Genomic DNA, 207,133 nt, shown 5'->3' on the forward strand with positions numbered 1-207,133 from the left:
AACTGATGTAATATTGCTTCATTGGCATCCTCCCATGACCCTCTACCACTGTGCCACATTTCACATGGATTGACCAAGTCAGTGAGGAGAAAAACGTGGAATAGACACACCCACAGACAGAGTATTCGTCATTATATAGTAAGATAAATACGAGCTTGTACTCATCAACCAAATTTAGCCCATGTTTAACTAGGGGTAAATAATCTGGGTACAAAATGTGATCATAGTATATGTAATTTTATATCACAATATCCATATTAAAGCTGCAATGACTGCCGTAATATGTGGAAGATACACAATTCAACCACGAATTCGCAAACCTGAAACCTGATTTGTTTCTTTATTACACAAAACTGACAAGTAAGCATCCCTTCAGTTGCCAGAAATGTTGGCGAGAGTGCAGGTCTTTTGATGTAGACCACTGTTGTCTCATGTCTCATGTTAGCATTGTCGTGTCACAGCAAAGAGGGTTAGAGAAAGCTATTACCAGGTACTGGGGTAAAGAAACACCACTGACAAAGAACCTATGGCTAACAATTATGACAGAACTCTTTTTAATGGAGAAATTAACACACATACTGAGACAACAAGAAGCACAACCAGGGAGAAAATGGGAAAAATTTACTCTATACAAGACTGAAAATGGCGACACTGGACTGGATTAATAATCAGTAGATATACACTACTCCTTAAGGCTGTAAAAATCTGTCTTTACCCAAGCAGTTTTTGTTTCATTAGCTTTTATTATTTTTCAATTATTTTATCATTTTATTATGCTGTTGTAACCAACATGTCAATGTCACAAAAACGGTTTTAATAAAGATTTAAGTGAAAAAAAGCTGCAATGATTAATTGATTAGTTGTCTACTATTGAACTAGTCGGCAACTAATCTGATAATCGATTAATCCGTTTGAGTAATAAAAAGAAAAGCCCAAATTCTCTGATTCCAGCTTCTTAAACGTGAATATTTTCTGGTTTCGTTTCTCCTTTATGACAGTAAACTGAATATCTTTGGGTTGTAGACAAAACAAGATATTAGAGAACGTCTTCTTGGGCTTTGGGAAACACTGATCAACATTTTCTGACATTTTATAGACAAAACAACTATCAAGAAATCGAGAAAATAATCAGCAATGAAAATAATCATTAGTTGCGGCCCTAATCTATCTACTGTATATCATGATATAGTGGAGTAACCAGACAGGAACACACGTGAATTCCTGACAAATCAAAGCACTTCGTCACACTGAAGCAAAAATCATGTAAAATTCAATACTGTCCTTCCCAGTGATTTGCAGCACACATGCCCATAGCGTCATAATACACCCACAGATATTTAAGTGACAGCTCTAGACAGATTTATATGGTGTCATGGTATATAACGTCATATTGTGCAACCCTATTTTTAACCCAGCAGACCTGCTCACTGAGAATGTTTTCCATCCCAGTCTTGAGTTCCGCTTTTGGTAATATGTTGTTAAAGTTGTAAGTAGGTAAAGCAGCTTGAATCCGAGGCTTCCCAGATATAGCTCTACCTTTATAGACTCATTCCAGTGTCTGAGACGCTGTCATCACCCACCCTACAGAGCACGTCACACTGGGTCAAATGCCCCCTATTTCATTTCCAATAGAGTAGTTGGCACCAGAACGATGTGATACGAAGGAGCTGTTGACTAGCAAGGCTGACCTCCTAAAAACCCCTCTTTCAATCTATAACACACACTCTCTCTCACCCACTCACACACACACACACTCCCTCTCTCTCTCTCACACACACACACACACACACACACACAAACATTATACGCACATGTGTTCATTCACCAATCGTACTAATGGCGAGGCCGGATACACACTTACAGAAATACACACACACACACTTTGTAAATACTTGGCCTGGGGTTTCGGGAGGAGGAAAGCCAAGAGGAGTCACTGACACAAGTTGCTTCTGTGATTACCTCACGTCTGTAATGGGCGAGGCAGGAAACTCATTCTGTCTATATTTAGACAAAGACAAGCTTCAGAGAAGGACTTGCAATTGATAAATATGCCAACAAACATCAGATTTTAAAGAAATGTAATTATTGTGTTTCAGAATCTGAATATCATTGCTCTATTAGAAGAACTTTTATATAGAATTAATATTAATTTTCACTTTATAACTCAAAGTTATGCTGTAAACTAATTTTTCAGTCATTTTGAATGTTTTTATCATCATGCTGTCTCAATTATTAAATCATGATGGTATAAATGTATGGAAGCAAATAAGAGACAAATATTTGAAATTTAAACACTCCTGAATTAATAGCATTAAAAAAAATAAAACAAAAACGTAGAAAAAACATGCATCTTGAGTTCTTTGATCTGAATTCACCTCTTAGAAATGATAATATGAAATTTTATTTTTTATATTTAATTTATTTTTCAGTGTTCACAAATTCAGATAAAAAAAAATCCAAGTTTCATAATTTCAAAAAATAGATTCAGGTTGCTTAAATTCGATTGATCAAATTTAGATCTAAAAATTCAGGTTTAAAAAATTCAAATAAATTAGTCAAATTTGATTGGTCAAAGCATTCAGGCTCGAATGCCCATCTTGTTCTTTCCTGGGTAGCCCAGATGTTGCTATTTGATTTTTTTTAACTTTAATTTTTATCCATATCAATTATTAATTCATAATGATATAATTTGAATTCTAACAGCCACAGAATGATTAGTTAAAAAATAAAAAAAACCCACTGAATTTACGGCATTGAAATACTTTACTTAAAAATTATTCATTTAATTTAATTTATTCATTCTATATTTATCTCTTTGAAATTAAAATATAAAATCTCTTGATTTGCACTTTCAAAAGCTGAAATTGAATATATCAGTTGAATATGTTTGTTTCAGTGTTCACAAATTGTGATCCAAAAATTCAAGTTTCAGAAAGAAAGAAAAAATAGACTCAGATTGCTCAAATTCGATTGGTCAAATTCAGATCCAAAAATTAATGTTTCTGAATTTCACAAAGAAAGAAAAATAAAATTGATTCAGGTTGCTTAAATTCAGTCAGTCAAATTCAGATCTAAAAAGTCAAGATGAAAAAAAATCAAATAGCAACATCAGGACAGGATAGGCAATCGAGCCTGAATGTTTTGACCAAATGAATTTGACTATTTTATTTGAATTTTCAATTTTTTTTAGAATTGAAAATTGAAATTTTAGATTTTAATTTGACTAGTTGTATTTGAGCAACCTGAATCTATGTATTTTTTTAAATCATGAAACTTGATTTTTTTAAATCTGAATTTGTGAATACTGATTTTTTTTTTTAAGAAATTAAATTAAATTAAGACATTTCATATTATAATTTCAAAGAGGTGAATTCAGAAAAAATACCTTCAGATGCTGTGTTCTCTATGTAAAATAATTCAACATTAAATATTCAGTGGCTGTTAAAATTAAAATATTTACGTCTCTTATTTGCCTCCATATAAATGTCGGTCCAAATCACCAATTTTCTCAAAGGAATTGATTTTTCTGAGGAATGATAAGAAAGCAGATGTTTTCTTGCTGTGAGTGACTCCACAGTATCATGTTTCCATGGGGGTCTCCTGGACTCATGGGTCCAGCCATTAATAACGACCGGAGGTTCCTCGCTGTCAGCATTCATGCGCCCTGCAGGCTTTACGGCATGTGTCTCCCAGGCTACGTCTCATTACTGTACAGGCAGTCACTGTAAAGTATGCACACGTACATGCATATCTATCTGCATATCTAAGTGTGGGGATTTTTATAGAAGGCACAACTGCAAGACTCATCACCCAGGCATGGCTGCAGAGCATGCCGTATATGTTCTTATAAATAATTAAAACAGATAATATGAATAATACAGATAGTATGTTTGATCCCACAAAGAAAAGATTTATCACTAATGAGAAATGATGGATAAAGGTGACAAAGAGAGGTTGCTATGGATTTTAAAATCTTTTACTATTCTTCTTTTTTCGTCTGACCAATATTTAACAATCACATGTCCATTCCTGCTTGTTTGTTATTGTTTGTTTCCTTGGATACGGTCAAGGCCTGACACCTTGGCTTGACCCAGACAGTCATTTGGTGAACGCTATATGCTAACACATTAGCAGCAGGCGGCACCGTGTCCTGACACTGACATCTGACTCTGACATCCAACCCTTTGTTCAGTAATGGAAAGGCCAAAAAAACAGCGCTCCTCTGGGGGCTCGTGCTTGTTAACCTGACCACAAAAAAAGCCTCTCTGATATAAAAGTTTGTGATGGCATGTTACACACGCGAGCATCAACGTAATAATGTAAACCGTCCAGGTTGGTTTTAGTAACACTGATTAGCACCCTCTGGCTATTATTGCTGCACTCCTGTGCCTACGGCAGTGACTGACATACCTGATACAGCTTTATGAAGGCAATGAAAGTGGAAAAAACTGAGCTATTAATAGATCACAATGCTGCAGTGCACATATAACTTCACTCTGTAAACCCAGGACACATCTTCTAAACATTATATCAACTTTACCTGTGATAGAAATATTAAACTGTAACGTGAGAGAAAGAGGATCCTTATCTTGTGCTGGACAAACATAAGTGTCATTGTGGTCTCACAGAAACACGTGAAATGGACATGAGGTCTCAACAATGGATTACGTGAGGGTGGGCATGAAATGTGTTAAAATTAAGTGCTGGCAACAGGAGAACAATGCCAAGGCAAAGTCAATTTGTCACAGTGGACACATGAATTAAGTATTAAGAGCGAGAAAGTCCATGTCAAGGGGTCAAACAAACATGGACTTTCAACCAGGAGACTGCTGTTCGTGATCCTGTGTGAAAACAAAAGTCAATGTAGTTATGTAACTTTACAGACTTAAGAGAACTACGCAAAGTACTTTAAGTAGGTACAAGGGTGTCAGTTTCAGTAAAGTTTGATCTTGATAGCCCAACACCCATCAACCGATAAGTAACCGGTTGATTTGTTAGGGAAAAAAAAAAAAAGACATGAAATACACAAGGCCTTTCCTGTTAGCCTGGCGCTCCATTGACTGTGAGCTTTAGTGCCACATTTCAAAGCGCTAACCACTGAGAGGTGTTGAAATTTTAATGTTTTGTGATGTAAATGTCTTCCCTTTAATTTTTTTTTTCTGTTGGCTTTGCTGACAGACAGTCAGACAGACAGTGTAACATACGGAAACATTGTGCCCACTTTCCACCCTCCATTCTCCACCGCTTAGCTAACGTTAGCCTTGGCCACTTTGAGTTAAAGCAATGTAAAAACATATTTCAGTTAAAAAAAGTATTTAAAGAGAAAATGATGAAGTTGTATGAACATTCATAGAAAGAGAAAAATCAGGATCTTTTTCTATTATTGTCTTGTTTTGTTGTTGTTATTGTTTTGTCTTGTTGCTGTAGATGGGAGTCATCCCCCTAACCTGACATTTAAGTTTGATAAACAGGTGTTGCCTCAGCTGGTTTTATTAGTATTTATGTTTCTTTAAAATTTGACATTTCTTATCAACTTTATAGCCACAATGATAACTTGAAATACACTAAGGCATGTTGCACTTGGTTACTTCTGTTGTTTAGTGGTGTAGCTATGGATCTTTGTTTAGTATTGTTTTATCTTACTATTATCTCTCTTTGGATGTTCGGCTATGATATGAGTGAGTATCATTACTTGATGATGGCGATGATTATGGATTGCTTTTGCTTTAAAACTTGATGATGGTGATGATGATGATGATGATGATGATGATGGCGATGATTATGGTTTGCTTTTGCTTTAAAATTTGTTTCAGATTAAGATATTAGGAATGGATGTTTTGGTTTGGTTTCTATTTTTGTTTCTTTTACTTATTATTCTCATGCGCAAACATAAGGTGTTGATAAGTATCAGAGTAATTTTTTGTAAAGGGGGCAGAAAATATAAGACTTTCTTCATTCTGCCTCCCTTTCGTCATGGCTGTGTAAACTATATGGATATGAAGATGTTAAAAAAAAGGTTTTGTTATTGGAACACATTCATGAACGAAATAAACTTCAAACTTAAACTTAAACTTAAACTTAACTGCGCACCACCCAGGTTGGGTGTGAGCTAGCTAGCAGCACTGGTCATTTGGAGATTACTTCACAGCTGGCAGGATGTGGTTGGTGAAGAAGCATTGTATCCACTCTCTGGTCTTCCCCCAGGTAGCCCCGGTGAGTAAGCAGCTTCTTTCTTGGATGCAAAACCCATTTAGCATTGTTAATTATGTTAGCACCACCAACTCTGCTAACACTGCTAACTGTGCTAACAGAGCCAACAACAACAACAACAACAACAACAACAACAACAACACTAAAGGGGTCTGAAGCTCAAAGTTGCGGCTCAAAATAAGCAGCTCATAACTGATCCATTTACTCACCAGGGCAACCTGGTGGGTGACCAGGGGGCGGGCACAATGTTTCCACAGCAACACTGTTGGGTCAGGACAGTGCTGTTAGTGGTAATTGCCAAATGAGCGGTGCCACTAACTAATTGGCTCCCATGAGACCTGGTTGGTGCACAGTGCAGTAAACTGAAGAGTAGCAAAATTAATTTAGACCGACATGCGTAACTGGTCAAAAATATTCCTGGAGGTTAACTGCTGACATACCTATTACTTAACGTAACTACGCAACGTATGTAAGGCTATTCACTTATGCCCCATATGTAGTTATTTTGACCAACAAAACAAGATTTTTCCTTAATATTTTTTTGTTGTCTAAACCTAACCCAGTGTTTCTTTCCTAAGCCTCAGCAAACTGTGACTGCTCGTAATAGACTTTATTGTTTTTGTGTTGCCAGCACATAATTTAAACACATTTCATGCCAGCCACCACATAATGTGTTGTTAAGAGGTCATGTCCACTTCATGTATTTCTGTGAGATTGTGTTGTGACTTTTATCCCGACTGCAGAGGATTTACAGGTCCTGATAATGAACCAATAAAATTTTAAATACATGCAGCTGTTTCTTTTTACACCTCAGTATCTCAGTGACCCTGACGCCAGGTCACTTGTCTTCTGGGGGTCCCCATGTTCCAAGTTGTACAATTGAGCCTTTTAAGTGCTACGAACGGTGAATGTTATTTTGGCTGCGGCTTCCTGAAGACCCTATCCTCTCCGGTCTACTCAAGTGTCAGTCAAGCCAGCAGTTTCCACTGGCTGGGTCCAGGAGGGCCCCTGGTTATACGAGGCCCCGTGCTTCAAAGCATTCAGGTTATTTCATCATCTTTATTTCAAGACACATTTAATATGTAGCTGCGGGGGTAAAAAACACCTCACTACACTTAACAAGCTGGATCTATTTGTCACCTTTGTCTGTACTCCTGGTTTCTAAAACTGTGGGCTGTGACCCAACACGGGCCGGGTCCTGGAGGTTCCCCTTGTGACAAGAATAGCCCCATGATTTCATGAATGAGGGACCTGCTGGGTGAGAGACGCCATTTCTCTGTCAACTCTGGATCCGGAAAACTTGCTGGACTTTGTTTTGAATATAAACAAGACAGAGGACTTTGATGTGAGGTATTTAAAAAGGAGATTAACTGGCAATTAAAATGAAAAAGATTACATTTGTAAGGCTACCCCTTTACTTGGAACTGATGGCACTGCTACAGTGAGTGAGTGTGAGAGGGACAGCAGCAGCAGCAAGTGTCATCTGGTCTTCCAACTTGGGGAGGGCTTTGGAGTTTAAAATGGTGTGAATATGATAGCCATAGCCATCGGTATAGCTTATGCAAGTGGAGATCTGTCTGCACTATTGAAAGTTGACAGTTCAGAGGCACTAATCTGACAAAGGGACGGTGTAAATCAACAACTGCACTACGATTTTGGATATTAACAAACACAATTATTGGAGTAAAAAGGGAAACTTTGCCTGAGTCTGGGGAGGCTGCATGAGACAAAGATTTGGGAGGACGCACAGGCAAAAGGGCAAGAGGGAGCCACCAAGGAGGTGAGTGACGATTTACCCACGGAGGGGTAAAAAAAATGACTGTGGTGTCCCAGGAGAACCACGACGACAGTGTGGTCGTAACTCCTTTGTTACAAGATGCTGCTGATCTGGAACCAGCGGACCAGGAGTGCAGCGAGAGGGTGATCATCAACATCTCAGGTCTGCGCTTTGAGACGCAGTTAAAGACCCTCTCCCGCTTCCCGACCACGCTCCTGGGAGATCCGCGTAAACGGATGCGTTTCTTTGACCCGCTGAGAAATGAATACTTCTTTGACAGGAACAGGCCGAGCTTTGATGCCGTCCTCTATTATTACCAGTCAGGAGGGCGGCTCCGGAGGCCCGTCAGTGTACCTGTGGATATTTTCCTGGAAGAAATTAAATTTTACGAACTTGATGAAGAGGTCATAGACCTTTTCAGAGAAGATGAGGGCTTAATGAGGGAAGAGGAGCGCCCGCTGCCCAGCAATGTGTATCAACGCCAGTTATGGCTCCTGTTTGAGTATCCAGAGAGCTCAGGACCTGCACGGATAAACGCCATTGTGTCGGTTATGGTTATTTTAATATCCATAATTATATTCTGCTTGGAGACTTTACCCGAGTTTAGAGAAGTCACCGCACTGGACAATCCCGTCAATGGAAGTGCGCACGGCGAAGAGCCCAGTCCGTTCACAGATCCGTTTTTCATGGTGGAGACGCTTTGCATCGTGTGGTTCTCCTTTGAATTCACCATGAGATTCCTCTCCTGTCCCAGTAAACCAGCTTTCTTTAAAAACATCATGAACCTGATCGATGTCGTGGCTATAGCTCCTTATTTTATCACCCTGGGCCTTGATCTCGCGGAGCATCAGGGCAGCAGTCAGCAGGCTGCGTCTCTGGCCATACTGAGGGTCATCCGTCTGGTCCGTGTTTTCAGGATTTTTAAACTTTCCAGGCACTCCAAGGGCCTCCAGATTCTCGGCCAAACGCTTCACGCAAGCCTCAGGGAGCTGGGACTGCTCATATTCTTTCTGATCATTGGAGTTGTTTTATTCTCCAGCTCGGTTTATTTTGCAGAAGCAGAAGACCCCGACTCTGGATTTTCAAGCATACCTGATGCGTTTTGGTGGGCTGTAGTGACAATGACCACGGTTGGATATGGAGACATGTGTCCCTCCACCATTGGGGGGAAGTTTGTTGGATCTTTGTGCGCCATCGCCGGAGTGCTAACCATAGCTTTACCTGTCCCTGTCATAGTGTCAAACTTCAATTATTTCTACCACAGAGAAAATGAGGATGATGACAATATTCAGTATGTACATGTGACATGCGGACAGCCGCAGCCATCATTGGGTGAATGTGATTCAAACAAAAGCACCCAGTCGCTCTCCAAAACGGAGTCCTACCAGGAAAGCGACGACTTGGAAACGTTTACATATCCAAACGTATGCCAAGCGGAGACATACACGGGGAAACTGACAGTTGTATGAAATACACCCCTGGAAGACGGTTTTATTTCTGGTGAGTCGTCTTACAGTGCGCATACAGTTTAGGCTCCTCTGTGTCGGATGCAGCAGGTGTTTTACGCACGTTTCACGCAGTGGTTTCCAAACGTGGAGCCTCACACATTCATGGTAAAACCTCCACCAAAGTGAGGACTGGCCTATATTCCCTGAACATAGAGGGTGAAATCAGTAAGTGGGAAGTGTGCACCAAAGTGTCATGGGACCCCTCATATGAAAACATTTGAAACCCTTGGGTTACGCACGGAATATTTGAAATACCATCAGCAGTAGTTGAGCCATATGACAACACACTTCTCAGTCTAAGAAGGGAAACTGAAATACCAAATAAAAAACGGAGACGTTTTCTTATCTTTAATTTTTAAGTTAAGGAACTTTTTTAAAAAGCCTCTAAATGGTGATTACACACGAACCAAACTTAACTGTTCTACTGTTAAGAAAATCACGCAGCCTATTCTCAAAGTACCAACGCTCTGAGTAAAGTAGAAGCCGTGCGTAAAAGCGCACATGACGCACCAGGCGACCAGCTCTGCGCAGAGGAGCGCACGGCGACAAACAGACACATACACCAAGACAATTATCTCCCTGTCACTCAAGAGTTAGTCGAGACTGTGTGTTTATAGAGGTCTTGTGTGTGTCTGTGTCGGGTCATGTGTGTGTGTGTTGTAACCTACGTCGCTGCTCCAATTTCTACTAGTAGCCATAGTAGTTTGTTGGCGTCTGTGTGGACTGTAAGATTATTGGCTCTATCCCTCAGTCTACTATGGTTTTCCATAGTAACGAGATCAGCTTTCAATATCTCGTTAACACAGGATAGTTTTCATAGATCTGAGAAACAGAAAACATCTCCCACTTCATTTTTCTTTGGAGCTTGCTTCTGGATAAATCTAAACTGAACAAATGAGCTCTGAGCGCCACTCTGTGGATGACTGATATCCCTGCAGACACCACTTCTGCTCGGCTCTGCTGTGTGGCAAAATTAACACTTTAACTTTACCTCTGCACTGTTGCAGCTGACCTTAAACTGATTTCAGGCTTAAGCCCCTCGAGATCACGCTCTTTGCCTCTTGGATGCTTGTGATGGTTAACTAAGCTCAGCAAAGTCCCGACTGCTTCCTCTCAACTCCTAATGTTAATCACAGTGAGTTTTGTTTTCTGCTTACTTGCAGGAGGCAGACGATCATGAGAAGCTTGTTTCTCCCTCAGAGTGGCAACAAATTTCAAGCGTGGGATTCTCTTCTTCTCCAAAGTATTGGATCATTTTCTCACGGATATTCGTGCATTGCCAGTGTTGTAGCTTTCGTGGAGGAGACGCCTGGACAAGGTTCAGTCTGCCTTAATGGACATTGTGTGTATCATCAGTAGAAGAAACGACATTCTTTTGTGTAGGCTTTATTAATGACCACGCTTTCTTTGTATAAAATTGTTTATACTGCGTTTTTTTTTTGTAATTATGAATTTCCTCCTTTCTTATGCATCTTTGAATGCAGTTGCAACTTGCCTCAGTGTTGTTACAAACATTCAGATTGCATTGCAGCTCGCTGACAACAACATGGCTCGAGACGTTACAATGCAATGACTGCATGACGCGAATGCATTATGAACTTTAAATGTATTAAATATTTATTTTTCTAATTTAAACATGTATGTGAACTTAACTTAAACCTTTTTATAAATAAATTATGAATCAGAAAATAAACAACTGGTTATTTCTCCACTCTCAGTATCACAGAAAGCAAAGAAGAACTCATTTAAAGATACAAATCCATGCCTATTAATTAGTGTGATACACTGTATATTAGTTTTGGTGCTGAATGATAGAAAAAAGCGCAGAACTAGACACTGTGTTGTCTTGCCACAAAACCAATTAACTTAATAAACCGTCATAGTGATAAATGTAGCAGGGTTTATTTGGCTGGAGGCACATTTTAACAAATTAGAAGAAGTCTGATGACCTGATTTTGTGTTGAATGAGTGTTTTTAGAAAGTCAGTGCTTTGATCCTCACTTTAAGGCCCTGAAACACAAAACCACCTACACACAGGCCCTAAAAGTCATCAATAGACAAATTATTTGCTTATTTGTTATGATACTGTGTCGTAATATATATTCTGGTGTTTGTTTTGGGGTTTGTACAAGCAGTCCTCTATGAGATGAATCAATCATCTGCGCTGTCCGTGGTGCTGAAACTGATCCTCCGTCCTCTGCAGAGCGTTATGCTAAAAATTCCTGGTTTCGTCTCAGATGTGTTTGACTCCTGCAGCCGTGTGCAGCCACGAGTGGAGGCTGGGACATATTATAACTTAGCAGCATAAAGTGTAAGATACTGGGTGTGTGCCGTGCACATCCTGGATGCAAGCACACTGATGCGATGAGGGCTGCAAACACACTGTGGACGGTTTTGTCTCATTGCTCACTTGTAAAATGATGAGGACTGCAAAATCTAATTTGGTCCCACATAGACTCAGATATTGACACATCCAAGTAACGCCCGTGTAAATCCCGGAGTGATGGAATGAAAAGCTCATTTAATCCCTCACCACATCAATGACATGCTAGTTTTCTAAATAATTTAACAAATGTAACACAGCAAATTCAGAGGTTTTGTTACCAAGTGTCATTTGCAGTCTGATTGCGCCAGTGCTGGCACACAAGCGCTCTTGTTTTTGTGGTGTGTGGAGAACTTCTCACGGCGTGCTTTAGTAGAGCCGGTCTGCATTGCGTCGAAACCCTCCAACTCCTCCTCCTCCTCCTTCTCCTGCTGCTCTCCCCCTCCCCTCTCCTCTCCTCTCTTCTCCCTCACCTCCCCTGCACTTGCATGTAAAAATGCACAGCAAAAACTTGCTTGACATTGTGGAGAAAACATTTGGACGTCGCTGCTGCTACTTGACTGTCATCTGTTTCATTTTTTGATTTCTTTTATTCTGCCCTGCGAGCCGCGCTGCAACACATTCTGCCCGTCATCTTGTCTACTCGCAAAAAAAAAAAGCAAGCAGATTTCTGCTGATGCAGTGATGTCTGGAAATGTCAAGGGCTCGCTTATTGCCCCTTAATGTATCTCCCCCTCCTGAATTGCAGCGCAAGATTTTCTCCTGCGGTATACTGTAAGCTGTTCACACCACCGTGCCGCCGCGCCAGCAGCTCCCGACGCTGCAGCTCTGCCTTTCTCTCTTTTCGCTCCTTTTTCCATCTCAGGCTTTCCTCATTAGACTCTCCTGATTTTCATCTCGTTTCTAAAGATTTGAGGACACTTTGCGACGGACACAGTTAGGATGGCGATGAGCACAGTGAGGCTCTTTTTGGTGGTAGGTGCAATGTAAAGTTACCACATGACACCCACTGCTGCCCTGTCGTTGGATGATTTTACTCGAGGATAAGACGCATTCAAGACCTTTCAAGATCAGCCCACGGTAAGCCTCCAAACTGCTGACTTATACAATAATGACATCGGTTAGATGCTTTGCTTCTCGACAGCTGCTGTTGACGTGAAGAGAACAACCACACTGTGGTGCATTCTGCATCTTCTGTAGGCCTGTGGGCTGTGTACAAGTAGAAACATCAGTTGGTGTAATATCAGTATCAGATGTTATGCGTCACATCGTAATTCAGGCTGGTTAGAGTGGCGTAGGATAAATCATTCCCATGCTCCTTTAAGACCTAGAACCGCAGCATTTCTACGTTTAACTAAAGTAAACATCCCTATAGAAATATCATGAGTGTATAAGAGAAACAGAAGAAAAAATAACCATAGGAATGTAGTAAATACCATGTGGTGCAGGAAGATCATCATGTACTCACGACTGAGTACTACAGACAGATTGTAGGTGTCTATCTTATAGGATTCTTCCTTGGGGTGGTGTTTTTTTTATCTTTACTACTGTGTAACTGCACTAATTGCAGGCTGAGAGAAGTAAATACATAAATAAATAAACTGCAAAAAATGCTGAGCCAGCAAATATCTTGGCTGTTTGATCCCATTATTTCTTCCTCTCCCTCTCCTCTCCCTCTCCCTCTCCTCTCTCTGGGTGACAGAGGCAGCAGTAACAACAGCAGCAGATGCACTGGAGAGCAGCAATGGTCAAGTCAGCGAGAACCGCAGTGGAGCCGCACTGAGGCAAAGCAGCCAACCAGCCCCCTCGTATCTGGGGACGTCTCCAACAATTTAAGGGGTGTGGGAAGCTGAGGAGTGGAAAAATTTGCCCCGAACCTGAATGCCTGCTAAGTTAGACTAACCGGGATCCCAACACAACTCCTCCCCCCTCCACCTCCACCTCCTCCTCCTTCCCAAAATGACCGTGGTAGCAGGAGATAACATGGATGACACCTCGGCTGTCCCGGGCCACCCTCAGGACACCTACCCCCCTGACCACAACGACCACGAATGCTGCGAGAGGGTGGTCATCAACATAGCCGGTCTCCGGTTTGAGACGCAGTTGAAAACTCTCTCCCAGTTTCCGGAGACGTTGCTTGGCAACCCCAAAAAGCGGATGCGGTACTTTGACCCTCTGAGAAATGAGTACTTCTTCGACAGGAACCGCCCCAGCTTTGACGCCATCCTCTATTACTACCAGAGTGGGGGTCGGCTGAGAAGACCAGTAAATGTCCCTTTGGATATGTTCTCAGAAGAGATCAAATTTTATGAGCTGGGAGTGGATGCCATGGAGAAGTTTCGTGAGGACGAGGGTTTCATCAGGGAGGAAGAGCGTCCTTTACCTGAGAAGGAGTTCCAGCGTCAGATATGGCTCCTCTTTGAGCACCCGGAAAGCTCAGGCACTGCGAGAGGGATCGCCATAGTGTCTGTGATGGTAATCCTGATTTCAATAGTCATATTTTGTTTAGAGACTTTACCACAGCTGAAAGAGGACCCGAGGGGTCGAATGGTGACAGTTGGTAACACTACTGTTTATTATAAGCCAAATATCCTCACTGACCCCTTCTTCGTCATTGAGACTCTCTGTATAATCTGGTTCTCCTTTGAGTTGATTGTACGCTTTCTGGCGTGCCCGAGCAAACCGGCCTTCTTCAAGAACATGATGAACATGATCGACATAGTGGCTATCATCCCCTACTTCATCACACTCGGCACCGAGCTGGCCGAAGACCCAGAAAAGGAGGGAGTGGGGGAGCAGGCAACATCTCTGGCCATCCTCAGGGTGATCCGTCTGGTCAGGGTGTTTAGGATCTTCAAGCTGTCACGACACTCCAAAGGACTGCAGATTTTGGGGCAGACCCTCAAGGCCAGCATGCGAGAGCTGGGATTGCTGATCTTCTTTCTGTTCATTGGAGTCATCTTGTTCTCCAGCGCTGTCTACTTTGCTGAGGCAGAGGAGCAAGATTCCTACTTTGGCAGCATCCCAGATGCATTCTGGTGGGCTGTTGTGTCTATGACAACTGTGGGCTATGGGGACATGGTCCCCGTCACTATAGGAGGCAAGATTGTAGGATCTCTGTGCGCCATCGCCGGAGTGTTGACAATTGCGCTCCCAGTGCCTGTCATTGTGTCCAACTTCAACTACTTCTACCACAGGGAGACCGAGGGAGAAGAGCAGGCCCAGCTGCTCAACGTCAGCAACCCCAACATCCCCTCTGAAACCAACTCCAGCCGCCGTAGTTCGTCCACCGTCAGCAAGTCAGAGTACATGGAGATTGATGGAGACATAAACAATAGCATCGACAACTTTAGGGAGGCAAACCTCAGAACTGGCAATTGCACTATAGCCAACCAAAACTGTGTAAATAAAAGCAAGCTGCTTACAGATGTTTAGACACTAGTTAAGAACTTTGGGATCTCTGTGGGACTGTCATATGTGGAGTAGACCATCAGTTAGGAATGCTTCATTTACCTCCTCAAAGCGCTCTATGGCATTAGGCCTACAACTACGCTCAGCTATATAGAAAGGAAAATCAAAGATCTTAGAGTATATGACAGGTAGATAGAATAATTAATTCTTCTGATCCTACAAATATATAGGTACATCAAAAAGAAAACATCAACTATTACGCATCTACACGGCTCCCTGGAGGACGCAGAGCACACACTGTCTAATCAGATGACGGCGTGATAATTAAAATCTTATGCATGGAGTACAGATAACATTTCAGCAAGTTGCACAATGCACCAGAAAAGTCTGCAGAGACATGCAAGCACCTGCAGCCAAAGTGGTAAGCGCCAAGAAGTTAGGTGACCCCCTCCTCGCTCCCTCCTCCTCCTCCTCCTCCTCCTCCTCCTCCTCCTCTTCTCTCCTCCCTCCCTACAAAGGATATCTACTATTCAGCAAAGCACCTTATAGGAGGAAGACTGATCTCTCTTGTTTGGATGTAAACAGATGGTGATCTACTCGCTTCACGGACATCCGCAATGCTGCTGTTTTCCAGCAGATGCTGTAATTGTGATATCACCAAGTGATTCAATGCCATGCCCTTTAGATGCAACACAGCACAACGTTAAAGTGAGCTTCACACGAGCATGATTAGAGACTTTCCATTTTGATATCGGCATGCATGAGACATATCTCACATAATGGAAAGGATGTTCTTTTGGATACCTGCCTCCATCCTCCCTCCCCTCCTTGTCATCTGTTTTCATACGAGTGCACTGGATGAGTTTCTTAATTTGAAATGCTAATCATTTAGAAGTATAGAAATTGAATGTTAAAACTTAAGGGAACAGTACATAAATGAGATCATAGCATGAAAAAAGTAACCTGCATTATGGTCTATCGACTAAGGTACTTTTGTATCCTGGTATATTTAATGCATGACATGAGTATTCAGCTTGTTGCAATTCAGGCACTCTGCAGTGCCCTATTGTCAGGGAAACTAAGGAAATCAAATTCTGGATGTTTCTGAATTGCGATCAAATATATCCAAACCCACCTTGAGGATGCAGAGTTTCTAATTTAAAAGTAGTCGAAGAAACTGAATAAATATTATCAAAAATGCATATAATTATAATAAGCACCAATTACAGTATTACGTCAATAGTGCAGTGCATGGACCTTCTTTGAACAAGAAAAGTTAACATATCATTAGTCACGCTTCCATTTCCACGTCAAATTTGAGTACATATTGGTTTGAAATCCACTACGGAAAAGGATCGACACCAAATTTCACTTCATATTAAGAGAGAATTATTCTGACATTAGTTGCTAGTGCCTTTATCCCTTTCACCAACAGGACCAGTGAAAGTGCCTCTGTGTACAATGGGATTTGCGAGGTTGAGCAGAGCTGGTTTACCTTCTGTTCTTGTGTTGATACACTGTTGGTTACGATGTTAATGATGCCCGATGAGCAAGGTTGAAACAGCAGGTGATTGTGGTCAAAAAAAACAAAACAAAAAAAAACAAAAACAAAAGATGATCCATGGCTGTTTTGCACAACCCAGTTTTCATGCTGTCACGCACTTAATTATGCCCTTAAGCAGCGATGTATTGTACTCTGCATGTTTACCAATCCAATTCAAAAGGGAATATCCATAGGTTTTTAACATAGTTTATTTGTGTCTCGTTTCTGTTCGTGCACCGTGCATCCTTTCAGGGTCTCTACCTCAGTGAGGTCATTGCAAACTTGCTGCAGAGCTGCAAGCTTCAATGCAGGGCTTCCTATACCATAATGCAAAATGGAACCTTAAGTGTAAACTGCAGTCATGCAACATTGAATGTGAGAGTCCCGAAGTATAGCCTTTACACAAGCACTTAGGACAAATAGTGTACCACAATCCCGCTCCTTTTGTTCACTTAAAGCTACGCACAATCAAACATTCATATGTAGAGAGTTTGTAGAGATTGCTTGGCTCTCCTAACGGGATGAGATTGACTGTTTTATATGTTGGTTTCTTTGGGACGACGGTATCAGACGTTACTGTCGTGTCAAAGAAACACACTTCAACGTGTCTGAACACACACACACACACACGTGTATGAGACAGTGGAGTTATGATTCTTAAGTCTGTCATCTTGCGATTTTTGGGCATTATGATGCACGGCGAAGTGCAGCCCGCCTTTTTGCACAATCATTTTGTTCTGCTGCTTGATTTGTTTTCTTTGTCACTGTGCTTGCTCATGAGTAGTGCATTGTTTCTCAGCATATTGTTCCAGCCAGGCAAACTGCAGACAGATTTGGACAAATTGTAACGACTACTTGAAAATCTCCAGCTACTGTACATCAATCTACACTCAGTACTGACATGAATTCAAATGATAGTAAGACTTTGCAATGTACTGTATTTATTTTATTTTATTTAGCTTTCTCCTGACAACTTCCTGTAAACTAAAAAAGCTCCACTGCAGTGCTACTTGAATGTCATACAGTTGTTTCTGTTGGTGCAATGGCTATCCTTTGTGGTGCTAGTACAGGACTACCATTGTTGTCTTGTTACCATCACACGTTATTTCAGACAAGACGTCTCCTCATTCTCTAGTTCCTGTTTTGTTATCGGTGGCTGGTTGGGTAGATTAGGGCACTGTTTGTCATTTTATTTGGAACTGATCTTTGTACTGTACCGCTGAAGAGTGTCTGCCTCAGGTGAGGTAAAGAAAAAAAAAATCAAGAGCCTTGCTAGATGTCAGTAACTCATCATGAGAGCAAAAAAGATACACATTCGTGTCAGGGATCTTCAATTTGTATAGGGTTTCTCATACAGAAGGACATCAATAATACCCAGTACCATATATTATATTACTATATATAGATACAAGGAAATTATAGTAGTCTCATTAATGCAGCTATCAGGAAATCGCTTTGTTCACGAGTTTCTTGTGCGACTGATGCTTGAAAGTAGTGATGTGTGCAACATGTCCTGCAGGGAAGTGAGGTGAAGAAAAATACAAATGACGACCCCTCACAGGAGCAGTGCTGTGAGGGCATGTGTGGATGGTGCTATGCATTTACCCAACAGAAACATGCATTCTTAACAGCAATAGAATAACAGATAAACTGTTTCTTAGATGCTTTTTTGTAAAAAAAAAAAAAAAAATCTATTTTGAATGTCGGAGAAACTGCGATCACTTGACAGATAACTCACAACAGGGCTGTTTATGTACCAACCTTTTACCCTCTGTTCTGTGATTTTGTAAGGCCAGCGTGGTCAGACGTAGAGGCTCACGTTTTACTGAGAGAAACCCGTGACGTATCCAAATATAGGTTTTGTTATAGCGGCAGTCCCCCATTAACCACCTGGACTGGAGTTTGTTGTGCAGTCAGGAACAAAAGGCTGCTGAAGGGTTCAGTCGAACCTTTAACACAGTCCCAAAGGAACGGCCCATAATGCACTTAGAGAGGATCTATCATCAGTTCGACCGGACTGATCAGCCGTGTGAGAGAAAGTCAGAGAAGGTGCCTAAATTGTTTTACATATTCATTTGTTTAGCTTAGATGTTAATGCTTCTGCAAACAAACACGAGTGAGAAGATCTAAAAAAAATATGACAACATTAATCTAATTAAAGTATAAGAAAAAAAACGAGAACAAAATGCAATTTAGCTACAATAAGATAGAGAAAAGTAACCACTATATACCACAATTACCTATGAAAAACAACTTTATGTGTCTTTATTTTCCTTTTTTGTTTTGGTGGCACTGTAACATGACCGATTTAGGAAGAACATGCCATATAGTGGAATATCAAAGACAATATGTTCCTCTGGCAAGCCATGAAAATGAATCTACTGTATTATGATCAATTGCTATACACTAAATGATATGGACAAGAAGTGTACTATTATATAAAAAAACTATGGTTTGTCTTTTTGGTTTTAAGAGAAAAAAAAAATCATTCAAACACCATGTTCACATTTCTCCAATCTCCACTGCTGAACCTACTGCTATAATGTATCTCTACAGAAAACCTACTAATCGCAAAAAACTGCATGGTCGATGGAAGACTGCATGAGTTTTGCCTTTCAAAACTGTGGATCAACTATAATACAGTTGCATCATTTTAAAAAAGAAACCCTTGCTTTCATCCGCACCAAGGCTTCCTGTAAGGCCCTGTTCAGAAACGCTGTCGTGAAACGTGTCCTCTGCTGGATTTCTTAAAAAGCACCTTAGCGCTGACCTCATCACTAAGACGGCGTTGGGTATCCGAGCCGTGCTCAGCGTCTGCGTGTGATTTTCAGGTTGTGCTCGCTAGGCTCTGAATGTGAGTGAGGACATAAAGGGCTAGTTTCTCAAACTTTATCTCTATTCTAAGACTGAAACGCTCTTTCAAGTGACATTTTGCCCATTCTTATCTCAGTCTAGACTGTAGTGATACTGTGTTGCTGGAAACGTGCCCGTCATGTCTAAACAGGGCCTGTGTCACACACACCCTCCTCTGTACTACATTGGTTTTAAGGCATTCTTGTTTGCTAAAGGTGTCGGACTGCTTTCTGCCTGCTGAGGAGGCACTGAACAGGATCAAATGTCGGGATGTTGTGTACCTCACTCGCCAAAGGTGACTGTCGACGAGAAGATCTTGTTTGTGTTAGAAGTGTGATGGCTATGAGTTTGTCTTTCCTGTCAAGAATGCACATTTAATTGCTTGTAGGGAAGTTTTGGAGCAAAGCGCAAAAAAATGGACTGTTGAACTCTTCTGCTCTTCTTTTCATCCACAAGCAAACCAAACTCTGATTGTGTTATCTAATCCAGCCGTCATTGTCATGTTGTGTTTACCAAGGATTATGCTACAATGTGTTCAGTTTGTCAGATGATGACAAAGGCATGGTCTGTGATCTATGCAAGGGTTATTTGTTTTTTTTCTTATATCACTTATGATTTCATCTTACATTAACTTCAATAAATTTTTAAGGATCTGCTGGTGTATGCTCATTTTGGCTCGGGGTGGGGGTGTAGCTGTATCTGCATAATGGCAGGGGTCGCAAAGTGGGGCTGATCACTCAGGGCCCTGGAATGAAAGTTTGGTTTTGCAAATTTTTATTTCTAAGTAGTTAGTTCCATAACTAAATTAAAATCAGCTTAATAAATCAGCTGAAAGACTAAACTTAGTGGAAGCTCTCTGAGGCGCATCTCACCCCTTAAAGGTCCAGTGTGTAAGACTTAGGTGGATTTATTGGCATCTAGTGTTCAGGGGATTGTTACAGGGAGCCAAATTATCCACAGGTGTCTCTTTCTCTTTAAAACAAAGGGACCTGGGGTCTCATTTAAAAAACAGTGCACAGGATTCATACTAGAAATGTATGTACAGACAAAAGCCAAAAATGGCGTGCGCCAAAAAATATTCGACAATTTCAGGTTTCCACCTCACCATCCGCGTCGCCAATTTCCCGTCTCTGAAATGTTCGTAAGCATGGGTCAAAGTCTCTCCCATCAAGTCTGCTTTTATAGATCACAACTTTTGCGTGGGAAGTGGCGTACGCCTCTTTCAGGCCTCGTTTTGTGCGTACGCAATGTTTATAAATGAGACCCCCGGTGATTAACAGTTTCACGTTACAAATCAGTGTTTCTTCTGCACTGTCCATCACATCACAGACGAGCACCTGCTAGCATCTGATATGTGTACTCAGCTTATTTCTGATCAAGATGTTTCGGAGGTTTTTGCCATGAGAAAAATTATCCGCAGAGGCTACTTCCTTTCCAAAACAAACGGACCAGGGGTCTCATTTAAACATTACGTACGCACAAAAAGAGACCTGAAAGAGGAGTACGTCACTTCCCACACAGAAGTTGTGATCTATTAAAACAGAGAAACTTTGACCCATGCTTACGAAGATTTTGGAGACAGGAAATTGGCGACACAGATGGTGAGGTGGAAGCCTGATTGTAGAAATCGTCAAATATTTTTTGGCGCACGCCATATTTGGCTTTTGTCCGTACGTACATTTTTGGTATGGATCCTACGCATTGTTTTATAAATGAGACCCCAGGTGATTAAAACCGGTAAAAACCCTAAAAGAAGCAGTTTCGTGTTCCGAATCAGTGTTTCTCCAACGTAGTTCGGCTCTTTGGAGATGGGTCGCTTGCCCAGCACCTGCTAATCTGTGCTCACCTTTCTTCTCTGATAACTGAAGATCCAGAAGTTTACGAGATTTTTGGCGGGAGCTGAATTATCCTCAGAGGTCTCTTCCTCTTCAAAACAAACGGACATGGTGATTGAAACTGGTAAAAACACAGAATAAAGCAGTTTCCCGTAACAAAGCATTGTTTTGTGGACGCTGCTTGTCGTGGAAATGCTGCTAATTACAGTGGAAGAAAGAAAACATACATATTATATTCCATTTCAGCCAGCATATCCCCCTTAATCCTACACATTGGACCTTAAAAGGTACACGATGGTTTAGTCCATCCCTGCACCAGGAGTCGTCTCTAAATGCAGCTAGAGCCGAGTGACTGCTTATGCTGCTGGAGCACCAATGTACACTGTCATGTCTTTACCCAAGAAAGGGACATTGGGGTTTCAGAACAGAAAGGAAACAAAGCCAACTTACTTTATTAAAAAAAAATTAATAGGTGCGTGAATCAAGAGAGGAGGGGCAGGGGGCCCACAGAGACTACTTACGCCCAGAATTTGGTGCTACGTGCTGCACAACGGACCTGCACAAAAACCAACATAAATCATCTGCAGAAATGTGCTGCAGTGTGCATTGTTGCAGAGCTCAAGGTCTCGATCTAACGTGTCCTACTTCTGTACTACAGTACCCTCTCACTGAAGCCATTAGCGGTGATTCACAGGGCTAAGGTAATGGTTCCACACTAATCCTCCTGTCCCAGGGGAAACCCGCTTACCTCTGTCATTCCCTGCGAGTTGTTACACACCTCAGGGGCCTGAGGAGCTCCCCTGCACTCTCTGCCTCCTCCTGCAGTCACATGGACACTTGAAACCATCAGAGCGTGACTCTTGAGATGTTGTGCATTTGCTAAGTGTGGGATTATGGAGTCATCAGGCTGAAACTAACAATTATGTTATTTATGAGCTATAAAAATAGCAAAATAGGCCCTTTACAATATCCTTAAGCCCAACGTGACGTCTTCAAGCTACTAAAACCTAAAGATTTATCAGTGTCTTATCACATACGACAAAGAAAAGCTGCAAATCCTCACATTTGAGGAGCTGCTACAAGAGAATATTGCTTTAAATATTAATTAAATACAAATCAAGTATCAAAATAGTTGCCTCGCAGTAAATTGGAGACACTGAGTTAAGCTTTTGCCATCCGTTTACTTAAAATATAACCTCTTCAAGCATACTCAAAAGCATCTTGTTTCTAAGAGTGTGATTTTGACAACATGTCAGATTAAACCTCATCATGAGGAGGTCTTTTTTATATTAAATACGTGCAGCTGTCGAGGGCAGTAACCCTAAAACAGCGAACAAACAAACACATCCAATCATAGAACAGTCGAGCGATGAAACTGAAAGAAGTGGGCGCAATTTTCGGGGTGTGAAAAATGATTCATTCCCACTTCTGTGCTGTGATGGTGTGAAGCTGAATATTTGTGGAGAACATTGGACAGCAGAGGCATCACGCTGAATGCTGCAGCTCATCTGTCTCTCTATCTGTCCATCTGTCTCTCTCGGTCTCTCTCTCGGTGTCCCTCTCGGTGTCTCTGTCCGCCGCAGGCTCTCTGTTGTCTGCAGACCGGCTCTGTGTTTGCTGTTTGGTGACCTTAACAGAAGTGAGCCTCCTCTTCTTCCTTGTCCTCTGCATTGCCCTCAGGAAATGCAGCACTCTTCACTCTGCAGGCAGGCAGCAGTAAGGGTGGGGTGAGCTGGCGCTGGTCCCACTCTTCTCGCACACACATACTCTCTTTCTCTCCTCTGTCAGTCTTTGTTTCTCACTCTCTCCCTCTCCTGAGTGCCGTAAAGCTCCACTGGACTGTAACAGCACACAGCATCATACGGAAAAGGAGGAGCTCAGTCATAGTGAAGGAGATCACACCTGGTTTTATCAGTTTTCTCTCTCTGATGTTACTGATCTTCTACATGCCTACACATACACATGACTGTCAGACCACAGTCTACATGCTTATATATACTGCTTCCATATCCTCCATGACCATTTGCAGTATTTTTTTAGGCAATCAGTGTTTTAGGTGGCCGAGCACGGGACATGGAGGGAGATATTTTGCGAGATCCCACATAACCTCTTCATTTAGGTCAATAATTTATGACCACAACAGTGGAGCGCTTACACCCGTGGGGCAGGCTGTTCTCATGCACTGTTTGTGGGTTCGTCTAAGAAAAGTAACGCACCAGAATTCATTTGTAAACCATGTTATCATGAAGGCTGCACGTGACGAATGCACCGATGGGAGTAAAGAGGGAAACAGTCTGCGGAAGAACGCAGGTTGGGGTGGTGGATGTATTAAATAAACACACGACTTTCCCCCGGGAGTCTGGTGTTGGTGTCCCGTGTGAAACCAGGAGTTATTTTAAGGTATGTTGTAACATCGTCACATTACGTTAAGTACGTTTCACTGCATTAAGTATGTAACATGATTAGTTTCTAAACCTAACCTACGTAACTTTACTGTCCTAAACCTAAAATGAGTAACTTCACTTAACTTTACATTTAGTACCGAACATGATGACACCCAACCATGATTTTTTTCCTAAACCTAACCTATGTAACTTTACTTGCCCAAAACTAACCTACGTAACTGTGGGTATGGAGCACGGTTCCATCAACACCAAGCACACGTCCTCTTTACTCACAAGTAGTCCATGTTTTCTACATTAGCGTACATCCACTGGTTCCTGTGAAGCTGTCCAAAGTACCGCAGTTGGTTGTTGACGAATTCAACCAGTACCACCTGGTCAGAGTACGCTTTGTGAAGACAGTGTCCCCTTAAGATGTTTCTTACTGTGCCCACTGCCATTTAATGTCTTTAAATTTGAGGCTAATCTCAAAATGAAATTCTATGAACGTCTTGCACAGGTGTGTGTGCTCTATTGTTGTGGTTGTGTCCACGGTGCTGAACTGACCCAGAAGCACACTGACCTTTAAGAAATTTTTTTGCGAGATCTCACAAAAGTACTTTTTTTTTTCAACCTTAGATTTTTTTATACTCCATGTCTCTTCCCAGGCTCTGCAGTGTTTTGATATTAGCAAAGGAATAAATGACCACCCCTGATGTAAAAGCTGAACCCAAAAAGAATTATAACCTGACTCCGCTCTAAGAAGCAATTTAGCATCTTACAGCTTGTTGTTTTGTTTAAACTTAATGGTTTTGTTTCAGTCTCATCACTCTTACCAACCCCATCCCAAGCAGTAGCTACTTTTAGTAAACAACAACAACAACAACAACAACAACAACAACAACAAAACATCTCTAATATAAATCCACTGTACGCTACTCATCCAGCACAAAACAGCAGAAACAGTTAGGATCTAGCTGGAGGACATAGTGGACCTCTGACAGTTAAATACTCACATATTTCCATCTGAAGTTGGTGGAGACCAAAGCAGAGTTAAATGTAGAGTGAATATTGGACTTACATTCGTCAGGTATACAAAAACACAGCTACAACCGACTGCTAATGCTGCTCAATAACTGCTGGATGTCATAAGTAATATGTCAATATTATGTTTACAGCTTTCTCCGCTGCCCCCAAGTGGCCAAAAAAACAACAACAACAACAAAAACAGCAAACAAAACAAAACGAAATGTATCAATGCAGCTTTGACTTTCAGTTTTGTTCTACATGTTGCAAATACAAATGATTCACTTACTATCGCTGACACTTTTCAACAATGTTTGGCTGCAGAGCAGTTTGTCAGTGAGGTTTAAAGGTCAGTGTTGGTGGTATTTTATGTTTTTCTTATTGTAAACAAATTCCAAGAAAAGACCAAAAACCTAATGAAGACGTAAATCTTTAAATGAGTCACAAAGATAAAGTTGGACTATTTTCAGCTAAGGATTGGGTGCATGGTGTGGTCTAGTGAGTATTGACAGCAGCAGAGTGGTGATGTACGCAGGACTGGCTCAAATTTAACTACAGCTCCTGTGTTTATGGTGATAAATCAACGTGAGATCACAGTAAACACTTCATTGTTGTTTTTTTATTATTCTTTTTGTGGATTTGTTGACATCAAGAAATGATACAGATTATCACTCATTCTTTAGACAGCTGATGTCACACACTTCCTGGTGGATGTTCATTGGACGTTCCAGGTCAACACGTGCACCCAGGTGTCAGCCTCCACATACAAATGAGAAGCATGTAATTGAAACTGTGGTTTAAGCCACTGTCTCGGTAATCCCTGATTAGCGTGTTGAACTAATTGAGGTGCTGTCGGTCAGCGGTGCAGTAGGCCTCCATTGAGTTTACCGACCCCTCCTCCTCTTCCTCCACCTTCACCCTCTTCTCTCTATCTTACAGCTGCCTGAACACAAGCTGTCTGTCAGCTGTGTGCTTATCAAGGACTGAGTGTTTACAGCCATGCCTGCGTGCAAATGCACTGTGGCTGTGTGAGCTTATGTCTCTCTTCCTCTGTCTTTCATTCTGTTTCTCACACACTCTCACACACACACACACACACACATACACACAAAGGATGGCCGATTTGCCTGAGTCAGGCCTCTGGCTCACTTGATATTCCCCGATCGATTTCTTTGAAGACAGACACTCATCCCATATCCCTTGTACAAAAATGCCATGCCATTCCTGTTGACGTCATCCAAAAAGTTTCTCAAGGGCCTTTTCATTGTGGCCCAATCAGCTGTGCATGCACAGTATCGTATGATTACTCTATATCAAATCACAAGTGTCCTCTGGTGTCGCCTTTATCGCTGTGTAAAACCAAATGCACAGTCGTCCACCTCTCGCAGCCTCACACAGGCTACAGCAGGTCCTGAATGTTAACAATGTGCAAAATAGCTTTGACAGCATTATTGGATCTCCCATGCTTGAGCCAAAGCCCTTGGGCCTAACACCACCCCACCCCCAGGTCCAAGCCCACCAGCCTCTCTCTTATCCCCCTCGATCCCTGAGGCCCTCTCTCTGGCCCACTTCCTCTTTGCATTACCTCCATCAGGCCGGGCTGCTGACACACTTGTTTAATAATTAAGGGCATGTCCATAATTTCCTAGTCCTTGTGGAAGTCCACAAATGGTCTCTGTGAAACTCAGGCCAGTTAAATGTACCTCTTTACCTCAGGCCACTGACAGCCCTGCATCACTGTAGTGTAGCGATACGGAGGAGATGAAGTGAAGGTGGTGGCGGGACGATCAGAAGGAATCAGTTCATCATGAATTATCCACTCCTCTTTTGATCCGTTTATCCAATTTCCATTGACGTAGACACACTCACACATCCTGTGGTGGAGTGTCTGCCATCACACCGTGTTCTAGGAATAATGCATGACGGAGTGCATTAACTATAAACAAGCATCGATACGTCTGATTGTCCACCGTCCCTCCATGTGCTCATAAAACAATCAGTCTATAAACTGATGAGTCCATCTATTCATCCACTCATCCATGAAAAGAAACAGCGCTGGAACAAGACTCTACAGTCCAGCTCTGTGCAATCTAACAACCCATCGGCTATTGCTCTGTTTATAGAGATTAATCTCTGTGAGGCTGGACTTCGACACAGCGGTGCTCAGGCCAACTCACAGAAAAGACCGGACACCTGACAAGGTCCAGAGCTTTTTTGCACAACTGTGCACAAAAAAAAAAAAAAAACAGATTCATACTATTTTCAGAAGAGGGTTTTTTTCCATAATTCATCAGGCTATATTTTACTAAAGCAACAAAAAATACAATGTTTGTTGTTGTTGTTGTTTTGGCTGCACCCCAGAATGCTTTCATCGATTCATGCCTTTGTACACCAAGCATAGATTTATAATAACACCTAGATACTGGATGCCAAGATGGCAACTATTCATTCCAATGGAGTTGCTCGCCTGGCGCATACACACACAAAAAAAGTTCATAGCAAGTTCCAAGTTTACTTCCGTGGTACGCAGCCCACTGAATATGCGCAATAGTGGTTCTCGCGCTGGCCCCACCCATGAGTTCCCACTCGGCTCGTAGACTTTACATTGTGATGATGTCACAGATTTTTAAAATAGCTTTTATCGGCTCAAGGAAAGTTTTACAAATATAAAACCACCATGGATCAAAAATTCAGAATACAAAGAGGCATATTTGACATGTTTGCAGTCAGAGGTGTCCTGTCAACAGTTTTACAGATGTCTCTTTTATAATGGTGGACTATGGGACAATGCTTTTTGGGCTCAAGAGGTTTTTTGCTGCAATACTGCGAGTGGCCATTAGGAAAAAATGGCTGCAGTGCCTAGTAGCACTCATAGGGGCCTGACACCAAGTATGTATTTTTCGTCTTAAATTGTTGCAAGTTTAAAAAGAGATACAACCTCATGCTGTGTCAAACACACTTACACACTAACTCTGAAACTTTAATCTGTCATTAAAGTTTTCAGAAGTGGTTCGATTTTCTGCTTTTTTTCCTACATCAGTCTCTACGCGTGCGTGTTTGTCTATACTTGACATTCTGCCAGCTGCTGTTCAGGATCACCTGGATCATGAAAGTTGGTGTTCTTCTTTTGTACATGTGAGATTCTCATATTACTAGCAGTGTACCAAACTGGACCACTGACGTCACAAAAGTCACTTAATCACAATTAGGATAATTCTGCAGCTCCTTTATCAGCAGGTAAAACTCTTCTTGCTCTGGATTCATTTTTCAACTTTGGAGAGGTGAGAGGACCACAAGATCATCTTCACTGCTTCAAAACTCCATTCTCAGACTTCATGCTAAATGCTAACATCAGCATGCTAACACGTTCACGATGACAATGCTAACTAACTTGCTGATGTTTAGCAGCTAGTGGTTGAATCAAACAGGAGATCCGCACATTGTATTAAAGACTCCCAGCAATTTTAATGGTGCAAGTGTACCTCCGCTAGCAAACTAACTTCCTCCTGCCTGCAGCCCTGGAGCTTTCAAATGATTCTTTATTGACAATTGTCGTAGCCAGCACAGTCAGCAGGGGTCAACGGACTATTTTATTGCGTACTTTACATGTCTATTATAAGAACTCAGGTCGTGGCTTGATGATCAGAGCGCACAGTGTGAGCACATAGATTGTAAGCTTTGCCTTTACATTGCTGAAGAATTACTCGTACAGTGGGAGTTGGAATCAAACAACAACATTTCTAAAATAGACTCACATCGTTCAGTATATGCCCAGCTTAATAGTAGATTTGTTTGGTTAGTTTAAGATTCAAGTACCATCTCTCCAGCCGAGGTAGAATCTGTTATTGATGCTCCCAGTCTGGATGTGTCCTTGTGGTATCAGGCGATGTGGATCTCACTTTACATGCTCCTCCTGCCCAGTGTGCAGTGTCAGCGTGCTTGTCTGGGGGAGAAAAATACAAAACTTTACATCAACGAAAAACAGCTTTGTGACCTTCCCGCTTCAATTACATCACAGCACAGCGCTCAAGGAGGTTGGCAAATACAAAACCACAAAAGGATATCACCATGAGGCACGAGGGCCGTGCTGGGATACACATGCTGACTAGAGTCTGAACCTCCAACAAAGGTCACTGCAATGCCGGAAAGAGCGTTTATTAGTTTAGACCTTCAGGATCGCCGGTGGGGAGGGAAGTGATCTTTTAAAGGAATAGTTCAACATTTTGGTAGATTTGTTTTCTTGCCAAGAGTTATTTGAGTTACAGAGCAGCTGTGAACGGTCACGCTTAATATTTATTTATTTTTAAATGCCATTATCTTGAATTCACAAGTTATTATTTCGTTATTTCAAGATAACAAAGCTTGTTTTGTCGTGATAATGAGTTAATTTATGATTCCCAAGAAAACAAAAGGCTGATTTGTTGCGATAACAAGATAATTCATTACAAGAAAACTACTTTTGTTTTGTCAAGATTATGGAATAATTATGGACAACTTGAAAATGAGTGTCTGTTTTTGTTCACACTTGATTTCAGCCTCGAAGATCACTGTCATGACCATCTGTGAGAACTCAGAAAGTGCAGTCTTCTCCTTAAATGACAAGTACTGGTCTGAGTGTTACTTCTGACAGAAAGACACAATTCAATTTCACCCTGCATTAGACCTTGACTAAAGTACAGTCTGATTCGTTGATCACTAATGGGTACTCCTTGATCTGGTATTTTCAGTTTAAATCAGCTGCTACAGTTGTCAAGACGCCATCCATGCATACTGGGGACATTCCTGATCTCTGATAAACACTAGTTCCTTTTACACTGCCTTTTCAAGGCAGAATGTTGCATCGTTATTACTTAAGATTGCAGAATGAGGGGGAGTTGACTCGACTTTAAGCAGCAGAGGTAATGGCTGTGTAGCAGGATGGGACGGGTGTGATGTTTTGATGATGTGTTATGTGTGCGATAACACATCATCACCATCAGGAGGTTTAAAAAAGAGCTTGCAGCAGTTAGCAGCTAATCTAAAGAAGAACAGCAGCTGAAAATGTTCGCAAACTTGAGGTCTGGGAGCTCCTCACCCTCCGAGCAGAGGATGAGATCAACTGCCATATAACAGGGACGGTAAATGATTGTTATTGCCATGTTATCAAAGTCTTAGAGCTGCTGTAAAACTACAGCTACTTGGGGCAAATAGACCATATAATAAACAATAAACAACAGACAAACAAGAAAGGATGGCAGAGGAGATTCCCGCACACCGCTGTAACCAGGCTAGAGAGCCACAAAAAGGTCCACAAGACATCTGTGCACAAAAAAAGGTGCTCAAAGTGGATCAGTTACATTGGTGTGCAGGTATCTCCTCTGCCATCCTTTCTTGATTACCATGTCATGCCATTGTTATTGTTAGGAAAGCGCTGCCTGAAGCGTATGTTATAGGTCATCCACAAGGCCAAAGTTGCTGTGTTACATGTCATGCTCGTCATGCCTCTTTAGCTTTCGAAATGCTGGCATGCTGTCTAAAATCACACACAGGGTCACCATTGTGAGTGTTGTTTGATTGTGTATAAAATATGCAAAGTCAGCATCATGAAAGGTCTTCATTGTGACCCTGTCATGGGATCTCTGTGTAGAAAGGGCTTTTGTAAGTATTAAGGTAAACAGAGGATAACAGCTAGACTGCTCGGTCTACAATCTAAATAACACTAATTAACAATCGCATAAACATTTTCACACTTTACACAGTCTTTGCGTGGATTAAAGAAACAATAAACAATGTGTTCATTAGTGAGCTGTGGAGGTGCTGTTCGGCTGATTGTGTTATCTAAGCCGGGCTAGCTGTTTCCTGATGTTTCCAGTCTTTAAGCTAAGCTAAGCTAACTGGCTGCAGACACCAGCTTTATACTTATAAAGTACAGACTGGTAGAGATTTTCTACTTTAACTTCCCAAAATGTCAAACTACACCTAAAAGTCACTGGGCCCAGATCCCTCCACTACCTTACCTACCCTCCTTTATTTAACTGGACATCTCACCTACAGCTTCAAAGTCATTTATCTCCTGCAGCACATTACTGAGCTCTATCGATTTGTTATCACGCCTAAAATCCTTTTCTACATCACAGCGCCTTAGAAAACAGATCCTAAAACTGATATGTCTCAGTGAGGCATTTTTCATGTTCAGGTTAAATATTGATGACCTATAAATAGCTGTTATGTCTTCTGCAGAAACAAAGATGAAAATAAAACATGCACTGGATGTGACTTTTATAGGTCAGGACACAGAAATATCATTGGACATAACCCGCTGTCCATGTTGCACTTCATACAGATTCCATACATCAGGGCCATTACATATTGTACGATGATGAAGGAGCATGTCAGTTTTCCTGGCCAGGACACATTAACTGGACCGCTGGTGGAGTTTACTGTAAAGGCTCGTGTGCACACTGCAAGAAATATCCACCTTATTCAGTCATTTAATCTTGGAGTGAGTCTTTCTAAATATGTACTGTATTGTTTGGAAAGCAAAAAAAAAAAAAAGAAGACAAATAAGGTGAAATAATTTAATACAGTTTGAGTGTCAATTAACTTATGAATCTTCCTTTTTCTTTATTGTTTCTCTATTGTCAAAAAAGTAAATGTAAAGCTTGAAAGAAGTTGAATTATTTAGTCTTATTAGCATTTTCCAGTTAGTGCTGTCGATGTTTTAATGATCTTACTTACATATTCTAATTATTTATCAAGCTACTGACTATTAATCAATTCATATTTGGGTTTATAAAACATAAAAAAAGTGAAAAAGAGCTCAAGAGTGTCAAAGGAAACACATTCTCTCTGTAGAAGCTGAAACCAGAGAATAATCTCAGCTTTTGCTTTTAAAATGACTCGAAAAATGGCAGAAAGAGATGCAGATAAATTTTCCATTGACCAGTTAATCAACTGAGTGATCAATCGTTTCATCTGTTTTCTTAATATGTGAATATGAGACAACATAACTTGTCAAAATGGTAATTTCTTGCAGTGCATGCAGCTCCCCTGGTGAGAGAGCCTGTCAGAGGCTGACAAATGGAGAGAGTGCTTTCTGCTGAGAGCCGTCCCTACAGGTTTCCCATGCAGGCAGCCAGGCCAGGGCCAGGAAATTATATATATATCATCGACCATCGTAATGTTGTCATATGAAAACCACATAACCTCAGAGTGTGAGCTCAGATTGTGACACACATGACAGTCTGGTGTGAAACCACGGGGTTGCTTATATGCCTAAAAAACTTCTGCCAGTTTGGGTAAGATGAAGAATAAAAGCTGCACAGCTCCTCATGGATGAAATACTGAACGGGCACAGGCCCAGGGGCCCCAGAGGTCAGGGTGACTGACCCTGTTCAGTGAGTGTTCAACATTACTTGTTGTAAAGTCTCAGAGCACAGTTAAAAGTACTGAGGCATGATAGTGGTCTGGCTCCAAGGACGCAACACTGGTCAGTCGGTCGGTTGGTCGGTCAGTCCACCATATTGGTCCACACTTAAAGGTATGGTAACATTTCCACATTAAAATATCTAAAAACGAATAGACCAAGGTTAGGCTATATATGCTGTTGAGCTGTGTACTTACGTTTTCCCAGATGTTTCAAACAATGTTCAAACACAGAGAAATCTGTAATTTATTTATTTTTAAACTGCATTTCATTCAGTCGCCTGTGAATAGTATTTTGCAGCCTAATCTTTGCCCCTTCTTTTGCTACAACTTCCAGGGAAACGCATAAAGCACCATAATTTTCAGTAACTGCATGGCATTTTGCAATAAAAATCCAGTAGAGACATAATTTTTTGACATGATGTTTCAATGTTGATCAAGCTTACAATGACAAGGCGCGTGGTGGCGCCAGACCATTTTAGACCTTAAAAACAAGCATTAAAATCTTAAAATTAATCCTGAAATGTACAGGAAGCCAGAGGAGGGAGGCCAATACTGACGTAATGTGGTCTTGTCTAATGCTAATGATAAGTTAGCAAGTTAACATTTAGCTAGCAAATGTTTCCTGCAGCTATTTTATTAGAAATGACAAAATGTGACTTAATGTGATGTGAGTAAAACTTTAATACATTTTCTCATCTGTGATCAGCAGCGGTGGTTGTTTAACAATTAAGACTACTCCAATGATCCCATGCTACTTCACGACATCTTTAAAGTCTGTCTTTTGTGACTGTTTTGATTAAGAGACCCCTGGCAGCAAAAATTACACACTGTGCTTTTAAATAGCTCAACAATTTTTGGGTGCATAAAATTGTTCAGACATTCATGGTCCCCAGAGGATGAATTATTTTGAGTTTTGTGATCTCCTGACTTTTCCTCTAGCGCCACCAGTAGACTGACAATTACAGTTATAAGTGAAATGTCTCAACAACAACTGGATTGCCATGACAGTTAGATTCATGTTCGCCTCAGGATACACTGTAATACTTTGATGATCCTTTACCTTCTCCGCTGTTCGTTGTGTTTAGTTTAAATGAACAAATGTTAGCATGCTAACATGCTAAATTAAACTGGAAAGCATTATATCTGCTTATCATCAGCATATTAGCATTGCCATTGTTAGCGTGTAAGCATGCTGATGTTAGCATTAGCTCATAACAGCACCGCTGTTTGTAGAGCCTCAAAGAGTTGCTAGCATCGCTTACCATATTCATAAGAAAGATGGAAAGTCCTTAAACAGTCTATATCTTAAAAGTAACTGTGTGCAGGATTTAGTGGCATCTAGCAGTCAGGCCAAGCGTAAACTCCCAGTCATAATTCCCTCAGTTTTCGTTGTTCAAGGAGTTTTTACAGGGAGCCAAATTATCCACAGAGGTCTCTACCTCTCCAAAACATACTGCCCAGGTGATTCACACAGGTTAAAAACACAGAATTAAGCAGATTCATCATGTTAATACATCTGTATTATTCTGAAGCTGTGCATCATGGTTGCTGACTGGAAAAAGTGAATGGTCATATCTAGAGCCAGTGTTTAGTTTGTCCATTCTGGGCTACTATAGAAACATGGCAGTGCAACATGGCAAACTCCATGGACAAGGTCCGCTCCCTTAAACAGCTCATTCTAAGGTAACAAAACACAACCACTCTTACTTTCAGGTAATTATACACTAAAGAAAACATACTAATCATATTCAATTTCTGCTAGTGTGCCCCTTTAAATCCTAGACACTGGACTTTAAAACAAACAAATACAAAACAGGGTTTGGAGGCAAACCAGGTCAGGCCTTGTCAAATTAATTAAAGTAATTGATGGAGATATCGATGCTGCTGTATTGGCAGTTTTTTTTATGTAAAAGGGGATGGCTTGCTTTTTCCACCCCCTTCCTTAAACCAATAATTTTCACACACTCCCCTAAGAAGACACGGTAACCTGTGCTGCAGTATTTATTATAATATGTGTGCAGAGGAGTGTCGGTGTGGATCTGTAGTGGCAGGGAGCCACTGTGAATTAAATACAGCCACACACCTGAGAGTTCTGGTTCAACGGCAAAACGTCACATTATTGTATATTATTTGTGATTTATCCATGCCTCTCAGCAAAAGCAGCTGACTCTTTATGGCAGCCACTGCAGCTACTGTGCCCTCTCCACATGCCCTCATAGCTGCAGTCCTCAAGGAAAGCGAGATTTCAGCAGTTTAACAGCCTGAACCCCCGCAGAGGACAGAGTGAAATATCAGGGCTTTTTCTGCTTGTCCTGATGAAACACCTGGCCGTGGTTAAATGCTGTTTGCGGACATTTATTTGCAAATACTCAGCATAGTTCATTTAGACATTTACAGGAAGTAATTTAAATCCTAATGCAGTAAAAATCCCAATTTTAGTGCTTTAAAATTAAAAAAAGAATAATTTACTGCTTATATTTGACTAAAAGGAGATTTGTCTCAGTGAATTACCCCTAACCTCTTTTGCTTCATCATTCATCCTCACTCCCCAGTCCTCCTCTCACCCTGATGATAATGAGCATGAATATGCAGTTTCAGCAAAGCAAGCAAATCAATAAACTAATCATTCGTTTTAGGCAACACTGTCTGTCACAGAGCACTTAATAATTAAGTCCGGCATGCTTTTAGGCAAATTCTGTGCCAGTGTTTTCTCCACTACAGCAGTAAAAAAAAAGACACCAAACACTGGGTTTATGTTCTATAGCTGTAGAAAATAAACAGATGCTATTCTTGTCAGGTATGCATCATCACCACGATCCCTCCATTATGTTTCAGTGCAGAGCCTGCATGAGTGTGTGTTGGTCCGGGAACACTCTCAGCAGAGCTTCCCCCCCATCTGTGCTGCTGCTGCTGACTCATTGTCACAGCTCCTGAATCTGCTGCCTGCCTGCATTATTCACACACACTCACCTTCCTCTGCTCGAGCCTCCTCAGCACCCAGATCCTGGAACCAGAGGGGCTGAGACCAGAGGGGGCTGAGACCAGAGGGGGCTGAGACCAGAGAGGCTGAAACTAGATGGGGCTGAAACTAGATGGGGCTGGGACCAGAGGGGCTGAAACCAGAGGGGCTGAGACCAGAGAGGCTGAGACTAGAGGGGCTGAAACTAGATGGGGCTGAAACTAGATGGGGCTGGGACCAGAGGGGCTGAGACCAGAGGGGCTGAAACCAGAGGGGCCTGAAACCAGAGGGGCCTGAAACCAGAGGGCCTAAAACCTGAAGGGGCTAAAACCAGTAGGACCGAGATCAGAGGGGGGCAAAACTAGATTGGGCTGAAATCAGAGGGGCCAAAACTAGATGTGGCTGAAACTAGAGAGGCTAAAACCAGGGGCCTGAAACCAGAGGGTCTGAAATCAGAGGGTCTGAAACCTGAGGGGCTAAGATGGGAGGGCCTAAAACCAGAAGGGTCTGAAACCAGAGGGTCTGAAACTTGAGGGGCTGAGGCCAGAGGGAGCAACTCTAGCCATCCCACATGCCCAGTTACACCACACTAGAACTAGACCTGAAACCATAACCATGGATACTCTTCTGGTTTTCAACTAGCCTTGTATCAGAACAGTGTTGGTACTAGTGTGTTTAAATGAACTGTCTTAAACGTCCCTCCATTTTAGCAGGGCCCAGATCCCCCTGCTCATCTTTAGGCTCAAATTGTATCTGGCTCTGGGGCTGCTGCTCCAACTACAGATTGTACTTCCGCATTTCATATGGCCGCCATCACAGAAAAAGAGTACAGAAACAGATTGAGAGAAAGAGTTGCACCTCTCTGTCTCTAAAACTCAGATCAAACTGTAAAACTAAAAAGTGCTAATCAAATATAAACCAATATTCTGTCACTGTGCTGCCTATTTCTCTCTAAAATGTTTACAGAAACACATTAAAACTTACCGTTTAACTGTACTTCCAAAACCTTTGTTACCGGCCGGCCGCCATATTGTTTTCTGTCAGTTGGTATCAGGCTCTTCTTCTTCTAAGGATGTTTAATGGCGGTTGGCAAACAGCTTTTAGGCACTACCGCCACCTTGTGACATAGAGTGTGGATCGTAACGGCCTCATGCCTACATTATATTCTTCTGCTTATCCCTGTCTTTTCCATACGTGTAAATATTGTCTCCTCGAAATTATATCTTCTTCTTTTGTTCTGCTAGTTTTTCTCATTTCTTCTTCTTTCTTTTAGATACTGTAGTAATGCCTACCTTAGTTTCCCTGTTTCATTCTTCCTCCCATTTCTTGATCATTTCAGATTTAATAATACTTTTAACTTCAGCCTTACTACACTTTACTGTCATATTTACTTCTATTTTTTTAGTGGCAACTTTTAAATATTTGTTTCGTGTACTATGTCACCCACCAGAGGGAGTGTTTATTGGTCCAGCAGTGCATTCTGGTAGTTGTAGGTTTTCCACCTCTTGAGCAAAAGCAAATGCCACAGCTATTTTCCACTGTTTCTCTGGTCATGTTGCACCAGTTTTAAAAGTATGTGCGTTTTTCTTCTACATAGAAAGCCCAGTTTTATGAAAAGACAAATTTTCCAGCGGTAAAATACCCCAATTAACTAATTAAGTCGACTGACAGACGAAATAATGAACTATTTTTTCATCTTTTTTGATAACTGAATAATTGTTTCAGTCCCTTAATAAGCAAAAATAGTTTTAGAAATTGCCCTAAATATCAGGTTCAGTTTCTCCAATGTGAGGATGTGCGTCTTATCTCTGTTTCATATTTTGATTGCTGGTTAACTCGACCTTAGGCCCTCTTATTTAGCATTTGTAACTGGTGTAACTGTTAATAAATGGTTTACAGTTCAGCAGATGTTTATAAATGTATTTCTCAAAAGTTGTAACGCCTTCTGTCAACACCCATGGGTGGAGGCTGATGTGTGAACAGATATTATCTTGTTGTGACACAGTAGCAATAATATAAAATGAGTCTTCATTGGAGAAGTTAAGATTGTTGGCAAACATTGTATATTAACAAACAATAGAAATGTATGTCCTTATCTCTGCATATAGCTACTACCTACAACTACATTTGTATTTATACTGCTTATAGATGCTAAATAGGATGGGGGCACTGCAAATAGGAAGTGATCCTGTGTACTTTTAATGGTGCCAATTTTTCAGAATGTAAATAAATACAGCTAATTAACTGACTCCATGGCAACATTGCACTTACTGTTTACATCCCCAAGCCCCCAAAATCATGGGAACTGTATTTGGTGGAGCACATTGTCAAGTTTGACAAAATAATTAATCAGAAAAAAACCCTTCACATTAATCAGTAATGAAGCTCTGACCAGGATTTACTTTGGATGGGCTTCCTGGGCACTGCAACAACCAGACTAATTAGATTTCAGATCAGGTGTATAGTTGGTTATCTGATTCAGGTATCTAGCGATACAGATGGTGAAGCCGCTGAGTATCGACTGTGCTCCTCCCTGTGTCTGTCAGGAGACACACAGGACAAAAAAGAAGCAGTCTCTGCTGCAGGTATCTACTGCTGCATTGGCCAGGGAGAGTGCAGAGCTGCAAACTGAAGGGCTGCGATATGCACGCATGCTCTGCTCCCACTGAAGACATATAGATATATATAGCACTGAAGAATGTGATTAATACCTCTGCATCATACTTAGATCTTTTACTTTCCCTAAAAGTCACTTAGAAATGTTTAAATTGCCTGTGGAGAATAAAGATGGTGTATTTTAAATAACAGTAGTATGAGTCTTTCTGTGTAACCTTGTGTGTGCTCGACTGAAGTTTGACTGCAGAGCTTCATCACTGACAGAAAGTGATCTGCCCCCTAGTGGACGACATTGGAACAACAGGCAGGAGTGATTTATAGTGACCTTCTTAAGGAGATCTACACAGTGTGATGGTGAGTACTTTAAAGCTTAAATATTTATAAGTGCACATGTTTGAATCAGGGTGCCGAGAACACAACAGCAGACAAACACCAGCTCTGAGTTTTCAGTTTTATTTAAGGTTCATTTTTCCAGACCTGCAGAGGACAGTTCACTTCCTTTTAAGCGCCTCAATTTAGTTTTCTTTTTTTTTTTCTCGCGCAACATCATGTTAAAACCCACGGTATGACTCTGTGTTGGTTCCTCCTGGATGAGTTTGTTCATTTTTGTGAATACTGTTAAATAGGTAACAGCAGGAGGAGGGGGGGCTGGGGGTGGGGTGGGGATGGGGTGGGTGTGTAAGAGAGAGAGAAAGAGAGACAGAGCGAACATGGATCAGAATTAAGACTTCAAAAAAGAAAAAAGGCGGTGGTCGGAGAGGTCGATCTCAAATCCTAAAAGGCTGAGAGCTCCATAAATCACTACTACAGTACTTGGTATTGTCTTGCAGCACCCTCCTTTGGGGACACACACTCACATACAGCTGCTGAAGTCACATACAATATTGCATACTGACGCTAGACTCCCCCCTCCAATCACTCGAGCTCCTTTCTCTCATCTGTCCATGTTAAGGCCTCGTTTAAGCCCTCGTGGGTCGAACAAAGGGACCTGTTAACCCTGTGCTACCCTCTTTAGTATTTCTGACGTATCCTCATCCATCCAGTCATTGTCCTATCAGCTTGGTGGCTGTCCATGTTAGGGCTAGCTACTGTAGGTACCACACAGTGGCACTGTGAGTAAGAGTCTAACCCTAGTGCTCAGGATGTGTGCCACGATCTCCCAAAGCCCTGGCGCCCTGCGGTTAGGCAGTGCTCTATCCTCTGATACAGAGGTTCAGCAAAATTTTTCCCTCCAGCAGGACGGGGCCAGTGGGAGTTCTCCACTAAAGGGAATGTGGGCCAAGTGGCCTCTCAAGCAGGCCATCTGTGTCCCTACCTAACAGGGAGCCCATGCATAGCCTGTGCCCTCAACTCCCCTGTGTCATCTGCATTCACTCTCTAATCACCAAATCTCAGCTTCTTTTTTTTTTAACATTTTTTTTAAAAACCACTCTCAAAAAAAGCTAAGTGCCAACCCCTTTTCTCTCTCTTTCTCACCTCGCCGTATTCACAACTTAGCTGTAAGGGTTAACCGCTTCACAGTCTCCTGTTAAAGTGGGGAGGATGAGGGTCTTTGGGGCAAAGCTTCATGAGCAGATTCACAGCTTGCTTCATTCCTCGAAAACTAATCGTGACTTCAACTTTCAAAAAACACAAATGTTGTTCATGCTTAATCATTAGTTACTCTTAAAAAAGATCTCCCTTCAGCTAATTTGTTTCGTCGCCAGTTTGTGGAGTTAACTCTTGTGTCACCACTGGGCGCTTGATGCTAGACTGTTTCTTGTGCTCTCCGTTAACAGCGAGCTACACGATGAACCCCGCGTGGCGCCCAGAACTAGGTCTAAGGAGTGGTGATGGTAGCAGATAAAGGGTACTGATAACCTGTGTGCCACAAACAAAAAACAAATAGGCCTTCGGAGTAGACAAAAAGGAAGGAGGAAGAGAAAAAGAAGAAAGCATGTTTGTTACTTTGTTAATAATTTTTCATACTCTGCAGATTGGTGTGTATTGCGTTGGGGGGGAGGGGGGAGCGGGGTACAGGATGAGTGGGTATAAAGTGGTAGTGGGGGAATGGATGGGCGTCTGCTGTAGTCTGTGTTCAGTGGCGGTCCACAGCGGCACTCTGTAGCAGCTCTGTGGCGGGCTGTCCCGGGGGTCTGAAGGCGGTCTGGAAGCCGGGGGGAGGGGAGTGGAACTGGCTGGCGGGGTTGGCTGTGGGAGGGGGCAGGTAAGGAGCCCAGCCGCCGGCGGCTCTGTGGTGGAGGGGGAGGTGGGCGTCCAGGAGGCCGCTGTGGAGGGGCTGGGGGGGAGTGGGCACTGCTGAGCTGGCCGGACCGTCCATCTCTGTGAGCGCCTGCAGGGACTTGAGCCAGTGTGGTGGGTTGTCGTCCTGGAGACAGTCTAAACTGTTGCCTGCTGAGGCCGGGATGCCTGAGAGGGGAGGGTGGGGGGGCAGAGAGAGGTCACAGAACACATGAGTGATAACAAACTCAGGGGGGAGACAAATAAACATGTTTCAACACAACAACACAATACAGACACTGTAAGTTACTTTATGTCAACTAATGCATAAACAACTGACTGACACACTTATAAACAGCAACTAGAGGATCAGCTCTGCACTCAGGATTTCAGGTAAATAGATTTTGATGCGGTGCTTGTTAATGTTGCTTAGTGCTCTTGAATTCTGGCTCAAAAGGCGTTTTCCAGGCGGTTAAAGATGCAGCATGTGTACAGCCCCTAACTCTTCATGAGTTTTTTATCTCTCAGCTGATCAGATCAGATCGATGGATTAGAGGAGCAGCCTCTGCAAAGGTGCGTGCAAGCAAACCTTTACACCTAACACTGGACCATAGAGTGAGCAGTTTCCATGGGAACGCAGCCAGTTTACTCTAAAGCGGGTCGGAAAAATGATCATCACTAAAATGAGAGCGCTGTTGTTTTAAGAGAAATCCATTGTTCTATTTCTGTATCAATTAATGAACGGTTAAGTTTCACTTTCACTGTCTCTAATATCCTCATGAATAAATAACTCACTCTTGTCATGTAAATGAGGCTGCAACTAATAAATATTTTTAGCAGTGATTCCACTGCTGTTCATTATTGAGATTTATTGTTCTTTACAAGTCAATAAAAAGGGTCAGGAAAAAAAGAAAGAAATATAATCCATCACAACTACACCCAGGCCACAGTGACATCTTTTTAAATTATTTGTCTTGTCAGATCAAATCCAAAACACAAATTATATTCACAGCTGAAAGGACAAGTTGATTAATTGACGACTATTTTAAATAAATGACAAATGTTTAAGTCATTCCTCACAGATGCAAAACATTTGATGCTTCTCCAGTGTGAGAATTAGTTTCCATTTGTCCAGATTTGAAGCCCTTTAAGAAACTGTGGCCATTTTTGACTTCTGTCTTCCATTTTTAAAAACCAAGGCAATAAACAGGGAAAACAAAAACTAGTTTCAGCTCTTATTCTTTTTAAAATGTTATAAAACAGTCGCTGGAACTAGTAAGTGTTTGGCATTATTGCTTTATCAACAACTTAAGAGATCAATAAGGTGACTGAGAAACAATAATTATGAAATTAACTAACAATTTCTACCTGTGATGATAGCAGGGTCCATCCAACTGGCTGTGCCGTCCCAGCTCAGGCTGTGTGAGATGCCCGCAGGCCCCGCCGGCCCACCGATGTGGTTAACACTGTTGGAGGATGAGGAGGATGAAGAGGAAGAGGAGTTTGGGAGGCCCCCGAAGTTGATATTGATGTTGGGCAGGAGAGCTCTCAGTCCGTCCTGCCACTCTTTCACATTTAAGCCGTCTATAGAGCCACTGTTTTCTGCAGGAGAGGAGAGGAGAGCAGGCATGTCAGCTCATCAGGTGTTTTGATCACAGACTAGTGGTCAGTAGCAGAACTGCATCTACTTGCGTTCCCTCTGTAGGGTCAATAAAAGCTAATTAAAACACGTATCACTATGCTGCGTGACTGTGTACATATGGTATGATATTAAATAACTTCATTATGCAACACATCTGCTCTCTGTGTTAACATGCGCTGCTTCTATAGGACACAGAAAGGTGCCACAGTGACCCAGGTGTCTGGTACCTGAGATGGGGATCCCTCCCAGCCCTGTGTTGTGCTGAGGGGGCAGATTCAGGTCCAGGAAATTACTGTGTGAGGCAGCACTGGCTGAGTGGTTCAAGTGTGTGAGGTTATTTCGTGTCGGGACGCCCATCCAGGGGTGTCTGGCTGCGGCTGGCTGCTGCTGCTGACTGGCCTGGCTGTTCTGACTGCCGGGGAAACTGAAGGAGCTGTAGACGGCTCTGTGGTGGAGCTGGGGGAGGCGTGGTAAGCCGCTGGGGAAGTGGTGTGAGGCGCCGGGGTTTGGGTTGAGAGGAGGCAGGCTGGGACCGTGATTGCTCCCACCGTGGGGGAAGAGCCCCGGGGACAAGGGGCTCTGATCCTGCACCGACAGCTCCTTCTCTATCAGGTCGGCCAAGGCCTTGCGAGTGACGTCGAAAGGATCGAAGCCGAGGTCGTCGTCCTGCTGTTTGCTGGACGAGCCGAAGCCAAAGGCCGCCTGCCAATCTGTGGAGGAAGACACTGGTATTGTGTCTGTGAGGAAAGAAGAGAGACAAGTTAATGCAGCTGTCGTCAATGTGAGCAACTCTTCGGCCTTGTTGTCGTCTATATTTGAAAACGTAGCTTTTTCTATGCGTTTTGACCCTTCATACCCACGCCATGTTGATGTGTAGACAGATAAAACTGAGTTTTTGCCTCGTAATATCAGTGTGCATGTCCTTATCTGCTTTTGTGAGGCATCGCAAATGATCCGACATTTTGTGCAATGGTGGACGTGGCCAAAATAGTGCTGCTTCTAACATATCCAACAGGACTTTTGTCATGTTTACACATAATTGTACAGTAAATCTTCCACTACATTTAGGAACAGAGGCATAAAGAGGTCACTGCTCCAGGTAGCCTTCCGCTATAGCTTGTTTCAGGCTTCTGATTGACCAACATTCTTCTTTGCGTGGCTTTAGGGTTACGGTTATATTGCCCTCTGTTGGTTTGGCGTGCTCTTGACAGCATTTTAGTTGTGTCGTGACAGAGATTTTTTCTATCGGTGCTTTTGTAAACGGGATTTTTCTTGAGAATGAAAGAGGGGAAATTCCTTTTTTCAAAAATACCCATGTTCCTGTGGGCAAGGCCTTCGTCGACTAGCCGTAGGATTTCTTTGACTAATTGATCAGGTGATTAGCTGGTGACAAAGGGCCTTTAAAACACTTTATTCATTGAGATCAGACAGGCTATATCTGTGACATCCTTTCAATCATTATTCACTATGAAAGCATTTGTAAATACTTAATTTCCTATGGTTTTACCTTTCTATTCTTGTGATTTAATATTGTTTTATTCTTTCTTATGTCAGGCACTTTGTAGCTCTGCCAAGACAAGTGCTATGCAATAAAAGTTTATCATATTATTGATTTAAATGAACACTCAAACCGTCTCTCTGATAACACTGTGCTTCCTCTGATGAATGCTATGATGCAAAAGGATCTTTTGAAATCCAAAGCTCATAAACACATAGTTGTCAATGCCACATAGATGCCAGAGATGCACCACTTAGTAATAACTGATGACTTGCAACAGCAGAAAATACCTAAATTACCAAGACACCACTGTAACAGTCAATATTTCTGATGGTCATGATATCATGAAAACACAGTGGGTCACAAACACAACCACTCAAGCACAAACTGATTAAATCTCCACTGTACCTGATGTGAAGAGGCTCTGTGGTTCAGGGGTCATGGGCCAGTCAGAGTTGCCACGGGGGGAGCTGGGGAAGGGGGGCAGGCCAGCGGGGAGAGGGTTAGGATGTCTGAAGTTACTGTTGTCTGAGAAGAGCGACTGGGACTCAGCTGCCGCTCCCTCGAAGGGTGAACGGGCTGTGAGGTCTGACACGCTGATGGGCACCACCAGGCTGGGCTTGGTTAAACCCGGGGGAGGAGAGGGGGAGTCACTGGTGGGTATCTGGAGACAGAGAGAGGGAGGGGCAAACACTCATGAGACTGTCATCGTCACACCTGATTCACCTTCATTTACATGTAACGAGTGTTGAGGCTTCTTACCTGTTGTAAAGTCTCTCCATTCACCATACCGATTGACTCTGGAGGTTTGTCGCTGGGACTGCAGATAAACAAGTGAACAATTAAGATACGTATGAACACAATGTTTTTTTTAATTTGTAAAAACGGCAGTAAACAACATAAAAAACTGATACAAACAAAATAAATTAAGTACATTAGTAATGTTGTTATAAATATGAAAACATACGTAGAAGTAAATGCATAATAATAATAATAATTTAAAAAAATATACTGTATAATAATACCAATAAATGTAGTAATAAAATGATACTAAAAAGACAAAAATATGCTTATTAAGAAATAAATAAAATCATTTTCTTTAAGGACACATATTGTCGAGGAGTAAATTATATACCTGTTACTGTCACAGTTAGAGGAGAAGGGCGACAGGGCTGTACGCTGACCAGGACCCAGGTCTGTTTCTAGCCCATCTGAAGTAATAACTTCTTGGTCTAGATAGTCTAGCAGCGGAGGGGACTTGCGGTCCTCTGAAAGCCCGTTGGCCAGTTTGTTGTGTCCTGACAGCGTCGGCCACCCATCTTTACCATTGCTACTGTTGGTTCTGTTGCAAAGCAGCAGAAAAATAAATAAAGCTTAGCACAAGTGGAAGAAATAAAAGGAAGCACACAGAGGAAAATAAATAACAAACCAACCTCTGTGTGGAGTTGGATTTACTCTTTGACTTCTCTGTTCCACATGCTGGAGGTTGTAGAAAGCTAGGGTTAATTTTATAGAGGTCTTGGAGGAGTTTCTGCTCATACTCTTGATGTTTTCCCGCCTAAAAACAGATGACATGAGTCAACATTTATCTTTTTGTTATAAGCATGAACCACAATCAACACACAAAGCAAAGAGTGAGTGTTTAATTTACATTTCAGAAGGAGAAACAACTATTTTACCTGCATCTCCTCTTTAGTAAAGCTAGCTGCTTCATCCCCCAGCTCATGTAGATACATACAATCAGGTTTGGGACACTGCATACTTTTAAGAAAGTAACTGCAGTACTTTGTTGTGCCTAAAGAAGCCTGTAACAGAGGGACGGAAAGAGGAGAAATGAGACAACATCATCTGTAAATAAAAGTAAATCAAAGTTTAGGACTCTTACATCAAGCCCTTTTAGTCTAAATGCAAATAAAACATATTAGCATAGCCACATATGAGATCAGCAGTTGTTCACATCTCACCTTGAGTGTTCTGCCATCAACAACCACATTGTTCACACACTGTATTGCTCTTAGAGCGTCTTCAGAGCGGATGTAAGTGACATAAGCGCTGGCACTGGGCCCCTGAAAAACCAGAACATTAGAGTAAACACACAAGTCAAACACATCTACTGTGGCAGTTTAATTCTGTTTACAGTGTTGTTCCAGGGCAGCAATGAAAAATCATTTGCATTAGTTACTGCTTATATTGCAAGTGTGATGACTAAGAAAATAATATATGTAGTGGGGGAAAAACAACCAAATAACATGTAACTGAAATAACTGAAAAGACAAACAATTCTTGGTATTTCACGGTTTCACATGTATGCTTGGTAGAAGACAAATAATTCCTCTATTCCAAAAAATAATATCGATTAAGTTATGATACTGTTTATAATTGTATTAATTTCAAGTACATCCTGTCTATTTGATCCTCTCACCTGTGAACCTGCGTAGGATGTGCTATTGTTGATGACCACTTTATGGATTTTCCCAAACCTCCCAAAATACTCTGGTCGTTTTAGGACCTGTGGGCACAAAGCAAATAACATATATGACTTATCACAAAGTTTTGGGTACACTGTGAACTCTTATACACTATACTCAACACAAACATTACACTTGAGGCTTCAGAGGGAGGTTTTACTGACAGAGATTTAAAATTTGCACTACAATAATTCCCTATCAAAAGTATTTATGTTTTTCTGACAGAAAACTTCAAAATAAATCTGTGTGTCACAGCCTTATTCACATCAAGCTAAAACAGTTCCCACGCTCCAATGTCACAGATTCCAAGAGTCACTGAGATTTCTGCTGGTGAAACTGTACTCACCTCCGGGTCGGCGAGTCGCTGTGAGAGCCCCACCACAAACACCAGGTTTCTCTGGACCACTCTGACGCTGGCCAGATGCTTTCGGTTTTCTGTCACCTTCTGCTTTTTCTCGTTCTGTTTCTGCTTCTTTTCGTTCTTTATCCTTTGTATCTCCTCCTGTGACAGAGGCTTGTACACGGCAGGGTCCTCTGGGTACGGCTACACAAAAACACAAAAAAATTATGATCCAACATTTGCAAAACAAATACGCTCCTAGTTTAAATGATGTGGCTTTGTAAAGGATCGTGGGTAACTGAGGCCTTTCGCTGTCAGCATGGTAGTTCAACAGGCATCGCTAGCCAAACCGCTGAGGATGTAAACAGCAAATGAGGAACAAGCTACTTTAGCGGTGGGATCAAAAGTTTATCTCCCTCCTTTGAGTGTTGGACACTCAATGTCATCATCCCTCCTATGTCACGGCAGACAAATCACCCCTCAGTTTTGAGGAGTTCCTCTGCTATTGTGTCCATCTCGTCATCTCCTCACCTTTCTGCAGGCGGGGCAGAGACCGTTCTCGTCTGTGCGGATGCGATGCCAACAGAAGCGGCAGATCTGATAGCCGCAGGTGCAAGGGAAGAAGTTGACGTCATCAATCTCCAGCGGCTCCATGCACAGAGGGCACTCCATGGGGTCGTCCTTCATTTCAGGGCTGTGGGACATCCTATGGCGCGGCGAGGGTGAGTGTTTAAGCTTGTCACAGAGCACAGGGCTAAGAAAACATACAAAGGCTTAGTTTAAAAGCTCCATCACGACATGATTACAAATTTTATCAACTGAACTTGTCCCCGCACTTACAGCTTCTGAAATTGAGACCAAACACACCAGAATGTATCTATGCCATTCTTTTCAACAGCAAATGAAACACAATACTGAGATGCCAGGTTATAAGGTCGATGTAGCTAACCTACTGCAGTCTAATGCAATGCATCTTACATTAATGATGGATTTAATGTTTAGTTCTTAGATGAAACTCTTCAGGGGGGTCTTGATTCAAATGTATGGTCCCTCTGGAGGCTGTAGTTTGTGATGCTGGTGAACTGCACTGTGCTATAGGTAGGGCTGGGCATTCTTTAAAAATACTGGTACCCTTAAAGTGACACCAATAGAGTACTTTTTTTGACTGCATTCTTCATTTGATTGGAAGCATTCAGTTTGCCTTCAGACAACACAGGCGTGAAGATGAGACACACTTTTTAACGTTTAAGTGGCATCTCAACACGCTTAACTGCCAACTCTGTCAATACACAGCGCTCAATTTCATCACACAACAGAAAGTATGGGTCATAGCTGCTGCAGTAGTGGGCCAATTATACATCCCATTAAAACGCTTGCGGTGATTAACTGCAAGCAAAACCATACTGTGCAAATAGTCATTATTTTCAGATCTGCATACAGAAAGGATTGAGTGCAGGTACTATTTGACTGGAGATGCTTTGAAACTCCTTGGTACTGGGTTATTTCGGTTGATAGATGAAAGGTATCAATACCCAGCTCTAGCTGTAGGCAGAGATGTTTGTAATGGTGTGGGTGCTACATTTAGACCACTGAGGGTAGATTAAATATTGTAAATTGCTGTCAATACATTTCAGAGGTGAAACAATGGGATGATCGACGGAAAGTATGTTGACAATCAATTTATGAGTCATTTTAAACCAAAAAATGACATTCCTAAATGTGAATATTTGGTCCTGTTTGATATTAAACTGAATATCTTTCAAATTCTCAAACAAAACATGAAATCTGAAGAAGTCACCTTGGGCTTTGGGAAACTGCAACAGGTCGCAAACTACAGCCTCCAAAAATGATCATGAAGTCAAATCAACACCTCTCTGGAACAGTTTCAATAGAAATGAACCATTATAACCTCCATAAAGGCTTGAGTTATTGCAGGACTGTATTACACTGTATTACAGATGTGCCTAATCAAAGACAACTCACTGAGCATCTTGGAAAACACGTCACAAACAGCTGTCATCACATTAACTTGATAATGCGGATGTTGTGGTATCTGACAGTGGATGACAGCAGCAGACACATCGTCATGATGAACGTTAGAGGGAAACGCAACAAAGTGGACTGACATACAAATGAAACTTTATGATGTTAGCAGTAAGACACCAGCCTGGTTTCTACGTGACAACACTGCTGCCAGCAGGCGAGCTCATGACAAACACAGATTGATAATACCTGACAGTGTAAACGTGAATAACACGATAACAGAGAAACGCCAACGTTTCATATACTTGGCAGCATTTTGATGGTAAATGTACATGTACAGGGGTGTCACAGTTTTGCTGCTTCGCTCCAACATATCAGCTGAATGGTAAAGTCGTGTATGAAGCTGGAATACATGGTTAGTTAGCCAGGCTGGTAACTTTAGCTGCTCTGTCTTCTGGATCGTACATTATGACAGATGTTATTCGACTAACGTTAGGCTAAGCTAACATTAGCAGCGAATTGGTAAAAGAAGCCGGTCTGACTAGTATCAAGTATCTAGGAGCAATTGTAAAGCCAATCACAAAACTAAAACACACAGGGGTGAATATTGACTTGATATGCCTGCCATTAACCGTTTTAAAATACGTATGACACAACGGTACGCCTTCTCCTACATATTAACTGACAGCTTGCTTTATGCTAACCGCTAGCATCGGCGTAGCTAGCATGCTACATTATCATCAAAATGTACGGGGCTTGGAGACAAGCTAACGACGCGGCCTACACAAGCTAACGCTGGACTGGGAGCAAGTTGTTGGCACTATAAACAACTGACATTGCTCTCACGACACTAAGATTACCTGGTCAGTGATCCTCTGAGCTCCAAGATACTCTGGTGTCAGTCTGTAAAATCGTGACAGACACAGCTGTCCTTTATTTATAAAGGGAGAATGGAAGCTGGCTAGCCCGACTAGCAGCTCTGCTAACGTTAGCGTTACTTACCCTGTCCGTATTTAGCTTAGGATTCCTCTCCAAGGGAGTCACACCAAATTGGGCGGGGACTGCGAGCCAATGTGTCTGAAATGTCAAAATTTCTATAGCCGGTCACTTAAGATAACCGTAGTTGTGTTGTTCTGTTGTGATTAAAAGGCTACAAAGATGTTTTGCCCCTTTCTTTTCTTGGTATTGTGGAGACAATTTACGCTCAAACCACCATCTTAGCTAGCATTAAAGTAGGGAGGAGGGAGTGGGGCAAGTGTTCAGTGCGACTGAGTCTGCGCAGATGGACGAATGCTTCGTGGGAAATGAAGTTTCGGCGACTTAAAATCGGAAGGGACACATCATTAACTGTATAGACATTTGCCAATTTATTTTCTATTTTAGTTAAACTCCACAGCAGAGGGAAGTAGTGCATCTTTTTTTTTTTTGTAACTCTAGCTAATGTATTCATTAAGAGCTTTAGTTATTAGTCACTTTGTAGATTAAACTCAGTTATTAAAGTTACAAAATGCAAAGTTTTGTTAGTAGTTAAACTACACAACAGTACAATAAGTAGTTTAAATGAGCTCCAGCTTGACCAGCAGCAACATCATAAAATTTTCAACACATTTTCATCACTTTTTTTTTTTTCTATTTTTTTTTTACTAGGAATGGAGTATTTTACATTAGAAAAGGACCTGCGTACTTCCTCCACCTCTGGCATTAAAGGTCCAGTGAGTAAGATTTTGGGGAATCTATCGGCATAAATGTAACTATTCATAACTATGTTTTAACTAGTGTATAATCACCTGAAACTAAGAACTGTTGTGTTTTTGTTACCTGAGCTGATGAGCCATTTATATCCACATATGGAGCAAGTCCTAGGCTGCTAAGACATGCACAAGGCTTTGTAGCCAATTATTGTTGTGGCCAAACAGTGTAATTACACCTTCATGTGATGTCCAATGGCCCCAAAAGACATTTTCCCACTGGATAACATTCCGAAAGAGATAACTGAAAATCAAACCCCCTCAAAATGAAGGATCAGGATTTGATCCATTTTATCCAATAGCCTTTGGAAAGTCTGGATGTGCTGCAAGATCAAATCATTTTATACCCTTTCAAGTTAGCAGAGTGCTTAACTAAGAAGTTTTTGGCCGCTGGAGGTCTCTAGTGCGCCTACTCTGTGGGTCTCACAATGTGGAAACAGTGCTGATCATTCTGGTAATTTAATATGCAGCAGTTTTGCGTCATGTTTCAATGAGCAACTTTTAATGGAATAAATGGGGCCCGCCGCCAACACTGTATCCAGTTGTCTTTATACATCCATGGCAGATCCTTTTCCACGGAGCTAGCCATTATTTTTCTACAGTAACCCAGAACGTACAAACCGAAGCTCGTTCCAGATGGGGTCATTCGCATTGTTGCTTTGGCCACTGTAGTTCTGCTACGTTTTTGCATACGTGAGAAGTTTCAACTTTCAATTTTTTACTGTATCAGTTTTGTAAGTTTACACAGATGCAATAAAAGTAAAGATTTAATAGCTAAAAATAAATTTAAGATAGCTAAAAATAAAGATAAAATAAGATAAAATATAAAGATAAAATCTAAAAATATAAATAAGATAAAATAAAATAAAGATAACATAAGATAAAAAATAAAGATAAAATAGCTAAAAATAAAAATAAAATGAGATTTAAAAAAATATAAAATAAATAAAAAAACAAAGATAAAATAAGAAAAAAATAAGGATAAAATTAGATTAAAAAAAGAAATGAAATAAGATAAAAGTAAAAATTAAATAGATTAAAAAAAATAATAAAGGTCCCTAAATATCTTTCTGCAGCTAAAATGAACAATATCATGTGACAACTTCTTGGTGGTGTTGTTGAAGAGGAAGTTCGACAATACTAAATATTTTATTTCTCTCATGTAGTTGAGTTTCAGTTTTGTTTCAGTTTTACTTTGTTAGTCATTTGTAGGTTAACACAGGGTCAACCATGCAATGAAATGTATTAGACAAGAGAACGGGTCAGCTCAGCAATAAAAGCACAGGCAGCAGTAAGGATAAAATAAGATGAAGATAAAATAAGATAAAAATATAAATGAAATAGATTAAAAAAAAAAACAATAAAATAAAGATAAAATAACAAAAATAAAGATAAAATAAAAGTATAAAATAAACTAGAGGAATAAAAACACCAGAATACATTGTTATAATGGTTATAAAAGTATTTATAATCATGAATTCAAACAAAGTTTAGGAAAAATAGGTCTTACATTCATTTACTCAAGTTACTATCTTACATTCTGATTTCTCAAGAATCCAATCACATATTTTAAAGGAGAACAACACCCATTTTCAAAATTCGGACATGTTATTCCTATGGTCTAAGACAGTCCAAAAATATTAGTAAACATGAACAACTGTCTCCCTAATCCAAAAACTAGAGTAATAGAGTAAACTCAAATTAGTGATGTCATAGGGTATAAAGTCTGGAGCTGCTCCTTAAACAATGAAATAAGAAAGATGTTTTAGATGACACTGACAGCACCCAGTGGGATGTTCTGAGTATATGTGTACTTTTTCTGTGTCAGAGCTGAGATCACCGCAACAGAATAAAGCTAATTTGGGTATAAAAACCCCCCAAAACATTCTGTGGGTCCATAAAATCAGACTCCTATTCACTGTCTATTGAGCAGCTCCAGACTTAATACCCTATGACATCACAAGTTTGAGACTTACTTCTCATGTTCACAAATATTGATTGAACTTCCCTAGACCACAGAAATAACATATCAGAGTTCTTAATTTAGGCGGTGTTCCTCTTTAAGGCTAAAAATGACAAACAGACTAAGGCACGATAGACCCAATCTTCACAAATTTCTTCAGTAATGCCTCAACATTTTTTTGGGAAAATATAATTAATCTATCCACATGAAGCTGGGTTTGGGCCAGCACTGAGTCTGGGCTTTGTTGGGATCCACAAAGTCTAAGGTGAGCGTGGGGGCGATGGGGTGCGGTGATGCCAACGACAGCCGTGCAGCCAGGAGCCCCATCCGAACACAGCTGTCTGTGTCTCGCCGCTGAAGGATACCAGTTATTAAAGCACCTGAGAGACTGCAGACAGAGAGCAGACAGAGTGGGGATGAGTTTCTTTTTGCTTGAATGTTGTTGTGTCACAATGAGAGAAAGTGTGACAGGGACAGGAAGAGAAAGAGGTCATGGGAAATGAAAAGTGGACGAAACTGAAGCCGTTTGGAATTAAAATAAGAAAAGGGAAGAGAAAGTAGGTCAAGTAAATTTTTAGCACCTATCTCCGGCTCCTGACACATTCATTGTCTCCTCTGCTGTCACAGTCAGTGCTGGGTAGTGAACAGCACAGAGCTTCCTCCTCTGCAAACACACAGCGCAGTAACCATCTTCACTTTCACTGTTGTCATCATCATCATAATCAGCTTGAATATAAGTTGGCCTTACCCTCTTCTGTTTTCTTGGCTGCAGGTTGACCGAGCCTGCATCATGCTCTCCGCACAGCAGCACTCCACTCGCCCCCAGAGTCACCACCAGACAGTGGAGATGCTCCAGTAGGGGGCGTGAGAGAGCCACAGCAACACTCAGCACCTCCTCCAGAGAGTTCGGCAGCACTACCACCCCACAAGACAAAACCACATCCTCAATCACACTATTTGCATTTTTTACAGGAACCGCAACAGCAACAAATGTACGTCAGAACATGTTTGAGAGCACGAGGAAGTAAAAAAAAAAGGGGGTTAACTAATAAATACCCGTTAAGTAATACAGTTTACCTTCAGGTGTTGGGATGCCCAGTGTTTTGTTCATGGTGCACAACTCTGCCAGGTTTGGAGATGAATACGACAGAGACTTCCAGGCGTCTGACAGGAAAGGCTTACAAGCCTTATCTGAATCTGTTGGCTCATACCAAACTGTGACACACATTGATTATACTGTATTAAAATGAATGAAAGCTTATGACCATGAACATTTAATATCATATAGTGACCATCTCCCATGTTTACCATTGATGTTGTGTTTTCTGGCAATGGAGCAAACATAGTTGATGGTGGAGACAGGGATGTTTCCGTCGAGACATACAAGAGTGGCTGATGAAAGCTGCTTCTCAAACTGTGACACCTATTAAAACATATTCAAAGACAGAATATGGGAGGGGATAGTGAGTAAACTTTATTTTCATAGCACCTGTCAAAACAAGAAGAGCAACAGGGATGTCAGGGGATGCTCAAATATAGAAAAATACTAAAGACTGTTATGCTATGGGACCATTTTAGCTGCAATACAGTGATCCGCGACCTCGGGGTGCAAAGCTGGGAGGCCGATAATCCCTTTCCTACTTCCTATCCCCCTTCTTCCAGCGTCCTTGTTTAGACCACACCCATCTTCAAACTCAGCCTTCATTGTGATCTCAACTACACACTTGTAAAGTGTCGTAACCAGGGGCGTAAAGTCAGGGGCTAGGGGCCCCCTCCGTACTTCCGCCCCCCTTGTTTGGACCACACTCGGCCTTCATTTTGGTCTCAACTACACACCTAAAATTTCATGACTGCATCTTGCACAGTTGCAAAATTATCACTTTGACAAAAATCTGTCCACAGACAGACACAGCTTCTGTAGTGGTTCCCACTGCAATAGATGTCATCAGGACCATATTTTGGCATGGCGAGACACACACACACACACACACACACAGACTTACAAGGTGAAAACAATACAGCCATCTCAATGTTGTTAGGTCTGGTAAATATGACATAAATTAGGGCTGCAACTAATAAATACTGGTTATCAAATAATCTGAGGCTTTTAATTCTTGTTTAATCATTTCTGGTTTATAAAATTTCAACATTTCCCGCTATTAAAAAGCCCCAATTGTCATCTGCAAACATCTTGTTTTGTCAGCCCAACAGTGCAAATCCCAGAGACATCCGGTTTACTATCTTTGGAAGTGAAAGAAAAAAGGAAAAAGTGACATTTGAGAACTGCAACTGGAAAATGTTTGGTATTTTTACTTAAAAATTTTTTTTGGGTTGGACATCATTGGAGCTAAAACACTAAAAGCATGATCCCCCTGGAACGTGATCATCATAAGGCATTACGTCATTATACATATGAGCATACACACAAATTATCTGTGACGTCTGCATGCAGCAGCTCTTATCTTTAAAATTCCCTCCCATACATTCATTTGTGGTTTCCTGTCCATTCCAGCGTGGGAATGGTGGCATTGCAAGTTACTATACTGAGAGATAAGAAATAAGTGTAAAGATATATTCAATGGCTATAACAGAACAAATGCCAACCATAAATAGTTGCAAGATTTGGGTTTGATGTGATGGAAATTTAAAGGATTACAGCTTTCAATAGTTACAAATCGTGGGCTAATTTTGCTTAAAATTAATAACTCCATCAGTCTTACTCACATACTGCTCTGTGATCTGCTGATGAACATCCATATCTCCCAGTCCAAGACCCAGCTCTCCACTCTCAGTGATAACGGCACAGTAAGTTGCTGTGCGCTGCTCTTCTAGTCGGGCCACACCACTCGTGTTCTTACAGAAATAAGAAAAAAAGGCAAGAACTTAACATTTACATTAGGGCTGCAACGATTAATCGACTAATCGATGATTAATCGACTATTAAAATAATCGGTAACTATTTTATTAATCGACTAATCGGTCATCGAGTCATTTTTCATAGAAAAGTACTATAAAAGTACCCCAAAATACTCTTATTGCAGCTTCTTATGTTGAAATATTGGCAGCTTTACACACTCTCCCATGACGGTGAACTAAAACCCTTTGGTGTGAGTACGAAACAAGACATTAGATGACATAATTTTGAGGTTTGGGAGAAACAGACCGACATTTTTCAACATTTTAACACATTTTTCGATAAAATGATTAGTCGACTAATCGAAGAAATAATCGACAGATTAATCGACAATGAAAATAATCGTTAGTTGCAGCCCTAATTTACATATTCAAATAAAAGGGATTATAATCATGCTTATGTAGTAAACAGCTGTTAATGTTCACATACCATATGTTCACAGTACTTTAACACTGCTTCACTGTGAGAATCAGCTCCTGTAGCTGAGATGAACAGGGGTTTATGGCCTAATCGACTCAGAGAGTCTGGAAGGAAAAGCACCAAAGAAGTATGAGACAATCAGATTAGAAGTACTCATGCAAACATACACATACATAATCAGATAAAAACACACCAGCGATGTTCCGTCCTACACCACCAAACGATTGACAGACACTTCCTGGGTTTGTCTGTCGAAACTGAAAGAGACGACAGGTTTTCTTAGAAGCAACCTACATAATATGACCTTATATGATCTGTAGTAGTGTGGATAAATATGTTTTAAACTATACTTACATGAAGTGTTTTGGTTCTTCCTTTTGCAATAAAATCAACATTTATTCCTCCTATGACGACCTGTAAAAGAACATCACTGTGGGTTCTGTATTGTGCCAGTATGTAACTAAACAAGTCCCTTATATGTATTTATACTCACAATATCTGACTCTGAGTCTGATGAGTGTTGTCCATGATGACGAGTCTTTCTCTTGGTCGTTTGTTTTGACAGTGCGCAGGCTATCTGACTGCCAACTTTAGCATTGTTATGAATTAGAGCAATGTCTCAGAACATCACAGGTTAAGGATATTTTAGTTGTAATACACTGCACTGTGACATTGTCTGCCCTATAAGGAAACAACTTTATCAATCTCTGTGGTTTTCCCTTTCCAAAGAATTTGATATGATCATGTTTTCTTGACTTCAATGATTCACATTTTCAAAGGATACTGGCCTGAAGGGACTTTCCTGCAGTCAGCTCACTGACCTTCTGAAGAATGAATGGTGTCACATCTCTTCCTGTTACACCTTTATCACTGAGTAAATGAAAAAGAGAACAGAAAGAGATCATTTTTCTAGCAGAGATAAGCGTCGACCATACGACCATAAGTAGGCCAGGCTACACTAGCACAATCCTGTTTGTTTGAGGTGGTTTGGGCATCTGATCAGGATGCCTCCTGGGTGCCTTAGGACCCCCCAGGAGGAGCTGGAAAGTGTTGCTGGGGAGAGGGACACCTGGAGTGCCTTGCTCAGCCTGCTGCCCCTGCGACCTGGCCCCGGATATGTGGATGGAAAATCCTGACATATTTGAAGTGGGCTAACCCAAACTTTAGCCTAAGGCTTGTTGACCCTGCTCTTGAGTAAGGTTAGCCTTGAGTCTGCAAGGCTATCTCCTGAAAATGGACTTAACTCTGGGCTAAAAGTTGCCATTAATAAACAGGGCGAAGTAAACAATATAATTTGAGAATGTTAAGGTGAGTTAGGTGTTCAAACTGACATTTAACCCAGGGCTAGTAGAAGTGCAGTCTGAAATGTACAGCCCTGGGCTTAGGTTAACGCTGGGTTAAGAATGTATGTGTGAAAAGGGGCGAAGTTAGCTAAAGGCTGAACGAAGAGAATGCAGTGTGAAAAGCCTAAAAGAGATCAAAGACAGAAATCTTCCTGCGATGTTACTGAACCAGTATCTCCAGTGCTGAGTAATTAACAGGACAGCACATTAAAAGCTGCAGAGACTCTCTGTACCTTGCCTCTGTTACTGCAGCCTGTATGGCTTCCTCAATCAGCTGGCCTGCTGCTGCATGCTCCTCTGGGATGGGCACCCCTAACAGGACACCACTTTGGAGAGCCAGTGACAGAGTGCTTGCTGAACAATGAAAAAAAAAAAAAAATCACATTCATAAAGTGTTTAAGTGTTGAATCTTTACACCTGTGTGTTAACAGGCAAAGATATGAAATGTTGACGTACCGATGAGTTTTGCTGCCTCCTCAGGGTTGCAGACTTGGTATGGAGAACTGAATCCGCTTTGTGGAGAGAAGAAGGCTGGAAAATTCCTCGACCCTCCATAAGTGGCCACACAGACACCCTGTGTCTCCTAATAAGAGATACAAATATAAAGAAAAGAAATACATCACAGTCTCCAGAGTCCACTTTAAACACAGCTCTGCCCAACATCTGTATGCGTGTTTTAATTGATTAATTCATCCAATTTTTCCTGACAAAACATTTTCTTCTATTTAGAAAAGATCCCACATATTTTTACCGATGAATTTTCAAAACTTTTCCATAATTTTTCTGTAATATTTTACCCCATTTTGATGACTTTATTTAAGTAGTTTAAAATGATGGGTCGACTTGTATAGCGATACAGCCATACATTATTGCACTTGCTAACTTTACTTTAACCACAAATCCTATAGATGTCAATGCGATCTGACGTGTGTTTGGATTACAATTTTTCTTACAAGTCTGTATGGATTTATTTATCATTGAACACACATTTGTTTTGAGACTTTGCCTGAGCCTGAGTGTACGTGATACTGAAATAAATGAAGGCTGATCACCATCCCATCAGTCTTCCTCCATCTGAGTGGATCAATCACTCAACATAGTAGCCCAATATTAGACTGAATCAGCAGGTATCATCATTTTAGGTGTTGTCTGTCAATAATCAACCACTTCATAACCAACTGTTTGATCTAAAGGCTGTGATTTATTTGGAGAGAACAGTTCTGATGCTGCTCTATTCTGTGACTGTACTGCAGCCTCCCACTCAAGCTGACGTCAGCTATTCATCAGTAGTAACTGTCACCAGCACCATTTAGTGATTTACCTGACAGTGAATATTCAATATCTCATGTGCCCCAAATCTCAGTGTGAAAGCCTTGGTGAACCCACTACACAACAGCTTTTCAGCATTCTCCTGTTTCTCTGCTGATGGGATGTCGCCTTGGCAATGACACAGTGCTGGTCTGTTTTACGTATCACCCTACCTCGCACTTGTGCCCTATTCATTAATTTTCTGTAACCACCTATCCTGTTAGGGGTCGCAGGGGGGCTGGAGCCTATCCCAGCTGACATTGGGCGAGAGGCAGGGTCCCCGCTGGACATGTTTCCAGACTATCTGACACATAGAGACAGACAACCATTCACTCACATTCACACCTACGACCAATTTAGAGTCACCAATTAACCTGCATGTCACTAGACTGTGGGAGGAAGTGGGAGTACCTGGAGAAAACTCACGCTGACACGGAAAGAACATGCAAACTCTGCACAGAAGAACCACCCCGAGGTTCGAACCAGGAACCCTCTTGCTGTGAGGCAACAATGCTAAAAGTCACTACAAGCCAATATGAAATATAAAAGATTGCCAATAAATATCTGGATAACTAAAGTACACACTCAAATTGGGAAACACAGTGTCAGTTTCATCGTACAGGGACAAGATTATCTCAGTATCCTTACAAGGAACTCCAGGGTGCGACCGATGTCCAGAATAGACTTGACACCAGCAGAGACGACTGCGATGGGGGTCCTGCCGAGCTCTGTCAGATCTGCACTGATGTCCAGACCTGGAGGAATAATCACTGGTTACTCACTGATGACTAACTGGTGATATGAACTTATTCTTCCTGACAGTTTTGGTGTCCTCACACATGGAGGCCTTACTCAGAGTGAACTATCCTGTCACCAAGCTTTCATATCAAATCTGGATCACATTTGCACCCTCATCTCTGTTCATAGTCTTTGTCAAAATATCCAGATTGACCTGATGAAAGGACTGTTCACGCTCCATGTGAAAGGAGGCCAAAACTAGTGAGTCAGTGAGTCTGTTTTCATGGTTCGTTAAGAGTAATAAGTTGGTGTCAGTATGTGTCAGCTGTTTATAAGTCTTCTTACTGTTCTCTCCGTCTCTGTGAACTCCTCCGATGCCTCCTGTGACAAACACAGGGATGCCAGCTCGGTGTGCTGCAATCATAGTGGCTGACACTGTCGTTCCCCCAGAGAGCCCCTAAGAGAAGAACACACGACAGCAAACGAAACACCACCATAAGTGACAGACTCAGGTAATTACAGTGGATGGCACCAGGTTGGCCTTCGAGTCGAGTGTGTTGCGGTCTCACTTTGCTGATGACATAGGGCAGATCACGACGGGACACCTTCAGGGAGCTCTTGCAGCGGGCGAGGTGGTCGAGCTCCTCTGAGGATAAACCAACATGCACTTCACCATCGATCACTCCGACCGTGGCTGGAGTGGCTCCTTCAGCTCGCACGATGGCCTCCACCTCCTTCGCCGTGCTGCATTAATGGATTTCATTATCAATGATTAAAACAACTCCCAGCTGCTGGTATCAGAGTTTACCGACAGGAAGGGTACCTCAAGTTGTGTGGATAGGGCATGCCATGTGTGATTATGGTGCTCTCAAGTGCAACCACTGGTTTGTTTTCTGCCAGCGCCTGAGATACAGATGGATGAACTCTGAAGAGGCTGTCTAAAAGAGGAGGTGACACTTACATCCATAGATCATCATTACTACTATCTGTTATGTTTGCACATTATACTTATAAATATTAGAGTTATAATGAGAGGATGCATTTACCACTTTTGACCAGTCTGCTCCGATAGGTTGTGATTCCTCTCCTCAGGATGAGTGCAGACGCTCTCTTCAGCATCCTCATTCTGCCCAGACTTTAAGGAAAACCCTGAAAACATGAAGAGGTTTTAACACGTCAGCAAATTCTCCTCTTCTCCTCTCCAACATGAGCCATTCAAGTCTCTATAACTGCTGCAGCCCAACTTACCAAAGGCTGTGGTCTTCTTTCGGCACTGGTCGCTACCTTGTTCAAAGCCCTGACCTCAGCTGAGCACCATGGGGGTACACGCCCATAAATATTCCAAACACAGACAATAAGAGGAAAATAAGAAAATACAGGCGGAGAGCAGTCTGTGCAGATAGAAACACCTCCACACACTACTATAGGGACTTGGTTTCATTCCTAAATTCCCCTCCTGTAGCCTCAGAAACATTGCCTATATATACAGTGCATCTAACTTAAATTTTGTAGACCAGTCTTCACACACAAAGACCCTGTCAAAATCAAACCTGAACAACATTACCTCTGCTTCTGAAGGACAAAATCCAACAGGCTCCCCAGTTGCATCACACCCTGCAGTGTGTTCTCTGTCACTGCAAGGCTCAAGTCCAGTTCAGCTATTGTGAGGATTTTCTTTGCTCCAGTTAGTTGGGACAAATTCCTACTGCCCTTCCCCCTCTTTTGGGGCCACATTTAGAAACTAGCACCCAAATTCCAGAGCTTGGGACTGTTTGTTGTCCTTTTTTCCCCCCACCACTTCACTGCATTTGTGCACATAAGTGACTCACATGACTGCTCCTGAGGCAGGGAGGATAAATCAAACACACCTGCTTGAAAAGGAACAACCTCCTTCAGATGCAATTACTTTCAATTAATGAGAAGTTCTGTGTCCTATAAGTCAATTTCCATCTTTAGAACTTTGATTTACCTTATTATGGCACAATATTTGTTGAGATTTTTTGGTTTAATGCTAATTACTTCGCTCTCTATACAGAGCTAAAAACACACACACACACACACACACACACACACACACAGGCAACCAAAAAGCTAATAAGAAACCTGCTTTAAAAAATAATAAAACCGCTCTGCATAAATGGAACCTGCTGAGCGCTCCTCCTTCTGTACTCAAATCACTCAAACCAAGTGCAGCGCTTTCCTTAAAACATTTTAGTCAAGATTTGATGACTGATTTTGTGCCAGTCTTTAATCTAATATCTAATCTAAGAGGATCACAGACACATCAACAAACTTTAAATTACAATTCTGAAATTCCTAGAAAAACATGTGCTGAGCAATCGGAGGGAGACCATTTACCTGTGGTAGAAATATCAACTAATCAAACATCCACGCTTTGAGATTCAGTCAGCTCATTGTAAAGAAAACACAGTGTCCCACAAACAGGCGTTAGTGCTTACCTTCTCCACTGCAACAAAAATGCTAGAAACTTTGCCCAGAAGGTTGAACTTTGACCCACACTGTGTTTACACAGCCTGAAAGCATCAACCACAGATCTACCTGAACCAGTGATTCCCAACCTTTTCCCTAAAGGGACCCCTTGTCTATTATTGAGTAAACTAATGACCCCTGACTGAGTGACAGCATAGACCAACTGATAAATTGTACAATAAACCCAAATAGGAAATGTAATAACTGCAGGAAATTTTATTATAATTAGCAATTTTGGATGAATTTTGAGCAGATTACTTCCTGTGAATATTACATCAGGGATGAGTTTCCTTGATATTATTTGGACCTTTAATTTTTTACATACTTAATAGGCTTCTTTTTTGACAAATCCAGTGTTTTCTTCTCACTGAAGCTTGACCATTTTCCCATCAACTCTTTGGTTGTTTTCTAATGCAGAATGAGGCTGTTAAGCAGAGGGTAATCTCTCAAGACAGATTCTGCAATTTACATTGTAGAGTAAAGGAAAAAAAAAAAAAATCCTTTTTTTTTTTTAACCGATGGATTTCCAGATTGAGCAGAGGGTGAAAGCTCTGTGAATATAGCTTGTGTTCAGGTCTTTACTGTTCCCTTATCCATATTAAGATTATTTTAAGTTTATATCTTAAATAAGAGATATAGGGCTACTGTTTATTTTCTCAAAAAGTTTTTTTAAGCCCAGTTTAGACCAATGATTCCCAACAAGACAAAACCGTTTTAGAACGTTGCAGAGAAAAGTTGCAGCGGTGTGAACTGGCCGCTCTGAGCTTGACTCAAGCCAGCAGATTATGTCAACTGCAACTCAGCTGGTATAACTGCTGGTGGCTGGATTTTAGAATGTTTAGCACTTCACCTGTTTCTACAGCCAGTCAGCTTGTAGTGAAGTCTGCTGGTCAAGTCAAAATGACAGCAGACAGCGTGTTCACTTGCTGTGACAGGTGCTCTGATGTCGGACGGTGGGGTGCTGCTCGCTGTATGTGCTCATGCCCCCCCCCACACAAACTTTCTCATTGACTGATTAATTGGCGCTGCTTACTTATATTATTGTGGCGTATCTATTATGAATACAGGCCATCTGATGCTTGTTTTGTTTGTTTTTCGCCGTTTCATCACTACTACAAATGCAGCTGTAGCCAGAATCTCACTATCACTATCCTCATTCACATTTTAAGAAGCTACAAATTATATTCAGCCACAAAATAAGCCTGAAAAGCTGAAAAACGGAGCGACAGTACATTGAGTTGTTGCATAGAGACAATACACTGTCTCATCTAGTTGCACTGGTGTGAACCTGCAGATTTTTAGAACAGTGCAGAATGGCACATTGAAAGTAGCTGCCTGTTTCAACTCATCTAGTCATGAATATTTGGTCTGAACTGGGCTTTACAGTACACTTCTTAAAATCAAGAATATTTGGGGGGTCAGGACCCTCAGGTTGGGAGTGGTATATTAAGAATTTGTCTCCTGAGTGAATGGATATTTAACATTAATGCAACATGCAAAAATACTGCAGAACTGATATTAAGTCTAGTTGATACATGGAAGATAAAATAAATACTATTAAAGAAACAACAAATGTGTCCAAAACGTCCACATATTTCTTTTTTTTTAAGTTCACATTGAAATCTGGTAACTGGTTAGAGACGTTACACAGATTCATCCGAGTCTTCTACATCCATAGGCCACATATCAGCTGATGACTTGTTCCAATATGATTTTAATATCTGCTTGTATCCACTAATGATTTCTGTCAGCAGATTTGTCTTAAATTGTGGAGCACGAATCACATCGGCTTTTGACAGTTTCATAAAAATGAAGATCTTCACAGATGTCTAAAAATGCAATTACATCAAACTTGCTGCATGTTCTCAGCATTAAAGGGGTTGACCTCAGCCGTCGTGCACATTTGAAACTCTTCAGCTACGTTCTGTCCTGTTCTATCTGCTGTGTAATCATTTTCTTGTGTTGTTACATGACTGGTGACTATGGTTGAGGCAGGTCGACGATATGCAGTAAGGTTTGTGGTTGTTTTTGTATTGTCACAGATTTCAGCTGAGTTTTCTTCAGCCTTCAACTCTGAGCTTTCCAGTAATTCATCTTCAAACCACTGTGGATGCTCCAGCTGGTATGCCTGAAAAGCCTCTATGGCGTCCCGCAGGGCTCTACCTGAGGGACAGTGACAATACTTGTCCTCTGAAAACCCTTTAATGTGATTCACTCTGCCGGGTTCGTGTTTCTCAGTGTCCAGGATTCGGAAAAAGAGCTCCTCAAACTGTTTCATCAGCTTGTATCGTACAGTGATGTTGAAAGGTGAAGGAACATCTTCTTCAGAACAAACGTCATCAAAGTAAGCCACAATGTATTTCTCAAACGACGTCGATCGAATAAAATGGGGGACCATGAGGCTGAGGGCTGGACTGAGCATGTCGCCTACAGGTGAGCGGGCGTCCTCTCTTAGAAAAACCTGTTTGTCACCACACATGGCTCTCCATTTAGCTTGTACTCCCCGTGAGCACAGGATTAGTATCTTATCTGAAGAGCTTTCCATTTGTTCTCTGTGCCAGTCCAACCACTGGATGCTTCCCAAAACTCCCAGTCTTGTAGAGTCCAGCAGATCCAGGACCACTTCAGTGCCACATTTGTTTGAGAGGAAGGCACAAAGCTTGAGGATGATGTTTTTGTATAAAGGGTGGTCGAGGGAGTAGATGATGAGAACTCTTCTTCTCTCTTGCACTTGAAAACCTTGTGGTTGTTGTTTGGCAGCAGATGACGTTGTGTTTACAGGATCTGAGAGGAGGGTGAAGTCCATTGATTAATTATCAATTCAGACTGTTTTCTATCCAATACTGTGCATTTATAGAAAGGCAAACCTTTATGAAAGGCTCTCCACAGTAAATAACCAAGGAATACACCAATGATGAGCAGCTCCACGGTTGCCTTTATAGCCCAAGTACGTGGTTGATAATCTAAAACAAATAAATACACACGATTAGATTAATACTTCTACAAATGCAAAAAGTGAATTCAAATATTATCATGCCAGTGATTCCCAGCCTGGGGGGGTTGACTGTATCGGCACCTTCATCCTACCTGAACTGTAGTCTAGTGACACTGATTGGGAGTGGTTTGTGTGTGCAGTGGTGTTGTGGGTGGAGGGAATTCACTTACTATGAGCCAATAGCTGTGGGGCAGTTCTGACTGAAGACAGGTGTGATTTAGGTGCTTCACTTCCTGGGGTATTTCAAGGCTATTCAAGAGAAGGCTGAGACACGGGGTCAAACATGGGGGGATTGCACATGCGCAGTGTAACTTGAAATGCGATGCTGGAGGGTGACAGCAGGGGCGCTAGATAAAAAGCGCAGGATCCACTCAGGCGATCAAGGTGTGCGCTTGGTGCGGTCTGCTAACGTTACCGTCATCAGGTTGCTTGTTGGCTAGCTAGCTAGCTCGCACTATCTGGCGTCTGTCATCTGTCCTGTTCTGCAAAATTGTCGGATTTTTCATATTACGATACCACGCCAGCTAGTATAACTATGCTGCCTCGTAATGTTAGCTGGTTAGCTAGCTAGCTACGTATGCGTGAACGTAACTGACGGGGTGACGTAGTAAGTGGTATCCCAATTCCTAGGGAAAGATTTCAACCCCTACCTCTTGCTGCTTCATTTCGAGGGCCAAGGGGTAGTGGGCAATGGCTAGGCCCTACCCCTAGCCTACCAAAGGGCTAAGGGGTAGTGGACAAGGGGGGGTATTGGGATTGGGCCAAAGTCTGAAAAGTCTGAAATCAAGGTTTGCAAGTTAGACAGTGTGTGGGCATCTAGTCTACAAGTTTTATTCTTCTCGTCCCTCTCCTGTGCACCTGTTTGAAAATAGATGTACAAAGTATTCCTTAGTTTTGCAGTCTGAAGTCAGCCATCACGTAATGGTTGCGTGACAATGAAGGACAACTACAGAATCAATCAATGTGTGACAAAAGTGGATCTTGGCCTGCTCTATTCAGTGTTTTTATCGATGTGAATGACCTGGTCTGTTGGTTTTGGAGAGGAAGAGACCTCTGCAGACAATTCAGCTTCTGCTAGGAACCTCCTGAACCTCCCTTAAATTTAAGCTGGATGCAATCAGCAATCCCTACCACTAGATGCCACTAAATACAACCCACTGCACCTTTTAAAGGGTCACAAGCCAAAAAGATTGGGAACCACTGATTTACTCTACACACCATATCGTTGTTGAAAACCTATCACAGTGTATATATATATTTATATTTAAAAAATCATACTTACACGGGCATAAATCAATTGATTCCTCGAGGCGCAGACAGTCATTCTTGCATCGAATAAAAAATGGCTGAATCTTAAAAACAAGGAAAGCTTTTGATGTTATATCTCAACATGTAAGTTAACTTTATCAACTGTTGGGAGTGGGACATTAAATAAAAAACTGAACTCACTGTTAACAACATTTTACACTGTGAGATCTGCCATGAACCAAACTCAAATGTCGCATTCAGCGATGTTGTGTTTCCCTATGGAGGAAGGAAATGACAACATTATCATGTGTGCATCTTATAGTAATTCATCCTAAACAAGCAGTGAATCATATGCGTAGTTATTCTACCATCATCATCATCATCATTGATCGTATAAATGACAAATTCAGTGTAATTACCTTTGAGACATTCTTTGAGGAATGGAAACCATGACTCTGGAGGGAGACTCTATATCTCTCTGAATACTCTGCAGCCTCAAAACCCACAAAAATGGAAAATGTTTTACGTTCCTTATTCAGAGACACATCAGTGGTCAGGTGGCGATCCCATACACTACCTGAAATATCAAAACAAGCAGAGCACAATGTCGACATAGTCCTGGATCTCCCACAGTTGACCATTAAAACTCTTGAGATGTAAAGAATGTAAATTTACCATTTTCCAGACATATTACGGCATTTTGGATTCTTCTGTCTCCACATCCTGGCCATGAGAGTAAATATTATAAGAAGATGATTAGAGAGCTTTAACGTTTGTTATGTACTGCATTTACGAGTACCAGATAACTCACTGAATTGTGGTAATCATTCTGAACATCTGAGGGCGCTTTTAGATGCAAAAAGAGAGACAATCAGTTCACTCAGGACCACTTTAGTCAAAGAAAACTTAATTTCCATTTGCAGTATTATATTTGGCAGCATGGCTCTGTTCTGGGGCCTCTCTGCCTTTCCTAGGCCTACACAGAAAAACTCTTCCACGAGCCTACATGGAAAGCCTGAGGCAGGGAGAGCAGCAGCAAAGACCCCCTGGAACAGAACAGCAGCATCAATGACAAAGTCAGACACTGCATGAAAAGGAGGAGCTGGGGTGGAGGAAGGTTGCAAAGCAGCTTGCAGAGGAAGTAGCAACAGTAGGCAGGCCAGAGCAGTTTAAATAGGGCGCCTTGAATGAGATTTGCCAATTGGTTGCATGGAAAGGAATCATGTGATCTATCAGCTGACTCCCTTCCATCAATCAGTTGTTCCATCAGTTGATTGGCTGTTTGAGATCACGCTGCTTCTTCTCTTCATCACTATAATCAATATAACTTATATATAACTTAAATACTTATATAACTTATAATAAATGGCTCCCTGGTTTTACATGCAAATCCCAGGGATGTGGAGGTAACTCACCTGGGATGGTAATTTGCTTTCTTATTACATAGTCTCCAATGTCAGGTTCTGGCAGATTAATAACGGACACCCTGTATGTATGCTCAGGCTCCACCACGACTCCATTCAAGGAAAACGTCCACTGCTAAAGAAAAACAAGTCTGTAACGTCCATACTGTTCGCCACTGTTACAGCAATAGTTAAATAAACAGGTGTGTTACAGTCTTACCTGCTCATTTTTTGGACACTGCTGTTGAGTTGAGTTGAGTTTGTAAGAAAACTGCACACACATACATTGATATGTACTTTCATCCCGAATATTTATCTCTGATCCACGAAGAGCTTTCACACTTCCTGTGAATAGAAGATCATGTGTATTTTATATGAATGTTTCTCTGACGTCTTTGATGAAAGACTGGTTGGTGTACAATTTGCATTTGATGCATTTTAAAATGTGAGCTACAATAAACAACACTGTACTTTTAAAATACATAATCCTAGCATTACTTACCATCTGGTTTTATTTTCCATGTAACACTCAAAACAGGAACAGGCCCATGTTCGTCCATCCAGACTCCCACATGCTCAGGACCCCATTCTGGGTCGACAGGAGCATGTTGTCTGGGTGCGACCAGGCGTTTGTCTGAGCAGTTATCTGACATTTAGTAAAAGTGTATAAGTTATAATGTGAACTATGGAACACTATGGATCTAACATGTACAACAAATCACCATAATCCAGAAGCAGTAAAAACATAGCAGCAACCAGTCTTTTCTGGCATCAAAGGAGAAACAGGACATGTTTCTGACCTCAGCCTCAGCTTTTTAAGATGATCAACCTGAGGTTTAAAAGACAGGAAGCCAAATACCGAGATATTTGTAACAAGTGACAACCTCTAACTTCTTTCTCTGAGCAGTAATAACATCAGGAGTTTTCACAAATTGTGTGCCCCTAATGTCAATTTCCCCATGGTATCAAAAATGGTATCTACTGTAATATTGACATTTTAAAGGTACTGTATTGAAGTTAAACATTCCAGTATCATGACAACGATAGTGTGTGAGCAAATAAAGGTCAAATTAAAATGTCATATCCTGCACAGATCATTCCACCGTGCTAAGAATGAGACAAAATCTATGCTTGAGTATATAAACTGAGTTAGTGTTTGAACTTTATTCTACTGACTTGACAAATAAGATACTTACTAATTTTACAGTTGTCAAGACCCTGAAAAAAAAAAACAGAAGAAAGGAGTGACTTGATGAATCTACGACTGTAAATTCAAATTAGTCTCCTTCTATAAGAGTGCTTGTTTTGTAACAGATTAAATCCTCACCAGCTGATTGCAGTCCAGACGCTTGTCCAGAGTCCTAAGAGAAGACGACACTGACAGTCCAGCTGTCAAACAAAAACAAAACAAGGGAACATGGATCATTCTGCTGTAGCTCCACAACACAGGTTGAAAAGCATGAATAAATGAGAACAATAATCAACTCCAGTTAGAAGATGGTTCAGTGTTTTGTTTGAACAAACGCAGAGAAGGTTCACTGTGATCTGATGTGAACCAGAGTGTTTCATATTTATCAGGCACTGACATCTGAATACGCAGAAAGGATGCTCTTATCAAATGTGGTTTCTAGTTTCCACTCTTCTGCAGAGCGCTGCATGGGCTGCAGATACTGCTGTTTTAATCTGCAATTTTCTGCAGAACTACGTGAGAACTAGAGGGTAGTTTTTCCTCTTTATTGCTGTTTGTAGGTCTGTGGATTGATGCAAACTGCAAACCAGTATGTCAAAACATCAAACAGTCACTAGGGGGCAGCAGGGGCCAAATTAATAAGAGTGAAATGTCCAGTTCACACAGTTTAAATTTGGGTGGCTGGAAACAGTTTTACAGTAAAATACTGTACAAGAAATTTGTCATATTGTAAAGCGAAAGTTGTTGAACCAAGTCAGAATTTGTTTACATGTCTAAACTACTTTTGGTAGGTATTTTTAGCTTTATTAGTCGGCCATTAGTAGAAAGGTAACAGGTTATGAGGGGAGAGACAAACATGCAACAAAGATCCCTCATTGGACTTGAAACTAAGACGTTGTGATTATAAAATCATTGTCTTAAATGTCGGCCAATGTAGGTCACTGGGACACCCCTTAAACCCCCTTTTAACATCCCATCTGACCTCTCATAACCCCCCAGGCATCAACACCTAAATATACAGACACCAGAACATCTTGGTCCAAAGGATCAACACATGAGGGCCCGGGATTACGACCACTAAACCTTCCACTATTCACTGCTTGGTTACCAGGGATTATATTCTATAGGACAAAAAAGTGGCTGTGGTTATGTGTTAATTCCTGTTGCTACATCTACTTCTGAACACTGAGCTTCTGTATCACCTTACGTAACTCTAAGATAGACAGACATGTGCCACTTAAATCTGACCAGAATAGACTGTAGAGGCTGTGTTTGATCACTGCTCTGTGGGTGAGTGGTGTCATGGGAATTGTGATTCAGTCACCATGGTGGCACCTTGATCCAAACATAAAAATACACCTTTATATACCACAGCTACTGTCAGTCATGATGTGATCTGTTCAGTACTAAGCATTTATCAGCAGTAGACGAACAACTCAAATGGTTTATAACACACTATAATGTAGTTGTGATCAGATATAAGAACTTTTTTTGTTTTTGTATGTGTACCTGTTGACAATTAAAACTCCTACTGATGAGGCATCCATGACTGGTGAAATTTCTACATGCTTGAAATGTGCTTATGTGTCTCTTTCTTTTTATTTATGCTCTTAATGTTTTGTTTATAACATCAACATGCAGAGTTCTTGCCTAAAATTGCTGCTCGAGGGACAAAGTATTTCTGAACTGAACCGGGAAAAAAGTAAACATAATATAACACAGGGGTCCTCAAACTTTTCAATGCCAAGGCCCCTCTAATAGCATTGTCTTAGGGCCGAAGCCCTTCTTTCGCAAAATGTCCTTAAAAACCACTTGAAAATACTAAAAAGGAGAAAAAAAACAACAACAAAAATAAATAAAAATAAAAATAAAAAACACCAGCAACAAAAAAACCCAACTTCTTATTATATTTCCTTACCTTTATTAATTAATGTAATAAGAATTATCATTTGTATAAATGCATAATCTTACTGTCTTACTATATCTTGCTATATAATGACGAAAACTCTGTCTGTCTGTGTGTCTGTTACACGTTTTTTTCCTCACTGACTTGGTCAATCCATGTGAAATTTGGCACAGTGGTAGAGGGTCATGGGAAGATGCGAATGAAGCAATATTACATCAATTGGCCAAAGGGGGGCGCTACAGCAACCGATTGAAATTGCAAACTTTAAATGGGCATATCTCATGCCCCATATGTCGTAGAGACATGAAACTTTGCACAGAGATGCCTCTCCTCATGACTCGAGAACCCATAACTTCCGATTATACAGATTTTCCTCCATTTTGCATTTTTTGAAAAACACTTAAAATGGATCTCTTCCTAGGAAGTTTGACCGATCTGCATGAAACTCGGTGAACATAATCTAGGGACCAATATCTAAAGTTCCCTCTTGGCAAAAGTTGGAAAACTTACTAAAACTGAGCTTCTATAAGGCAATGACTTTAACTATCTGCCTTTCAACGTGCTACCTTAACTACTAATGTACAGTTTTAGCCCACTAACTATCCCACTATTGGCAATGGTACTACTGTACTTTCAATAAAGCAATCGTACTATCAAATTCACAAAAACTCTGTCTGAATACATTGCTCTTCTTAATGGGTTCAGTTAACTATTTAATCTGCAATTTCCTATGACCTGTATCCCAAACACACACCATGTGAAACTGTACATGGGCAACTGTGCACTCAGTGGGTATGGACTAGTAATAATAGTAATAATAATAAAAATTCCTTGTATTTCAATAGGGTCATCACACCACATAGACCTCAGGCCCCAACAATAACAACAACAATAATAATAATAAATGATTATCATTTATTATTATTATTATCATTATTATTTGCTGAGGCCCCACTTTGAAGATCACTGATTCAACATACTAGTAATAAAATACAACAAATTGCCTTCATAGAGTTTAAACAGCCTGGGATTTGCACCCATTTCTTTACAGGTAATTAATGTTTTATAAGACACTGTTAGCACTTGTTTATGTGTGTAATCATGTCATATGTTATACCGTCTTATTAAGCATTGGTTAACTGTTTATATGACAGTTTCAGATGCATCATAGGAGGAGTTTCAATCGTTGACAAATACTTACAAAAAAAAAATAAAGCTTTTTTGTATTTGCTAACAACTACATTACAGTGTATCGCTTTAGCAACTGAATCCCAGCCCCAGGGTTCATAGTAGGCTAGTGGCTAACAGCAGTGTGGGGTCTAATCCGTGTAACTGCAGCAACAAAAGTTTGCTGATCCAGCTGGGACTCGGTGCAGTTGAGAGGAAAGTCCAGGATCAGACCCCTGGTGCTTGGTATTACTGTGGCTAAATATGAGCTGTTACAGGGAGTGAAGTGAAGGTCTGTCTCCGCCGAACCTCCACTGCAAAATGTGTACAAGAGAATCACATCATGTGAGGACTCTGTTGTGGTGTATGCCGGTTATCTGTTGATGTTGACGTACGCCATTTCGTAATGTTAGCACACTGTTAGCGTTGATCTAATGAGAGGGAAGGCACGGGAATGCGCATAATGTCAAAAAATCGTCCTTAGACCTTTACATAGTCAGTCTACGGGCTGTTATAGGCAACTGAGAAAGTCGGGGAAGGCCTCAGTTTCAAACTTACATTACAACCTGGTCACCCACTGGCAATAAAAAATGATTAATACATGTACAAGGTAACATGCAGTACCTTTAATTGATCCCGTTCTTTGGTTTTTGACCAAAAACCTGCAAAACAAAGGGCATTTCCATCCCTCCACCTATTAACTCTTTAAAACCTGACTTTAAAGGGCACCTTTAAAACAACCAGTCATTGATGTTAGCCTCTGCCAGTACACCCCATGACGCATACTCAAAAAGCAGACATGCTCAGGGCGCCTGATATCTGCGGAGCGGATAAGTCAGCTGTCAGTTAGGTGAGGGACGTGTGAGGTGTGCCCTTCTGCATTGCAATCACATGAGACAAATAGGTCACGGGTTGAGGGCAAATTAAAGAGGGTTGCGCTGTGGCTGCAGCGATTGTCAGGTGGACAGGGGGTCTATTTTAGCGAGCCATTCACATGAGACTTTGAATACATAAATCTTTGACTAATAATCATGAAGTGCTTTTTGTTTTCCTGACTCACTACTGTCACTGCCCTCTCTGATTTCCTCTCACCTTCAAGGTAAGTTTCATATAATCAACCAACGCTATTTACCACAAGAAGATAAAAGTCAGTCAGATTTATTATAGTCATTAAAGGGCGCTCTTTAATCTGACATCGCAAGAATAACTTCTTGTCCTCCTGCAATTTAAGTCTCCACAGCGATGTGTTTGTTTAGGTAAAGCTGAGTCTGGCTTTAATGTAGGAAGTAATGAAGATGGTCTATCGGCACTCCCTTGATACATTTACCGTGGCTGGTATTTATATGAGGGAATTCCTGCTATGTGGCTACTTTTGTCAAGGTCTTAAAGTAACTTCTTGATCATGGCTCTCCAGTTCTGACTTCTACGACACCTCAAGCTTCTCAAAGATCTTTTGATCCTCTGAGTGAAGAAATGTAACCCGAGGCTTGAACTGCCTGCCAAAGTATCGGTGGCTGGTAAGAGGACTCTTGACCCGTTGATGCGGCCGAAAAGCTGGTGTGATAAGTGATGATGACTCGCTCGTATGAACTGGCGACCTCCTGGGTGGAGGGAGGCTGTGGGCTTCATAAAACTGCCTGCTGCTTGGCTTGTTACCTTGACATTCGCACCCTGTCAGGCTGACTTTATCTAAATTGGATATATTACTGTGTCGTGTCAGAGGTATTGACCTCACCTATATCTGTGCATTGGTTTATAATGCTGTGGTTAAATTAACTAAAAATAGGAAGTATTGTACTTGAAAAGTCAATGCTGCAAAGAGAAGGTCAAAGAAAGAGAGAGGAAGAAACAGGGGAAGAGATGAGGAAAACGAGATCTTCCAAAATATAAAATAAGCCATGTTGTCAATCCTGGAAGATTGTGATTGAGAACTTTTTAAAATGTATTTATTTTTCTAATTCTAATTACCCTAACATACTGAACGGGTTTGGTGTTGTCTCTTGGCTGCCAAATCTTTCTCTGGCACCATCAAGGCCACAACAGCTGCAGAGACACACCAAAGCATGGTGGCAATGTGGCTAAATATAGCTGCGTAACAGGGTCCTCATTATAACAACAGAAAGGATTATCTGGTTCCGAGGGAATACTGACTCGTATCTAAAAAGCCCCTGAGGACAATAAAAACTAGTAAACTGTTTACTGGATGAATTAATCTGTCACATTAACTGTAGACAATACTACTGAGACTTAAGTAAATAATCATTTTGATTATTAGTACTATGTCTAGTCTGATAAACTATGAGAAGTGTTAAAAACACATGCAATGAACTTTCTTTCTGCTCCAAAGGTACCGAAAACTGCAGACATGTCTGAGGGGTGAGTATTATCTTACAAATGGAGACACAACTTTATACGCTATTTGTATATCGAATAATAACACATCTTTATATCTTCTGTCTTCTTTTCTGTCACATGTTGATGAAGACCGGTGAGTTGATTTCTTTTCTTGTCTTTAAAGATGCTATTGAGAACATTAGCCACTAGATGTCGCACTTCCCCTTAAATTGCATTCATGTCACCAGGAAGCACAAGTGGTTGCCACTTCGTTGCACAGCCTGCATATTTCATGGTTGTGTGGAGAGACACTTAGGCAGACTCAGTTTTGTCAAGTGATTAATCTTTTGTGGTAATGAATTTACTTTAATCTAATCTAATCTAATCTGCCTTTTCTTAAAATATTCTAGCTTTATGGTATTATTAGGATATGGGTAGCTAACTCTAGCTAGCCTAAAAAGTTCCACCCTTATTGGTTATATGTCTCATCATATTTGGGAGGGAGAAAGGCCACTGATTTAAACCATAGGCAAGGAAAGAAAAGTACCAGCCCACAGTAACTTCACAGTACTCCAGGGATGATGTTTTCTGTAAGCTGATGCAGAAGTTGGCGTCCCCCTGCTTCCCTTGTCAAACAACCTATAGGGTTTTTCCATTGGATTTTGGATTATTGCAGAAAATAAGCTCTGTAGCAACAGAAGGTTACGATACTTACACATTTTGTTCTGCAAGATAATCATTATAAATGAACACCACTTGCTTAAATGCAATCGCCAGAAGTAAAAAGCTAACGCTAATCTATACATTAGCTACACCACTGTCGGATGACTTAACATCCCTAACATCCATTCAGCGTGTTCGGTGTGATGACATTCTGTTGTCTCATTTAGCCACTTGTTAGCGACCCCTTTTTTTAAGACACATAAATATAAAAAAAAATCATAAGTGGTGTGCTTACTGAGATATTTTATGTTGTAGAGCAAAATCTCTTAAGCCTGTGTTAACCATAGACCTTATTTCAGGCATCAAACCTATTCAGAAAACATTGTTGACTTCAAGACTAGGAAAGCAGGAGTGCTAAAATGCTAACTCATCTCCAGGTTTTAGGACTTATTCCTGGGGCAATCCATGAGCTCTGCAGCAGGGACAAAGTCTGCACACACACAGTTACATGACATGTTATCTGATGACTATAATGGATTTACCGACAGCACTGAACCATTTCAGTGTTGGTGTAAGTTTGGTGTACGTTTACCTTGTGCTATCCAGGGCATACTTTGAACTGACCCCTCCGCCCACAACTTGCAACTACAAAGACTTTTAATTGCTGACGATACGGACATACCACGTGAAACCCAAGTCAATATATTTTTGGCTCACGAGCCTTGTAAGATATATTGATTCATTCACATTTAAAAAGCTATACTAATGACTCAATTTGATATACAATGTATTCTTATCCTTCACACAGAGGAAGCCAAAATATTCAGCAACACGCCGGCTGCATTTGAAGGTAGGTCTCACAGACCTTTAGGCCACGTGTGAACAGTATTTAACAGTATGCCACACGCTCTAAGAACGCCTCAGTTTTCATCTAGGGCTTATTGACGCCTTACTATCTTACAGTCCAAACTGCTGAAGAAGGCAGCTTCTATGCTCGTGGCTGAACGTGAACAGAGGCAACAGGAGAAGGAGAAAGTTGTGAACGAGAGCTTCCCTCCTCTGAAGTTGTCAGGTCTGTCAGTCCAGGAACTCCAGGTACCGACACAGCAAATCATGCCTATTCAATCAGTATGATTTTACATCATCTTGACTGTTTCCTTTCTCTTCACAGGATCTTTGCAAAGAACTACATAAAAAAATTGATGTTGTCGATGAAGCTCGTTATGATATGGAGGTTAAGGTGTCCAGAAATGAGACAGAGGTACAGTTAAACTGAATCAGAAGCTCACAAATAATATCTCAGACATTCACTGACCTTTCAGGATGTTGACACGTGTAATGTTTGTTGCACAGATCCAGACACTGAATCAGAAGATCATTGGGCTGAAGGGGGCGAGGAGGCCCAGCTTAAAGAGGGTGAAGAAAACTACAGACGACATGCTGGGCGCATGCACCGACAACTCCAAACTCATGAAGGCTGATTTCAAGGCCAACCTGAAGACAGTGAAGAAGGAGGAAGAAAAGGTAAAGCTGGGGGCTGAGACAATCATCCACAAAATAAGAAAGTGCATCAAAGGGACAATCTAGATTTATAAATCTAGATTGTTTTGGTGTGAGTTGCTGAGTGTTGTAGATATCGGCTGTAGAGATGTCTGTATTCTCTTGAATATAATGGAACCAGATGGCACTCGGCTTGTGTTGCTCAAAGCACCAAAAGATAGATTTGAAAAACTCAACAGCAATGTCTCTTTTCAGAAATAATGTCCTGGCTATTCAAGATAATCCACAGACCTTGTTGTGAGCAGTTTCATCTAGGAACTATTTTCCGTCTACCAAACTACACCCACCAACTGCTTCCCCACACAGAAGGAGGTGTGCATCTACTGCTAGCTCACCTAGCACCACTAAGCTAGCTAACATTATGCCTCACCCAAGGAGGACGCTGTTTATGTTTACATCTCACACTGACACAAGCCTCTTGTCCACGAGTAGATGCACTCTTCCTTCTGCGCAATGATACAGTTGGCAGGTTAGTTCGGTGATATTATCACTGAGAGAACGCAGACATCTCTACGGCTGATATCTCTAACACTCGGCAACTCGAACCAAAACAATCTAGACTGATAAATAGTTCTACATTTAAGAGAAAAAATATGTATGTTTATTTTTTTATTCTGGGGTGAACTGTCCTTTAAAAAGTAGATTACAAACAATCTTTTATCTTTGCAGAGGGAAGAAGTGACTGACTGGCGTAAGAATGTGGAGGCCATGTCGGGTATGGAGGGCAGAAAGAAGCTGTTCAATGCTGGACAATAAAAAGGTGCTACATTAGCAACACATCATCTTGCCTAAAGTAAACCTTACAATGTTCAAGTTTTTTTTTCAAAATTAAATCCCTTTGTTTGTCTTTATTTCAGATTCATCATCCAAATTCAAGAAGGAGTTTCTAAAGCTAGTTTTGTATAGACTGAGGCAGAGATTAAATTAATGCACCATTTAGATTATGCCGTGTTAAAATAGTTTTAACCTTGATTTAATGTAAACATGTATGTAAAATATACTACTGAATGCCACGGAAGAGAGGGTGTAGGTTTCATTTCAACACTGGGGGGGACACATATGAAATGGGGGGTTTTAGGGGGCTCTCCAAAAGAAAAATTTGAGCATCAAGCACTTAATTTCCCACATTCTAGTGAATTTTTATGCACAAATCTGTGCCTTTTCTGCATTAATTTATAATGTAAATGTCTTTGTCAAAATAAAAGTCCCCTGATACTGCATTTTTATATTGAGGGGTTGAGGGGGATGTGTCTCCTGCACCCACCTCCTGAAATCTGCAGCTATGCATGAATGTATTAAAATAAATTGTGTAGTATACAGTACACTTTGTATACTGAGATTGTGCTAAAGAAGGGCTTATTAAGCTTTATGAGTTTGTCTTTTAAAGTGCTGTATTTGTATTACACAGATGATGGCGCTGCTTCACTATCTGTAATACATGTGATGCTGATTAAACAACTTTACTGCTTGGCTTCTTTGGTTTACTCAGATTAATGGATTTATTTTTATTCTATTTAATAATTACCTTAATCACTACCTGTCACCCCCTGCTCTTGGTGTAGAGCAATGGGAGCATGGTGGTAAAACTGGTGTTGGGGGAGCTCATATAGAAGTGTGGTGATATACAGTAAACTAGCTGTCAAGACAGAGGAGGCTATTTTGGATGGCCACTCACAAGGAGCCATTAAATCTAACTTGAGTTCCCCTCTGGTCATTTCAAGACAGCCACTGCTCACCTCAACAGGTTTTCTGCAGAGATAGAAAAGGTATGTTGATTTTTATGATTATGATGATGATGATGATGATGATGATGATGATGGTAATTTGGCTTTAAAGTACATAAGAGGATTATGTACTTTAAAGTGCTGCTGCATTTATCTGGAATAATTTAAAGAGTAGCAGGAGCCTTGTTAGGCCAATAAAAGCATAAACATGAAAATGCAAGATTTAACACAGTTGCACAGGTTAGGTTGAGTATAACAGAAAGTCATTAATCTCTGTACATCTGTAATACTGGACACGCATCATTTTAACAGGGTTCCTACAGCTTAGGGCAAAGTAGATTTAAGACTTTTAAAAACTTTTTGATGCCACTTGGATGAAATTTAAGATCAAGTTTCCAACAACCAAAATTGATTAAATAAAAGTTACTTAGGGTTAGGGACAAGTTTGCTCAGAGTGTTTATTGCAACAGAAAATATGACTTTTTTCAAAAAGTTAGATGATCTACTTCAAATGCTAAACATAATTTAGAGTTGAAGACATTATCAGAAAATTATCCATTTGGTCTGCTATGAAAAAAAAAAACTTGTTCATTGATTCAGATTCAGCAATTTTTTCAGTAATTTTTCAGTATTTCTAAAACAAATAGATATTACCTTTTTTTTTTTTTAGATTTTACAACGCACTGTCAGGAAAAAAAAAGATTTATGATATCCTACTTCTCATGTCTTAGCTTTTTTAAGAATTTGGAAAGATTGATTTAAGACATTTTAATACCAAATAAGGCCTTATTTTTAGATCAATAAATTAATTGCCCTTTAAGACTTTTAGAGCATCCACATGAACCCTGATTTACATCTTGTTACATCCTCTTATTGTTTAAATTAACTTATCAAATAATTAAAATGGCAACGTACACTTTACAGTAGCAGCAAACCATACAATTCTCAATAATTTTAACAAATGCTGCAGGGAAATTGTTTCTGTTACACAGAATAAGATGATAGTTTTGTTACATATATGTTTTATTTGGCAAAAACAAACTCTGAGTCTGGCTGATTGAAAAAATGGATCGACTCCAGCTGGGATTAAAATAGAAACATCATTCAAACAATCCGCAGCACTCACACACGCAGTGTTGCTAATTTAAAGGCTTAATGTTGGTATGTTACCATACCAAGATATGGATGACTAACTTGGCTCAGTCAACAAAAGGTGGATGCACAAAGCATACAGTGGTAGATAAAGATACGGCTTCATGAATCACAAAATAACAAAATGTTGTACTTGTAACTGTATAAAATAATACAAGTAATTTTGTAAAATGTTTTACATAAATGTTAAACAGGAAAAATACTATTATACTGCATGTATGTACTGAATAGTGTGTTTTTTCTGACTTTATTATGACTTAATTTTTACAGACAAAAGCCAATCATGTCTGAGGGGTGAGTTTTTCTAATTATGTAAATCAGTATTTGTAAAATCAAATCACGTTCTTTGGATCTTTATCATGTTGATACTAAATCTTATCTTGTTTCATTCACTTTCCGACATCATTATGTCCACCACAGCCAGGTATGTTATCTAAAAATATCTTAATTTAGATATCAAATGTATTTTTGTATAACTGTTGCTGCATAAAACTTTTTCTTTGCTCCTTTTGTTGTAGAAAAAATCAAAGATCTCTGCATCTCGCAGACTGGCTCTCAAGGTATTGTGTTTGTCTTTACTGCAACTTATAATAATTCAGCAAAAATAAAACTTAATGACGCCACCCACAAGTTCCCAAAATAAGAGTGACCATTCTCATTTTCTTATTCGATTAGACCAAGCTGCTGAAAATGGCAGCTGTGATGTTGGAGAAGGAGAAGGAGGAAAAAAGGCTGGAGAAAGAAGCAACTTTGGGTGAGCGGGTCCCTCCCCTTCAGCTGTCTGGTTTGTCCATGCAGGACCTTCAGGTATGTGCAGGTCACAGCGTGAGCCACCAATCACACTACAATCAAACTACATGGTTGACATGCTCCGTAAGCAGGCATCCCTCTGATGTTCATAGATGACATGCATACAGTATGTTCATATGCAGGAGGTGCATAAGAGGAGAAGGGCCTTGACGTCTACATTTTATATTTTGGGCATTTAGATGCCATTATTATTTAAAGCAACCTTTAATAACTCATACTATTATTACGTCACACATTATATACACAAGTAACCACTCAAAATGAGTGAAACAATCAATAGAGTAGTGATAAAAGACATCAGGCTTCCTGTTGTAATGGTTCATAAATAACTAAGAAAAAAATAACATTTGAGTTTGAGATGTGAACAGGAAGCCGGAGGATTACAGGGCTGTCAATACTTTGCTCAGTAAATATGATAGGACTCTTTCTCTGTGTCTGCAGGCTCTGTGCAAAGAGCTGCACCACAAGATCGATGTCGTAGATGAAGAGCGCTACGACATTGATGCCAAAGTGGCCAAAAATAACAAGGAGGTATGTTTATGTCTGTTTGTATTAATTTAATCTACATGTAGATTTAATTTTGTGTTTACCTCATAGATGTGTTCACCATTAATTGATCAAGTAAACAAAATTGTTTTTTTACATTCAGCTTTATCATCATTGTGGGAATACTTATTCAGCACTTACACTATTGGACGGGTGTTTATGTTTCAGGCAGGAAGAAATACTTTGTAAGAGGTCAGCATATCACAGGAGTTACAGGACTCCTTTTCCTGAACGGCTGCCGGTATTCTCTGGCGGCAATTCACCGCAAAATCAAACAGCAGCAGCTTTGAGTGGCCCCTGCAGCTTTCCATAGACACTGCATGGCAGCTCGTTGTGAACCACACTCCACAACTGCTTGGTGTGTTTTTGATATTAGACAATTCATCTCCACTTCCTGCTCTGGCAGTATTACAGTTTAGCCTCCAGCTTTTCTAGCAATGTTTTTCAGTTCTTAGCTTCTTTAGGTAATGCATCAACCAGGTGGTGCTCACGATGAAGGCTCTGGTGTTGGCTGGATTTGCAAAATAAAAGCCCCTAGTTGGTAAGAGCAGTTCACAGGGGCCCCTGGACAAGGCTGGATCTTCTAAATACAAGTCCCCATGAATATATTAGTTTAACCAGAGGCCCAGGCAAAGCTTGATTTTCAAAATAAAAGCCTCTAGATGGTAATTTGATCAAATTCACATTTTCAAATTTTCAATAGTCTTTAAATCTTCAATCTACTCCACTTAGAAATTCCACTACTCTCCAGGCTTTTATCTACTGACTTCACTGAGGCTTTGAACAGGTCATAAAGCAATTATATTGCACCCGTACATTTTACAGCTACTGCTTTCGTATACTTTCAGCTACAGAGGCCATTCAAATGTCAAAGTGTTGTGCTTGTTAAGGACATTTATGCTTGTAATTAGCTTTTTTCCACATCATATACTTTAAATACAAAACATCCCCTTTTCAGCCCTTTAAGCTGAAAGAGAGCTTAACAAGACTTCTAATGACCTTGTCTACTGTATATATTTGTTTTACTGACTGCTCGTCTGCTTTTTATTATGTTGTTTCTTGTTTCTGGTAAGCAGAAGACATATTTCCACCCCTAGTGGACAACAAAGATATAGTCTATTCTAGTCTATTAGTAAATCTTAGCTTCCACCTTTGACAGCATTACAGTCTAGCCTTCAGCTTTCCTAGCAATGAATTTAAGCTCTTAGCTTCTTCAAGTGGTCATGTTGCAAACTTTTTACTCACATTTTAAATTGTTTTCTGCAGATTGAAAATCTGTCTCTGAAGATCATTGAGCTGAAGGGTAAGATGAAGCGACCTGCTCTGAAGAGGGTGAAGATCTCAGCTGACGCCATGTTGGGAGCTCTGCTGGGCGCTAAGGTCAAAGAGTCTGTGGACTTCAAGGCCAACCTGAAGACTGTGAAGAAAGAGGAGGAGAAGGTAAGTGCGGCCGGCAACTATAACAGCATATAGTTCTTTAAGTTTTCAAGATTATGTCAAACTGGCTTGACTCCTTGTTTTAAACTCAGATTAAATTTGAATTATAGCACAACGTTTTGGTATTGGTCATGTTATTTTTGGGGTGTGAAAGTACAGTATCACTAAGAATTATTTTCTTCTTATAAACAGAAAGAGGAGGTGACTGACTGGCGTAAGAACGTGGAGGCCATGTCTGGTATGGAGGGCAGGAAGAAGCTGTTCAATGCCGGGCAATAGACATTATATTTATTGACATTCTATATATGAATGCCATTTTACAACAATTAAAGAAAAGTATGTTCCTTTTACAGCTCACAACAGTAAATCAAGAGTGTATGCATGAGTGTGTACATAGACTTCACATTTACAATATACAAAAATATTCAGAATTAAAGAAATTGTGTATATTTTGCATATGTTGTCGTGTTGTTGTAGTGTTGGCACTTTTATAACTGTCTACACTTTCACCACAGATAAACTTATAGTAAGATTTACTGTGTGTTTTGATCTTGAAATGCCTGGAGAAGACGGTTTATGTCATGACAATAAATACTTCTATTCAACACAGAGATCCAGTGCTGCACTTTTCTTTTTAAATATCTACTTTACAATTCACTGTACTGAAACATAACATCAGCCAGACGGTGATAACAGTTCCAGATTGTCAACAGAAGCAGCTGGGAACAAAACTGTTGAATCATCTTTGTAAATCAAAGCCGACATAACAGTCACTGTGAACATCCAAAAATAAGAGAGGTCGCAGGTTCAGGGCTGCAATAAAGCCCTCAGAAAGAGCAACAAGGGAACAGGCTGAGTCACAGCACCAATCAACACTACAAGAAAAAAATGATATTGAAACATAAACATAAAGCAAAATAATAATAAAAAAATGCTGCTTCCAGATTTGCTGTTTGTCTTTGTCTTAATATGATGACAAACTAAATATCTTCAGATCTGGGACTAATCTAGAAGACTTAGTTTGAAGACACTGACTCTTTGGAAACTTTTCAATGTAAGGAATGAAACCAGACAACAATTAGCAGACTATTGAGTAAAATACTAAAACAGGATGCCATTTAGTAAATGTATTTTACTGCTGTCCTTTCAGTCTTGACCCAAAAGTACAAGTATCTCTCTCAACACTGCTTCTAATGTGGTAAATCAGTAATGATGGAAGACAAAGCACAGTATATTATGGTGAGAACTACACTGATTTCAACCTAAAAGTCATTTCGCTTGTCAAAGCTTGAGCCATTTGGCCTTTTTTAACAGTAACATAATGCTGAGTGATTGTCAAGTTTGAAAAAATGACCCTTGAAGATGTCTGCGTGATGTCATCAGGGTTATCTTGGCTTGGATTTGGTGACAGAGAGTCTATGGTACAAATTGGAAATGTGAAGTTTTTACAGATGAGGGAGTTTAGTTTAAATTTTATATTTCTGTCAGCCTCAGAGTCGCAGATTTCGACAATTTCTGACAGCGACAATTTCTCCTACTTGGTGAAAAGAACTATAGATGTGTAAACAAAAAAATGTTGGTCCAGAATTCAGCCACTCGCATCATTACTAGAACTCCCTCCAGAAATCATATCACTCCTGTTCTTCAGCACCTTCTCGTTAGATATTGTACTGATTTCAAGAGTCTGCTTCTCACCTTTAAGGCCCTTCATAACCTAGCCACTCTGTATCTTTCTGAATTCCTTCATATCTACACACTCTCCTGTACTCTTAGTTGCTCTTCTGCAATCCAACTCACATCACCATCTGCCTGCTTGACTACCTTTTTCAAGCTGGCATATTTAGTCCGATCTAATGATGACATATACATTAAAATTTGATGACTTTATGATGATGATTTTACCTACTTTTTATAGTCATGATTTTTGTCCAGTTATTTTATTTACTTACTACTGTATATTACTGATCTGTTTGACTTTATGATCTGTGGATACATAGGTGCTTGTTTTTAACTGCATCTTGTGAGGTGTCCTTGAGAGTTTTGAAAAGCACCTAAAAATAATAATAATTATCATTATTATTATTGATTTCAATATGATTACAAGGCTGGCAGTGGAGGTAATCAAGCACAAACAAAGTCATAAAGTGGTTTTCCTCTTCTAATCATCATATTGTGTAAATGCAGCATAGCAAGTAAGATAAAACTTAATTTATCCCAAGAGAAATTACTGTGCAGCAGTTATCACACAAAGTAGGAGGAGAGCTAATATAAAGAAAGCGAATATAAAAGTCTAAGATAACATTATTAAGGCGCATATCCAAAGTGTAAATTTAATACCAAAATCAAGTTACCAGTATAGATCATAAAAATATACACAGGTTAACAGTAGGGACCAGTCGAGCAGGGTTGCATTATGGGAAATGTAGGCTCCTGTGTTCTTGGAGCTTGACTCATTAGACAGACTAACAGGATATCCCGGCCTCTCTGCGTAAGTTTTTCTTTTCCTAATCTGTCGTTCGTGTGGAAATGCAATACTATATCACTTGAATACTCCTTTAAATAAAGTACTGCAAGACGTGATCTAAAATTACTTGACCTGAGGTTTGTAGTCTACTATTCTTGTTGAACTGTTCGCCCCCAACAATCCTTAGGTGAGGGCACGAGTCGCAGCCCTTTGAGCCATCTGACTCCTTGTAACAACAATGACACAGACTGAACTCTGACTGGCTCAGTTTCCAAACCATCAAGTCCCATCAAGTCTAGCACCTGTCCTTGTTCCTCTGCACCTCTAAATAAAACATGACTAAGTTTTGGCTTTGCTCTTTCTTCCAAGGTGGTCCTGTAATATGTTATCGGACTATAATAGTCTGTCATCACACACATGCAAGGGAGTGGTGGTGTCTCTGCAGTACAATTGATAGAGGATGTGCACTGAACATGAAAATGCCTCTATACTTTTGGGATGATGTGGTTAAAGTAAGGAAATAGCTCGATTTGAATTGATGCAAGGAGGTAAAACAAATCATTTTAAAGCTGTTGTTTCATTCAGTTTCAGTGTTTTAATCTCAGTTTTGTGTCATAAATCTGCGTAACACTGGTTTTGCACTAAATTGTACATAGAATTGATGCAGCCACTAGAAGTTCAGACACGTGAAAGGATGTTAAAACCTCTTCACGCTCAGTCGGTGACACTGTTAGATGCCTAAAGCTGGACATCTTAAAAAGGTCAAGGATCACACTTGGACTGTGCTATTTGTTCTATAAATAAAGGGGGAGAACAAGTAAATACTGTTGATTTCTTCCTTCTGTTTGACTCCTTAACAACTTGATTCAAACTCCAACAAGATGGCCCCTGGTCAAATGTGAATGCGTGACACTGACCCTGCATTAACGTGGGTCAGTGGGTAATGTCTCTTTAAATTCTCACTGTCACTTCCAACAGGTGTTTTCCAAATAACACAAGATGCCCAAATGTTTAAGCCTATAAATGAAGTTTTATTACCTCCTTTCCTGCGTGATATTGTCGGGATGCTATGTGCAACAGTAAATGTCACTGTTGGTGGACGGACAGGGGTCTATTTTAGTGAGCCATTCACACACTGACACTATAAATCTGATTTTTTTTCTCACTCAGAAAGTCGATTGCTGCCTCCCCTCACACGCACTTTTCATCGGTTTGGAGGCTCAAAGAGTGGTTCGGCTTCAATAAGGTAGACTTGCTAATTCTGACACTTCATGAATAAAAATTAACCTCTCAGCATGCTATTAGTTTAATACAATTACTAACAGTTAACTAAAAGGTTGTTTTTGAATAATGTTGTGACTGATATTAACCTCAAGTTGAACGTTGTCAGTTTACATGCCTGTGGATTATCTGGCCATTCACCTTTTCTGTCACCTATGCAGAGACTCTTGTGAGTTATGTTAACACGTCCACTGACCCAGCACATCGGAACTTTACATAAGTGCTCTTAAAATTATAGTAATTTGGAAAGATTTACCTTGTACTAATAAATGTGTATGAAACAAAAAGACAAAGTCTGCACACAACCTATTACTGTATTTAATTTACTTGTAATATCCATTAAAATTTGTAATAATATCAATTTTAATTCAACTGAATTTTCATTTGATTTCCACATGAATGAGGTAAAAAAAATTATATTATTTTTTGATTGCATGTCTAAATAAAGTAGCCAAAATGTGAAGTACAACACTACTTTGATTTATTTATGACTACTTGTTTGGTACATAAGGAATTGCACTGGGGGAACATTTTGGGTGAACAGCAAATAATGTTGTGCAGCTTTAACGGGCCAATTAATATTTGGTATGTGGAGTGGGTGAAATACTTTGACCAGGGAGGTTTAAAAGATCATCAGACGTCAGTGCACAGCTAAATTAAACAGGTGTTACAGGTGAATTGCATGATGGTTAGAATTTCACAAGATTACAGTTCATTTTCTGCAAAGACACTTTTCAATATTTTTTTTTACTTTTCCTATTCTAGTGGGGGAATTTAAGTCAATCATGGCTGAGCTGTGAGTATAACTGCCTTTGATTTATTTTAATTTGTTCATTGACGGCTTTGAATATAATGTATAAGTATGTATTAATATTTATAATGCAAATATGTTGATGTGTATTTTTTCTCTGTTGTTAATGCACCAACAGACCTGTAAGTACAAAGTATATTCAATAAACCCTTTTTCAATCTTCTACTTATCTAATAATTTAAATATATATATATGCAAAAGTATTGTGCTAAACAATATAAAGTATATATAAGTGGAAGGTATTTAATGTTTTTATTGTAAATTATAGAGAAAATCAAAGATCTCCTCGTCTCGAAGGCTGGGGTTGAAGGTAAGTACTTTGTTTGAGATGGTTTTTTTTAAGTTCTATCTATTATGAAGAATTTAACAGGAGACATTAGATCTACTGTTAAGTGGGTTGCTAACTGAATTGTACATAAAGTTTATGTGCATAAATATCTAAAAAATAATAATCATATTTTAACTTTTAAATTTGAACTTTTGTTCACCTACATCAAATGACAGGAAAAAAAAAATCTTTTTTTTTTCCCTCTTAGATTAGACTGTTGGCAACCGCTGCTCAGATGCTGCTGGACGAGACAGAGCAGAAGAAGAAGGACAAAGAAGCTGCTCTGGCAGAAAGAGTTCCTCCTCTGAATCTGTCTGGTCTGTCTTTGCAAGAACTTCAGGTATGTAACTTTAATCAAATCTTCAAATACACTCTCTGTTTGAGTTTATTATTAAGTTCAGATAGCAGTGGGAGATGTCTTTTACTGTTTTACAGGATCTTTGCAGAGACTTGCACCACAAAATTGATGTTGTAGATGAGGAGTGGTATGATATTGGTCTCAAGGTGTCCAAAAACGACAAGGAGGTGAGCTGCTGAATACTGAACAGGAAGTGATGCATGTGGAAATGTTTTTTAAGCTATGGCATCCCAGTGTCTTTGAGGACGGGGTCACAACTTAGAGGAGCTGAAAGTGAACAAACACTGCCTCCCAGTGGCTGCAGGAAGACATAACAGAATTTTATCCATAAAGCCTGTTACAGCTCACACACTGTTTACATTGGTGTTTTCAGCTTTAGCAGTAAACTCAGACGAAACTGTAAATTTGAGATTTGCCTGTGAGCACACAGCCTGCTCTTTTGTAATCTATGACATTTCAAATATAAGCCAAGAGTCACATTATTTAACTGGCCTAGACGTTAAGTATGGACTTCTAATTTGTCTGGAGTCAATTATTACACTGGTATAATGAAACACAAAAGCCCAGAGGCCAACAGTTACAGTCTATATTAGGGTTTAACCAACAAAAAACTGGGCCAAAACTGGCTGTATATCAAATGCAGGGCAACATGACGGCTACCAAAAAGTGACGCAAAACATCTTGATTGCCCCCTGGTGGCTGGCTGCAGTATAGGCCATACTAATATGTCAGTACATCTCAAAAAAGTTTTATACCAAAGAGGGTTTCTGTCATTTTAAGTAGTTCTTATCACACTAATAAATGTTCAAATGTTCATTTTTCTTTTGAGTTTGGTTTGAATTGGTATACAGTATACTATACTTCAACGCAAGTAAGTCCAGTTGCCTACGAAATAGCACTTATGATTACCATGACCTGGATGACTGAGAATCTTCACCGACATATACTGTATACAGTTATCCAAGACAAACTCTGACGAATTTAGGATTAGTTTGACAAAATAACGTTAACTTAAGGTCAACTTATTAACTTTTTAATGAGGTTTTAACCATATCTTCATCTGGGTAAATTTCACAAGCTGAAGAAGACTGCAAGATTTTATTAAAAGCACCAGGAAAAGAAGGTCCTTAAGTTATTTACATTAAATTAAAAGGTTAAGAGTGCTCATAAATCCATATGTGAACTGGTGGGGAAACATGTAAGAATCTTAGGACCTTCCTTTTGCATTGTGTTCATTAAATAAACAAAAAGCAGTGAGGTTAATGTGGTGTACTGGACTGACTCCCCCGACCAGATTGAGAACATGAACCTGAAGATCATTGAGATTCAGAGTAAGTTCAAGAAGCCAGCTCTGAGGAGAGTGAAGATCTCAGCTGAGGCTATGCTGAGCGTTCTGCTGGGCTCCAAACACAAGGAGTCCATCGACTTCAAGGCCAACCTCAAGACGGTCAAGAAGGAAGAGGAAAAGGTAGGCCTGGCTTCTGCCTTAGGGTCTCCCAAACCTTCAGGTAACAGCTATTTTTGGTTCAAATGATCTGTTTCATCTTGGCTCTATGTTTCCTACAGAAGGAGGAGGTGACTGACTGGCGTAAGAACGTTGAGGCCATGTCTGGTATGGAGGGCAGGAAGAAGCTGTTTGACGCCTCCGGCAACTAAAGAAACACCTACTATTGTTAAGGAGATCTTAATAAACTCTTAACCTTACTTACTATCTTAACTACCATATCAATTTATAAATTACAGATTGGACAAACACACTTAAAACTAGGACAGTGTTGCTTGTTATAGTTTTATTGAAATCATGAAAAAGTTTATTTACAGAGGGACTGTAGGCATCAGGTGGTCTTTAATGGTTTGTTAAATAGAAAATTTGAGGTACACTGATTTTGTGATGAACTGCCAAGTTCGGACTGCAGACAAATCAAATTTGTTCCTCAAACCCGATCTTTAAGACAGACTGTCCACACTGTTATTTGCAAGTGATCAGATCGGACTCTTGAGTCCAGAAGGGACAAACCTACCTGCAGGGGTTGCTGTGGTAACAACATGAAATCAGTAACTATGCAGCTACGCTGATGATGTGGCTTTCCAGTGCAGAAGCATGAGAAATGTGACCTAACAGGAACAATGACTGTTTTCAACATGGAAAAAAAGATAAATAATCACCAAAGACGTTCAGTGTAGGATTTATCAATATGGATTTATTTTACTGAGTCTCTTACGAGACACTGCAGTTCATAGTTGGATTACAAAGCTTCTGGAAGGGATAGGATCGCACTAGAGCCTTCGCTGGAACTGTATGAAAGTAAAAATTAGCTTCTGGGCAAAATTAAGTCCCTCCAAAACGCAAGGTGCACTGCACAGCCTTATTTTTAAAAAAGTGAATGCCACTAGTGAAAAAAAAAAAAAAAACAGGCTTGCTGAGCCTTTTTATTGTTGCCAAGCAACCATGGACTCCCCTCCTTATTCTAACCTTCCTATTTTAATTTATTTTAGTTATTTGACAGTTATTAGTAGCTAGTTTCTAAAATGTTGAGGCAGAGGGTGCTTGCTGTAGCTCTGGTTGAGGATGAGAGACTGTCAGCACAGGGACGCAACTTTTGGGCACAGGGATATGGAGGGTACATGAGACCCTAAAAAAGAGGGTGGAGTACCACCAATTGGTCCAGGAGCTTTGCCTCCATGACGGCCGTTTCCAGGCATATTTTAGGATGACTTCGGGGCAGTTTGATAACCTGCTGTCTATCGTTGGGCCGTATAGCTCTGTGCATCCAGCAACCCCTACCACCAGTTTCTCCTCTATTGTTTATCAACTGTAAACTTGTTGTCGTGACTACCACAGAAGGCCCATCTCTCAACTCATCTGATTGGACAATGGGAAAAAAGATGACAAAAAAGAGATTACATGGGGCGTATTTCCGCTCTGAGGTAAAGTTTTTTTCAACTCAAGGAGTTCAGCACACTCTGGCAAAAATGCCAGGCGCATAAAGCGCTGAAACATGAAGCACGTCACAATGCAAAAAACACGAGCAAAAAGCTTCATTCTCATTAAAAACAACTACAAAAAGGCGCCTCCAGCTGCTAAAACACCTACTGTGTTATCAGGGCCTAATGCAGCCCTCTAGAGATATTTAATGTTAGTAATGTTATGTGATGTTTGACATCATCAACCAACCTTCTAAAGTGTCCAGTATGTCAGATTTTCTTTCATCAGTCCTGTTCAGTGGTTGGTGGCAAGACAGACTCGCAAAAGCAGCTCAGCTAGAAAAGCTCTGTGATACACTGATGTTGCAAAAAAGACACATTGAAACCAGATCAATCTGGATACAGTATGGATATGCCAAATAACAGATTTGGGTTGACAGTCAGAACAGGGCCTGTGATACAGTGACTGTTTGCAGTAGTTCTCGTCTGCAGCCTTGTGATGGCAGCATAACTCTTTCAAACTATCACTCAGACACTTCTGGACCTACTGTATTATACTGTCCCTCGTAAATTAACAACTGCTAGTGTGTTATCTGCTGTGATAAACTGCCATCTGGCTTATCAGACACTCAAAGTGTACAGCCCATTAAAGCTATGATGCTATTAATTAAATAGTATGATTGCACACTTTGTTAGGATTATTGCACTGGGAGTATGTTATCTTCACATTTGGTTTACTTGAGACAAACATGAAACCACCAATGTTCTCTCAATAAAAATATAACAATCCTGCTGTTGTTTTCCTTCACTGTGTGACTGTATGTGGGATCAACTTTAATTTCACACACATAATATTAAATTAAAGTTCCGTCAAGCTTTTCCCCCGTCTTCCTTAGCGAGGAGACAGAGGACGCTAAGAAAGCATCACAGGTGGACAGTCCCACTAAGATTTCACACCTCATACATGGATGTTAGAGACGCAGTGCAAGAATGGTGAGGACAAGAGGGTCTATTTTAGTGAGCCACTCACATGAGCGCTGGAATCTATATATCTACCCTCTTTCTGCCCTTCTCATCTCAGAAAAAGACGCCTGTGAGTATTTGTCACCTACTGTATAAGGTAAGGAGTTTCATTTTGAAATACTACAGAACATGAAGGGATAAAACAGCAAATGAAGGCTTTGTATTCTTTACTCTTGCTAAAAAGTTAGAAAACTGATGCTGCAAATTTATGAGTATTAAAAAAGAAAGCTGCATTTCTCCTCTTAAAACAGCATTTTTGTTAAAAACCAGTTATAATTTCTTACAACTGAATGTCATTTTATAAAAATCAAATTACATTATCTCATTGTCCAAAAAAGGAAACTTCTTACATGTTGGTCTGGGATGAGAGTTTTTTTTTTCGTTCAGGTTTGAGATCAGCTGGCTGATTTATAAATAACATGTCAAAGTCTGGATTTGATTTATGTCTTCTTTTTCTTTTCTGAAACCCATTCCGATTGCTTAGAATTTTGTGGTGTTATTTAACTGTCATGATTTGGAAATGAAGAATTTCTTGATAATTAAATAAAACATTAAAATAATTATATCAAAAAAATAAAATGAATCCTGCCCTTTTTGGTCTCAACTGATAACTGTCTGGTAATTGTAAGTACTTTTTGCTTTCTTTTAGAGAGTATTTTAAAGTCAATAAGCCACTGACCTTCAGACAATGTCACACATTGTTTGTGTCCTGTGCTATGGAACGACAACCCATGGTATATAGTAGGAGTTGCATGTAATGAATTGAGCTTTTTCAGTTCTGAGATAGATGTGTATTCTTCTGTAAAAAAAAAAAGCAAAAAGAAAATAATTTTCTTTTGTTTTTTAGAGAGATTAGACAGTGGGAGACACACAGACCTGCAACCATGTCTGAAGGGTAAGTACTCCTGTCTTATTCACTTTCACAGCACCTTAACTTCACATTTTATTACAAGAAATAGTCAAATGTAACAAATTGCATCTTTTCTCTTTCTCTTCTTGAAATTTAAAAATTACCTCCCGAACTGGATAGGACTGCGGTGAGTTGATTCTATTGTCAGAGACAGAATAAATGTCCTAAATATACAGTAATTTGAGTCAGTTGTGGGACTAAAAACGGCATTTGTGTTAGATTATGAGAATTATTCATTCTTCGCTCCAAACCAAATATGCATAAGTGCCATGATTGTACATGGAATTGATTGTAGGGCTGGGAAATAAATTGATATTATATTAATACTCTGATACCAGACTAGATATCTTCCTAGATTTTGGATGATGTAATATCACAATTGTTGTCTTTTCCTGGTGATGTAATTTCTAAATTTACCAGACTGTTCTGGCTGCTTTTACCCACTTAGTCATTATATTCGCATTACTGATGATTATTCATCAAAATCTCATCGTCAACCCTGTCATCACAATATCGATATCGAGGTATTTGATCAAAAATGGCGTGATACTTAATTTTTTCCTTATCGCCCAGCCCGTTATTGATCAATTTGACACTTGCAAGAAATATAATCCAAAGAAAAGGTAAATATAAAGTTAAAATATAAAGGATAAAGTCAAATTATCTTACCTTAATCAACTTGTGCCGTCATTTTTGTTTTTGGAATCATACCATGACTAATGTGCAATACACAACAGAAAAATGAACACTAGGAAATTTACTATGTTCTGTTGGATATTTGACATGTTTTACCAGAAGTCTGACACATATATTGTTTTCTTTTACAGAAACCAAAGCCAAAAATCTCGGCATCTCGCAGGCTGTTCTTGAAGGTATTTTATGTGTAACTGTGTGTTAGACTTGGATGATAATGCTGTACAAATCTTTACAAACTTTAAGTACTGTAAACCATACATTGTCTGATTGACTGAGGTGTAATTCTGTTCATGTGTGTGCACCAGACCAAACTGCTAAAGAAGGCCATGACCATGCTGGACCAAGAAAAGCAAGTCAGAAAAGACGAACGAGCGCGAACCCTCGCTGAGAGATGCCCAGAACTCCAAATGTCAGGCCTGTCTTTGCAGGATCTACAGGTACATTTATCACTCAAGCATTTCATTGCACGTAAAGAGTATTTGTTTTGGTATTGGCTCAAAAGAAAGTCAACATTCAATCACATAACTGTCTTGACACTTCATGCAAATCACTTTTCCCCACCAACTCCTAGTGGTATCAAGCCACAAGCTATTACTTTTGGTCTTGAGGTTTTGAGATATCTGAGACTTCTAAAGACAATGAGGGTGAATGTGATTTAGTTTTTGGTTCTGAAAGCACTGAAAAATTACCTCTGAAAACCTCAACAGCATATGCCTCCTGCCAAGAACAATGTCTTTGTTATTCTGAATAATCCACAGACCTCAAAGTCCACAGTTTTAATAGGAACCACCAGAAATTACTTCCAATGAAAACCACCCAAAGCAAAGTCATCAAATGCTGCATGTGTTTAATGAAATGTGCAAATCTATCAAATCAAAACACATTGCCCAATTCTTCTCCAGTGCACTACGCTTGATTCAAACATTTTGGACTATATTGCCTTCAAAAGGGTGGTACCCAGGAAACTTTTGGTGGGTAAAGCATGGTATACTGAGGAAGGGTTTTGTGACGTGTTTTAATTTTGATTCTATTAACAAATCACTGCCCATGCTGCACTGTCTCTTTGCATTGTTCCTTACTGTGTCAGTATCTCCATGAAGTCATACAGACCAGTTACGCTCCAACAAATTCTGGCAATCGGTACTTAAACAAGTTTAATATACTAAATGTTTCCATTCAGACTCTTTGCAAGGAGCTTCACCAGAAAATCGATGTGGTAGATGAAGAGCGATATGACATTGATTCGAAAGTGATGAAAAATACCAGGGAGGTAAGTCATATTTGTAAATAATCCCATTGGTTTATATCTTTTTTTACACAAATTCCAGGGGTTCAGGGTGTATATAAAGAATATTCATTGGGTACTGGAACATTTTAAGGTAATGCTGAGAGTGGTTTGGTGTTGTTTTGTGTGGGCAAAAGATACAGGACCTGTCTCAGAAGATCTTTGAGTTGAAGGGCAAGATGAAGAGACCGGCTCTGAAGAGGGTGAGGGTGTCTGCTGACGCCATGTTGGGAGCTCTGCTGGGCGCTAAGGTCAAAGAGTCTGTCGACTTCAAGGCTAACCTCAAGACTGTGAAGAAAGAGGAGGAGAAGGTGAGGGCTGCTGGCCTTAAACACAGTTTGTATTGGCTTTAACTAATACATCATGTAATGTGGTGTCACTTCAATTCAATTCACTTAATTCACTGAGGTTAGTCCACCCAGTGTAAGTGCTGCTATTTCCTGGAAGTCCTGTGTACATAAAACACACAGCACACAAAAACAGGAAGGATGTAAATCAACATATTTGATGAAGTTGACGTGCTTGCATGATTCATGTGCTATTTGAGTTGTACCCTCATGGCTATTGTCAGCCACTTTGGATAAAAGCATAACATAATGTAACTCTGGGTACCAAACTTTTGACAAAAAATTGAAATTTGCTGACCTCATAACGGCCTGAATCCAGGATATTAACACAGATGATAAAGCTAAAGATAGAAAATGAAACAATGATGTGAAACCTGACACACTAAAATGCATTTAAAGGAACTAGAAAGTAGACTAAAACAACCTGAGAAGGGTTTCATTTGTTCCAAAAATGCGGTGGAAGTAAGAATGCAATTATACAGTATCTGAGGGTGCGATGTTTAGTGCTGGGATTTCATTCTCCAAACATCCTGGTGTGTTCAAATCTAACTGAGCTAATTCAAAACCATCATCTTCTCACCCCACAGAAAGAGGAAGTGACCGACTGGCGTAAGAACGTGGATGCCATGTCTGGTATGGAGGGCAGAAAGAAGCTGTTTGATGCTGGGCAGTAGATTTCATGGTGAATTTCTTTTGTGGAGATGTTTTGCTGCTCTGCAACAGGTGGAAACACTGAATCATGTGACTGCTGTTCACTTTATAAAGACAGTGAATGAAGTGAAGATCAGGGTAATTAATACATTTTGGCACAGTTCCAAGTGTCTGTATTAAGTGGCAGGTGTTTAACTTTGCATTAATTTATATAATACATATAGTTTTTTACATAATGTATGATGTATTATGAAAAACATATGTATATATTACAGCACTGTATTGCTGTTGTAGTTCCTGGCATGCATATGATTCATAAACACAGCACCACTTCTGGCTGTCCAGGTCACTTGTAGTATTGTTACTGGCTTGCTTTTTGACCTCTGCTATATGCAATAATAATAGATAACAACATAAAACAACATTTCTGTGTATTCTTGTGTTTTTTAAGACAAGAAAGTGGCTGTTGGATCAAATGAATACACATTCAAAGGGCAGCTGATATTGGCAATCAAGTGTTCATGGAGTCACATAAACTGAGGATCGGTGAAAATGAATGTGGCAATAAATTTTAGACATTATGTCGAGGGGAGACGGTTTAATGAATAAAAAGGAAATGGTATTGCTCAAAAAAGAATGGTTCACTGTGTGTTAAAACAGAAATGTTGGGGCGTCGGTGGCTTAGTGGTAGAGCAGGCGCCCCATGTATAAGGCTGTTGCCGCAGCAGCCCGGGTTCAAATCCAGCCTGTGGCCCTTTGCTGCATGTCATCCCCTCTCTCTCTCCCCCCTTCACACCTACCTGTCCTGTCCATTAAAGGCAAAATGGCCCAAAAAATATGTATAAAAAAAAAAAAAAAACCAGAAATGTTGTAGTTCTTCTTACAGCACTGTTTAGGTATTTGTATACTTGTACAAATCATGTCATCATCTGATGGTATAAATCATCATAGTCATGTCTGTAAGTGAAGATTTTGCCATGCCTTTTGTCCATTGGTAGCCCCCACTGTAAGATCTCTGGTGTATAAGATTATTGTGGACAAATGTAGGTACCTGGGTGCATTGGTTGTTGATGTTCTGGGACGCCATGTCAACTTCAGCCTGTAATATGTATTGTCTGTTTTTAAAACACACTTCTGTATTCACAGGGAATGTACAGTTTGCATACATCGGCACAGCACTAAGAATTGACAGTTATTTCATTCAGCAACAAAGGCATGTGGTTGGGTTCATAAAAAAAAGAGCAGGGTTTCACTTTACAATCATACAAGAAGCTAACACCCCTCTCCCAGGCGAAAGTCGGTGGTTGTTGGACCCATCAACTCCCGCCCACCCTCCTCGGACTTTCACCCCCTTAATTTATGTTGTTGTCCTGCTGCCGGACACCTTTACACAATGACGACAACTGGCTGTGTATCATGCCGACTCGAAGGACAGCTTTTTTCTTCAGTGTCTGATGCTGGAAGTCACTGCTCAAGCGCTGGCATTTGATGACTTCAGAGTGAGACCTGACGTTGTGCATTTATTTTGAAAGAGACTGTCTGTAAACGGTAAATTTCCTGTGAAAACAGAAGTGTACTTTGAAAGAATATAATGCATGTAACAGGCATTACTTGACACAACGTCCCACAACATCAACAACCAACGCACTCAGGGTACCTTTTACGTTGTATCTGGACGTAATTTAGAAGGTTTAAACTGAGAGCCAAATTAAAATTTCCTCTCCAAAGCAAATGGACCTGGTGATTTAAACCGGTAAAAAAAAAACTGAAAAAATCTGTTTTACATTTTTAAAAAATAACTCATTAAATTTTTTTTAGGTTGCTTACTACCGTGGCTGATTCATAAACTTGAATTGCCATATCTAGAGCCAGTGTTTAGTTTGTCCATATTGGACTACTGTAGAAACATAGCGGTGCAATATGGTGGACTCCATGATTAAAGGCCTACTCTCTGTGTAGACGGCTCATTCTAAGGTAACGAAAACACAGTGATTCTTACTTTCAGGTGACTATACATGAAAGAAAACATACTAATTATATTATAGTCCATTTCTGCCAATATATCCCCCTAAATCCTTACCACTAAACTTTTAACTTAAATGACAAAGGCAAGTGTGTGTATATAAAATGGTGCAGCAGTCAAATGTATTCAGGCAGGTTAAACAAAACTTGGCTTCAATGTAACTTAACATTCAAACACTATTCACTTTTACCTAAATTATGCTGAGGTGAAAAACGTTGTTTTTACCAAAGCTAGTAGAAAATGACTTCTGTTCTTTAGCCACTTTATCATATTTATATTCTCCCCACTGTTTTCTCACACACCTGCATCATTTCAGGCGGGTACAAAAGCTTACATTAAGTGTCCCTTGTCTCTGCCTGTGGACAAAGTTGTCTTAAACTGCCGCCCTTCTCTTATAAACACCACAAATCCTCTCAAAACTGTAAACCACTAAGCCCACAGGACAAAACATCAACAGTTAGCTAGCTAACACACAGTACCTCTCCATAACATCCATCAACGGTCACTCCCCTTCTTCCCCCTCCTTCTCCCTCCGCTGTGAACGTGCCCGGCCGTTACTAACACTCCTAATATGGGCATAACATTTGACAAAGGAACCGCCCACTTGCGATATACGCCATTCTGATTGGAGGACCAGACTGTCAATAATCGATGTTCACGGGAACAACTACTGTACATGGCCGGCCACAAACTGTCAACACTGACGACTGTACTAGCTACATTTAGGCCGGATTTAAAACCCACACGGGGTAAGACATCATTTTCACTACATTCTGTTCATATTGGGATAATGTTGCCTCATGTAGTTTTGTTTTTATACGTCGCTTTTGTCTGTATGTCGGTCTGAGAGGCCATAATACGCACTGTATTAACGGTCACTTACATAGCAACATGTCCATCCATCCTCATGGGTTTGCTTTGCCGCAGCATCCAGTGAAATATTTGCATAATACTAACGTTAGTTATCTGTAACCGTTTGTGTCCTGCTTATTAGTAAAGCCAGTTAATAAGGATAGCTGCTGAAGCTATGTGCCTGTAGCCAGTCACTTTTTTAAGACAACCTCTGACCTTTTGCTGGCACTATCTCTGAGAAGTAACCTACCTGTCCCTGAACCCAGATCAGACACACAGAACTGTGTCTAAATGAGGCTATACACTGTTAGCTGGAGATAACTTTATTAAAATAATAGATTTTCACTTTTGTTATCACTAACTGCATAACTTTTCTGTTAATTTCTGCTGTATGTGTGCAGGTTTCTGCTACTGGTGCTTCGGATGTCCAAGTACAAACTCTTTCTGCTGAGGCATGGGGAGGGGGCCTGGAACAAAGAGAACCGTTTCTGCAGCTGGGTTGACCAGAAGCTGAGCCCGAATGGGGTGAAAGAGGCCCAGGACTGTGGCAGGCTCCTGAAAGAGCAGGGCTACAAGTTCGACTTAGTATTCACCTCCATACTCAGCCGCTCTGTCCAGACAGCATGGCTGGTGCAGGAGGCTATGGGTCAGGAGTGGGTCCCCGTGGTGAAGTCCTGGAGACTGAATGAGCGTCACTATGGTTCCCTGATTGGCCTGAATCGGGCGGAGATGGCTCAACAACATGGAGAGGAAAAGGTGAAGCTGTGGAGAAGGAGCTACGACATCACTCCGCCTCCTATTGATGAATCCCACCCTTACTTCCTGGAAATCTACAATGACCGCAGATACAGCACTTGTGACGTGCCAACGGAGAAGCTTCCACGAGCAGAGAGTCTGAAGGAGGTGTTGGACAGGCTGCTGCCATACTGGGACAGCACTGTGGTGCCAGAGATAAGGAAAGGGAAGACTGTGCTCATTTCGGCTCATGGAAACAGCTGCAGGGCTCTGCTGAAACACCTGGAAGGTATGTTACTGAAAGCTATTATGAACAGTGCTCTCTCTCAGCTTTTGTGTTTGTGCAGTGATTACATTCAATTGAATTCAGCAACAGCTTCTGGACTCTGCAGGCTGCTGTTTTTCGTCGTTGGTCACTGAATTTGGAGGGACATATTTCAGTCCCTAAAATGGAAAGTTGAACTTGTGTAAAAAGGCCAGCGAGTTTATGTTACATTTGGCTGTGGCTATTCAATCCACGCTGACCTTTCATCACACTCGTAAGCTTTGGAGGCTCATTTTGCCACAGGACACACATTGGCTGTTGCTTAATATTATGCAGCACAAGATATATACATACAGGGAAGATTTCTGTTCATACTGAACATGTTTTCCCTGCTTTTATGCAGGTGACACAACAGAAAAACATCAGCCACTGCCATTGGTAGATGTCATTTTATGGGCCCATGATGGTTGACAAGGCAAATATCAACTGATAGCGACGTTTGGAAATATGAATTGGTGCATCCGTGGTTATCAAGCCTTGTTGTGGCTAGTTTGTCTAGTGTGATCTTAATATTACTGTCCTTATTTCAACAGGTATATCGGACGACGATATTGCCAATGTGACTTTGCCTACAGGGATACCCGTGCTGCTTGAGCTGGACGACAACCTCAAGCCTGTGAAACCTCGACAGCTCTTGGGAGACCAGGCGAAGATTCAGGCAGCGATTAAAAAGGTGGAGGACCAGGGAAAAGCTATACCGTCAACTTGAATACATTAAACTGGCTGTAAAACTTAACATAGCTGAGTTCTGCACTGTTGGCCTGTGCACACTTTTTTAGGCACAGTGAAAAGTTTTGAAAATACTCAAATAATGATAATATATAACATCAAACAATAAAGACAACAACAAATGGTTAATAAGATTTAAAGGATAGGTGTGGAGTTGCTGTATGTGTAACAGTGGCCTGGAGACAGAAAGTGTGTCACAGGTTAGAATGGTCCGACAGGAGCAGGATGAAGTACTGTAATGTAAATGTTTTGGTACTGTGTTGAGTTGTTTAATGTGTAAGCACTGATTTTTTTTAAGCTAACTGTCCCTGCTTATGCCTGTATGGAGAGTTAAAGTTATTTATTTATTGACTCATTGACTCCACATTGCAGATAAATAGTTATGTGCTAAAGCTAAAATATCTTAAAATGTGTCATATCCTGAAAGAGGAAAAGGTCGCTTCTTTCTAAAAGACGCTTTCTCTCTTACATTTATAAGCTTTAGGGAATATTCCCTTACATTTAAACACGTGCCTTCAGTATTAACGTAGTGTGCAAATTCAGCCACTACTACGAGTTGAGCATCAAACAGGTCATCTACTGATTTTATTTAAAAATAAAAGCACTCAGTTAACAAATCTTATCTGATAGAAATCGATAGCCAGGCTGTTCATTCTAAGAACGGGGACATTGTGAGGCACAGGCATGCTGTAAATATGCAACACCACAGAAATCCTCCACTGTCCCACACACATGACTCACTCTTACTTTTAATTTGAGTACTCAGTGAGAGTAGCAAGAAAGCTGAAGTTGTTTGTTTGAGGTTTATACAGACAATAGACTCTGACACAAAATAGGTTGAGTTGAAAACACTGGCTATTTGGTATGATAACTGGTCCATGCTTTGCACTTTTTGGGAATTTTATGAGTTTTTTATTTTATTTAAGTCCCCTTTCTAATTAAATGCAACTACTGTGAATGGTAAATACCATTATTTTGCATAAATAGAGTTAATTTTTCCATTGGTTTTCTAAATTATTAGCATTCATGTGCAATTTGATGTTGCTTAATGTACGTGAGGAAATGTTACAAAAATAAGTCTTATAACAGTGTTATCTCCATCTTACGTTACTGCTGTGTGTGACACAGGCTATGTCATTGTACTGTATGTTGTATCCTGTCTCTTTTTGTAGGTTTACAGCACTGTGTGCATTATTTGTGTCTCATGTTTGTTTAGTTGTGTTTCACTGCCACTGTTATGTTGAACACTGGTCTGTTAGGTCAACAGGGGAAAAGGGATAAGTTAAGAACATGCATTTGTAGATACTAAAGAGTAGAAAAGTGATATATTTGTAATCTCATGTAAGATGATTTAATGTCTTCCCTGCTGTTCACACCTTACCTTCCATATGAGAGTCTGCTTGATGAAATAAAAGAGAATTCAGAATTTCCTAAAATGTTATTTGTATTTATCTGTTTTGAGTTAATGTGAAGCTTCATGTTATCAGACAGTTGATGGTTTCGCAACAGGAAGGCATGTCGGATGTCACACTGACACATATTTAGTAATAAATTGTGTGATGGGGCAACAGAAGCAAATTAGAAAACAGACAGCAATAATGTTTTGGAAGTACAGCTGCAATTCCAACTCTGGTTGCCTGGAGCCCACTAAGAACAATAAACAACTGATTCTGTCTGGCTACCGCAGATGGATCCAGAGGAGTGGCTCCTCATTTCTCAACCATTTCTGTCATTTGGCCAAACCAGAGGGACAGAGTCAGGGAGAAACCCTCTAATTGGATGGAAACACTTCTAAATGGACACAGTGACCAACATGATTTGTTTTCCATCTATGTTACAGCAATGGCACCATGTATCCTGGTAGACATTATACTGTATGAACCACAGTGGGCAACATCGCATTGCAGAGATGCATCATTTAGGCAGGCATCTGAAGTACACCTGTCATTTTACATTTTTAACCAAACCTGCATTCACAACAGCAGGAAAATGAGTGTAAGATGAATTAATCTTGTTCATGAATTGCTTTGAAAGTGATATAAACTATTTTTTTTAGGACATTTTATTAAGAATCCAGAAAACCTCTATGTATTACATACAGCAGTTTAGAGGTGCAAGATCATGTAGAAAAGATCCCACCCTGAGACATAGTTTATAATTTTCTCAAAAAGACTTTAACTTAGGCCCTGGGTCTTCAACAGGGGGTCCATGACTCCTATGGTGTCCTCAGAGTTCCTGCAGGGGGGGCGCCAAATTACTGCTTGATGAGTTAATACAAGTTTTATTTTATTTTAGTTTTATTTTATTAAGATGTGTCTGAAAATACACATTAACATGAGTCCAGCACATTATTAGCAAAGAGAAATTTACATATTCATAAAACCTATTCAATGTACTGCACACAACATTAATGATGCAATGGATCCTTGTGCAATCATGTAAGCCAGCTAATGCTAAATCACTGTGTGGCACCTTTATTTTTTCACCGTGCGACACCTATCCATAAACGTTAGGTGAACTACAAAACTAACAGTTGCATACTAAAAATATTGGCCAGTTAGCTGTGTTACTATTGCAAGTGTATGCAGATACTCCTGTGAGCCACAGTGGATTGTTCTGTAACTTTTTGAGCGTGAGTCTCTGACATACTGTCCACTTCAGAAACCACCAGTGAAAGGGCAGAGGGTGAAGCTAGTGCAACTAGCTATGCTACAACTGCTGCTGACAAAGCAGGTACAGACAAGCTAGAACTAGAGAAGAACTGAAAATATTAGAAAATTATCTCAAGTGCAACTCAATTTTATATGTTATACAAAATATTTAGTAGGGGGTCCCTCCTCCTCCTCCCTTTCAGCTAAGGGGTCCTTTGCCTGAAAGACACTAAAGAGTCCTGATTTAGGCTGTGCTCACTGTTTCTGTTAAATATCAAATCCTAATAGAACCTACAGAAGATTGATAGTACAAAGAGTTAATTTATGTCAGGAATATTTACCTGTGTATAAACTACAGGAATCAATGGCATTAAAAATGCATCCCCAAAGTTAAACTGTGTACATGCTGTGTTGGGGAAGCTACTTTAAAGGCATACAGCTTCGCAAGCTACTGATTACTTCACACCGGAAGAGGTTGAACTACAGCAAAGCTACCCCAAGGGGAATTCTAGTTTGATTCACTAAAGCTGTTTGGAAAAAGCAGTTCGAACCACTTTGTGAAAAAAACAAAACAAATGAATACAAAACATGTGATACAAAATAAAAAAACAAAAAGCCACATGTGGACAAAAACTACCATTCAATTGAGTTTATTGCAAAAAGTGCCCACTTGTTTACAGGTCATAAACCAAAACAATAAAATACCCTACTATTCATGGTAAAGTGCAAGAAATGTCAGCTCTGGTTTTGTACAGTGTCCATCAGTCAGTCACCTGCCTTCAGGTGGGCGAAATGCACCGAGCAGGTAACGTAGTTAGCCAGGTAACTCCTGAAATAGCATGCAATAACCTCTGTAAACATTTGTTAATAAATAGTAATAATCAATACTTCTGACTATTGTGGTCAAATGGGGTTCAATAACAGTGAGGAAGCAATGGTAACATGAAAAGAAATCCCTCATTTCCTTTTATGGCCCAAAATTGTTTGTAGTTTCAGTAGTTAAGGACTTAAGAAATGGAAGAGTAACTATATGAATCAATATGCAAATATGAAGCTACTGCAAAATGTAGTTTAACTACGTATTTAATTCCATGTTCAATACTCCCCAACACTCTGTACATGCACACACACAGTCAGCCCTGTGTGAACATCTCAGAGTTGCAGCTTGAGCAGGCGGGGCTGTACGCTGCATGATGTGCTTATAAACCTCTGGGTGCTCTCCCTCTGCTGATTTCCAGCAGGAACAGTCACTTTGGTCTGTCAGCCTGGTGAGTTTGATCATAATAATGTGTATATATTATAACTTGCAAATGGTTTTTTTATATTTAGAGAGACTTATATGGAAGAATTAGAGATTTGTAGTCAGAGATAAGCAGATAATTACTGGCTCTAATGACTGCTGCATTTGCGCTGGTCTCCATACATCATTTGATGTCATGACAAGGTGGCTCGTTAATGAGACTTAAACTCAACCAGCTGGTTTAGATTAGGGACAGCTGCTTTAAATTCAACAGACAGTAACTCGTACGTTGTGAGAAATTAGGATTATATGTCATACAGATACCTCAATAATATTTTACATGTGATTTAATCTGGATACACCTGTGTCAAACTACACCTTGCAAGTGCATTATCCATATATGCATCATGAACTTAAAGAAAATGCAGAGAAAAAGCAAAATGAACAGATGTGAAATGATTTTAGAGGATGTTTAAATGTCTCCCTTTATACAAATGTGTGCACTGGCTTGAGGGGTCATCCTAGGGCAGAGTAACAGCTGGACAAGACGGCGGAAAAATGCTTACTCTCTGCACAAACGCTATAAATACTGACAACTAAGGAATCATTTCTTTACTGCAGATGTATATTCTACCCCTAACACTATCACTTGATTGTACTTTGGGAGTAACTCCTTTATCCAAACATTCTGCAGTGCATGAAGTGTCACTGAATTTGATCCAATGCAAACTTGTCAGTCCCTTTCAGTGAAGGGCATCCAGTTTACTCCTCATGAGATTTTTTGGGAGGTTGAAAATATAAAGCTTGAATCATTCTTCTGCAGAGGGATCAGAATTTGAAGGCACTGCATGGTACGGTATTACAAAAGCAGGACTTGCACTGCTTTAACATAATGACATGTAGCAACTATAAGCTGAAACACGTGCATTTTGTCTGTGTGCTATGCCTCTGCAAATTGGCGTCCTTGAGGTGTAAGACTTGCATCTGCTCTGTCCAGCAAGCTATAATTTGACTTAAGTTTCTGTTACTGAAACACTGTGCAGACATCTGGTTGTGGAAAAGCTGTTTGCTGTGGTGGACATGCCAAGTCAGACTCCTATTCCTTAGATGGTATTGAAGATAAAGGCTACAACCACATGGGGATGGAGTGTGTGAGTTTATGACCACAGACTCTCTGGGGACTGGAAATGTGTCTGGGATTTTAGAGCATCCTCTCCGCTTCTTGATGACTTGAAATCAAGATAATTTTGCATGATGAGAGTGAAAACAGCTGTGTATGTACAGAGAAATGTTTGTGCATTAAGTGTAAAGGTTTTTCATGTGAACACACAGTTTTACAACAACAACGTTAAGAAGAAAAGATCACAGATTTGTATTTAATGACATGTTTAGCTGTAGTGGACGTATGTCTCCCTTTTAAAGAGCTGCATCAAATTAGCCTGATCCAAACACCGACGTCTGCATGGTGCCTGTGACGAGAGAGCAGGATATGAGCCGTCTTGTGTACAAGAGCAAAGAGTGCTTTTTAAACAGTTTGACTTCAAGAGTGTTTGTGAATCAATTTTGCCAAAAGAGAAACGAATACAGGGGAGATTCAGCTGCTAATGTTTTCGTCTGAGCACAAATGAGTCTTTGTGGCTCGAAAGCGCTGTGATTGGAACAAGCGGGAGGCTGCCTGCTCTGTAGTTGTACAGGTGGAACACTCTAAAGAGGAGAGGAAATGGTTTTCCACATGAGCAAATTACAGGAGGGGTAGAGGTGAGTGTTAGTGGCTCTGACATTAATGGAGTCATTCATCAGCAATCAGTCTGCCATCAAGTCTGAGTAGATGTGAGGAGAAATAACATTCCTTACATCAATACTGTAATAATTTATAAGTTGGATTAAAGATCCAGTTTGTAGGATCTAGGGAGATATATCATAAGAAATGGAATTTAATATAACAGGTATGTTTTCTTTGGTGTATAATAGCCTGAAAATAAAAATCGATGTGTCTTCCGTATCTTAGAATGAGCTGTTTATATCTACATAGGGAGCACGTCCCCTTCTACGAAGATCGCCATGTTGCACCGTCATGTTTCTACATTAGCACAGAGCGGACAAACCAAACTCTGGCTCTAGATAGGGCTATTCACACTTTTTGCATCAGTCACTGTGGTTAGCAGCCCATCTGCTACCAGCAGTGTTGGATTTTTTGGTACAAAACTGCTTTATTCTGTGTTTTTACCAGTTTAAATCACCAGTTGCGTTTGTTTTGGAGAGGAAGAGACCTTAAACCTCCTGAACGATTGGATCTTAAGTTATCAGAGAAAAATAGGTGAGCACACATTGGCAAATGCAGAGCTAGCAGCCTGTCTCCCATGGGCCGAACAGCATCAGAGAAACACTGGTTTGTGACATAAAACTGTTTTAGTCAGTGTTTTTCCTGGTTTTAATCACCTGGTCCATTTGTTTTGGGGAGGTTAAGACCTCTGCAGGTAATTCGGCTCCTGGTGAAAACCTCCGAAACAATGAACACTGAAGGAATTCTAATGTGGAATTTATACTTCTGTGTTGAATCGATGCCGTAGCTACAGCATAGGCTCTGCATGGAGCCGACGCTGTAGCCTATGCCGTAGCCTGACGTGCATCTCCCCAGAAATGTAACTAGCCTACACGTCACAACGATGTAGACCTCCTGTCTATATTTGTAAGCTGAAACCATTTCCCTCGGTGGAAACAAAGCTTTTATATACTTTTATTTCACGGATAAAAAACAATATATTGTAAAGAGAATAAAGCCTTCACAAAATAGCATTTTAAGTCTTGTGTGTGATTTATCCTTCAGGGATTTATCCAGGTTTCATATGAGAAGAGAAAATCTCCACTCGTCGCTAGGCTAACATACAATGCCATGTAAAATGCCATAGGCTTGTGCTAATAACGTTAGCATGTTGCATTTGTTAGGAAAATGTTTAGTATAGTACAGTTGTTTTGTCTGTGAACCTTGTGAGTTGTAATGGAGCCAAATTATGTACTGTTACCTTTGTTAAATGTTGCTGTTGTCTCTGGTTTTATATAAAAAGAGGAAAAGATCGCTAGCTGCTAGGCTAATTTATATAATGTAAAATGCCATAGGCTTGTGCTAATAACGTTAGCATGTTGTATTTGTGGGGAAAATGTGTCCAGATAAAGACAAGTGTTTGTCTGTGAATCTTGCAATTTATAGTGAAGGCAATTTGTGTTTGTGTATTTGAAATTGTCTCTATTAAGCCCACTAGTGTTTTGGAAGTGACACAGACACACCACAGCACAAGTATGAATGCTCACAGCAGCGTATCCACTTAACTGGGAGAAGTTTCAACTGGTTGCAAACTGCAGTCTTCACCACTAGATGCCACTAAATCCCCCTAAATCTTACACACTGTTCCTTTAAGTTGTTTAGATGTCCAGCTGTTTCTATTCCACTGTGTCAAACAGCTTCTAACAGCCATAGTGATTTTCCTTTCATTGACAGTAACAATGACAATCAGCCCTCTAGTCATACTTTCTGCCTCAGAGCAGCATTATAGGAATGTGATTATTAGCAATCACAATGGAAATAAGTTATTCTTGGATTGCCACTTTGTATAGCAGCAGGTATTTCCTAGAGTAAACCATGCTCACTGTCCATGGCCCTTGCACCTTGCCAAGCTGGGACACTACAACTAACACTGCCTGTGTACTTCCTTAAAAGGAGGCCGAGTACACCATCTCAGCTGATGGGATGCAGAACAGGGAGTGCACATAGCTGCATCTATTTCCATTGACTCCCCACTCGAGGAGGAAACTAAAACTCAGCTTTGAATTTGCTTTAATCTATCCTCTTGTGACACCTAACATATCTTATTACAGTTTCAACAATCGCTAACACTCTTGAGTTGTTATCAGGGACAAAAAATAACAAGTAAGCACAATTTTCATCTTTTAAAGGTACAGCTGACCTCTTGTGTCCCTTTGCTTATTTAAACAAAGCTGAGCTGCATGGCACTGAGTGAGGAGCTGAAGAGTCTGTGAGTCCTGTTGACTTTGCAGAGAGATGATAAGATGCTTCCAAATTTCCTCTTTACCAGCTGATGGTTATCGACTACAAAACAACTCACACTCCTCTCAAACCAAACTGTACACAAACATTTTAATGAGCAGCAGAAAAGGTCACCACTACAGTATGTCGTGGTTTCTAAACTGTGTGGAATTTGTATCCTGGTCGGGGGACTTTTTCTTACGTGACCATGTTTGGTCATGTGGAGTAAGCAGCTGCGGCTTCTTGATTGATTGCAAACGCCTCTCAGGCAACTGTTTACCTATAAGTGTGTTGAAGCACTTTCTTTATCTTTTAACAAGAACCTTGTCTGATCTTAGGCTGTTAGAGTCGTCTGAGGACCCATATATATGTGGATCGTACATTAATCTTACAGAGAGAGCAACAAATAGATCTCTTTCAATTCCAGAATTACCAACCTTACAATCAACCAGTATAATAATGTCAACAGTGAAAGTACGTACAGAATTAGATTTTAAACAAATATTCTAAATGTTGTGTTTATATATTTGTTACTCTCACTACAGTGTATATCTGTTGGTGCACAGCAGCGAGTTAAACACTCCCAATAACGGTCAGAGACAGCTATCAGCAGTATTGGGGAACAGATGCAATGATAGTGTTGATGATGATGGATCCTATAAAGTATAGACTAACTGTCAAATACGTTATTTTGTCTCTCAAAACCAAAACCAAAGTGTTAAAATAACATCACAGTTTTACAGGGGATTAGGCTACGTGCCAGACTATTTCTTGGTCAAGAACTGTTTGCCTGCAACAAGTGGAGGCTCCAGGAAGTTACTGGTGCTGATCAAGAAATAGTCTGGCATGTTATCCCCTGTAACATGGCTAAGCTAAGTTAGCCTGCTGCTGGTGATACTTTCACATTTGGTGCACATGTAACCCGTGGACTCTAGTGTTGTCTGTACCACGTATTGACTATGGAGGCCTGAGCGTGTCAGGTGATAACAGCTGGAACAAATTTTGTGTAATTATAATACTTAATATTACTGCTGTATAATTGATCCTGTCACAAACAGAGTGGAATCAATCTTCTCATCCATTTCTTGGGAAAAAATAGTGAATTTTATTTCCCAAATGGTGACCTTTCTTTTAGGTCCCCATTAAAAGCACACACAGTAAAAGTAGAAGAGCAAAATACACAACTGTAAGCCCAAGAGTAAACTGACTTTTCTTGTATAAAGCTGTATTAGCAGGGTCATCCTGACGTTCCCAGGCTTCTGTGTTCTTGATATAAACTAACTATCAACTGTGAGACATCGGTGAGGGCTATCGCAGTCTAAATTGCAAACAAATGAGGGGAGATTGAAGTTTCAAATGCCGTTTGAATGGTAAAAATCTGTTCAGCCACTGTGAAGCTATCAAAGTAAAAAAAGGACCTGTCTTGCCTTCAAGTTTTAGGGCATAGGATTCAAGGCATCAGCAGGCTATAAGCAGTAGGTGGGTGATTTCAACATACTGATCGAGGGAAACATACATTTTACATTTGACCCAAGGCAAAAAAAACAACAACATTGCTGAGGATATAAAACTCTTTGAAAGTTCTTAATATGTCTTAGTAAGGGGATAATGAACTGGGAAACATAGAACATTGGGATCATAAATATGCTACCAGAACAAATTATGTTTATATTTCCTGGTTTCCCCTTTGTTGCATCCACAAATTGTACTGGAATGATTACAAGAGAAGGAGAGAGATCTCCTAATATCTAGCTGCCTGCATGTCTTTCCTGAACATTTCCTGATTAAAGATGTGAGCCCTACTGTAAGTTGCCAAACCGAATGTTAATCATGCATCAGAATGAGTCTTTATCAGAACATAATGCTTTTCTTCTGGCTCCTTTTGATGTCTGATTAATACAATATAAAACACTCCGTAAGGACGCCATCATTGAGCCAGTAATTACAAAGCCAGACAATATACAAATAGCACATGGTGTGTGTACACAATGCTGGGATGTATGAAGACACAAAGAAGTACCATGCAATTGATGTAATTACGGGGCTTTTAGTGGAAGGCTTTTAACTTTTGTATTGCATACCGAGCACTAATGTCTTATAAGACTTAACTCCAGTGGGCCACTTGAGGAGTTCTCAGGCTAAATCCAAGTTGGCTTCAGAAACAAAGGACTCAGATGTGGGCTCACTGTGATTTAGCTCTTTTTGATGGGCAACACTGGCACTGCAGACGTCCAAAGTAAACTTTGAACTGTGTATCAATCACATTTAATATGTCATTTTGTTAACTTCAGCATATTAAAAATATGCCATAGCCCCATAAATCCATAGCCCCAGTATTAGTCACTGCCTAAGTATGAACTGCGCTGATAATAAATAATAATAATACATTTTATTCATAGAGTGCTTTTCATGGTACTCAAAGACACTGTACATAAGTTAAAACAATCATAAAAACAGATCACACTTTTAAATTATACACATCACATCATAACACATGATGTATTCAGTGGTCTTTGTCTAAATATGCCAGCAACCTGCATGCTTTCAGTAGACTCCCTTAAACCTGCTTTTTCTTCTGCTTTGCAGCTGGTGCCATTATTGCTCCTGAATGCGCTCCCCATCTAATCTCCATGTTTAATGACTTAAATGAGAAGACTTTGTAGATAAAATACACACAGACTGAAGGCAGGTTTAGAAAATGTGTTTTCTTTTTACCAGCTGCAGCTGATGTATAAATGTTAAGTGTGTTTTGCCTGGCTCAGAATACTCACTGTCTGCCTGCTGTAGCTTTATATTATAGTTATCAGGTTGTGCTATATCTTGATATTATATGAACTATTAAGATAGCAGAGTGGCCTGGAAGCGGTCAGAGAGAAAGTCTTTTAACATAATAGTTGCTTAAAAGTCAGCTCTTTAGTTAATTAAACAAAAAAATCAACATTTGGAAATAAACTTATTTAACTTGATGAGAGAATTTAGACCACTCTCATGTCTGTGTGTCTGTTTCCACCAAAATTAGCCCTAGTACGTAGGTTTTTAAAACACAGAAAACCTGCTAAAACTAGGTTATAGACTCCTTTCCCATTCGCAGTAGACTATAGTTGTGTACACGGTTGAGTATGCCTTTCTGTTTTGTTTATTTTATGTTTTGTTTTCTATTGGTGTATCATGTTGGTCGTCAAGGACATGCCGGAAGACAGGTTAGTAAACAGTAGCAAGCCACATGGAGGCCAGTGAAAATGTTACAGGCCTCACTTTTCTTTATGTCTCTTACTTTTTCTTTACTTTTTACTTTGCTCAGATAAAGCTGCTAAAAATAGCATGTTCACCCAGGTGTTGTTTTTCCATCACTGCAGATTGAAGCAGGAGCCGATAAATACCCATGACCACTGCAGTGTCATTTGACCTTGGTGTGACCTTTTTCGTTACATACAAAAGCCAGAGGTTTTTTGTGCAGTGGGAAAGTCACTTGGGGTAGATAGAGGTGCAGCTAGGAGATGTTAGCATAAAGATTGACAGAAGAGGAAACAGCTAGCCCGGTGCTGTCCAAAGTTTAATAATTAATATGTTATACGTTGTTTAATTTGACAGTTTGCGGGTGGGAATAGTACTTGTTGTCACCGTACCAGGACCATACATATAAAACAAATAAACAAATAAAATAAACATGGTAAACATTTTGCTTAGTGAGCTTTAGATGTATTGGAAGGCAAATTATTTTTAACAACCGGACCAAACCAGGCTAGCTGTTACCCCTGCTTACAGTCTTTATGCCAAGCTAGGCTAACTGCCCCATGGCTCTAGCTCCATAGCTAACTTACAGACAGGAGAGTAGTATTGTTTAATTTGGCAAAATTAAAAAAAAAGGTGAATAGGCTTAACTGCATTTTTCAATAGTCAAGCTACTCTTTTAAAAGCCATATTATGTTATAGTGCCCCTGTGTATCTGAACTTCTGACTAAAACTTGCTCTAGGTAGCTAGCTGTGAAATGTGTAAAAGCTGTATTTAGACATTTGACAGGATGCACACAGTCTACATTTGCAGCCAGCAGAAAGCCAGACTTGTGTCCTCGTCACCGCCTTTCTCCTCTTGTGACAATCGATTTGTTGCAAACATCCATGTGAATATTCATGAGCAGTGTCTGGTGAGTGTTAGGGCCAGCGCTCGGCCTGTGATAAACCAGTGATGAGTTGCCAGTTGCATGAAAGCAGAGAGACCCTGCAGAGGAAAAGAGAAAGAGGTGCTGCATCAGCTTTTGATCCCTTCAGAAGGGAGAGCCTAACCAGATGAGACAGATCAGCTACAGATGTATGAATTAGAAACTGTGTCGGCTACCCGTCATGTGGGAATGATTTGTGAACTTGATTCTGATTTATGACCGGAAGGCTATAACAACATATAACATGCGTCCACATATAAATGAGGAGATTACAAGAATCTCCTGCAGCTTGAGGAGCTTTGAGGTATGGTTTCTGTGTCACGGGTGGGTACAGGCAGACATTTCTGTCTAAATTAAAATGCCAAATGATTAGTGCTCTCATTTAAGGGGCCTATGTCTTTACATTTGGATTAGTTCAGTGTAAGAAAACGAGTATTCACACACCTCTAATCCGTACAAATCATCTGTCCGGTGACTGATGGGACAGCTGTTATCGGGAAGTAAGTGTCTGTACTCGGTGTGTGTTTCTCTGTGTGTGCATACACATTTGTGAACAAAGTGGGTGGTTGAAAGGTGTTCGTCTCTCGCTGCCAGAGTGGTGAGTTTTTAAACGTTAGAAATGCATAACTTCGCCCGCCCTGCTGGACCCGAGCCAGTCCAAACAGACCTGGATCATGACTCTGACATGTCTGTGAGCTGTTAGCCTGCAGGTCAGTCAGTCCCTGTCTGCTGCTCCACAGAGTCCATAATGCACAGAAACAAACCAGCCTTTGTCATCCTGAGACCTTAATTGTTCCCATGTAAGAACAACTGTGAGGGAGTGATGGATAATAGTTCGTCTCATGTTTGACTGTGAGAGGAAGTATGTCCCATAGATTAGAGATGGAAAGCAGAACATTCAATGTGAGATGTAATGTCTTTATAAGAAATGTTGGTGTCGATGAAAATTACCAGCCTGTTCACATTCCCAGGTTGTCTTTGTCACACCCCTCAGCTCTGATACCGATGCATAAGGCAGCCTTCAGCATCTGTATGAGATGCATCAGGCTCTACAACCACTGTTAACCCATCTGTGGCAATATTAGATTGATGGGTCAAACAAATACCGGACTTTTACCCAGAAAGCTGTCCATGTCCCATGTGAAACCAAAAGACATTAAACTAGTTTTAACCAAGTCTCACATAGCCAGACCTAGCACCCATCATAATTTTGCACTATGGGAGAAAACGTGCTAGGTTGTTTGTATTTTTCTGAAATACAAACAACTTACAACGTGACCTCCAGCATGCACTGGGGCAGTTTGCACCCGAGTGGGAAGCAGTCGGGATGAGAGTCAGCACCTCCAAATCTGAGGCCATGGTTCTCTGTCGGAAAACGGTGGATTGCCCCCTCCAGGTTGGGAGTGACTTACTTCCCCAAGCGAGAGGGTTCAAGTATCTCGGGGTCTTGTTCACAAGTTAAAGTAGAATGGAACATGAGATGGATTGGCAGTTGGTGCAGCATCTACAGTGATGCCGGCGCTGTGCTGGACTGTCGTGGTGAAGAGAGAACTGAGCCAGAGGGCGAAGCTTTTGATTTACTAGTCCATCTACGTCCCAACCCTCACCTATGGTCATGAGCTCTGGTCACCAAAAGAAAGAGATCACAGATACAAGTGGCCAAAATGAGTTTCCTCCGTGGGGTGGCTGGGCTCAACCTTAGAAATAGGGTAAGGAGCTCGGACATCTGGAGGGAGCTCTAGTAGAGCTGCTGCTCCTTCACGTCAAAAGGGGTCAGTGGAGGTGGTTCGGACATCTGATCAGGATGCCTGCTGGGCACCTCCCATTGGTAGGATGCCCTGGGGCAGACCCAGAACACACTGGAGGGATTACATATCTCATCTGGCCTGGGAACGTCTCAGGGTCCACCAGGAGGAGCTGGAAAGTGTTGCTGGGAAGAGGGACGTCCGGGATGCTATGCTCAGCCTGCTGCGGCTTCAGACAAGCAGTTGAAAATGGATGGATGGATGGATGGATGGATGGATAACCAATCACAATCATGTGGGTGGCGCTAAGCACAAGATGCAGCAATGGTGCCCTTGCAAAATAGAATCGGTAGGAAGCTTGTTTTTGTGGAGAGGCGAGTGCTGGCATTAATCTGGTCCTAAACCGATCCATTTATCCTTATCCAGTTCATTTTGAAAAGACACTATGCATGTAACAAGTGGAAATAGACACATCCAAAACTGACACTAGAGGGTTACCTAGAGCATCATAGTTTGAAGCATAGGGCCACTGAACAAGTGGCCATATTTGATGAATGGGAATGAGAACTGCAACAAAATGAATACACAAATTAGGTTGTTCATGATGATGCTGATGATGATGCCAAAGACAGTAACAAAATCACCTGTTGTGTTCACTGTGGTTGCCTATTCGTATGTCTCTCTGTGAATGCTGAGAGGACACAAGGTGCCCTTGACATGATGACTGACGTTGGCTCGGTGTTGCATGTACTGTACAGGAGACCAGAGATCACATAGCTGAAATACCTACGATATCATCACTGTGTGGGACACTTTGTGTAACGATGAGAGATGTGAAGGATGTAGGGAGGAGGTGTGAGTGCTTATTTAGACACCTGCATCCTGTGCTGAGTCTGCAGATATTTTGAAGCTGAAACAACACATTGTTCGCACGTAAAGTATACTTACAGTTCTGATTGTGGGCAGAAATTGGAATCTGAAGAGGACATAAACTGCCTGATTTTGTGTCCTAAACGTCCACACTTGTACTTTGATGAAAAACCATGTGTGTAAGTGCTTAATTCATACCAAAAAATCAGCCCATCCTCTCAGCAAGAATTAGAGTGTGCAGTCTCGTAAGCAGCTACTAAATGTTGAAAACTGAGGGGACAATCAAACATATTAGGATTCGTCATCTGGAACCATAAATGTTTGCAAAAGATTTGTCCCGATCAGCATCACTAGCTGTTTATAAATAAGTCTGGACCAAACCGTCATATTGTTTCAAGCTCTTAATTCCTGGACTCTGCAGATTATTATGTTTCATACATCAGCAACAACCACCTCTCCAAACCTCCACAAGTGTTTTGTCCAAAAGTCAGATATGAGTTTCAATAAATCACTTTCCTGTTTTACAGAGAAGAGAGGTGTAAGAGTGTCGTCCTTTTCCAGGAAAGCTCCGAACTGTCTTGTTACCCATGTGGTGGATGATTTAGAAAAGGCCTCTTTTGGCCCATTCTGTTTGTACGCCTTGTGACTGTATATGGTGTCGGCCATTGAAAAACTAAACTAATGACTGACTGCTCACTGTTGGTGGGCTCCTCTTCAGATCTAAAGATACAAATACGTAAACAAAGGGATAATACTGAAGTGGCTGTCTTTCAATGACACAGCATAGTGTTATATAACCTCATACTGTATGATCAACACTGATAATGCTAGCTGTGCTGAAGTGCACGTATGTCTCATCAAAGTGAGGCGAAGAAATACAAACGATATAAAGAGAACAAAGTCTAAGCTCACGTCTTCCCAGTGCCCAGCATTCTTTGGTATGTTGTTACAGAAGAAGATGAATGCATAGTTCGCTCGTGAAGCAGGCGAGAGATTTTCACCGTATCGTTTTCTTTCAGCATGTTCTCAAATGTCAAACGAACGACTGCGTTTTTTGGACGGAGGTCTGCTTGCTGCCACAGTCTCTAGCCTGATTTTCACTATATGAACAGGACCACCAACGGAAAAAATCAGACTAAAAGCCGGGCCAAAGTTTCCTGGAACAGAATGACCCAACCATTGAGTGATTAGGTGTTGTGCTGCAGGAGGGCTCTTAAAAACCAATAGTTTGGTTTTAAGGATTTGTTCAATTCCTTCTATTTACCCGGAGAAGAATGCACTGTTGGATGCATTTTATGTCTCAGTGTTTGAGGGTAGATGTGAAATTATGACCTTACCCAAGCTCAGTTCAGTAAATGGATGCAATAGAATTACAGTGGAGCATCACAGTTTATGACCCCAAAACACAGATTATTATTAGAGCCTTGAGTTCCCTACACAGATTGTCATTGTTACTTTTAATACAGAACTTGCTGTTAATACAGATCTTCTTTCTACAACATAAATTCATAAATTTCATGTGTTCCTACCTCAACAGTGAATTCTGAAGCTGTACAAAGTTAGTTTTCTGTTTGTAACAGATGGGCAAAGCTACGTACTTTAATTTATTCTAATTTTTTAACATTTCCAACCATAGCGGCTGTGGGCATCTGATACAATTTCTTTATGCAATAAATACAATATTTTGACATAAAATACATCCAGTAATTGAATTAATCTACGCAAAGTCAACACTGCATGCAGAGACTGATAGAAGAAATGCAACCATTTGCCTCACTGTACATGTTTGATGGACTTCTTTGTGGTAGGTGTTGCATCAAATGCTGCATCTTTTGTTTTACACAATGCAAAACTGATACCCTCACCAAAACTTTAATCATTTGGGATATTTACACAGCTAATTATAAGTGTATAAAGAATGAATTGATTAATTTATTTTAATCAGACTTATTGAGGCAAAATGTCTGAAAGTCTTCGTTGGTTTCATTTCCTTTCCTCCTCAGAGTGAGATAGAGTTGCTAAACCTGAAATCACTCCTCAGAGTTCCTCAGCACTGTATCTGTTGGCTGGTGTTACTGGCTGGCTCTCTTACAAACTTAAACAAGGTGGTCAGAAGCAGCTGGTAAGTGTTCCATGTAAGAAAAAACATTATTTGATGAAAGGTTTTTATCAACAACGTTACACTCCTCAAACCTTTAAGATGAATGATCGAGTTAATTCTTCTGCCCAAGAAGTAGATATGCCATTGAAGACTGTACACAAACCTTTTTCAAAGATTTTATCTATGAACATTAAAGATTACGCATCTACTGTAATCTGTTGCTCTACAGACAGGAGTTTTGCAGATAGAGGCTTGGCACAGGATATTATGGTTTCACAGTGCATAAGTGTATTACACCAGTGATGATAAACTTTTGGAAATGACCCCCTACCAGTACAGACAAAATAACAGATTTACTGTACCTTTATTAGAGACTTTGTGTTGTAGATTGATTGGTGGAGATGCACACTGAATTGATTATATACTTTGGCAGACTCATAGTAGTAAATTTATCATTTTACGTGCACATAGTCATGTCTGATGTCTGAGGGATGAAAAATAGAAAGTTCAGGGTTCACTGATGATTATGATGAACGAGTTGTGCAATCATGTCTGTCCAGCTTCTATAAATAAAGCTGTCTTATAAATAGGGCTGCGCAGTGGATATACAGACCTCGATCTCCAATCAGGAAAGGAGGTTGAGTAGTTTGTGCATTCTTTGTTTGAGCGAGTAGTACTTATTGATGAAGATCATAAAAATATTTCTCACATCTCTTTTCTTGATTATCAGCTGGCAGATTTTTCAAGGGGAAAGAGGTGATGAAATAACTTTCAAGGATTTAATGACTCTCCAAAAAGCCAGAAGATTATGTACAAGTGTTTGCAAGAGAGGACAAATAATAACCAATATAGTTTTTTTATCATGACCCGGGTTTTCTCCAGGTACTCCGGCCTCCTCCCACAGTCCAGAGACATCAATCAATCAATCAATTTTATTTATAAAGCCCAATATCACAAATCACAATTTGCCTCACAGGGCTTTATAGCATACGACATCCTTCTGTCCTTAGGACCCTTGCAGCGGATAAGGAAAAACTCCCCAGACATGCAGGTTAATTGGTGACTCTGAATTGCCCGTAGGTGTGAATGTGAGTGTGAATGGTTGTCTGTCTCTATGTGTCAGTCCTGTGATAGTCTGGTGACCTGTCCAGGGTGTACCCCGCCTCTCACCCAATGTCAGCTGGGATAGGCTCCACACCCCCTGTGAACCCCAACAGGATAGGCAGTTAAGGAAATGCATGAATAAAATATCTTGGGAGGCGGGGTACAAGGGCACCACATGTGCGAGATCCGGCCCTGGGTGCATTTTTCTGTTACAGTAAAAATAGAATTAAACCACTTTGACTCAACAATGAAATGATAGGTCTTTGGTGGTCAAGAGTCAAAGGTCAAGGTCATTGTGACCTTGTCTGTGTCATTCTTATGGATGCAATATCTCAAGAATACCTTAAGGGAGTTTCTCCTAATTTGGCACAAATGTCCCCTTGGACTGAAGAATAAACTAATTAGAATTTTGTGGTCAAACGTCACTGTGACCTCACAAACATGTTTTTGGCCATAACTGAAGAATACTTGTGCTAATAATGACAAAACGTCACACAAATGCCTAATAGGATATCATGATATAGAGATGACTTTATATCCAAAAGGTCAAAGGTCAGCTTCACCGTGACATTCTGATATTCTTCTTTTTTTTCTGGCAGTTAATCAGTGTCATATCAGGAACAGATTTTAGTCAGATACTGAATTGGGGACACTAATCTTGGGTGTCTACTCTGAAACTGTGTCAAGCATCCATGTTTTCATAGTAAACTGTAAGAGAAACTTAACTGGTGCACTTTCTTTCTCTTTTCTTTCTTTCTGCCTTTTCTTTTTTGGAGTCCCAATTTCCCTTTTTCTGGAAAAAACATGACAGTGTATTTTAGTGATCCATCAGTATAAGCTGTTATTGACTCAGCTCAAGCTCAGCTTATTTTTCATACAAAAGTTCAGTCTTTCCTACTCTTTTTAAAGATTTTTTCTTTAGCTTTTTGCCTTTATCAGATGGGACAGTTTAAGCATAAAGGGTGGAGAGAGAGGGGATGGCATGCTGCGGGGGGCCACAGGCTGGAATTGAGCCTGTGTCTGCTGTGGCAAGGACTTTGCCTTTGTATATGGGACGCCTGCTCTACCCACTAAGCCAGTCTTTCAACCTTTTTTTTATTCAGCCAATTTTAATTTAGTTAAGGCGCTAATTACTGAGAAATAAAAGATTACAAACAAAACTAAACTTTTTATTCCAGGCTTTTCATGGGCCCCCTCCCACTGGGGCACTGGGTAATCTGTCCCACTTTTCCTCCATCTATGATGCAACTGAGTGGAAAGTGGAAAAGTATTAAGTAGCAAAACAGTGCCTGAGTAACTGTTCTTACTGTAGTTAAGGACACTGATACAGTTCAAAGGGATGACCATTAAAGAAGAGGAGGGGGAAGAGAATAAGTTAAACTCCTCTTCTGATGAGAGTGTCAAAATGTAATCTGAGGTAAGACCAGGACACAGGAAATGGTTTGGGCAAACTTACAAGTAGTGACCTGTGGTTTCAAGTGAAGACTCTATTGACATGTAGCTTAAACTGGTTTATCGGTTGATTCATGATCAATCAGGATGGATTTCACATTTGGTGGCAAACTAAGCTTTTGTATTACATCAGACAGAAAGAGAAACAGCAGGATAAAACAAGACAAACCAAGGGGAAACAGTTTGACAGAGTCAGAGATCAGGGAGGGGAAAGTGAGACGGAGGGAGAGAGCAGGAGTCAGGTTGAGGAGGAGGAGGGAGGCTGCGAGAAAGAGAGGGGAGCGGAGAGGCAGGCTTTGCCTTTTCTGGTAGTTAAAGCTGCTGAAAGAACAAGCAGGAATTCTTTGTGCTGCAGACGGGCTGAGATATAAACCAGGCTGTAGAGGTTGATATATGAAGAGAGGGGAGACACTACTGTCCATGGACTAAACTCCAGCTACTGCTAAGGTACTGTAAACCAACAGGACCCAACAGGCACTGTGGAGTTTTATGTTTCTACCCATGTCATGAAGCTGTGTTGGGTGGTCTCCTAAACTTTGATGCGTTATTGATTCGGAGCTCATTTATGATTTTTTAGCACGTCACAGTGAGAGTTTGTTACTTAGTATTAAACCCCACAAAGCTGTGAAACTGACTTGGTGATAAATTGAGATTCATAATCATGGGTTGATCGGTCGTACTGAATTTATCACACTTAATCTGATGTCTTTCAGTGAGAAAGTGAGGAGAATCATTTGGGCATCATGGACGATGACTTTGAACGCCGCATGGAGCTGAGGAGGCAGAGGAGAGAGCAGATGCGCCTCGAAGCGGACAAGTGAGTGAACCTGAGAACATATAAACAAATATCACATAAACCACACATTCATGGACGTGCACACTCTCAAACACCAGCTTAATTTAGTAGAAAGAGTGAGTGTAATTGTAGAAATGCTATAAAAGGACACATCTTAAATTAAAGCCTCATTAGTCTAATCGCTGTTTGACTGTCTGACTCATGACTCACAAAACAAACCTGATACGTTTTCAGTTTCAGTACACCATATTTGACCATCGGGGGCTAACATTCCCCTGCTTTTATAAACCACATCTGCAGTCCGTGCCAGAGATATTAGACACCAGCTGCTCAAAGGGAAGTCCCATCCATATTGTGCAGTGTGGTTTGGTGCAGTGGGACAAACTTTACCATTGGTGAAACATTTTAGAGGTGTTGAAGACTTTCTGAATACTCAAGATGCTTCTCCTCTAATCTTGTAAAGTCTTACAAGGCTTACTGTTTGTATTTGTGTGTCTGTCTTTGTGTTTCTGCACTTTCGCATGATGGATCTGTGAGTGCCTGTGTGTCTCCACATGAAGCAGACAGGACTTGGATGGCGCTCATGCGATGACGGCTTAATGATCTCCTCTGCCTTTTTCACTCATTAGGGAGTCATTCGGCTGTGCTGCTGTTTGGATTACTCTGTCGCTCTCTGTCTTCCCCCCCACCCTCGCTTTGTGCTCAGATAAATACTACTGTACCGTTAGAGAGTTACTGCTGACATCCACTATGGTGGGGTGAAGTTGCAGGTTCACTCTGTGGATGGTATCTCAAAACACCACAAGAACAAAAGGAAAATGATCTATCATGATGTGAAACTTCAACTCAAACATCTTTAAAAGTAAAACTAGTTCAGCTGCAGTTTCAAAGTGACACAATATAAACAGACAAGCTCTTTTTGTACAGGACAGGAAATACCTGGACACCTTATGAGATGTCATAACCCAAAGGTGGAGGCAAACTGAGTAATCAGCACAATCACTGACACCTGTAGCTGCTTGATTACAGAGCAGCTCAAAATAAGGATCAAAAATAGGGATGTGTTTTGATTAGAGAAACCAAAACACCCAACGTTAATCAAAGAGAAATTAATTAATTGTATTTAAGTAGATTGTTTTAAATCTGAACCGCTCAACAACCAAGACTTAGACTTCAGACAACAGACATGGAGCCCATTTGAAAACACAATATAGTGTCATATCCATCCCATCACTTTTCCATATTTTGACATGTTAGGAGAACAAGTTAATCAGCGTATGCACAGCTGCATGAAAGCAGGAAAATTAGAGGAATATTCCTTTTTCTCAGCCATGTAAACAGCTTAGTAAGTAGGCTATCCTGTCTTTTTCAGAAAAAGGACTTTCCATGTCCAGATATGGCGTGCAAGGTACCCTGGGTACATTGGTTGTTAACATTCTGGGACACTGTGTCAAGTTCTGCCTGTTACATGCATTGTCTTCTTTCAAAATACATTTGTTGAACCCATCCACCACCCCTCCGACCGCCTTACCTGGACTCTAGCTGCCTTAACTGCAATTCTTGTCCTGTCAGGTTTCCCTGCCAAGTGCCATTAAACTATAATGGTGAACAGCTGTGTATCATGCTGATGTAAAGGACGGCTTTTCCGTTGCTGTCTGACACCGCAAGTCACTGCTCACATGTTGGATTTCGACAACTTAGGAGTTGGGTTGGGGTAACATGTTCCTTCACTAGAGTACCAAATATAAATCCATGGCTGAAAGTAGTCCCCAACACATGAAAGTTACACTCCTGTTTGAGTGTGCTGAAAAATACAGTGCCCAGCTGTTTTAGGAAACCTTTTAGCCTTTTTTTAAAGAGTATATATTCATAACCTTTTTGTCTTAGAGCTGACACAGACAGGTTGGAGTTGCTGGAAAGTATGGACTCACAGACTAACACATTGTTGGTTTTGGTCTTCTCATTGGATCTGTTACAAATATAGAATATTGTCAGTTTATTCCTTTCAGGGATGATGGTGAAATTTGGTCATGACGAGTCAAGATGTCCATAGAATCAAACACACTATTTTCTTCTAGTTCAGAGGTCAGTTTCTGTCATATCTGATGTCTTATCAGAGCTCCAATGGAAAAAGGCGTTCCAAGCAATTTTTCTCACAGTCCAGCAGTGCCAGCCGAGCCTGCCCTCAGCTCCTTTCTACAGCCCGAGGAAATGCTGCAGACGCTGGAATGTTTTGACTGCCATTTCTATTTCAGCACAAGATAACCCGCTCTGAACGCTTCAGTGTCTGACAGTCTGAGTGAGTTTTAGAGTCTCTTATTAGCCAAGAAGCTCTCATCATCTTTCCCTCCATTTATCGCTGTATGTTTCACGTCCCTTGAGTTCGGGCTCATCTGGAAATGTCACTGCAACATTGAGACAGCAAGCCTCTAGCTTTGGGTGGAGTAATATCTAATTGAATTACTTACCCAGTGATTTCTCGGGGCGACCCAAAAACCTTTGCCCGAGGATTTGCTGGATTTTTGCCTGGTTTGGTTCAAAGACAGAGAGGACTCTTGTGGTTCCCATCACCTCTTCCTCTCACAACATCTGTAAATCATTGTGTTGCAGATTCAGGAAGAGCAGAGGGAAATAATACCCGTACGCTATCAATGGGCCATTTCAAGCTCTCTCCGTGCCTCATAAAGCCTGGTAATGCTTGGAAAGATAGAAGCCTGGCATGCTCAGAAGTCTCACTGTGGGCGTACTCACAGTTTGATGAAGGTCAATGGCAGGATGAGAGTTTTTTTGTTCTCATCTTTATGTCTTTATCTTCTTCTCTTTTCATCTCTTTTCTTGCAGCACTGTCTCTGTCTCTCATTAAATGTATTTTTTACATTAATAAATGCCAAGGGGGGGTCATCCCTTTGGAGTTTCTCTCAGTTTCTTCGAAGTCACATTTTGATCTTGGACACATGTACAATGCGTGTTTCTTATTATTTCTTTAGTCTGTTTTCCCTCTGTTGTGGCATCTCTCATCTTCATCATCTCTTTATGAGGTCAGCTTTAGACAGTGTGGCTTATATCAGTGGTTCATAATCCAAATGAGAGGCGTCCTCAAATACTTCTGTTACACAAAATTTGATTTTTCTCTATTTTTTTTCTTATTTTTCTTGTGAAACAGTCGATACTTTCAGCTCTTAAAAGACTACTTCACCTACAAAATGCCCATTTGTATATCAAGTCCTCACCTTGAACTTCGTATGCCTCCAAAAAATACAAAAGGTCTTCATAAATTGAAGTAAAAGGGGTCCACATTTAACAACAGCAAAACTATATCAAAATATTCATTTACAAATTTTCACACAACCCATGCAGTAGAATTCACGTCTCGTTTATACAGCTGGATGCTCAGTACTTTCCAAACACATGCATTTTCACTAAAACTTCACAATATAAAACACTTCCGCCTGAGTGGCATGCCTAATAATGCACTTGCTTATGAGCTCTGCTTGATCAGAGTTCAAAGACACATGCATGAGACTGTTTGTACTGATGTGTTTGAAATAGTAAGGTCTAAGCAAAAGTGCAATTATGAATTCAGTCGATGAAGAATGTTCACCTGTTTTGGATTCTCCTTTCACTGTGGAGGCATGAGAGAAAACCAAAGTTTCCTTCATGCAGTCAAGGTATCACAGGGTGAGTGACTAATATACAAATGGTCATTTTGTGGGTGAAGTATTTCTAAAAGCAGTGGTTCTCAACTGGTCGGTCGACATCCAAAAGTGGGTCATGGCTCCATTCTGAAGGAACCGCAAGTGATGCAAACATGTCAAGCTTGTAAAAAAACACACTTTATTTTTAAGTATAGTGAATTTCTGGCACAGAGCTTTTATTCTGAAGTGCGGTTTCCTGCTGTAGAGCGAGTGACCAACAGACAACTACTTAACAGAGACAGCAAACTAGCTCAGTGACATGGCATGACATGGACAAATCTGGACCCTGTAGCTGGACCAGCTGGGAACCACTGCCTTAAAGCCTCTAACATAATGACAACTCAAGGTTATAACATGAGCAGATCTTATTTAAAACAGATATTTACTTTTAAAAGCTAATGTTTAGGCCTATATGATCAGAAACAAACATGGCTGATTATCTGGTGAAATTAAAATGTTTAGCCACGAATACAAAAAGTGTTATATTTGCAATTATATCTATTTGGTGTCCATTTTGGTAACATTTTGCTACTTGAAATCAGTGCAGTAGTCAATATGTATACTGGTTATTATGCCCTCCAAAACATAACTTTCAATATATAAACTGAAAATGATGATGTAACTTCAGTAACCAAGCTTGAAAAGGGATTGTTATTTTTGGTTTTCCAATGGCTGTGTCATTTTTGAGTTAAACACAAACACATTAACATGTTCTATGTGTGATATTTCAGCGTGGGTTGCACCAACAATGATGATGACGAGGCAGCTCGGGAGCAAAGAAGACGTGCAAGGGAGGAGAGGAAGAAGATGAGGGAACTAGAGGAGTCTGGAACCTCCGATGTGATTGAAACCAACAGGTACAATGTTGAGGAGTTTCTGGGTTGTGGGACAAACAAGATAAACAAAAGACAAACAGGCAAGATTTATAACAGAGAAGCAGAAACTCCCACCTGTGGTTTTGTTCTCTCTAAACAGCTGTAGGTCAAATCAGTGAGAAGAGCTGATGTTATTTGTTGGGCAGAAGGGAGATGTTGCAGTAACAATCAAAAGTACATGTTATTTAACTGCTCAGTCCAGAAACAGAATACTCTGCCTCCTATCCCAGGCCTGTATGTTCTTGGAAACCCCAAACCCCAGAAGCACAGTCAGACACAGGACACACACATGAATTACAGAGTTGCCACTTGACTTTCACGCTCTGCTGCTCTCATGAAGTGAATTTCATTTGCTCACAGCATGACAGAGACAGAGTCCTCCACCACCACCACCACTGCTGAAGGTGCCGATGATGACCAGGTTTTGCTGGAGCGCCTGGCCAAGAGGGAGGAGCGCCGGCAGAAGAGAATGCAGGAGGCCCTGGAGAGACAGAAGGAGTTGGACCCCACCGTCGGCACCACCAACGGCACAGACAGCGCACTGGAGGAGCAGTCCTCCATCAGCAGCAGCAGACAGCGGCATACAGAGGAAGAAGAGGAGAAGAAGGAGGAGGAACCAGCTAAAGAGGAGGTGGCAGACGCTGATACCAACTCCTGGAGGAAAGAGGAAGAGGAGAAGAAGGAAGATGTGGAGGTAAAGTGAGGATTTTATTTGAGAGTAACACTGTTTGGGTTGAGATTATTCTCTTAGTGCTTATGATTTTTGTTTCCTTCACAGGAATCTGTTGACGAATCAAGAACAAGGAGCACGAGAAATGAGGTATGGTCACTTATTTTATCTTTCTGCTAATTTCATTTTGTTGTTTACACTCCGAAATTGACACATGATTGTGTTTCATAGGAGGAAATTGAGGAGAAGGCTCCAGCAACAGAAGAAGCCGAGCAGCCTGATGCAGGAATGAAAGATGCCAAAGAGGAAGCTGTTCCTGATTTTGACAAGGAGGAAGAGGAAAGGAAAAGGAGAGAAGAAGAGGAAAGACAGCAAAAAGAAAAGGAGGAAAAGCAGAGGATAGAAGAGGAAGAAAGGCTAAAAAAGGAACAGGAGGAAAAGCTCAAGAAAGAGGAAGAAGAGAGGCAGCAAAGGGAGGAGGAGGAGAGGAAGAAGAGAGAAGATGAGGAGAAGCAGCAAAAGGAAATGGAAGAGAGGCTGAAAAAAGAGGAAGAAGAAAAACTGAAAAAGGAGAAGGAGGAAAAAATGAAAAAAGAGGAGGAAAGGCAGAAAAAGGAGATGGAGGAGAGACAGAAGAAAGAGGAGGAGGAGAAACGAAAGAAGGAGATGGAGCAGAAGAAGAAGAAAGAGGAGGAAGAGAAACGCCGGAAAGAGCTGGAAGAGAAGAAGAAAAAGGAGGAGGAAGAGAAGCAGAAGAAGAAAGAGCTGGAGGAGAAGAAGAAGAAGGAAGACGAGGAGAAGCGGAAAAAGGAGGCTGAGGAGAAGAAGAAGAAAGAGGAGGAGGACAAGCGTAAGAAGAGAGAGGTGGAAGAGAAGAAGAAGAAAGAGGAGGTACTGGTGTGATTTACTCATCTTTTCACCAACAAAATATAGACATCTATAAAATAAGACAAGTCCGTAATCCTCCAGATTAAGTGTTGCTGGTGCACCATGTTTGATTTATCAAGGCTTTGTTCTCTCTGCAGATATTTGCTGTATGATTTGGTTTTTGTGGTGCGGTCACAGACCCATTGTCACAGCTTTTTATTTGTCACATAAATTTGGATGAAAGAGACGGTGGTGTCGAGGATGTCACAGTCCGATGTGGCTTCAGTTTACATCTGTGTTGCATTCACTGCCCGGCCTCTGATTGCTCCAGTGTTCGATGCCTTTACTGTGGGTTTTCTACATCATGTGTTGTGACTGAGCCGCTGTTTTACATTACTTTATTAATTTTCCTCCATTTCTGTCTTCTGTGTGAAGGAGGAGAAGCCCAAGAAGTTTGGTTTTAAGGAAAAGGTAAAATTAGTTTGTCATATAATATTCTTTATGTATACTTTAAAATACCAAAGATGGTTTGTGGTATTTAATTTTTTTCTCCTGTTTGCCAGACTGAACCAACCAAACAGAACGGAGCCCTGTTTGAGAATAAACTTAAGAAAACAGAGAAGACAACAAGGTAATTCTTTTCAATTCATCAGTAAATTTTGAGGAACATGTGAGTTAGTAAACATCAAAGTTATAATAGTTTTATAAATTCAACCAGTTTTTATTTACATGTCATTTTTTAATTCTTGTTTTCATTTTGTTGTTTTTTTAAAACATTTTTAGTTTTAACTGTTTGTGTGTGGGAATTATAAGTGTGTGAAATATCAAAAGCCCTGATTGGCAGCTAGTGTGAGGGATGGTAACATCTAAAAGGAGAAAGCTAAGAGTGGGACAATGGATTGCTTTATTATACGGAGCAAATTACAACAAAGCACCAGCGAAGACGACCTTCACCACTGAAAGAAAAGAGAAAGAAAGAACTGTCAGTAGACAGTATCACAAAGGCTACCTGTCTTGTTTCTTCTTATATTTATTGTCTTTTGTCGTGAAAAGAGTAATAACACACATTATGGAATCTATTGTGCACAGATACAAAATACAAGTGTGAAGTTGGCTTGCCCATTGGTGTGCCTTGGGCACAAAACGTTTGAAAACCACTGGGTTAGAGCAGCCACACTGCCAGCGTGAGCAGTGTTGCTCAGGTGTGGCAAGGCTGCTGCTCAGCTGTGGGACATCTAGAGAATAGGAGTCTCACCCATCTTTTCCATGTGGCGTGGCATGTTCCATTGTGACCACAAGGCTTTTTATTGTGAAATATTGTCATGACCGTGTTGTTGACAATGCAGTGGCACGCATGGTTCCATAAATGAGTGGGGTATTTGAGTGGTAAATGAGTTTTGTATTTGTCAGGGGTATTATGATACAAACATAACACTTTGTGAAGGCAGTTGACTCACAGTCATGTCAACATCGCAGTCTCAACAAACATGTGCACCAATTCCTTCTCATGCTCGTTGTGCTGACAAATTTGACCAAATTGAGAAAGACCAAAACATTTCCTGTATTTTTTTTATTTTATTTTAGTTATTTTTTTTAAGTACACAATTTTGTCTTATTGTCTTAAAGTCCTTAGTTTTTATTTTCATTTCAGTTAACTGTAAAGTTTTTTCACACATAATTTTAGTTCTTACTTTAGTTTCAGTTAACATTAATAACCTAAAGCATATTTCTCATTAAATGATTGTGTGTGTGTGTGTGTGTGTGTGTGCATGGACAGTGCTCCCTCCTCAAAGGCAGATGATGCGGAGCGAAAGGAGGCCGAGCGTAAGCTGCAGGAGCTGAAGCGCCGGCGAAACGATGCAGAAAGCGAGGACGTTGAGAAGATGAAGCAGAAGCAGCAGGACGCAGAGGCCGAGCTGGAGGAGCTGAAGAGGAAGAGAGAGGAGAGGAGGAAGATCCTGGAGGAGGAGGAGAAGCAGAAGAAACAGGAGCAAGAGGACAAGAAAGCCAAAGAACAGGTGAGAGTGGACACTCTGGGATTAACTGTATCAGTGAAACATTCCACATTGTGAAAGAAATGGAGGCATCATTTTACTTTGATTTGGTTTGGTTATGTGCCTTTTTATCATGGATCAGACAGACAGACTCACCTGAGAAGGAATCTGTTGGTTGTGACAAAAGTGTAAAGGCATAGGTGGTTTTTGTGACAGGAGGAGAGGAAGAGGATGAAGGAGGAGATAGAGAAGAGGAGGGCGGAGGCTGCAGAGAAGAAGAAACAGATGGTGGAAGAAGACTCTACAAAACCTGCCTTTGCTATCAGTCCCAAAGGCTCCTCAAAGGTGAGTTTTGGAGAAGTTCAGACATCTGAGTTGTTCTAGAGGGGCTTCAGCACAGTGAGGAATGACATATTTCATTGGCAGCATGTTCTGAGGATGATCCAGAGGAGTAATGATGATGTTTTTGGACAAAGTTGTCCCTATACTGAATTTCCTAAATGTAATTTTTTAACGCTATGAAACAAAATTCCATTTACCAGTTTACGGTTCAGTTAAGCCCCGTTTCCACAGAGCAGTACGGTTCAGTTCAGTTCGGTACGCTTGTTTTTCCGTTTCCACTGTGAAAAGTTGTGGATGGTACCAATAGAACCGTTCCGTACCGTCCCCATTTTTGGTCCTCCCTCTGTTGGGATACCTAGCACACAGATCTGGTACTAAAAGGTGGAGCTGTGAACACTGCAGTCTGTTGACTGGTCAATAGAGGACGGTCACTCTGCTCAGGGCTGAGTTGTGGCTGGTTTTGAAGCTCATGTAACCACTGTTCATACCATGGAGAGTTTTACATATATTAGTAAACTGTAACTATGAAATTAAAGGATGTTTTGCTGCCTCTTTCAGCAGCTGGAGTCGGAGAAAATATAACTTAATTCACTGGGCTGACTGCCGACAACTTTTAAGGTGGAACGTTAACTTGTAATGTTACTCAATGCATGAGCTGACGACATGACTCCATCAGCACACCTTAAATTGTGACAACTTGACCAGTATTTTAGTTTTTATTGTCTCTCTTGGATGACACACTTTCAGTAATGAGTAAGTCGTTTAAGAACATTCATTCCTGTGGGCTCCAGCAACACTAAACCCCCGAGCTTGCCTGAGAAGGACTAAATGCACAAACTCAGCATTTCTAAATATCCCATTGAAAGAGACTCTCACTGCAGCCTGTTTTATTTTGTTCTGAAAATGTTGGCATGCAGCCTTGTTCTGTGGACGATTCATGAGGTGCAGACTGATAAAGGAGGAAATACAGTGAGTGACAACAGCCCTGCCCATATTTAAGAGTACTGTTTGCAGTGGAAACACTAGGGTCTAGGTACCATGTCTGAAGGGTTACTTTTGGTTTCAAAGGTACCGTACTGAAAGTGTTTGGTGGAAGTTTGTTTGCCTTATTGTGTGACTTTGGTGAATCTAAACTGACCCTTTAAAACACCAGTAGCCTGGAATATTGACCGATTCCCACGGTCTTCATGGCTGTCTCCATAAGTCTGTTTGTATTTATTATCTCAACTTGTGAGACGTCACAAAATAAGCATTGTTATCCTCCTTTTCCCTGTTTTGTGATCTAATGTGGTTGTTTATTTCTTTCCATCTCAGTTCCTCTGATATTACCCATACACTGTTAGTTAACAAGAATAAGAAAAGGTTTGTGAGCCAGCGTCTGCGCTCTTCTCAAATATGGCTGTTTTCTTACAAGACCATGACTGGGTACATTTTTTTGCCGGAGTATTTTTGGAGGAATGTTGAGAATTGTGTGTGTAACTCTGCGCATACACGGAGGTATAATTCATTTTGACCAGCAGTACTCAGTGTGTGTATGTGTGTGTCAGCTGTGTACATGTGTGCATGTGTGTGTGTGTGTGTTTCCTGGCTCCTTGACAAGCAAACTCTCCTGCTCAATCACTCAGGCACAGAGAACAGAGAGACCTTCCCAGGGACCGACTGGTCTGCCTCTCAGTGAGGTCGTCTAGGAGACAGGAAGGAGGCCAGGGCAGCTTGACCATGTCAGTATTTATTTATGCTTGTCAGCCACAGGTCATAACCTTCAACTATGCTGTTTCATACAGATCGGGGCGAAGGCAGAATTCTTGAGCAAATCAGCCAGTAAAAGGTGAGCCATAAAAGGTATTCTTTCATTACAATATGAATAAATTAATAAACCAGACACTTATATTGGTGTGCCACACTAATGTTTCATGTGTTGTTCATCCACACAGCACCGCAGCCAGAGTGTCTCACACTCCGATTGTCTCCAAGATAGGCAACAGACTGGAGCAGTACACTTCTGCCCTCCAGGTGAGACTCACTGTGCACTGTCATCACTGTCATTGAAGTAAAAATGCAAATACAACAATGTAAAAATACATTATAGGTAGACGGATATGTAACTTTATTGTCCATCGAGTGTGCCTCCCGCAAAAATGAAAAGCACATACAGACACATAACATAATACACCATTTAAACATATAATTTAGCAATATATACAATACAATAGTGCAAATAGGCAGGAAGGAGCAATAGGTTATATAAATAGTAAAGGAGAGCACATCTTATAAAAATAGTAGTGCTCCCTGATGCAGTCATTCTGTATTACAAGTGAAAGTCCTGCATTCAAAATGTTACTGAGGTTAAAGTACAGAAGTGTTATCAAAACAAGAAGTTCTTAAAAAATATAACAAACATATTTTTATATATTACATTATCAGACTGTTGATGCATCATCATTTTGCTCTTGTAGCTGCTCCAGTTGGTTTTAACTGCTACAGTTTTAGGATAAATCCGAGCGGTCGTGAGATGATTAATGAGGCTGGAAAGTAGAAAAATAAAACAAACAATTCAAATCATTTTTTGGTGATTAGACTTAATGTTGTCTTGTTTTGTTAGATATGTAGTCATTTCTCCTCTTTGTGCCTCTGACATTTATTTAAATGACGTCATCTGAGTTGTTTAGAGAGCAAATCTGTCTTTGCCGGAATTGATAACAACTCACAGACCTATTAAACGAGACAAGAAGACCAAAGAAGGCACAGAGTTTTTGTTTGTGTGTTTGATCTTTAGCAATAATAATGATAAGATTCAATAATAATAAACTTTATTTATATGACACCTTCCTATAGCACATTCTAAACATGAAAATAGACATAATGGACATAAAACGGAAAAGGCAATTCAATATAAAAGGACATTTAAAAGCAGTTTAAAACAAGGATTAACTGATTCAATAATTTTCATTTAAAAGGGGTGATGATTTGAGATCCTGTTAATCGAAATGTCATGTAATATTTCTTCTTGTGTCACCTTTGAGACCTTCAGACGTCATTAACAATCAGAGCCTATAATTCCCAACGGTCACAGACTCACCAACAGACACTGATTAACCGAATGTCACTTGCATTAACCTTGTCTGTGCCTGGTATGGCCCACAACTGCCCCAGAATCTGTTGTATGTTTTATGCAAAATCTCAATCTGTAGAATAATCAGTTACTATAGCTGTAAAATAAAGGTTGTGGAGAAAGATTTCAATATTTGCCTCTGAAATATAGTGGAGTGGAAATATAACATATAAAGATGGAAATACTTAAGTACAAATCAGCTAAAGCAGCTAACGCTTATTATTGGCAATTTTTCTGTTGGTTATTTTCATTGATAACTTGTTTGGTCTATAAAATGTCAAAAAAATTGTGAAAAATGTCAATCGGTGTTTCCCAAATCCCAAGATGGTGTCCTCACATGTCTTGTTTTGTCCACAACCCAAAGATATTCAGTTTACTGTCACAGAGGAGTAAAGAAACCAGAAAATATTTACATATAAGAAGCTGGAATCCTTAAAAAATAACTCAAACCAGATTAATGGGCGATTAATATATTGGTTGACAACTTATCGATTATTTGATTAATCATTGTAGCTCTAGTACAAATCTTGATTAAAAGTAACTCTCCAGAATTGATCCTCAGTCAGTGTAGTGCTGTTTTTTCTCATGTAAAAGTATTTAAATCCACCCTCTACTTCCACAGGGAGCCAAAGACGCCAAATCCCCAAAGCCTGCGGTGGCAGATATTCCTACAGGAGGCGCGCGCAGCATCAAGAACATGTGGGAGAAAGGAAACATCAGCAACACCTCTGAAAGTCCAGCTCCTACTGTCAAGGTGAGAGCGAGACAGCAAGACGGGAGGATGGAGACCTTTACTGATATGTGAGAATCTCATGTACTTTTTTCTCCCCAGGATGTGGCTGGTATCAAAGGTGGCGTGGCCGGACGTGTCAACAGTTGGATGGCAAAGCCTCCAGAGGCGGAGAAGACAGCAGCACCTGCAGCAGCAGCACCAGCAGCAGCAGCATCACCAGCAAAGCCAGCAGTAAGACCTGATAAATCCTCGTCTTGGTCACACACATACACACTATTGTGAATTAGACACCAGTGTTGCTTCAACAGAGTAATCCCTTGATATTCTGCACACGCTAATGTGCTCATTTGCACATCCACATGCCAGTCTTTTGTTGGCTGCAGTCATTATATATCTGAGCTCCGGGGCTGGGAAACATTATGTCTGGAGTCTAGTGACACCACATGGACAGTTTACTCAACAACACCTGCTACCAAAACCCAAACTACCCTCTGTGTATTAATCTTTACCTGATGTGAAAGTTTCTAATATATGTTTTTGTACCCTAAACATGTGCGAAATCATTGAATGGAAGATGAATATTACTCTCATTGTTGCCTACAACAGTCCAATGACAAAGCAGTGAGCTGCAGCAGTTGTGTGTCAGGTGGCTGAATGCCAACGTGCCTTCTTGCACAGCCGTTTCTACACCCCTCTGTACATCAATCACTTTGGCCTCTGTGGGTATTTCAAGATTATATTACAGCCCATATAACCCATAAAACATACAGTACTTTTAAACAGTTATCTCACTTTTTGTTTTTGTATTTAACTCACTTGAAGCCAAAAAAATAGATATTTTAATCTAAGTGCGACTCCATATTTAGAGTCTCCTTCAGACAAGGGTAAAAGGTCAGGTCCCTTCACATTTGTCTCACACAGACACATTATCATCCTATTTTAAAACACTGACAAAACAACCAAAGAAGTAAGAAGTATGATTAAGTTATTTATTATCAAATGGGGCTTTGAACTGTGTGCTTGGTGGACACTGTGTCCTTATCTTAAAGTAGGACACCAGCTGCTAATCTTACCACGTTTTCTGGAGACATTACACGATGTCCACATGCAGCAGCATTGCTGGATGACATACGACATTGTCCTAACGTGAAATTTATGAGCGAGATATCTTTAGTGTCAAACGTCTTGGCCGCCTCGCAGAGGAGTGCTTGTAACCTTGCCCTCACTCATGCTGCAACACCTCCCCCTGATGGAAAGAAGCTGCACAGCAGACCAACAGCTCATGTCTGGATTCTCTTTTGTGTGTTTACTGTGTTGTTGTTTAATTCTCTTCTGCTTTTCTTTCCTCTTTCCATCTGCACTGCTTTTCTCAGCTTTCCTCACTTAAACTTCTGCTGTTCTTTGCCTGCTCTTCAAACTGGTAAAGGTATCTTTTTACATATGTTTCACTACTACTACCACCACTAATAATCAGAATCATAGCATGGTTTCTAAACATTTGCATACAGCCTGTGGTGGAAAATAATACAACTTATACACTCCAGTACTGTACGAGTAGAATTTTGAGGTATTTATCTTGAGTGTTTCCATTTCTACTACACTACATTTCAGAGGGAACTTGTACTGCTTACTCAAGTAGATTTACTTCAGAGTGTTAGTCACTGGTTACAGTCTAGGTACATTTGCTTCTGTACAGTGGCGCCCCCAAGGGGGTGATGGGGAGACCATGGCCCCCCTGATACAACTCACTGCCCTCCCACTGATTCCCCCTGGTGTAATTAATCGTAGGCTGATATATATACATTAACGGACTGAGTGATGTGATTTTAAGTGCATGGATTCTGTCACTGTTAAGAATGTGTTATGGTACACAGTAAAAAGGTTACTGAGTTTTCCGTAAAGTCAGTGAACGTGTGTTTTTAGATGCTAGGAAGCCTGTCAGTCAACACTAGCACCTATGACATCGATTGGCAGAGGCTTGAGGAGGTGGTGTTGCTGTTATTCCTGCTAGTGTGTGTGTAAGCTGAGGAGTGGGAGTTGTTGAGGTAGCCGCTTATACAGAGAACTCCTTGTAAAGTAGACAGGTTTGTTGTTTTGGCGTTGGCTATGGCCCCACAATACCCTTTGTTAAAGTGAAGGAATAAAAAGCCAGCAAAATGAATTCATGCCTTGTAGCCTCATTGTTAGGGGATGCTACAATATTACTGTCTTTAAGAAGCTGTGGTGCACTCATTTTTCGAACTAAGGTAGTGGTATCTCTTGAAACTAGAAAAACTAAGGCATCCATTGGTGCCAACCATGTCAGCATAGCTTGTCCACAAGGGGGCATCAAGGTTAGGCAAAATTTTTGTGGGGGAACAACTAACATCGCCATTTTCAAAGGGGTCCCTTGACCTCTCACCTCAAGATATCTGAATGAAAACGGGTTCTATTGGTACCCATAAGTTTTCTCAGGGTACTCCGGCTTCCTCCCACAGTCCAAAGACATGCAGGTTAATTGGTGACTCTAAATTTGCCCGTAGGTGTGAATGTGAGCATGAATAGTTGTCTTCCTCTATGTGTCTGCCCTGTGATAATCCCACGATATGTCCGGGGTGTACGTCGCCTCTCGCCCAGTGTCAGCTTTGAAAAATCTCTGGGGATGCCACTGGTTCAGTAAAAGATCTTATTATTTCCTCCACCACTGCATCAGACTAACAGGGCCATTGTTGGTCTTATTTGTCTCAGGATGTGAAACCAGGTGATGTCGGTAACAAGCGTGGCATGTGGGAAACCAAGAAGAGCTCTACACCTGCCAAGGTAACACACACATACACCTGTACTGCAAAGGAGTGGACAGATTAATGTTTTAAAGTCTTTACAGTGACCTGGTCCTGTTTGTTTGTTTCATTCAGTAGACCTAATAGAAGGGTGAAAGAGGTAATGTGGTGAGAACACTCAATGCACGTTTCACCGACACAGAGTGATTGGTGTTTGTGGTGTTTGTGGTGTGGTGTGATGTTTTCATATTGCCTCAATACACTTATGATTTGGGTCAGTGTTGCCAAATTGGCCAGTTTTTGCCCATTGGTGCTACTTTTTCTTTAACTTTGCAAATAAAATTGTTTAAGGGAGTTGTGATCATTTGGGCTTTATTTTGTTCCAACTGTCAGTTTTCAGCCAACAAAAAGTCGAGTTCAGTCAGCTCTGCTCAACGCACAATAAGTGATAATTGTCGTTTTAGTTTATTAAAACTATCATAAAATGTTTTTCCTTCTCCAAATACTATCCTGTCATAGCTTTGTGACAAAAGACTTATGACAGCGTATGTTTATAATAGTAAAAACCTTTAACATTTAATGTAATACTTTCTAAAATACCTTAATTTCATTTAATGTTATGAATCCTTTTATTTATCCATATAATTAAACATTATAATAATTAAAAATGTGATAATTGTGCTAACTTTGGTCTTAGATTGGGCTCCTTTTTTAAAATTTGGCAACACTGTCTGGGTTATTTATTCTTCAGTTCAGTCAATTCAAAAGGTAAACATATAATTCAATTACAGTCTTACACATTATGTTTCAGTAACGGACTGTACACAATGGGGGTGAATAAAGGGGTCTAAACTTATCCACTTTCCAGAGTTTCCTTAAATTTCTATAATTATTTTCATTTTTATTTTTCTAAATGTGCAACAGGTCATTAAAGACATGTTTGGTCGTATGCAGATGACACCATCTTACATGTTTCAGTTTTTATGGTTAAGTTACCGCATCAATTCAGTACTGTTACTATTTATTTTTATTTTATTTTTTTGGAAGGAGGATGTAGCTGTTTTTCTCTCAGTAAATGGGAGGAGCCAAGGAAGAGAATAACACTGAGGGACGCCCTTGCTTGTGTAAACTGAAACATAAAGTCAGCCTGCCGCCCCCACTCTTAATAATTTTAACACAGTCAGTAACTCATTAGCCTGTATATGATCATTATTTCTTGTTAAAAATGGGACATAACCTGAATTAAACTCCTCCCTTTGAGATGCCTGAACTGAATTTGATGTGATGAAGATGTGATGGCTGCCATTGGTGTGTTTTTCTGTATTACCCTCCTCCTCCCTCTCATCATGTGTAGGTTATTAATAGTTCCCACACTGCGTTTGAGGACATAAATAATATTCCTTGGCTCTGATGTGGTTTTTCCTTTGAAACATGGGGGACTTTCATACATGAATATGATCTGTATGTTGCTACAGGACATGTGGCTGCACTGTGCACAGCTTTAGGAGGATATTATGGTGGAGTGCATGAGGTTATGTTTGAATATTGTTTATGATTTATTTTTAAAGCCAGGAGTGGTTTGAATGTAGTCTTTGATGTAGGATTTATCCGTTTTTTCATATGAGAGTGTCAAACGGTATATAAAGTAACATACCTGACATATGTAGTGTTAGTGCTATTTTATGACATGTTTTATATAGTAAATATTTATCACATCACTGCACCACCCCACCTATCTTGGTCTAAGATGAATCCACAGATGAAACAAAGCTTTATAAAAGATTTCCTTTATTAGGACCCCCATTTGCTTCAGTGACGCAACCCAAACTCAAAAACAACCCCAGAATAGGCAGTACTAAATGTAGTTTGCATATTTTGTTAACATTTTCTTTCTTCTTTCCTTTATTTCTATCTTTTTCCTTCTGTCCTTATTGTTTACAGGTGGCAGTTGGAGTCAGGAGCAAATTTCACTAATGGTAAGTTTCTTAAGTAAACTTGTAAACAGTGGTTGAATGTAAATAAGTACATTTACTCAAAGACTGTACTTAAGAAAAATTCAGAGGTTCTGTATTTGTGATTATTCTATTCTTTCACTGCAGTACTTATCAGAAGAAAATACTGTAATTTTTACTGCGCCACATTTATCTGACAGCTGAAATATCAGCATGAAATGACAACATGAAAGGAGCCATTCTACTGCACAATGAGTACATTTACTTTTCATTCTTTAAAGGAATAATGTGACGTTTTGGGAAACACGTATTTGCTTTCTTGCCAAAACTCATTCATTAGTAAAGTATAAAAACAACAATTTGCAATTTTTTGGCTTTTTTGATAGGTAAGCTTCAGAGTGAAAGGGGACATAGCCCACATGGGTAAACAGGGCACCCATTCTACCTAATGATCTACTTGGCGCCCCAATGATTTGCAGTTTTACAGGGCGTTGTGTGCTGGATGAATTCTTGGCTGGGGGCAGTGAGACTTCCTGGAGTTGATTGACTTAAGACTCCAGGTCTAAGCTAATTGGTGCTAAGCAAGACTGACAGGTGACTTGCTACATCTTTATATTGAAAGGACAGACATCCAAAATCAGTTCTAATCCAAATGTATTTATAAGGAACATACAAGAATGACATTTTAGTAAAGTGCTTTACATTCAAAAATAATTAAAACTATATACAACACCCAAAGACCAGTTAAAAAACCCAAAAGAACAGTCACACTGAATTAAAAGCCAAGCAAAAGAGATGTGTTTAAAGACGATATTTAGAAACAGGCAGTGTGTGGCAGAGGCCAGCCTAACATGCAGAGGCAAATCACTCCAGAGTTTGGAACATGGATGTATAAAGAAAACTGGACAGAGCAATAAAGGTGGGTCCACCTACATTTCTGTTAAAAGTTGCTCAGTGGTGCATGAAGCCAAAAACAACTGAACAATCTCCCACATCATGGGGCTCATCAAGTGCACTAGAGACTCTGCCAGTCAAGCAGCTAACTTCCAGTTTAGCACTCTGTTAACTTCAATGGATATAAAGTAATTTAATCGTGCAGCTCTTCTAGACTTTCCAAATGTTACTGGACCAAATGGGTCAAACGTCAATAAGTGAAACAAGTCATTTAACGTGGGTTGTGATGCTAAAATAAAATGCGTCCACTAATTTACAGACATTTCTTTCATGATGTAAGTCTATGGGAAAAAGTCTTTCTGGGCCCTATGGCATCACATGATGGACCGGGAAGTTGTGATCCCACAGTTTGGCCACTTTTAAAACTGGCTTTGAAGCCCGGTGCTATCCTGGGTCTTGGTGTGAAGGCTACAACCACAAAGGAACATCCTCCTCTGTGCCTCAACCTTGATCTTGAGACAGCCAGAGGCAAGTGGTCGTTGCACATGAGATTGGTATCAGTCTTCTCATCTAACTCTTGGCAAGAGAGCAAAGAAGCATGTCAAACTTACGTAAACTGTAGCTGAGTATTGCTGCCAATAACACTTAACTTTTTTTTACGCATAATAAAGTGTCTGTGTACTCATGTAGTTCTACATTTAGTTAATTAACCAACCTGAACCCACCTTGTCAATGTGCACATTCTACATGTTAAACCAGGATTTATCCTGATCCATCTTGGAGGAAACAGAGTTTAGGTGAGGTGTGTCTGTCCTTCACACCATTTTCTAAATCAGTGGGGGCGGGCTAAGACTGATTTATAGCCCTCTGTGGACTCATAATCACTACAACCCACTGACTGTCCTTTGCGCCAGAGTGGCCGCTCACACTAAATCAAATCTGCTGTGGGAGATTTTTGGGCAGTGGCTCAGCTCTGTGGCACTCTGGTCTGTGTTTAAAAAAAGACCCTCACCCTGACCTTGTTGCCCAGTATAAAGAACCTTCCAGACTCCTGGGATGGCTGACGTGTCTCTGCAGTGCACTGTTCACCCAGTGCCACCTGGACTGTCTAGTGCCGCGGTGTTGGCGAGTTGTTAGGCATACCACAGTGCAGCTGCTTGATTTTCACATTACAGCTGAGTGCTGGGGAGGATTACTACCGGTTTAAGCAGCAAATCGGCCTCGATCACCGGGCTTATTCACTCAGTGCTACCGATAAAGACCCTGTATGTATCCCTGCAGTCTGTGGAGACAGTTTAATTGGTCATTAATCATGAAAAAATACATTAAACATGAGCTGATGTTGGCGTAGTAAAACTGTTTTTCTTCTCCATGCTCATAAAGTCACATTTCTTCTGACACCAAGCCCCTGACGCTGGAGCCAGAGCGTGGACAATAGGAGTGGAAAAGTGTTTGTCGAGTGTCAGCTCAGACCCTAAATAGCAATCCCCGCTTCTTCATCAGAAATAGACCGCTGAGGAATGAAGTAAAGGGCAAATGACAAAGTTACAGCTTTCAATCACACATAAAAGAGTCCTGGTATGTGTCAGCAACAGTAGAACTGCCTCTGATGTACAAACACATGCACATACAGCATATACATAGAGTATGAAGGTAAACACATTGAATAACAGCCCTGACGCTATAATCTCATTTAACACCTAATAAACTTTGAGAGGTTGTGCAATTCTAAATTGATGTATGCATTACCTGATAGATCTTTAATGTCTGTCTCTCTCTGTTAGGAGGCGTGAAAACCGAACCATTGACATCCCCGTTTAAATTAAGCCTCACCTGACCAGACACAAGGCTTTGCCACTGTATGTGCATCCATTTCCCCTCAACTTACCTGTGCTTTGCATGAAGCCCACACCAGAGTGAGGAAAAGACGAAGGACCAGGATAAGTGACTCCCAGCATCAATGTCTCCAGAGATTTTTCCTCAAAAGTTAAACAAAAAAAAAAGTATGTTTTCATCAGACTTGACTTGATTTTTTACTAAGGAATTAAAAGTCGATTTTATACGTAGTGGCGACCCAGTCGCCAGAATAGATGTTGGCAACGTTTCTGCAAACCATGGATATGTTACATCTTGTCTGTCATTATGTAGGAGATATGTTTCAACAATGCTGTGGTTAAGGTGTGGTTTGGTTTAGGCACAAAACCTACTTGGTTATGGTTTGGAAAAGATTATGTTTTGGCTTAAAATACCCAGTTTCGGGGGCACATTCGCAGCAGGAAAAGCAGAGATATCTGCAAAAATCAACCACTTTTTTGCCACTATGCCTGCTGGAAATGCAGCAATGTCTTGTTGAAAATCAACCACCGTTTGTGCCACTATTCTTGCCGGAAAAGCAGCAATGCCTCAGCAAAAAACAACCTCTTCGAGCCTTAAAAGCCACAGTGATGGATCCTTAAAAACACCCATATTTGGGTGTTTTGCAAATATAACGTGTTCGTAGTTTGCAGAAACATAGACCAACATTTTCTTTTGCTGACTGGGCTGCTAGTAAGGCTTTTCAGGACAAAGTGGCACATGTTTAATGCTTAGTAGGTTAAGGATTGTGTAGTGTCCAGCTATTTTATCAAGGTTACAAATTTCAGATGGCTGTGCCTGAATGTTATATTGCTCACTGACATGTCTGCTCTTCTTGTCGTGTATTGTCATATAGCTTAATCCAAATAATAGGCATTTGTGTTTTATTGTCATACACACTCACTGCTTTTTGGGATGACAGTCACTGTTTTGACTCCATGTGATAACCAAGGCTGTTTAATGTGCATCTCACCGCTTAGATTAAACTGCCACTGAGCTGGATGTTGGGTGACGAACCTGTACATAATAGAGTCATTTCTCAAGTCAGCACCATTTTGTAATAAGGCAGCCTTTATTAAGGGTTTATGAATAGTAACTTAAGACTTTATTAATGGTTAATAGTGGTTGATAAGTCAGTAATGAGAGCAGTTTTTGGGTTGCCATGTCTTTTGCATGCATTGCCTTGAAGTTTGGTGCAGACATTCATGGTGCCCAGAGGATGAATCCTAATGACAGTGATGATCCCCTGACTCTTCATATAGCGGCACCAGCAGGTCAAACTTTTCACTTATCCAGTGAAATATCTCAAAAATCTAATGGATGGATTGGTACTCATCCCTGAGGGTAAAGCCTTCTGGCATGATGTGATTTTGCCAAGTAGGAAATGCTCCTAGATCAACTTCCCACGTTGCGATCAACCAATCACAGCCCTGTGACATCGTCAGTGTGCTGCTCATGTGCTTCCTTCAAAATTCCTTGGTGCATCCTCTAAGCTATTTTTCCAAATTGAAGTTAGTTGGTTATATTGAACAATATCCTCAGCAACACTGAATAAAACCTCTATGAGCTACTCCAGGGTCAGTGAGGTGGCTTGCTAAGTGGGTAAGCTAGGCTATGCTAACAAGTAAGCTGCCAATAGGCTAGTATATAAGCCAGGTAGTTTGCTATCTAAGTCAGCTATGCTACTATGTAGGCTTGTCGATAGGCTACAGTATTAGCGAGTTAGCCTGCTAAATTGGTAAAGTTAGGTCATGCTAACAATTAAGTTTTCCAGTAAGCTAGACTATTGTTCAATTACAAAGAGTAAGGATAATAGCTAACTCGGTAATGTTCTAGTCTATTTTCAAGTTTTCTTGTTAGCATAGCCTACCTATTTAGCAAGCTAACTCATAAATATTCTAGTCTATTGGCAAGTTTACTTGTTAGCATAAACTTCTGAATTAGCGAGCTAACTCGCTAATATTCTAGCCTATTTATAAACTCACTCGTTAGCATAGCACCTAGTTAGCAAGCTAACTCGCTAATATTCTAGTCTATTGGCAAGTTTACTTGTTAGCATAGTCTTCCTAGTTAGCAAGCAAACTCGCTAATATTCTAGTCCATTGGCATGTTTACTTGTTAGAATAGTCTACCTAATTAGCAAGCTAACTCGCTAATATTCTAGCCTGTTAGCTTGTTAGCATAGTCTTCCAAATTAGCAAGCTAACTCGCTAATATTCTAGTCTATTGGCAAGTTTACTTGTTAGCATAGCCTTCTTAGTTAGCAAGCTAACCCACGGCACACTGATGTGTCAGAGGGCTGTGATTATTATTGTAATGTTGGTCCAGGAATGCAATTTGGGATGTTGATCCAGGAACATGTCCTACTTGGCAAAATCCAGTTGTGCAAGCCTTCTGACTGAAAGTACTGCTATTAAACTCGCACATTCATGTTTCCCTTGGAATGAACTTCAATAACCCCAGCCTTTCATTTAGTGCCATCATCAGCTGAACATTTTGTTTATGACCAAATACCTGCACAAATAATATTCCTATCAGCCTCAGCTGACCTTTGTGTTTGGTATTAATCAGCAACCATTAGCTTGTTGCAGAAATACAGCCTCACAGAGCAGACAGAGAGTCCTGTCAGCTATGAAGGGCCGTTGGACCACTGAGTGCCCATTATACAAACTGAATAGATTATTGTAAGTATTCTTCATTAATGGCTTATTAGCAATTCTAACTACAGAGTTAATTGCTTATTAGAAAATGAGAGCCATAAGCACCTAAGTTTATAAAGAGTGTCTTATTATGAAGCGGCACATTCAGCCCAGGACCGCAGCCAGAGAAACACAGTGTGCACGCCGTTCAATGCTTCTGTCAACAACACATGGGTTTGTTACCTTTTTTAAACTTTTGGCAGTTTAAAAATCACATTATTGTGTAATATAAGCACCAACAAAGTCTATGAATACGAGTGTAAGCAAGTATCCACTGTAACAACTATTCAGTGACCAAATACAGTTTTATTTAACAGGCTGGTAGCAGTCTTGCTTTTCTATCATCTGTTTACGTGCCACTAACAATGCAGTTTATTTGCAGCAGCTGCAACAGACATAGAGGTTAAAAGACAATGGCAACATGCACTCTGTTTTAACAATGCCTGTAATTAACTTTAACTTGTATCCTGGTGTTCCTGTCAGTCAGCTGTGCACATGAGTTGAATCCTGCCAAAATGTATTGTGAGTGTTTCAGCGGAGGGTTGCTTTGTTTGAATATTTGATATTATTGTTTGTATTTGCTTCAGCAATAAAAAAAATAAAGGAACAAAGTTCTGTTGCTTTGGTTTTAGCTGTTGGGATGAAATGTTACCCCTCCTAACCACTTGTGAAATTATGACAGTGTTGAAATGTGAGTGGCTGCTGAAAGCTTGAATGGATATATGACATTTTACCACAGCGGGAATGTACCTGCAGAATGTGTGTGTGTGTCTTAGTGTGTGTGAGACAGAGCGTTAACGTCCAGCTGTCTAACAATAGACTGACCAGCCATAGGGTGCTGCAGTCACATGAGTAAGAAGGGCTGGACTATGTATCCTTGATGCTCAACCTGTTTGTGAACCTCAAGGAGCTGAAGCCTGTCGCTCGTCTCTGAGCTCCCTCTGTCTGGGTCACAGGTAAGGACTCTAATGTCAGCGCTGATACTTGAAATTACAGCAAGGTTTAGTCATAAATCTTGAAATTTAATTGCTGTCCACAAAGTATTTCTTGATCGTTCTGTTGGATTGTTAATGTGGCTGAACTGTGTCTATAACCTGTCACACAGAGGTTGAGATTATTTGCTCCTCATGATAGTGGTACTGATGTTAATTCATAGATTAGTATTTACAACTGCCATACAGTAAACCTACCTTGCTCTGACACAAAGTAAATTTAATATTTGTAGAGTAATAACCTTAGATTAATATTAAAGTTGTACTTCACTGGGGTAAAGTTATTTTTTGTGGTACTTTATAGAACTCAAACACATTTTAGGGGAAATTTCCTTTTTATGTCACCAAAATGATCTGACAGCTGTCACTGGTTACTTTTCTGACAGTGGCGCCCCCAAGGGGGGACCAGTGGGGGCCATGACCACCCTAATACACTTGCGGCCCCATCCACTGGTGCCCCTTAATGAAAATAACCAAAGACTGACATTACTGTCTTTTAAGAACCCGTGGCTCATTCTTTAAGCTAGGGTAGGTGTATCTTGTAAAACTAGACAACCTAAGGCATCCATTTGCAACAACCATGTCGGCATAGCTTGTCTGGAAGTGGGCTAAATACCACTCCAAATTCAGAATTAATCTTGGTAAGGGAACAACAGGCATTGCCATTTTCGAAGGGGTCCTTTGAACTCTCAACTCAAGATATGAAAACTCGTTCTATGGGTACCCATGAGTGTTCCCTAAACATGAGAAGTCTTGTTCCCTGTAAATGTCTTGTCCATTTTACACATTGTACCTCTTCAAATTAAAGTTGTGTATTTGTATTTTTAAAGAGAACGACAACCAACCTATTGGAAGAACAATTAATTACCTAAACACACGTTACCGATGCTGGTAACGTAATAACTCTATGCACATCAGATAATTATCCAGCGGGCTGCCATTGTTGTCAGACGTTGATATTAGGTTGAATTTAGGTTGTGACATCAGGTGACCAAAGTTCAATGTCAGGACAATGTCTAATACCAACAGCAATTTGACACAGAATACTGAAAACAGACAATGTTAATAATTTGTTGGTTAAAAGCTGTAACGTCATCTTGACGTATAGAAATGACATTTAGTTGTAAGGTATGGAGAACAAAACCTAACGTCTGCAAAACGTCATAATGTTAATGTCAACACAAAGTGATTCTATTATCGTTAAGTAATTCTAATATCGTTAGATATTTAAAATCGTCAACCTGCTTTTCATCCCAACCCAAATTTAACATCTGTCCAGCTGACATCGTAATGATGTCCAGTGCCAAATGGTTAGTCATATTAAATGTTAAATAAGAAACCAAAGCATACCAGTAAGCGATTCTTTAACTCTCCATATCGGCATGGCTTTAAACAAGCCCATATATTTCAACAGCATAATAGGATTCCTGAAATTCAGTTATGGCTTTTGGTTTTGGTGTCACTGCAAGATTTTCAGTGGCCCCCTCTGGCCACCCTTATGACTAATTTTTACTGGGGCGCCACTGTTTTCAGACACTAAACACAAACTGCTCTGATACAAAATATATCAAATATTTGTCGAGTGACTACATGAGTTGGAAGAAACGCAGCACATTTACTTGAATATTGTGTTTCAGAACAATTTGGGGTTCTTTTTTGCTACTTTTTAATTCTGTTTCAACACATTTCAGAAGGAAATATTATTTTATAATACAGTTACTTAAGTCACCTTCCAGCTGTAGTAACTAGTTACTTTTAAGATTAGGAGTTTACATGTAAAACATATGTGTATAAAAAAGTAATTGGAGCTACAACACTGAAATGCTTTTTACAGTTTGCAACATTGTTGATGCTTAAGTACAACTTGACTCTAATACTTCTAAGTTGTTCTAGTTAATTGTTTTGTACCTGTAACAGAGTATTTTATTGTGACATCACTGCCACGATACTTCCTCCACGTCTGCCACAGCAGCCACAGATATTTGAGCCAGTGCTGACACTCATTGTAAACTGCGTGAACTGTTGCCATCTCATGCTCTGCTATGTTGTTTAATGATTGGAAATATGTGCCGGGCTAAAGATAGGCTAATAGGGATCCATTTTGCAGAGCTCATCCATAACAAAATGTCCGACACAGAAGAAGTCGTGGAGGAGGAAGTTCAGTAAGTGTACTTTTTGTACTTTCATCATGTCAATATTAATATTGTTCTGGATTTTACTATTTATTCATTGTTTTCTTATTCCTCTTGTCAACACTATCGATCCTCTGAAGGGAGGAAGAAGGTAAGAAGGTTGCACCTGTCTGTTTTAATGTACTGTACCTCATTTAATTTAACACGTCACTAATCGTTAATGTTCCTCATCATCATCAGCACAAGAGGAGGTGACAGGTGAGAAAACTTTAATCTCCCCATACAGCTTGTTAATGACTTCTTAAATATACTTGCTGGTCAGTTTTTTCATAATGTCTTCTATTTTCTTTGCCTCGTACCAGATGAATCGAAGCCAAAGCCCAAGTAAGTGTCTTAGCTCTTCTTTAGTTAAGCAGTTAACTGTTAAAACACCATTTATGGCAGAATATACAAAAATAAAATGTTCATTTTCACAGGTTCATGACAAATATCACAGCCCCAAAGATCCCTGATGGTGAAAAAGTGGATTTTGATGTGAGTTGACAACTTTCATCTTCACAGAAACATCCATTTGGATCAGATTTGGCAACGCTTTGTGTTTTCTGATGGCAGGATATCCACAGGAAGCGTCAGGAGAAGGATCTGTCTGAGCTGCAGTCTCTCATCGAGGCTCACTTCATCCAGAGGAAGAAAGAGGAGGAGGAGCTCATCGCCCTCGTTAACAGAATCGTGAGTCTCAGTCAAAGAGGAATCATTGAGTCTGGTCCAAATCACTGTGACAGTGCATGTTTCATCTTACAGGAGAAACGCCGTGCTGAGAGAGCAGAGCAGCAGAGGGTCCGGGCAGAGAGAGAGAAGGAGAGGCAGGCCAGACTTGCGGTATGATGTCATTATCCTCATCACTACAGCACATCATACCAGACATCACTATCAGTTTCTCCTCTAAATGACTGACCTGTGCTACATACAGGAAGAAAAGGAGCGTAAGGAGCAGGAGGAGCAGCGTAAGAAGTTCGACGAGGATGCTAAGAAGAAGAAGGCCCTCACAAACATGACCCAGCAGTACACTGCTGGACATAAGGTCATTCAACTTCCTGTCACTTACTGTGTTTAAATGTGAAGCAGGGACAGAGAGCATACTCAAAAATGCTACTCAAGCACAAGTCACAGACAAGAGCAGCTCTTTACCACTTTCTTTGTCACACAGGGTCACTGATCAGGCCATTTCATTCTGATTTGATTCATTTAAAGGTGGAGTCAGTGATTCTGGAGGAGGATTGTGATATAAGTTAATATCAAACACGTTTGATTTACCATCCCTCTCGCTCCCACTGCCTTTCTCTTTATATATCCATGGCCTTTCACCATGGATGTTTAAAGAGAACTGGATACAGAGCTCTCTCTTTCTATCATTCCCTTGTACTAAAAAGATGGATTAAAAAACAGTGTACACTTTTTGGTTGCATTCAGACTGACTTGTGAGTCTTTTGGTTTTATGACCGACACAGAGTGACAGCAGAAGAGGAGGCAAGAAACAAACTGAGAGGGAGAAGAAGAAGAAGATCCTGGCTGAACGCAGAAAGGCTCTGAACATTGATCATCTGAATGAGGAAAAACTCAAGTATGAATGAATGCTAACATTAACGGGATGTTGATGGTAAGAATCTTTGGTATCGTTGGATATGAAATATTGTTGATATGAGCTCTGGTTGTTTGTGTTTAGGGAGAAGGCCAACGAGATGTGGCAGTGGCTGATGGGTCTGGAGGCTGAGAAGTTTGATCTCGGTGAAAAACTCAAAAGACAGAAGTACGACGTAAGTCATCCAGCACACAACAAAATAATGGAAGTTTTTGAATTACTGATGAGGTCCTCTATGAGAAAGAAATGAGGAAGATCTCCCTTAATCATGATGGAGATCACTCAAACACAGGGACTGCAAGACCATGTTTTAACACCATATATTACAACTTATATAATCAGCATATTTTCCAGTCTAGAGAAAATGGTAAAGAGAAACAGTCGGTGCTTGCAGGGGCATAATGTGACATATTAAACATGCCTGGCAAATGACAGGTTAAAGTGATATGAGAGGGTAGAGGGCTTTCCAGTTCCTGTTGACAGCCTCTGCAGGCTTTATCTAGCATCATATTTGTGTTCTTTTTTGAAAGCGTTTAAAAGTGTTTGTGTTATTGCAGATCAACCAGCTTCTTGCTCGAGTCCAGGACCACCAGAGGTATGAACACAAAACTCACATCTCCAGAAATGTTCTACGACTTTCCATGATGCCAGTTGTCACTCCCTACCATTTCACATTTACCCGTCGTTATATACTTGGAAGGGTACGAGATCACAGAGTGCAATCACTTACAGTAAAGTCTTTGAATGTTAAAATACAGATACTCAAACTGCAGATTAGCCACAATCTGTATTGGAAGAAGTACTCAGTATAAAAATACTCGATTACAATCAAATTTCTGCATTCAAAATGTTGATTAAGTAAAAGTACCGATGTATTATCAGCTAAATGTACTTTAAGTGTCAAAGTAGTCATACTGCAGTACTGTAGAATGGATTTTTCCACAGTGATACATTATTATAGAACATTGTAATTCATTATTATGGAGTTTTTTTTAATACTTTGTATACCATACTATACTATATAGGTATATTAGTACTTAAGTACTGCATCATATGTTTTTTTTTTAAATGTAAAGTGCCTATAAGAGTAGAAGTAGCAAGTAGCATACTTGAGAAAAAGTGCCACCACTTGCCACAACCCTGAGACCAGTCATCCCTCACTCATCTCAAACACTGGCATATCTTTATGAATGTCCTTGCTCACTTTGTTAAAACAGCCATCAAATGTTTTATGTTGCATCTCGCATGTTCTGCATGGGAATCTAGTTCAATGGTTTCCAACTGGTGGGTCACGGTCCAAAAGTGTCTCAGGTGTGTCAAGTTTGCAAAAAAAAAACACACCACACTTTATTTTTAAGTACAGTGAATTTTTGGCCAACAGCTTTAATTATGAAGTGCTGTTCCCTGCTGTAGAGTGAGTGACTAACGGACAGCTACTTGACAGAGACAGCAAACTAGCTCAGTGACGTGGCCAAACACAAGTATGACTCTGAATATATGGAACTGAGTGGACCTTGAACTAATGACTAAGGAGAAATCTGGACCCTGAGGCTGGACCAGTTGGGAACCACTGATCTAATTGATATGAGCTGAAATCAGCACACATAAATTGAACTCTTTCAAAACTACAAAGTAAATAAACTGTCATTTTATTTGCAATGTCATTAGCGTGACAAATCCTCACTGTATTCTTACAATTTCAAAGAAAACTTATTTATGTCAGAACAAGTCTGAGACAGAGAATGTGTCTGTATTTACCATCAACACTGTACAAACCAAAACACACCCTGTTCACTGTTCTGTGTACTGATCGACTGAGCGCTGCAATGAATGACCCCCACTTGTCATTAACCTACATATTGCTGTGCTTAGCATTTGGCTTTAATCTTTCCCTGCATCCTTTCAGCGCCAAAGGACGTGGCAAGGGCAAGATGGGCGGTCGGCTGAGGTAAAGGAGCAGCCAGACGGGAACGAAGCAGACCACGACACCAGTGATCAGCCCATGTGTCTATTATACCTGTATTCATTATTCTGTTGTGTTGGGTTACATGTCAATCATCATGATATCAAAACAATAAATAAGTCATTACATCCACTCTACAGATTGTCTGTTTCTGTGTAATTAAGTCCAATGTACAGTGACATGACACATTACAACAACTTGAGCAGCTTTTACTAACAGCTCTTGAATGTACCGAAACCTCTAAAAACTTCTCAGATAACTTGTTGAAACATGTTAACAAAGGGACAAATATGGGTCTGATGTAAAATAGTTTCACGTCAACATACAAATAATACTGTTACCAACAGAAAACAAAACAATGTGTACAAATGTTGGAGCTTATTTCCCAACAAACATATCTGAATTAAGTGCATTTGTTTGGTACACAAGTCCAGAAAAAGATCTGACATGATAAAGAGAGCATCTCCATGTTGTAGCATGTTTCTAGCTTTAATTCAAACCTACATTAAGAACAGACATTCCTCAGCAAGGCTCCACATAGTGGTGATGCATAATGTTATCTATTTATTTATTTTAATTACATAAGAAAAATATAATAATCTAGGACAGAAGCACATGTGATGCTGACGGTGAGGAGCTGATATAAACTGCCCTTCGTTAAATCCGAGTCCTTACTGTACATTAAAACTATGTCTCCATATACACATATCCACAGCAGTGTGTTTTCAAGTTGTTTCGTCTCAGTGGCCTGAGGAGCAGGAACTGTTGGATGGTCCGTGTCGGGATGAAGAGAGCCTGCTGAAGAGAGGCTGCCCTCACCACATGTGGGTTTCTCTGATCTCTGCGATCACCTGGCTGGCTTTCTGCAACGCCTGGACACAGAAATTTAAAAAAGGGTGTAAATGAAAAAACTCTGTATTATTCCTGTTCCCTCAGATCATGCTTTTTGGGTACACATACAGTTTCTACATCAGCTAGTACTTATTTGAGACATATTCATGTTATTAAGTTGTAGTTTCTCTAAACTGTCAGGTGCCCATGTGGACAATGAAACTGTTTTTGCCTGCTGTAATATTTCTTCCTATCCATACTGGCCAATTAAACGATCCCTCCCTAATGTGCCTACAATAAAAGCGATGGGGGACAAAATCTACGCTCCTTGTTCTGAGCAAAACTGTATTGTAATGTAATATATACAAAGCCAATATGAGCCATCTAAATTAGTCAAATCTAGACAATGTCTTCTAAAGTTACAGCCTTTTTAGAACAAAATTCCCTCTTTGTATTACCATCGTTTTGCTGCAGCTTAACAAGGAAAGAAAGAGTTTTACACTAAAAGACTGTGGGCCCTAACTTACACCCACTGCAAAGTGGCGCAACACAACTCAACTCACAGCTAGTTTCAGACTGATGCAGTTGTCGATTTCATTGCTAGTGCCCATGTTGTTTAAATAGCAAATGCACTTGCACCCATGGGCATGTTGGTGTGGTAAGATACTTTGTTGGGGTATTGCTTTGCTTTACTTACTGACTGAGACAGACAGACAGATATTTTTATTTGTCCCTGTGGGGAATTGGTTTGAAACACAATCACAAAGTCACCATCAATATACACAAACCAATGTCAATACCAAATTTGAGGCAGCAGAAAGTGATCGCCCCACTGACCCACAGAAACCTGGTCTTAAGTCAAAGGCAGTACTTTCCTGCTATTTAAAGGGTGCATAATTCAGACAGTGAGATGTGCCAACATAGGTGGGTTCACAACGTGTGTGCACTCTGCTTGTTACACACAGGGATGCACAGATGGGTCGTGGGTGGGAGAAATAAAACATTCATGAGGAAATAATCAATAACCTCTCTAAAATGTGAACACAGCAGAGCAGAGAGCAGAGAGCAGAGCTCCCCATTAAGAGAGACGCTGTGAACATTTACACGAGAGGCAGAGTAACTTCATCGATTATTTCAGTTGCTAAAAGTTTAGTTTCCTCTGTCAAAGTTCATAACTACATGTTTTATTTTTATTTTTCTAAGATTATTTTTTGGCTTTTTGCCTTCATTTGATAGGACAGTTTGAAAGGGAGAGAGAGAGGATGACATGCAGCGAGGGGCCGCAGGCTGGAGCAGAGCCTGTGTCTGCTGCAGCAAGGACATTGCCTTTGTATGTGGGACACCTGCTCTACCCACTGAGCCACTGAGCACCCCCAGTTTTTTTAGTTTTGCTGCTTAAATGTCCCACAATATTTGCTGCAGTGACATTAGTGCTCTTATTGTGTTACTTTCAGCAGAAAACCACTCGCTTCTCCAATGGGAGGTGATGCTCTGATTGGTTGAATTTGTGTTATGCCTAAAACACACCTGTGATTAATTTAAGGACTAAATACAATCCCTTTGCCCCTTGCACCCTACTTTGCACCCAGATTATGTGCTGTTTAACCAGCAAAAGCTGAACACACCCTAAATGCACTTTGGATCAGGCATTATAGATCATTTAAATAGGGCCCTGTGACTTAAGTCTGCCGCTTGATTCGTCTCAATCAAACTGCTGAAGCCTCAAATAAACTTCAGAAAAAACCCTTGCAATGCATTTTTGAGGACCCTGGATTTTGTCCCGCATCACTTACATTGAAATCACTTCATGAAGAGATCTTTGATGGCCAGCAGAAAAAGGAGAAATATTACAGCAAGATAAAAACTCTTGAAACGTACATATGAGCACCGGATTATTGTTTAAAGACAGACTTAATTATAAACTTTGAATCAATCCTTTTAAGCTTAAAATCCCTTCAAGTCTTAACTTCTTAGAATTTAATAAGGTCAGATGGCTTTATTCGTTTGTTATACTAGAAGAGTTGAAGTGGCGCGTAAATGTTTTCATGAGCAACGAGCATATGACTGATACAGGATCTTGTTTTGGCGATCCGAAGTGACACTTGATGAATCTGTTACCTTGAGCATGTCAGCGGCCTCGTTGCGCCTCTGAGCCATGTCCTCGGACTCTGTCAGCAGGTCGGTCAGCAGGCTCGTCTTGTATAACTGACCCACCAGCTCACTCTGCAGGCAGTCCTTCACGTGGTTCACCAGGAAGTGCATCACAGCCTTCGGTACACTGAGGCCAAACAACAACAGAGGGTGAAGAGACAGATCATGTCAAGATTTCAAAGATCGCATCATGGTGGGTGAAAACAAAAAAGAAAAGTGAGGCTGATTACACGTGTACCTGTCCTGGATGTTTTTTCGTACAATAAGAAAGTATGACTTGATGAGTCTCTCGATGACCTCACAGTCCCTCTGCTCCCGGGCAGACAACTTCCGGGACACTGGAACAGGCTGGGAATGATATTGCATCAAATGAGTTTGAGTCTGTTGCAAAATCACTGATATAAATGGTCAGGGACTTTCTCCAAAACCTATTCATCATGTTTACAAATGCAGAGTACCCACCACATCTAGCAGGTTGACAGCATGGCCCTTCTGTGGGCTTGCAGGAAGAGGCTGGAGCGTGGCCCTGTCACCACCTGCTGCTTCCTCTCCCTTTTTCAACATGCCCCTCCAGTTCCCCGTGCCGCCGTCTGCCTGCTCGCTGACAGGGCCGCTCTGAGAGCCGCCGGCTGCTGCCTGAAAGGAGGAGAGAGACGGGGAGTCAGGACGTGTGAGGCATCTTGCACAGGGTTGCATGCTCAGGAAAAACACAGGAACAGAATATTAATGTTAACTTTCAAAACAAGTTTCAGATCATAGCATGCAAAGGCCTTCTTTGACTTCACTGCAAAGAAGTTAATCTAGAGTTATGTTCATTCCTCTAAATTAGAACTGAACAAATTGGAGGACTGTTGGAAAACACAGACAGGTAGAGAGCATAGAAGATATAACCCAGGGTTAGGATTGGATGATATGAAAATAAATGCAGGGTTCCCACACATTTTCATAGACAAGATTTCTGAAATTTTCCATGACTTATCAAGGACCCATAATAGAATTCCCATGATCACTTACAGCGTATAACACAAACAGACCTGTGAAGTATAAATAATCCAAATGTTTTAGGCGGTCTTCGGACACGGAGCAGTAGAGCTCACTGAGTGGGGGAGTGACAGCCGACTCCTTGGTTCACTTGTTTGAACAAGAATGTTCCGTACCTTCAATCTACCAAGCTCTACTTTTACAGCAGAGTGCACATCAGTGCTCCGAGTGGCAATCAAGAGCCCTGAGTTGCCCCTGTCAATTGCTCAGTCTCAAAACTGCGGTACAATTTAAAAGTAGTGGGGCACTGGTATGGAAACTTTGGGATTTATGACCCTACATGATACATCACTCTGTCACAACATTTTATTTTTGCCCCACTTGTCCGGCATTATTTCAACATATTAGATTTAAAGTCTATTCAAAATTAAATCCAGCAAGCTGGCATACACGGAGGGAGAAAAATGTGGAGAGAAATCAGAAACGTACGTGAAATAAAACAAAGTGTCACGACACAGTGACAAAGAAGGTCATCCGTGGAAGATAACTGTGACAATTTTATTACACATGACAAAATTCGGTGACTTTTCCAGGCCTGGAAAATGAGATTGGGGTTTTCATTACTTTTTCAGGTTTACCATGCCTGTGGGAACCCAGAAAATATCCTGAAGTAAGAGATTTTACTGTAATTTCTCCTGAGAAGAGACAACCCTCTTACTCTGTGGTTGTGTAAGGTCATTGCAGCAAATATTGCAAATCAATAAGCAGGACTAATTTAAGATAATAAAGGATTTACATGACTAAAATTTAATATTTTCTCATTAATCTGATGAAGTAGGTTTATTTCTCAGGTAGTTAATTTACTAGATAAGCTAGCGGGAGATTTTTCCATCTGGTTATTTTATCTGATTTCTTTTCAATTATATTTCAAGAAAATGTACTGTACTGCTGTCTCATTATACAATTATCTCATTATACAATTACATATACAGTGATAAATCATGTTGTTCCATATCGCCCACTCCTACCATGGCTACTAAGGTTTTTTTTGTTATTTCAAGTAAAACAGCACATGCCAAATGAGTAGAATTTTAATAAGCAATATTATATTAGTTGTGTTTCATCTGACAGGAGCAATCAGCATGCAGCAAAAAGGGGTTAGATACAGATAGTGAGTGAAGGTCGAAGGTCATCATCCAGTTTATGTGGGGTGAAAACTGCCCCTCAAATCCCACCATAGGACTCCAGACTGATTTGGGTGAAATTAGAAGAGTACAAGACTTCCCAATGGGATCTGAACACAGTGTAAACTGTGACATAATGACAACAGTCAGGGCTTGTGGGTGGGCAGAGGTTAACATGTGGGCAGGCAGTGAGGTAATGGGACACACCTTGGTGGCCTCGCCCTCGAGAGCAAGAGGCTCAGTGGGAGACAGAGACTGCCCACCGGGGCCTTTAAGGGACTAGAGAAAGACAACATCATGAAGACAAGAGTGGACAGAAAACTGGCAGGAGCTACAGGCAGAGTTTTGCAGGAAACTTTATATAATGTGAAGAGAACAACTGTGTTAGATTTAATATAGAAGAGTTGTTGACTGAATCTGTATGTGCAAGAAAATTTGTTAAAGCCTGTTACAAAGAAACAGAAAAATATCGAAGGCTGACTGTACCTTGTCTCTGGGGACGGCAGAGGGCAGATCTCTCATTCTGTTGCGTCTCTGTTCCTGTTAAAAAGAAAGTTTGGAAAATGCAACTCTTACAAACATCATATAATAAGTCTTGTTGAATGTGATGTCACCACAGACATCCTAATATGATTATAACTGTTTCTATGATAGGTTTGCAAAGAAGCACAATGGAATTATTATCAGCATGACCCTGACTATAACCATGTTAAATCAGGAGTTATTTTACAGCACAGTTTTTAAAGAAATTAAGGGGAAAGTCAGCTTAAATTACATTTAACACATTGATGATTTCCTCACATTTTAACTGTTGTAAAAGAAAAGAAAATGCTGCAGCGGCTGTTGTTGGATTACTTTAATGAAAGAAGGACAAGTATGTCAGATGGTGCAGCGAAAAAGTTTAAAAGTCACATACACTAGTAAACGACACAGAAAAAAAGTATTTCAAGCCTTGATTAAATGTTCAATAGATGATTTATGTGGAGTTAGCTTCCACTGAAAGAGGTGTAACGCCGTCTTACCTCTATGTTATTGTTCATGAGGCCACAGGCATCAGCAAAGTCAGGGTGCTTGGTGTTGATATAGGCCAGCTCAATGGCAACCAGATTGTGAACCTGAGGAAAAAAAAAAAAAAAAAAAAAAAATCATTACTAAGATGCCCATGATCTCAAATGGTATTTAATGTGAATTGTAAATTGTGAACAGGTCCTGACCATTTCATTGGTGACTGGGAGTCTCTTTCTGAGTAACGAGGTGACCACTTCGACGATGGCATCATGGAGCTTTGGAAACCTCAGCAACTCCTGCAGAGATAAACAAACGTCAGAACAGGGATGTGGTTTGTGTAAAAAGAGGTGACATCAGTTTGTGGATTCACAGCACACCTCTATACTTTAGTTTTTAATTTTAATGTAGCATGTGTCAGCATGTTTCTCACCTGTGTGCTGTAGTTGCTGCAGTGCTGGATAATCCTCTGCATCTCCTCATGAACCAGCTCCACGCAGCGCAGACTGGGCTCCTCCAGGCGCTTGACCTGCCGCTTCACCAGCAACTCGAACGAAACCTCAGGCACAAATAAAGCAGGCCTTGGGCCCTGTCAAACACAATGAAACCTTAAGTCTTCAAGCTGCCATTTGAAAACACATATTACAAGTTAAAGAAGGAGCAGAAACCCACCGTTGCGTTTCTGATTGCTGTGAGCACATCAATGGTTGTTAGACCACCCAGAGGATCGACTGACTCCAACGTGCGACCAAATGTTTCATGAAATATATAACAGATTCTTGCTCCACCACATCTGAAAAACAAGAGATGAAACCATTAAACATACAGGTTGAAGTTTATCTTGAGTACTCCAGAGTTTTGATGTTAGCACCCTTTAGTGGTGTATGAAAGTACGTGCAACTGAAGGGTTGTGTAACTCACAGTTCAGCTGTCTCTATGTACTTGGCCGTGCCCTCTATGGTGTGGCAGTACTCTGCAGCAAACTTGGTGATGAGCTGCAGCAACGTGGCGCTCTTGTCTTCGACAGGTTCACCATAGCTGTTGAGTAACGACTGGTACTGCGCTGCCAGCACGTTGATCCTCGTCTTCAGCTCAGGAAGACAGTCTCTGATGTGGTGCATGAGTAACCTACGATGAAATGATAGAAAACAGTTTGATAGGAAAACAAGGAGGGAGATTTGTTATAGATGACAACAGTGTAATAACATGAAGGACTTAGAGGTCTCAGAGGAGGATTTGTCACACAGAGAGTAAAGATCAGTGATACAAAATTACCTGTTCAATGTTCTGGCCAGATATTTGGTTCCATTTCTGTTTGCAAGGGAGGGGTACTTCTTTTGTAGGAAGGCGTATTCATCACGGATGGCGTCTGCCACCAACTTCTTTTGATTAATATCCAGCTGACTCCTAAGAAAATGGTCAAACACACAAAAAACAATCATGGAGGTGAGTTTGTGTTAGACGTGGCTTTTAGTGTGTGACCACCTCCACCCACCATGTGACTACAAACTAGCATCATTGACACAAACTGTCAAGGATCAAGGTGATAATAGAGGAAATGGTGTACGAATCTGGTCAAAGGGCTCCATTTTCAACACGATAATTTGGTATGAAAATGTGAATGTTTGGAATAATTGAAATTGTAGAGAACAGCAAGAATAGCTAGTTACTACACGGCTTTGTTGAATACTCTGAATAGCAGACCATCGCCATGGATGCAGTTGTGATCACAGAGACTTAGCAAAAGCAATAAAATAATTTTCAAAAGAACATTTTGTGTCAAATTATTGTTTTCTGACGAAGGTAACCGTGTAATAAGCTGGACGAAATGAATGAAGATTCAAGCCCATCGCGTTTGGGTCCTGCATCACCCTGTTGGGGTTTTAATCGCCCGGCTAGCTGTATATTATCCCTGAGATAATCATGAAGCCCCAGATGCAACTGAGTGATGACATTTTTTTATCTGCGCCCTCGTCTCTTTAAATTGTTCCGATTTAGGAGAGAGTGTGTGAAGCCACATGTGGCTGTCTGAAGGAAAAGCGCGACACCCAATGTCTTTTTTCATAGTACTTCGGCTTTTTTGTGGCCGCTTAACACTTCTAGTTGAAAATCACTGAAATTGCAGAAAGGCGCTGGTGTCGGCACCACCACTCCTTTAGCTACTGTCTATCCCAAACTGTAGTAAACGTTGGTCAGAAACAATCAAAACAAAAGCGGAAAAGCCCATTTGTGGGAGCAGATCGGCTAGATGCTGAATATTGCTAGTGAGTATGGTGCTTTTATCAGAGTACGTGTTGTAAGCTTGTTGTTAAATGTGCATTCAGCCCTTAATGTAGCGTTACGTTAGCTACTTAGCTGACGTTAATGTCAAGATCTTGTTGTCATAAAATCAAAACCTGCATGTCATTAAAATAACACTGGGAGCACTTTTTTATGAAGTGCTCTCCAACAACAACGCTAGGTGGACACACACCTTCAGAGCCACCAAATATGCACACTGCGAGTCCTTCTTGCCAAATGCAAAAAAGGTTACTGAATGTAAAGCCTACTTTGCTGAAGCCATACTCCCATGGTATTATACTTTATTATATTTACTTTATTTTTTCTGTATATGTGCATTTTAAATCATGCTGTGAATAAAACTCCGTGCCATCTGTGCTCTGCTTTACCCTGCAGTTTTCATGATTTTGTGGTGACGCCAAAAACAATCTGACAATAAAAGTTTGTCTGTTCCCTCCTTCTGTCCTTACTTCCTCCCTGTCTAATTAATGTGGCACAAAAGTTCAGTGTTACCTGTTAACAACTCCAATAATGCCCAGTTTGACAGGAATGACCCTGCCCATCAGTACGTCCATGGCATCTGTGCCAGCATCCATCAGATCCAGCTTGGTCACCACTGCTAGTGTCCTCCTGCCTGAAGACAAAGACATCATACACATGTGACTACAAGAAACACCACAGAGGCAGGAATACAAAGAGTACATGACAATAAAGTCAATAGAATAAGCTGATGACACAATACAAGTAAAAAACAAGTCAAGTAAATTGTATTCATATAGCTCAATATCACAAACTTGCCCCAGGGGGCTTTACAATCTGTACAGCATATGACACCCTCTATCTTTAGACTCTCCCCCCAAAAACTTTTAAGGGGGGAAAAGAGGAAGACACCTCAGTAGGAATAACTGAGAAAAGTGATGAAATTAGAAACAAGACGACCATTTACCATCAGGGTCAACCTCGCGGGCCACTTTAAGGGCCTCTGAGGTTGCCATGTCTGTGTTGGCAGCAGTCACAGCCAGGATGATGGAGTTTGGGTTGGAGATGAATTTGAAGATCAATTCTCTGATCTGGAGCTCGATGTCTTTGGGCTGGTCTCCTACCGGTACCTGTTTTAACAGAAAAAACACACATTGACTTCAAACCATAAAATTAATTCAAATTCATGCAGGGTCATTCGAGTTCATAGAGGGTAGCCAACGGGAAAGTTATCTCACCTTTGTAATGCCAGGAAGGTCCACCAATGTGAGGTTCACAACGTGTGGCGAGAAGATTTTCAGGTGAATGGGTTCATCACTAATACCCTAGGGAAAAAAACAGGCAGATATTGCTTCAGAGGTCGACTCAGGTTGATGCTGATATTTGGAGATTATCCAGTTTCTCAGTGGATATCACTTCTTGTTTGGCAACTTTTGACGTTCCCTCTTAATGGCTGTAATTAGCATACCTTGTTATCACCAGATATTCTGTCCGTTTCTGCTTCAATTTCTTTCCGGATCTCCTCAAAGTCTGTGTAAATCTGAAAGAGAAGTTAAAGCATGAATGGTAAAAATCTCAATATTTTACTTACATGATTGTGAGCAGGAGTTTTTGATATTCAAGCAACAATAACATACAGTAACAATAAATAGGACAGTGATTATTTTCAAAGGGACTTCCTGTTGTGTCATGAGGCTATCAGCAAATCAAAGGGCTTCTTTGTTCACACTTCAGGAACTCTGTAGAGCTCATGACACACAGTTCAACCTTAGAGAACACTGACACAAATATTTTTAACAACTGAAAGGTGTGTGCCTGATCTCAATACAGATTAACGATGTTGCTGTTGTACAGTCAGCATACCACAAACTTAAGAATGTCCTGCAGCTAATTCTGACATGTCAGTGAATCAATACAGGAAACAGAACAAGGGTGTTTGATCATTAAACCCAGTTCATCAAATATTCAGGTGTTTCTATATTCAGTACAGCAGTGGAGGGAGACTTCATTCAGCGTGTTGTTTTCTGGCAAACACGAGGGCAACAACTCTACCTTGTTTTTGGTGTGTAGAAATTTGCCCCACTCCTCTCCTTCGATGCCTGCAGAAATACAAAGTCAAGGACAGATGTTTCAGTTTCTGACGTGACAGATGTGGCCTTGAGAGCAGTGTTACTATTATTATCACTAGTGCTAAGTCTCATGGGAGGAATTCTCTGTTGGCAAAGATGGGATGGAAAAACTCCTCAGAGCAAAAGATCCACAGCTGAGGAGTTTTAAAAAAAAAAAAAAAAGTGTAAGAGTGGAACAACTGTTGTTTTCACACAACAATAATGGAAGCAAATTAAAGCCTGAAGCAAAAAAAAAAGTGCAGTTTGGGAAGCAGGGACCTAGAGTGTGTTTGAAAACAAAGTAATTACCTCAGCTGCAATATTCAACATCGCAACAAAAACAAGGAAACAACAATACAAGGGTGGAGTCTGTTAGTCATCTCAGAGGAAGCTGGCATTTGAGGACATCACAGGTGTCATAGGTGGAGTTTTAAACGTGAAGCACAAATGATTAATTTCGAAGGAATCTGCTGATTTTCTTTGTCTAAATTCAACTGACAGAACCCAGCCTAAATCAAGGGGAGGGCTTGAGCTGAATAAAGTGAAACCACGTGGTTTGGCGGCGTCAGAAAAGCTACACAAATGCAGGGCAGGATGGGGCAGAATGGGGCAAAAGAGATGGGGGAGGTTATGTAATATACAAACACAGTAAGGTAAAGAACAAGGAAAAGGAGACCTCTGTAAAGGCGCCCATTTTTCTTGGATTCTGTGGTTAAAGAGAGACGACAGGAAACAAAAGGGTTAGCCCGGCTATCTGCAGCCCCTGCACGACACTCTGCAGCAATGCAGAGTCACTCTGAGGCCATTCCCAGAGGACTGCACTGAATAAATGCTGGGTCTTGGCACATTTCCCCCCCTACTGTTCTTTTCACTGAGACGTGGATGTTATCAGTGTTAAACTGCTGTTCCTTACACAATATCAGAACATACCACAGTTCAATAAATCATTATGACACTGCAGCAAAAAAGTCTCACAACCACAGAAACTGAAAATCTCTATTATATTTCAATCTTATGAACTGTGATGCTCTTGAGCAGTGAAAGTGAAGCAACGTGAAGTTAGACTGCTGGATTTAAATGACTCTTGACAGCTTCCTGTCTGAATCATGCCCTATCTGCCACATCCCCATACATTCACTTGACAAAGTGGATTGTGGAAGTACATCAACTACTCTACCTAATGCTACAGTTCCTGATATGGCTTCACCATAATCGGCCAGGCCAACATTTCGGCCAGCATTAGCTTATTGCAGATATATAGTATCCATGTTTATATGGCTGATAAGTGACAAGATACAGCAGAGCATAAATGTCAAACAAGGTTTGAGGTTCCTTTACATAGTTTGTCTACTAGGCAACAGTAAAATCAGAATCAGAATCAGAATCTGTCACACTTGGTATGTTTCTATCATAATTTTAAAAAGTCCACATCAATTTAAAAAAGTACTATCAAGCTTTTTTGTTATCAGATTTTTTTAAATACCCAAATATCAAAATTAGTATTTGTTTCAAACATCTAGAACTGCTCTGGCTATACTGCATGTACCGTATAATGTGTATAAATGTAAAAATATCAAATAGTTTAGTTTGCAGGAGAAGATTATCATGCCACAACTCCACAGATACAGAAGCAACAGAGGTGATAGTGATATTACCATTCTCTTCGTTGGTTTTCCTGCGGTCCTCTGCATCGATGTGCACTAGCTGTAGGATAAGGGGCCGGCGTGTGACGATGCCAGTGCCACGTGGCAGGATGTCCCTGCCAACCAGGCTCTCTAAAACCGAACTCTTCCCACTGCTCTGTAGACAATAACAACAACATCGTAAATAAAACCATGAATGAGGGAGATTGAAGTACTAATGACTCACTGCCCAGAGAAATCTGTCCTCCCATTATGCACATACAGGAAAAACACACTGTGCTGAGGTTGACTGTATTTGACACCACTTATTCATGTGTTACTTCAAATCTATTAGCCTGTTATCACTGCAGGAGCTTCTCCTGGGGGCCTGGAACCATTTCAGGAGCTCAGAACCTCAGGGGTGAAGTCGTCAGGGCTGAACTTCACTCACTGATCGATCACAAGCCTTGCAGCAGCTTCAGCTTGTATGCAGTACTCATTCACACAAGCACTGGGTGGCACTAAGCAGACATTTCTGTCTTTTTGGCATGTGGGTAGAGTAACTCCTAATGAGATCTGGTGAACTGAAATACCTCACTTAGGTCACTTGGCTAGCGATTCCTTTTTATTGGACTGGTGCTGATTTCCTTAGTTGGCGATAAAGGCTGAAATGAAGCAGTAAATCTAGTGCTGTTTTCACTGATATACAGGTAGGTCTATTAATAGACCCGACAGGGATAACCAATACTTGGCATCAGGTCTCAGTTACAGCTGTCCTTAACTGAAGGTCTTTGCCGATCTGGGCCTTTGTGGATCCCTGGCAAGGACAAACAAAGTGAATCAGGCATTTAAAACATCCTCTGGCTTGCCTTGTCTCACTGTAACACCATCGTACGCCTGCCAAAAGGTCTGAGACAGCCACATCCTGTTAGCTGACCAGTGAAAGTAAATGTGTTAGACAAAACCTGCCGCTTTAAACCAATTAGGCTTTCATGTGTACACAAGATAGTTTGGTGGACAGTGAGAAAGTGTGCAAGAGAAGAGAGGTGTTAGTGTTTTGGTGCTGTTGAATTGCACTGTGGTATACTGAGAGGTGTTTGTAATATTTTAATTATCTTAATGAGGGTAGATTACATACAACTAATAACATATTAAAACCTTTAACAAAAGCTGAACATTGTAACCCTTATAAAGGTAGGACTTATTGCAGTGTTTACAAGTTATATTAACCAGGTTTAGTTTTAGTTAAGTGTACCTAATAAAGTGCCAACTAAGAGTAGATTTTACTGTGTAAATGAAGGGAGGATATTTCTAAAGCCTAAACCCTTCTATTCTTACTTAATTATTTATTTCCTGGATGGTAATCTGAAGGTTATGTGGACACTTGCTCGTCCCCTGTCAGCCAAAACATAGCTAGCTACGTTGAGTTTAATTGTGAGCTCACATGTAGCTAATGCTAACTTAGCTGCTAACTCAGTTTATCTCGATTTGCGTAAAAAGGGGACACTTATGTAACACAAATCTACACAGGTCTATCACGCCTGCACGAAACTGAAACAAAAACTGAGGTTTACATATCAGATGTAGCCAAACAATAAGTTGGCGCAGGCTAACTAACTTGCTAGCTGTAAAGCCAAGTGACGTTTCTCACCTGAGTTCCCACAACAACTATCTGCGGCAGTTGGATAATGTCTGCGCCGACCGTGTTAAATACATCCTGTAGTTTGTTTATGACAGGTATGAGGGCCTCCATGAGCTCCGGTACTGATCCCGACCTGTCAAATACTTTCTTTACGCTGCCGCACACGGGTACAAAGTCATTCAATGTCCCTCGGCTAAAAGCTACTGGCGTCTCTTTGGATCTGCGAACAACTGCGCAGACAGTTGGTCACAGTGGAATTATGGGAGTTGGAGTTTCTGGAGTCCGACTCAGAATTCCTGTGGTCGGCGTTTTGCTTGGGCTGAACTACATTTCCTATGCGTGAGATCACACTCACGTTCCACCAATGACAAGAAAGATAATTATTTTTCCGCTACGCAACCGTTACTAAGGCGGGTACCAAAATATTTATGCGTGAAACCCACGAATATAAGCATACTTATATGCTGAAACCGGTTTGACTTTATTTATCTTATAGGCAGAGACTTAGTTTCTGGAAAATCTGCTAACTGGAACGTTTGTGAATGCTAAAAGTACAGTCATGTGTTTGAATTTAAAACATAGTACTATATACCACTGAATTTGTCATCAGTTTTCCTTTAGAAAGTCTTAAGACCTGTTTATGAATTCAACTTACAATGCTGCAAAATGTTCTTTAAATTTGAATTATTATTGTTATATTGTTCAGTAGTTATTCTTTTTAATTATTGAATCAAAATTATAATGTGTACTACTATCACTACTAATCCTAATAATAAAAGTAATCTTTTTTTATAGAGCACTTTTCATACAAGGGATGCAGCTCAAAGTGCTTCACAACAAAAATGCGACACAAAAGCAAAAGGAAAACAATATGAGACAATCACAGGACATTTTATGATAAACAAAATATCAAATAAAGGTAAAGAAAAAGTTCAGTCTAGTAAGAATAGTAAAAATGCCAGAATATATCTAAAAAAACAATTTTTTACATTAATCAAAAACCAGATTAAAAAAATAGGTGTTCAGCTGTCGTTTCAAAAAGGGTCACCGAGCTTGCATCTCTTTTAGTTTTTGGAAGGGTATTCTATCATTTTGGAGCATAGTTTTTGACAGATTTTGCTTCCCTTATCCAGAATATGAATGAACATGACATTGTTACTCTAACACAACATACAGAAATAAGTAAACAGACACAAAGTCCAGTCGGTCTCTACCTTTTATTCCTCAAACACATTTCATACAAAATTGAAAGTGCCATTGAATATTTACAACACCATCAACATAGGAAATAAATATTGCACACTACAATGCAAAAGGAGCACACCACTGTAACTAGTTCAAAGGTACGAGGTAACGGATGATATGTTAGGAAAACAGTATGAACTGGGAGTTTCATCATCAGATGAACATTGATGCTTGTATGTACTTATACATACAGTATTTCTTTAACCTTGCAGTACTGCAGTATTGTTACACTTGGTGTTCATTTTTAAAATAAAATATTTTACACCCTCCATTAAAAAAATAAAACAAACATTGTGACTATTACAACTTATGAAACCTATAGCACACATTGTAGTCAGCTTATTGTTCAATTGGTCCTCTGCAAATTAGTTCACACATACAACAGTCTTTGTAGTTTGTCTGCCATGCCAGTCACATTTTTTAAATACCTATATTTTAGGATTTTTGGTTAAATGTTAAGGACTGTAATTGGAAATTTAAATCTAATACACTACATAATAAAGAATATTAGTATAGGTGTGATTCAGAATTCAGAAACGGTGAGTTCTTAGGTCTCAATCTAGATGTCCTCTGCCAATGTGAGGTACACAAGTACCACCAACAGAACATTACAAGCATCACACTTAACTTCATTAATTTAAACGCTACAGGTCCAAACATTACTCCATTTACTTCTAATTCTCTCCTGCTTGTATTTTCTGCTTTACAGATTGTTAAAATTGCTTTACAATTGCACTGATGCAGATTTTAACCACACATGCTAAAATATATGATATTAAAAAAATGTGACTGGCAGTGTAAAGTATGTAAATATTTCAACAAGACGTAGTACAAACACCAGTTAAACAAGCCAACACGTGGAGAGTCACATTTTCCTTTTTTGCTGACATAAGCTAAACTCAGCTGGCTGCTATTGTTTCCACCTTTAGTTGTGTTTTCAGACCCACAATGGGAAAACCTTGCAAAAGAAACTACAAACTACACATAGTAACAGAGTGGAAGCTAGTGATGAACTGATAGGTGAGTATTTCTGTGCCTAACTTTGTGTGATTGCTTTATTTTTGCCCAACAGTAAACCTAACAAATCCCCTATCAAAAAAGGTGCTTTAAAATACTGACAAAATACTCAGTCAGCTTATTTCAACAATAAGTGAAAACCTACTACAATCAAGTCCATGAGCACACACAGGGAAAAGCTTGAACAAAACATAGCTTATTTTATATATGATCTAAGCTAAGTAAACTGAGTTTTCACTGTTGCCTGAATGTCAGATCTTAATGTCACTGCTCAAGTTTCACAGCATTTGAACCAAATGGCTTCCCATTACCAAAATCAATACAACAGTATTGTATCCTGTTAAGGCAATTTTGAGTCATGCGTCATTTTACATTTCATCTTAAGATGCAGTACAGTCTGTGTACGTGGTTACCATGTTTCCTCTGCGCTGTGTCACTGTTCTACAGTGTTGTTTCGATGCACCATGAAACCGGTTGTCAGTCTGTTTGGCGTGTCTGTCAAAGGTAAACATTCTCTCTATGTCGTCATACATGTCATCAAAGATACCTGCTCCGAAACCTCCTTGAAAGTGTCTCTTATGTCTGCTGTGGGACTCCTTGTGGGACCTGGAGTGTTCATCAAAGTGTCTTCGGTGACGGGCGTGCCTGTTCTGGCTGTAGATGTCAAAGTCCTTGAAAATGTCATCAAAGTTGAAGCTGAAAGGCTGGTGGGCGCCCTGTCTGTGCCTGCCTTGCGTCTCCCCATTGAAGTATGCAGAGGTGTCACCAAAATGGTCGTATTCTCTTCTTCTGGTTTCATCTGATAAAGTTTCATAAGCTGCACAAAGAAAAATATATGGCTGTGGTGACAAAGGCTTAACTGAGATCATGACAAGTAGGGCTGCAACGATTAGTCGACTAATCGATGACTAATCGACTATCAAAATAAGCGGTGACTATTTCAGTAGTCGACTAATCGGTTCAAGTCTTTTTTCATAGAAAAGTACTGTAAAAGTACCTCAAAATACTCTTATTGCAGCTTCTTACGTTCAAATATTGGCAGCTTTACACACTCTCCCATGACAGTGAACTAAAACCCTTTGGTGTGAGTATGAAACAAGACATTAGATGACATAATTTTTGGGTTTGGGAGAGACAGACCGTCATTTTTCAACATTTTAACACATTTTTCGATAAAATGATTAGTCGACTAATCGAAGAAATAATCGACAGATTAGTAGACAATGAAAATAATCATTAGCTGCAGCCCCAATGACAAGTGTAAAATATGGCAGGCTCACGCATACCCCAATGACAAGTGTAAAATATGGCAGGCTCACGCATATTGAACCTCCAGGGTTCTTGACTTGAAAACAAGACAGGCTAAACAATACTTTAATCTCCACGCTGGACAAAATGTTACATAAGAAGTAAGATGATCATTCCAATATGTCTGGAAACAATCATTTTTCACACCCAAATGAGAAAGAAAGACTCAACAGTACCTTCAGCAATCTCTCTGAATCTCACTTCAGCGTCCGGGCTCTTGTTCTTATCCGGGTGATATTTCATTGCAAGTCTGTGGAAAGCTTTTTTTATCTGTCGCTCTGTAGCATCTTTAGGCACTCCCAGTATATCGTAGTAGTCCTTCTTGGCAAGTATCAGCTCTGTTATCATGAGGACGCACACTGCAAACATTACAGCAGACTGTGCACTTGCCATGGCTCTGATGTCCCCTGCACTGTAGAGACAAAATGATCAGTTGGTTAACAGTGTGAAATGGAGTTTGATGCAATAAGGCAAAGGAGTGTATTTAATTTAATATAGTTAATTAGTGTTAACACATCTGGGGAACAACAAGCCACTTAGGTTAACAGCTAACCTATAGATATAATACACACAAATTATCTTTAGCTGTATGACACATATGTTAACTGGTTAATATTGCAATTCAGAGATTGTGTTCTCCCTTTACGTTAACGTTAGCTTGGGCTGGTGATGTAACACTGCACACAACAGTAACATTTAAATTTTAATAACCTAAATAACAAAAATTATGCTCCCCTATTGGATATATTACCGCTACAGTAACGTTAGATCATTTGTTAATAAGTTACAAGGTTATATTTGACTGTTTCACCGCCATGTCATCATATATCAACCGTCATTGCTAACGTTAGCTGACGTTGCTAACACCAGGCACAGCCCAGGTATTTCCCTGTCTGTTAAACCCATACTTACCTTTCTGGGGGACCCGAGTGCTGCTTAGCTGGTGTATTGCAGTTCTGCCTATTAAACTATTCATCCAACGCTAAACATGACAGTGTTTAAATGTTAGTTTAGCTGAGTGTTATCGAGAGGCTGTGCCTAGAAGCAGCATCATTTCTATTTCTTCTTCTACGCTGTCAATGTGTCGGGGTAAGTTGACGTTATGAGTTAGTTCACGGCTGCCCTCTGTCGGTCAGTGCAGGTACTACTCCGCTCCTCAAATGTCCGATAGTGACCCTGGTGTTGTTGTGAGTGTTCCAAGCAACTATGTTTCGGATAGATAAGTCTTACTACTTACTAAATCTTACTATTAATATTATACTATAAATAGTGTGATATTAAACAGTTTACGGAGTACGCCGGTCAAACAAGTTGCTCCTAACCACAGAACACATTGTCTCAGCTTGTCATCATTCCCAACTATTTTGTAAACAGGTGAAAGAACATACTGACTTCTCTCAGTTCACATGTGGATTTAATGTAAAGCAGAAACAGTCACAGAAAACAGAAAAATGTTTTGACTTACACCATTGTCATTATGGCCAAATACCACATGCACAAAGCGAAATTCTTTAAAACCATATAATAATTTCTTGTTGTACTGCAAACACATAAATGTATGAACTCTAAATTTGCAAACGAACTGCTCAACTGTGTAGAAATGCACGTATTAACAGATCCTGAAAATAACACGGTTTACTCTCAAATGAAGACCAAATAACGTTGTTATGTATTATTTATGTTTAATTATCTATAATTTGTGTCTTTTTTTATTTTTAGACACTTTATTTTTCAAAATTATAGTCTCCTACTCTTACTTACTCTCACTTAAATTAAATAACTAAAATGCTTAAAAAAGAAAAAAATACATTAGGGAATAAAAATTGTTTTGGCTCAGGAGAAAAGTATATTTCCTTCTATTTGTATAATACCCGTTTTCTGTATTCAGATAGTTTAGCTGGCTAGATTACTAATGTCAGTCCTAATGCTGTGTTTTGTATTATTTATGTCGAATTATTTATCATCTGTACATTTATCTATTTTTTTAATGCTAAAAATTTAATCTAATCCTTTATTTATTTTGGCTGACATCCTTTTTTTTTGTTTTTTTCTACTCATTCACTTTGATAATTTGTTTGATTTGCCTTATTGTTGTAAATCTGAATTATTCAATAAAATTTACTTTTTTAAAAAAGAAACGAAAAATGAAATAAACAAGCTTCTCCTCTGCAGTAAACAGCCAGTGGGGAGAATTTTCTCAACCAATCAACAGCCACCATTTAGGGGCAGGTGATAGCGGCCAATAGCAGAGTAGACAACGTATCACGTGACCTTTGTTTTTCCTCTGACTGACGTTGGACGTCACTGTGGAAATCAAGTGTCAGGTTTAGTGACCGTGTGTTGCCATACGTTACATTAGTGTTAATGTTAACGAAGAATGGCAGCTCACTGAAAATATAAAAGGATTCGCGGCTTTTATGATACGACGACATAAAACGACTGGTACGGTTTGTTATGTTCTGTGTATTCTTTATGAATGCTAGCGGGTTAGCTAAGCTAGCTGAGCTAGCGGAGCTAACGGCTAGTTGCTGGTGTTGAAATGTGTTATTCAGAGTAGAAGTTAGCTGTTTTGTTTCCGTCTGAATTAGGGACATTTACCGAAGATATTTTACTTGTGCAGAGAGCAGAATAATTAATTGAAGCGAGTTTTAGGAGCAGTGTTGGTAGTGTTATTCCACATGTCATGTCATTTCATAATTTTATTTTTGAATGTTTTCCGTCTTTCATTCATACATCACTTTTTTGTTGTTTATCACCAGGTTTATGACGAAGGGAGAGCTTAGATCTAATATTGTGGATGTGACCTGAAAGAATGAGTCATAAATGGGCTCCAAATACCTGGGTCAAAGTAAGCAGAGCGTGTCAGTTGTGGCAAACACATGCTCACAAGTCAGCAGCATCACCTCCCTTGTCTGGTGCCTCTCACTACAGGGTTTATGTACAACAGCCTTACTGCTACAAGGTTGGCTATCTCAGCTGGAGGCACATTCACCACCTGAGGATCACTGGGCGCAAGGGATGGCTCTGTAAAGCAAACCAGGTTAGACAACGACTTGGATTCCACACCAGCACCCTGCATTTGAACACTTCAGCCTCACGGTGGTCTGCTGGTCTGAGCCAACACATGTCGCGGGTCAGAACAACACTGGACACAGTTTCCAAAGCTGTGAGCGGGACACATACAGAACTTCTCTCTAAAATTGGCAGACTCAAGCCCAGTGCTTTAAAGGGAAGGAAGAAGGCTGAGGCGAGTGTTGAGTCAGTGCCAAAGGCTGAGGAGAGTGCTGTCACATCCACTCCTGCTCCCACCGATGCTGCTCCACCTTGTACATCTACAACACCCAAACCTGCATGTAACTCATCTCTTGCGAGTCCTTCTGTTCCCGCTTCTGCTGCTACACTTAATGCAAGTGCCACTACCTCCACTTATCCTCACAGTCCTTCCCAAGCATCCGTCACTGCCACAATTCTGACTGTGCGTGAACTTAAGGACAAAAAGCTGAGACGCGTCATTCCCGCTGTCAGAGCCAATTCTGCCAGGAAACAGGAGGAACTTAAATCTTCACCGAGTGATACTGAAAGCAAGAGCACAACTTCCAAACAAACCACAGCACTTTTCCATCCCAGCACCTTTTCAGTCAGCCTGGATGAGACCTACAACTACCTGGCTCATCACATCAACTCATACTTTAGCAGCAGTACAAAGACTCAGGACAAGAAAGTGGACAGTGCTGACAGTGCTTCCTCTCAGGGTCAACAACCTAGTGACCTCATGCCAGTGTCTAATAAAACAGTCTCTGCTGCTCCAGTTACCCCACCTTCCACGAAGAAGGGCTTGGGACACTACCTGTCCTACTCAGCTCCAACTGTGCAAGCCTTTGTAGGAAGCTACATTGCTCCCTTGGTCCCAAAGTTCAGGACAGCAGAGTCCAAAACTGCTACAGTGGAGGAAAAGAAGTCTGAGGACGCCCTGGTCAAACAGGCTGAGGCCACAGTTACTAAGGAACAGAAGGCTGCCGAGGAGAAAGCCAAGAAACTTCTGCTTCAAAGGGAGAAGGTAGGTGTACAAAAACGTGTCAGTGATTGAGTGAAACATAATTCTCACATCACATAGGTCTGTCCGGTGTATTATAGCTGGGTGTCTACTGTCCAGACATTGACCAGAGCTCTTGCTACTCTATAGGGTAGTGTCTTGTGCCTACGTGCTGTCTGAGATGTGGGAATCTGTTTTCAAAAATAACTCCCTTGTGTAGTCAGAGGGCCACAGAAGGGCCACAGAGGGTGTGTACTTTATAGGCCAAGCCATGCTTTTATGTTGTGGAGACATAAACACACTGACATTTAGATAATGTCAAGGCTGGGTTTAGTGAATCAGGAACTATGATATGTTATGTTTGAAACAGCAGATAGCAGAAACACTACATGACTCAAGCATGACTCATCCATTGGCTGATGATACACAGTAGATTGATGTCATGTACAGGCATGATATAGTCCGGGTGTTGTTACATTTAATCCAATTGACAAACAATACATTTGTAACATCAAGGCAACAAAATCTAGTTGAAGGTACAAAAGGTACAAGTCTGTTGATGGTATTTTTGAATGATAACAGGTACTGAGTGGCAGCTTTGTCCTTTATCTGTTCATGATTTAATCACTTTAATCACTCACAGTAATTTCCCTCCAAAGATTTTGGGGCTGGTTCACCTTTTAACTCAATTTCAAGACCTTTTATTAAAAAAATATTATTACCCAATTTTCTTTTAGATGATGGACAGATGATGTTGTTGATTAAAATATAAAAATATGCTACTCAAGCAATTGCTGTTGTAAAATGAATATTATATACACTCATATAGCATTTCAAATGGGCCTCCCTAGTGTAGTGGTTAGAGCACTTGTTTTCCATGTGGAAGGTCCAGGGCTCGAATCCTGCTGGGGTCGACGTCAGCAAAGGCATGCGGTCGCAAGAGCTTCCCACTGCCGAAACAAACGGGATCAGATTCCTTAAGGAGGCTTCCGGATAAGAAAGTAACTCCTGGAATCTGAGCCAAGTCCTCAATGAGGGCGCGTTTCAAGCATGTTGTAGACGGGAGGTTCCAGACGTAAAAGCGGATTCATTCATTTCATACAGCATTTCAAATGATTTGATTGGATTGTTCCCCCTTTGAGTGGAGCTTAAAAGTCCATTTTGGGGGTTTGCACAATATTACAGATGCGACATTGCTCAGATGAGTTAGATGCAACTCTTATTTATTTAGATATTTTAGTTAATATTCAAGCCTGAGTACTTTTATTATGTCTGCCTGCTGTCTGTGTTGTTTGTAAATGTGTGCCAAAAAGGATGCCTCATCTTTTACTGCAACCCAAATCTCCCTACGGGTACAAATGAAGTAACCTTACAATACCTTAACTTGCCTTGCCTTGCCTTACCTGGCCCATGGAAGCAAAACAAGCGTTGTTTGTAATCAACTTATTGCCAGTCATATTGTGGAATGTAGTTTAGTGATATATTTTGTGTATAGGCCATGTATTAATGTTTCTAACTTATTGCTTCTTATCTTGGTTTAGGACAGTGGTTCTCAAACAGGGGTCCTTCAAAGAGTCACAGAGGGTCCTCAGAAAATGGGAAATAGTTTATTTTCACTATTTAATTCACTGTGAAAAAGAGCACAATGTGAGTAGGACTCATAAGAGTGACTATTCCGATCAGTTACTTCCAATCAACTTTTAAATTCTGGTCTTAAAGTCCCCCTCCAGTGTATTTTGGCATTTTTGTATTTCTTATTTTTCTTAGTCATGTCCTGACAATGTTGATTATCCACATTGTTCACCAGATATTTTAGACAAATGAGTTAATTTTGTGCTCAGAGGTTAAAAATAGAAGGTTGTCGCTGAAACGGGAAGATGACACATGACAGAAGTAGAAACTGCAAGTCATACGTCATCCTCCAAGCTTGTGTAGATGCACTGACATAAACATTATAAACATAGCAGGCTAGCTAGTCAACATATCTTGTATTTTACAGTAATTGTAGCGTCATAGCCTTATTTATACCTCTCTGTGCGGTCGTGTCTTCCACCTTAGTTTAGTGTCAGCATTTTACCGAGATCCACTGTCTGAAATGTAGTTTCCAGACTTGTTGAAAGTTTGCCCTGCCCACCTGCTCCGGCCTCTAACAGGTCCAGACACTGGGGACCGCACAACTTCCAGTAAAAGTAGAAAAGTCCCATTCAAAAAATAAAAAAGAATCAGTGCTGCACAGGGCAGAGTCGGTGCTGAGCTGAGCCGTGTTGTGTTGTCTCATTTGTGCTCTGCTGAACAGTGAATTCATCAAAGTAAATGCCAAATTGCTGTTTTCCAAACTACTGTAGCTGCAATCTTGTTGCAATGGTTATAGATTAATGTTACATCCAAATATAACACACACACACACACACACACACACACACACACACACACACACACACACACACACACACTGATTCTCTGTTAACGAAAAAACGTGAACCGTAAAACTGACTGGAGGTCAGTTTAATTATATCTAATAACCAAAATGTTTCAGATGGAGGCCCCTGAAGCAAAATCAAATGGGTGTCCGTGACCTGATATGTATAAATTCAGGGGTCCCTGACATGAAAAAGGTTGGGAACCACTGGTGTAGGAAGTTGAATGAAACTGAAATGAAAAAACATTCATTAGTTACTGTTTAATATTGTAAATGAAAATGAGAGTTCCCTGCTAAATGAGCCGTACACAGGGTCAGGTTTTAACTTGGATTCCAGCCCACGCTCTATAGCTGGACCTAACTGGTTGCACATTTTTTGTCTCTTAGATCATTGCCAGGGTGAGCGTGGACAATCGAACTCGGGGTCTGGTTCAGGCTCTCCACAGGGCATCAGATGTGAGGGTCTACATCAACAGGGTGGAGGACCTCAGCTACCACCTCCTGGAGTTTCCGGAGACTAGTGGTGTTGCAGTCAAGGTGAGCAATCTGACAAGGCCAGCATTTTCTCCTCTTCTTTTTCCCCCATAATGTAACATCCCGAGGCTTTGTCAGCAAAGTGTCTGATGCTGCTTAGCATGTCAAAAGCATCAACTCTTATGTTTGGCTCCAGCTCACAGTGTCAGGACTGTGTTTACAGCAGCATGTTTTTATGCATACATAATTGTGTTATATTTAGCATGAATAGTTGAACAGCCGTAGCATGTAAATAATGTAGATAACGTCCCTCTGCTTGTGTTCAGGAATTTTTCCCATGCCAGGCAAATGTCAGTTTGTCAGCTGTGGCAACAGGTTACATATTGCTCTGTGTTTAATGTCAGAGCTTGGCAACTATTGAACATGTAGACTGCATACTGCGGCATTTATTTATGTCTCTGCCTTATCTGTGGCGGTGTCAGGAACTTAGTCAGTGCTAAACCTATTTCAAACCAAGGGCACTTTTACAAGTATGAGGAAGGATAATCCTCAATGAAAAGTGAAAAACAGTGTTAAGCTCAACATTAAAGATGAACGGTATTATAATTTCATATCAGGATTAAAGCGACAAAAATTGAAATATCTTCTTTCTTTCTTCTATCTTTGAAATAGCCTGTCTTTGAAGTGTTTGCTCATGTGCCTGTGTCACTGTTGATGAGGACAAGGCACCAGTAGCATCTCTACAGTAGGTTTGCCTGCTGCACGCCCACTCTGTAAACAAGGGAATAGCAAAACAAACCCGCATCGCATGCTGTGCCTGTGTCTGGAAGACTGTTGCTAACTTTGGTTGATGCAGGACACTGTTAACTGTGAGTTTTTCGAAGGGCGGTAATCAAACGTGGTTTTATGATAATTAAAATTTACAACAGTAATATGAACCGAAGGGAATTTAACCACAGTTTTTCATGAAACTGGCAACTGTTTCATTGCTGTTCAACATATTGCTGCAAGAATAATGTTTGATATCTTTGCAAATGACAACAGGAATAAAGGAGACCACTGTGGTGACAATACTGACTTGAATTTGGTCTCAAATATGGCCTCTTAACTCCTCAGAAACATTTGTCCCAATTAAATAATTCAGATTACATCATGACAGTCTCATGTTTTATCTACAAGCAAGGTATTACAGGTAAAGTCAACACTTTATAGCTGCGTTCACACCAGTTTTACACTCTGCTTTCATTCTAGCGAGGGTTTGATTTACATTAATTTTCCATTGCAAATGATCCCACCTTCATTCTGATGAAACTATGACTTGCAAAGTGGTAAAACCTGTTAATGTTCAGCCAATATAACAGGCGGCAGAATCGACCTCTTTGTTTAGGAAGCATTGATTGTTTCTGCCCTTGTTTGTTTGTGACTGCAAAGAAGAAAACAAGCGGCAGAACAGGAAAGAGTATGACTGGTACCGAGAACAAATACAGGGATAGGAGGTAAATACTGCAGGATGTCAGATGTATTAGTTGAACACTACAGTCGCTCCAGCAGCAGACCCTGTCCTCACTATTTCGAGCTCCACCTCCTATTTGCCCCGCCAATTCTGGTGTGACCGCATCATGGTGGACTGACCACGTTTTTCATTTTCACTTCTGACTGCCACACTATGTGTTTATCAGGAGCAGGTTATCCCTTGCCTGCTGCGTCTGAAACAGGCCAGTGACCCCGGCCTGAGGGCAGCAGTTAGAGAAGCCCTCGCTCTGGTGGGCTACCACAAACCTGTGAAAGGCCGAGGCGTTCGCATCCTGTCCATAGATGGAGGAGGGTTAAGGTACAAGTTCAACCCATCTTTTCTCTTTTCTTTCTTAAAAAGTATGAGTCACTGATCAAAGTGAAACTAAACAGCATTTACTGCAGTCAAGGCCATGTTTTAAAATAGCACTGCTTCTATTAGCAGTTTCGATCTGTCAAGTAAATGTAATCCTGTGAAACATTCAGTTTTAATGAATGAGGATTTATTTCCTATTTGTCTTTGCTGTTCGAGTTTAAAATCAATGAGCTGTCACTCTTTGTAGCCAATTTGTGTGCAGTGGTTGTCATCCCATTAATTTGCCTCTCTGTGTGTGTATGCCTGTGTCTGACTTTGCAGGGGACTTGTTGCACTTCAGACGTTGCACAAGCTGGAGGCCCTGACCGGGAAACCTATTTACAAACTGTTTGATTATATTTGTGGTGTCAGCACAGGTGCGTTGTCCCCCTGCCCTACTTCTGAATGTGTGTGTGCTGTATGCGTCTGGATTATGTGAGCAGAGTGCAACATTGCGGACGGGACTGGCAGCACTGATCACACACTGACCCATTTGTTGCTCTGCTCTTGTTTTGACCTCAATTTCACCGCCAGCACCACCGCATTGCCAGTCTTGTTGCTTAGCAGTCAAGTAAGGCCACAGTACTGTTTCAAATTACAAAACGGACTATTTATAATTTTATTTTATTTATTTAACCAGTAGAGTACAATTGAGATTAACACGCCTTCCAACCATGTAGCAAACGGGCAAACTCTGTTGAATGAAGCGCAAAAAAGTGTGCAGATATGCTATGATTGACAGCAACATTCAGGGAGCTTATGGAGCCCTGAGCGAGCCCAAGCAACAGTTTGCTGCTGCTCTGAAAATAAGTTGGAGGTGCACAAAGCTTTGCCAAAATAGAGCCAGTGTGAGCGTTTTTTGGAACAACAAGCGCCACGTTGCTTAGCCTGTGCAAGGAGCAGGTTAGGACATCTTCAATGGGAAACACGGAAACAATGTGATGTTTGATCACTCGCTCATTCACATTCTGTCCAGTTAGGAAGAGGTGTAAGAATCTCTTCGTCTATGGAGACCTGGCCAAGACTGGCAACGGCATAAATAAAAACACATAATTTAAAAAAAGATAACACAAAAAGACACAAATTAAAAAGGAAATAAGAAATAAGCAAAAGCAGCTCACATTTTAAAGTAGAAATGTAGAAGAGTTAGGTTTCTAACTACGTAAATTAAACAGATATCTTAAGGAATCTGCCTCTAATTCTTTTATTTTCGATTTAAAAGCATTTAACAAGATGATTTAACTGAGTTTTAAGTCTCTCTGCAGAATACACAGAAGTCCTTTATCCAATTTCCAAACAGGCATATGGAACAGAAAGGATAAAGACATCCCGAGAACACAAATAGTATTACCTGGCACTTTTCTGTGTGAGATAGACACACAGATAATATGGTAGCAGCCTGAGAATTGCTTTATCTATAAATGTGTACTGATGACAGAGCCTACAGGTGGCCACCTGTAGGCTCTGTCATCAGTACACATTTTTAGATCGTGCTACCCGAGAGTATAAAGCACAAAAAAATTAAGTTATATTTGTGTTGAAATTGCATTGCTTTATTTGGTTTCAGGAATAATCAATAGGTCAATTAGAACTTCTCCCTGTATGCAAAATGACCACAAGGTGGTGCTGTGGACCATCATCCTCAAACTGTCCTCTCCGTCTGCCACTTGGTGGTTTTCATTTCGCAGCAGATTGAAAAACTGGGTTTTATTTGCAGAGCACATTGTCCTTTAATCACTGCCAGAAGTTTCTGTTTGTTCCCAGTTCCTAACAGTTCTTTGGTCCTAATCTCCACCAGTTGGAGGTACTTCATTTTCACATTCTGTCAATGTTGTCAAAGCATAATGTAATCCGCCTGCTCAATCAAATGATGTTCACACATTTAAAACCCATCTGGGCCACATCTGGTGAGTTTGGTCACCCACATTATTCAGGTACACCCCATCTCTGCCCTCATGGCACTGTTGAGGTTTGGTAATCTTGTCAGGGATCTTTAATCATGGAGAGAAAGTAGCTGCCTGTAGTGTAGTGGCTATGTTAATCTCATGCACTTCCTATGGGTGGATCATCCAGGGGTAATGTTACTAATAACAGATAATCCTTTAGGCAATTAACATTGCATCAACTCCAGGCCTTGAGAGCACTAACAACAAGCTGTGCATTACCTGTGTGCCTGTTTATTACCAAGATTACCTCGTTGCATTCCCAAAGGACTGACTGAAGCTCTTATTCTTCCTGTTTACACAAGTATGCAGCTGTATTGTTCATTCACCAGTCCTTTCCTCTTTAAATGATTGTGTGTGTTTTTGCCTCAGGTGCTATCTTAGGGTTCATGCTAGGTGTGTTCCAAATCCCACTGAACGAGTGTGATGATCTTTACCGGAAGCTGGGTTCAGATGTCTTCAAGCAAAACGTCATTGTCGGCACTGTGAAGATGGGCTGGAACCACGCTTTCTATGACAGCGAAGCCTGGGAGAACATCCTCAAGTCAGTCCCATGGTCCTTGATCGCAGAGCAGTGCTTATGCTTAGTTAATTTGGACAAATGTAAAACAAAATGCCATGACAGTGGTCAAACTGTTCAAGTTAACACAAAGTGATTTGGAAGTGCTTAAAGCAAGTTCATCAAAGTGAATATCAAGCTTGCTCTTTATTGTTGTCAGTTATGTTAATACAGTTTAAAGTGCATCAATGCCATCTATCAATAATCTGTTTTAGGGTAACAACAACAAGTTGTACATGACCTGTTTGCTGGATTATCACTAAGATAACCTTGTTGCATTCTCAAAGGAGTGCTATGATGTTTACTGTGATGCATGACTAACTTAAGCAAATTTTAAGTGTCACATGATATTGAAAGTTATTTATTATAACATATGGAAACTAGAAAAGTGAACTCAGTAGAGTGCAGGTCTCCAACAGGTGTGCCTGGGGTCATGTGGGTGGGTAACAGGGCAGGCTGTGAGTCCATCGTGCATGCATGACAGTTGTGGAATAATTTATTTTATTTTATTTATTTAACCAGTAAAACCTCTTGAAATTAGAAATCTCTTTTTCAAGAGTCTCCTGCCCAAAACAGGCAGCAACATAAAGTTACAGACAGACAACACAGAACAAAACAAAAATGTACAGCTTTAAAACAAGCAACATAAAACACCTAATGAGATTACCACAAAGACAAGCCAGAGAGTATGTTAATGTATACTAGAGGTCAACCATAAAAACACAAAAAAGGGCAACTACAAATGATTACCTGCTAAGATACACCCTGACATTGGCGTACCGAAGATTGTGTACAAAAATCCTGCAACAGTGCTTTGAAACAGCCGAGACAAACCAAAGAGTGAAACTTCAAGTTCTTCTGCAGAAGATTCCACTCATAAGAAGGTCCATACATAAATGCTCGTTTGCCAAACTCTGTGCGTACCCTTGGTGTAATCAGTAAAAAAATGTTCTGAGAACGGAGAGCATAGCCATTTTCTATTTACACACATAACACACACATAAATGTGCTGGAAGAAGGCCAAGAATAGCTTTGTAAACAAGAGAATGCCTATGAAAAAAGTGTACGAAACTGTAAAGAGAGCCACCCAACCTGAGCATACAGGATACAGTGATGAGTTAGCTGCTTACAGTTGGTGATAAATCTCAATGCACCATGATACTCAGAGTCCAGAGCATGCAAACACTAGGTGGGTGCATTCATATATAATACATCCCAATGAAAGGGAGACAATGTGCAGGTTACATTATTAAAAACAGTGATTTATTCATCTCCTGTTGTGCCTCACTATAGTGGATCATCACATAGCGGGAATCAATCTGCAGATGCTGCAGTTGAGACCAAGCTTTTCTATGGTTGTCAGTTTTTGAGCCTCAACAAAGGCCAAAATGTTGATTGCTGGAAATGCCTTTTGCTATGTGACTTTGGAGGTGAATTGCCACAACCATGAGTAGTCTTGTCACGATACCAAAATCTTTGTTTCGGTACCAATACCAATATGAATTTCGATACTTTTCGATACTCTTTGGTACTTTTCCTAAGGAAAANAAATGAGTAAAATAAATAAACTAAATTAATGAATTGAATCAGTTTCAAAGTACCGGTATTTTCCAAATGCAGTATAGTACCGTTTGGAATACTCTAGTACCGCGGTACTATTTTAGTACCGGTATACCGTGCAACACTAACCATGAGAGGTCCTTGAGCAAACACTCATAAATGTCCACGTATAAGGGTTATGGGTCCAGCAGTATGCCAGATTAGCTGTAGAGAGACGGACAGATAAGCAGACACACGACCAAACCCATAATCCCGGAGATAGCAACTGTAAAACAGCGGCTGGTTGGAAAAATTCTAAAAATATTAAGAATTAAAGAATGAAATCCACCACTGCATGCTTAGATATGATCAGCACGGTCATATAAAGTAAACATATATTGTTTTAAATGGCCTTAAACGTTTAAAACAGTAAAACGGTCCTTTGAGAATAATTATGCCGATCACAGAATGATTTCAAGTTCCATTAACTGATATGCACAAGGATTTTGTGAAGCTTGCAGAATCTGTAGTAAGTCACACTACTATCCAAAATTCACTAAGCCAGAAAATAACATCGCCATATCTTCCCTTCTACAGAGAGAAAATGGGCTCTCACCTCCTGGTGGAGACATCAAGAAACCCTGAATGCCCCAAGGTGAGCTTTGGAAGCTTGTCTGACTCATTCTTCCCTCTTGTTCTGTTCTGGCACTGACCAGTGAGCCTTGGTCTCACCTTGTTTACTGGGATACTACAAAGAAAGCTCCTTTCTCCTTCGCTATCTCTGTCCTGCACTCCTCTGCAATAACAAGTAGATGGAAAGTACACTCTAAAGCCACATAAGACAATGTGGATAAAGCAGTATACAGGATTTCATATGTCAGCTGACTCCTGTTAGGCTCCCAGAACAGAGACGTTATTAAATTGATCTGTCAGAATGTCACTCCAGATACAGTATTATGTTTGCATTTTTATATCTGTAAAGTGCTGCCTCATGCTGGAAAAGGAAATTGAGCTGTATGTCATTTCCTTTCTCTGCAGGTGGCAGCGGTGAGCACCATTGTGAACAGGGGCACTCCTCTGAAGGCCTATGTGTTCAGGAACTACAACCTGCTGCCCGGGGTGCGCTCTCACTACCTGGGGGGCTGCCAGCACCAGCTCTGGCAGGCCATCCGGGCCACATCAGCAGCCCCTGGGTATTTCCAGGAATTCCCCTTGGGAAATGATCTCCACCAGGTCGGTCTCTCTCTTTAATTTATATTTTGCCAATTCACAGAATTCTCAGAAAAAAATGGCTGTAAAATGTAGCTCCCGCTTACTGCTCTTTATACACACCACACACATGCAGTTAAGGGGATATCACATGGTATGGCACCCCTGTGGTTGTGGAAACGCTGGCACCAATCATGATAAACTTGATTAAATCATGACACAATTTGTCCATGAAATATCTCCTGTTACTGTTGGTTACAGAAGAGGGGAAAGAGATAGGACTCCTGGCTGTGGATTTAAACTCTACTTTTAGATTTTAAGCCTTCAGTGGATGCTTTTATCAAGGATAATTGTCATGAGCACAACTGTTACACGAGCTTAAACTCCTGCATAACAACCATTTCAGTCAAACAGAGCATGTGTCACAGTTGCAGAACATAATAAACTAGGCTGTTTGTTTAAGTACCAGAGTGCACCTATAACGATTAAGTTGTGGCTCTTTTAAAGGTTATGTAACCACTCTTCATATGGAGGCAAGTTTAGATACATTAGTCTACTGTAAGTATAAAATGAAAGGATGTTATGCTGCCTTTCCCTCTGTACGAGTTAACAGTGAGCAGCTATAGACAAAGGCCACCACTGGCAGCTACTGGCAACTTTTAAGGTGGAATGTTTTATTGCATGTCAGTTAATGCATGAGTTGACGTCCTGAATCAGTCAACACAACTAAACGTCAGTGTGATTTTGAACTTTGACCATTCCATTTGTTTTATTGTGTCTCTTGTATGACATATGCTTCAGCAATGTTTGGATCTTCAAGTGCTTAAAGGCATACTATGCAGGATTTTTGATAAAAACAAAACAATGGCAATGTATTTTTCTGCAGAGTCTCTGCCCTCTGCCTGCATTTTCTTCTTTTTTTTCTGTGTTCGGGAGGTTTATTGCCGTGTACCTCCACAGTGCTCAGGTGAGGTCGGGGCTTTATAAAAAGGTAGCAACCAGGTGCCAGACCATAAATAGAAGGCATCCATGAGATACAGCACCAAAAAAAGGTCAAATATAGTGAGGCAAAACACCAAATGAGAGTGAATCTGGGGTTGGCTTTTACTTTAACTTTCACTGGCAAAGGTCTTTACAAACAGTAACCGACGATCCTGTTTAGTGCATCTTTTTCATAAATGTATATGAACTTCAACTAGTTTATGTGAACTGTGAATATTGTCTTTCCTCGCTTGGAGAGAAGTTGTGGAGCATCGTTACGGTGCTCTCCAGCAGCACTCCACCACTCATAATAAATATTGATTAATGTCTTACAGGCTTCTTTCTTCAGAACTGATGAGTCAGTTGTTACAAATAACTGCCACACCACAAGATGTCAATTCAACACATGTATGCAAACGTTGCATGGACACATTTTAGGGTCAATACAACATCCACACTTGTCAGATTTTAAACTCTGTTTCCGGCTTTTAACTCCATCTTACTATTTTATTCACACTAAGCTTCATTTTTGCCAATGCAGTTTAATTCCTTGGGTCAAGAGGAGTCAACATGTAGCTTGGTCAACTTCTTTCTAGTCTTTTTTTTCATGTTGTTTGTAATTTTATCAAAACCACACTTCCTCTGAGTTGATCGAATTCAGTCCATATGCAAAATACTGTAGGTGTCAGTGGGACGTCCTTGTTTTGATTACACACAATTTTTGATGCTCAGCAGTGTGATACACACGTGGATTTTGATTTTCTTCTTTTCGTGATCATGGCCATATTACTAAATGTCAAGTCCCTAATGCACCTTCTTGGGCTTAGGTTCCTTTTTTCTAGTCCAGTGGTTCCCAACTGATGGGTCATGGTCCAAAAGTGGGTCGTGGGCCCATTCTGAATGGACCTCAAGTGACTTGCCAATGTATCAAGTAAGTCCAGTGAATTTCCGACACAGAGCTTTTATTTTTAATTGCCGTTTCCTGCTGTAGAGTGAGTGACTAACAGACAGCTACTTGACAGAGACAGCAAACTAGCTCGATGACATGTTCAAATGCAAGTATGACGCTGAATATGTTAAGCTGTGTGGACCTTGAACTAATGACTAAGGAATAATCTGGACCCCATGACTGGACCAGTTGGGAACCACTGTTCTAGTCCAACTAATATAACTTAGTCAGTTTTAAAAATGTTAAGAGCTATCCTAAGTGTTGGGGAAAACACATTTTTCCTTTCACAAAGACTGTGATTATTTCTAGTCTATAAAATTTTAATCCTCCTTGGCTATAATACATGAAAAGAATGCATAAACAAGTCCTCGGTGTATCACCGTGTGCACAGCTTCAAAGGCCTCTGCTTGGCCAGTGAAATACTGGGATATTTAATGTACATTGTACCTGTCAAGGCTTATTTTGCACTCATGATCTTTTTCGCACCATATATTTACACACCTAGTGACAGTTTAACTGCAGTCCTCTGCTACAGTAATCTAGGGCTTATTGTTGGGGTGCTGGATTTAAATGCCCTGTACAGTCAGTGTTGACGCGGAGAGTCTGAGGGATTTTGAGGAGCCTAATGAGAAAAATCCTCCGCACAGCAAGTGAGAGGGAGGAACTCCATTTCCATCCTGTCAGTGTTTATTTCCAGTCAGTTGCATCTTGACAGGAGGGTGAGTCGCAGTGAGACACTTAAATCCATCTCCACTAAACAGGTATGCATTAGCCATCAGTGACATAACAAACCGGCAGTCCACTCCACCGTTTTACTGATCAATATGATCCCTACTCTGTTTGCCTTTACCTTCTCAGTAAGGGCTTAGTCAGTAGAGAGCAGGGAAGAAACAGGAAACCATGTGAGTAGAGGCTTTGTAGAATCTAGAAAACAAGAGTGGATTTTATTTTGTTGAAAACAGAAGATACACAGTGCTCTAGAAAAGGAGATAAAAAAGCACAGAGAAACACACAGATGCAAATCATTAAGCTCCACTTCTGTTTGAGTATTCAGTCGATGTTGCCTGTGTTTGACCCGTCACATCCAGATTTCAATATCTCCTTGAATCGACATTCAAAACACAGATGGGGTGTAAAGACTGACGAACTCAGCGTAGACACAGCACACGTGAATGAGCATGTGTTTGCATCAAAGGCAATATCCCGTGTCGACACGCTCCCACACTCTTAATTGGAAGCTGTGTTAGTTCTGTAGGTGAATGGGGAAGTTCAGGGGATGAGAATGAAAGAGACTGGGTGATGAAAACCCACCTGTGGTGGGAGATTTCCCCAGCTTGCCGTCTAGCAGGTCTCACCCTACTCTGAGATGCATAAATTAGCCCAATGTGTTGCCTCCTTCAGCACACACAACTGTTCGACTGCCACATCTGCCTTGTTAGAATGAGAAGACAGACAATCTAATTATGGATCTGTTTTTCCAAACTCTCTTAGCCGCCAGCAGGAAACCTCATACTGTGAGAGGATGAGACACCATCAGGAGTTCAATATATTTAATACATCTGACATAAAAACTGTTATGTGTATGTTTTACTATCATTTCATTTCTATCAAAAGAAACCTCCAAATGAACAGCTGACTGAAATTAGGAAAAGAGAGCATCTGTCCTGATTCAGTAACAAGTACTTCTTCTTTTTTTTATTTACTTGTGTTGTTCTCGGTTAAATAAATCTTTAGAGAATATTTTAAGGAGGTGTTTTGCCTTGACTCGCAATTCCTGTGTGATTTGAGCATTTGCTCATTTGTTCCACTTCCTATCCTTTTTTTATTTTTGGAGCAGTTTTTTCTCATGTCACCATGACTGAAGATTTTCTACTAGCATTTGTTTTGCTGTGCTTTGCTGTACCAAAAGAGATTTAAACATCAGAACATTGATATTAGGCTGTAAACCTCGACATATTGAAAACAGGTTCCCTTTGCTGTTGTATATTAATGCATACCTTTGAATTGCCAAAAGAGGTGAAAGGGGGTAGAAGAGGGTGCTTTATCTGTGCCTCCTGAAACAAAAACTCTTTGTGTGTATTTTGGGAGTCTTTCTTCAATTTCTTTAACTCCCACAACTTTTGCTTCAGCCAGCTGTGGCTAAGAAACAAGATAAGCATCTTGATTAAATGATTTAAAATCTTGTGTAGTTAAAAACATTTCACAACCTTATCAAAGCCAGACAATCCTTAGAGATGAAAAAAAAAAAGATTAAAGAAATTACATTTAATCAAAGCTTACAGAAACATTAGTTGGGTCTTTGTTAGCTTTGTTATGTCCACTAAAATGTGACTTGTATCTGTGCAACGTTCATCACTAGAGAAGGGTTTTACATTCCTCTACTAAAGGGGGCGATGTCTGTGCACTTACCTAAAATCTGAGATTCAAACATAGACCAGGCAAGTTGGATTTGGTACATCATCAATACTAAAGTCAATCGCTGTCTACCATGGGAAACACATACTGACGGGGAAACAGACTTCGACACAACACCGGCTAAGACACCTGAGACCTCCAGCGCACATTCGCACAATGAACTTGGCAGTGCAGAGAGCAGATTTAGTAGTAGCATGGTAGAGTGTACAGTTTTTGGGTGTAAACCTTGAGCTTTCGTCCACCAAAAACCCCATCATAGCAGAAGTGATTGTATGTTTCACAACTACTAACGTGGTGTCAGTCACTGCCAGTCATGAGCTAACAAGCTAACAAACACCATAACCAAATTAAAGATGCTAACTGCGACTAACCGTGCTGATACATGTGCTCTTGCTGAGTTTGGTGCGCAACAGATTCCTCATCAGAGTCTGTGTCTGACTGAGGCTGAAACATGTACGGCTGAATCTCTCCGATGTGTCCTCTAATGCTAACGCTATTTCTCATTGTGGGAGAAAGCGTAGATCTGCTTATGGGCCCATTTCAGAGTCTTTTTTTAACTGTTATGATGGAAAACCATGTTATATTATTATTAAAGGATTATCATGAATATGTTTTACTTTAAAATGTAATGGGAGCTTTAAAGCTAATTTAAACCAGGATGAAAATACTTAAGATTCATTTTAAAGAGTTGTTTAACATGGCTGGATGGTGCAATCATGGATACAGACAAAAAACAGCTTTATTCTAAGTTCCTTCTAATATACATTTTATGCACAGCTGTCAGCCACTTCACTTTCCATGTGAACCTCGCCTGCTTCAAAATGCCACCCAGCCTGATGGCTTTATTTATTGGCTACTTGAGCCACTGAAACCAGTCATGAGCATAACATGCTGTCTGTGTGATGTCAGGATTCCCTGGAGAGAGAGTCATCTCGCTCTTTTCCACAAACGCCCACAGAGTTTTCCACTTAATCCAAGCCCTAAACAATCACCCTTTTGTACGGTGAGCGCAGGAGAGTCGCCGTGCCATGTGCTGAACGAATGCTGGAATTCTCGAGCAGCATTTCAAGAAACTTGTGATTGTTTACTGATGTTTATGATTCGACAGGCTGCAAATGGAAATCTCAGAACTTTAGATTCAGGCTGGTAACGCAGGGAAAATTGTAACTTGGAGCAAGACCTTTTGAAGCAGAGCAGCAGTGGCGTTATCAAAGCCTCACACTTGCCACCATAGCCACAGAGAGGATGCCTTAGTGAGGGGGAACAAGGAGAAAAGGGGGAAAAAATGGAGGAGATGAAGGGAGGGTGGTTCCACATTAAAGCTCCCTCAGTTATCTCTGCTCTAAAGAACACAGAAGTAGAAGACTTCAGACATTTCACAATGGATGCCAGGGCATGCGTGGAATGGCGAGGAGGGCCTGATTTTTTCCGCCTAGTTGCCATGGCGTCTCCTGAGGCGATGGGGAGAAATGGGAGCATGTTTTGTGCCCACCTCTGCCAGAATTTGATGGGAGGCATGGGCTCGGTCGGCCACCACCCTCAGTGAGAGCTGTTGAGAGCCCTAACATGGCACATCGCTCGACAGAAAGACTTCACGCAGGCTGAAATGGAGTGGCTCACATCAGCACTCCCATATTTTTTGTCACTAATGAATGGCCGAGGGAATGAGACACAAATGAGTCTAGGGCTCATTCACATTACGAGCAAATGTGGCTCAAATCTGATTTTTTTTGCTCTCGTGTGACACAAATCTGATTTTTTCAGAGTAGTGTTGATACACAAATCCATTTTATTCCAATCAGATGTGGACCGAATTCTGATACAGTACATATCCAGTCACTGGCCATGCAACTGCTATGAGAACAGTTGTATAGCAATACATGTTCATGTTTTTTCCGTGTCATACTTTACTGCACAGGTGCATATCACTCACCATACAGTGTGAGAGCTGTCTGTTGAAACTACAGAAGGCTGCCATAGCTGTGCTGCTGCTGTGGTGGGCTCCAGTTGCCAGCCAGTAAAGCCCAACTGCCAGACGCCTTCTGACGGGGATAGATAACCTACATGCTGTGACAATGTTGTCGTAAGACGCTGACAGAGATTGAAATGTTGCCCTGGGCATCCTTAACTTTTGAAGAAGCTTGTCCTCTGTGAAACCCTCCACATCATCGCCCCATCACTCCTGACTCCTCCCACGTCCACACTCCCTCCAGAGAGCTACTAGCAATAGCTGCCGACAAGCTATAGCTTCTCGCCCTCACACCATTGTTGCGAAGGCTCATGATCCTGAAGCCCCTGTCGTCCAAAAAATGTCCCATGTCACGACAGCCTGGTATCCCGAAAACAAACAAAGGTCAGATTATGTTAATTTTCATAATAATTAGCTACGTCGGCGAAACAGCCCTTCGGAACAATGGGCAGTCCTCTCCTAAACATATGAGGGATTGTCATACAACCTTCTCGGCAAATCATTCAGGAGAAGAGAACGATTTGCACCACCATGTCATAATTTTTTCCCCAGATGTCTGTTTCGCAAATGTTTTTTGTTTGCTGTTTCACATGTGTGACGTTTTTGGATGCATGTGAGGCATTTCAGGGAAGAGATCCAGTCACACTGACGTAAGATATGGGTCACTTCAAACAAGAATGTGAACAGTGTAGGCAGAAAGATTGGATCGGGGGAAAAATTTGGAATTGAGCATTAAGCCTGTAATGTGAACGTAACCTATAAGAAGTCACTAAATGTGGCAGCTTTGGCTAAAGAAAGACTTTTTTTGTTTCTATCTGAGAAAAGTGGAGAATGAGGTTTAGCGTTTCACATAATTTAGTGCCGTTCCAAAAGTGCAGTTCAAGAAATCATAATCTTTCGGATCACCTTATCCGTGCTCCTTTTTCCCTCGTAAAGGCCACTGGAGGTGAAGTTATTGGTCATAAATTTCATGCTCAGCACTGCAGTGCTTTGCAGAGAAGAGCAGTGGTGGATTCACGGTGTAAATCTGAGCTTTTAACCACTTCCTCATCCCAGTCCTCTCCTCCTATGCTAAGCCCTGAGAGCTCGGGCCTGGAGGCTGTTGGAGGATGGAGCTCAGACGTGTGAGCCCTGCTGCAGACAGCTTCCTCCTCCCAGACAGACTCAGGATTTCTGTCCCTTGAGTATAAACGTGCACACATGGATTCCCTCATTGTCACTTTACCTCTGTTTCCTCCACTGACTGCTCTTTTTGTTCTGTTGCATTCATATGTTTTCACTCATGCACAAACACTTGATTGCACTGCCACACTTGTTTGGGGATTAGGCCAGTCCACTGATTATGTCGACTGACTGCAGAGTGAAAGCCTTTACCGAGTCTTCCTCCGTCTCTAACCCCTTTGTCTTCTCGCAGTGCACCACGCTTTGCAGGCTTCTCACTGCAGTGGCTCCAGATGAGATTCTTCAGAATAAATCACGGCTTTGAATCATGCATTACAATGTATTGATATGCAAGTGTGTGTGCCCAGTCACCTTTCCTGTGTGCAGCAGGGAAATTAGCTTCAAATTGCTCAGTAGATGATGGACAGAAAAATTATGCTTTCTAATATGAAGTTGTCAAATATGTACATAAAGCCTCAAGGGAATCTAGACTGAGTAAATATGAGCAAGCGTGTTCTGCGCCCATTTATATCACTGCAGGAATTGTCACAGTTAATCTGAATAGCTACAGCTGGCAGGGATGATTCATTGTTTCAATACCGGGTGTACATGTGTGGTCACGTATTCGCAGAATGTGTGGGAAAAGGTAACCGTGAACAGTAGATCTTAATTTCTTTGCCTGCCTGGGGCAAAGTTGGCTCTCACACAGATGGGTCCCTCCTCTATTGACAGCTCGGGAAGATGACTTGAACCTCAATGTGACCCTTTGGGGCCAATAAAGCGAAAATGGCAAAGAGGAGAGCTGGTCGGTGTAATCGCATAATATGGCGTGAAGACCTCTGACTTGACCTCAAGAGTGGCACTCATCACACTGACCATGTTGTCATTCTCATCCTCGCTGTGACAATGGCGGCCTTTATGTGGATTGGATGCCATTTAGGCAATTAATTTTCCTCAATGAGCAGATTTATTTTTCTGATTACATAGAGCAACTGAGAAAGCTTGCTGATATGTGCAAACAGCGAGGATTGATTTTGAAGATTTGAGCAAGACAGTTTTATATAGCAGCCTAATTATCTGCTCTATAAATTGAATGAAGGGGACATGTCCTCCTCAATATCTAGAACACTAGTGCGAGGAGGACTTTTATTTTGAAGGACCACTAGAACCCAAATCATAGCTTTTATTTTGAAGGATTTTTGAATGACTAGAACGCCACCCATAGACGCAACAGGATGACTGGTAAAGTAAGTGCTGCTGCAGGACAAATCCCGAGGGAAGGCCTGGAGTAAAAGTGACAGAAACTGCTCTAATACAGTCCAAAATTAGCAGGAGAATAAGATAATAGTTGTGGATAGGGCTGCCCCGACTAAGAATTTTCCTAGTCGTCATTTAGGGCCATTAGTCGACTAGTCGCCCGCATGTTTACAATATTAATTTAATTATTAAATGATATATTTTGGGCGGGGCAACACAATGGTTTGAGTTGAAGGTGTGAGAAAGAATAGTATCAGTAACATTGTTAACACTGTGCTACATTACAGAGAAATACAAAACCGTACTAATGAACCTTCATTAATATAGGCCTATATTTTATCTACAAGTGCACGTCACACACTGAGCGAGCCGCCTGTTAATGACGCTGTGGGCTAATGGGCATGTAGCTACTTCCATGTTTCAGATGATACGTCATGTTTGTAGTCGACCAATGAAGATGAGTTTACATATCACCTTGGGTTCGTCCTTCACCTTCTCAAAATGATCCCACACTTTGGATTTCCTGCCCGACATGTTATTAACTAGCCTGTGGAATAACCGCAGGTACCAGTCCTGGAAATTAACGTGACTCCTGTCTGACTGCTGAGCGTGGCCACTTCCTGTGTCTGTCCTTTCAAATTAAATTCCAACATGGTCCAGTCATATAGGTTTTGATTTATTTTGACAAGGCGCAGCTCCTAATAGAGTGTCATGTTTGTTTGTTTGTTTGTTTGTTTTTTTCTGCGTCTAAGCAACCAATGATATCTTGCTGACTAATGACCTTTCTTGTCGACTAACGTTTGGCCGACTATATCGGGGGCAGCCCTAGTTGTGGGGTTACTGTAGGCTCCAGTTATTTTGACCTGTAAAAAGTTTGTATTGCAGTGTGGCATCTTTCCTCAATGTACTGTATATTAGACTTTAGGGCAGATAGATTTTTTCTTGAAATATTATGACTTTATCATCGACTTCTCTAAGAAGGATGGGAGTGGGATAAGTTTTGAATGTGCAGAATATTGAGCAGAAATCTTGCTGAAACACATGTGAGCTATTAAAGTCCAAGGGTTTTTAAGTTCATTAAAATGAATTAATTTATAATTTATGTGAATAAGTGCCTGGTGCCACATGCAGACACAAAAGCGGTAGTAAGAGTAAACCATGCCTCCAGATATATTGACTCAGCAGGGATAACGTTAAATGAGAAAAGTTGAACTACAGGAGAGGAAATATTTGAAAGCACCACAGAATCCCTGAGAGCTTCACTGCATTATATTCCATTATATTTTTATATTTTGAGTTATCGCCTGCTGCCTGAATTTTCCTTTACATACATAGAGACATTTCTACTATAAATTGATGCAGAAAAATTCCCCAGAATGCTGAAAATGAAATGTTTGACGCCAAATTTCCCCCTGATATGTGCCCCCCTCAATGTTGAAACAAACTTACACATGTGATCTCTGGATAACAGTCTGGTTATTGTCACAGGCATAATCAGATGTCCAGGACTTATGTAATGCCTCCCTAATGAATCATTTGAGCGAAAGGAGCCTCATTGGCAGAGCCCCATAATAAATCACCACACTGCTCAGTGCCCCTCAGTCCAGCCCTGTCAAAGAAGCTAAAGAAGAGATCTTAATGACTACAGCTGCTCATTGGGACTGTGATGTGAATGCTACACCAGATGTATGTCGAAGGCTCACCTCATTTAGATTTGTGTGAGCGTTTTGTTCTCTTCTGTGTTCTGGCCGCTCATAATGACCCTCGCAAAAGACAGCATTGAAGCAGGTTAGAGAGGCAGAGAGAGATACAGAGGCACACAGGCTGAATGAAGAGGGGGAAGTTTGCTGTCCCAGCTAATGGGAGCTGACATACACTGGTGCGTGAAATGACTTTTACTGATCCTGACGATAGCACCTCTTTCCTATTCAAATCAGCGCTCCCCCTCCAAGACAGCTTAAAGCGGCACAGTGAAGATAAGCTCCCAAAAGTTAATGACGGCTGAGAGTTTTCCAAACAGCAATGCAAGGGACCTTTAAATCGTGCATGTCTTAATTTTGTTTATTTATCACTGCTTACATCACTGCAGTGATTTTATTTCAGAACATGCTGCAAGAACAGTTTCATTTTAAAGCCTTATTTCAGTTTAATTGGCCATTGGAAGAAGTGAAACACGTTCCCAAAGGTGTAGGAGCCCTAATTAGTTGAAAAGTTGCTTTGTACGAGCTACAGGAAAGTGAGGAGCTGATTTGTGAGTCAGCCATTAGACCCTGAAGGGCAAAGGCGAGGCTAGAGGATCTGTGATCCTCTGGAGTATCAACAAACGGGCTCTGCCGGAATCAAGGAACGCCGTCGAAGGAAATCATTAAGCCGTTCAGGAAGGCAGAATTCAAACTCACGATTTCAAAATTTGGCTTCCGTTCAGATGGTCTCGACTGACGAGTGTGCCCTCTGAGGACATATATCTGTTGACACATGGCACGTTTTTTTCACATTAAGGTTGAGTCATTGGAAGTACAAGTGGCATTACAGCTCTAAATCCACATAAATGGAAATGACCTTTGCCTTGCCTCATGCTGCGTGTTTGACAGGCAGCTTGAGTTTGGCCATTTTGTATGCAAAGCTCATTTGCGGTTTGTCCTAAGTAGATCATTGTTTCTAACTTAATTCTTCGTCCAAATATGCCCTGGCCTCGAGAATCCCTTGTGTGAGAATGTGGCAGTGGGCCAAGTGTGGATATCTCTGAAAAGTGGCTTTAAAGAGCCCTGGCTCCGCTGCTGCTGCTTCAGCATCTGCCAAACTGTTCTCTGTGTACGTTGAGCCTGGTACCATCTTCCTCGAGGACGCTTGTTTGTTTATGACAGATGTGGAAGGAGTTACGGATGCAAATCATCTTCTAAATTATTGATTCTTTCGCAAAGTTCTCAGGGCCACACACAAATACAGCCGACCTGCTGCCTTCCACTGGCACGACAAAGCTTCTTCACTGCCAAAACATCAAGACTTTCTGTGGTCGCAATTCTGTAACAAAAACTCACAAGAGAGAGCGTGTTTTTATCTAGTTTAATATTACGCTTGCAAGCAGGCACAATACCATCAGAGTAACAGAGGGCTGTTTAATGAATGAGCAAAGTTATCTCCTGTGCACAGGTTTAATGCACAGAGTGAAGTCATACCTCTTTTAAAGCCATTCTCATTGGTTTGGAATCATCCCGTCAAACATCTATAAGGGAGTTTTAATTATTCTACTACACTTCCCTTAAAGGGAAGCTTTGCAGATTTTCAACCAGCTTTGTATCATTCAATGTGGGTGGTACATGTAAATGAATTGTGGTAAACTTCCCTCCATCTTACCTGCGCCCAGATCTCACTGCTCATCTCTCAGCTCTAATCAATGGGATGATGCAAAATGTGTTAAATCTGGTAGATTTCTGCTGGCTCAAGGGCTGTTACTGAAACTACAAATTGTACTGCCTCATTTTCGTTTGCCCACTGCCATGGACACAAGGAGTATAGAAGTATACCTACCAAACTCAGACCAAACAAATCAAACTGTAAAACTAAGCAGTGTTTATCAAATATAAACAGAGATTCTGTTACGGCATTGCCAATTCCTTCCCTAGAATTCCTGAACATATATTTTTTAGTGCACTGTTTAGCTGTATTACAAGAGTTTGTTAACCGGAAGTGGGCGCCATACTGTTTTATTCTGGTGGGGTGCAGAATATTCTGGTAGCTGCAGGTTTTCTTGAGCAAAAGCAAATGCCACAGCCCTTTTCCTCTGTTTTCTCTGGTCATGAAGCACCAATGTCAAAAGTACTTGCATCTTTCTACTGCATAGACAGCCTAGTATATGAAACGACCATCTCCTCAGCAGTGAAATACTTCTTTAAAGGATTCAACTATGCTCTGAATTGCCCAAGCAGGTGCACAGAAATGGAGACAAGTTATAGCATTCAACTCCCAGCTCACAGGAGCATTGTGCACTTGGCTTCTAATGTTACATGCCTTGGCTCCGTGTGCACGGCCGGCCACTGCGCTTGTGAAACTTGCCCCCAGCTATCAGCACAAAGAACCCCATGACTGGACCCAGACTGTTGCCATAATTGCCGCTGAGTTCAGAAAATGGAGCCCCTCACAGTGGTGAGAGTGATAAGAAAACTGCTTAGTTGTTTTGTTTCCAGCTGGGTTCGTCTGGTGTTCTCCACAGCGCAAGTCCCTCAAAGTCTCCATTAGGAGCAACTCCAATCCAGGCATTTTCTCCCTTTTCTGTGATTCATTTCTTGGTCTGCCAGACACCCTACATGGTGCATAATGACGTGCTTTGGATAAACGGCTGCCTCAGCAGTTCCTCCGTGCTTTGTGGCAGAGTGAAACCCTTTTTATGTGACTTCAGTCTCAGCTAGTGAGATGGGTGCCCTCTGAGTCTCTGGCTCACACAGGGAATTCTTTTAATAACTGACTATAAGGTTTTAAATGATTCATACAGTTAATTATCATAACAGATTACTTCTTTCAAATCATAGAAAGTTCTTCTATGAGACAGTGTGACTCAGGGGGACTGGAGACATTTGCCTTTGTAATTTTTCTTCATTTTTAGCTACAGTAGCAATGTTCATCACTCTGGTCCGGACTAAAATATGAACTCTACATTTGACATTCAGAGGATGGATCCTGATCATTTCAGTGATCTCCTGACTTTTTCTGTAGCGCCGCCATGAGGCCCACATTTCATGTTTTTAGTGAAATGTCTCAACAACTATTGGATGGATTTGAAAGATTTGGTACATGTCTTCATCATCCCTAAAGGATGATTCCTAATGACTTTGGAGATCCCCTGACTTTTCCTCCAGTGTCACCAGCAGGTCAAAGTTTTCCTTTATATAGTAACATATCTCAACGTCTATGAAAAAGATTGGCATCAAATTTGGTACAGACATTCATGTGCCCCTCAGGACAAACTGTAATGACTTCTGTGATCCCTTGACTTTTCATCTGGTGCCATTATGAGGTCAAAATCATTTTCATGTGACGATCATAGAGCTGCAACTAGCAGTCATTTCCATTATTGATTAATCTGTCAGTGTCTAGAAGCTGTCAGAATATTGTGGAAAAATGCCTGTCACAAATTCCCAAAGCCCAAGGTGAAGTCTTCAATTGTCTTGTTTTGTGTGACAAACAATCCATAACCCAAAGGTATTCAGTGCACTGAGGAGACCAGAAAATATAAATGCTTGAGAAGCTGTAACCAGAGAATTTTGGCATACATTAATTTAAAAATGACCCAGAAAGATTGATCACTAGAATAGTTTTTGGAGGAGTGGCAACCCATAACAAGCTTTGCTAGGTGAAAAGGAGTAGTTGCCAGCTAATATTCCGTCATCTTGTACTTTGGATTAAAACGGCATTCCTGCAAGTCCAAGGACAATTCCACTGGCTCCATTTGTGCTTTAAGTCAGTGTAAGATGGTGAACATGATAAACATTCGGCTTGCTTAACAGAGGCATGTTAGCATAGCCATTTTTAAACATGGTAGCATGCTAATTGTAGCAAAGACTGCTGTGCCTAAGTCTTTCTTAACAGACTCAGTGCCCTGTTTAACCCTATGGGTCCGAACGACGCATAGTGCATCCAAATTCACACCTGTTCTTCTCTATTGATTTTCTCCGCGACCGTGCGTCATAGCGCGAAGCCACGCATATCACGTGAAACAGCAGAATTGTAGCTTTCCGACAAGGCCAAGCACTTGTCGGTAGTCCAGTGTTTTCACAGCGAAAGAAAATGATAAATTTACACTAAAATTATGTATAACAGAGCTTTCATGCAGCTTTGCACACACATTACTCTTGGATGGATTACTCGCGAATGCAGGGTCGCACAGTAATGCCACGCATATCACATGAAAGCGCAGGAGCAGACCTTTCCAATGATACCATACATCATTGTGCTGTCATCCCATCATGCTATAAATCCAGATTAATTGTCTAAAAAATAAAAACCTGACGAATTTCTTTACAACCCATTATACAGATCTTGTTATCAGTCACTTCATATAGTGAGGAATATCATATCTTACCACGTCTTAGGTTTGCGTGTGTTTCTCCCTGTCCAGTTGACACTCGTCAAACTTTGTATGACAAGACCAGCCACTTCACCTTTGCGCACCCAGACAACTGCAGCCTAATTATGCATGCATGTCAGGGNTGTCATTTTCCAACTTGCTATGCTGAGATACATGTAAAAATGTAAGAATTTAGTAACACAGATTTGTTTTTTTTCATTGATATAAAACTTAATATAAAATACAGGCACATAGAGGGACATGTAATGATGGCAAATCTGGTTAGCTCAGATTGTCCTGAAAAAAGAAACAAGATATAGCATGTGTATGTAGCCTTTATAATGACTGTGATATGAGCTTAAAAGTAAAGGCAGTAAAAATACCCCAAAAACGCCTAGGGCCCATAGGGTTAATTGATCCATAGTGCATGGTCTGAAGTGCATGGTGCAAGTGCATTTAGGGTGTGTCCAGCTCCACTTTGCTAGTTAGATGGTGCATAATCTGGGTGCAAAGTAAGGTGCAAAGGGCAAAGGGGTTGTATTTAGTCTCTCAATTAATCATAGATGTGTTTTGGGTGTAAGTGAATATATGAATTCAACAAATCAGAGTGTCATTTCCCATTCCGTATAATGCAGCAGATATGGATGAACATTTAAGCAGCAAAACTAACAACTCAAGTGATAAACTTGACAGATGAAACAGAATTAAACTTTTAACTTCTGAAAGAATCAGTGACGTCATGCTGCTCCTAGTGCGGAAATGCGCAAAGCATCTCTCGTAATGGGGGCTTGCACAGCTGATCTGCTCTGCTGTCTGCTCTGTTCATATTATAGAGAATTTAATTAATATTTTTCTCATTAATTATGTATTAGTTCACCCACCTGCCACCGATCCATGCATCTCTGTGTGTGTAACAAGCAGAGTGTACGCATGTTGTGAAACCTGTCGCCGCATCTTACTGAATCTGAATAATGCGCCCTTTGAATAGCGGGGACAATACTGTGCTATACACTGTAGACCAGGTTTTTATTGGTCAATACTCACTTTCTGCTGCCTCAAAATAGCAACACGGCAACAATGTGCCTGACCACACCTCATTTGAAGACCTACTCACCCATGGGCATTTACATTTATGACTTGCACAGCGTGAATGATGGATGTGAAAGGGACAACTGTGTCAGTGTGAAACTAGGAATGTTAGCTGTGGTGTGTGCTGCTTTGCTCCAGGTGTAAGATAGCGCCAGTCGTCCTGTTTGACTATTATCTAAGGCTGAAGTATTTGTCTTTAGTGGTCTGCTTTGCCAAATTTCATGTTCTTTCTCAATGCACCTCAAAGTTGTCAGAGAAAACTGGTGTATTATAAGCCACAACAAGTGAGTCACAAAGCATCTGCTATCAGGGGAGCTATTACTTGATGTAATGCCCCCAGTCTAACTACAATAGCCAACTCCCTCTGCTATTCTATTTTCCTGGTCTTTGGATTGATGATGCAATTTCTCAGTCCAGCTCCCTGGATGATTAGCGGACCTTTGCCTTGGAAGGCAGCCCTCATATTCCCCATCACAATGTGTTCTCTCTCAGATTTGAACAGAACTGTTGTTAGGCTGCGACACTGCTGAAAAGATGGGATGTTCCCTCCCCTCTCGTCCCTGAGGCCCAATGCATGTGAATCCATGTGACATATGCTGTCAGAAACACGTACCCACATTATTATATGCATTGACTCTAAGCAGGCATGAGCTTTCGATCAAACAGGCACATACACATAGTCACATAAACAAGCACTCTTCCCCCTTGTGTGTCCCCAGACACTTGGGGCCCTGAGGCTCCCACCCCCCAGCCTGGCCTCTTTAATGAGGACTGGCCCCTGTGTGTTTGATCCTGCTGCCAGCCCACAGCCCCGCGGCCCCTCAGCCTCATGCCTATTCAACAATCCCCACAGCCTCTCCAGTTACCCCCCCATTGCCTTGGGTAGACTATGGATCCAAAGCGAAAGCACTCCTGGGCGGCTGTTCGATATCAAAGACAGTCTGACTGAAACTGTGAGAGAAGAGGAGAAAAAAAAACAACAATTTAGCTCTGTGCTTTGTAGACTTACAGGCAGCTCTGGAACAGCACATTGATCTGTTCTCTTTGTTTCGTCAGATGTTCTTCAAAAATTTCATCTATTGACTGTTAAAATCCATGAAGGTTTTGAGGTTTCAAATGCCAATTAATTGGTTTCGCTGACTGTGGTCTTGGCATAAAAAACATTCACAGCGTGTAAATGATTTCTCTGAAATGGCACTTCTTCTGTTTTGTGCACAGGATGGAGGTCTGCTGATTAACAACCCCACTGCACTGGCTATTCATGAGTCTAAGTGTTTGTGGCCCAACACGCCCCTGGAGTGTGTGGTCTCACTTGGTACGGGCCGCTTTGAAACTGCTGGCAAGAACAGCACCACTTACACGAGCCTCAAAACCAAACTCACCAATGTCATCAGCAGCGCCACAGACACTGAGGGTAAGTAACTGTCACTGCAAAATGTAATGTTTTCCCTTATTTTCTGTCATTAATATAATGTTACAATGTCAGATGTTCATATCAAATGTGGCTAAAGTTTCAAATAATGAGGTAAACATATGATCGCAGGCTACAAACCGTTCTGAATACTCTGTCTCCAACATTTCTTTCTACCTTGGAAAGAAGCTGATGTCAGCTCATGACAGATTTCTTTATATGGTCATCTGCTCCAGGCACATTATTGCATATGCATACGTTACTGAACCTACACTGCTACATGTAGCTACATGCTAATGTCAGGAAAACATATAAAATTGGTTGCACATGTCAATTTCTCAGATAATATTCTTGCTAGAACATGCCCGGTTTTGTAGTTTTTATTGGTTATTTTTCATGGTAAAAAGTGACACCACACTCTGTTACAGTCATTCCTGAGCTGCAAGTACACAGCTACATGTAGCTACATGCTTACGCCAGTGGTGGTTTCTTGCAACCCTAGAATTAAGATAAAAATATTCACCAATGAAAAACACCTCTGGTTGCTGATAAGTAGTGTTTAACTTTTGATTTAACACTAGAAATTAAAACCCTCTGCGCGTACTGTAGCACAAGCAGACAGACGCGCGACTCAGAGCAGCATGTGTCACTGACAATAGACTCAGAGCGCAGCGGACCGGTGGAAAATGTCACCATCAGCATATTATTTTACATCAATAAAATCTATTTTATAATTATTTTGAGTCACATTGTTGAAAGAATTTAGTTGTCTGTGTTCAAGCAGAATAAGAGGTCTCCATTCATTGCATGGTGGGCTTTCAATTTCCTTGTCCTGGTGTTGCGTTCAAGGTCCCCAAAAAAAACGGGAGAAAAAAAAGGCTGAATATTCGAGAAGAAAAATTCACAATCGAGTCCTGTGCCATTGAACGAAGCTTCGAAGCTTTGAATTTTTTGGGTCAGCCCTAGAAACAAGTAGTTTTGGTTGCCATTATTGTTAATTTCTACCTGATTTTGGATCATGTATTTGCGGGTTGTAAAGATTTTGGTCAGAAGCTTTTATTGGTGACTTTTTACAGTTGGAAGTGCCTCCATTATTCAGTTACATTCATGCCTCTGGCTGCAATGAAAGTGGCCAAGAGCGCAGATACAGAAGACCACCACTTAGAGCAGACTGGGCTTTTTTTGGGAGGGGGGCATTAAGAGACAGGCGATAAAATGTAACTCTCCACACAGAGAGTAAATATAGGCGTTCCAGCACAGATAGTATGAGGAAAATAGTGATTTGTGAGCAAAGAAGTATGTATACTTGTCCTAGAACAAACCCAAAATACAAATATGAACCTGAAAATGAGCATAATAGGTCCCTTTTAAACATGCAATATGTATTTAGAGTTGAGTTTTCACAGTTCTGATTTCACAAGTTTGTCGGACTGTAAATATGCACCAATATTCGACCTAGTTGTATCTTGGTTGATTCTTTATTGTTGTCTTCCAATATTACATAATGTATGTTTTTTAATGTGCTCTCTGAAGTCTGAGAAAATGAAGAAGATGAAGATATCCTCATGGCTGTCCCAGATTTACAAATACAGATTTATAATAGAAAGCCTGTGTTACAAACTGTAGAAGTGTGTGGGTGTTTACCAAAAAGTGCTGTTGGTTGCATCATGGGAAGTGTAGGATCCATCAATTTTTGAAGCTTGACCTGTCCTAGAGACTTGAAGTCAGTATATCAGCCTCTGCTGCTTTAATTTTGACCATTTGTTTTATCATTTGTCTCTCTTCGTCCCCCCTCTGTATGGTGGAATACTAAATATTTGGAGTGCCCCTGTCATCACAAAAACGCTCGTGCCAAAGTGATGATTTGATTAAAAGAGGTCTGGCACAAATGGGAGCTTTCAGAACAACACAAGACTACTGGCCCCGGGTCAAAAACATCTGATTATTTTTGTCCAAAATGCGGAAACACTGGTTAATATGTCCCAAAAATCATGGCATCACTTGCCAAACACAGACAAGCTGCATCAACAGAGAGAAACACTGGTCAAAACATGAAACTCACCAACAGGGATAAGCCAACCTAATGTTGCATAGCATCTATTGTGGCACTGTGTGCAAATCTGATTTAGTTTCCTTCATGTGTTCTCCTGAAGATTAAATTAACACACACACACACACACACACACTATAGACGATATCAGAATGTACAAAGACTTATATGAATTATGCCCTTTGTTTCTGTGTCATTTCTGAGGGAAGGAGGTGGGCTTTGATGTCACCACTGTAGAAAATACTGCACTGCGGGTTAACTTCGTTCTGGATACGTCCCATTGTGGCCCTCTGTAGTGGCAACCTCTTCCGTCTCCTTATCACCTCTGGACATGGGCACCTCTGCTGTGCCTAAATTTGGCTCGGTCCCCTCCCTGTTGCTGCTGCCGTGGTGCAGTGGGTGACCTAGATGCTTCTCTGCACTTGTTCCTCCTGTATTTGGGATTAAGCTCTCCCCAGCTCTCCAATGGGCTTTGTTATTTAGAAACAGCAGATTAGCAAGAGTGTTTATCACAGATTTTCTCTCTTTCCAAAAGCTTCCCTCCTGTCTCAGTGTTCACAAGCCTCCTGCTTTGTCTTAGGTGTGTCAGTGGAGCTGCGTTTGTTGTTGTACACAGATAAGGCTGATCTAATGGGGTTTTAGATGTAAACAAAGCTCCTGATGGAACGGGCTTGTACTCACTCACAAACTCAGTCATGTTAACAAGGCTACAAATTAGGTTCTTCATAAGGCAGAGCTGCAGTTTAGATCTGCAGATGAAGAGGTTTTAGTTAGTTTAGTTTCCAGTAGTTTTAGATGTTATCTTTGCGAAAATATTATGAATGTGAACATGTTTTAGGTTCTTTACATCTGTTAGGATTGTGCAGAACTGGTCATGTCCATTAAAACCAGTGTTGCCAGTTCCATTTTTTTTTAATAAATTAACCTTTTGATGTTTTGGTAACTAAAAAGACTTGTAACTCAACTTGTATCTTAATACCAGTGACTCATGACTTCATTTGGACTTGAGCCCTTTGACTTGAAAATACTTGATACCTTCCCCCAAGCCCAAAGATTTAGAAGTATGTTATTTAAAAAATGTGTCACGAATCAATTTATTACCCTACATTACCTGAATCAACCAATGTTAACATTAATCGTTTTATTTCCTTTAGATATAAAACATGCAACAACATATACTATCATTTTTTAAAGGCAGAATAGTTGTACAGAAAATAAAAGTTATGGACATTTTTTCAATATATTATGAGTTAAATACAACTAGACATGACACAAGCACATCCTGTTATGGTTAACAGTGCTGTATGCAATGAAAGTGCAACATCAGCTCTACTTTTTTCAATGATTAAGTTCAGTTGCAGTTGCTTTTACAAGTAAATGCAAATTTTAAGAAGCATTCATGAGTTTTGTACATTTATTATATGTTACTCTGTTGTTAAAATGGCATTACATTTGGTGAAGCACATTATGACTTGATTTGGACTTGAAACTCAGAGTTTAGAACTTGGGACATGCCTGTCTCGATTTGCAGAACAATGACTTAGTTCCACCTCTTTAAAATGGTATCAAGCTGATTCGAAAGCAGTTTAGTAATTCACTGTATTTCGGAAAACTGATCCTGGATCAAGTAGAAGTGATCTAGTCACATCTCTGGTGAGAACCATGAGAAAGAAGTGCACTTACAACTTCTCATAAAATTTCTGTGATCGTGTTTAAAATCTTTCTGTTTGTGTAGTCATTGGCAAATTTTGTTTTGCATGGCTTATGGTGCACCTGTTAAATATTAGCTTACTTTCTAGGATGCTAAAAGCGTCCTGTAGCCTGCAAAATAAATACTGGCCTGTAGTCACATCCCATGGTAGTTAGCTTGGTGAACCCATGGATATACTGTGAACCATAGTGCAGGCTCAGTTATGGGCACACTGCAGTTTTGATTTGAATGAACCATGGTTTTCCCTGAACTACAATAATTCTGAAGTCTTTATGATTATTTTGTTTTCAGGACTTGAAATGATGATTTTCCCTTCAGAAGCTAGCTAGTAAAGATACAAGAGTGAAGTCTGTGATGTCATAATTTTGTGCAGCTGCAGTCAACAAATGAGTAGTTTGACCCACTGTGGGTATAACCCTGCCATTGGCCTGCTATTTCAGCCGGCATTCTCCTACCCTTCCGCTATTTGCGTGCTATCATTTTGCAAAGGCAGCTGTTTAGAGAAAGTTGCCTTCTGGGCTTTCTGCCCAAAAGGGAGTTCTTGGTTAAAGGGATACTTGGCCAATTTTCAACCAGTTCTGTGTCACTGTGGTGAGTCTGTAGAGATGAACGGTGTTCTGCTGATGATAAATCGATGGTGATGAACAGAGCTGCAGGAGCTGGTGGCACGGGGGGCTCGTTAACACTGTTCATCTACATCTCTGGCTGAATATTGGCAACGTGTCCTTCAAAATATGGTGATCTGGGTTAAAATGAATAGTTTTCTACTAGATTACTGTCAGAAAGCCCTGAAGGCAAATTTCTCCCATGTGCCCAAGGGCAAAGTTGCTTCATGCTGAGGTTGGCTCTGCCCGATGATTGTGATTGGTGTAGAGGAATACAATCAATCCAAAGCAGTTAATCCCTATTGATAATGGGTGCTATGCAATACAGATGAATGATGGACTGTTATGTCATCTTTTTAATAACATCCCAAATGCCCACATAGGTAATCTTTTTAGAAAATGTAAATTTCTAACAGTTATTACTGAGCTTGTTTTCCTCGTAAGTCTGGAGCTGGTGCAGGAGAAAGAGTGAATTATAATAGGATAGAAAAACATATTTAATCTCTAAAGTTGAACATATCTATTCAGTGAGCAGGCTTGTTTTATCTCAGGAATTTTGTAAACACACTTATCTTCCTTTTGCTCTTCAGTGTATAACTTTGCAGAATGTGATAATGAAATACAGTACATCGACTGGATATAAAAATACAAGACGTAAAAGTCAATAAAACTCTCCATGCAACCTTTACTTAAAATACTCCTTGTAGACTTTTGCTCCAAAGCCTCAAAGGCAGCTGCATCTGATATAATCCATGTCTGGACTCCTGCACGGCTGAACCTCTGTGGGAACACAGGCAGAAACAACCTCCGTCACCGTCTTGGATGCTTCAGGCATATTCACCCTGTTATTGCTACTCGCTGCCTGTTTGTATGCATTTGCATGTCGTTGATTTTAAACCTCTCAGACGTAGCATTTGAAAACAACCATGATGGACAAGCCAGACATTTTCACTCGGTATTACCTCATGCTTACTCTGTAACACATGTCCTCCTGTCACAGCGCTGACAGATCTGACTTTTAACACAATCTTTGAATGTTTATACATATTGAGACTATTAGGAAGTTAATTGTGTGTTTATAGTCTGTTTGTAAAATGTCATGTTTGTTTTTTGTGCGGCCTCACTCTCACCTCCCTTCCTCCCTCCAGAGGTTCACGCCATGCTCGACGCCTTCCTCCCTCCCGACACTTATTTCCGCTTCAACCCCTACATGAGCGAAGACATCCCCATGGATGAGAACCGGCAGGAGAAGCTCAACCAGCTGCAGGCTGAGGGCATCCGTTACCTGGAGAGGAACGACGAGAAGGTGAAGAAGGTGGCTCGCATCCTCACCCGAGAGAAGAGCTCCGTCCAGAGGATGGCGGATTGGGCCAGGCTCAGGGCTGACATGTATAACCGTCTGTCCTTTAAGTCGTCTAAACTCTAGATCCAACACAAGCCACCTTTACCCAACAAAATGGAGCTCTTCCCTCATTGTAAATTGCCTAGAATATGTCATGCTACCATTATGTGTCGTAGTTATTGACTTCTTGATCTGTAGCTCTGAAAAACGTTGTGTACACACACAAATAGGCACTGTGTCCGACATGCCAAATACTACCTTCCTTCTCACTCTACACTTTGACAGTGAGTTTAGTTTTGACGTGTTGCAGTCTGCAGGTAAGTGCATCTGGTTGCCACTGTGGTTGGCAGCACTCGACTTGCACTTTGTTGCGTTCAAAGGGGATGTGTGAAATGATATAAGGATTTGAGAGCTCCCTAAATAGGGATTCACTGTCACGTTTGCTTGCAAATTCGGCTTGTATTCTTAAAGGAGTAGTTCATTTTGGGAGAACATTTTGGGCAACTTGCTTTCTTGACAAATTTTAGATAAGAGGATTGATACCATGTGACACTGTATGGTAAATATGAAGATACATAGCTGGCAATCTGTTAGCTTAGCTTAGTATGAAGACTGAAATTGGGGAAGCAGCTAGCTTTGCTCCGTCCAAAGGAGACAGTTTTCAGTTTTGGATGGAGGGAACCTTTCCATAATTTTAAGAAGCCCCTTGTCTGTTGTGTCCCCACTAAAAGTGTAGGAATGAGTGTAATTTTTAGTTTTTAGGGAATTTTTTTAGCTCCTATTTCACAGAAGGAACCATAAATGACGCAATTGTATGTTGACTGGTTGAACGCAGCACCGACAGCTGCCATTTTAGTCTTGTAAATAACAGACAACTCATACAACAGCTCCTAATGAAAAAAAATGGAAACAAACATGGAGGAATGTACTGACAGTGAAGTCCAGGCTTTACTGAGCATGTACGTGAAGGTGATAATACAACACGATTTTGGTTCGTCAAAGCAAAAGAGACACCTGCCGTGTTTCAGTATATCAATTTCAACCTTCCTATTGGCAGTGCGAATGCAAACAGAAAAAAGCCCTTTAAGGTACGTAGTTCTCTGGGAGCTCCCTAGTTGGCAGCTCCTCTCGGTGAATCCCCAGAACTGTTTGGACTGAAAACGTCAAAAATCCACCTACCTAGCTGTTCCCCATTTCCAGACTTTGTACTAAGCTAGGCTCTAGCTACATTTTTACCGTGCACACGTGAGTATAATCAATCTTCTCATCTAACTTTAGTCAAGAAAGCAAATAAAGATATTTATTAAAATGTTAAACTATTCCCTTAAAAGGCAGAATATTGTAACGTTCTACAGTAGCCAGTTACCGACTGTTAAACCAAGTGAGGACTTTTTAACCACTTGTTTCCTTTTTAGAGATTTGTGATGACAACCAGTATATCCTCACAAATTTGTGTCTCTACTCTCACAGAAAATTGTGTAGATGGGACATGTCTTGTTTGAAATTCAGTATTTGTTGAGCTTAGCTGCCAATCTGTAACTATAAAACACCAATGTAAAGAAATGACAGGAAAAAAAATCGTTCTTATTTTTGTAAACAGTCTATTAGTGTTGTCATGATACTGGAATTTCTAAGTTCAGTACAAAACTTTGGAAAATATTGGTATTTGATACCATTTTCGATGCAATGGGAAAAAATTAACAAGGCATAACATTTGAATTTTTTATTTACGATAAATGTAACAAGGCTATAACATGACAACGACAACGTTGACTGTAGTAAACATTAACAGTAAGAGACAATGAGACAGTGAAGTTGGTACAGGTGTATTAATACTGCGGAAAATGAGTATTCAAATGGTTTCAAATACTCAGATTCAATATGTATCGATAAGTCGATATTTTTGACAACACTACACTCTAATCGAGGTCAATTTGAGCACTGAATGCAAGTGACATTTCTGAGATGTATGGACAAAAATTTGCACCTTAACTGAAGCAGCTACTGGTCAACTGTGTAATTGTGTACTGATAATAGTAACTGGCACATGAGGGCTCACTTCAAGCATTACAGTATTGTATGTATTGTTGTATGTAAATGCATGTTATATTTAAGACTGTTCACAAAAGAGACAAGTAAATATTTAGTAAAAAACCTGCCAAGAAGAGGATGTTGTAAAGATTTACCCCAATATTTAATTCAAAACGTCTATAATGATGCATAGTTATGGTTACATATGTAACAGATATATCAGGGTGGTCTCACTCCCAACTCGCCAGTTACGGCAACTTGGCCCTACACTTCAAACTATGACACTCTACACTCTAGTAATTGTGTTGAAAGCAAAGGAGAATTCAGGGGACACGTTATAAAGAGCAACAAAGTCTATGAAGGGAGGAAGTTGGGGAAGACGGATGGGTCAAACAAACACATGACTTTCATCCGGGACACTGGCGTTCGTGTCCCGTGTGAAACCAAAAGTCAGTGTTGATTAAGTTGACATAAGTACTAAGAATGTCAGTTAATTTTGCTTTTGATGGCCCGACACCCAGTAACTGGTAAATAAGTTCTTAATTTTTCAGAAAAAAACAACACCAATGATATGTAATACAAGAGGCATTTCATTTTAACATAAGTGCTGCAATCCATTGACTCACTGAGCTTTAGCTTTGTATTCAGACCACGAACTGTTAGCCTTAAAAGGTGGTTTTGTAATTTATTTGTTTGTAGGCCTAAATGTCTTGCCTTTTATTTCTTTGTTGGCTTTGCTGACAGACAGTCTCCACGAGCTAGCCTTGGCTGTTCTGCACTGCTTAACACCGAGTTGGATGGGAGCTAGCTAGCGCCACCGCTTATTTGTGACTACCGCTGGTAACACTTACCCTGTGGCGGCACAGGGTTACTGCAGAAATATGGTGGCCATCCTCCTGTCTCTCCCTAAGTCGTCCTGGTGAGTAAGTGGCCTCATTTTGAGCTTCATATCCCCTTTAGCATTGTTAACTATTTTAGCACAACTGCTAATGGTGCTAACAGATCTAATAGTGACAACATAGTTACCAATGCTACAAAAGCTTTGAAGCTCAATATTAAGCTGCCTACTCACCAGGGTGACATGGGGGGTCAGGGACCAGGGGTGGGCACAAAGTTTCCACAGCAACACTGTAGGGTCAGGATGGCATAACAAGTGTTAATCACCTAATGAGTGGCGCTACTAACTAGCTCCTACAAGAGCAGAGTGGTGCTCTGTGCAGTAAACTGAGGAGAAATGTTAGTAAAATGAATCTATAGGCTAACAATGTTCACTGTGGTTAACTAATTAACAGTTAAGCATTGACATCCTGAGTGATTATGTATGTTGACTTGCGTAATGTATTTAACTTACATTGTGTTTGAAACATACTTTCTGTAACCCAAACCATGATCAGGTAGTTTTGGTGCCTAAACAGGAAGTTTATTTTGAAAAGAAACTGTATGAATGTAACGAGCAGAGACAGACACGTGCAAAACTGACTCTAGAGGGGTATGTAGAGAATCATAGTTTGAAGTGTAGAGCTTGTAGTTGAGATTGAAAACATATTTGGTATCTAAGTAACCAAATGGAGGCTCGCTCTCAAAGATTTAACTTGTATGTATTATTTTAGTCTCAGAGTATTTTAAGTTCACTTGTTTCAATCGCTTTTATCATGGTGTGCTTGATTGTTTGGTTTTATGGATTCCCCACAGGCGCTGAACATTTTCCGCTCTGTCTTCAGTGTGCCCTCTTTCTCTTTGATGCCTCTGCTCAAAAGCCTCTTTCACCCATTCTACCTTGAAGTGCTGTGTGTCCGTCCCCACTCTGCTGTACTGTAATGTCTGTCGAAATCACGCAGGTCATAGCTGAGGGACTGGTTTGAAACAGATTGCTGCTTATTGATTTATCATGGCTTAAATTATCTTAATGACATGTACAGCTTGAAAAGATGCACTGCAGACATTCATGCCTGACCTCTTTCAGTACTGTACAACTGATACAGCGATGTGTCGGTCACTCCCAGAGGACCTGAGGTAAAGTGGACGCAGATATTACCCTGATTAATATAATTCCACTGTTCTGTTGTTGATCCTGTGTAAAGACTGTTTGAGAGTGTATGTAATTAAAACCCATCAGTGAACCTCGCTGCATCTTGCCTCCTAATTATATGAAGATTAGCTGATTGTGATCTGAGGAAACCTGCTGTTTTGCTCACAGCTTGTGGATCATCTCAGGAAGAGGAGACGTGCGGATATTAAGTTGCTAACTTGTTCTCACAACTGCTTCATTATTCCAACACAGATCTGGAATGATATGCTCCTTCGCTGCTCAATTTCCAAGGTGATTGGCTTGATTAGCAGCAAATTCTGATTTGTAATTACTACTGCAGGCACACACTGTATCTCAGCGTACCAGTGGTTCCTATTCATGTATTTTTTCTCTCTGTAACTCAAGTTGTAAAGGTAGGGGTGTATTTTTCAGGGGGAAGGTAATTTGAAGGCCCTTCCCTGAGCTGCCTGTCATAAAAGAGAGGAAGGTGAGATGAGATGACTGTGCAAGGCTGTGCTCAGGCACCTGGGTAACAACCCTGG

The 207,133-nt window shown here is 40.6% G+C and overlaps 15 protein-coding genes across 25 annotated transcripts; 10 read left to right on the forward strand and 5 right to left on the reverse strand.

The window, feature by feature from the left end:
* The first annotated feature begins 7,987 nt into the window (after positions 1-7,987).
* On the forward strand, positions 7,988-11,015 carry LOC126408493 (shaker-related potassium channel tsha2-like). The gene is made up of 2 exons (XM_050074065.1): positions 7,988-9,487; positions 10,659-11,015. Exon 1 carries the CDS (start codon positions 8,026-8,028, stop codon positions 9,454-9,456), a length of 1,431 nt encoding a protein of 476 aa, XP_049930022.1. The 5' UTR covers positions 7,988-8,025; the 3' UTR covers positions 9,457-9,487; positions 10,659-11,015.
* A 1,430-nt stretch (positions 11,016-12,445) lies between these two features.
* On the forward strand, positions 12,446-15,753 carry LOC126408492 (potassium voltage-gated channel subfamily A member 1-like). Its single transcript, XM_050074064.1, has 2 exons — positions 12,446-12,898; positions 13,521-15,753. Exon 2 carries the CDS (start codon positions 13,778-13,780, stop codon positions 15,251-15,253), a length of 1,476 nt encoding a protein of 491 aa, XP_049930021.1. The 5' UTR covers positions 12,446-12,898; positions 13,521-13,777; the 3' UTR covers positions 15,254-15,753.
* A 22,533-nt stretch (positions 15,754-38,286) lies between these two features.
* On the reverse strand, positions 38,287-49,233 carry cnot4a (CCR4-NOT transcription complex, subunit 4a). Of its 4 annotated transcripts, none has more exons than XM_050073382.1 (13): positions 49,003-49,233; positions 46,549-46,723; positions 46,024-46,221; positions 45,632-45,718; positions 45,174-45,275; positions 44,889-45,014; positions 44,643-44,767; positions 44,345-44,551; positions 43,972-44,029; positions 43,618-43,873; positions 41,939-42,448; positions 41,429-41,671; positions 38,287-40,258 (listed from the first exon to the last, which is right to left on the reverse strand). In XM_050073382.1, exons 2-13 carry the CDS (start codon positions 46,720-46,722, stop codon positions 39,927-39,929), a joined length of 2,418 nt encoding a protein of 805 aa, XP_049929339.1. In that variant the 5' UTR covers position 46,723; positions 49,003-49,233; the 3' UTR covers positions 38,287-39,926. The 4 variants fall into 4 exon arrangements, with proteins under 4 accessions (XP_049929339.1, XP_049929340.1, XP_049929336.1 ...); XM_050073383.1 differs by having other exon boundaries at positions 41,438-41,671; positions 46,549-46,771; XM_050073379.1 differs by having other exon boundaries at positions 46,549-46,771.
* Positions 49,234-51,167: 1,934 nt separating this feature from the next.
* On the reverse strand, positions 51,168-60,895 carry zgc:136858 (uncharacterized protein LOC678543 homolog). 4 transcript variants are annotated; one of them, XM_050073737.1, is made up of 20 exons: positions 60,793-60,886; positions 59,683-59,741; positions 59,481-59,583; positions 59,258-59,372; positions 59,004-59,178; positions 58,780-58,891; positions 58,345-58,451; positions 56,845-56,971; positions 56,622-56,742; positions 55,830-55,915; positions 55,539-55,663; positions 55,400-55,459; positions 55,239-55,302; positions 55,055-55,149; positions 54,436-54,564; positions 53,020-53,134; positions 52,789-52,926; positions 52,460-52,626; positions 52,293-52,375; positions 51,168-52,099 (listed from the first exon to the last, which is right to left on the reverse strand). In XM_050073737.1, the coding sequence occupies exons 3-20, from the start codon at positions 59,557-59,559 to the stop codon at positions 51,904-51,906; spliced, it is 2,094 nt and encodes a 697-aa protein (XP_049929694.1). In that variant the 5' UTR covers positions 59,560-59,583; positions 59,683-59,741; positions 60,793-60,886; the 3' UTR covers positions 51,168-51,903. The 4 variants fall into 4 exon arrangements, with proteins under 4 accessions (XP_049929694.1, XP_049929695.1, XP_049929697.1 ...); XM_050073738.1 differs by lacking the exon at positions 59,683-59,741 and having other exon boundaries at positions 60,793-60,895; XM_050073740.1 differs by lacking the exons at positions 59,683-59,741; positions 60,793-60,886 and adding an exon at positions 59,999-60,782.
* Positions 60,896-61,356: 461 nt separating this feature from the next.
* LOC126407934 (interleukin-17 receptor A) lies at positions 61,357-67,996 on the reverse strand. Its single transcript, XM_050073223.1, has 11 exons — positions 67,898-67,996; positions 67,767-67,788; positions 67,073-67,216; positions 66,791-66,915; positions 66,583-66,703; positions 65,843-65,890; positions 65,587-65,744; positions 65,369-65,443; positions 65,202-65,271; positions 63,792-63,887; positions 61,357-63,708 (listed from the first exon to the last, which is right to left on the reverse strand). Exons 1-11 carry the CDS (start codon positions 67,994-67,996, stop codon positions 62,771-62,773), a joined length of 1,896 nt encoding a protein of 631 aa, XP_049929180.1. The 3' UTR covers positions 61,357-62,770.
* A 6,578-nt stretch (positions 67,997-74,574) lies between these two features.
* On the forward strand, positions 74,575-76,860 carry LOC126407937 (troponin I, slow skeletal muscle-like). The gene is made up of 6 exons (XM_050073227.1): positions 74,575-74,679; positions 74,793-74,924; positions 75,001-75,090; positions 75,183-75,353; positions 76,059-76,149; positions 76,247-76,860. The coding sequence occupies exons 2-5, from the start codon at positions 74,820-74,822 to the stop codon at positions 76,143-76,145; spliced, it is 453 nt and encodes a 150-aa protein (XP_049929184.1). The 5' UTR covers positions 74,575-74,679; positions 74,793-74,819; the 3' UTR covers positions 76,146-76,149; positions 76,247-76,860.
* Positions 76,861-78,774: 1,914 nt separating this feature from the next.
* Positions 78,775-81,671, forward strand: LOC126407938 (troponin I, slow skeletal muscle-like; the record flags this gene model as incomplete). Its single annotated transcript, XM_050073228.1, is given in 5 exon segments — positions 78,775-78,825; positions 78,941-79,072; positions 79,517-79,606; positions 80,888-81,061; positions 81,251-81,671. Coding segments are annotated over 5 exon segments (534 nt in total), but the record flags the coding sequence as incomplete, so codon positions are not given.
* A 2,964-nt stretch (positions 81,672-84,635) lies between these two features.
* LOC126407936 (troponin I, slow skeletal muscle-like) lies at positions 84,636-90,004 on the forward strand. Its single transcript, XM_050073225.1, has 6 exons — positions 84,636-84,768; positions 85,569-85,924; positions 86,151-86,282; positions 86,378-86,467; positions 87,595-87,768; positions 87,867-90,004. The coding sequence occupies exons 3-6, from the start codon at positions 86,178-86,180 to the stop codon at positions 87,954-87,956; spliced, it is 459 nt and encodes a 152-aa protein (XP_049929182.1). The 5' UTR covers positions 84,636-84,768; positions 85,569-85,924; positions 86,151-86,177; the 3' UTR covers positions 87,957-90,004.
* A 1,902-nt stretch (positions 90,005-91,906) lies between these two features.
* LOC126407935 (troponin I, slow skeletal muscle-like) lies at positions 91,907-94,561 on the forward strand. Its single transcript, XM_050073224.1, has 5 exons — positions 91,907-92,030; positions 92,160-92,291; positions 93,035-93,124; positions 93,277-93,450; positions 94,074-94,561. The coding sequence occupies exons 2-5, from the start codon at positions 92,181-92,183 to the stop codon at positions 94,158-94,160; spliced, it is 462 nt and encodes a 153-aa protein (XP_049929181.1). The 5' UTR covers positions 91,907-92,030; positions 92,160-92,180; the 3' UTR covers positions 94,161-94,561.
* Positions 94,562-96,800: 2,239 nt separating this feature from the next.
* On the forward strand, positions 96,801-100,225 carry bpgm (2,3-bisphosphoglycerate mutase). Its single transcript, XM_050073141.1, has 3 exons — positions 96,801-96,909; positions 97,414-98,036; positions 98,606-100,225. The coding sequence occupies exons 2-3, from the start codon at positions 97,436-97,438 to the stop codon at positions 98,779-98,781; spliced, it is 777 nt and encodes a 258-aa protein (XP_049929098.1). The 5' UTR covers positions 96,801-96,909; positions 97,414-97,435; the 3' UTR covers positions 98,782-100,225.
* Positions 100,226-118,459: 18,234 nt separating this feature from the next.
* cald1b (caldesmon 1b) lies at positions 118,460-142,019 on the forward strand. The gene is made up of 17 exons (XM_050074002.1): positions 118,460-118,613; positions 118,880-118,983; positions 123,389-123,514; positions 123,893-124,226; positions 124,311-124,352; positions 124,434-125,093; positions 125,505-125,540; positions 125,633-125,700; positions 126,847-127,087; positions 127,280-127,408; positions 129,190-129,233; positions 129,340-129,418; positions 131,140-131,271; positions 131,350-131,481; positions 133,978-134,049; positions 135,951-135,985; positions 138,640-142,019. The coding sequence occupies exons 2-16, from the start codon at positions 118,910-118,912 to the stop codon at positions 135,981-135,983; spliced, it is 2,202 nt and encodes a 733-aa protein (XP_049929959.1). The 5' UTR covers positions 118,460-118,613; positions 118,880-118,909; the 3' UTR covers positions 135,984-135,985; positions 138,640-142,019.
* Positions 142,020-144,702: 2,683 nt separating this feature from the next.
* Positions 144,703-148,271, forward strand: tnnt2d (troponin T2d, cardiac). The gene is made up of 10 exons (XM_050073054.1): positions 144,703-144,790; positions 144,895-144,916; positions 145,009-145,066; positions 145,145-145,261; positions 145,334-145,411; positions 145,503-145,613; positions 146,041-146,153; positions 146,256-146,346; positions 146,729-146,766; positions 148,078-148,271. Exons 3-10 carry the CDS (start codon positions 145,013-145,015, stop codon positions 148,121-148,123), a joined length of 648 nt encoding a protein of 215 aa, XP_049929011.1. The 5' UTR covers positions 144,703-144,790; positions 144,895-144,916; positions 145,009-145,012; the 3' UTR covers positions 148,124-148,271.
* Positions 148,177-162,136, reverse strand: dnm1l (dynamin 1-like). 4 transcript variants are annotated; one of them, XM_050073050.1, is made up of 20 exons: positions 161,927-162,136; positions 160,309-160,453; positions 159,330-159,359; positions 158,598-158,644; positions 158,014-158,085; positions 157,784-157,870; positions 157,513-157,675; positions 157,080-157,200; positions 155,562-155,693; positions 155,208-155,414; positions 154,959-155,079; positions 154,720-154,875; positions 154,496-154,585; positions 154,304-154,396; positions 153,768-153,821; positions 153,489-153,560; positions 151,579-151,752; positions 151,355-151,464; positions 151,084-151,243; positions 148,177-149,006 (listed from the first exon to the last, which is right to left on the reverse strand). In XM_050073050.1, exons 1-20 carry the CDS (start codon positions 162,026-162,028, stop codon positions 148,950-148,952), a joined length of 2,193 nt encoding a protein of 730 aa, XP_049929007.1. In that variant the 5' UTR covers positions 162,029-162,136; the 3' UTR covers positions 148,177-148,949. The 4 variants fall into 4 exon arrangements, with proteins under 4 accessions (XP_049929007.1, XP_049929008.1, XP_049929009.1 ...); XM_050073051.1 differs by lacking the exon at positions 159,330-159,359; XM_050073052.1 differs by lacking the exon at positions 153,489-153,560.
* Positions 162,137-163,115: 979 nt separating this feature from the next.
* dnajb9a (DnaJ heat shock protein family (Hsp40) member B9a) lies at positions 163,116-166,567 on the reverse strand. The gene is made up of 3 exons (XM_050074024.1): positions 166,400-166,567; positions 165,664-165,899; positions 163,116-164,996 (listed from the first exon to the last, which is right to left on the reverse strand). Exons 2-3 carry the CDS (start codon positions 165,878-165,880, stop codon positions 164,560-164,562), a joined length of 654 nt encoding a protein of 217 aa, XP_049929981.1. The 5' UTR covers positions 165,881-165,899; positions 166,400-166,567; the 3' UTR covers positions 163,116-164,559.
* Positions 166,568-167,788: 1,221 nt separating this feature from the next.
* Positions 167,789-206,682, forward strand: LOC126407864 (calcium-independent phospholipase A2-gamma-like). 2 transcript variants are annotated; one of them, XM_050073124.1, is made up of 10 exons: positions 167,789-167,929; positions 168,247-169,544; positions 172,327-172,476; positions 174,093-174,244; positions 174,563-174,657; positions 176,596-176,767; positions 178,919-178,976; positions 179,360-179,554; positions 196,631-196,826; positions 202,338-206,682. In XM_050073124.1, exons 2-10 carry the CDS (start codon positions 168,300-168,302, stop codon positions 202,613-202,615), a joined length of 2,541 nt encoding a protein of 846 aa, XP_049929081.1. In that variant the 5' UTR covers positions 167,789-167,929; positions 168,247-168,299; the 3' UTR covers positions 202,616-206,682. The 2 variants fall into 2 exon arrangements, with proteins under 2 accessions (XP_049929081.1, XP_049929082.1); XM_050073125.1 differs by having other exon boundaries at positions 168,419-169,544.
* Positions 206,683-207,133: the final 451 nt, after the last annotated feature.

This window comes from Epinephelus moara, chromosome 20, assembly GCF_006386435.1.
Source record: "Epinephelus moara isolate mb chromosome 20, YSFRI_EMoa_1.0, whole genome shotgun sequence".
Taxonomy (NCBI): Eukaryota; Metazoa; Chordata; class Actinopteri; order Perciformes; family Serranidae; genus Epinephelus; species Epinephelus moara.

Bases quoted from the DNA above. Each gene is read 5' to 3' on its own strand.
- LOC126408493 (XM_050074065.1), top strand. From the start codon at position 8,026: ATGACTGTGGTGTCCCAGGAGAACCACGACGACAGTGTGGTCGTAACT.
- LOC126408492 (XM_050074064.1), top strand. From the start codon at position 13,778: ATGACCGTGGTAGCAGGAGATAACATGGATGACACCTCGGCTGTCCCG.
- cnot4a (XM_050073382.1), bottom strand. From the start codon at position 46,722: ATGTCCCACAGCCCTGAAATGAAGGACGACCCCATGGAGTGCCCTCTG. The intron at 44,030-44,344 runs GTATATAATTTA...GTTTATCTGCAG, and splicing joins TCTAACTGTGACAGTAACAG to TCCCAGCGACAAACCTCCAG. The intron at 43,874-43,971 runs GTAAGAAGCCTC...CTCTGTCTCCAG, and splicing joins ATGGAGAGACTTTACAACAG to ATACCCACCAGTGACTCCCC.
- zgc:136858 (XM_050073738.1), bottom strand. From the start codon at position 59,559: ATGAGGATGCTGAAGAGAGCGTCTGCACTCATCCTGAGGAGAGGAATC. The intron at 59,179-59,257 runs GTACCCTTCCTG...CCATTAATGCAG, and splicing joins CCCTATCCACACAACTTGAG to CACGGCGAAGGAGGTGGAGG. The intron at 55,460-55,538 runs GTGAGTATAAAT...GTTCTTTTACAG, and splicing joins CAGACTCAGAGTCAGATATT to GTCGTCATAGGAGGAATAAA.
- LOC126407934 (XM_050073223.1), bottom strand. From the start codon at position 67,996: ATGATCCATGTTCCCTTGTTTTGTTTTTGTTTGACAGCTGGACTGTCA. The intron at 67,217-67,766 runs GTAAGTATCTTA...ACTAAATGTCAG, and splicing joins TCTTGACAACTGTAAAATTA to ATAACTGCTCAGACAAACGC. The intron at 65,444-65,586 runs GTAATTACACTG...CTTCCTCCATAG, and splicing joins CCTCAAAGAATGTCTCAAAG to GGAAACACAACATCGCTGAA.
- LOC126407937 (XM_050073227.1), top strand. From the start codon at position 74,820: ATGCTCGTGGCTGAACGTGAACAGAGGCAACAGGAGAAGGAGAAAGTT. The intron at 75,091-75,182 runs GTACAGTTAAAC...TTTGTTGCACAG, and splicing joins TGTCCAGAAATGAGACAGAG to ATCCAGACACTGAATCAGAA. The intron at 75,354-76,058 runs GTAAAGCTGGGG...TTATCTTTGCAG, and splicing joins TGAAGAAGGAGGAAGAAAAG to AGGGAAGAAGTGACTGACTG.
- LOC126407936 (XM_050073225.1), top strand. From the start codon at position 86,178: ATGCTGCTGGACGAGACAGAGCAGAAGAAGAAGGACAAAGAAGCTGCT. The intron at 86,283-86,377 runs GTATGTAACTTT...ACTGTTTTACAG, and splicing joins TGTCTTTGCAAGAACTTCAG to GATCTTTGCAGAGACTTGCA. The intron at 86,468-87,594 runs GTGAGCTGCTGA...TCCCCCGACCAG, and splicing joins TGTCCAAAAACGACAAGGAG to ATTGAGAACATGAACCTGAA.
- LOC126407935 (XM_050073224.1), top strand. From the start codon at position 92,181: ATGACCATGCTGGACCAAGAAAAGCAAGTCAGAAAAGACGAACGAGCG. The intron at 92,292-93,034 runs GTACATTTATCA...GTTTCCATTCAG, and splicing joins TGTCTTTGCAGGATCTACAG to ACTCTTTGCAAGGAGCTTCA. The intron at 93,125-93,276 runs GTAAGTCATATT...TGTGGGCAAAAG, and splicing joins TGATGAAAAATACCAGGGAG to ATACAGGACCTGTCTCAGAA.
- bpgm (XM_050073141.1), top strand. From the start codon at position 97,436: ATGTCCAAGTACAAACTCTTTCTGCTGAGGCATGGGGAGGGGGCCTGG. The intron at 98,037-98,605 runs GTATGTTACTGA...TTATTTCAACAG, and splicing joins TCTGCTGAAACACCTGGAAG to GTATATCGGACGACGATATT.
- cald1b (XM_050074002.1), top strand. From the start codon at position 118,910: ATGGACGATGACTTTGAACGCCGCATGGAGCTGAGGAGGCAGAGGAGA. The intron at 127,088-127,279 runs GTGAGAGTGGAC...TTTTTGTGACAG, and splicing joins ACAAGAAAGCCAAAGAACAG to GAGGAGAGGAAGAGGATGAA. The intron at 129,419-131,139 runs GTGAGACTCACT...CTACTTCCACAG, and splicing joins AGTACACTTCTGCCCTCCAG to GGAGCCAAAGACGCCAAATC.
- tnnt2d (XM_050073054.1), top strand. From the start codon at position 145,013: ATGACAAATATCACAGCCCCAAAGATCCCTGATGGTGAAAAAGTGGAT. The intron at 145,262-145,333 runs GTGAGTCTCAGT...TTCATCTTACAG, and splicing joins TCGCCCTCGTTAACAGAATC to GAGAAACGCCGTGCTGAGAG. The intron at 146,767-148,077 runs GTATGAACACAA...GCATCCTTTCAG, and splicing joins CGAGTCCAGGACCACCAGAG to CGCCAAAGGACGTGGCAAGG.
- dnm1l (XM_050073050.1), bottom strand. From the start codon at position 162,028: ATGGAGGCCCTCATACCTGTCATAAACAAACTACAGGATGTATTTAAC. The intron at 160,454-161,926 runs GTGAGAAACGTC...TATTGTCTACAG, and splicing joins TAGTTGTTGTGGGAACTCAG to AGCAGTGGGAAGAGTTCGGT. The intron at 151,244-151,354 runs GTACACGTGTAA...GTTTGGCCTCAG, and splicing joins CGAAAAAACATCCAGGACAG to TGTACCGAAGGCTGTGATGC.
- dnajb9a (XM_050074024.1), bottom strand. From the start codon at position 165,880: ATGGCAAGTGCACAGTCTGCTGTAATGTTTGCAGTGTGCGTCCTCATG. The intron at 164,997-165,663 runs GTACTGTTGAGT...TTCTTTGTGCAG, and splicing joins ATTCAGAGAGATTGCTGAAG to CTTATGAAACTTTATCAGAT.
- LOC126407864 (XM_050073124.1), top strand. From the start codon at position 168,300: ATGAGTCATAAATGGGCTCCAAATACCTGGGTCAAAGTAAGCAGAGCG. The intron at 174,658-176,595 runs GTGCGTTGTCCC...TTTTTGCCTCAG, and splicing joins TATTTGTGGTGTCAGCACAG to GTGCTATCTTAGGGTTCATG. The intron at 196,827-202,337 runs GTAAGTAACTGT...TCCTCCCTCCAG, and splicing joins CAGCGCCACAGACACTGAGG to AGGTTCACGCCATGCTCGAC.